Below are 225,170 nucleotides of genomic sequence, written 5' to 3'. Positions count from 1 at the left end.
TAGAAGGCAGGTGTCCAATGACTGAGCCCCAGGTGTCCCATCCCTGCCCTTTATCAGCCTTTGTGTCAGTGAGAAATAAACTGTGATTAGGATAATCCACTGAGATTTGTTATTTGCTACATTAATTACACTGAATAAAACTGTATACCAGGGGCTCCTGGCTGGCTCTGTTAGAAGAGCATGCAACTCTTGATCTCGGAGGTCATGAATTCAAGCCCTACATTGGGTATAGAGATAAATAAATTATTATTTTTTTAAAACCCTGGATACCAGTTATTGCCACAGCAATGCTGCACAACAAATCACCCCAAACATAGTGCCTTAAACGAGCAACGATTTATTTAGCTCATAATTTCACAGATTGGCAATTTGGGCTGGTCTCAGCTAAAGGTTCTTCTGGTCTCAGCTGGGCTTATGCATTCATCTGCGGTCAGCTGTTGGATCAGCTGGTGACTGACTAGCACAGCCTCAGCTAAGACAACTCATTCCTGCTCCGGTGGTCTGTCATCCTCAAGCAGGAGAGCCAGATTTGTTCACAGCCAGCTGAGAAGGCTCCAAGAGAACGAGCAGAAGCTACAAGATCTCTTCAGGTCCAGGCTCAGAACAGGCAGTGTCACCTCCTCTGTATTCTATTGGCCAAAATAAGCTATATGGCTGAGCCCTGATTCAAGGTTGTAAAGAAACAGATTCTGTCTCCTGATGGGCAGGGTTTCAAGGTCTTGCAAAGGGTGTGCTTGCAGGGAGGCAATTGCATTGAAGTTATTTTTGCAAACAATCTACCACAGGAGGTATTAGTGCCCTCATCTGAAAGACAAGGAAACTGAGCCTCAGGAAGATGAAGTAGATAGTAAATGGAAGAATCAGGATTTAAGCAAAACCTGAAGATCTCTTCATGCCCTGGGCTTTGCTGGTGACTCTGAGGACAGGTCCTCTTTGGCCAGAAGGAACCTCTCCAACTCTGCTAGCTGAACCCAGAATCCAGCACCCTAACCTCCTGGGGAAAAGGTCCCAAAATCTGGATCTTGGCCTAGCCTTTGGAAGAACAGAGCATCTTTATAGAAATTTGAGGCTAGGGAATATCTTGAGCTCCAAAGCTGGAGAAGCTATGACTTCGGTGGATTGGGACTGGCAGACTGGTCTCCCCCTCCTGGCAAGTACACATCAGATGTCCCTAAAGATGTACCTTGCTGTGTGACCCAGGCATAGCCCATACCCTCTCCGTGCCTTAATATCAAAGGCAAAGTGTAAAGAAATAAGAGCTCAGCCTCTGGAATCACAGCACTGAGCTCCAATCCTGATTCGCTTGCTATTTGTACTGGGGAAGTCCCTTTCCCTCCCTGAGCCTCCTGTTTCCCTCTCTTCTGTAAAACAAGTAGGAAAGGAGTCCCCACCTTCAGGGCTGTTGTGAGACTTGAATGAGTGGATGCATCAATGCACAATTTCAACAACCTACTATCCCCAATGTGGACTTACTATCTGACAGGTGATATAGGATCATCTCAGCCAAACCCCCATTTTTAGAGGAGAAAACAGAGGCTTGGGCAGGCGATGCAATTTGCCAAGGCCAGACAGCTAAGGAGCAGTGATGTCTTCAGCATACTCAGGTTTGTCTGATTCCAGAAGCCAAGGTTTTAACTTCCCTAGAGTTTGGGGGTCCGGGGCTTGAGTTTCGACTCTCTCTTGAGCCATATAACCTTGAACAAGTCCCTTTTCTCTCTGGGTCTTTTTTTCCCTCATCTCAATAAGTGACAATCTGCCCATGATGCATCATACAGTTTCCTCAAATGCATAGCGTCCAGGACAGACATGTATATGCTCAGCAATCAGAAGCTGCCATAGTCATCAGAGGCAAGTTGCTTAACTCTCTGTGCCTCAGTTTCTCTAGCCCTCAAACAGGGCTAATAACAGTCGTATCTCATGAGGGGGTCCATGAGGAATAAATGAGTTCCTGTGGGCGTAGCCTTAGCACAAAGCTTGGCACAGGTATGTACTTCATAAACACTGGCTGTTATTTGTAAGTTCTGAAACCTGTTCCAGGCCAGCACGACACAATGGAGGACCCTAGCCCTCCACTGGCTGCAGCTCCAGGCACTGCCTTTGCTGCCACTCAGCTATTATTAAGCACAGAGTCCTCATCTCAAATCCAGATGGGGAGCTAGAAGGGTGGGCAGGGCCGGGCCTGGCGGGCGGATGGCTGGGAAAGCAGCTCTGGAGGCCGGTTTGGGTTTGGGCCCCACCCCGCCTGCCCTCCCTCGCCTGCAGCGGGTCCAGCCGCCACGTCTCCACTTGGCTCTGAGGTCTGCACCGAGCACTCCCTCCCACCGTGGCCGCCTCCTCTGGGAAGGTTCAGAGCATTTCCACAGCCTCAGCACTTTTCTACCCACCCCAGAGAGGCCAGGCCTGCTTGGAAACTGCCAACTGGACCCTGCTCACCTCTGGAGCCTGCAAAGGGGCCACCCACCCTCCTGCCTAGAGGTCTTCTGCGCCTTCAGTGAGGACTAGTGGGTCCACCAAGGGGAAAGGGCCACACCCCTGGGTTCAGATCCCAGTCCTACCACCAAGATGCTGTGTCAACTTGGACCAGTGACCTTCCCTCTCTGAGCTTCAGTGTCTTTATCTACCAAACGGATATAATCTGAGCACCTACTTCACAGGGCTGTAGTGATGATTAAACGAGTGGATGGCACATAAGAGGCACTCAATATCCGCCAGTTAATGTTATTTCATGCTTGGATGTGCCAGGCCAAGAGGGAAAGAAGGGATTTGGGAAGCTGGGGATCTGCAGAGTGATATTCCACCTCCAAGTTGCTATGTGACCTGAAGCCTGGTCCTTGCCCTCTCTGGGACTCAGTAATCCTATTTGGATCACAAGGTGGCCACCTAGGACTCCATGATGCCAAAATTCAGCTGCTATGCTGAATAGTCAATAAATAGGACAAGGGCCCATGTGGCAGATGGCAGATCCCAAACAGCAGACAGTGGGGTACTGTAGTTAAAGATTTCAGGTTCAGGGCACCCCTGGTAGCCCAGCAGTTTAGCGCCGCTTTCAGCCCAGGGGGTGGTCCTGGAGACCCGGGATCGAGTCCCACGTCGGGCTCCCTGCATGGAGCCTACTTCTCCCTCTGCCTGTGTCTCTCCCTCTCTCTGTGTGTGTGTCATGAATAAATAAAATTTTAAAAAATTAAAAAAAAAAAGAGGATTCCAGGTTCAAGTCCTGTGTGAGGTGTGGGCATGGCCTGGCCTTGCTGAGCCTGTCTCCTTCTCTATAATCATGGTCCTACCTCACAGGGCTAGAGCTGTGAGGGTCTTGGTAACAACAAATTGCCACTCTTGTATTAGAAGGGTGGTCTGGTGCCAGGCTCCAAACTACTAAGCAGCAAGTACACAGGGCCCCTATCATGAACCTGGATAGATGTCAGGCATCAGGGAACTGATCCCTGAGAAGTCAGAAGAGGTCCAGGCCAGCCCATCCAGAATCCTCTTCTTTCTCCATGAGAATGTGTTCCTGGGGTTCACAGGCATCTCAAGCCTCCTTCTCCTTCCCAGAAGCCATTTGCCTCCAAGTTTCCAAAGAAGAGTCACTCCTTTCCCAACCCTCAGCACTTAAGGCCAGGCCCCCTTCTCTAAGGCCGGAAGTTTATCCAGCACTGTCGCTCAGAGAACACAGCAGCTGGATGACATTACAGAGGAGACAGCCTTGCCAAACTGGTTTGCCAAACAGGTCCCCAGTCCTGCTTCAGGGGCTGCTGGCCATGAACTATGGGAGCCTCAAGTTCTGCCCATGAGGAAGAAGGTTACAGCCCTTGGATCCTGCCAACCCCAGTAAGGACCAGTTCTCAAGGACCTCCTGCTCCAGCTTCACCTGCTTGACTTTTCCCCCAACAAAGCCCTCAACGGTCCTACCTCCCTTCCTTTGTTCATGCTGTTCTCTTTTCCAGATGGCCTTTCCTGATCCCTTCCTCACCATGCCAAACAGCAGGTGAGGACTTCATTCTGTACAATTTTCAAAGGCCAGATACTGTGTCTCCCCCTACTCTGACCAGGCTGTGAGACCCCAGTGGCAGGCCCAACTCTGACTCACATTTAACCCTCCATTCCTCCCCATGCCTAGCGGTCCCCATGCCTAGCTCCTTCATAGGCCCAAGGTTCTGGCCTTGGCCAGCCTCACAGCCACATGTAAGCATACCCCAAGGGGAGGTCTCCCTGAAAGCCTTGGGATTTTATGTTGTGTAGTCTAGGGAGAGGGCTTAGGGAGCTCAGGCCATAATTCCTCCATTGTGCAGATAAGGAAACTGAGGCTTTGGAAGGACCAAAACTTTGCCTGGGTCAGGGCCCCAGCTAAGACCTGTCACTTTGCCTGCCTTCTGCAGGACCCTAGCTGGGGGGAGGGGAAGCCAGGTTGATTCAGGGATCTGGCGCTGCCAGCTTGGTAAAATATTTATTCCCAGACTCAGGCACTGGAGCAAAATATTACCCTTGGCCTCTAAGCTGCTCTAGCCACTCCCCACTCTGCCAGTCCAGGTTTGGACCTGGAGGAATTCAGACTCTTCTGTTATATCCCCTTGCCCTGGGAGGGCCTGAAGCAGACCAATCCAATCCCCTCATTTTGCAGATGGAGAGACTGAGGCTGGGGCCTCTCTAGTGCCTACAAGATATGTGCACTTTGCTCACCTGGCATTCAGGGCCCACCCCCATCTCCATTGCCTGCTTAATCCACAACCCATCTCTCCTCCTTTTTCTACTTACAAACCTCCCAGCCTTTACTCACACTATTCCCCTGCCACAAATACCTTCCATGCCTTTCCCCCATCTTCTCTGTATGATAGATTTTTTTGCACCCTTCCTCAAGGATCAGTTTGCAGATCACCTCCTCCAAAAAGTCTTCCAGGATTTCCCCCATGCTAGAGGCAGCAGGCTGGAGGAAAGGACCTTAGGTATGGAGCAGAACTCCACTCAAGTTTGAATGCCATTACCAGCCCAAAGTGCCTTCACCTCCCTAAGCTGCTTCTTCTGTAAAATCCAGGTAATACTTATCTTGCCCAGTGTCCAACTTGCAATAGGTCAAACCCTGTGTCTGATATGCAACAGGTGCTCAGTTAATGGCAGACCCTCTTCATGGGATGTTTACTCCTTCCTGCGCTATGGCTGGAAGCTTCCCAGGTACTGCAACTTGTTACCCTTTGATCTTTGTTTTGCCATCACCATCATCCTGCCCCACCCTTGGCAGGGAGGAAGGAAGAGTCAGGCCAGTAGGTCTGGAGGAGGACCCCAGCTCTGAGGGTTTGATGGTGGGGTGGGACCCACACACCTCTTCCGTACTGCCAAGACCTGGTGAGCGCGTGTGCAACATATTAAGTCCTCGGGCACAGACACACCTGCGTAGTTCCTCCCAGCCTGCGGGACCGAGGGGCAGGGTTAGCAGGAAGCAAGCCATTCACTGGAGCTGACAGCCTCCACACAGGCAGGCCTTGAGAATCCCAGGTAGCCTAGGTGTGCCCCACCCCAACAGAAGTTCCCAGGGCCGCACGAGGTTTGAAGTAGGACCAAGTTGCCTTGGAGGGTGCTCACCCTCATTCTGGAGAAGAAATGGCACCTAGATCAAATAGAGAGGGCCTAGATGGGGCCTACCCAGAAGAAGGGGACCTCAAACCATGGCCTCCAAATGGGCTCTGTTTGCTCCTCCTCCCATGTGACCTTCACAAGTCTCTTCCCTCCCTGTGCCCTGGTTTTCCCATGTGTAAAGTGGATGTGATGAGGAAATAAGATGACACCTTTTAAGAGTCTGGGAGTGTATGGGCCTTTTCTCTAGATGGGGGTGAGGTGGGGTGGGTGGGTGGTCACAGATCTGGACAGCAGGGCTGCAGAGCTCTGCTGGGGCAATAGGCTGAAACCACTTCCCCACAACCCCACATCTCGGTGAGTAAGAGCAGATTCTGGGCTCAAAAAGTGCTAGGATGAGTCACAGTTCCACTACCTATCAGCTGTTGTTCTCAACTGTAAAATGGGACAGTAACCCTGTGCTCAAGTGGTTGCTATAGGGATTATATACCTGGTACATGGCAAGTACAAAATAAATGTATTATTTTTATTTGGCAGACAGGACTCCAGATCCTACCTCCGGCCTCCTTGAACAGGCAGGGTTCAATGACCCTGGATCTATGGATTGGGAGGGCTCTGGGCCTCCAGCAGCAGATACAATGGCTTTCCCCAGTGGATCTAAGCTCTTGGGTTCCCTGGCTGACTCCTGCTGTTGTCTTGGGCATGTTGGCTCTCTCTGGGCCTGTTTTCCCCATTTATTAAATCAGTGTCTGGACTTCGTATTCCCTATTAAGGACTCCAGCGCAACCAGAGGCGGACCCTGAGGGGCCTCAGAAGGGAGAAGCCTGATTGATAGATGAAGGCAATGTCTGTGCAAAGGTGTGTCGACTGGGGAAGGGTTGTTGTGATTGATCCTGCTTCACCTGAGATGCTGCTTGAGATGCACCAACATAGGGTCGACGCCCTGCTGGTCACAGTCCGTGCTCTGAGGTGGCCAGGACCAGGTGTCCCAAACGTAGGCTGGGCTGCAGCCAAGCCCAGATGCTAACGCGAGAAGGGGGCGGAGTCGGGGGAAGGGACAAGGTCTCAGGAACAAAGAGGAGGGCGGAGAGGGGCTGTTCTGAAGACTCCGCGAGTAGGACGGTCCCGGGCCACTCACCCCGGCTTTGGGTGCCGTCCCCAACTTTGGTGCAAAGCTGCGTCCTCCTGCCGACGCCCGCCCAACCAGCCAAGGTCCGGGCAGCAGTAGCCCCAAGACGACAGCCCCCTAACCACTCGGCCCGCGCGGGGCGGGGCCTGCCTAGGGGCGTGGCCGTCAACTTGAATCTCCCCAATGGAGCACGAGGGTGGGCGGGACCGTCCCTAGAATTGGCCGGTGTGGCGGCGCGGGGCGGGGCTAGCGGGGCCGCCGGCGCGGCTGGACGGGCGGCGCTTGCAGAGGCTCGGGGACGGTTGCTGAGGGGGACTGGGATCCCGGTCGCGGCGCCTTCCGCCTGAAGGCTCCCAGTCTGTCTGTCGGATCCCGAGCGACCTAAGCTGAGCCTGCGCCCAACGGGTGGGCCGGACGGAGAGGTGGGTGTGCAGGCCTCTGGGAGGCACCGCGACCCCCGACGGGTCCTGGGGGTGGAACCCGGATATCTGGACAGGGGTTCTGGGACTCCCAGCCACGGGGGCTCTAAGCCATGGGATAAGGTTCTAGACCGCGGGAAAGGATACCCTGGACCTTCTGGAGGCTCCACGACCCCCTAGGGGTCGGGGGTCAAGGTGGGGGGCACACACCTTGGAGAAGGTCCCACGTTCCTCTGAGGCCTCTCTCAATCCCCGGGGACCCCAGACTGTATGTGTGACAAGGAGCCCTGGAACTGAAGTGGGGCAGCGGCAGGAGTCTCTAAGGAGAAATACTTCCTATAGTCCCCTGGGCGTCCAGGCTCACGCATTAGGGACTCCTGCCCCTCAGTAGACATGGAGGAGCTCAGAGTGTCCACAGAACCTAAGTCTGGTGATTACGGAGTGACACTCTTGGGGGGCACTACTCCCAGAGTAGACAGATAAGAGGCAAGGACCCCACCAGAGGGAAGATGGGTAGTTACACCCATCCAAGCCTAAGGGGATGGGAAAAGCAAGCAGCCACTTGAATAGGCAGGGTCTGAAGAACTCTGTGTGGATTAGGACCCCCCCCCCCCATCAGACACCTTCACCGGATGAGGTGACTCGACAAGTGACTGTTCTGGGGAGGGGGAAGGCATGACTGAGGGATGAATCAATGTGGGGTGGGGGTAGCATTTCAGTCAACATACATTAACTAAGCGCCAACTGTGTGTCAGGCCGTCAAATTCCATAAAGACCTGAGGACTACAGAAAGAAGGAAGGAGCTGAGGTTGGGCCAGGATTTAGGGGACCATTTTGATGGGCAGTGATGGGGCAAGAGGGAATATCTTGAGCCCCTAGGGGCACTTTGGAGGGGGGCTTCAGGAGCCAGAGATGGCCACGATTTTTATTAAATCCAGCCCTGCCCTCTGGGTCTTTGGGATCCTTCTTCCCCCTGTGACAAATCCCTGGCCCTCTTCAGTCCTCGCTTTGCCTATCCAGAGGTTGGACAGATCAGGTTCTGAAGGCCATTCTATCTAGGGAGTTCAATTCTAAGTGTGTAAATTGTTAGGAGGAGCTGGGTACCTGGACACCTGGCTTCATGAGGTTTGGACAATTGGCATCAGGGCGAGGGCAGGAAGAGGAGAGAGTAGTGTATATTGAGAACTGCCCTCAAGAAGTGGAAGACAGGATGTTACCTCCGATGGATTAGATCACCTGGAGAAATGAGGGGTAACGACAGCTAGGATTTGGATATAGGTGAAGCCGGCAGCCAGAGACCGAGCTTTTGGTCAGGGAGGGGGCTGGGCAAGTCCTGAGGATAGGTGGGTGGGGCAGGAAACTGGAGTCTGGCGGGCACCCCCTGGTGGTGAGAACAGCCTGGTGGGCCTTCTTAATCCAGGTCTCTGCTCTCCCGGTTTGAGGCTTAAGATAGGCCCAGTTTTGACCACACAGCTGGCATCAGGTTGGCTGGGCTGGAACTAGGGACTTCCACCCTTGGTTTGTTAAATTTTTAATACACCAGCCTAGGGCAGAGGGCAATTCCCAGCCAGGATTTAATCAGGTAGCAAGGATGAGACACCCAACAGATGATCATGTGTTACAGAGGGAAACTGAGGCACAGAGCCCAAGTATCTGTGGTTTCCAGAGGCCCCAGCAGGCCTGATTCATGTCTGTCCTCTGCAGAATTCCCTGAGCTGGTGTCAGGTGCCACGGGCACTGGGGATCTCACCAGGAGGGGACGGACAGAGCTAGGGGCCAGCAAGATGGCTGATGAGGCCTTAGCCGGACTGGATGAGGGAGCCCTGCGAAAGCTGGTAAGTGGCCCAATCATCCCCACTGTGATGACAGGCAAGCCAGGTCAGAGGCAGGGCCTGTCCAGGCTACCTCTCAGCTGACAAGAGGAGGGGTTGGAGGAAGGGGCAGGGGGAGGGCCCATGGGAACAGGACTAAGCCTGTTATGCATGGCTGATGCAAAGGACCCAGTAGCATGTGCCTATCCATGCCAGGTGCTAAGGCCTGGTCCCTCCCAGCCCCCCACTGCCACCACCTGTTTAAACAGTAACTCCTGAGGACTCACCCATGTGCAACTACAGGTGTGGGGAGCCTAGATTTGCTCACCCAAGCAATAGCCTGGGCAGTGCCTGCCCCTGGAAGCTGGCCCAATGATATAGTAAAGCAGTGATAAAAAATGCTGGGGGAAAAGGGGGTGCCTGGGTGGCTCAGACTCTTGGTTTGAGCCCAGGTTGTGATTTCAGGGTCCTGGGATTGAGCCCCATGTCTGGCTCCCCACTCACTGGAAGTCTGCGTGAGGATTCTCTCTCTCCCCCTCTGTCCCCCCCACCCCCCCCGCTCCCACACACTCTCTCTCAAATAAATAAATAAATCTTTTTTAAAAATGCCAGGGCACAGCAGAGGTCAGGTTTGGTGCTAGACCATCTCACAGAGGCTGTGACCACAGCAGCAGCTCCAAAAGCCAGGAGGGCATTATGGCTCAGAGAGGTGAAATCACCTCCCCAAGGGCACCCAAAGAGGTTGTGCCAGGATCCAAAAAAAAACCCCAATGAGGGTCATGGGGGACCAAGTCTTGGGTACTTACCCAAAACCAGAAGAGCCCATAAAGAGAAAGGCCTTAGGGGCCCTTATAAGCTCTGTGACTTCTAGTGTGTCATTTTACTTCTCTGAGCCTCAGTTTCTTTTTTTTTTTTTTTTTTTTGAGCCTCAGTTTCTTTACCTGTAAAATGGAAGGGGGAAATCTGTGCAAACATTTATCTAGGTCTTAGAGTTGGCATGGGGATAGGATGAGGCATGGACCCAGATCTTAGGATGGAATAAGGATAGTCTCATTCTCTTCCCAGCATCTTGAGCGCCCTAACGGTAGCCCACCCATCCCCATGCACAGAAGGGCTGTAGGGCAGGCCTGTGCCCACTATCAAGGGCAGGGAGCTTCGGAACTGCAGGAGGGGCCAGAGCCCCGCCCCCACCCCGCCCTTGACCTTTGTGAGGGTGGGCAGTGTGTGTGTGTGGGGGGGGGGAGGGTAAAGATTTATCTTACCTAGGAGAAGGCGAGTGATCAACCCACCCCCATACCATTCTTCTGGAGGCAGGGGTCACTGGGCAGTTGGCCAGCGCTGCCACGACCTACCCAAGGGGTCAGCCTGTGTGGCCTCGGACCAGACCCTTAGGCCGGCCCGGAGCCTAGACTCTAGGGTGTCAGCCACCGCCGACGCCGGCTGTGTGCCCGACTGGTTTCCCACAAGTTCCCACCACGTCAGCTCACCCTCTTTGCGGGAAGTCAGCCGGGGATAGTAGAGGCAGAGTTTTCCAGAAAGAAAACCAAGTCTCCGCGCACCCCCATCTGCAGGGGGCCGCTGTGAGGCCCGGGGTTCCCAAGCCGCCACCCCCCACCCCCACGTGGAATTTCAGAGAAGCCACAGCGGGAGCAGCCGTCCGCCCCGCCCCGGCCGGCCCCGCCCCTGGGAGAGGACTAAGTAGACGCGGCCCCTCGTGTCGGGGCCGCGAAGTCGCCCGCCGTCTACCCCACGGCCGGCGCCCGCCATTGCCTCGCCCGGGCCCCGCGAGGGTCCCCGCCCCAGGGCCGGTCTGGCCCCCGCCGGCCTCGTGGCAACAACCGGGCGTCCCCAGCCGGGCTCCTCCCCGCGGGGCCGGGCCTTATAAGGGAAAGCTGGCGGGCGCCCCAGCCCCAGCCCCGGGCCGATTCGGGACCGGGCAGCCGCTTCCGCCGCCGCTCCCGCACATTCCTGAGGGCCGGGGGGTGCCCGCGCGGGACGGGGGCACGTGGGGGCGGGCGCGCCGCCTTCCGCCTCGGTCCTGGGTTCGAGTTCGGGCTCCGGCGCGCCCTGGCCGCGTGACCTCGGGAACTGCTTAGGTGCTGGGAACTTCGGTTTCCTCCCCGCGACCAGAGACCTTAAAGCAGGCGGTGGCCGAGGTGGGGGGGGGGGGCGCTTCCCGTCTGGCTCGCAGCCGGGCTCCCCACCGGGCGCCTAGCTCTGGGCGGCCCGGGGAGGCGGGGGGGGGGGGGGGGGGGGGGGGCGGGCCGGGCGCCGGGCGGCGGTTCCGGAACCTGCGGGCGGTCAGCGCCCCCTGGCGAGGCCTCGCTCGGCGGCCGGTCCTCCAGGGTGGCTGCAGGAGCCCGGACTGCGGAGGTCTGGCAGGTCTTCTGCGCTGTGCTGAGGGGGAGACTGAGGCCCAGGGAGAGGCCGGGGCCTGTCACGCCCCGCCCCCCACTCCCCAACAGCGAGGGCAGAAAGGCCCCGAGACCCGGCCCCCCGGGAGGAGGAAGTGCCCTCTTTCCTCCCGGGAGAATTTCACTGGGCAGTTTCGGAAACCGCCCTATCCCCTTCCCCTTCCTTCTGGTAGACAATGGCGCTTTATGCTTCCTTCCCTCCCTCCCACAGACACCTCCACACACAACAGGGGGGCCTGAGAGGGCGGGAACATAGGCCACACAGCAGGGATACTGTGGGCAGACAGTATCCAGGCTCTAAGGGAAGGGTCATGGTGGGGGTTGGCCAGTGGAATGAGGTTGTCCTTCCCCCAGCCCCACCCCACTCATTTGGTGGGGGGATCGGACAGAAGATCCTATTTTCCAGAGGGGGACTGTGGTAGCCAAGTTTCCACATCAGGCTATTTTCAGGGACGAAAACCCCATCTCTGCAACGGAGGGCATTGAGAAGGGATACCCGGGAGGCAGCTGGCTGGTCATTGCATCCCTTAGCCTCATTACCCTCCTGTCCAGGGGGACTGAGCCAGTTGACCCCTCAGACCTACCATCTCCAAGTGTACCACAGAGGGCTCTAGGCCTGAGGCCAGGACTGGGGGTAAGAAGGGGAGCCTCATTCTCCCTCCTGCTGCTCTAATAGGTCCCCTTTGGCCATTACAGTTCTCTCTAGTCCAGGCGAGAGGGCTCCTTACACAGTGGTGCCCAGGTCCTTGAGGTACCCACCATGGCAGACAGACCCCAGCACCAGAGCTATCTTCAACTCAAGGGAGACCCTGGAGTCAGAGAGACCTGGGTTCAAATCCTGGCTCAGTGCATTTGGCTGTGAACAAAAGACTTCTGCCCCTCGCGCCAACAGTTTCCTTATCTGTCAAATAGGAGTAATAAAGTATCTAGGGTTTCTGTGAGATGAGGACAAACTGGGGGCTCAGTGCAAGATTTGTCATATAGGTTCTTGATAAATGTCATTGATGCTTCATATTTTGTACTCACTTGCCCTTGCTTTTTTACCCCCTCCTGAGTGGCTGGAAACAAGGAGGGGGTGACGTTTACTGCATGCATAGCTATGCCAGGGGACCCCAAGTCACTGCCCCCACCCTCACCCACTGCCCTGAGGTAGGAGCCATTGTTCCATTTGGCAGATGAGAAAACCAGGACACAGAGAGGTTAAGGACATGCTCCTGACTACCCAGCCAGGAGTGGACTGAGGCTGGAGCAAGCTGAGAGTTTGACCTGAGCCTCAAGGGATGCTCCCATAGCTCCTCAGAAATGTGGAGCCTGAAGGAACCATGGAGGGATCTGTCCCCCCAGAGCTCTCTCTACTCTTTTCAGACTAGGACAAGTGACCGAAAGGCAGAGTGGGACCAGCCCATACACCCTGCTGAAACCTATCCCCACCACCATGTGGTCCCCCATCTGGGAGTAGGAAGGAATGATCGGGGAGGAGGCTTAAAGGAAGGAGGTAGAAGTTTCCTGGACCCTATCCCTGAATGATTTCCCCAAGCCAGGCCTCTCTCTTGAGCCACAGAGACCTTAGAGAGGAGAGGTGCAGGGAAGGCAATAGAATTAGCTGAATCTTGGGATGCGTGGGTGGCTCAGTGGTTGAGCATCTGCCTTTGGTTCAGGCCGTGATCCCTGGGTCCTGGGATCGAGTCCCGCATTGGGCTCCCCATAGGGAGCCTGCATCTCCCTCTGCCTATGTCTCTGCCTCTCCATGTGTCTCTCATGAATAAATAAAATCTTAAAAAAAAAAAAAAAAAAGAATTAGCTGACTCTACCCAGAGAAGGTGTCCTTTCCTGAACCTGGTTAGACCAGCTACCCCCAACTTCCCAGGGATTGAGGAACTAAGAAACCGGTGGGAGCACCTGTTCCCCATTGATGCCCTCTCTGGAGCCCTGGGTAGACCCTAGTACAGTTGTGTTATCTATCTGGGGAACTGATCCTCCTATTCTCGGCCCTGGCCCCTTTGATAGTGGTTAGGACTGGGTCAGTACAGAGGAAAACAGCCCCTAGCCAGGCAAGAAACTAGGACTCCTGGGCAGGTGCCCCTGCCTCAGTTTTCCCATCAGTCCAATGTGGATGAGGCTGCCACCCCCAGCAAGGCTATAGTGCTTTGGGACCAGAACATGGCTTCCTCGCTCACAGGGTGGATTCCAGCTGCCCTAATCACCCTTTTCTACCCGGGGACACTGTTAGGAGCCCATAGGGTGGCCTCCTTCCTCCTGACTCCCAGGCTCTTGGGGGTTTGATGAAGGACTCAGACAGGAGTCAAATCTCAGGAAGCAGTGCCTGGCTTGGCAACTGGCACAGGTGGTCAGTTCCTGGTTGCCCATCCTGTAAACCATAGTGCACAGTGGGCTGTCCAGAAGCTCTGGTTCCTTTAGCCCAGTCTCCCTGAGACCCTTGGGTGGGTGGTAGGGCAGGCTTGTGACAGGCATGTGGCAGAGAGAGTAGAGACAGACCACTCATTGTGGCCCAGGCCAAGCTGTGGGCAGCTGGTGCCCGCCCTCCGCCCCGGCAGCCAAAATGACTTGCCCCTCACCCCCGCCTGCCCCACAGTTGGAGGTCACAGCGGATCTGGCAGAGAGGCGGCGCATCCGCTCAGCCATCCGGGAGTTGCAGCGGCAGGAGCTACAGCGTGAGGAGGAGGCCCTGGCATCCAAGCGCTTCCGTGCCGAGTGGCAGGACAACAAGGAGAACTGGCTGCAGTGAGTGGCCAGGGGACTGGTCATATAGGTGGGAGGAGTATGTATCAAGGCTCAGCTTTGTTGTACAGGCACAGGTGTGTCTGCTGCCCATCTGGGTGTGCAAATGGCAGTACCGGCAGGATCTGGAATGCACAGGGATGTTTACGGGCCTGGACCACTCGCCAGGCATGGAGTCCCAGACACACCCATGTAGATAGCACAGCTGAGCCTGCGCTCATGTAGCATGGGCATGTGTGGGCCAGCGTGTAGCCAGAGGGTGTGCACAGCTACCTGCCCCTCTGCCAAAGTTCTGGGTACCTTGTCCTGACCCCTACCCTCAGCCCACATCCTCCAAGATTTGGCTATGGCAGTGGGCGTTATAATCATGATGTCCCTGCAGCTCTCAGCAGCAGGAGGCAGAGCAGCGAGCTGCTCTGGCGCGGCTGGCAGGGCGGTTGGAGTCCATGAATGATGTGGAAGAGCTGACTGCACTGGTGAGGCCCAGGCCACGGCAGGGGCTGGGGCAGAGGCTGGGGCAGGGCAGGTAAAGCCCTGGACTCCACAATCCAGCCCTGTGGCCTGCTTCTCATCCACAGCTGCGAGGTGCCGGTGAGTATGAAGAACGCAAGCTGATCCGAGCTGCAATCCGCCGCATAAGGGCCCAGGAGATTGAGGGTATGTGCCCTGCCTGGCCCACCCTGTGCCTTGCTACATGCTACCCACAGCACCTCCCAGACACTCAGCTGACATTTTCTCCTTCCCTTCCAGCTGCCACGTTGGCTGGGAGGTTGTGCAGCGGGCGTCCCAACGGTGGCTCAAGAGAGGAGAGCAAGGGGCAGGCAGCACACAGGCTGGAACAGTGTGAGGTAAGGGATGTGAGCAGGATGGGAGGGTAGCCCAGTGTCCTGTGTCCACAGATGCCAGCAGCAAAGAACACCTGTGTGTCTTTGCTAGACTGGTACTTGACTGGAGGTGGGGGGTGTTTGGGGGACTTCTGGCCAGATGTCCCCCAATCCAGACTTTGCATCTACCCAGGCCTTCCCCTCAAAGCTACTCTGTCTATCCTACTCCTGAGTATGTCTCCCATTACCACCCTGCTGGTCTCCCTACTTCTGTGCCTACCTCTTACCTGCCATGGCCATCCAGCCTCCATTCAATAGCCAATTCAATCTCCCTGAAATGCAAAACTGACCCTGGTACCTCCCCAGCTTACACCCATCCTGAAGCTGTCCCTCCCTGTCCAGACAGCCCACAGCCATACTTTGGCTTATCAGGACTTACGTATTGCACCCCAGCTGACTCGTGGAGCACTGTTCACAGAGTTGACTATTCTCCAGGGGCTGTGGATGAGAGATCAAGCCATGTAGATTCCCTAAGTGGCCAGGAGAGGCCGCTGGGTCCCAGTCCCTGAAGGAGTACCCCCACATACACACCCTCTGATTAACCTGGCTAGGATCAGGAGTCAGGGGCCTCTGCTCCAGGGATATATTAAGACCAGGAATCGCCAGCAGGTCTCCTGTCATCCCCAACCCCTGACATAGGATCTGGTCCTCTCTGAACCACCCTTGACTAGACATTGCCAGGAGGTTGGGAAGTGAGAATCAGAGACCGCCCATGGTGTGCCAGTGTTCATGCATAAACAGGTGTGCCCACAGGAAGCTATGCCTAGCTCCTCTGCTTTGCATGCCCTGCCCTGGGCACCTGCCAGCCTCGGGAGCCGTTGCTGCATCCTGTGGGTCACCCACAGGTGCCAGAGCAAGAGAAACAGGAGCAGCACACAGAGGTCCCAGAGCCAACCCCAGCCCCTCAGGACACCAGCCGGGATGTGACCACAGTGACACTCCTGCTGCGGGCCCCACCTGGGGGCACACCCAGCTTACCTGCCTCACCTGTCAGTTCACCCACCACTGCTTCTCCTGAGCCTCCACTAGAGCCTGCTGAGGCCCAGTGTCCTGCTGCTGAGGCTGTGGGCAGCCCCAAGCCACCCTCCAGCCCACCCAGGGCCACCAGTCCTGAGCCCCAGGAACCGCCAGCCACCCCCAGCACTGAGAGGCAGGTGGTCAGCAAGGTGAGTCTGGATAAGGGACAGGGATGTCAGGCAGGTGAACTCCTTGGTTTGGGAGTCAGGCCCTGCCAATGCTCTGTCTCCCCTGCAGCTCCTGTCTGGCCCCACAGAGCCCCCAGCTGTCCAAGGCCCCACCAAAGATCCCTCCAACACAAAGAGAGCAGGTGAGGGTCCTAGGAGGGGTAGCTACAGGCCTCTCCTTCCCTGTCTGGAAAATGGGCTCTAGTGCCTAGGTAGCTTCAGCTTCTTCAAGGCTAGGCAGTCCCTGACACTCCTCCCACTGCCCTGAAGTATCCCCACCCCTCCTGCCCCGCCCCCCACCCTTGGGCAGAGGCCTCCCTGCAGCCTTGAAAGGCAACGGGCCTCAGGCACATTCTTTTCCCCAATAAGGGAGCGCACCCATCTCAAGCTGAGGCCATGGGCAGTGCTGGCCAGGGGGGGTGTCCCCCATCCCCATCAACAGGGAAGATCTGGGCACCCTTCCTCCAGCCCAAGCCTAGCCACAGCCCCCAGGAGTGTCCAAGTCATCCTAAGGTCAGTGCAGGAGGAGGAGGAGGAGTCTATAAGAGAGATACAGTTGAGTGGGGAGGCCAAGAGCTAAAGACGTATAAAACAGGATGGGGAGGCTGGAGTACAGGAAGGGCCTGGAAGGTGTGGACGAGAGGAGGTGTGGACGAGAGAACTGTGAGAGGTGGAGCCCCCATATCCACCCTCCTTTATCTTCCCCCACTTGGCCACCACCATTTCTCCAAACTGCCAGACCTGGCCGGACCCCGTCCCTGCCAACGCTCCCTGTCTGTGCTCAGCCCCCGCCAGCCAGCCCAGAACCAAGGTACCTCCTATTCTCACTACTGCAGACTCGGGGCAGCACCTGTCCCACCAAGTCACTGATAACCCTCCTATCCTTTCTAGAGCCCCCAAACCCTGCCAGCGGACCTTCCCCATTCCAGCGGGCTGGCTCTGTGCGGGATCGTGTGCGCAAGTTCACATCTGATTCTCCTATGGCTGCTGGGCTCCAGGATGGCCCACCCCGGTTGGCCCTGGGTGCCTCAACCCCCACAAGACTCCTGGGCCCCTCCCACATCAGCACTACTCCTGCCTCTTCCAATGGCTCCTCCTCACGGGCCCCCAGTGATACCTCCTCCCGATTCAGCAAGGAGCCACGGGGAACAGCCAGGCCCCTGGCCCAGCTTCAGAGCTGCCCCCGGGAGGAGGGCCCCAGGGGGCGGGGCTTGGCTGCCAGGTCCCTTGAAAACAGAGCAGGGGGGCCTGGGGCCCTCTCAGAGGAGCCCAGTGCCCTGCTTCCCGTGCCTGCCGGCACTGCTGAGCCAGGGGCCAGTATGAAGACCACATTCACCATCGAGATCAAGGATGGCCGTGGCCAGGCATCCACAAGCCGAGTGCTGCTGCCCACAGGCAACCAGAGGGCAGGTAGGCCTCCCTGCTGTCTCCCCACTGCTGGGGATGAGTGCCTGCAGCCAGCCACCCAGCTCTGTACATAGGACAAGTGCTGTGGATTCAGGGTGCCTCTGAAGAGGATGTGCTGGGAGCAGGGGGCACCATTAACCTTGGCTGGCATTGCCCTCACCGCAGCAGATCTGACAGTAGCCCTTCTCCCCCTCCAGAACTGACGCTGGGGCTACGGGCGCCTCCCACCCTCCTGAGCACCAGCAGTGGGGGCAAGAGCACCATCACCCATATCAGCAGCCCTGCGACCCTGGCCCAGCTGGGTAGCGTCACTCATGTCACCAGCTTCAGCCATGCTTCCCCTGGTAGCCGGAGAGGCTGCAGCATTAAGGTGAGCCCCCTTACTCCCCAGCCAGCCTCACTGTCCATTAATCTTCTGTAGACTGCTTCAGGATGTAGGGCTAGCAGGGCTTCTCTGCTCTGCTCCTCCATTGCACACACAGGGAAACTGAGGCCCAGAGAGAGAAGGTGGTGGTGCCAGTTGGTGGCAGAGCTAAGGGCAGACCCTAGTGGATCAGCCACTAGGTATGTTGGAAGCTTACTCTGTACTGGCTTCAGGCTTCCCACATGCTGATCTCTGGTCCTTACTACAGTATTGGTTGGTTTGTTCTTAATGAATAGATGGGAAGATGGAAGCTCAGAGAGGATGGTGAGGGCTTGCTCCCTCTTCCTGTGGCAACCCCAGTGCTCCTGCTCCTACTCCACAGTGGAACTCAGCCCCAAGAAGGAAAGCTGCTGATCTGTTCATCCAAGATCAGCCTGGCCTCTTAGGAGATTGAGATTAGTGATTACCATCTGCGTCAACATCTCTGGGGAGGTTGGGCAGAAGCATCAATGGGGGGACAGGCAGGGGGTGCCTAGTCAGGTGAGGCAACAGCCTAGCAGGTGCCACGGGAACTGAATACGCTGCACCCTTCCATTATTCATTCCCGAGCCTAGGATCAGCTGGCTGGGAGCTCAGCTGGGGAAGGGATCCCCAGTGGGCTGTCCGGCTGCCCAGGTAATGTCCTCTGGGCTGCACTGGGGACTGAATGGGACTTTGGTTGAGGTGAGATGGCTAGAGCCAGCTTTGGGCCTTCTCTGGGGTGACAGGCAGAGGGTGGGGGCGAGAAAGCACCCTTTCCCCCACAGAGCAGGACCTAAGTGCTCTCTGCCAAGGGGGTGAGGAGATGGTGGCAGAGGTGGCCATGGGGTGTGGGTGGGAGGTGTGACAGTGAGCCCTGCATCTCATACCACCGACTCACCTCAGTTTCCCCATCTAAAATCAAGGGGAAGCAGAAAAGTGCCTAAAATGTGCTCAAAATCTGTGGTTGGATCCAAGGGCCACAGGCAGGCCAGAGGATGTTTATGTCAGGGACGAGGCACTTGTTATAGCAGATTGCTCAAAGTCCCGTCTCTCTGTGCCTCCATTTCTCCCATTTGTTCAAGGCTTTCTAAAACCACATGGCCTAAAGGCAAAGGCGTGCAGGCTCTGGAGTCTGGCAGACTGGATCCTCACAGCTAATGTAAATGGTGGCCCAGGGAGGCCCATTCCACACTCCGTGCCTCGGTTTCCTCATCTGTGGGGCCTGGGGCTGTGGCCTAGGCAGTCCTTCAGAACCGGTGCAGCTTTGCTGTGCTGCCAGTCTGTGATCTCCGCAGGGCCAGGGCCAGGGCCAGGCCTGGCGGTCTGCCTGCTTGGGCAGGCCACCCATCCCCCACAGCCCTCTCCACGGGGAGCCCAGAATAGGTTTCTATTTGGGCCACAGCCCCAGCTGGCAGGTGGCAGGCTGGGAGGCCGGGAGGCCAACAGGGGCGGGGCAGGCCCACTGCCCTTGCCTGCGCCCTCAGGCCAGCTGCAAAGACTCTGACACTGCCAGCCAGAGGCGACTGTCCCTACCACTGTCCCCATCGTCACCCCATCATAGAGCCCCTGCCATCACCATGCCGGGGGTACCGGGGCCTGGGTCTGAGCTGGCTGCAGCCCTTGAGGAACGACTGGGCTTGGCATTGGAGGAGCTGCGGGCAGTGGCTGAGGCAGGCCGGGCGGCAGTGACCCAGGCAGCTGAGGCAGCTGCCTCAGCCATGGAGCCAGTGGCCCGGGCAGCTGAAGAGCTGCGGGTGGAGACGGCAGCACTGAGCCGGCGGCTGGATGCGCTGGGCAGGCAGGTGGAGGTGCTGAGTCTGCGGCTGGGGGTCCCACTTGCGCCTGACCTTGAATCTGAGCTGGAGCCCAGTGAGCTGCTCCTGGCTGCTGCCGACCCCGAGGCCCTCTTCCAGGCGGCTGAGGATGCTGGGACCCCCGTGGCCCACCCGCCTGCCTTCAGCACCCGCCGTCGCTCCTCTGCCGGCCCTGCCCACAGCAGCAGTCTCGTAAGTCCCTACGGGCTGGGGAGAGCGGGTGGTTTTGAGCAGATTCTGCCTCTGCTGAGGGGCATTAGGTGTGCCACTGCCTTCTCTGGGTCTCAGTTTACCTATCAGCAGAGGGACTGGGATGCTGGTGCTCCAACACTCAGGCGAAAGGGTGCCAGGCTCCTGGCCCTGAGGCATGCGTGGTTACTGCCCTAGCAGCCCCTGGCCAGGGCCCAGCCCCCCACCCCCACCGCTACTCTGCCTCAGCTGGGCTGAGTCGCCCTAAAGCAGCTGCCACTTCAGCTCTCCTTACCCTCACAGCAGATAGAGAGGCCCTGCCAAGAGGGGAGGGGCTGTGATAATTGGGCTGGGGGCTCGTCCACAAGTTGTTGGAAGATGGCCTGGTGGGGAAGGGTGCTAGGTTGGGGCTGAAGGCCCCTTAGAGGGAGCAGGGAATAGGGGCAGGCTTTGGAGAGGACTTGGCTCTGGGCAATCCCAGACACCTGGTCAGGAGCCCAAGGGCCCTGGTCCAGCCCCTTTGGGGTGTGTGTGTGTGTGTGTGTGTGTGTGTGTGTGGCATGTGCTGCCTGGACATTGGCCCAGGAGGATCCAGGCCTTGGGAACTGCCAGTATGGAACACAGCCTGCTTGGGAGGGGGCTGGGAATGAAGCAGCAGAAAGAACTCAGGTTCAAGAGTTAAGCTACCTTCAGCTCAGACCGCAAGCTACATCACACTTATAGAATGACTGTGGGCAAGTTATACAGCTACCCTGAGCCTCAGTTTTCCTTTATGTTCCATGAGGACAGCAAAATCCCAAGCATTTATTCAGTGCTTACTACCAAATTCAAATGACCAGTATTGGCACCACTAATTGTATTAGCACAATTCCAGGTAGATAGGAAGCCCTACAGCAAGGCTGTCAGTACCTCTTCCCTGAATCTGACAACAATATGACCATCCTTGCACGGGCAGTCTAACCGGGTAGTGGTTATTTCCAGGCTGTACCCGCAGACCCAGGGCCCAGTTCCCTGTCTGCTGGGGGCATGCTTGGTTTCATCTATACCCCTTCTTAAAGCCCATGCCCTCTCCCTATCCTGCAGATGGAGCCAGAGCCAGCAGGGCCCCCCTCTGCGGCAGTGGAAGTGGCTAATGGCGCCGAGCAAACCCGAGTGGACAAAGCACCAGAGAGGCGGAGCCCCCTAAGCACTGAGGAGCTGATGGCCATTGAGGATGAAAGCATCCTGGACAAGATGGTATGGCCAGATCTGGTGGACTAGGGGTGGCCAGGGGGCAGGGACAGGTGGGTAATGACAGGGGTTCTATCTGCAGCTGGATCAGACTACAGACTTTGAGGAACGGAAGCTAATCCGGGCTGCACTACGTGAGCTCCGACAAAAGAAGAGAGGTAGAGAGCCACTTGCCCCACTCCAGATCCAGCTGCCCCATTTCCCATCTGTTCCCCTTACTCTGGGGTCCACTCATGGGCACTCCAGTTCAGTAACTGCCCTACCCAGCTTCTTTTCTAGTCCCAGATGGATCTGGCTTCTCTCTTCCCTGGCCCCTTCTTTCCCCCTGGCCACCCTAGTTATACCATCCCCAACCAGCTTTTCATCTCCTTCCCAGACCTAGTTACTCCCGCTCCTACCTACTCCTCCTTGGATCCCATTGCTTCCCTACGTACTGCCAACTACTCCTTCCCTGAATCCAATACTCCTTCCCCCAGCTGCTTTTCTCTCCTTGAGATCCACTGATGATAACCACTGCCTCTGCCCCCTGCTCCCAACCAGCTTCCCCTTCTGTGAGCACAGCTACTTCTTGGACCCAGCTATTCTTTCCCTCAGATTCTAGATTCATTTGCTGCTTCAGATACTCTGAATCTGACTGCTCCCTCCAAGCACCACTGAGGATCACCTAGCCCCTGTGCCCACCCACCTACTTCCTTAGGCCTCATTGCCAGCTTCTCTCCCAGCTACTTTTTCCCTGGATTAAATTACTTCTCACATACCTCCAATTCCTCCCTTCTTGGATCTAGATATTTCCTCCTCTAGCTGCTCTTCTCCCACCTAAGACCCATTTAAAGGCCCACGCAGCAACTAGTCTCACTCAGCTTCTCCTTCCCTGAACTCTGCTACTTCCTCCCTAGATCTGCCTATTCCCTCTTTAATAAGCTCCTCATTCCCATAGAAACTCCCCTCTTGGATTCAAATGCTCCCCCCTTTGAGTTCAGCTATTCCATATTCCCTTGTCCATTTCCCTGAGTCCATTGCCACACACCATACCCCACCACCTCTTCCAAGTGACAGCTACCCACTCCCCCTCAGCTACTTCTAAAGAGGGCCCTTGTCCCCTGTGTCTTCAGTATTTCTAACAAGTTGCCCTCCACCCCATCTTGTGTGCCCTGTGTGCCCGTGCATATGTGCTGTGTGGGTGATGGGTGGCCCTTCTGGGCATGCATGGGGCATCCCCCCGCCCAGACCAGCGGGACAAGGAACGGGAACGGCGGCTGCAAGAGGCACGGGCCCGGCCAGGGGAGGGCCGTGGCAACACAGCCACAGAGACCACCACGCAGCACAGCCAGCGGGCAGCCGATGGCTCAGCTGTCAGCACTGTCACCAAGACTGAGCGGCTCGTCCACTCTAGTAAGTGACCAAGCAGGGCTCAAGGGCTCCAGGTGGGAATATATTCACCCCACCAGCCCCATGACTCACATTCTTCCTCTCACCCCCTGGCCCTTCCAGATGATGGCACGAGGACGGCCCGCACCACCACAGTGGAGTCAAGTTTTGTGAGGCGCTCTGAGAGTAAGGCTGCCTGGTGTCGCGCTGTGCCTGCCTGACTACCTCCTCAGACTCTTCCTCAAGCTCTCTCTCCGTACCTTCATCTGTGTGTCTCTCTGTCCAGCAGTCACTTTCTCTTATCTGCCTGTGGCTACCACCTTTTGCCCTAAACCCCCGCACCCTATCTCCTGATGTCCAGCCTAAGCCTTCACCCTGCTCCACTTCCCCTTTCTTGTAGATGGTGGCGGCAGCACCATGGTGCAAACCAAGACCTTTTCCTCGTCGTCATCCAAGAAGATGGGCAGGTGAGCACAAGTACCCATCCCCAGACCACAGAGGAGTCAGTGGCACATGGGACCCCACTGCACACCCATTCTACAGAAGGGTAGACCAGGGTGCTGGGAAGGTGACAAGCATACAGGCAGGGAGAGTCAGAGTAGGAGTCAGACCTCTCCTGCTCCTCTTGCGATCTCACCTAATCCTCAGCCACACCACTGGGGAGGCCAGAGAGTTGCTCAGGATCTCACAGCGTGAGTGGCAGCGATAGCATTGAGCCCTTAGAGAGGCCTGCCTGCCACTGAGCTGCCTGGTGGCACTGCCACTTCCCAGTATCTGCAGACCATGTCCCCTGTCACAGAACACTTTTGCACCTTATTCTTATGATAGAGGGAGGACCTCTATCATACAGAGTGTATCAGGGCTGTTGGATCAGAATTGAGGCTGGGAACCAGAGGAGTCCAAGACCTCTGCATCAGAAAGAACTGTGTTCAAGTTCTTGCATTGCCCTCCCATGCCCTCTGAAATCTGAGGCCTGATTTCCTCAGAGGGGCCTGTTTCCTCATATTTAGTGGAAACGATAAGGGTCCCTCCTTTCCCTTGTGAGGTTTAAAATGGCACATAGGAAAGGCTCAATAGACATGAGCTGTTATTATTGCCATCATTATGATCATGCTGGTGGGCATTATTAGTTGATAGCACCCAGAATCTCAACTCACCTGTAACTCGATCATAGAGTGAGGCTTCTCAGAGAACTCCCCAAGGGCCAAATTCGTAGAAAAGAGTGGCTCCCACCTTCTTGTCCTTTGAGCCTCAGTCTACTCTATAAAATGGGTATGATATGGACACCTCCCCTGCTGGAGAGCATTGCGGGTCATGGATATACCACAGGGTGTATGCGGGGTCTGGGGCACAAGACGCCTCCCTTGGCGAGTGGGGGTCGAGGCTCAAGAGCAGCCAGACAGTCGCCTCCCGACCCCTCAGTATCTTTGACCGCGAGGATGAGGCCAGCCCACGGCCCGGCAGCCTGGCGGCACTCGAGAAACGCCAGGCAGAGAAGAAGAAAGAGCTGATGAAGGCGCAGAGCCTGCCCAAGACCTCAGCCTCACAGGCGCGCAAAGCCATGATTGAGAAGCTGGAGAAGGAAGGCGCCGCGGGGTGAGTGGCAAGGGGGCGGGGCGGGGCGGGGCCTAGTCACCCCGCGGGGCGGGGCCAGAAGCGGGAAGCTGAGGTGGGAGCTGTGCTGGCGGAGGCCTGAAGGACCGGGAAGGCGGAGTCTGGGGCCGGCTGGTGGGGGGCCGGCGGAGGCAGCGCCCCCTGCGGTCGTGTGACGCGGCCCCGACGCGCCCCTACAGCAGCCCTGGGGGGCCGCGAGCAGCGGTGCAGCGCTCCACCAGCTTCGGAGTCCCCAACGCTAACAGCATCAAGCAGATGTTGCTGGACTGGTGCCGAGCCAAGACACGCGGCTATGAGGTGAGTGCTGAGAGGCCAAGCAGCCTGGCTTCTTTCTCCTCCTACCAACCCCTGCCCGCAGCTCTGCACCTCCCTCTTGGCGGAGCTCCTCACCCCCTGTGCTCTTCGCAGCCCCTGTGCCTGGCAGCAAGGATGGAAGCCCGCTTTGAGGATGAGGAAAGGCTCAAATAGGACACACAACATGCCCTAGATTCCAGAATAAATGATTAAGTGGCAGGGTCTAATGAGGGCCCAGTTCAGAGCCAGACCTCACCCTTGAAGTTCCCTCTCATTGCTTTTGGGAGGAGGAGTGGGGGCTGGGTAAATTTCTATAAGTAAGGGAAGCAGTGAAGGAGGCATGACCATGGTCGTAGCTGGGTGGAGCTGGTCCTCCTGGTTGCTCTGTGCCTATAAGTAGCAGATATGGAGCTGACAAACTGAATTGAAGGACGTTCATGTTACCACTGCCCAACTGCTGTGCAGCCTTGGACAAGCTACAGGGCCTCTCTGACCCCAGTTGCCCAATTCTTGGAATGTCAAATGCTGGGGGCATAGCAGTTATGGGGAAGCTGACCAGTCCTCCCACCACCTCTACATAGCATGTGGACATCCAGAACTTCTCCTCAAGTTGGAGTGATGGGATGGCCTTCTGTGCCCTGGTGCATAACTTCTTCCCTGAGGCCTTCGACTATGGGCAGCTCAGCCCGCAGAACCGGCGTCAGAACTTCGAGGTGGCCTTCTCATCTGCTGAGTAAGTGTGGGCCCCAGCCCAGCTGGTATCAGCTGGGCATCTGGGGCTGTGCGTCTGGGCCAGGCTCAGCTGCCCCAAGGCCCCTGGAACTGGCCAGCTGCATTGTCAGACAGCGGCTGATACCCCCTTCCCGAGAAAACCCCTGTCCTCTCCACCCTGCCCACCCGCTGCTGAGCGTGCCAGGTGCCCGCCGGACCGAAGGAGCCGCCCGCCTACCAGCCCGGGCCAAGGCCCACCAGGTGGCCCTGTCCATATCCTCCATCCTCCCTCTGCCCCCTCCTCCTTCCTCTCTCTCTCTCTCTCTCTCTCTCTTTCTCTCTGCCTTTCTCTGTCCTGCTCTCCTCCCTATCATCAGAGCTTCCTGCTCCCACGGGATCCCGGCTGGAGATTCCAAAAGGAGGCTCCTGGCCCGGGCACCGTGCCCGCCCAGCCTATATAGGTGTTGCCAGAGGCTTATATAGGACATCAGCAAGCCCTCCACTTTGGAATCGTTACCCTGTCTGCTCACCTCACCCTCAGCACCCTCCATCTGTCTTTCCTTTTCTCCTTTTCTCTTTCTGGTCCCCCCAGATTTCTTCCTCCTCCCCCTCCCCCACCTCCTCTCACGCCTCCCTCACCCCCCCTCCCTGGGGCACAGCCCTCCTCTCCAACCTCAGTGCCAACGCCATTGCCCCCACCCCGTTCCCGCTTGCCCCAAGAGTTCTCTGCACCTGTGACTGGTCTGGCCCCCCACCCCTGTCTGCATCGCACACCATTAGTGACGGGTAGTGAGCGGCACGTCCACGATGGGGAAGGGGCATGCGGGGAGGGCCAGCAGATTGCAGCACTGAGAATGTAACTGAACTCTTGTCTCTGTGTGTGTGTGTATGTGTGTGTCTCTCTGTTCTCCTCCCCTTTCTCTTCTCTGCCTCTTCCCCCTCTTCCCATCCTGGGCCCTGCTTCCCTGCCCCTTCCCGGCCCCCTACCCTCCCCAGGACCCATGCGGACTGCCCGCAGCTCCTGGACACAGAGGACATGGTGCGGCTTCGAGAGCCTGACTGGAAGTGCGTGTACACGTACATCCAGGAATTCTACCGCTGTCTGGTCCAGAAGGGGCTGGTAAAAACCAAAAAGTCCTAACCCCTGCTCAGGGGCCCCACGGTGAGAAACGCCGCCTCGCCCACCTGCGCTGTATGCTGGAATCTGACCAGAGGGGCACGGGCACAGAGAGAGACCTGGGAGGGGGTGGGGGGTGCAATGGGACCCTGAGAAGAACCAGAAGGAGCCAGATGTGGCTCCACCTCTGGTAGTTCAGGGCCTAGCAAGCAAGACCATTATTCTAAAGGGTCCTGCTCATGTGATGACCCTACATGAGCAGGCCTGAGATGGAGCAAGCCCAGGAAGGAACCCCAGAGGAGGCATCTGACACGGCCTGCAGGTCCAGGACAGCTATCTGAAAAAAGTGCAAACCTAGCTGGGATTTGAACAAGTTCAGGCTAGAGGAGGGAAAAGGAGTCCCAGGTGGACGGATGAGCCTATGCCCACGGCTACAAGCGAGAGAGATGGAGAGCATGGCACAGCCAGCAAGGGAAAGAAGTTTAGTCTGGGTATGAAGGGAAGAAAGGGGCCACAGGAGTTTGAACTTTCTCCTGAGGACAAGAGTCCTAAAAGATTTCCAAACAGAGAAGGGATATGTGTTGTCTGGTTAGCATTCTAGAACAAGGATTGGATGAGGGATGAGGAGGGAAGGAATGGGCTAGATAGCTGGAGCAGCTTAATAAGAAGTAGGACAGGCTTCCTGATGTATCCAGTTGAGGAGAAAGAAGGAGGCTCAAGGAAGTCTGCTAGGCCTCCGGTTTGGGCACTGGGGAATTGGTGGTATCACACTCATTGGAGAGCTCAAGAGCAGGGCCAGTTTAACAGGAAGATGTTTCTGGATCTTTAAACCAGCTCTGGCATTTTTCTCTCTAGTCACCTCACCTCAGGGTCACAGTAGAGAATTCAGGTCCTGAGCTAACTGTCCATTCCAGACAATGCTGCTCAGAGAAGGAGAAAGGTGGCTCAGCGTCCTGGAGGTTTTAGGTCAGAGACAGGGCCAGAAACTAGAATTTCAGGCTCCCCACATAGTGGCTCTGTTCCTTACCACATCACTTTTCCCACCCATTGTGTAGAGAGAAGAAAAGACAAGAGCTCAGAGGGTATAAAGGGATTGCCTAAAGTAATGTGAATCAGGGACAGAGCTAGTGGTGCACTCGGATGCCCCTTGGGGCTTGGAACCACATGGTGGGCAGCCCACATGTGTACACATATATCCAGAGAAGCCATACAGGTGAGGGGAGGATGGGCTTGGTTCTGTCTCCAGGTCATATATGGACTTAGGAGCTGCTGCCCAGCAGGCTGGCCTGGAGGGAGAGGGGCCCTGATCCAGTTGGAAAGTGTGACTCAGCCGTGCTGTTGCTCGAATTGCCCTGTGTTTGGCCTGTCACTGGGGCAGCTGGAGCCCTGAGCTGTGAGCCCCAGTGTAAACAATGGCTTTATAAGGTCTCCAGGGAAGACACCAGAGATGGGAGGGAGTTCCACGTTGGGGAGCCCAGGATCCCTGGGGAGATAGCCACAACTTGAAGAAGCTGCAGAGAGAGGCTGCCTTTTTCACCATAGTATAGCTGGGGAAATGAATCCAGAGATGACCTCAGGGACACATAGCACATCAGCAACAGAGTCAGAAACTCCCTCATTCATCCTGAGTGCTCCCAAGTCTCAAATGAGGCAGAGAATTTGTTGTTTTAAAGATGGAGAAACTAAGTCACAGAACAGGGGAGAGCTTTATCTCTAGTACATACAGCTGATCACGGGTTTAGCCTGGGCTGAAACAGAGATCTCCTGCCTCCCAAGCTTCTTCCATGAAGGAGTCCAGGTGAGCTGGGAGTAGGCTCCAACCCTACCATTGTCCCAGGTTTGACCTTGAAGGCACAAGATGGGAGGAAGTAGTCATGGGTCCCTTGGTGTGTTGGTGTGTTGGCAATAGGAGCAATTCATGCCCTTACACCTTCCCTGCCAAAGGAATTCAGTTAACATGGACTGATGGGAGGAAGCAAGGCAGAAGAGGTCTTGCTTTGGGACAGGAGGGGGAAATGGAGCCAAGGAGCAAACTTCAGCTTTAGAGCTCTGGGACTATCAATTGCTTAGTAGGCCGCAGCCCATTCACCCCAGAGTGGGGAGATGGCCCCTACAGTAGGGAAGATGGGGCTCTAGGTGGGTATCAACACCCGGGGCTAGGGTACTTGAGTCACAGGAGGCCCAACCCTGCACCTGCTAGGCTATGGGGCTTGAAACATGATTCCTGCTCTGTGACTCAGTTTCCCTCTCTGTAAAGTACATCTAGCACTCTGGAGGACAGAAGGGCAGCCCCATCCTTGAGCATGTTGTAGATGGGCCTGTCTGTATTGGTTGAGACCCTCATCTGCCTCCTCTGCTCTACCCAAAGCAGGTGGTAAGGGTTAAAGAACTACCCCCACACACACACACACTCTCTGTCCTCCATCTCAAGTAGCAGGATTGTCCCCTGGGCCTCTCTGCAGGAGGTACCAGGCGAGGCATCTGGGAGATAATCCAGGGCACAGAGGTTCACTGGGGCAGGTCCTGGCTGCAGAGCAAGATTTCCCATTGGTAAGGCCCCTCTGGATCCAATGGCCCAACCCAGAGGCTCCTGCCAGCAGGAGTCTGCAATGAGGGTGTGCAGGAGGTAGTCCTCCAAAGAGAACATGGGTGGGGTCTGGGGTCTGGACCTTGTCCAGAGTGGAATGGGGGGCATGGCTCTCCTCTCCCATCTTGACCTCCACTTGCCTGGACTGGCTCCCCATAGTGACGTTTCTAGGCTTGGGTGAGTGGAGCCTGGGGTTTCCTGTCTTTCCGGAAGGCTTTTACCCCATCAGTCAATCAAGAATCTGGAGTTTATGGAAGATCAGCAGGCTGCCAGCAGTGAAAAGACTTCCGGGGAGAGGGTAGCTGCAGGAGGCAGGAGGAGGGCTCGGTGCTGACAACCACCCCGGTACCCCCTTCCTGCAGGATGCTGGTGGACTGCGTGCCCCTGGTGGAGGTGGAGGACATGATGATCATGGGCAAGAAGCCCGACCCCAAGTGCGTCTTCACCTATGTGCAGTCGCTCTACAACCACCTGCGGCGCCACGAGCTGCGCCTGCGCGGGAAGAATGTGTAGCCTCCCTGCGCGCACGGCCCGCCTGCGGCAAGCTGCACCCACCATCCAGGCACCATCCCCTCCCTGTGCGCCTGCCCACTGCTGCCCTGTCTGTCGCGACACCCTCCCCTGCATACACACGCTGCGTTTTGATAAATTATTGGTTTTCAACGATCCTGACTCCTCTCTACCTCTCTGGGGGGTGTCGAATGGGGGGGGGCAGCTTGGCAAGGTGTGCAAAAATACCCACTCCAGCGGCTAAGCACTTGGGGATGCTGGTCTCTCGGGCATATGGGGGGGGCTCCTGTTTCCCACCCCCCCGCAGCAAGGAAGGAGTCGAGTCTCAGTTAAGGCGGAAGAGGATTTATTTAATCGAGCTGGGTATGGGAGAAAGGGGGGTTAGGAAGAACCCCCACCTCCATCTCTGCCGGCTCTGGGACGAGGCATCGGCCCTCAGCGAGGGAGACGCTCCCGGGACGCTGAGCGCTTCATTCTGTCCCCAGGGCTCGGGGGGGGGGGGGGGGGGGGGGGGGAGGAGGCGGGCCCGCGTCCCCGGACCTTAAAGATCAGCGCGGTCCGGAGCGCCTTCTGCGGGCCTGGCGGGCGCCCGCAGGTACTCGGGGGGAACAGATTCGTCGGGCGCCGCCTTGCGGTAGAAGCCGAGCTCCTGCACCAGCTCATTGATCTCCTCCCGGGTCATTTCGCTGAGTGGGATTCGCTGAAGTAGAGGAGGGGTGGGGTCAGCGCGCCCCGCCTCGCCTCGCCTCGCCCCCCCCCCCTCCACCCACACCCCGGCCTGGCTTCCAAGGCCTCACCTCCAGTTCTTCGTAGTGGTGGCCCAGGAGGACGAGTTCTGGGTCAGCCCCTGGGAGGTGTTTCATTACCAGGTTGTGACTGGAGTTGTTGTTAAGGTGGACAGTGGTGGCCTAAGGCAGGTGGGGTCTCCCACCTATGTACAGCAGGTGAACAGCACAGCCCCTTTTGCCCAGGTAGGGCAGGGATCCCCATTTACACTCGAGGAAGTTGGAGTTCCTGTGTCTGTGGCAGTCATCACTAGTCAATTTCTCATGCCTACCACCTAAGAATTCTCTGGGCGGTCACTATCAATCAGTTCCACTTGTCAGATGTAAACCATGTGTCATCTCTATCTGTGAAGTTAAGTGGAAGGAGATTTTCCCAGATCTCCCACCCCTTCTTCCTCCCCTAGAACAGAAAAAGGATACTATAAAGGGATGTCCTGGGTGACAAAGGCCTTCACCTGGGGAAGAACCAGAGCATCAGACCCCAACTCCCTCCAGATACCAACGAGAAACTGAAGCCTGCTGAGGCCGCACACTCTTGACAGAGTCTGTAGGACTCTGTTACTCATCCTCCAAGAGGCTCAGTGGGGACAGAGCTGGAGACCCCTTCAAACTTACCTCCTTCAGAGATGCCTGGGTCACTCAGTCTGTTAAGCAACTCTTGATGTCGGATCAAGTCATGATCTCAGGGTTGTGAGATCAAGCCTGGAGTCAGGCTCTAAGCGGGGTGTGGACCCTGCTTGAGACTCTCTCCCTCTCTCCTTCTGCCCACCACTACCCTCAACCTCCCTCTTTAAAAAAAAAAACAAAAAAACTACAATACAAAACTTACCTCCTTTAGGCGATTCAGCTGTCATCCCCCACAGGTCTGGAGGGGGACAAATTGGGTAGGTCAGGAGTCCTTCATACCTGCCCAACCACACTCTCAAGACCACTTCACCCTCCTCCCAGAGTTTGGTGGGGCTGTGAATTACCCCTGGAACAGCAGTCCCCAAGGTGTGGAGATGGAGGTCCCTTATGAGCAGAAGGGGGAACTCTGTACAGATAGGAAAACTAAGGCCTACAGAGATCAGGGAAAAGAGGAGCAAGACCTAAAAGGCACTTACCAGCCTTGGGGCTCTTGCCTGCCTACCTTACTGACTGTTGACTTACTCCCAATGCCGCCCCCCCCCCAAAAAAAGATTATTCTACTTCTCTCAGGCAGTAGGGATCTGGGCCTGAACTTTGGCCCCTAGAACCTCAAGGTGGAGGCAGGCCAGAAGAGAACAGCTCATAATTTCCCGTGGAGACCCTGTTAGATACCTGCCATCTGGTCCCTACCTAGCCCCATGCAGAGCTGGGCCTCCATCTGGTGGCTTCCCCAACATGGGAGGGTGTGTGGGCCCATCCCGGCATTCCCAGAGGGGAAGGGCACCTCCCAGCAGAAGTCCAGACTCCAGGGCCACCTATTCTCGTCCTCCTCGCCTCCTCCCCGTCCTTCAGGCAGACAAAACTAAGGCCCATAGAGGATCTGTGATGATTCAAGTCACACAACCAAACGAGAACTCTGACGGGTAACTTTCCCACAGAGGAGGATGGGGACCTGCTGCGAGTGTTAGTAATGCAGTTGGCTTTTGCATGGTGGGGCAAGCGCCCAGAGTCTTCCCTCCGACCGCAAGGGAGAGACCAACCGGAACTGGGGTGGGGGAGGAATTCCAGGAAAAAGTGAAGTGATGGGAGGATGTAAAGTTAGGCTCCAGGGGGCAGGTTTGGAAGAGTCTTAGGCCAGGAGCAGAGTTAAAGGACAGGGCCAGCGTGTCTGGGGGGCCCGCTGTCCAGCCGGGTGGGAAACTAGGGAGGAGTTCAGGCTTCCAGGCCGCAAGAACGGTGGTGTCTCGGGCTTCCACGGTGGGTGCTGGGGCGTACTGAGATTGGGGAGCGGGAGGGACGGTCCCAGCCCTGAGAAGGACGTGGGAGTCGGGAGGGTCCCGGGGCCAAAGTGAGCGGTGATGCCAAAGCTAAGAGGCCACAGGGTTGCGGCAGGGGTCCCTGAGCCAGGGACCAGCGCACTCACCTCTACCCGAGCGCGGGCCAGGCCGTGCAGACGGTTCCAGTCGGGCCGAAAGGTGGTGACGGCGGCCGCGAGTGCCGCGAGGAGCAGCAGCAGGGGCGGCGGAGGCAGCGGGAGGCGCATCGGGCCCGAGGTGCAGACGATCCGCGAGCAGGAGGCGAGCCGCCTGGCCGCTGCGCCACGTCTGGGTCCGCCGGCTGGCCCCGCCCCCGCCCCGCCCCGCCGGGGCCCACGCCCCTCGAGGTCGGTGTCCGCCCAGGGCCGGCGCAGGGGCGTTCAGCTCTCTTCCGGAGAGGTCCGGAACCTTCTCCGGCTCAAGATCTTCTCTGGCCCCGAGGCCTTTATTTTTCTAGCCCCGAAAGAGTGTCCGCGCTCCTCCTGCGGACGGGAGCGCAGCCGCTGTGGCGGGATGCGGCCAGGTGGTGCGCACTCGCGCCGGTAGGGGGCGCGGGAGGGATGCGGACGGACACCGGAGTGTCTGGGCCGACCGCGAGGCTTGAAGATGAGGAAACTGAGGCTTGGATAATTCTTGTTTGTGCCTTTTCTTTGCTTGGTTGAAATTCCGATCTGGGTTTCAAATCCCTGGAACACACATTACGGAGGAATGTGGAATACTACGTACTCTGTAGGGGCTGGGAGAATAAGAGGGTTAATACACCTAAAGCCCTTTGGAACAGTCCCGGGCACAGTGTTAGCTTTCAGTATTTCATTTCTTACCTCATAGAGGCCCCTGTGAACTCCCTTTTGCAAGTTGAGAAACAGGCTCAGAAAGGTAGACGTTGCGAACCTGGGAACTGAACCTGAAACATCCCTGTGCTCATCTCATCAAACCAAAGATGGCTAGATAAAGGACGCCACCTCCCGTCTTTAAGCCTGGGGCAGGTACGGCCAATTGATCACAGTGCTCTTTGTTGTCGAATCTGGACTGGGAATCAGAATCCCTCTCCACATTGAGCCAAAGCTGCATTACAGTTTTAATGGACTCTTAGGCATTTTTGCCCTCCTGGGCCTTTTCTCCCTATTAAACAAACATATGTATTAAAAATTGCATTTTACAACTGCTTTAATTTTTTTAAAGTGAATATAATCCTGGCTGGATTCATTATTATATGTTTGGGGGTTTTCTTTCAATTTTAAAATAAATTAATATTAAAGCATGTTCAGAACCTCTAAAAGTTATCATGGGACCTCAACACTAAGCCTAATGGATTAAGTCAGGTTTGCACTGAGCTCTTTGCTTATATCCTGCTACCTCACATTCATTGACTTGATTGTAAAGATATAATAATAACGGGCTTAGAGTTGTTTATTTTTTAAGATTTTATTTATTTATTTATTTATTTATTTATTTATTTATTTATTTATTTATGAGAGACACAGAGAGGCAGAGACACAGACAGAGGGAGAGAAGCAGAAGAAAAAAAAAAAAGAGAAGCAGGCTCTCTGCACGAAACCTGATGCTGGACTCGATCCCAGGATCCTAGGATCACAACCTGAGCCAAAGGCAGACACTCAACCACTGAGCCACCCAGGTGCCCAGAGTTGTTATTTAATACCCATTTTCTGTAAATACATTAGGGTACTGTAAATATAACTGGTTTTGTCCAGACTATTGACATATGTATTAAAAAAAAAGAACTCCACTGTTTATAATGGTGAAAAACTGGAGACACAACGTAAGTATGTCACCTCAGGGAATTAGTTAAATAAATGATGGTACCGCCCTAGGATAGAAAATCATGCAATTGTTTTAAACGATGCAGCATAGGGTTGAACAACATGGAGAATGCTCATGGTTATGGTATTGAAAAAAAATGTGAGCTGTAAAACAGTAATAGCTGTTTGGGAGTTCTGATGTTCTGGGCTGCAAATCACAGAAACCCAAAGTTAAACTGGCTTAAACAATAAAGGAAATCTGTTGGCTCAAACAACAAAAAAGTCAGCAAAAAGGGTTTCAGGTGAGGCTTGATCTAGTTGATAAAGGCACCAAGACCTGATCTCTCTCCATTCTGCCTTCCATAGTGACAGCTTGTCATGAGGCCAATTACCTACACCGTGTCAAGATGGCTGTCAATAGTAACAAGGACCACAGACTTCATCATTTATATCTACTGAAGGGGAAATGATCTTTTTTGGTAACCTTCTCAGGAAAGAAAGCAAGATTTCTTTTGCAAAAGTCTCTGTGTATCTCACTAGTCAATCCATAATCCAATCATGTGACTAGGGGAATGGAAATTGCTCATTGGTTTAACCAGTTGGGAGTCATTCCAGAAGCTTGTCAAGGATATGGGCTGCAACAGATGTTGTAGCATCAACAGAGTAGCCAACCAATTTTATAAACTATAAAGATATAGATATATCTGCCTAGACCAAATAACAAAATCTGGAAGGAAACAACTCAAGAAGTAAAAATGGTCATCTCTTGGTAGACAAAATTATAGGGTGAATTTTTTCTCCTTTATATTTTTTTCTGTATTTTCTAAAATAACTACGTATTACCTAAATACAAACAGTAAACCTTGTTTACAAAAATAATGGGACAAATGTCATGGATTCCCTCAACCTTAGCCCATACCCCAGCAAGAGCCTCAGAGTGGCTGAAGCCAGAGGCCCCATGGAGCCTGTGGCTTTCCTGCTGACAGAGCCAAACCTCAGTGCCTCACGGGCCCATGTTGTTCACTGGACAGATGCCACCAAACCACTCTCATTGCATTAACCTAGATGCTGTGGCCTAGAGGGGCCACAGCCCGGGCTGCTGAGCGTTGACTAGCCAGACAGTGGAACCAGTGGTAGAGACACTGGCCACAACAGTACCGGGAACATTCTGGCATCAGCTCCCATGGGAGGCTGAGGATGTCCCAGAACAGATCTTTGCTTATAATCCATGCCCTTATGTGGCATTTTATAATCTAGGCTAGCAGGCTTCCTCAGATGGGGCTATGTTTGGGTTTTAGTCTGTAATGGGGTCAGGCTCAGGGTCAGGGTCAGTCCTTGGCTTAAAGCCAGATTTAGAACCGAGTCTGGAGCTGGAGTCAGATCAGGGCTCAGTCAATAATTGGGCTTGGACCTCAGTCTGTGACCAAAATCATAGCTCAATCTGCCACCAGTTTCAGGATTTAGTTAATGACTAAACTTGGAGTTCTCTAGACCTGGGGTTGGGGTTCAGTCTAAAATCAAGGGTTAGTCTGGACTGGGGTTAGAATTCAGTCTATGACTATGGCTCAGTCTTAGATGAGCATCAGGGCTCAATCTGGGTCCAGAATCAAGGTCTCAAGTTGGGATCAGCCATAGTCAGGCTTGGATCAGGCTCAGTCCATGGGTAGAGTCAGGGCTCCATCTAAGGCTACGGTGAGGGTATAGTATAGGGTCAATCTTGGCATGAGATCAAGGCTCAGTTAACACCAAAATTAGGGCTCAAATTGGACCTGGGATCAGGGCCAGGGTTTAATCTGGTGCTATGCTCTGTTCTGATCTCCAGAAAAGCAATTTCTGGATACATGATACATACAGGGCAGGTTGGTAGGCAGGAAATGGGAGCCCCCAGGCAAGCTTCCATTCTTGCACTAAGCCTCCTCTTTCCTGCTGAAACCGGTGTCCTAGAGCCTTCTAACCTACATGGCTCTGCTGCCCAAGATCCCCTCGCACCAGAATAAAAATAGCTGCTCACTTCAGAGCAGCTGACAGCGGGTGCTGGGCTGCCTGGGAGGAGGGGGAGCTGTCGAGAGGGAGGAGGGATGTCTGAGCTCAGCTCCAGCTGTGTGACCTTGGGAAAGTCATTCCTCTTTGAACCCATTTCCTGCAGGGCAGGATGGGAGGTGAGGATGACACCTGCCCCAGAGGGGGGGAAATGAGGAGACAATGACATAACATGTGGTACTCAGTATCAATAAGGAACCCTGGAGTGAAGGGAAGAGAAATGTTCCTCTGTGCCCTGAATGCTTCCGCCTCAGGGAAGCCCTCCTGAATGCTTACCTCTTCTACCTCCCTACAGTACCCTGTGGCACACTCCACATCTCAAGAGATTTATCAGCTAGAGGCCCCAGTGTGACCTCCTTCACAGTGGGCCTGGGTCAGGTTGATCAGGGAGCCAAAGGAAGGAGGACAGACCCTTCTGTACCATTACTATTCTCAAGTGCCCCCGGGAGATAGCTCAAGGAAGAGAAGGAGGAGGAAAGAGAAGTCTCTCTCTCTTCCCTGTTTATGATGAATTTACTCTGAGCCAAAGGACATGAGGACACATACCCAGATTCTGCATCAGTCACAGCCTGGACTCCATTCTTTTGCCCCTGCTCCTCTCTCTGCTTCCCAGGGCATTTCTCTCTCTCTCTCTCTCTCTCTCTCTCTCCTTCCCTCTCTCTTTCCAATTTGGCAACACTGACTCTCCTTCAGAGGAGTTCAATGGTCACTTCTATGGGGGAGAATTATCCACTGTCTCCTTGGGAACCCCATGCTCTGTCCCCTACTGGTTGTGTAATCCCTAGAGCTCAGTTTCTTCCTCCATCGAATGGGGATTTCTTACCAACCTCCCAGGGTTACTATGGAGAGTAAGTAAGATAATATGTCAATCACCAGCTCCCTCCTTTCCTATTCCTGACCTAAACAGCCTGAAGGGTAGTACTAAGAGTTTCCAAGAGGGGGGTTGGACCAGATGTACCTTCTGCCTCAGTACACCACCCCCTTACTCCCTGGAGTGAGGGAAAGGAGGGAAGCAGGAGGGGCCTTTGGAGACAGCCGTCTCCAGGGGGGCGGTTCTCCCTGGCAGCTGCCCCCAGCCTGCCACCCAGAGCCCCAGAGCCTGTTATCAACCTCCTTAGTCATCACACCAGGAGCTCAAATATAGCTCTTAACCCTGCTCCCTTCTCAGCCAGGGTCCGCCCTCCACCCCCTTCCCCTGGCAAAGCCATGTCTGGGTCTCAGAGCCCCTGTCCCTTCCCCTCAAGGAACGAAACTAACACTGGGCCTCAGTTTCAGCATCCACCAAATGGGCAGGTTGGAGCAGATGATGATGATAATGGCACTGGTGACGGTAATTCCAGAGCAGCTGCCCTCACCGAGAGCTTGCTTGTGCCAGGCTCTGTGCTAAACACTTCATATATGTCATCTTGTTGAAACTTCACAGCAACCTTAGGGGGTATCTACTGTTTTTATCTTCCTTACACAAATCAGGAATCTGAGTGACCTCCCCATGTAAGTCAGTGGCAGGGCCAGAAACAAAGTTCCTCTTGGGGGGACTGTCCCATGGGATCTGACTTCAGGGAGGGAAGATGACAGGAAATCCTGCGCTGCCAGCAGTGTGCAGGAACCCTCTGCACACTCATTTGCATGATATTTGCCTGGCTTCCAAAGGACAGCATGCCCCTGTCTAAGCTCTGGATGGCTGAATCCTACAATAGGCCCTAGGAACTGGGATCTGCGCTCCCCCAACTAACTTCCAGGATTGCATTAGAGGCTAGTACTCAGGGGAGTTTATCTATGTAATAGGAGTCAGAGGACTGGGGAGGGTGAGTCCAAATTTTCCTTCTCTCTCTGGGGACCTGAGTGCCACCACCATGTCCACTCTTACCTCCTCTGTCACCACCATCCCCACGTTCACCTACAGCTCCACCACCATCTCTTCCACCATCAACATAATATCCCTGCTGCTCCCCCACCCCCATCTCTCCTCCTCCGTTACTATCACCTTCATCACCATTACCACCATTCTGCTATCTCGACCATCCCCAATATCTGTAATTTTGTCATCACCTCCACTACCTCCATTTATCTGAACCATCACCACCACCTCCATCATCAGTATCACTCCTCCATTTCCATGATCATAATTACATAGGTCGTTATCTCCACTATAATCACCTCCCCTGTAACCACTCATCACTTCCACCATCCTTCATCACCCCAAATTCTTTCTACTCCAGAGCCCTAAGATGGCCTGGGTCTCTGCCCCTACAAATTCCAGCCTCACAGAGTCACTGGCCAGGGAACACAGACTAGAACCAGAGATAGTCAAGCAAAGGTAGGAAGCCCATCCAGGAGAAGGGGATGAGGCATCTGTCCATGCAATTTTCATACAGGGGACAACACAGGCCCATGAGGATACAGAAGTGACTGTGGACCACCCAAGAGCCCTGGGTACAAAACTCTGGACATTTCCTGGCTAAACTAAGTGTGATCATTCCTCTCAAAGCAATCCAGCAATTCTGGAGAAATCAGGATCTCTTAGCAGATAAGAGTAAGAGGGAGAGGAAAGCAGAAGCAGAGGGCCCACAGCCATCCCTGGCCACATCTGAGCCCTGTCACTCATTCACTTTCCTTACTCCCTGACTGAGTCATCTGTTCTGTTCATTCAGCAAACATTTCCCTGGACCCTGTGCTGGGTCCTGGCCATCGAAGTTTCCCAGGCCTGTTTTTGACCTTCCTGCCAGTCTATTCCTCTACTGCTGGGCCTTTCTCCACCTTAGTTCCCTTCCCCTAGACACCCCAATTGGCTCCCATGGGTCTTGGGTTACTGAGAAAGCTCCCCTCACTGTAGCTCTTAAGATCTCCCCACCTTGCTGGGTGACCTTGAGCAAGTCCCTCTAACAAACCACATCCAGTGCATACTGGAAAGAGGAAAGGTGAGAGGGGCTGGGCTGTGGAGACATCCAGGGCAGATGGCCAGGTGTGTGTAGAATAGCAGGGGCGGTGCTGAGGCTCCAGCAGTTGGAGCTTGAGTGTCTGGTTCTCCGATGGGAAAGATAGAGCAGGCAGGGGGCTGGCACCAAGGCCCAGAAATGGGGCAAAGGTGAGGACAAAGCAAGCCCTGGGCTGGCAGGGAGTCAAGCTCCCAGGATCATGGCAGGGACTTAGGTGTCTCTGTGGCCTTGGAGAGGGTGCTGACCTCCGAGCTACCTGTCTCTACCTTACCTGTCAGGTGTGTCAATACCCCACCCTCGAGTGAGAACCCACCAGGCCTACTGGCAGGAAAGTGGGGACAGACAGACAGCTTCCTCCATGTTGCTGGTCGGGCCCCAAGCCAGGCCAATGGGCACACTCTCCACCCTGCCCCACGGCCATTTCAGCCTCAGCAGTCAGCTTGAAGGGTTCCCAGAGTGTAGGCCACCTTGCCTTGGCCACCTCTAGGTTGGGAAGTAGGTGCCTGTGTCTTTAAATTCTCAGCAGGTTGAAACGGCTGATGACATCACTGGTTCCCGGGAGCGGAGGAGCTAGAGCCAGAGCCCGAGGGAGCCCGGGCTGCTAGGGGCTGCAGACATGGAGGGCCAGAGCAGCAGTGGCAGTAGGAGGCCAGGGACCCGGGCTGGCCTAGGTCCCCTGCCTGTGCCTGTGCCCCATGTGGTTTCCCAAACTGGGGCACCCTCCAAGGTAAGACCGCTAAAACCTAGCACCCCATCCCTGATCCTTGGTCCCACACACCCCCACACACGGCAGGCACCCTGGTGCCCCTGGCTGAGGGGCTGGCACTCTCCTCTACCCACCAACAGGGGCTAGGCAAACAGGGCACTCTGGGGGCTGAGGGGGCAGTGATGGGACACCCAGAGAGAGATGGAGTTCGCCATCTCCGGGAGCCCCCAGCAAGCCCTGGACTGGGTGTCAGGGGATCCAGCTGTGCTCCAGCTTTGCTGTGTGACCTTGGGCAAGTTGCTTGTCCTCTCTGAACCAATGCAAAATGAGGAGGCTTGTTCCTGAAAACTAAAATGGTGACATCTGGGGTGTCTAAGTTGCTAGTGCTGGAGGTGGTGTGGTGGTTTGGGGGACACTTGGAGCCGAGGAGGAAGCCTAAAATGCAGTCTCAAAGAGCTAAGTTTGGGGAGGAAGGTGGAGGCAGAGTTTCAGATTCTCTGAACCGAGAAGGACACGGGACACAGACAGAGCTGCATGTCTGGAGGCAAGGATGGGGCCACCTCAGGACGAGTGTAAACCTTCTGCCCTCCCTGGCAAAGGACATTTTATCCCGTCTTCTGGAGATAGGGGCATCAGAAACAGAGGACAGATGGGAAGGAGAGAGGAGGTCCCTGCAGGGCCTCATGTTCCCCCACTCCACCTGCCCCCACTCCACCTGCCCCCACTCCACCTGCCGGACAAAAAGAGGATACCTGCTTGTCTGTCCTCAAAGGTGAGGGACACAGGGGAGAGGGTACAATTGGGCACAGAGAAGTGCCCTGCCAGGATCTGCCAGGATCCTGGACTTACACAGAATGTTAGAATCACACTTGATGAGGACAGACTATTCCATGGGGTTCAAATGGAATCCTAGAAAATGTTCGGCTCATAAACGCACAGAATATGAGACCAAGGCTTCTCAGGATTCCATCATTTTACAGATGAAAACTGAGCCCCTGGGCAGAGAGGTGCTTGTCTAAGGTGACAGAGAGCTGGGCTTAGAATTGACATGGCTAGTCTTAGCCCTAGGCTCTTGCTTCTATATGGAACTCTGGGAATGGGTGAGGAGGACAGGGAGGACTGTGGCCAAGGAGTTTGGGATCCTTGACAGGGACAAAGCTGAGGGTTCCTGGAGGAACTATGGAGGAAAGGAGGGAAATTTAATAGGCTAGACCCAAGGTGTCCAGAGAGGGCAGATCCGGGGTGTTAGGTCAGTAGCCCTTAGCCAGGGGAGCAGGAGGGAATGCAGGGAGAGCTGCCCAGGGAACCTGACTCCAGACACCCAGCCCTCCAGCGCGACCAGGGAGTGGGCGTCAGTCAGCCAGGAAGGCAAGGGAAGAAACCTTGGGTATGGCTCACATGCTGCCTCGTTTGAGTTGGGGGTCTTAGTTTCCCCTTCTGTGAGAGGTGTCAGACTTGAGAGAGGGAGATAAGGTTCTGTCTCCTGTTTCCTCCAAAAGAGAAGCTGATTTGCAACAGAATGGATTGAAGTGAGAAATTAGGAAGAACTTCCTTGCAAAGATGTGCCTTTCTTACCTAGACGGAGTATGCTGGGGTCTCCATGGAAGACGGGGCCCGAGCCCCCGGGTAGGGTTACCCTGAGTCTTTGACTGGTCTTCTTCCAGGTGGACTCAAGTTTTCAACTCCCATCGAAGAATGCAGCCCCGGCACCCTCAGAACCGAGATTGGCCCTAGCAGCCGTGGGGCCGCGAGCGGCTGTGCCACCTTCCACAGAGGGGCCCAGGTTGGCTCTGGCATCTCCCCGACCCATCCTGGCTCCACTGTCTACCCCCGGAGGACAGAAGACAGCTCCTGCCCGCCGCAGCTCCAGCCTGGCTCCGACATCTGTGGGCCAGTTAGTCGTGTCTGCCTCGGCTGGGCCAAAGCCTCCTGCGGTGACCTCAGGCTCAGTCCTGGCTCCGACATCCCTGGGGCAGCTAGTGATATCTGCCTCAGCGGGGCCGAGGCCTCCCCCAGCCACCCTGCGGCCCAGGCTGTCTCCAACATCCAGGGACCAGAAGCAGGTGCCACCTGCCTCCGTGGGACCCAAGCCAGCACTGGCTGCCTCAGGCCTGAGCCTGGCCCTGGCATCTGAGGAGCAACACTCACAGCCCCCCTCCAACTCTTCCCCAGTGCCCAGTCCAGTCTTGTCGTCCTCTCAAGAACAGGCCCTGGCTCCAGCTTCTGTGACCTCAGCCTCGACCTCTGTGGGACAGAAGCCAGCTAAACAGAAGGCTGCCCCAGCTCCTAAACCTCTCCCCTCTTCTGAAGCGCATCTGCAGCCTTCAGCTCTGGCCTCTGGTCCCACAGGCTCCACATCCTTGATCCAAAGCCCCCCAGACCCCCGGATCTCCCCCTCATTCAGAGCCCGGCCTGAGGCCCCCCGTAGCAGCCCTGAGGATCCTGTCCTGCCCCCGCCACCCCAGACACTACCCCTGGATGTGGGCCAGGGCCCTCCAGAGCCTGCCACCCGTTCCCCAGGACTTCTGTCCCCCACCTTCCGGCCAGGGTCCTCCTCGGCCCAGACTGTGCCCCCACCTCTACCCAAGCCACCCCGGTCTCCCAGCCGTTCCCCCAGTCGCTCCCCCAACCGCTCCCCCTGTGTCCCCCCAGCCCCTGAGACAGCCCTCCCCAGGCCTGGCAGCCAGGGTGTGGGGCATAGTGGGCACTTGAGCCCCAGCCTTCAGCCTCGAGAAACTCCAGCTCCAGTCATCACCTCCCCTTGTACCTCCACCTCATCATCCTCTTGGTCAGCTCAGCCTACCTGCAAGAGCGACCCTGGCTTCTGGTGAGGGGGCCTTCTCTCAAGAAAGACTGGTAGGGCTTGAGCTGTGAAGTTAGCCGTCCTTCCAGGGTGGCTTACCCTACACTGCCCCAGTTTACTTCCCTGAGGAGGATTCTTTGGGAGGTACTGGGCCTACTCTGGAACCCTCAGGAGACAACATCTCCTCCTAAGGGACTTGCCCACCTCTGCCTCAATGGCTTTCCCCTGGGAGAGTCTGGTAGGAGGGATATTGGCTGGGCCCACTGTCCTTCTCCTGAGAGCTTACACCCACACCTGCCTCAGTTTATTTCCCCCAGAAAGATCCTTGTGGGAGGGAGACCAAGGATGAGGGAGTGGTGCCCAGTGGTAACCCCTTCTCTACCCCCACCCCCAGGATCACTGTGGTCACATGGAACGTGGGCACTGCCATGCCCCCTGATGACGTCACATCCCTCCTCCACCTGGGCAGCAGTGGCGATGACAGTGACGGGGCAGACATGATTGCCATAGGGTGAGGGGGCCGGGCATGTGGACCCTGCTCAGGAACCCCTTGTGCCTCCCAGACCCTTGCCCATGGGAGGGGCTTCTAGGGCACCCCCAACCTGACAGCTGCTTCACCCCCACCTCGACTCCCAGATTGCAGGAAGTCAACTCCATGATCAACAAGCGGCTCAAGGACGCGCTCTTCACAGACCAGTGGAGCGAGCTCTTCATGGACGCACTGGCACCCTTCAACTTCGTGCTGGTAACGTCTCCCTCAGCCCCCGGAAGGGTGGAGACCCCTGGATCCCTGGCCCTAGCTCTGCCTTGACTCACTGTGGGGCCTGCTGGGCCTCTGTGGCCAGGTCTGCGAAATGGGAGTTCTGAAAGACTGGGGGAAAGCGCACAGCGGGGCAGAGGGAGGGGGGGTTGTGTCCAGCTCTCAACCAGGTCACCTCCTGCCGCAGGTGAGCACCGTGCGGATGCAGGGCGTCATCTTGCTGCTGTTCGCCAAGTACTACCATCTGCCCTTCCTGAGGGATGTGCAGACGGACTGCACGCGCACTGGCCTGGGTGGCTATTGGGTGAGCATGCGAGCAGCCCCAGAGGGGTCTATAGATTAGTCCTCCGGTCCCCCACACACTGGCAAGGTCCCCTCTCCGTCTCCACCCCCGACTCTGAGGCCTTCCTCTCCCCAACGCCGCCCCACACCCCACACCATTTTCTAGACCAAGCCCCCTTCCTGTCCCTGCCCCATCCAGTGCTCTGCTCCGTTTTTTTAGAACCCACCTGCTCTAAGCCTTGTCCACCTGCGGGCTGGCCTCGCCCTTCTCGATGCCCCTCCCAGTGCCTCACCTACTTGCCGAGGCCCCACCCTTGACTCTCGACCAACTTTGTCTCCCAAGGGCAACAAGGGTGGAGTGAGTGTGCGACTGGCCGCCTTTGGGCACATGCTCTGTTTCTTGAACTGCCACTTGCCTGCACACATGGACAAAGCAGAGCAGCGCAAGGACAACTTCCAGACCATCCTTAGCCTCCAGCAGTTCCCGGGGCCTGGGGCACACGGCATCCTGGATCATGAGTATGGGCTGTGGCCGGGGCCAAATTGAGCGTGGGGGTCGGTGGGGAGGCTAGTGAAGGACAAGTAGGCCTCAGAGAGTGGAGTCCCAAATACTTGGCCACAGGAACCTGTACCAGCCTGGGTGGGCCTTGTGGGGAGAGGCAGATCCTATGACGGGTACCCTCAAACTACATCTAGGAACACGAATGTAAGTTTGGTGGGGCCAGAGCCTGCGGGGTGGAGCTTTGTTGAGGGGCAGGGCCTTGCCCAGGGTCCAACCTAACATTATTCTAGATTTATGCCCCTGCTGTTCTTTGGCAGGCGGAGAATCTGCTGCCACCCACTCCACCCATTGCGTCATTACTAGGGTCATCCAGTGCTGTTGGTTAGGTAGAGGTGAAGGATCTGGGTGGGGCTTTCATCCCGTGGACCTTGATGACTCCCACCCCGGAACAGCCTCGTGTTCTGGTTTGGGGACCTCAACTTCCGCATCGAGAGCTATGACCTGCACTTCGTCAAGTTTGCCATTGACAGCGACCAACTCCACCAGCTCTGGGAGAAGGACCAGGTGCAGAATCCCAGCCCGCACCCTAAACACCAAGCACATGGAGCATGACCAGCACACCTTTGTATACTAGGCTCTGGCTCTTCCCTTCACTTGCCCTGTCCAAGCCATTGTCCAATTCATACCCTTTTGGACCTTCACAGCTCAACATGGCCAAGAGCACCTGGCCCATCCTGAAGGGCTTCCAAGAGGGGCCCCTCAACTTTGCGCCCACCTTCAAATTTGATGTGGGTACTAACAAATATGACACCAGGTAAGCTCAGCACTGGGATGAGGTGGACACATGGGCTGAAGTCTTCTGGATAGGGAAGAAAGGGAAGAGGATTGGCAAGAAGCAAAGCTGGGGCTGTGCCTCAAACCCTAGCCCCTGAAACTTGGGTCACCCCTGCCCACTTCAGTGCCAAGAAGCGGAAGCCAGCCTGGACAGACCGTATCCTGTGGAAGGTCAAGGCTCCAGGTGTGGGTCCCAGCCCCTCAGGACGGGAAAGCCATCGGCTCCAGGTGACCCAGCACAGCTACCGCAGCCACATGGAATACACTGTCAGTGACCATAAGCCCGTGGCCGCCCAGTTTGTCCTGCAGGTGAGTCCCAGCCTCATCCTCCTGTCATTATGTCCCCAGATTCAGCTCAGCATCCCATGGCCCACCAGTAACCCCTTGATGGGGGCAAAGCCTGCCCTCAGCAGCATCCATTCATTGTAGCAGAGAAGGGGTGGGTTATGATCTCTATTTTCAGATGCAGAAACCAAGGCTCAGAGACACAGCATCACATGCTGCTGAACAGAAGAATTAGGATTTGAACCCAAGCTAGTCTTCAGAGTCCTATACCTTCCCCACGAATCCCTAGCTCTGTTCTTCTGAGAAAGGATTAGGACATGAGGGATTGGATGTGAGGCCAGGACATTTGTTAAAATTCACATTATATAGTATAGAATAAGACCAGAAAAATCAAAATATTTATTCAAACCCCATATTTATTTATTATTTATTTACTATTTGCCGTGTGCCAAGCACCATGAATGAGGTAGTCATGGGGAGGAGGAGTAGAGATATGAAAAATACAAAGCTAAATTCTAAGGGATTACTGTAATTTAGCATTGCGTTTAAGGTTGAGGTCTCTGGTTGGCAAAGTAAAAAAGAGAAATGCTAGAATGTCAGAACCAGACCTGAGAGACTATGTAACCCAACACTCTGTTTTTCTCAGGGAAAACTGAGGCCCCCAGTAGGGTAGGCATGTTCCCCAAGCCGCACATATGCTCAGCAGTGAGGGAAGGTAGATCCCATCTTTCCAGTCCTGAAACCCAACTCTGGGCTCTCTGATTCCCTTGATCTGATAAGAGAGAGCCCTGCAGCCCAGAGAATGTTTTCGCTGGTAACTTTGTCATGTGGTCAGTCAGTGGGACATTGGCCAATATCCTCAGTTGGGAATGGAAATCTGCCCAAGTCTGGCCTTCCATGACCTTTGGTAAAAGACTTGGGTGTGAGATTTAACCCTCAGTCAGGGGCCTCACCTTGGGAACCACTCCTTTTGGGTAACCTACCCTGACCTTCCCTCCTTATCAAGGACTCTGACCCTTGCAGAACGTTAAACTGTCGAGCACCTACTACATGCCAGGCTCTTTGGCTGTCACCCCTTTGAATGCCTTTATGGCCCTGAGATACCAAATTCTCCTCCTTGTTTTACTGAGGGGAAACTGAGTCTCAGAAAACTTGAGTCTCTTCATGAAAGCAACACAATCAAAACGAGACTTAGTGACCTTGACCTGACAAGGCTCTGGAGATCATTTCCAAGAGGCCACCGGGCACACCTGATGTTAGGAGCCTCAGGACAGGAAGAGGATGTGCCGGTTTCTTCTGGAACAGCCTGGCTCAAAACCTGAGGAGGGAGGGAAACCTGAAACCCAATGAACAGAGGAGCAGACAAAAGCTTGAGCCTGACACACCATCTGGGTCCTTCCCTGAGGGACAACAGCAGAGGAATGACAGAACCAGGGCTACACTATTCACCTCCAGGCTGTGTTCTCACTGCCCAAGGAGGCTCTGGGCATAAGGAGCCCTGAGGTGGGATGTGGGAAGCCTGGCATTTACCCTAGACCTGTTCTGCCTTGGTTTCTCAATCTGTAAGGTGGTTTCAAAGGCCCTTTGCTGACTCAGGCCCAAGGGCCCTAGGTGTATAGGATACTTAGAGGGTGTCCCCCCGATGTTGCCCCTGCCCCTGGGCAGTTTGCTTACAGGGACGACGTGCCACTAGTGCGGCTGGAGGTGGCTGATGAGTGGGTGCGGCCAGAGCAGGCCGTGGTGAGGTACCGCATCGAGACTGTGTTCGCCCGCAGCTCCTGGGACTGGATTGGCTTGTACCGGGTGAGAAGGGCAGGGATGGTCAGGGACTCTGAGAAGGGAGGACCTGGAGGAGCAGCCGGGCGCTCAGGGGGATCACTGGCTTCTCTGGAGTTTGCTGCTACACTGCAGGGGGCGGGGGGGGGGCTGCAGTCACGTGATAGGAGACACAACCCTGAATCCTCTCACCCCAGGTAGGTTTCCGCCACTGCAAGGACTACGTGGCTTATGTCTGGGCCAAACACGAGGATGTGGATGGGAACATCTACCAGGTACTGAAGGGGAAGCAGAGAGTGGGAGGAGTCCCCTGTTGCCTTTGGGGCTCAGGACGTGGCTTGGACAGTCCTTGAAGCTGCCTCCTTGACCCTAACCTGAGCCTATGCCCTGGGCCCATCAGGTGACCTTCAGTGAGGAGTCATTGCCCAAGGGCCATGGAGATTTCATACTGGGCTATTACAGCCACACACACAGCATCCTCATTGGTGTCACTGAGCCCTTCCAGGTGAGTAGTCAGATCGTGGGGTCGGGGGTGCTAATAGATCCTTTTCAAATGTCACAGCCTCTACATTCTGCTCCATAATCTCCTACAAGTAACCTGACCTTCTTGAGTCTGTCAGTGGGCAGGGTTGGAGTGGTTCAAAGATGCCTTCAGTGGCTAGTCAGGGAGTGGGGCACCCCAGTAACCAGCCTTCCCCCCAGATCTCGCTGCCTACCTCGGAGTTGGCCAGCAGCAGCACAGATAGCTCAAGTGCCAGCTCAGAGGATGAAGATGACAGTACCCTGGAGCTGCTTGCACCCAAGTCCCGCAGCCCCAGCCCTGGCAAGTCCAAGAGACACCGTAGCCGCAGCCCAGGCCTGGCCCGCTTCCCTGGCCTTGCCCTGAGGCCTTCATCCCGTGAACGCCGTGGTGCCAGCCGCAGCCCCTCACCCCAGAGCCGCCGCCTGCCCCGGGTGGCTCCTGACAAGGGCAATGATGGTGGCAGCCGGGGCAGTAGTGAGGAGGGACCCTCTGGGCTGCCTGGTCCCTGGGCCTTCCCACCATCTGTGCCTCGAAGCCTGGGCTTGCTGCCTGCCTTGCGCCTGGAAACCGTTGACCCTGGTGGTGGTGGCTCCTGGGGACCTAATCGGGAGGCCCCAGCCCCTAGTAGCCTGTCTACTAGTCCCCAGGGCCGACAGGGGCTGGAGGAAGGGGGTCTGGGGCCATGAGGGTAGGTGGGCAGATGGGCCCAGGTGGCCCCCACTGTGCCCCAATCTTCTGCAAACCCACCTATGTCCTTCTTGCTGCTGCTCCAGCTTTCTCCACACCTGCCACTCTCTCCTGGCCAGGGGTGGCCAACTGTGGTCCCCCAAACTGAGTCCTGGCATCTCAACTGTGACAATCAGCAAAGCCCTATTGGCCCCCATCTGGGATGGGGTGGGGGGCAATCCTGGAGGTCATCAATTAGAAATTAAATTCTCCAACATCACTCCTGACTCCTTCCTAACTTGTTAGCAGCCTGGGGGTTGGGGTTGTCAGAAGAAGGGACTAAAGAGGCAAGAGGATGATAGATCTGACAATTACCAGGCACCAGCTGTATGCATTACACATGCCATCTCTTTTAATCTGCATCACAACCCTGAGTTGTGGTGCTGAGTTCAGTGCAATTCTTAGACCTATCTTGCAGGTGGGCAAAGTGAGGCCTCCAGGAGGTGAGTCTATCAGAATCACACACCTATCCACAGTTTGGCTATCAATACATTAGAGGGAGGGTGCTAAGCACTCTCCATAAATTATTTTACTTAATCCTCAACAATCCTATGAGGTAGGTTCTGATTACACGGCCCTTTTTCAGAGGAGGAGACTAAGGCTCAGAGTGGGGAAGGTCCCTCACTCAAGGACACAGAGGAGATTTGAATTTAGGTTTAGAGTAGGAAAAAATGGGCCAAGGCTGTGCCAAGAAGAGCACAATAGCTGTTAAGAGAAGGGATCCCCCAAGAAGAAGAGTTGGGAAGCCCCCTCTGGCCACCCTCCCCTTTCCTGGATATAGACACAGGCACTTCTGTGACATCTCATTCCCTACCTGCTGCCTCAGGCGTCAGCAAGTTGGTGCTGGGGCTCCCCAGGACAGATTTTTGTAACATGTATTAATTTTGCAACCTGGAGATAAATGTACCTCTTCTTGGTACCTCCTGAGGCTGCTGTAATAAATTACCCTTCCCCATTCCCTTCTGGCAAGGCCTAGGCCCAAGACATCAGAATGAGCTTCCTGAACCTCACATCCAAGCACAGAGGGGTCGTGTCACCAACTCAAGAGCGCTCAGCACAGCAGGAGACGTGGTCCAGCATTTCAGCCTTGCCTCCCCTTCCCTCCTCATCCAGCCCCCTGGCTTTCCACAGGGGCCCAAGCCATGCTTCAGTCTAACATATGGAGAGGAAGCCAAGACCCCCTAGGGCTAAGCAGAGCTGGGGGCAGGGTCCAGTCTGGAACTGAGATCAGTGGTTCTAGGATTTCTGCTGCCCGTTGGGTCTTCAGGCTGCCTGGGTCAGCTGCAGGCAGCGGTCATAGAACGATATGGGGGCTCTTGTGTGATCTGAAGGCCGCACCTGCCTTTCACCTGTGCCCACACCCCAGACCTGGAGCCGCCTCTTTTGAAGTCGCCGCAAGTGTCGGGCTGACACCTTGATGGCTTTAGGGTCTCTGGAACAGCTGTGGGCAGAGAAAAGTGGGGCAGGTGGTTAAGGCTGCCAAGGATCCTGCCCTCCTCTGCAGACAGGGGCATTGAGCCTAGAGAGAAGCAGGGCTGGGGCCAGGGAGAGCTGGGTTACTTCTCGAAGGGGGCAAGAGAAACCTGGGCTGGCATCAAGAGGCCCCTGTTCTGCTACCAGCTGGCTGTAGACACCTGGGCCAAGCTGGGCCTCGGTTTCCTCACCTGTGAAATGGGGAAGGTAATGAGGGTCTTGCTCTGAGAATCCGAACTGAAATGAGATTTTAGCTCAGGAGTAAGTATTAAGTAAGCATTTTTACTATGTGTCAGGCAGGCCTTGGGCTATATGTGTCACACACACCATTTCCTTGGCTTCTACAAGCTTTTTACAAAGAGAATGGAGGCACAGAGAGGTGACTGAACTTGTAGGTCCCACGGAAGTGACAGAGTCAACATGGACCCATATGAACCAAGTGCAGAGCCATAGCTGGGCACCTGGGAGTAGGGTGATGGTGACGATGGAACTCAGAGGTGCCTTGACCCCTTTCCCCATCCCCTGGTCCTGGCACACGAAGGGAAGACAGGTGACCCACCCCCTGGCCAAATGCCCCCTCCCTCCTGGCCTTGCCCTTACTTACCCCTTGCCCTCAGCACAGTCCAGTGGAGAGGCCAGCTCAAAGCAGGTCATGCCTAGCAGCTCCCAAAGCATGTTGGTGCCCGCAGGCGGGCTGTGGAGCCTCAGGAAACGTGCCAGACTGAGGGCAGAGGCAGGCTTAGGCTAGGGCAGGGTCTGGCCACCCGGAGCTCCCCTTTCAGTGACTGGCAGTAGGCTGCCCACCCCCAAGGGCCCAAGCAGGCCTCACCGACGCGTGCAGTTGCAGTGGAAGATGGGCTCATGGGCACTATTGAGTAGCTGGAATTTGGTTTCCTGAGGCCCGATCTGCTGTTCACACTGATCCAGGCGGCGGAAGCTGCGGCAGGCCCGGCGGGCATCTGGATTGGAGTGAGGGACATAGTAGTGAGGGAAGCCCGGTCCCCCAGGAAAGCCCCACTGATACCCACTGCCATTTAGGAGAAACATGGGTTCGTGTCCTCAGCCACACAAACAGTGTTCCTCTCTCTCATGCCCTTCCTGCCCTGAGAATGATGCACACATCACACACACACACACACACACACAAACACCCGCATACACAGACCAGTGCCACCATATAGCCCAGATAGCCCAGAGCTAGGTCAGGAAATGCTTTTGGGTGGTAGAGACTGCTAAGTTGAGACAAGGAGAAGACAACTCGGGAGAGTGCTCCAGGCAGAAGGAACAGCATGTGCAAAGGTCCAGAGGTGAGAGCAAGGTGCTTTTGAGGAACCAAATGAAACTTGTAAGACTGGAGTTTCAACTGGGGAGTAGGGTCTGCAGAACCAACACCTGAGCGCCCCTGGGTATTGAGACATCATGAGCCGTGGTGGAGACTCAGTGAGGACTAACATAGTCAAGTTTGGGGTTTATGAAAATCCTTCTAGCTGCAGCATGACTTGATGGGAAGGTTGGGAGACCCCAGGAGGAGTTTGGAACAGGAAAGGAAGCAACAGAGGTAGGGACACCTTCCCACACCAAGAGCCCTCCAAATCAGGTTCTGAGCTCACCCTGAGGTTTGAGGCCATTCTGTGACCCCTGGAGGCCTGGATGGGTGACCTCCAGCCAGGCTGTGGGGGATATATCAGGTTTGATGGAGGCCACGGGGACCTGGAGAGCTGTGGTGTTGGTTTTGTTGGGACGCTTAGATCCTTTCCGTTGTGGTGGCCGCTTCAGAGGACGCTGCTTCTGTCGAGGCTTGCTGGGGGCTGGGCTCTGGAGGCTGGGACTTGGGGGGGTGGCCGGGGAGCTCCAGGAGGCATTGTAGAAGGTCCTGGGCTGGAGGCGGGCAAGGGGTATGGAGCCATACGTTCTACACCTACAAGGTGACAATTGGTGTCAATTGGTAACTCCTAATTCCCTCTCCCCAGAAGCCTCAGGTTCATCTCCATGGAGACCAAGGCTCTGACAGTCCCATCCCTTGTCCCACTGGGCTGTGTGGAGCCTCCAGGGAAGGTCTGCATCCTGGGCCCTGCCCTGAGGAGAGGACAGGGAGGATGAGGAATCATTTGCTAGAGGATGGACATACAGACAAGCCTCCCTCCCACAGCTTGGAGCCTGGGTTCCACCTCTGACTGGGCAGGGGATTGAAGGAGGCAGCCACATACCCTCCCCACCAGTACCACGCCACACACGCCTCCTGCTCCTCCAGCACGAAGCAGGGGATCTCCAGCACATTGAAGAAGGCCACGCCCATGATGTCTGAGATGGAGTCCTGCTGGTTCTGCAGGCATTGCCGGAACCTGTCCAAGAGCTGGCACTCAGGGGGCCACCCAACTCCTCCTCCAAGCCCACCCAGTCACTGCCATACAGGAGGTTTGAGATCCAAGAATCTCTTCTTCTCCGAGGACTCAGTTTTCCCGCCTGCACAGTGGGGTCTGGCTGGCTGATCCTTTAGGATTCTTTGGAATCCCAGCCTCTGCACCCAGGAACTACCTCACCCCTGAGCCCCCAGCCCTCTCTGCCCACCACCAACCTAGTATCACAGTCACAGTGGGAGATGGTGTGGAATCGGTAGTTTCGGATGCCATAGTTGTACTGGAGGGGCGAGATGTGCTGTGGGCAGTGGTCGTGTTCCTGGCAGCAGAGATCGGGACCTTGGAAGACCCCTGCAAGAAGCAGAGGGGGCCCCAGCTCAGCAGGGTTAGGGGTGTCACACGCTCGCTATGCCTACCCAGTGCAGGAACAGGGACCTTGTTCTTGCTCCAGCCCTGCCACAGACACCCTGGGTGACCTCAGGCCACTCTCCCTCTGGAGGACTCTCAGTTTCAAAGCTTGAAGAAAGCAACCAGGCACAGCCTTTATTGGGCAGCTGCAAATGCCAAGGAGCCCACCCAGGAGCCCTTGTCCAGGAAAGGGATTTCCTCAGGGGAAGTGAAGTCTGCCTCTAGAGCTCCCAAGCTCATACCCCAAATAAAACTCCAAAGTTATGAATGTGTGTGCCATGGAATGGCAAAGAGGCAGGGTGCAACCTTTCTCGCTGGCATGATGAGGCATTGCCAGGATGCCAATCTGCTCTAACTCAGGTGCCAAAGCCTTCCCCCAACCCGCTATACATGCATGCACAAAGACAGCAGTATGGAGTGCAAAAAAGTCATCCAAATTTGTTACCAACTGAGCAGTAGTGATTTTTACTGAGCATTTCCCAATTGCCTGGCACTTCCCACACCCAAGCTCACAGCAGTTCTATGAGGGAAATGTCACTTCCAGGTACAGGTGAGGGAAACCAAGGTTCAGAGAGGGGAAGTGACTTGTTCAGCTTGAATTTGCTAACCCAGGCCTTTGGGCCTTGGCGTCCACTCCCCTGGGCATCCTGTCATCATAAAGCCTCCTCTTGGGTAATGGCGTTTTGGCTCACCCAACCTTGGACTCAGTCCAGTCCAACCCTTCCCTGGGAGGGTGATTAATGAGGATTCCAAGGTTTTGATTAGATTTCCCATCTGTGACCTAATTTAAGCAACCCATGATGAGACTTATGGTCACCCCCATTTTACAGATAAAGACATTGAAATTCAGAGTGGTTAAGTCTGAATAACTTAGATTCCCCCAAGGGTGTATAGCCTGGATGAGTGGGGGGTAGAGCTGAAAGCCTGCACTTCCCTCCCCTGCCCCTCAGTCCACATTCCCATGGCTCACCCAGCTCCGAGGAGTTCCCAGCAGAATCCCCTACTCCACACCACAGCGTGCCAGGAATGGTCCAGCCTCTCTTCACCCGCTGGTGTCCTGTGCTGCCAGGTGCTCCACTCTGTTCTGCTTTCTCCTCCCTGGCCCCTGCTGCTCGCTTCTCCCTAGCCCCTGCTGGATGCTCTTCAGGCCCTCGGCAGGCCCCCCACTGACTCTGAAGTGTGGCCAGGGTTCTCTGCAGCTTGGGTCCAGGGGTGTGGATGAAGGAGCCCCGGGTGATCTCCCCAGCACAGAGGGCACTGAAGGCTGCGGTGAGCTCTGGCTCATCTTGCCGGCTACACGCTTGCAGCCTCCCCTGCCTGTCCCAGTGAGTGTGGAACAGGGCCAGTCCCTGGGCATCCTTGCCCAGAAAGCTCAGAGTCCCCAAGGAGTTGCCAGGGATGGGCCTGGCCAGGTGGCAAGAGGTGCTGTCCCAGAGAAGGTTAGAGGAGCCCCCCACAGCCACTCCCAGGAAGCTCAGCATCCCTAACAGCACTACTGGAACCCCCATTCCGTCCCGGATCAGCCGACGCAGACAAAGCCCGCAGGACACCTACCCCTGGCAGCCCACGAGGCAGCAGCTTTAGCAACTGAGCAGCAGCTTTAGCAATTGAGCGGAAGCAGTGCCCTCCAGACCCAGTGCAGCGGGGCCAATGAATGGAGCTTTGGGAGGAGTAGGAAGGAGGCTGGAGTATGGGGTGATCTCGGGCTTGTAACTCAATCCACCGGCTGGGCAGGCTGCTGATTGGCCAAGGAGTGCACTTGCCAGGGCCCACGCCCCCATTCACCACGCCTTTCTCATCCAGTCACCTGCTGCCAGCCCCGCCTGCATGGGTACTGTGGGAGCCAAAGTCTTGGGCCCTGAGGCAGGGGGCCAGGAGGGGATCTCTATCTCCCTGGGGAGAGAAGAGGGGTCAGGGGCACTTAGGAAGCTCCCAGAACTTGTCCTCAGCCCCTGCCCCAGTGGTGGCTGCCACACCCACCTCTATGAAGTTGGCAGAGGGCTGCGGCCTCTACCAGAGCGGCATGAACGAGGTGAGGGCAGGACTGGGGCCCTGTGCACCTCCCCAACCCCGGGAGTTCAGAGGCTTCTGGGAAAGGGAGTGTCCATCCCCTGGCCACCTAGGGTGCACCACCACCCATCGCTGGTTCTAAGAAAGCCTCTCAGCAAATCACGGGACAGTGCCCCAGGGCTCTCCACTTCCTGCGACTCAGAGACACAGGCCTGGCCAAGCAGCAACCCTCCTGGTCCCATAGACGGTAGAGACACAGCCAGAGCAGGCCTTGTGAGCAGGGCACGGGGCAGGGCTAATGCTCTGGACTATGGTCTCTAGAGGAGCAGGGGGCTGGGCAGAGGGCTGAGTCTGCAGCCATCTCCGTCCTTGGACTGGAGCCACCGATGGGACACAGCAGGCATCGTGTGTTCCACAAGAGACAGGAAAGGTCTCTCCATCAGGGAAGGACTACTGCCAGCACGTGTTCCTGTGTCCCAAAGCTGATGTCTTATCCAGCTCCCAACTACCCGGGGAAGCTGGAGTGCTTATACACACAGGAAAGATGAAGAAACTGAGGATCACTGAGGGTGAGGAAACTTCGAGTGCCTGGCAAGGGAGGATAGTAGTAGAGTTCTTGGAACGCTTTGCTGAGAGGTCAGGACTGGCAGGAACAGTGATTTGTCTGTCTATCCATCTGTCCGTCAGCCTACTGCTCCCCCAACATCCTTCTCAACCTCCATCCCAGTGTATTCCAGGAGAGCGAGCCCCAGTGAGGCAGAGCCACAGGCAGAGCTGGGAAAGAGAAATCTCACTGTATGTACATTGGCAGGGAGAAGGGGGCGCTGCTGGGAGTGCCCAGGAGCCAAACTCCTTCCTCCAGAAGCTGGGGGAAGGGGGTGTGAGACAGAGAGAGAGAGTGGTGGCAGGAAAGGTAGGGAGACCTAGGGTTCCCAAAGGTAGGGACACCACTGAACAAAGGTAGGTCCCTCTGGGAAGAACTCTATTGTTTGGAAATCATGATTTGATAATTTTTCCCAGTTGTAGAAATGGCCACCCACCTCTGCCCCCTTTACCATAGTACAGAGCCTATTGTCCAGGAAGGGTAGGAGGTCCCAGGAACCCAAATTTCAAGGTCAAACAGACCTAACTTGGGTCCCAGCACTGTGTGACCTCAGGCTTTGAAAGTCTTAACTTCTCTGAGCCTTAGTTTCCTTATCTGTATGATGGGCATAATCACAGTAGTCAGTTCATGGGATGTTGGATAAGACTCTCTGTGCAGTAACTGGCATCCAAGACACTGTCACTAAAGCCTCAGGACATCCCTGGGTAGGAAGCAATTTAGCCAGGAGAAACCAAGTCCCCAAATTTTCAGGCCACAGCATCCATGAGAGCTAGTCCCAGCTAAGCTGTGACCTGGTTGTTATGACTTCAGACTTGTCCCTGCCCCTCTCTGGCCCTCAGTATCCTCCTTTATGCAGTGAAGAAAACAGTGAAGGTGACCTTTGAGGTCTCTTCCTGTCTGGGCCCTAAAGGAAGGCAGGTTAGGGCTTGCCTAGGCCTCAAGGGGAGGTGTCACTGGGTTTTCCCTTCAGATTCCACCCCGTGGCCTCGTCAGTCAACTTACAGGATAGACTTTGGAGCCCTGCCTCCCACTGGAGTGCCCCTCAGAGGCTTTGGCACAGAGATCGCAGAAGCCAAACCAGCAGGACAGGACAGGCCCAGCCTTGCAGACAAAAGGGGAGTTGAGGCTTTGCTCTGGAACCCCACCTCTCTCAGGTGAGGAAGGGTACACGGTAGGTCCCAGGGGGATGAGAGGCAGGGGTCCCCGGGATCTTATCCCTCTCTCTGTCCATGAGTCCCCATCACTCTGGCTCCTTTGGCTTCTCTCTCATCCTTCCATCTCTTGGTCTCTTTCCCTCTCTGGCTAATTCTCCTCATTTCTATCCCTCCCTCTCCATCTTCTCCTGACTCTAACTCTTCATCTCATTTTCTTTCTCCTCTTTCTTTCTTTATTTCTTTCTTTCTTTCTTTCTTTCTTTCTTTTCTTTCTTTCTTTCTTCTTTCTTTCTTTCTTCTTCTTTCTTTCTTCTCTTTCTCTCCCCTCTCTGTGCCACTCTTCTCTGTCCCTTCTCCCCTTCTTCCCTCTCTATCTCATTTCTTTGTGCCTTTCTGGCTCTGAGTATCCCTGTCTCCCTCTTTATCCTGTTTCTCTTTTAATTTTTTCCTCTATGTTTTCCTCTCTTTGTTTCTTAATGTCTTCTCATTCCTCTCCTCCCTCCCTCTTCTCTTTCTCACTCATTCCCTCATTATGTCTCATGGTTTCCTCCTTTGGTGTGCCTATGTGTCTGTTTCTCTCTCTTCGTTCTTCTCTCTTCCTTCCTTCTCTGCCTGTTCTCTCCCTCCACACCCTGACCCCAGGCCCAGGACCCAGTGTATCCTGCCCTTTCCAAAGCATGACCTCATTTGGTGCTCACAACCCCTGCCCCTCCCTATGGAGACAGGCAGGACAGGGCTTCTCATCCCATTGTTGAGATGGATGGAGTAAGGCTCCAGAAGAGGAATAACTTGCCAGGAGTCACACAGTAAACGAGGGGAGAACATAGGTCAGATTTTTCTTGGCCTGTGGGGAGGACCTCCTGTGACACTGGGTGGCTCTTGCCTCCCCTACCACCTCCCCATCTTGGAGTCTTCCTCCCCACTGCCTAGAGCCCTGGGAGCTTGCCTTCTCTACCCCACCTGGAGGTCGCTCTCAGCAATCTGTGCCAGGAGAATGATGCAGGCAGTACCTAGCTCCAGAGCATTCTGCATTCATTCAAAAACAAATAGTCATGAGTGTCTACTACTGCCAGGTACGGGGGGAGGCCCTGAACAGAGAAAGGAGGGGAGGAGGGACAGAGCATGCTCAAGTTGGGAGATGGAGAGGAATACATTCCCTGCAGGGACAGGGTCTGGCAGCCCAGGGGAGCTAGGGCCTAAGTGTCAGTTGGGTCCTCTAGGAAGCCACCATCAAGATGGAATTAGAAAGTGCAAGAGATATATTGGAGGAAATGCCTGTGATCGATAAAGGAGGTGGGGAGGAACCAGGATTGGGCAGAGAAAGCCTTCAGAATGTTGCAAGTGTGACATCTATGGGAGAGAGTAGAAGGGAAGGAGAGCTGGGTAAGAGCATCATACTGTGGTGCCATTCTGAGCAGATCTCAGCCAGCCAACAAGGAGCTCTGGTACAAAGATTGCCCACACAAGAGCTCCAACTGGGCAGAAATAGGCAGGCCCTAGTGCCCTGACTGTGCGCAGTCATTGGTTGGGGGCTGCCCAGGAGGACAGAGGCATCCACTCCAATGCTGCTGCAGATGCTGAAGGACTGCAGCTGATGCTGCCGCATCTGGGAATTTATCCCATTTGGCTGGGGCAGATCAGAAGAAACTCAATGGGCAGATGAAGTCTGACATCTGGGAGGAAGCCCAGAAGGCAGTCTTCTTCTGGGAGATCCCAGGACTAAGGAGTAGGAATCTGGGTATAGGACTATCCCTCATAAGATTTCCAGGTAGGAGTTCAGCCCCAAGCATACCAGGCATAAACTGAGCCTAGCCCTGGGTCTGAGGGAATAAGTAATGAGACACAACTGTGTTTAAAACTAGACATCTCAGGGGCACCCGTGCGGCTCAGTTGATTAAACATCTGCCTTTGGCTCAGGTCACAATCTCAGGTCCTGGGATTGAGCCCCATGTTGGGCTCCCTGCTTAGTGGGAAGTCTGCTTCTCCCTCTCCCTCTGCCCTTCCCCCTACTTCAGATGAACGAGTACAGCACCACCTGACCTCTCCCACCCTCCACCTTTGATAATAGCTTTATTGAGATATCATTCGCATACCATACAATTCACCCATTTAAGGTATACAACTTAATAGTTTTAAGTATGTTCAAATTTGTGCAACCATCACCACTACCTAATTCCAGAACATTTTCATCATTCCAAAAACAAACCCTGCAACAAATAACAGTCATTTTGCCTTCCTCACTCCCCCTGAGTAGCAACTAATCTACTTCATGTCTCTATAGAGCTGCCTATACTGTACATCTCATATACATGGAATCATACAATATACGGCCTTTGTGACTAGCTTCTTCCACTTAGCATAATGTTTTTAAGGTTCATTTGTGTTGTAGCATATATTAGTACTTCATTCCTTTTTATGACTGGATAATATTCCATTGTATAGATACACTTCACTTTATTAATTTATTCATTAGCTGATGGACTCTTGGATTGTTTCCACTTTTTGGCTATTATGAATAATCCTCCCACCAACATTAATGTAAAACTTTTCATGTGAACATATGTTTTAATTTCTCTTAGGCACATACCTAGGAGTAGAATTGGTGGATTATGTGATAATTCTATCTTTAACCACTTGAAGAACTGCCAAACTGTTTCCAAAGTGGCTACATTATTTTACATATTCACCAGCAGTATTTTGAGAATTCTGATTTCTCCACATCCTTGCCAACATTTATTATTGTCTATCTTATAGTCATCATTAGTAGGTTTAGAGTGGCATCTCATTATGGGTTTTGTTTGCATTTTTGACATATAATGATGTTGATTGTCTTTTCATGCTTACTGGCCATTTGCATATTTTCTTTGAAGAAATCTGGCAGATAACTTTACTGTAACCTTGTGAGACCTTGAGCCAGAATCACTCAACTAAGCTACTCTTTAATTCCTAACTTTCAGAAATTGTGTGACATGATAAATGTTTGTTGTTTTTAAGATTCTAGGTTTTGAGGTATTTATTATACAGCAATACATAAGTAACACAGAAAGATTCAGGTATATGTCATGCGTACCTACTGTTAATGCTACTGGAAGTCTCAGCCAGTGCAATAACATAAGAAAAAGAAATACAGGGGCACCTGGGTGGCTTAGGCAATTAAACATCTGCCTTTGGCTCAGGTCATGATCTCAGAGTCCTGGAATCAAGGCCTGCTTTGGGCCCTTTGTTCAGCAAGGAATCTGATTTTCCCTCTCCCTTTGCCTTTTCCCCCTGCTCATGCTCTCTTTCTCTGTCTTTAATAATAATAATAATAATAATAATAATAATAATAATAATAAAATTGTCATGTCTGAAATGGAAGAAACAAAACTGTCATTGTTTGTAGATTGATTTATCTATCTAGAGTGTGTATTCAGTACCTGGGATGGGGAAAGCTGTGTAATGGAATAGCATAAACCCAGGACAGACCCAGATTTGAGTCCTGGCCTCTCCCTTACTTTCTGTGCGATCTTAGGCAAATCCTTTCTTTTTTTTTTTTTTAAGATTTTATTTATGCATGAGAGACACACAGAGAGAGACAGAGACACAGGCAGAGAGAGAAGCAGGCTCCATGCAGGGAGCCCGACATGGGACTCGATCCTGGGTCTTCAGGATCAGATCCTGGGCCAAAGGTGGCACTAAACTGCTGAGCCACCCAGCGTACCCAAGGCAAATCTTTTTGCCTCTTTGTGCCTCATTGGTAAAATGGAGATAAGAATAGTACCTATACCATGAGGATTAATGTGAGTGCATATAGGGTACTTCAATGGCCTTTGATAAGTAGGAGGGGATTTGAAGGCAGGAGGCAGGCAGGATCGCAGTGTAACTAATTTAACGTCCAGTCCCCCACGCTGCAGAATGTGGGCTCCTTCCATTCTCCCAACTGACTCCAGCCTGCTAGTAGGGTCTTAAGAGGTTCAATAGATCCTTATCCACACCCTGAATTCAACCTTTAGCTCCACTTCTCACTGGGCAGCTTGGGGCAAATCCCTTAAATCCCTTATCTTGGCTGAATCCCTATGATGTAATCTATTGATTGGTAAGCTCATGCCTACCTTTTCTGTTTTTTGGTTTTTTGGTTTTGGTTTGCTTTGCCTTTTTTTTTTTTTTTTTTTTAACTTCCCAGGGATTATGGTAAGGATCAGAGAATGGAAAACAAGCTCACTGACATTAGGTCATGAGTAGCCCACATGAACTGGGCATGAGATCCCACTCCCAGAACTGTTGGGATAGGAACAAGGGGGCAGAACGGACCCTGAGAGCTGTGTCTAGCTCAACGTGGCAGCCACAGAGGGCCTTGGGGTTATAGGATAGAATGACATTGAGGGCAAGAATCACAACCCTCCTATTCAGATGGCACTTGACATTTATATTCTGACCAACCCCAAGTGGTAGGGTTGTCAGATAAAAGAGAGAAGCCCAGTTATATTTGAACTTCAGAAATCAGTGAATAATTTTTAGTGTAAGTGTATGCTCTGGACATTGCAATTATTTTTGATTATCTGAAATTCTAATTTAACTGGGTATCCTGTGTTTTTATTTGATACATCTGATGACCCCACCCAGCAGTGAAATGAGAATAGGCAGGCAATAACTCTTTACCCCACTTCACAGTGGAGGCACAGGGAGGAGATAGGACTGGTCCAAAGCTCTGCTGCTTATCCATCTTTTCATTCTACACAGGCTGAGGTTGAAACCTGGGTTGTCTGTTGGCTCTGAGAGACCTTAGCTCACAATCCCTCCTTCCCTCTTGGGGTTAGACTGGCCCTTGAGGCCCTTGAGAGGCCCTGGGAGTCTAATTCACTCAGCAGGATTTAGAGGGTAGGTGGGGAGCATAAAAGAAAGATCAGGAGGCCAGAGGGAGATCTGACTGCAGAACTCAGGCCCAATAAACTAAATAATAAATCTCCCATTTCTACAGCCAAGGACTCAAGTTCTCAAGCACAGTTTTTTATCTGTGAATTTGACCAAAGTCAACAGCAGATGGCAGTTAGAGCTAGAACCAGACTTTGAACCTCTTGGCACCCAGTGGTCTTCCTGCTACTCTTGGGTCTGGACAAGGGGCCCCAGGGAGGAGGCCCTTCAAGCCCAGACTAGGGAGGTGGGAGCAGGAAGGCCTGGTAGAAACAGCACTGGGGGCCCTTTCAAGGTCCACAGTGTTTACTCCAGCCTCTGCTGCCATCTAGTGGGCACCTAAAGCCAGCACCTCCTAGGGAAACCGAACAAAGAAGGTTGTCTTTGAAAGTTTCTGGTCCCTTTTGCACTTCCTGGTCCTTCCTGTCTGGGCTCTACCCTCTGACTCGCTGTAGAACACTAACAAGCCCTTTGCCTCACAGGCTCTCAGGTTTCTCTCTTAGAATAACGATTCTCGGGCAGCCCGGGTGGCTCAGCGGTTTAGCGCCACCTTCAGGGCATGATCCTGAAGACCCAGAATCGAGTCCCATGTCAGGCTCCCTGCATGGAGCCTGCTTCTCCCTCTGCCTGTGTCTCTGCCTCTCTCTTTCTCTCTGTGTCTCTCATAAATAAATAAATAAAATCTTAAAAAAAAAAAAAAAAGAATAACGATTCTCCAAATCACAGCAGGTCTAATCTTTCTAACACAGCCCTAGTCAGGTCTGTCCCCTGACCCACCCTGTTCTTCAGGTTGAAGACTGTCATACCATGCAGGATCTGAGCCTACTAGATCCCTCCCCACTTCTCTGCTCTAGTGACATAGAGCTGGTTTAATTTCCTCAACCACTAGTCCCTCCTAAGGCCTTTGTACATGCCATTCCCTTTGCCTAAAATATTCTCTTTTATCTGGCTTGTTCCTATTCATCTTTCAAGTATCAGCTTAATCATTCCCTCCAGGAAGCCCTATTCCTTGATGCTCCCAACACAGAATGGGCAAGTGTACTTTAGATCCCCACAGAAGATTTAGGTCTCAAAGAAGGTATGACCGTGGAAGAGGTCAAATAGCAGTCCATCCAGTCTGTTCAGTCCATCCATGGGCTCAGAGTTCAAACTAACCTGATTTCCCATCCCACTCAGCCACAGTGTGGCAGAGCAGTGGGCAGTGTGAACATCAGCTCCACCTCTTTGAGTTCCTTTTTCACAGATGAATAAATCAGACTCTGTCTACACCAGTGCTCGACAGTAGAACTCTAGTGTGAGCCACAAATGTAATTTGCAATTTTCTTTTTTAAAAGATTTTATTTATCTATTTATGAGAGAGGCAAAGACACCGGCAGAGGGAGAAGTAGGCTCCATACAGGGAGCCCCAGCAGAACTCAATACCAGGACCCAGGGATCACACCCTGAGCTGAAGGCAGACACTCAACCACTGAGCCACCCAGGTATCCTGTAATTTGCAATTTTCTATCCACAGTTTAAAAAGTAGAAATACAAGGGAAATTAATTTTAATAATACATTTTATGTAATCCATGCATAAAATATTATTTCAACATGTAATCAATATTTTTAAATTATCAATGATCTATTTTACCTTCTTTTCCTCATTCTGTCTTTAAAAATCTGGTGTGTATTTGATACTCAAAATGTGTGTCTCACTTTGGATTCCACATTTCAAGCACCCATGAGGCTAAAAGCCATTATACTGCACAGCACAGGTCTGTGTGGGTATTACACGAGTGTGTACAAATGTAAAAATCTGTGGAGCTGAACACTTAAGACCTTGACCATTTTTGTATGGGCTTCCAGGGGCTCAGGGCAGAGATGGGAGGCCCAATGAGTGCCCCGCCTCCCTCCCTACACTGCCTAGGAATTGGACCTCATGATTTCTTAGTGCCTTCCAGATTTTTCCTCTCTTTCACCAGTTTCTCCCTTCCTTGGTTTTCTAGCCTTTTGTCCACGCCTCACATGTTGGGAACATCCCAGAATCCTCTGGGAAGAGCCTATCACCCAGGCAGAAGATTCCAGAATATGGCCATGATACCACCTTGTGGCCATGTTCCTAAACAAATAATACTATCCAGACCCGAACCTAGGAAGCAGCCTTTGTTCACTCTGCCCTCAGCCAGCAGGTCACCATATGGGCAGAGTCCTAGGCCAGGCTCCAACAGGAGGCAGAAGAACCAGACCCTGAGCTGTCCTGGGGCACAAGGCTTAATGGCCTGAGGCATGCAGCAAATATTTGCACATTTGCCCTGGGTTGGGTAACTGATGAGGCCATGTGCCTAACCCACCAACTTCCTCTATGGAAGGGTTGGAATTGAGAAGGATTAGGGGATGCTTTCTCTAGCTTTTTCTCCCTTCTGTCTATACACATGGTCTTCCTCTCTGAGCTTCCTGTACCCATGAGGGGAGGCTGACCTCATCCTAGAATGAGGGTGGGGATGGGCCAGGCTCAGGATATATTCTCCCCCATGTCAGATGAAGAGATTGGAGGAAAAAGTGATGGCATCTACCAGAGCTGGGCTGGTTCCTAGGATCTTGGAATCTCTTCCCTGCATTGAACAGAAGAGAAAACTAAGGCTTAGAGAAGGGAAAGGACCTGTGAACCTCAACAGATCCAGTAAGCCAGAAGGTCTACCAGATTTCTTGCCTCTCCTCACCTGGCAGATACATATCTGAGGTCTCAAGTCCTTAATCATAGTTTTCTCCTACCCAATTACTTGCCTTTTCCCACTATTCAACCTTCTTGGCCCTTCAAACTCCTTGACTGATATTCCTGCTCCCTCGAGTCTCTGCAGTGGCCTCCTACTTGTCTTGTGCTCCTAGTCTCCACTTATCTTCATAGAGTCTACTCTCTGGCCCAGGGTGGTGATGCAGCATTCCAACAGGAGCAGGCTTTGTAGGCAGATTCCAATCTTCAGCCTCAGCTGTGAGGCATTGGGTATGCTGCTTAACTTCTCTGGGCCTCTTGCTCCTCACGTGTAATAATAGTTGATTCATGATTCAGGGGTGAGGATTAAATTGTATAAAACCCTTAGCCTAGTATGTAGCACATTAATAAACATTCAATAAATATTAGCTGCCAGTATTAGTATTAGTATCAGAAGATTAAGGGGAGAGGAAGGAAGGGGGCAAAAGGAAGATTTGAGCTGTTAAAATGAGAACCCTTGGGATGCTCAGAACAGGCACAGGAAGAAATCAGAACATTTCTATTTATTCTATTCTGTCTCACAGGACTGAATATTTTTTACTCATCACAATTTGTTGTAAGCATTAAATAATATTAGGAAGGACCAGAAGCTGGGTCCTGACAGGATAGACGCAAACATCACCAACAGGGTGCTTTTGCGGTCCATAAGTGCCTTACTTAGTGTGCTAAAATAGAGAAGGTATTACTTGATATATTTTTGAAGCTGAAGTGCTTCCAAGTTTGCTAGTTCCAATTCTGTTATTTCTTGGGAATGTCTTTAATACCAAGAACAGGAAGAAATAAACAGTGTTGGTTCCCTAACATTGAAGTTTCAGGAATGTGGTTTTTGTTTTCCAGAAGAGACCATGAGAATGACCTCATTTCTGACAAAGGAAAAGTTGAACTCTTGCCTTTAGTCTGCCTGTTGAACCCAACAAAAACAGCAAAGGATAATATATTTGGCAACTTTGTCTTAACTGAAGCTGGTACTCCCTTGTCTTTTCATAATGATGGTACTCTGTGACTTTTTCAAAGGAGAAAGCTCAAGCAGGAATTTTTTTAAGGTATACTGAGAGCTCATTCAGTGCTAAGCCTGTTCTATATCCTTACAACAACCTTCCGAAGAAATAAATTTCCCCAATAAACAAATGAGGAAATGGGGACTTCTGTAAGTGAAACTGCTCATCTAAATTCACATAGCTAGTAAGCATGGGGACTTTCAATGCCCTTCAGTCGAAGACTACCAGGAATACACCTGTGGTTGGATGGGTTGGGCTTATTACTGGTTATCAGAAAGTGAAGGATGCAAACCATGAGGAATGATGGAGTATCTCAATAACAGAGGGTTAGAAAGGACTTTAGATTTGGGGCTTATGTTAAATAATTTGGGGGAGAGCATATATTCAACAGGAGAACACCAAGGACTACCTGTGAGTGCCAGGCTAGCTCTGGGATATCAAAAGCTGCTTTTATTTTTCTCAGAGCCTGAACTCAGATCCAGGTTTGTGTGGCTATAAACACGTCCTGTGTTACTCCCTGTTCACAGAAACCTGAAAAGAAGACCAGCAGATGATGAATTTCATCTATGAGTTTATTTCATCTACTACCTTCATCTACTACCTACTCAGACTCAATCTCTACTACAGCCTCTGGGATAATTGTAGGCAGTTAATAAATGTTTGTCAAAAACTCCAGAGAACAACTGCCTAGGTGCAAATTGCATCTCTACCAGCTATCAGTATGTGAGTTGGACATTTTTAATTAAGTGATAAAATTGTGTAAACTTTTAAAAAGATTTTATTTATTTATTCACAAGAGACACAGCGAGAAGCAGAGGGAGAAGCAGACTTCTCGCAGGAGCCTGATGTGAGACTCAATCCTGGAACTCCAGGATCATGGAGCCAAAGGCAGATGCTCAACTGCTAAACGACCCAGGCATCCAAAAATTGTGTAAACCTTAAAAAGTTTTCCTTTATCCATTTGTAAAATGGAGATAAACACCAAAACCATTCAAAGGACTGCTGTGAGGGCCAAATGAACTCTTGTGTGGAGTGTGTTTAGTTAAGCTCAGCAAATGTGAGCTATTATTATCTTCAGGATAAGTAGCCTGTTAGTTTTGTGATCACATGTTCAATACTTTTCCCACTAGACATGAAAGCAAAGATTTTGTCTTGTAAAAGATTTGTCTTTTATTTAATAATTTAAATAAAAGTTGCAACAACGATATAAGGAACTCCCATGTGCCTTTTACCTTGATTCACCACTTGTTTATATTTTGCCTCATTTACTTAATCATTCACCCGCCACACATACACACACAATCCACTTTTTTCTGAGTAATTTGAAATGAGGTAGAGTCATTGTGCCCTTTAACCCCTCAATATTTCAGGGAATATTTTCTAAGAACAAAGACATTCTCTTAAACACAATATAGTGATCAAATTTAGAAAATTTAATGTTGCTACAATAAGGATTAATAGCTAGTCCTCAATCTATATTCAAATTTGTCACTTCTCCCAATATTGTGCATTACACTTATTCTGCTTCCCATCGCCCTCAGAATCCAGTTTAGAATCACACACATTTTGTGGTCATGCCTCTTTAAACTCTTTTAAACCAGGATAGTTCCTCAGCCTTTGTCTTTCGAGTGCCCTCGATTTGGGTTTATTTCATGCTTCCTCCTGAGATTTGGGTCATACATTTTTGACAGAAATATCGTAGAAGACATGTGTGTCCTTCTCAGTGCAAATTATTGGAAGGAACATGATCTTTACTTGAGCTATAATTGGCAATGTTAGCTTAATCACTGTGATTCACTTGTTCTTCGAGGTTATACCTCTGTAAAATTACCATTTCCCTTTGGTAATCGATAAGTAATTTATGGGAGACCCTGTAACTGTGTATTTACCCTGTTCCTCTAGTTTTACCATTCATTATTGATCTAACTCCATCAGTCTTGTTAGGTGGCATTCTACTAAAAGGAGAGGTCTTCCTTTCCCCCTCTTTATTTACTTATTTATATCAGCAGGGAGTCGTGGGTTACCATTTTATTCCATTAGTTATATTCTGTCACCATCATCATGTATTTTGATGCTCAAACTGCCTTGATTGGGCCAGTGGTATTTCCTTCCGGTTAGCTCCTGCGTCCTTTAACATGTTCTCATTGTTCTGATTCTCAGCATCCCTACGTCCTGATGCAACAAGATGTTCCAAGCCTATCTGGTACTTTCCTTGCCAGGACCCAGGCTCTTTGAAAAGCTGCCAAAAAGCCCGTTTCTCCGCTTCCGGCCCTCAGGCGGAACCTTAGAGCCCCTCATCTGGGCGGGAGAACCGCGCAGCGGACTAGCCCTTTCCGGTTGCGGCCGGAAGTCCTCGGAGGGGGCGGCAGTTCTGCGTCAGGTGACCCGAGTGTGCGTAGGAGGGATCGCCGGTCTAACTCGGCAGCCTGAGGGACGCAGTGGCGGGCGCCGGACAGACGGACAAGCTGGGTAGCCTCAGCGGCGTTAGCTGAACGGAGGCAGGTGAGTGTTGGGCTGAGGTGGTCGCTTAGGCGCTGTCGAGGGCGAGGGACGTGAGCAGGGCGTCTGCCTTAACCCGGCCCGCGGGCTGAGACACCTGGCCCGGCGGCGCAGAGCCCAACCCCGGCTCCGCCCGGGACCCTCCGCCGCAGGAGCGAGGTCCGGCTCGCCTGGCGGCCTTCTGTCCTGTGATTACAGTTTGGGGAAACTGAGGAGCCGAGAAGGGAGAAGGCTTCCCACGAGCTCTCCTTTCTGGGCAGGGGCTCACTCTTAACCCTCCTTCTGTCCCCGTCTCCAGACTGCCTCTCTCAGGTGGATGCGCTTTAAATGATTTTACCTCCAGTGGAGAGGCCGAGCCTGGGAATCGGGGTGAACCGAGCTAGACCTTCGCTTTCAGCCGATTGTGCGTTATGGGCCCGATCCATCACCTGTTGAGCCTGAGTTTCCTCATTTGTAAAAATGAGACAGTGTTCTTCAAAATACGGCCCTTACACTGTCTGTTTTGAAATGCCCCGGGAGTCATGCTTTACAATGTAGGACTCAAATGAGACAGACCTCTGATTTAGAAGCTGGGTCGGAACCTGGGAACGTTTTGGACGTAAACCTGCCGTGTATCCTGATGCTGGAAGTCCACTGATTTTAAGTGCTTTCCTGCTGTGAGTACTAGATACCCGTTCTTTTCTTTGAGGCACCTGGAGCCGGTTCCGGATCTTTGAAAGTATTGAGATGTTTAGCCTAAAAAAGAGAACAGTGGAAGGAAACTGTCTTTAAAAACGGGGGGAAAAATGTTATGGTGAAGAGTGCTTCCACTTTTATCTTTGGGGTTGAAAGTGATAGAACTAGGACCCAAATGGGTGGATTCTCTGGACTTAGAATGTGACCAGCAATGGAATGGATTCCCTCGAAAGGTAATGAATTCCCTATTGAAGGAGGTATATAGGTATTAAATGGAAGTCCTTTCCAACTTGAAGTGTCTGATTCTGAGTAACTATTTTCAATCTTTATGGTGCTGATTGACTTCTTTTTTCTGCCCTCTTTTCTTGACACTTCCACCAAGCCTACGTTTTCTAGAAGTAAGGCCAGTGGGTATGAATTAATGTAATCTGTTCCTGGTTGTCCTGTGCACCATCCTTTTCAAGGACTTTGGAATGGCCCATATGATAAGGGCTTCTTAAATGTTTGTTAAATAACTAAGGAGGTACCCCACCCCATTGGGTCATGGCTTATGTTCTTAGAATAACTTGGAAATGCTGCTGAAGACTTTGTGTTTGATCAGGAGAAGCCAGTGAACTCTTTGGATCACAGAATTGAGGAGCCTCAGTCAGAAGGGCCCCTCAGGGTTGTTCAGGCCAGCCTTTCCTCCCTGGGACGCAAATCCCTCTTTAATCCTCTCCCCAGCAATGTGTTGTATAGCTCTTGTGGCTAATGAGGGAATTTTTGCAATCTGTCAGTTAACTTTTCATCCAGCATTTAAAACCAGTCCTCTTAGGGACTTGACTTGCTAGTTCATCCTCCTACAGGTAATGCTTCTAGCGTATCATTAGTTTTCTTTTCTTTCTTTCCTTTTTTTTTTTTTTTTTTTTTTTAAGATTTTATTTGAGAGAGAGAGAGAGCGCTTGTGAGCAAGTATGAGTGAGGGGAGGGGCAGAGGGACAAGCAGACCTCCCACTGAGCCCCAGGGCTCATCCTAGGACCCTGAGATCCTGACCTGAGCCAAAATCAAGAGTTGGATGCTTACTGAATTAGCCACCCAGGTGCCCCTAGCTTAACTTTAGTTTTCTAATCAAACGTCGAAGTTCCTAAAACCAGATCACTTTTTCAAAACCTGTAAGAATGCTTACATTGTCTAATGGAGCAAAGATTCCATATTATGAATCAATTCTGCTCACATCCTACCCTCTCCCAAAAAATAGATTGGGTTTGAGCCAAGACTTCCTGCCTGTGTTTACCTTCCTGCTTTGTGTTTCCTAAGATTAAAAAAAAAAAAAAAAAAAAAGTTGTGAAATGCTTATTCAGATATTGTCCCGGTGCTAGGTAAAATTATTGTAATTTATTGATGTCTCTAATACTTCTTAATCTGAAATTTTCCTTTATAAAAGTACCTGAATCGGCATTTCCAAAGTGTATTCTTCAAGCCACTAATCTGAAGAAAAAAGTGTTCCATAGTAAAAATAAGTTTAGAAAATGCTGTATATCATTATCCTTTCTGGAACTTTTCAGTGTATAGTACCACATTAAATATACTGAGATGTTCTATAATAAACATATCTAACCTTGTTTAATCTAGGGTTGCCAAACTTTTTTTTTTTTTTTTAAGATTTTATTTATTGATTCACGAGAGACACAGGCAGAGGGAGAAGCAGGCTCCATGTAGGCAGCCCGACGCAGGACTCCATCCCACGACCCCAAGATCCATCCCGCGACCCCAGGATCCATCCTGTGACCCCAGGATCACACCCTGGGCTGAAGACAGCGCTAAACCGCTGAACCACCCAGGCTGCCCTAGTGTTGCCAAACTTAATTGATATGAAGCACTTTTTTTTTTTTTTAACTGAAGCACACATTGGCAAATTCTTCTTCTTCTTCTTTTTTTAAATTAACTTGCTTAAATAATCTCTACACCCAGTGTGGGGCTTGAACTCATGACCCCGAGATCAAAAGTCACATGCTCTTCTGACTGAGCCAGCAAGGTGCCCCTTACATTGCCAAATTCTGACCCAGAGAGTCTGCAGTTTATGGCATGTGGGCCAAATCTGGCTCTGGTGCCTGTTTTTGCATGGCATGTGAGCCAAGGATGGACTTTACATTTTTAAATGGTGGGGAATAAATCCAAAAAAAGAATATTTTGTGATATCTGAAAATTACAGAAAAATTAAAAACTATAAATAAAATTTTATTGGAACACAGCCACACCCACTAATTTACATATCATCTTTGGCAGAAGAGTTGAGTACTTGCCCCAAAAACCATATGGTTCACAAAGTCTAAAGTATTTACTATATGATATTTTACAGAAAAAACTTACCAGGGATCCCTGGGTGGCGCAGCGGTTTGGCGCCTGCCTTTGACCCAGGGCGCGATCCTGGAGACCCGGGATCGAATCCCACGTCAGGCTCCCGGTGCATGGAGCCTGTTTCTCCCTCTGCCTGTGTCTCTGCCTCTCTCTCTCTCTCTGTGACTATCATAAATAAATAAAAATTTAAAAAAAAAAACTTACCAGCTGCTGACTTGCATCATGTACAATTTTTTAACATCTTTCATGTACATTTTTTTTTTTTAAGATTTTATTTATTTATGATAGGCACACAGTGAGAGAGAAAGAGACACAGGCAGAGGGAGAAGCAGGCTCCATGCACCGGGAGCCCGACGTGGGATTCGATCCCGGGTCTCCAGGATCGCGCCCTGGGCCAAAGGCAGGCACCAAACCGCTGCGCCAACCAGGGATCCCTCATGTACATTTTTTAACTCTTTTTTACCTTTTTAACTTTTTTAACATTTGCTAACTTTTTAACTTTTGTATAATTTATTTTACTTTCAAATAACTTTAGACTTGCAAAAATAATATACAGACTCTCTGTATATTTTTCACCCAGCTTTCCCTAATGTTAACCTTTTTACATAACCATGTTAAAAGTATCTAAATAAGAAATTTAACATTAATGCAATATTACTAAGTAAACTATAAACTATTCAAATTTAATCATTTGTCCTACTAATGTCCTTTTTCTATTCCAGGATCCAATCCTGTTTCCTACATTGCATTTAGTTGTCAAGTCTACTGAGTGTCTAATGACCTGAGACAGTTCCTCAGTCTTTTTTGTCTTTCATGACTCTAAACTTTTGAAGAGGAGTGGCCAATTATTTTGTAGAACATCTCTCAGTTTTTTAAACAGAATTCACGTATCGTAAAATTCACCATTTAAAAGAGTACAGTTCAGTAGTTTTTAGTATGTTCACGGATTGTGTAACCATCACCATGATTTTAATCCCAGAACATTTTTGTGTCCCCCAAAAGAAAAGCTAATATATGTTAGCAGTCACTCCTTATTCTCCCCTCTACCCATCAACTGGCGACCACCAAAATAGATTCATACAGTATGTGGCCTTTTGTGTTTGGCTTCTTTCATTAAGCATATGTTTTCACAAGGTTCGTCCATGTTGTGGCCTCTATCAGTACTTCATTACATTTTTGGGTGAATAATATTTCAATATACTGTTATACCACATTTTGTTTATCCATTCATCAGTTGATTGACATTTAGGTTGTTTCTGCCCTTTGTATGTTGTGATTAATGCTGCTGTGAACATTCATGTACACATTTTTGTTTGAAAATATTTTCTTTCTAGATGTGTCTGCTTAGGAGTGGAATTGTTGGATCATATGACAACTCAGTGTTTAACTTTTTGAGGAACTGCTGAACTGTTTTCTACAGCAGCTGCACCATTTTACGTTCCCATAAGGAATATGTGAGGGTTCCATTTTCTCCACATCCTCTTCAACACTTATTATTGTCCCTTTTGTTGTAATTATTATTATATCGACCCTAGTGGTTGCGAAGTGGCATCTAATTGTAGTTTTATTTTCGTTTCGCTAATGACTAATGATGTTGAACATCTTTTCATGTGCATATTGGCCATCTGTGTGTCTTTGGAGAAATGTCTATTCAAATCCTTTGTCCTTTTTGTAACTGAGTTCTTCATTATCATGCACAATTTTGTATGTAAATATTCAAAGAGTTTGCAGATTCCCTGTAACCCCTTGAAGTAACTCAGAGTGAGCTGAACTGCAAAATCGGAGGCAATGCTAGTAACTCCCTGGTCTGAATGGAGTTGGATTTGAACATGCTGAAGTGCAGAGTAATTGTCCCTTTGAAACTGCTGATCATTCAGAGCTTCTTCCAACCCCAACCACTGCTGATCATGCAGAGCTGGGGTGGCCATAGTCATGTAAAGAGTACTACAGTATTATTTGAAATGTGGTAAGACCACTAGGAGTCCCATCTGAGAGCTATTCTGGTGGTTGTCTGGTCACAGGCGAGAAGTAGAGAAGTCAGTTGGGGTTTGGAACACTCGGACTTGTGATATTGAGCCAGCTGCTTGGAGTGGCAGAGCTACCAGTGCACTCATGCCTCTTTTGACCCCAGAGCATTTGGCTATAACTAGACCATCTTGAGCATGTATTTAAAAATTAAAACAGGGATCCCTGGGTGGCGCAGCGGTTTGGCGCCTGCCTTTGGCCCAGGGCGCGATCCTGGAGACCCGGGATCGAGTCCCACATCAGGCTCCCGGTGCATGGAGCCTGCTTCTCCCTCTGCCTGTGTCTCTGCCTCTCTCTCTCTCTCTGTGACTATCATAAATAAAAAAAAAAATAAATAATAAAATAAAATAAAATAAAAATAAAAATTAAAACAGGCGAGCCTGGATGGCTCAGTTGGTTAAGCATCCAACTCTTGATTTCAGCTCAGGTCATAATCTCAGGTTGTGAGATCAAGTCCTACATTGGGCTCTGCAGTGGGTATGGAGCCTGCTTAAGAGTCTCTCTCCCTTGGGGTGCTCAGGTGACTCAGTGGGTTAAATATCTGCCTTCAGCTCAGGTCATAATCTCGGGGTTCTGGGATCCAGCCGCATCAGGCTCCCTATTCAGCGAGGAGTCTGCTCTGCCTCTCTCCCTCCTCCTTACTTGTGCTCTCTGCTCTCTCTCGTGTTCTCGCTCTCAAATAAATAATAAAATCTTAAAAAAAAAAAAAAAAAGATTGTTTCTTCCCCTCCCTCTCTTTAAAAAAAGTGTTTTTTTTTAAAGATCTTATTTATTTATTCATGAGAGAGAGAGAGAGGGAGACACGGAGGCACAGGCCGAGGGAGAAACAGGCAGTTTCTGCAAGGAGCCTGATGTGGGATTCCATCCCAGATCCCAGGATCGCACCCTGAGCTGATGGCAGACGCTCAACTGCTGAGTCATCCAGGAATCCCTAAAAAAAAAAATTTTTTTTTTTACAAAGAAAGCAGGTTCTTTAATTTTCAATGCTTTTAATGTTTTAAGTTACAGTAAACTAAACAAGTATTAATTTTACTTTTTTAATGGACTATACACGTATACCAATAAGAGTGTTTTTAATGTGATAATTTTTTTTAAGATTTTACTTATTTATTCATAGAGACGCACAGAGAGAGAGAGAGGCAGAGACAGGCAGAGGGAGAAGCAGGCTCCACGCAGGGAACCTGATATGGGACTCGATCTCAGGTCTCCAGAATCACACCCCGGGCTGCAGGCGGCACTAAACCACCGCGCCACTGGCGCTGCCCTAATGTGATAAATTTTTTAAAATTCACAACAGTTGCAATTTTTCCCATTGATCATTACCATTTTTTGTAGTTTCAGCTTGCATTTTTATTTTCTGTATTACTGTGCCAATTAAAGATTGTCTGCATTTTCCTCAAGCATTTTATTTGTTGGTAGAATTCACGCCCATAATTTTAAAATGTCATCCAAAATACAAAATCTTTACATTCAACTAAGAGGAATCATTCAAGAAGACTAATGCACACTATTCCCCTTTAACTTCAGACTTAATACCATATTAAGAACATTTCTATCATTAGGGTCCTGAAATATTAGAAAATATATATTTCCTTTTCCAAAGATTAGAAGGACTGGGGGTTGAGGAGTGAGATATGATAATCCTCATAATTAGGAACCAGATAGAGGCATATTCCTGAGAGCCATTAATTTAATCATTTAATCATTTAACAAGTATTTTGATAAAGTATATAGAAATTAAGATGGGAGACAGTATAAATAGCACAGATTTTTGTTACTGATTTAGAAATAAGGATTTAGCCAAATGCCAAACTTTAAAGATGCAGGGGAAAAGGTATATTTTTGGGGGAACAAATACTTCAAACAGGTGAGAGGAAATGTAATCTATGGTATGAATGGGGAGTTTAGCCTTAAAGAGCAGAGAGAGTTCATAGATGGCAATAAAGAGAGAAAAAAGGACAGATAGAGCCAAGTTGTCCAGTTTGGAATTAGGAAGATAAGGCAGTTCTCTCTCTCTCTCTCTCTTTTTTTTTTCCAGGGAAATACTAAGGTCATTAGTGAAAGTGAAGAGAAAGTAGGGGCTGTTTGTAACTGAAGGACTAAAAAGTTATGAAAGCCCTCATGAATTAATAAATTGGATTGACTCGGAAAATATGGAAAGATTGCTGGAAATTGCGAAGGGTCTTTTGAGGTCATAAATTCAAGGTAAAGTGATTTGCGCAAAATCTCCTCCTTCTTCCCTGTCTAGGCATACTCAGTTCTTTTAATATATCAGTAAATAGGAAGGTATTATTTTACTGGTTTACTTTTTTTATTTTTTTATTTTTTTTTAAGATTTTATTTATTTATTCATAGAGACACAGCTAGAGAGAGAGAGGCAGAGACACAGGCAGAGGGAGAAGCAGGCACCATGCAGGGAGCCTGATGTGGGGCTCCATCCCGGGTCTCCAGAATCACACCCTGGGCTGCAGGCGGCACCAAACCGCTGTGCCACCGGGGCTGCCCTGGTTTACATTTTTTAAAGTAAGTTTTTTGATGCAAGCTAACAGAGGGGAAGGAAATTATGGAGGTATGCATATGGATAAAAGGATGTACCATGAGATCTAAATAAGATAAAAAAGAAGTAAGGACTTGAAGAGTCTTTACATACAGTAGAAATGGGATAAAGTGAGCTAGCCATCCCAGGTATTTGAAGTCTTACCAAACTGAATAGTACTAAGAGGAAATTTGCTAGAATTTAGGAAGTGTGGTCAGATGATGAAACTATGGAAATACATGTTTTAATAGTTACTGACAAGTTTTAGAGCATGGCCACAGAAGTAGGTTGGTGAAATTAAGTAGAAAACAAGATCTTAGGGGAAAGCAAGTGGCTGGATCAGATACCAGACAGGTTATCTGGAGATACTGAACATACTCTTAAAAATAACTGGAAATGTGAAGAGAAGTGTAGTTAGGCAGATGCTAAAACAGAAATTAAAGGACATGACCAGCTCAGTCAAAGGAAATATGTGCAATATTAGATTAGATTTGGTAATCAGCTTGGTATCAATACATTGATAATCTATTGATAATAAATCCTGTTTAACACTTCATTCTTTAAAAAAAAAAACACTTCATTCTTTGAACTGATCTTTTAGTGTTTTTGTATCGTAAATTATGCAGTGTTGTATCAGGAGGTTGTAGAGCGGTATCTTTGCAGGTGTAAGGGGGGGCAGTTCTGCTAACCATCATTAAATTTTTCTTTGTTCACTCATCAACCTAGGGTTGGAACTATGTTGCAAAGAAGTGAGAGCTCTTCTTTTTTTTTTTTTTTTTTTTAAGATTTTGTTTATTCATGAGAGAGAGAGAGAGAGAGAGGCAGAGACAGGCAGAGGGAGAAGCAGGCTCCATGCAGGGAACTCGATGTGGGACTTGATCCCAGGTCTCCAGGGTCACATCCTGGGCTGAAGGCAACGCTAAACCACTGAGCCACCCAGGCTGCCCTGTGTCTCTGCTTCTTTCTCTCTCTGTGTCTGTCATGAATAAATAAATAAAAATTAAAAAAAAAATAAATTGGAGAGAGCCTTTATTACAGTTGCTTTATTTTCCTTCTTGTTCCTCCCCTACTGTGTATGTTTTTCATGGTTAGAACCATTCACTGCACATAGTTCTTTTTTTTTTTTTTTTAAGATTTTCTTTATTTATTCATGAGAGACAAAGAAAGAGAGGCAGAGACGCAGGCAGAGGGAGAAGCAGGCTCCATGCAGGGAGTCTGACGTGGCACTCGATCCCCGTTCTCCAGGGTCATGCCCTGGGCTGAAGGCAGCGCCAAACCGCTGAGCCACCCGGGCTGCCCTCACTGCACATAGTTCTATAGCTTGCTTTTTCCTGTTAGCATTTTTTCTTTTTTTTTTTTTTTTTTTTCCTGTTAGCATTTTTTCAAAAGATTAGTAATCTCTACACCCAGCATGGGGCTCTAACCCACAACCCCGAGATCAAGGGTCCCACACTCTGCCAGCTGAGCCAGCCAGAGGCCTGTCCTGTTACCATTTTCATGTTAATATCTCTGCACTTTTGCCTGCCTTTTCTGTAAGCATTATTTCTGATACATCTACTTAACGATTTGTTTATTCAATAAGTTAGTCTTATTGTGTAGATGTATATAATAATTACTCAGCATGTTCTTAGTGAGTGGATGTCTGGTTTTCTAATACAGAAGACAGTTTAAAAAAAAAACTTTCATTATGATAAAATACATATAACAGAAGTTACTATTTTAACCTTTTTTTTAAATTTTTATTTATTTATGATAGTCACACACACACAGAGAGAGAGAGAGAGGCAGAGACACAGGCAGAGGGAGAAGCAGGCTCCATGCACTGGGAGCCCGACGTGGGACTCGATCCCGGGTCTCCAGGATCGCACCCTGGCCAAAGACAGGCGCTAAACTGCCAGGGATCCCTTTTTAAGTGTACAGTTTAATGGCATTAAGTACATTTACACTGTTGTGCAACCATCACCACTATGTGTTTCCAAAGCTTTATCATTACCCTAAATTCTGTACCCAATAAACAATAACTTCCCATTCTCCCCTCATCCTAGTGCCTAGTAACCTCTAATTCACTTTCTATCTCTATGAATTTGTTGTAGATATTTTCTTTTTCTTTTTTTTAAGACAGTATTCACCCATTTTATTTGTCTTTATTTTTAAGTAGGCTCTATACTCAGTGTGGGATTTGAACTCATGACTCTGAGATCAAGAGTCACTTACTCCATCAACCGAGCCAGCCCAATTTTTTCCAATTTTTTTATTGTAGTAAAATACACATAAAGTTTATCATCTTAACCATTTTTAAGTGTCTTCAGGGGTATTAAGTACTTTTATACTGTTGTGCAACTATCACTACCATCCATCTCCATAACTCCTCGTTTTGCAAAACTGAAACTCTATGCCATTAAACAGTAACTCACTGTTCCTTCCTCTCCTCTACCCCTGGCAACCACAATTCTACTTTCTATCTCCATAATTTTGACTACTCTAAATAACTCATATGAGTGTAATCCTACAGTATTTTTTATGACTGGTTTATTTCAGTTAGCATAGTGTCCTCGGGATCCTTGGGTGGCCCAGTGGTTTAACGCCTGCCTTCAGCCCAGTGCGTGATCCTGGAGACCTGGGATCGAGTTCCGCACTGGGCTCCCTGCATGGAGCCTGCTTCTCCCTCTGCCTGTGTCTCTGCCCTTCTCTCTGTGTGTGTGTTCCCATGAATAAATAAATAAAATCTTAAAAAAAAAAAACCTCTTAGAAAGTTTTCTCCATAATTGGTTACATTTGTCATTCATTTTTTATACTGTACCTTCAGAATATTTTAGAGCTCTTTAGTTCAGGCTCAGGTAAAATCTGAATTAAAGAGATTTTATAGATTCTGTATTAATAAGGATTTATGACTACATGAAAACAAAAGCAAAACTCTTATTTTGAAAACTTTTCTGATAACAAAGGAAGAGCAGACAGTGATTCCATTCACAAGTGAGGACTCTGGCTTAGTGAGTGGCAGAGCTGAGATCAGACAAGGTCCTCTGGTTCCAGATTCTTCCTTTCAGTGTATTATATTAGAAATCCACAGTCCTTAACTGAGATCTGTCCAATCTGAGCATGTTTTCCTTAATACAATATTTTATGCAATTATATTTGTTTGAATTGAAATTGGCAGATCCCCATTGTTCATTGACATACATTTATCAAACATTTTACTTTGTGTCAGACACTGTTCTTGGGCTTTAGGAGGTGTCTGACTTAGAGTAAGCAATAGATAGTTTGATAATTTTTTTTTAAGATTTTATTTATTTATATGAGAGAGAGAGACAGAAAGACAGAGATAGCAAGAGAGAGCACAAGTGGGGAAGAGAGGGAGAAGCAGGCGCTCTCCACTGAGGAGGGAGACAGTGTGGGACTCCATTCCAGGACCCTGGGTTGATGACCTGAGCCAAAGGCAACCAACTGAGCCACCCAGGAGCCCCAAGTATGATGAATAATTAACACTCTGTGTCAGTAATTTTCTCTAATAGAGGGGATACCAATTTGGGAAAACCCAAACCTTTTCTGGTTGCAGATCCCTGATCTTTTTTTAAAATTTTCTTTTTCATTTGTTTCAGAATTTTGAGCAGTACTTAAGAAAAAAATGACTCTAAAATGGTTTTGTGATATTCCCAGTTCTGAAAAACATCACTAAAAGGTATTTTATTCTTTTAGGATACTGATTTCCACAATTTCAGTTGGCTAAATTGAATCATATCAAGTTGTATAGTTGTAAATACTCCTGGCTATCTGATCTATCAACCCACACACGTTTATGAGGTGTTCTTTAGTTGCCTGTCCCTGTGCTGAGTAAGGCACCTGGAAGCTGGGCCCAAGGACAAAGACACACAAACAGATCACTGAGGTGCTATCTGTTAAGCACGTTGACTTGGGAGTTGGGAAGCTTTGCCTCTGACTGGCTCTGGTACCTTGGTCAAATGACCTAACTACTCTAAGCCTTAATCTAACACCCCAGTGGATGCTAACAATGGCATAGTAGTATTTACTTCAAAGACAGGTTATAAAATTAAATGAAATAATTTATGTAAAAGGTACTGAGGGTTAGCTGACATTATTCATTTTTTTAGCTGACATTATTCATGATGATGATAAATATTAAAAATGACTCCTGATTTTTAAAATTTTGGGGGAAAATCTAATATTGCATGTATCAAACTAAGTGTGTCTCATTCTGGATTTTCTCATACACAGTTCTATTGTTTCACCTACTATGTCTTCAAAGAATGATCATCATTCAGAAAGGGATGTTGTGACTCATTCATTAAGCAGATTAACCAGGTACTTGCTGATTACATAGCTCTATAGGAAATTTAAAGAAGCAGTACACCTTCAGTCTACTTCGTGAGACCTGACAGTGAAGGGGAGATTAACATTTCTCAAGCACTTAACTCTGTTGGCACTGTGCTAGTACATTATTGTTTTATCTCTTCAACTTATAACTTATTTCTTTAACTTATCTCTTATAAACTATCCTGTGAGGAAGGTAATAGTTCCTTTTACACATAGGAGTAAAACAAAGATACAGAGAGAAAACATCTGAAGTTACTAAGTGGCAGAGCTGAGATTTGAACCCAAAACCATCAAACTCCTTTGCTATGCTAGTTTTGTTTTTTGTTTTTTTGTTCTTTAAGGAACCCACATGCCCCTGCCATGCTAGTTTTTAAGGACAAAAGTCCACACAAAGTTAAAGAACATTTTAAGATGGTGATATAAAGGATGATAAAAGGCAGTTCTTGGGTGACCCTTAAAAGCTTGTGCCAGCGATCATCCAAATTTTGGCTTCACCTTTTCTTATGAAACCTGGCAGTCTTTAAGGAAAAGCATTGAAGGGAAACCTGGGTGGCTTAGTTGGTTAAGTATCTGCTTCAGCTCAGATCATGATCCCAGAGTCCTGGGATTGAGCCCATTTCAGGCTCCCTGCTCATCAGGGAGTTGCTGCTCCCTTTGCCCCTCTCCCGGCTCATTTTCTCTCACTCTCTCTCTCAAATAAATAAAAAAAAAATTTTAAAGGAAAAGCTTTGAAATGTAAGCCAAAACAAAGAAAAACCCTTTTGATTCAGAAGTACCGGAAGAAAACATGAAAAAGTAGGAGCATCTGATCCCAGAGTCCCCACTCATATATGAAGGGCACAAGGACTTTAAGGCCTTTCTTCCTGCCTCAGTCCCAGCTCTTGCTGCCTTAACATGACCATATGTGTCCTGGGCTCCAGCCATGTTGAACCCAGCAAACACAGTAAATTGTCCATTTGTCCTATGTTCTGTGTTTCCCCAGCATGCCCTACAGTTATGTACTCTGTACATACTTCCATCAGCACTCAGCATGCTAGGCTACCTTTTTGTTTTACTTGTTTATGTCCCCCTTTAGTTGGAAACCCTTTATCTCTGTATCTTGAATGCTTTGCAAATAAGATCTTTTTTTTTTTTTTTTTTTTTTTTTTTTTGCAAATAAGATCTTTAATAAAATCTTTAAAGATGGGGTGCCTGGGCGGCTCAATTGGTTAAGCATCTGTCTGCCTTTGGCTCAGGTCATGATCTAAGTGTCCTGGGATCAAGCCCCTCATTGGGCTCCCTGCTCAGCGGGTAGCCTGCTTCTCCCTCTCCCTCTGCTCCTCTCTGCAGCTTGTGCCAAATAACTAACTTTTAAAAAATAATAAATCGGGACTCCTGGGTAGCTCAGTGATTGACTGTCTGCCTTCCGCTTAGGTCATGATCCTAGGGTCCTGGGATTGAGTCTCACATTGGGCTCCCCGCAGGGAGCCTGCTTCTTCCCTGTCTCTGTCTTCTGCTTCCCTCTCTGTGTCTCTCATGAATAAATAAATAAAACCTTAAAAAAAAAAAATCTTTGAAGGTAAAGGAGTGGTTGAGTGGTTGGTTGAACAGAGAGGTTTAAAGGGCACCATAGAAAAGGACCAATGCCACCCCAAAGGAAAAAGGCTAGTCTTCTCAGCTTCCTCTGTCCTTTTGGACTTGGAAGGCCATTCATGCCCATGGTCCTATATTTGAGGGCCAGGCCTCTGTGAGCTAGCCTAGGGACCTACCTAAACAACATTTAGACTCTAAAATTTTAGAGCCTGATTTCTTTCTTTTTTTTTTTTTAAAAAGAATTTATTTATTCATGAGAGATATGGCGGGGGGGAGGCGGGGGGGCAGAGACACAGGCAGAGGGAGATGCAGGCTCCATGCAGGGAGCCTGATGTGGGACTCGATCCCGGGTCTCTAGGATCACGCCCTGGACTGAAGGCGGTGCTAAACCGCTGAGCCACCCGGGCTACCCTAGAGGCTGATTTCTATGTGTTCCAAGTTCCAATCAACTTACTTAGATTTCTTCCCACTCCAACCTTCTGTGAGTGTGATGTAGATATTTCCAGAATGCAGCTCTCATCTCTACCTACATGTGGTCCAGCAGCAGCCTAATGAGCAGCACAGATAGGCTCAGGCAAGCTATAGTTCCTGTCAGAAAGCTTTTGTATGAACAAAGAGGTCCCCACAGGAACAAGAACTCTGCTGGATATCCTCTTCGATTGTGCCAGTTACTTATCACCGAAATTTCACGCAATCTTCATAACTAGGATTAACATTCTTAGGTGCCTCAGCATACCCTGGTCCAGGGATTCTTAGAGTTTAAAGGGCAGAGAAGGCAGATTTTGAATACCTGCAATTCTCTAGAACCTGAAAACTAAACACAAGAATGCTACGAAGAGATTTCTTCATGAGGTCAAGTTCCCCAGTATTTCCTGAAGGGATATGCAACTTTTATGTTCTCTCCCTTGCTCAGTTCCTGTGAGGTAGACCAGGCCAGCCCTGGGAAGGTAATAGGAGTGGGGATGCTGGGTCAGTTAATTTCAGCTTCCAGGCTCTGTATTCCTAAGGGATCATTAGATATTACAAATCTGCTTTAGTCCCAGCACCACATCTGCCACCCTGGACATGTCAAATTTAGGAATGTTTTTTGAAACTAGATATGAATTTGTTTATTTTACATTTTTTTTTAAAATTTTTATTTATTTATGATAGTCACAGAGAGAGAGAGAGGCAGAGACATAGGCAGAGGGAGAAGCAGGCTCCATGCACCGGGAGCCCGACGTGGGATTCGATCCTGGGTCTCCAGGATCGCGCCCTGGGCCAAAGGCAGGCGCTAAACCGCCGCGCCACCCAGGGATCCCGAATTTGTTTATTTTAATGGTCAGCTCTGTCTTAGATGGACCAAGTACTAGCTGGTTTGAGATCTCAGCAGACTTGTCCTCCATCCCCCAAGTTTATCTGACCTCTTCATAGTTTCTGTGTACTGTAGCTGGGGGTTGTGTATTTTAAAAGACAGACCGTGAGGTCACTGTCCCTCCCAAACTCTGTGCTGTGTCATATTGCTTTGTGCTTTTGGTAGAGTCCTTCCCTATTTGAGAGCTTGGTTTCCAAAACTTCATCAAAGAATCAGCTGGAGTGGAAGGTAGGGACACTTATTTGAAAATACAGATTCTTGGACACTATCCAGATTGAAATTCTATTTAAATCACTGAGGCGGGGGGGTCTAGGAACCAGATTTATGGGAGGGTGCCTTGTTTAGGAAAAACAGGAGAGTTTGATGGAACCCCTTGTTAAGAATTCTTATCATTATTCATGTTTCTTTCTTAGCTCCTGTTCTAGATTCCAGAGTCTCAACTTGGCCATTACTCTTCTTTGACTTCCCTCTGTACACAGCTGGTAGCCCCAAGCCTTAAATGTAGTCGGTACTAGAGATCTGTTGATTGAATGCATAAATGCATGCTTCATACACACTTCAATGAACAGAAATTGTAGTTACAGCATTGCATAATAAACTTGAGGGAAAACAAAGTCCAGGTATTTAATTTTGTAAAGCTACATGTTAAAGGGTAACATGTAAGAGTAAAAAGAGTGCCAGTGTTGTGTTGAAAAGTCTGAATTTGGCACTGGATGATGGCCTGGCCTTGGACAAGTCCTCTGACCTCCTTAGCCTGATGTCCTCTTCTGTAAAATGGAGTAAGGATCAGAGTGGTAATAGATGTGAATGTGCTTGAAAGGCACAAAGTAATCAGGAGTGAAAAATGGTCAGAGTAGGGATAGGGGCACAGAACCAACCACAACAAGGTTGCTGTGTGGTTAGGTTGAAGTTCATAGTCCCTGACAGGACCAGGAGAAAGTTTTAGTAGGATGACAGCTCAGGCATGCTCTGAGTCTCCTTCCCTTTTATTCTCTCCACTTCCCGAGCCAACCAGGGCCCTCTGTCCTCTGAGCCTCTTTCCCACTCCTGCTGGGCCTAGGAGGCTGTGACCACATTCTCTTGTTTACAGGTGTTCAGTATACAGTCCCCAGGGAAGGTTGCTCATCTCTGCCATACTGCCTTGGGGTGGTGAGGTTCCTGTGCATGAGGGTAGGGAGGAGGTGAGAGGAGAAGCCTCCAAAAATAAGTGTGTGGCCCTGTGGCCCAGGATGTGTTGCAAAGAAGGGTTTGTGAGCAACTGGTCTGGAAGTTGACCAAACCAGTCACACGTGCATGCACCCACTCACTCAGCAAATATTTCTGTGCCTACTAGGAGGAAGCTTTAGAGCCTGAGTAGGTACCACGAGGTCAGTCTACTAAGAATTAGAACAAGAGTTATGCAGTTTGCTTAGAGTTGGGATGTGCAGGCCTGTCCCAGTGCCTAAACTGCTGCAACCCTGCTACTGTCTGCAAACTGAGCTGTCCTGTTACTGTCCCTTGACCATTCCCATCCCAGCACCTGCCTTGATGATGACCCTCCCCTTAAGCCTTGTATCCCTTAGGAGTATGAGCCATGCAGAGCCTTGTTGGGTCCAAAGAGTAGAGAGGGTAATGAGCCAGGGTAAGGGGTGTCTATGTACATCTCCCCAGTAGCAGCAGCCCCTTCCTACCTTGGACCCTCCGGGTCACTGTATTATCTCAAAGGACCACCTTTGCAGCCCTGAGGCATGACACCCTCACTTTTCAGATGAAAAAAGGGATTGTAGCCATCAAGTTATCAGAGTGGTGGAGTCAGGACTTGAACTCAGAGCTTTTCAGGATTGGGGAAAACTGGAACATTGGGGAATTTTTTTTTTTTAAGGATTATATTTACTTATTTGAGAGACAAAATGAATGAGAGAGCACATGAACAGGGGCAGAGGGAGAGGGAGAAGCAGATTCCCCTGCTGAGCAGGGAGCCCAACATGGCATTCAATCCTGGGATCATGACCTGAGCTGAAGACAGACTCTTGACCAACTGAGCCACTCAGGCACCCCAGAAGTTTTTTTTTTTTAATGCACTCTTGCCATTTTTTCTAATTTCAAAATTAATACATGTAAAAATGTTAGTTTTGTAAATGGGGAGGACTTAGAAAATATGTTACTACTTCTAAGCCCCCAACAATACAGGTAGTCACTCTTAACAGTTTGGTATGTTTTTCCACATTTTAAAAAACATTTTCTAATACTTATATTTCATTATTGTAGTAATTATAATATTATACATGCATTTTACAATTTCTTTTTTTAAGCGTTATTTTAAAAGTAATACCTGCTTGTCATAAAATTTGAAAATAGGATAAGAATATAAAATTCAAAGTTCCCCAGCCTCTAATTCTAGAAATAATTATTGATAGTTTAGTGTGTGCCTTCTAGACATTTTCTTTGCCTTTGTGTGTGTGTGTGTATTCTTTTATATATTTTGTTTTTACCCAAATGCAGGCACATACTCTTTTGCAACCTAACCTTTTTTAAAAATTCCTTTTATTATGGAAATTTACAAGCACACACAAAAATAAGCTAATGGAATAAACCCCCATTCATCATCCATTTCCAGCAGCCATCACCTTCCCTGTTTTGTCTTTTCTCTCCATTTTCACCCCCACCCCCCAGAAGTATTTTTTTTTTTTAAATTTTTATTTATTTATGATAGTCACACAGAGAGAGAGAGAGAGGCAGAGACACAGGCAGAGGGAGAAGCAGGCTCCATGCACCGGGAGCCCGATGTGGGATTCGATCCCGGGTCTCCAGGATCGCGCCCTGGGCCAAAGACAAGCGCCAAACCGCTGCGCCACCCAGGGATCCCCCCCAGAAGTATTTTAAAGCAAATCCCAAACATCATTCCTTCATAAATATTTTTTTTTTCCTTCATAAATATTTAAGTCTATATTTCTAGGGGCACCTGGGTGGCTCAGTCAGTTAAGTGTCTGCCTTCAGTCAGGTCATGATCCCAGGACCTACATAAAGCCGTATACCGGGCTCCCTGCTCAGTGGGGGGTCTGATTCTACTCCCTGTGCCTCTTCCCTCTGCTCATGTGTGGCCTTTCTCTCTCTTTCAAATAAATAAAGTCTTTTTTAAAAGGTATGTATTTCTAGCAGTTGAGTATTTTTTAAATTATGCAATGCCATAATCATAATAAAATTAACAGTAATTCCTTAATGTCAACTAATACCCAGGCTAAATCTAATTTTTGACAGTCATCTCACAAATGTCTTTTTATAGGTCGTTTGTTTGAACCTGGTTCCAGTGAGATCCACACACTTCCAGTGGTTGGTATGTCTCAAGTCTCAATTTAGAACTCCATGTTCTATATTATGCTATTTATTTTTTGGAGAACTTGGATTATTTGTCGTAAAAGGTCCCACATTCTGGATTTGCTGATTGCCTCCTGGAGTTGTTAAACATGTGCTTCTGTGCCCCATATTTTCTGTAAATAGGTAATTTATTTTGGAGACATGATTAGAGTTTATGTTTTAAGAGTGCTTCATTGTTAGTGATATGTACTTCCTATTGCATCACATCAGGAGACTATCATTAAGATTGATCAGTGAACCCAACTTTATGATTGTCTTTCCACTTCTCTACACACAGTCCTTAATTTTAAAAGATAAACATATTTTAAAGAAGCTCACACAGGTCAGGTACTTGGGCCAGAATGACATGTGAAGGCCATAACATGGCCCCAAGAAGCAGACTCCATCCTAAGGAGAAGAGAACAGTTGTATGTGGAGAGAAGGAAGCACTGGGTCAGGGAGAGAAGGTCTTGGAACTGAGGCCAGTGAGGCACTGGTGCTGCCAGCAGCCAGCTGCCCTTCTGGGACATTATGTAAAATGATGTAACTGAGTGAAAAAGTGGCAGTGAGCCGGTCTCCTTTCCCTGCTCAAGTCACTGAGCTACTGTTGTGGTGAGAGATGCTTGTGAGTCCAGAGTTCTAAGTTGGTGGTGTGTTGAAAGGCTTCTTAGTCTGAGAAGACTGGCTTTTTGGTCCTTACATCTTCAAACTTTGGAAGCTGGAATCAGAGCAGTCTTGGTGCTCCAGTGGTGAGTCTCACACTTGTGGTAGGGCCACCTTCCTTGGAAAGAATGGATGAGAATACTTGGAGCAGCACAGTCTCAGAGCTGGATCAGGACAACTAAAAGACCATGTAGTTCAGTGCTTCAGTTTACAGATGAGAAAACTGTGGCCCACAGAGGAGAAGGGAGATTCCCAAAACACCTGGCAAGCTGGAGGCTCAACTGAAGCCAACATCCAAGCTGCTGGTTCTCTGGCTATGATAATCAGCCAGCATCTCCTAGGAATTTCTAAGATGGTGAGGGTGGCCAAAGCAAGCTCTTGACAGATTCTTTTTTTTTTTTTTAAAGATTTTATTTATTTATTCATGACAGACACACACAGAGAGAGAGAGAGAGAGAGAGAGAGAGAGAGAAAGAGAGAGAGGGGGGCAGAGACACAGGCAGAGGAAGAAGCAGGCTCCACGCAGGAAGCCCGACATGGGACTCGATCCCGGGTCTCCAGGATCAGGTCCTGAGCCGAAGGCAGCATTAAACTGCTGCACCACCCAGGCTGCCCTCTTGACAGATTCTTAATCTGTACCCAGAATTTCTGGGTACCTTCCTGTTAGTCTTCCCTTCCTTCTTGTTCAGCTCCTGGCAGGTTCTTTGATTTGGAGGCAATATCTCCCAGCATTTGGTAGCCAGCCTGATCTGTGGTGGTATAGTGATTTGAATACAGACTGGGTGTCAGAGTTCCAGTCTCAGCTCCACAGTAGTCAGTTAAAGGACAGGTCTTGGGCTGCAGTTTTCTAAAGAGATTGGATCAGATCAAGTTTGCCCAAAGCATTATAAATGTGCCAAATGATTTCAGTGTGAGGATAAACAGCTTTTCTGTCATTATATTTGTATTTATCTTTCACTTATGGTAACTAATACTGGTTTTCTGTGTACAGCAGTGCCATAAACCTCCTCTTTAAATGTATTGAGGTCAAAAAGTTAATAGATTTAGACCAAATAAGGTAGATGGTATTCTAACCTGGTAGGAGGGGGAATGTAGAAGATTGCGGTATGGAAGACATTGAGCTGAGTGACTTGTCTGGTTCTTAGCTTCCTAGCCTTTCATAGTTACACTTATATTCTGACATATACCAGTCACAACCTTCTGGTCTAAGATTCACTCACCAATATAGAGGCAGTCCAAAGTTAGAGAATGGCTTGTGAACATTTAATTTTATTGAGCACATATTACCTGGATTGGTTATCCTGGGAGAATGTAAAGACATGTGAGAAAGGGTCTCAGTTCCTTTGGAGAGCCATCTGGTTGGAGCTTGCTCTGTATTTGTGCATTGTGTTTGTGTGTGATATTTTAGGCTGTGTTCATGAAAGTTTTTCAGTCATTGCTCTCTGAGTAGTGCCTCATGAGTGTCATCCTCTGCAAAGTCTGTTTGAGAGTTCAATCATAATCTGAACTTCTGGAGCTGAGAGAAGATGGGGATACTGCCATGGAAGCCGGGGAGAGTGGGCTGGAGAAACAGGCAATCAAGGGCTCTCTGCCTTTCAGGATTTTTCTGGGGAGAATCTTCAGTCAGAGTTTGCTGACAGCCAAGGATGGCGAGCAAGGGGCCCTCGGCCTCTGCATCCCCTGAGAACTCCAGTGCAGGAGGGCCCAGCGGTAGCAGCAATGGTGCTGGTGAGAGTGGAGGGCAGGACAGCACCTTCGAGTGCAACATCTGCCTGGACACAGCCAAGGACGCCGTCATCAGCCTGTGTGGCCACCTCTTCTGGTCAGTATTCCTGCCACCACCCCAGAAGACACAGCCAGGTTTAGAAAGCCTGTGTCCTAGGCAGCTTTGGAACACGGAGTTTCCTACCCACTTTAGGCCTCCTGATACAATCAGGCCCAAGAGCCAGAAGACCTGGGTTCTTATCCCAGTTCTGTTGCTGATGAGCTGAGTGACCTTGGGCAAATCCTGTCCTCACTCTGGACTCTGTACCCCCGCGTCTAATGTGAAAATATTCACCACTTAGTGAGCGATTACTATTTGCCACTTGCTGTGCTGAACAAAGAGGCACTATGTACAGTGGATATACTGTGGTACGCTGTATGGCAAGGACAGCAGAGCCAGACTTCCTTGTTCTGAATCCTGAATCTGCTACTTCCCTACTGGATGACCTTGGGCAAGGTGCTTATACACGCTCTGTCTCATTTTACAGGGTTGTTTGTGAGCAGTCAAGTGACTCAAAATACATAAAAAGCTTAGAGGAGAACATAGCACACACTGAATACTATGTGTTAGCGATGATCCTGATAATTGTTTCTATATTTTATGTGTATCAAAATGAAGTGGCAGCGTTAGTTTCATTCAGTCCTCCATCATTATTGAATAGTCCCTCCTGGTTCTGAGGTTCTGGGTAAATGTTGAGATTTTATTCCTCTCCCTTGATTTTGAGCTGGGCCTTGAAGGGTAAATTGAGGTAAGTGGAGGGGTAAGAATGACAGATAAGGAAAAGAGTATGTGCCCCCCAAGGCAGGCATTCTCTACGGATAGACCTGTGCACTCTTGGATATGAGATTTTGAGACCCCAACACTGCTGTGTACTTCACAGAACGCCCTGGGTGGGGAGGTTGAGAAGTGTTAGGGGTTAAGTGAGGGTTAGGCCAGATTATCAAACCCAGATTTGACTGAGTAGGACATAAAGCTATGGGATATTTTTGATCAGGGAAGTGGTATGAAGAAAGGGTCATTTAAGCAGTATTTATTAAGGGAGTTTAAGATAAGATAGAGATAAATTTATTGAATAAATAGAATGGGACAGGTTTTTTTTGGCAGCTCTTGCCCTAATCATTAAGTTTGTTGTTTTTTTTAAGATTTTGTTTATTTATTCATGAGAGACCCAGAGATAGAGAGGCCGAAAGACAGGCAGAGGGAGAAGCAGGCTCCGTGCAGGGAGCCTGACGTGGAACTCGATCACAGGTCTCCAGGATCACACCCTGGGCCAAAGGCAGGTGCTAAACCACTGAGCCACCCAGGCTGCCCCTAATCATTAAGTTTTATGCAGAAACTGTTGTTTCCTAGAAATTGGAGATTCTCCAGGGCATTATAAAACCAAGATTTGGGGACACCCAGGTGGCTCAATGGTTGAGCATTGGCCTTTGGCACTGGGCCTAGTCCTGGGGTCCTGGGATAGAGTCCCACATTGGGCTCCCACTGAGGAGCCTACTTCTCCCTCTGCCTGTGTTTCTCTGCCTCTCTTTCTGTGTGTCTCATGAATAAATAAAATCTTTAAAAAACAAAACAGAAGAAGCCCAAGACTTGAAAATAAGTGACGAAATTAAGAATTAAATCAAGGTGCCATTAGAGAGAACACAGACTCTAATATGAAACAGATGCTTCCTATTAGAATGTTTTATCCCTGGGACAATCTGCCAGCCTTTCTGTACCTCAGTTTCCTCATCTGTAAAATGGAGATAATTATATTTTGTCATAGGTTAATAATGATCTTCCAGTGACATTAACCAATGGAAATCTAGTCAGCCACAGCCTGGCACACAATAGTTGCTTAATAAATGGAGATGATCGGGATCCCTGGGTGGCGCAGCGGTTTGGCGCCGGTCTTTGGCCCAGGGCGCGATCCTGGAGACCCGGGATCGAATCCCACGTCGGGCTCCCGGTGCATGGAGCCTGCTTCTCCCTCTGCCTATGTCTCTGCCTCTCTCTCTCTCTCTCTGTGACTATCATAAATTAAAAAAAAAAAAAAAAAAAATTAAAAAAAAAAATGGAGGTGATCACCACCTTTATTATAATTGTGAGCCTCTCCCTAAAAGAAAGTCATCTCCACTTCTTCCCGATAACCTTTGAGGGAAGTTGCCAGTGGAGATCTGCCATGATTTGGGGTACTCTGGGCTCAGTTTGGAATGGCAAGGTCAATGTGGAAGTCAGATGTCAGAGGTGTCTCTTACATCCAGGGGGATTGCATGTCTGGATGGTGAGGCTAAACTGTGGCTCAGAAACTGGGAAAGGAATTAGCCTGAGTCCAAATTTTACTCACCTAGAGGAGTCATGTTATGAGGGACATAAACCATGTCCCTCGCTGTCCATGTCCACATTTTCCACTGTCCTCACACATAGGAGGTGTTCATTGGATATTTGTTAGTTGGATGAAAAAGTCAAGAGAGAAAAAGTGAAAAATCTAGAGTTGAGTAATTTTTCCTTCAATTCTGTAAATGTCATTTTTTGCACCTAGTGCTAGGTGATAGAAGGGACAATAAACAGGAAATCAGGAGACTGACTTTTTAGTCCTGGTGCCATAGGCAAGTCATTTCGTGCTTCTGAGTTTGGTTTCCTCATTTGAAAATTGAGAAACTGGACAGCATTTCATTATAGTACAACTCGTTAAACTGAAGGTAGCCCTTTCTGCCAAACAGTATCCTCATCCTTTTCATTACTTAAAGATATTTTTTATAGTAAACTTGAACTTTTAAACTACTTCCTGCCAGCCTGAAGATTTTTTTTAAAGGTTTTATTTTTTTATTCATGAGAAATACAGAGAGAGAGGCAGAGACAAAGACCAGAGGGAGAAGCAGGCTTCCTCCGGGGGTCTGATGGGGGACTTGATCCCGGGACTCTGGGATCATGACCTGAGGCAAAGGCAGATGCTCAACCACGGAGCCACCCAGGTGTCCCAGCCTGAAGATTTTCTTTTTTTTTTTTTTTAAAGATTTGCATTTTCGACAGGCTTCTCAGTGATTTTTTTTTAATTTTTTTATTGATTTATGATAGTCGAAGAGAGAGAGAGAGAGAGAGAGAGGCAGAGACACAGGCAGAGGGAGAAGCAGGCTCCATGCACCCGGAGCCCGATGTGGGATTCGATCCCGGGTCTCCAGGATCGCGCCCTGGGCCAAAGGCAGGCGCCAAACCGCTGCGCCACCCAGGGATCCCCCTGAAGATTTTCTTAAACCAGATCCAGAACCATGAATTGTGAGCCTTAGGAGGCTATGAACATACTTTCAGTAGAGTCTAAAATGGTATGTGTATATATGTGTGCATGTGTGTATGAGAATGCCCCCATGAATTTTTCTGCACAGAAGGTCTTTAGCTTTTATTGGATTCCTTCAGGGCTACCACCCCTCAAAGGTTGACTTGTAGAGAAGCTGGGTTAGGGATGGTCTGAGACCTGGGGGTTCTTTACAAGTAGGATCCCAGGGTTAGAAACTGGGATCTTGTCTCTATTGCCTAATTTTTCCTGTGAGTTTAGCCCAGTCTTTTCTAATTTCTGATACTAGTGATTTCCCTCCCCATAGACTCTCAGTGGGGTTGCACTGCTTCACAGTTCCACCCTGTGTTCCTGTTTTTGTGCTCCCACCCTCAATGTTTCTGCTAATGAAAGCATTTTTCTTCCTTTACCCCCATTCTCTTTCTCCTTGATGACTGGTTGCCCTGGGGACTCTGGCAGTTGGCCATGTTTACATCAGGTAAGATGCATTTCATTTTACTTTGCCTTTCATCAGCTATGGTTGCACAAGACACCCCTAGTCTCAGGAGACTACTGTCAGAAGCTGCAATCTCCCCTGTCTGTGGGCTCATTTGCTTGTTTTACCCCCACCCCTCTTTATACACCTGTCCCCTGATAGGCACTTGCTGAAAACAAGGGGTCAGTGGGATGGTCCTGACTCTGTTACCGATGGACTTTGTGGCTTTAGTAGGCCACACCTCTCTGGCTCACAGTTCCCCATCTGTAGATTGAGTTGGAGTTGATAGTATGTTAGATTTTTATTTTTGAGATTCTGCCTCTACAAAAAAGAACCTCCTATCATATCAACTGTTTCCCTGACCCTTAAATAAGGTCTTGAAAATGTTAGGAACGGGAAAATTTTCTTGGTATCAACAGAGAGCTTTTATGAGAGGGGGAAGATGTCTGTTTTCCCAGCTTTAGATTATTATGAAAGCCAGTCAGTTAAGTATTCACCAAGACCCAGGCACATGCTTGGTGAAACAGCAGGGTCTGGCATTCACAGCTGGCTGTGAAAGTCACTGTGAGCTGACTGTTTGCAAGGTTATTGACAAAAGAGCCCCATACTAGTAGGTGGCTTAGGAATGTATGGGGAAGACAGACGTTCCAGAACTCTAGAGCCTCAAAGTCTAGGGCGGAGAAAGCTGCAGGGGAAACAAGAAAGGGGTTCCCACTACATTCAGGGCTGTGCATTCTGACTACAGCAAAACTTGGTACATTTATAAATTTGTCTGCTGGAAATTTATAAAAAGAACATAACACATAAATTGTGAAGCTTTCAACAGTAGGATAAAGGAAATGGGATACAAAAATCATTAAATGCTGCTTTCTCCTTGGCCCTGAAATCCTAGATTCACATTTATAAAATAAACTTTTTATCATTGGGTCTAAACATGCAATTTATGTTCTAAGATAAATGCTGAGAAAAATTATACATGTATTAAATTATTCAAAGATACTATAGATAACATGGTTTTATCATTCTTTTGTTTTAGAGAAAGTTAAGCAGAATATTTTTTAACCAGTGAACGAGCCTGGGAAGCCCAAAACAGAATTCTGTGTTTTTAATATTGAAAGAAAATAGTTGAATGTAAAAATCAATGAAAGTACATTAGAAACTTTAAGCAAATTTAGATAATAGCAAAATCTATCTTTTAGCACATAGTAAATCACCAGAAAATGGTGAGGTTATTATGTCCAAATGCTGATATCTGGGATACAAAGTGGTTGAAGAAACGCTGTAAAAATGAGAAATCACAGAAAGAAAAATTTGCCTGCCAGTGTAATACAGTTGATCTGTTGGGGAAGGCAGAGATTTAAGGTTCATTATATCAGCATTCACGGCCTAAACTGAGGCTGAGTCTGTCAGACCCATTGACACTGCTACAGACTTGCAGTGCCTTCCTGCTGTGTTGCTGAGGCCCCTTGACTTAATGAAACATGAAGAAGTCTTTAATTATGAGGTGTTTAAAAGCAATTTTGAGGGGCAGCCCGAGTGGCTTAGCGGTTTAGCACCTGCCTTTGGCCCAAGGCATGATCCCGGAGACCCGGGATCGAGATCCATGTCAGGTTCCCTGCATGGAGCCTGCTTCTCCCTCTGCCTGTGTCTCTGCCTCTGTGTGTGTGTGTGTGTCTCTCATGAATAAATAAATAAAATCTTTAAAAAAAAAAAAAACCACCAACCCCCCCCCAAAAAAATAAAAGCAATTATGATTTCACCAGTAGTAAATATTTATTGAGTACCAGGAGCAGGAATCAGAGAGTTGGGTTCCTTGAAGTATTCCCTACTGGTGCTGGTGTTTCCAGTTTGAGGTGTCTGGTCCATGTTTTTCTTCTGGCTGTGACCACTCTGTAGTGAGCTTATATCATTCATGCATTTTTCTCTCCTGTTTTCAGTGGTTGGAGACCAGACCTAACAGACAGGTGTGTCCAGTTTGCAAAGCTGGCATCAGCCGAGATAAAGTCATCCCGCTCTATGGCAGGGGCAGCACTGGGCAGCAGGACCCCAGGTGAGGCCTTGGGGCACCTCTCACATCCACTCCTCCCTTTGGACATGAATTCACTTCTATTCATCACCTTCTCACCCCACCCTTTACTTAGTGCTTACACACCCTCATTTTGAGGCAGTTGGGATCCAGATGGGAGTCCTTTAGGAAGGGAAGGAAGCCAAGTTGTTCCTCACTGGGCTGTAATGCAGATATCCACTGAGCTTCTACCAGCAAGCAGGCAATGTGTTAGGTAGTGCACAAGATACCACAATTTTAAGAGTGCAGAATGCTTTGAAGGAGCAGCTTGGGAAGCAGAGTGTCCAGAAGAAGAGTCTGCAAGGAAGGGAGTTGCTGCAGCAGTGATATATAAAGTACAGAGGGAGGAGAGGACAGGAGGCTGAGAGGCTTTGTGGAGTTTGAGGTATGAGTGGGTCTGTCATTCACTAAACACAAGTTTTGAGAGCTCTTCATGGTCTGGTGCACACATGCACACATATGCATGTGCTCACACACCCCAAATTCCCCAGCAATGTCTCGTACTTTCTCTTAACCCCACCCCAGCATATCCTGCACACAGACATACTGGATTTCTCTTAAGGGAACTTACCCTTTCACAATTTATGAGCCTTTGTATTTGTTTTCCCTCTGCCTCCTCTACCCTCCCCAGTCCTGCTCACATCCTCCTCCTCCACTAATTTCTATCCATCTTTAATGAGCAGCTGTGAAGTTACCTTCTCCTTAAAGTGGTCCACTTTAGTTAGTTGCTCTCACTCATGCTTCCACCTTATGTAGTTGATACCTCTCTTCAGGAATTCCCTTCCCACACTGTATTGTGATTGGTTGTAACCCCCTTCAAATCAGAAACACCTCAAGAGTAGGGTCCGTCACAGTCTTAGTATTTGTAGTGTCCTGCCTATTGCATAATGGGTAACAAGCTTCAGTCCAGTATATTGGGGATGAGTGACAGAAGGGGATAAGATGCAGAGGCAGGGCAGCCTGGGTGGCTCAGCCGTTTGGCGCTGCCTTCGGCCCAGGTCCTGGTCCTGGAGTCCCGGGATCGAGTCCTGCATCGGGCTCCCTGCGTGGAGCCTGCCTCTCCCTCTCCCTGTGCCTTTGCCTCTCTCTCTCTCTCTCTGGGTCTCTCATGAATAAATAAATAAAATCTTAAAAAAAAAAAAGACCCAGAGGCCAAAAAACAAAGTGTAGAGTACTTACCAAGGAAATAGTGAGGGGTAAAGCTGAAGTTAATTGGGGCATATCAGAGAGATCCTGAATCTCAGCCCTCTTTGCTGACAGGCCATTCTCTATTTCAGTTTGGATTTGGGATTTTTAACCCAGTGACCCCTGGACATAGGTCCAGAGAAGATGTCTGGCTAGCATTCATAATCAGTCTTGGCCAAGCTCCTGTGAGAGAAGTCGACAGTGTATAGTGCAATGTAATGAACATCTGAGATTTTCTCCCTGCTTTTCTATATAGTTGGAAAAACAATTGCAAGTAGAATGAAGATTAAGATTTGGTTTAATTTGGTGTAAGTTCACATGTGGGCAAGTCAGGGCAACCTGACTCTGTTGGTGAAGAGCATTATGATTATTTATTTTACAATGTTTCTGTTTCAGAGAGAAGACCCCTCCCCGCCCTCAAGGACAGAGGCCAGAGCCAGAGAACAGAGGGGTGAGGAACATTCTAGAAGCAGCTTCTAGAATGGCTTTAGGAGTTTCCCTCTTGGCCTTACGTTTTTTCTCCTTGATTATTAAAAGTAAAGGAAAAATTGTGAAATACACAAAGGAAAAGAAGGGGGAAATCACTTATAATCACACCATCTGAAGATAACTACTGGAAATATTTTGGTCTGTTTTTTTGTTGTTCTATAATTATGTATACACACATAAAAGTTTTATAGATCCGTTTACGTGTATGTATTTTATAGATGCATATACATATGTTCTTGTTTATTTTTTATAATACTTGTCTCTTGTTTTTTAACTCTTGTTTTTAAAATTTCATTCCTTCTATATTAAGTGCCTTCTGTATGCTGGGCATTATTCTAGGCACTGATGATAGATCAGTAAACATAGCAAAGATCCCTGCCCTTAATGGAGTTTATATTAGAGATGGGGAGACTTTTAATGATATATCGTGAGATTTTACATGCCAGTAATACTTTATTTAAAGGCTGTTTAATGTTCAGTTGTATAAACTTAACATTATTTGATCATTTGTTGGACATTTAGCTGTTTCCCTTTTTCTTTTTTTTTTTTTTTTTTTTTTTTTTTTTTTTATTTATCTACGATAGTCACAGAGACAGAGAGAGAGAGAGGCAGAGACACAGGCAGAGGGAGAAGCAGGCTCCATGCACTGGGAGCCTGATGTGGGATTCGATCCCGGGTCTCCAGGATCACGCCCTGGGCCAAAGGCAGGCGCCAAACCGCTGCGCCACCCAGGGATCCCATGTTTCCCTTTTTCTTATTTTAAAAATACTCTGTTGAACTTAGAGATATCTTTTTGAACAGGTACATGGTTGTTTTACTAGGATAAATTCTTAGAAGAATCGGTAGCTCAAAAAATTTGCTCATTTATTTTATTTTATTTTTTAAAGATTTTATTTATTCATGAGAGACACAGAGAGAGAGAGAGAGAGAGAGAGAGGCAGAGACACAGGCAGAGGGAGAAGCAGGCTCCATGCAGGGAGCCCGACGTGGGACTCGATCCTGGGTCTCCAGGATCACACCTTGGGCTGAAGGCAGCGCTAAACCGCTAAGCCACCCGGGCTGCCCAAATTTGCTCATTTAAATCCGATGTTACTGTTAAAATTTTCTTGTTAAAATATTAAAGAAATTATAATAGCAAAACATTTATCCACATTACTGGAATCCCCAAACAAGTATATGTTCTCCAGATTAAAATATTAAAAATTTTGAGGGAAAATACTTATATCTGTATCTTGTCTACATACCTATATATTGTCCTGAGCATACTTATGACCATAGTGTTCAGTTTTGTCTGATAATTTCGTCACAAGAGTTTTTCAGTTCTGCACAGAATTAAGAGCATGAGTTTTTGGATCATATTGACCTAGTTTTTGTTCTAAATTCTCTCTCCTTGACTACCAGGTGACATTACTTTAACTTTCCTAGGCTCTGTTTCTCAACAGAGTCTTCACCTCCTACCTCAAGAAGCCAAGGCCCTGGCCTTAATGACAGTGGTGTGTAGTTCTAGTGTATACAAATACTCGCAGCCACCAGTGATGCTTTCCTGCCTGCTTTGCCCCAGCAAATGTGAGGACTTGTGGAATTGTATAGAGGTTGCTGAAACAGAGACCAGAGGGTCAGTCCGCAGGATTGCACTCATTGAAGTGGCAGCTCCTGATGAAACAGTTGCACCTTCCTGGGTAAGGCAGCCTCAGTCCCAGGAGCCCTCAGACTCAACCATGCTGGGTCTGAGTAGGAGGCATCTCTGCACTGAGAAGATGGAAAACTGATTATTTTTCTTCTCTATAGGCTTGCCCTCTTGTTAATATATGCTGTTAGGCTTTATAGGTAGTGCCATTTGTAGCTGGATGCTAGGCTGCTTGGTATGGGATAGGGAACAGCTATTTTCATGACTTGGAAAAGACTCACAAATGAAGGCCAGTCATCTCTTTGTGGAGAGCAGTTGACCCCATGCATTTTCTTTTTTTTTTTTTTAATCATTTGTTCCAAAGATCAATCTAGAGATGTAGGGGCGGAGAGAAAATTTTTTGTAAGAAAGAGCATAGGTTTTCGGATCATATTGACCTAATTTCTGATCTGAACTCTGCCCCTTCTACTAGCTGTGCAACTTTGGTCAAGATAGAAAAAAGTTTGTTTATTCACAGTGTTATAATTCCTACTGAGTCTTTTCATATGAAAGATGATGCCTTATAGAACATGTTAGAGGAGGGGAAAGCTGAGGTTGATATACCAAACTGCTGGCAGTGACTATGGGAGAGTGTGGCCATGGAATGGTGAATAAGGAGACCTCTGGGGCTGGGCGGGGAAGAGACCTCTGACTTAATATGTTAATTAATCTTCTAATGTGTAAGTTTCTTATAACAAGCGTATATACTTTTTTATAATCAGATAAAAAAGTGTTTTTATGTTTTTTAAACTCTTTGTAAAAGTATTAAAAGAAAACTGAGGGAAAATACTTACCTGTCTATATCATATTCCCATACCTACATGTCAGCATGTACCACAGTTGTGACCATAGTGTCCAGTTTTGTCTGGGGACCTTTGGTCACCAGAGTTTTTCTGTGTTGCTGCATAGTCAGCATCATGGTCTTTAGAGAGTGTGTGTATCAAGATTTTGATCATGACCTCCATTGTTGGTTAATTAGAGTTCCACTTTTTTTGCTATTACCAATAATGTACAGCTTGTTCTGATGTTCCCTTGTAATTGGGTGGAGGAGTTGTTGCCAGTTTTGTTATAAAGCATGTAGAAAATTTTACTGATTAGTGTGGGATTCTGGGAAAAAATCTGGTGCTCCAAGAGCCCTGACTTGCATCAGCAGATTGTTTTACTTTGGGCCAGAGCCAGTCCTTTCTGGCATTCACAGCTCCTTAGCTGGGACCCCTTGAAGGCTAGAAGGGCAGAGGAGCCACCAGGGTTTCTCTGCCTTGTACTCTAAATGGGAAGAAAAGATGTCCTGGGATGCCTGGGTGGCTCAGCAGTTGAGCGTCTGCCTTAGGGTCAGGGCATGATCCCGGACTTCTGGGATCAAGTGCTGCATCGGGCTCCCTGCAGGGAGCCTGCTTCTCCCTCTGCTGATGTTTCTGCCTCTCTCTGTGTCTCTCGTGAATAAATAAATCTTTAAAAAAAAAAAAAAAAAAGATGCTCCCCCTTGGAAACAGCAGAGGGTAGGGAGGAGAGGCAGGTGCCACTTGCAGGTGGCATGTTTGACAGGTGTGGGAGAAACATGCTTGTTCTTCTGAATTGTATTTCTTGCATACAGGGATTTCAAGGATTTGGATTTGGAGATGGTGGCTTCCAAATGTCTTTTGGAATTGGGGCATTTCCCTTTGGGATATTTGCCACAGCATTTAACATAAATGATGGGCGGCCTCCTCCAGGTAAGACCCCGCTTCCTTAGTATTTCTACTTGAAAGCTCCTTGGAATTCATTAGTATTAATATGACAATTATAGATAATTGTCACTGCTTGGTCAGTCAGCCTTTTCGAAACGTGAAGTCTTTTCACATTACTGGTAGTCATGATAATGTATCTTGCCCACTTAATGTTAGGCATGTTCAAAGTGCTTGTCATCACAAACGGGATTCTCACCACAAGCCTTATGGGATGGGTGTGCATTTAGCTCTGTTTTACAAATCAGAAAATGCTCAGTGTGTTTCACAAGATTTACTCTGTGCATATAAAATAAAATAGAATAAAATGATTCTTTTATTTTAGAATCTGAAGAAAAGCCTAGTCCTGTGCATGTACCATTTGGGGGCAAGGAGGAGTGAGGCAACTCACCAGGATCCAAAGCCTCTTTATTCTGTGGCTTGTCTGTCCAGCTTCCCTTAGGATACATGTGGGGCTGATCATAAGCCCCACCCTTTTGGGAACCCTTTCTCCCTTCTAGGTCTGTTACCTGCTGCTCCCTTTCTCTCTTCAGCCACCATAAAGGTGCCAGCTGCATTCCATGTCGAGCAAGGCAGCAAAGTGGGTGCCTGTACTTTATCCCAGTCTGACACTTGAGCCAAGATTCTTACCATGGAGTGTGCAGAGGTGCCGGGGTCTGTTGAGCTCTGCTTGCACTCATTAGAGCCTTGTGTGTGCTGGGCAGAGTGTGTGGTACAGAAGGGAGCAATGTATGGTTCCTGGCCAGGAGCTTTTGCTCTTAGGGACAGAAACCTACTCCTGGGTCATCCCAGTTTCCTCAGCCCTTACCTGGTGCTTGGCACATAGCAGGCAATCAGGAAGTCTTTATTGACTGATTGCCTGTGTGAATCATCAGAGTACCTACTTGGGGAATAGTACAGCACCAAGAGATCTTGGAATGCCCTTACCTCCTCCACCTCAAAAGTTCTCCTTCATTTACACATTTTCTCAAAGGAAGGAGACTCCACGAGGCAGGGTATGCTCTGCCCTGACAAAGGGACAGGGCGCTATGGTAGCAGCAAGAACCTGCTTGGCAGCTTGCTTCCCTTCTTCCTGGTTCAGGGCTTACCCTGAGTTCTTCAGGTAAAGAGAGTTCTACAGTTCTGGCTGGACTTGGATCACTTTTATCCCCCTGCCACAATCAGTTTTCCTTTGTCATATTTGATAAAATTTGCCTATCTTGGATATAGACTTTCTTACTCTCCTTCCCCCAAAGTCTGTACAGAGAGCTCTACATAGTAGCTTTTCTCAAAGTAGGGAGGAATGGAAGCCTAGCTCTGCCCCTAGTTTGCTGTGTGATGGGCAAGACAAGTCACTTTGCCTGTCTGGGCCCTACTTTTCTCCTCTGGAAAAGGAAGGCACTCTGCATGGGGCTCTCTGAGACCAGCCCACCCCCCCACCCCCCACCCACACCAGCTCAACAGTGCCAGAATCTAGAGACTCCATGACTCAGAAGGGAGCGTGTAGAGAGGCTGAAAGCATGACTCTTGGGCTCTGCCACTAACTCGTAAACCTTGTGATCTTGGGCAGATCACCTCGTACCTGTGCTTCAGTTTCTTCTTACACAAAATGGGAATAACAGTACCCACCAAGCAGTAATGTGTATACAAAATTCTTAGCACAGAGAAGATGCTTAACAGCAGCTTTTCTTTTATTATTTTCTCTAAGAGTTTCCTGTTTTACACCTGCAGACCAAACTCTCTTTGGATAAACTGGAAACCTTGTCCTCATTGTTATATTATTTCACATATCATCATATCATCATATCATCATATCAATTTTGTTTTGCCTAATGTTATTTGGGGTTTGGAAATCTTTTTAGTGTGCAGAGTCCTACTGTAAAAAGATGAAGATTGATGCTCTCTACTTCTGGCCCAAATGGGCAGCGTGCACAGCTGTAGCATTCTGACAGCCTCTCTTCTCCCTCCTGTCTCTCCAGCTGTCCCTGGAACACCCCAGTACGTGGATGAACAGTTCCTGTCACGCCTCTTCCTGTTTGTGGCCCTAGTGATTATGTTCTGGCTCCTCATTGCCTAATGTTGGGCTTCCAGCCTATATCCATGGCAGGACCTCTGGACTGGTGACATTGGACACCTACTCTTGATGTTTGGCTTCCTGGCTAATCCTGACCCCTAGAATCGGGGGGTGGTCAGTAATACATCAAGGAGTTTTGCTTCCCCATCAGAGCTTAGGGACTCAAGACCAGTTGTCAAGGACTTTGGAGTATGTCCACTGCTGTAAACACCCTGCTATAACCTCAGTCCTTGGCATTGAGTCATCTTTCATGAGTTACACCATGAAATCCTGTTCCAGCTCAGCAGGTCCTGACTCTGCACAGGGAAGAGGCAAGGAGAAACTGTCAGTACAATATCACCTGAGTTTAATATTACAAAAACAAAGGGATAAACCAAGTAGAAACTTTTTCTCTTTAAATACCCCTTGGTAAGTGACCTCCAAAATCAGTGAACTTTTCATATAGAGAGGCTCCCCTCCATATCCCAGTGCTGCTCTGCCCTATTTCCTCCTCCTCCTCAGCAGAAATGCAAGAAATTGCTGCCCTATAAAGATCATAATTGCAAGCAGCTAAAACTGGAGTCACTTCATGAATTCACCAGAGATCCAAAGATCTTTTATTGGCTCTGAGCCATGTTCAGTCTCTTTGGCTCCAGAGAGTGGCTTGATTGACCTCCTAGTTTCCTGGAGTAGATTATCCCCAGAGACATGTGGCTTCAGTCACAGATTTCCCATCATCTTTCCCTCCCCAAATATTTTCATCTGCCTCTCTGCCAGTGGACACACGGTGGAGACTACTACTGAAGCTGGACTGACTCCTCATCAGGACAGACCTGCCAGCGGGACTCTGGCAGGATTTGGAGCTCTGATGCAGGAAAAACTGAACAAGCAGCCCTGTCCTCAAGGCCACAAAAGCTCTGGGTGCATCCTCTCAGACTCACCCAAAGGACACTGGAGGCTTTGTCAAGTCAGCTCAGCTCAGCTGCATGTTGAAGACCATCTTCCCCAGAAGCCAAATTGTCCTTTATGAAGAGGCAGGAGTGGGGAGACCCACATGTGACCCTGATTTTGGTATGGCTTGGTGAATAACCCTGAAAACTCCTTGTATGTGTGCTAACACCAGAGAAGCACACAACTGCAGAGCAGGCAACTCCTCTGATTATTTTTAAAGTGAGGCAGCAGGGCCTAGAGAGCCTCAGCATGATGATATAGTGTGGTCTTTCCCCAGGAAATTTCCAGGGGAAATTATCTTCCCAAGCCCTCGACTTGTTTTTCCACTTCACAAACTTTTTCCTCAGAATCTGATTGAGGGAGTGGTTCCAGGCAGGAGGACAGTTTACTTGTGAAATGGTTCTTGCTCTGCTGGTCAGCCCTCTTCCTAGAAATCCAGCCTCTTCCAGGAGATCCCAGGGGTTGAGGGAGAAGAACGTCCTCTGGGGCCCTCTCTGTCACTTTACCAGTCCACACTGCTCTTGGCTTACTCCCAGCCATAGCCAACAAGTAGTAGAAAGCCTCTCTAGTGCTTTTTTCCAGATGTGACTCTACATAGCATGTGGAAACCAAGACCTTAAGGAAGATGAGGGAAATCCTCCTCTCCTCTCCACAGCCCCCACCCCTTCCCCTCTGTACCTGTCAATGCCAGAGTTCAGTGTTTAATCAGACAAAATTTAAGTATTGAATAGGTGGTTTGTTTGCCGAATCCATTTGGTAGGACCGAGCCACCAGCTTTACAGTGTCCCTGATGGATTTTAAACATTCTTAGGACACCCATGCAATAGTGCTCTTTTTATTACCTCCTGGAAATCCCCAAAGTCAGCGAGGTGGGGGCAGGGGGTATCCTGAATTTTCAGCCCAAGTGCATTGGTGGGATCTTTTAGTGTAGTAGCCCCACCTAGTGGTGAGAGAGAGGACTTCAGTCAGATGGGCCCAATAGAAATGGGTTTCCAGAAGAAAGGTTAAAAAAGGATTGTAGGTAGAAAGACAAATCACTTGGACTCTTTAACAAAGTAGTGAGCCCAGGAGAACACCAGCAAAGGCATCCCAGGAACCTGTCAGTAAAGCCAGGTTGGTCACGTGCCCTTTGATTTTGAACCTTCTAGGTCCCTATTCACCCTCTATTGGAGCTGGGGCAGGAGAGCCAACTTGGGACTGCTGGCCCAGCCCCAACAGGAAACCCCCTTCCCACCACCGTCTGCAGGCTCACCGCCTTATCCCTCTGCCAATGCAGTTTTCTTTTGTGTGTTATCTATGTTCTTGGCCTCCACCCGCTCCTACCACCTTTGTGGATTAGGACCAGGTCCCACCCACAGTCAGAAAATGACACCATGTACAGTGGCACACCTTGACCAGTCACTAATTTTCACTGTTGTGAAAGTGATTTGATCTAGAATTAAATGGTTTTACATTACTGTGAGCTGTGGACTTGTCTATATGAGGTGGTGGGGTGGGGCATGAATGGGTTGGGGAGTAGTCACACTGGTCTGGCCTCTGCGAAACACCTCTGCAGTGGTGGGAATGTCACATTGCGGAGCAAAGTCTTCAGGCAACCATCAATAATTAGAGACGAGAAGTACAAGCTGGAGGCCTGGCTTCATACACAGCCCTGCCCAAGGTGTGACCTGACAGCCCTGGTCCTGACAAGTGTATGGAATTCCTAAGTTTGCAGGCTACCATGATGGAACTTAGCTTGTGGACGGTCAGAACCTTAAGGACAATCACAGATTATTCAGTGTCTGCATCTCTCCACAAGTTCTGCAACAGGGCAGGTGGGCCCCCGGCCAGGCCCTCTGCCTAGAACAGTAGATGTACAGTTCCCTGAAGTTCCTCAGCACAATGTGTGATGAAAGATAGTGAGGTTACAAACCTGGCCCAGCCTCAGGCTCCCCAGCACACCAGAGCTACAGGTCATCCCTCTGAAAAGGTCTCTCTTCTCCCTTTCTTCCATTTTGACCTAAGTTACCAAGATGAATAGCACCAAAATTTGGTAGGAAATGCAAAAGTGAGGGATTTCCAAGAACTCCTAAGCCCAAAAAGAAATGGAAAACAAAACACATTTAAGTAAAATAGGATAGAAATGCCTCTATGTACCAATGACCCAACCCCAATAATCATCAATTGTGTCCAATCTTTTTTTTTTTAAATTATTTATTTATTTATGATAGTCACACAGAGAGAGAGGCAGAGACATAGGCAGAGGGAGAAGCAGGCTCCATGCACCGGGATCCCGACGTGGGATTCGATCCCGGGTCTCCAGGATTGCGCCCTGGGCCAAAGGCAGGTGCTAAACCGCTGCGCCACCCAGGGATCCCTCCAATCTTGTTTCATCCCCATCTTCACATGGCTTCCACTCTCCTGCTTGGACTGTTATATTGAAGGAAATCCTACTCCTGTGCCATTTACGTATTTTAAATATGTATCTCAATAACAAGGATTTAAAACCAAAATACTATTTTATATACCTTAAAAAATTAACATTAATTCTTTAACATATCATATATCCAATCATTGCTCAAATCTTCTAGTTGTGTCAACTGTTTTTGTTCAGTTTGCTTGCTTTGAGAGCCAAATCAGATCCATACCCTGCTATTGGCTGTCTCTGAAATCTGTTACATCCAGAGGTTCCTCTCCTCTTTCTCTTGCAGTTTATCTGTTAAAGAAACCAGTTCATTTGTCCTCTTGAGTTTCCCACAGTCTCAGTTTTGCTGTATGCATCACTGTGGTATTAATAAGCTCCTCTTACTCTTTTATTTCCTGTAAATTGGTTGTTATATCCAGAAGCTTGGCCAGATTCAGGCTTGTATTTTTGGTATAACTATGTCATAAATGGTAGTGTATACATCTTGTTGCATCATTTCAAGAGGCACATAATGCCTAGTAGTCCCTCTTTGTGATGTTAGCACCCCTTACTGAGCATTGTCTAAAATAGCACTGTCCAACAGAATTTTCTGCCGTGATGGAGATGTTCTCTATCTGCACTATCCAGCACAGTAACCACTAGACACATGTGGCTAAGCAAGCACATGAAACATAGCCAGTGGACTGAGGAACTTAATTTTCAGTTCTATTTCATTTTAACTTAGCCACATGTGGTTAATGGCTGTCATATGAAACAGTGCAGATTTAGATTAATTCACAGGGTTTGCAAAATGATATAACTGAAAATGTGTTAAGCGTTTAGAAACAAGAGTGCACTTCTGGGTAGAATAGGGGAACAAAATTACAGAGAACAGGAAAGGTTGTAGGAATGGGAGAGTGGTATAAGGGCAGAATTTATTCAGGAAAAAGCAGAGTCCTGGAGTGAAGGGAGTAGGGAAGAGAGAAGGCTGCAAAGTGAGACTGACCAAACTATGGTCAGGTAAGCAAACCTAAGGAGGGAGGAGAGACAGACCTAGGTGCCTTGCTGTGGGGCAGAGGAAAGGGAAGACAAAAAGGGGTCTTGATTCCTAGGCTGCCAGGGCCTGCGTGCCTAGGAAAATCCAGCATAACCTCTTTGCATGTGCGGGGTAAATAAAATCCCTGCTCCTTTTGTGCTAGCCACAAGGTGGCTTGTCATAGTCTCCTGGACTCTTGACCCCTGTCACTTTAATTCAACACACAATACACTGTGGTTACTATACTCAGACCAGAGATTTCCTCAAACTGCAAAGCCAAGGGCTGGAGGGTTCCCAGGAATGAAAGGAAGTCAGGCACATCCCCTCCCCCACCACATCAGAACTTTCTCCACAGTCAGGACTTCAGGGGCCACTTGCCACACCCAGAGGAGAACCAACTGACCTGCATCCGGTTTGGATTACAGAGGGCAGGAAAAAAGAGAATTGTGCTCACCTTTGTTTACTGGAGTGCTGGGACCAGATGCAGCAGGATTGAACTTTGTCCTTAGTGGGGGCGTCATGATCCATTTCCTTGGGCCCATTCCCTGCCTCTTCCTGGTCATTTGGACACTTTTCTCATGACCTAAATCCAGTCTAAGGAAATGACAGTTGCTAAACAGCACCAGAAAATCAGATGGGAGTGACTGCAGGTCCAGCTATTGTAGCCCACCCTTTGTCACATGGAGGATCCTAATTCCCTCTTGAGCCCAGTGAAGGGAAGTGGTTCTCAAGGCCCCTCAGCCAGCTAGCAGCTGCCATGAACCAGTCTGATGTTCTAACTCCTTGTCCAGTGGTTTCTCCTCCACAAAGAGGAGTCAGTGGGGCAAATCCAGTTCACAAGTGTTTCCTTTGGTCTACAAAGCATTTTTAGCATTTCCAAAAGTCCCCATTTAAACAGCAGGAGGATTCACCTAAATACCTGGAGTTTTGGCCTGTCTTGAAAAATCGGAAGATCTGGTGTGCTGGATTCATTTATATACCTATTTGGCCTCAAGAAGGATCTGCCCCTGTAATGCTGGTTCCACTACCTTCACACCATCTTTGACCTAGAGATTATCTACCGAATGCCAGCTTACTTACAGTGGCACAGATAAGTAGCTTCTCTGAGCTAGAAGCTTCTAAGAAAAGTCCACCCTCAACCCCTAAAGTTTTGTGAGGTAGACTTTAATTTTTTTCTTAAGATTTTTATTTTTATTTTTAAGAGTTTTAAGCAATCTCTACATCCAAGGTGGGGCTTGAATTTACAACCCCAGGATCAAGAGTCACATGCTGTACGAACTGAGCCAGTCAGTTGCCCCATCATATTCATATTCTTGATCCCAAACACTCTACTGAAAAGGGCTTTTGCCTGGGAGTTAGAAGACCTGGATTCCCATCTCACTTCTGCTTGTAATGAGCTGATCCATTTCAAGGTAGTCAAACTTGTCCCCTGGGGTCCTCAGCTGCCCCCATCTGTAAAATGGGCTGAGGATCCTCTTTTGAGACCTCCAGGGAGTCCCGCGGATTCTCCTGAGGAGCCACCTCACGGCAGTGAACAACCACCCTTACCAGCCCCGGCACTCGCCAAGGGGGCCGGTCGCGGTGGGAGGTGCCAGAGACCCCACAGAGCCCAAGCAGGGGGCGGGGCGTCGGCCGGGCGGGGCGGGGCGTCGGCCGGGCGTCGGCGGGCAGGCCGCGGTGCCAGGTGCGGTTTGGTCCTCCCCGGGCGCCGTAGGCGGTGCATCCAACTCGCGCCCGGGGCTGAGGTGCTCCCGCGCCTGAGGCGGCTGCGGCAGCTGAGAGGAGCTGCGGTGCTGCCCGCCGCCTCCATTTCCGCGTCTCCGGGACCATGGCCGCGCAGGCGGGTAAGGAAGGGCCTCCGCGTCCTGTCCCGCCGTTATCTCGGAAGCCTGGGCCCGTGAGGGGAGCTGGCAGCCTCGGGGCCTTCGGGCTGAGGGGACTCCGGTGGGTCCCGGCTCCTTAGCAGGAGAATTGGGGGAGGTTGTGAGGCTTCGGGAATTGGGGACAGAAGGTTCCGAGGGACAGGAGGGTTGGGCGGCTCTCTGAGAGTTGAGGTCCCTGGAGAAAGGGATGCTGGCTCTGTCAGGGGGCCTGCTTTTTTGGTGGATCCGATGACCCCAGGCCCTCAAATTAAAACTCTTAAGAAAGCTGGGGCCCTGGGTTTCCTTGGAGTGAGGCGTATGTGGAGTATGGGGAGAGCGGGATCCTCAGGGTTCGGGGCCATTATAAGGGGATAGAGAGTTACCTTGGATTTTGGGTTTTCTGTGGAAAGTGGAGGATAGTATGACTTTTCCGACCGGATCCAAGGCTTCTCGCGGGTATCTTGGTGCCTGTGATCCCCTGGTCTTGCAGCTCTTTGCAGGATCCAGGAGTGTGGGTTCCCTCGGGGTTTAGGACACAGATTAGGGGTTAGGAAGAGATTGGAGCATTCTTCCTGGGGAAGGTAGGCCCTGTGGGGTTCTTTGCCCTCCTTGGGAGCCGGGTCCTCCCTTGGCCCCTCTGAGAGGAATGAGAAATGTGGCCAAACACCTCTTGGAAGGAAGAGATGTCCAAGGTGAAGGGTAGCTTCAGGGTTAGGTTAGCCTGGCCTGCAGTCCCTTTCTAGTCACGTCACACACCACGCTTCAGCTTCCTGCCCTCCTCTCCTGTCCTCCTTGCACCAGAACTTTCTGTTGACTATGTTTCCCAGCCACCTGTGTGGGTGGCCCAGCCTCTAGGTCGACCAGGTCAGCATCCAGAAGCTTTCTAGAGGTGGCAGAAGGGAATGGTGGAGGAGGGACGCTGTCTTGGATATCTGCCCCTACTTCCTGGCTTTCAGCCTGTGGACAGTCACTTCCTCCATCCTGAATACAAGGACCAGGCCACCAATGGGTCACTTCCTCCCATGGAAGCATGGGATTTTTCTCCTCATTCTTGATAATAGGCTTCTGGAGAAAGACAGCCAGGGGTATAGATATTCCCTGTCCTTTCTCTTTCATGTTTTTAGCTTCCAGAATTCTTCAGCTCAAATGATTTCCAGTGACTTTTTCTATCTTCTGTGTATGTAAGTTCCCTGTTTTGAACCTTGATTCTCAGAAACTTGTAAAAGATCTTAGAGTGTAATTGTGTTTATTAGATTCTCCAAGTGAACCAAAAAGCTTTCTAGAGGTATTAAAGTGTCTGGGTCCGTTAGTTTAGACATTTGTCCATAAAAATATTTGTTGGATACTTCTGTGCCATGCACCGAACCAAGCGCTGAGTAGTATAATAATAAACAAAATGGACACAATCCTTACCTTTGTGGTGGTTACAGTCCTAGAGATGGATAGTAAATAATAGAGGTAACAATGGACATAAATGCTGTAATAATTGAGATAAACAATGGAGGTAAGTGCTGTAAGAGTACACCAGGGGTGGGGAAAGTAAATAGAGAATACTTTTCCTTTAAAAAGCAAGTTTATAAAAAAAAAAAAAAGCAAGTTTATGCTGATCCTTGAAGATAAGAAGAAATCAGTCCAGCAAAGATTGTTCCAGGTAGATAGAACAGCATAAAAAGGTGCCTTTGAAGAGTTGAGAGTAGGCCAATATGGTTATTTTCATGTGTGGTGAGACTCAGGCTCCAAAATAGCCTGTTCAAGGTTCTATAGCCAAGTAAATGGCAATGGTCAGAGTTCATATTTTCCAACTTCAAATTCAGTGCTTTATCCTCTCACGAACACCAGAATGAGGTTGTCTCTTGGAGTCAGAAAAGGAAGTGGGACTTAAACTTTTACTTGTTCTGTCCAAACTGTTCCAAGACAACTCAGATTCCTGTGTAACAGGAGAATCTACAACAAAGAAACCAAATATTTACTGAGTACCTGTGATGTCTAAAGCACTGGGGTAGGCCAAGTTTTACCTCCAATAAATTTTAACAGATGCTAGAACCAGGACATACTTAAGATAATGTAACTCTCCGTGTTTTACATATGAAGAAACCCAAGGAAAAAAATGAATTTGTCCAGGGTCACTCAACTAATGGGAGAACCAAGACTAATCTAGGATCTCTCTTCCAGTGCTCTTTCTGATATTCTAGGCTGCTTGAAATATACAGAGTTGGGCACACAAAAAGAAGTCCTTAATAAATATTTGTGGAAATGAATAAATATATGGTTTGTCCCTTTGAGAGATTCACGTCTCTTGAGAGTAATTAAGAAAAAAATGGGCAAATCAAGACAAACTATTAGAAGGCCTGCATGTGACAACATTATAGAATTTCAAAGTAGGGGAGAACTCTATTCATACATCCATTCCAACAAATATATATTGAGTTTGTACTATGTTCCAAGAACTTCTAGGCCCTGGGGGATATAGCAGGAAACAAAACAGACCAAATCCCTTCCCTAATGGAGTGTGTGTTCTGGTGGGAGAGATAGACAATATGTAAATATTTGAATATCAGACATCAGGGAGGGATAAATGTTCTGAAGAGAGAAATAAGTAGGATAAAGTCCCAGAACAGTGGGAGGTCAGGGAAGTTTCCCTGGTTAATGACATCTAAACAGAGAAATGAAGCAAAGGAGTGAGCCATTTGGATATCTAGATGAAGAACATTTTAGGCAGATATGTGGTAGAAAAACATTTCAGGCAGAGGGAATAAAAGGGAATGAGCAAAAGGCCCTGAGCCAGGAATGTGCTTGGCATATTTGAAGAACAGCAAGATGTCCAGGGTGGCTACCAGATTTGATCAGGAGGTGCTGACCAAAATTTTAGGTCAAATTTGAGAAGTCTTAGTTACATTAAAAGTGGTGTGTGTGGGGAGGGGGACGTATGATATCCTGCTAGGGAAGAAACTGGAAGTAGGATGCATAGCTGGGCAAGTTTCAAGGTTTTCACAAGGTGTGGTGAATTGATAATATGTGGTAGAGGCAAGAATGCACAAATGGGGGATTGTAGGAAGTAGAAGATAAAGCTGAGAGGGTAGGTAAAGCCAGACTGTGTAGGGTTTAATGCTAGGCTTGTGGAATTTTTCAGTCTACTAATGAGACCATAGGTTTAGAGGCAGGGAGAGTCATGGTGTATTTTGTTTTTAGACTATCAGTCTGGCATTGGTGGCCAAGATGGATTGGACAAGACTGATGAAGGCACTAATCTATCACTAATCTGTACAGTGGGCCTTGACCTGAAGTGTTAGTGATAAGAATGGGGAGGAAGGCACCAGCCATGGGAATTACCTCTTGTTGGGCAGGGCAGGGTGACTTGGGTGGCCCTGGATAAGAGATGGAGGGAGCAACATAGGATCGAAGAGGACCACAAAGTTTTAATTTTTTTTTAAATTTTTATTTATTTATGATAGGCACACCGTGAGAGAGAGGCAGAGACACAGGCAGAGGGAGAAGCAGGCTCCACGCACCGGGAGCCTGATGTGGGATTCGATCCCGGGTCTCCAGGATCGCGCCCTGGGCCAAAGGCAGGCGCTAAACCGCTGCGCCACCCAGGGATCCCAGAGGGCCACAAAGTTTTAAAGCTGAATAGAAACCCATCATGTTCAAGGGGCTATATTAGGCTTTCCACATTCCTGGTGGGTTTTCAGTGTCTTCTGGAAGCTGGGCTGATTCCCGTTGCAGGGCTGGCTTCTGATCAGTGCAACCTGAAAAGGGCTAGGGTTTGGGGGCATATTAGGAAGGGGTGCAGCATCACTGTGGCATTTCAGTGAGAGGATCTGGAGTTCTAGAATTCATTTACGAGCCTGTCATCCATCTCACTCTTGGCCTTTGTTTATATAGCAACAAGAATTAAACTTTTACCTGTTAATCTATACCTGGCAGTAGCTAGAATATGAAACTATTGCCTAGTTCTATTACAGTATACCTTGAGTACCTACCCTGGCATTCTGTTGTCAAGTCTTTCTGCCTGTAATTTCTTTTTTCTAGGAAAGAAAATCTAAAATATAGCTAAAGACATAGACTTTGGAGTTCGCAGACCTGTGGTCTAAACCCAGCTCTATCACTTGTTAGTTGAGTGTTTTAGTTCCATCTTCATAAAATGGAAACAGTAATAGTACTCCAGTACAAGTCTTCATCTTGTAAGATCTTTATATTCTATTAGTTCATGCTTGCATGATGCTTAGGACACCGCTGGCATTTTTTTTTTAAGATATTTATTTATTTATTCATGATAGAGAGAGAGAGAGAGAGAGAGCGGCAGAGACACAGGCAGAGGGAGAAGCAGGCTCCATGCTGGGAGCCCGACGCAGGACTCAATCCTGGGACTCCAGGATTGCGCCCTGGGCCAAAGGCAGGCACCAGACCGCTGAGCCACCCAGGAATCCCCCCCCCTTTTTTTTTTTAAAAGATTTTATGAGAGAGAGAGAGAGAGAGAGAGAGCCCAAGCAGGAAGAGGGGCAGAGGGAGAAGTAGGTTCCCTGCTGGGCAGGGAGCCTGACATGGGCTCAGTCCCAAGACCCTGAGATCATGACCTGAGCCGAAGGCAGCCACTTAACTGAGCACCCAGGTGCCCCACCACTGGTATTATATAAGGACTCAAAATATTTTTGTTTTTGTTTTTGTTTTCCCATATCATTGACAGTAGTCAGAGAACTACTGTTTGGGAATATATTAACTGGTTAACTAGTTCTCTGATAAGAAAATGCCTTTCACCAGATAAGAAAGTGCCTATTCATTCACAGCTAAGTAGACTTATGGTTGGAAGGGAGAACCTGAGCGCTTGAAAGCCACAGGAACCATCTGTCTCATTTGTTTCTCTACCAGGTATCTTATTACTCTGCCAAGTTTTTCCCACTTCCAGCACCTGGTTTGTCCCTCTCTAACATGTTATTTCTGTTACACATCCTTGTCTCTTACCCCCTGTGAATACTCACCAAGGGCCCCAGAAGTTCATGACCTAGTCTTTGTCCGTGGACACATGGAAAACATTTGCTGGATTTGTTTTGAAAATGTTCCTTTCAGATTTTAGAGGTTATTGTAATTCAACTCAACCTTTTCCCTAGCCAACCCCCTAGATATACAGGAAAGAAAGAAGAAAAGCTTTCAGTTGGCAACTAAGTGCCAGGCATTGCAGGAAGTATTTTCACATACATTAAGTTATTTCTCTTAATCCTCTCTGTAACCCTGTAAGGTAGGTGGTTATCCTCTTTTTAAAGATTAAGGGACAAGTTCAGAGAGGTTAAATAATTTGTCCAACGACACAGAACCAGGTTTCAAACCTAGGTCTAGCTCCAGCTATTCTGCTTGACCCTTACAGAGTTTTACTAATAAAATAAAAGGCAGATGGGAACAACAGCAAGAGTGAAACCTTCTGAGATGTCTATATATGTGCCTTAACCTGAAAAATGAGAGGCCCCAGGTTTGGTTTGCCGACTCAAAGCTAGAAGGAATAATTTGATCCCTCCTTTTATGAAGGAAGAATATAAGATTCAAAGATGTCCAAGAGCTCCTTTAAAAATCATCTAATCTTTTTTTTCCGTAGACACTCCCTTTGTTAATATTTGGTAGGCTAGTGAGGAGGAAAACCCTTTGGGATATAGGGGAGGGTATCTAGAGGAATGTTAATCAGTCTTGGTACTCACTTCATTAAAGTGTGATCTTTTCTCTCTTGGCTATTCGCCACCAGTTGCTGTCCTGCCTCTCTGCTTCCTGCTTTATCCTGGGACACATGGGATTTATACACCTGACCTACCAGTTCCCAGGGGGCATAGCAGTTACCATACTAGTTGTTTTGTGCTGCACTGAATTGCCTGGGTGTTGTTCCTGGTTCTCATTGTCTAGTGGAATATGAGAAGCATCAAAGATTTTTCTCAAATGAAAGGATAGGATCTGCGCATGTTGGTTCAGGCTAGGCTTTAGGGTCTCAAGAGCTTTCAGGGAGTAGAAATTTCTCACCACTTTGAAGTCTCAAAAGAACTAGTTTGCAGAAACCCAGCTCTTAGACCAAGATTAAGGTGAAAGTTAATGTCTTGTGAGAAGTGACTGGCACTGAGCTAGGGTACCAGGCTGAGCCCTTCCACTGAATAACTGTGCAGTCTTAAGCAAGTCCTAACTTGTCTGAGGCTGCATACTATAATAAAAATGCAACTGATCCGGTAGTTTCAGAACTTAGGTTTGAGCTCCTCCCGGACCAGCTTTTTAATGGTTAGGTAACTCGAATCTCCTCCTTCAAGCCCATTTTTCTTTCAAAAATAAAATAAAATAAAATAAAAGGACTGTAAGATGATTTTTAAAGGCACTTCCAGCTTTACCATCCTATTACTGTGCCTGCCCCAGTGGGTTCAGAGATTATTTGAGGGTCACATCACCAATTATTAAGTTGGGAAAGAGAAGTGTATATAGAAACTGAATATAGGGCAGCCTGGTCTAAGCGCCTGCCTTCTGCCCAGAGTGTGATCCTGGAGTCCCAGGATCGAGTCCCACGTCAGACTCCCTGCATGGAGCCTGCTCCTCCCTCTGCCTGTGTCTCTGCCTCTCTCTCTCTCTCTCTCTCTCTCTCTCTCTGTCTATCATGAATAAGTAAATAAAATCTTTAAAAAAACTGAATATATATATTTCATATATATATGAAAATATAATATGAAAAATATATAGTTTTATATATAATATAAAAAATATATATATAGTTTTAACTAAATATATCTTATGCCAGGATTCAAAAGATCCTGAAAGTGAGAACCTTTGTACTTAGCCCATTTGTTGTAGTTCTCACCCTGTTTGCATTGCACATTTGCAACTTCTTAAAAGCAGCAAATTCCAATAATAACTGAAAGCAGTTTTCTGATTATTAAACACCTAATAAGGGCATCTTATTGTTTGAGGCTGCTAGGGACCTTTATTTAATCAAACTCCCTTTCTGGCTTCTGACAATCAGTAGCTACTGTTGATAAGTCTGCAAATATGTGAAGTAAACACTATAGAGGTAGAGTGTGAACGTCCTGGTACAATGAGGTATTTTCCTAGATGAAATATTTCCCAGGCAGACTGGACTCGGGATTGATCTTTCATCAGGCCTCACAGAAATCTCCAGGACTTTGTATTATTATATTTCTCTTGCATACCTTACAATAAAGGTTGTTAAAGTTGAGACGCCTGGCTGGCTCAGTTGGTGGAACATGAGATTCTTGGTCTTGAGGTTTTGAGTTCGAGTCCCATGTTGGGTGCAGAGCCTACTTTTTAAAAAAAAGTTGTAAGAAAGTTAGGATCCTCAACTGTCAGGGCTGTGGGGAGCTGAAAAAGCCAAGAGTATTTTTTTGAAGAATATCTGGGCTTAAGAAACTAAAGGCTCTGGGTGAATATTTTTGCTCAAGTACTTAACTGAAAAACAGTGTGAATGCTCAACAGATAAACTGAGGCCTATGCATCTATGTGTGACTTTACCCATTGATAGTAATCCTGAGAGCCCGAACACTTATTCAATGGAATCACCCCTGCTGGCTGTTGGACCCCTGTTGGCTTTGGAAATTACCTTTGTAGTTAGTTGGCAGTTGGATCCAACTTTTCAGTTGGATTTCCCACACAAAGGAGTGTCTGTTCTACATCAGGTTTTATGGTAGGCTCTGGAGATTTGAAGATGATCAAGATGTGGTCTTTGTCCCTTGAGCTAGGAGTGGGGATAGGGGACACAGAGAGGGAGGGCCTGAGGAAATAGAAACATAATGAATTATAATTACAGAACAAATGATATAAAGCAGGTATAGACAAAGTGAAATAAAGTCTCCCTTTGTTTGTTGAAGGACTACAGTAGGCCAGGGACCTGTCTTGGTTCCCCTTGTCCTTTGGAGTTGAGAATAGCCAACTTTAATGATGTGTGAGGAGTTTGCATTCCTACCTCTGGACCTTTGCACATGGCCTTCCCACCGCCCTGTCCCAGACTCCAGGGTTATCCTTCCCTCCTCTTCTTTGCCTGATTAATTCATATTTGTCCTTCAGAGCTTAGGTTGAAAACTACTTCCTTAAGGAATACTTGTTTGCCCTACCCCACCCCCATTTTCCTAGTTATGAACTTGATTTCTCCTTCATACCACTTGCCCCAATTATAGTTATATAATTGTTTAATATCTATGTTGAATCTTTTTCTCGTTTGCTGCTCTTTCCCTAGAACAGTGTGGGACCCATAGTTGGCATGGGATAAATATTTGCTGAATGACTGAAGTGTGTCCACTGAATTTAGCAACAAGTGGTCACTTTGGCCCTTGGTAAGACAGTTTCAGAGAAACCGTGGGGGTGGAAGTCAGATTGCAGTGAGTGGGAAATGAGGAAATGAGGGCAGTGATGTGTAGATAACTTTTTAATATGTGTGACTGTGAAGGGGAGAAAGGTGGTAGCTAGAGCGGAAAACAGGGTCCAGGTTTTTTTTTTTCCTTTAAGTTACTTTTTTTTTTTTTAAAGACTTGAACTAGGGATCCCTGGGTGGCGCAGCGGTTTGGCGCCTGCCTTTGGCCCAGGGCGTGATCCTGGAGACCCGGGATCGAATCCCACGTCGGGCTCCCAGTGCATGGAGCCTGCTTCTCCCTCTGCCTATGTCTCTGCCTCTCTCTCTCTCTCTGTGACTATCATAAATAAATAAATAAATAAATAAATAAATAAATAAATAAATAAATAAATAAAGACAGACTTGAACTAACGTAAATGATCATTGGAAGGAGCCATTGGAGAAGGGAGTTGAGCCTTTCTTCTCTAGACACTCCCCAGTGTCCTCAAGGGAGTTGGTGGAGATAATGGAAAGAGCGCATCTTCTGAGAGGTGGGATAGGATGGAATCTAGAACAGGAGTGCTATGCTAAACAGTTGACCCTTTCTTCTCTAGACACTGGGGAGTCTGGGTGAGCCAGCTAAGACTGTGCAGAAGACAGGGAAAAGAAGCCAAAGACCTGAATTCAGGCTGTGATGAAGGACAGGGAAGGATTGGAGAGACATTTGGAAGATGGAAGCAGGTGGATATGAGAGAAGGGAGTAGGGCTCTTGATTTTTGAACCCCTAGAGCCTAGCACACAGCAGGTGCTAAATAAGTCTTGATTGGATGGCTTTGGGTTTCTCAAGACTGGAGAAAGGGCAGACTCCGGAGGGTGTGTCAATAACAAGTTATCTTAAGTATCCTCAGAGTGGAAAGTCCTGATCATTTTTGAATTTTGTAAACAGCCAGAAGTCATTCAGGGCCAAGATGCTGAATTGTTGAATAAGTGGGTGGTCAAGTTAGAGACCACTCCTTTGGATTAAAAAGTAAAAATAAGAAATAAGATGTGGTTTAAGGGCAGCCCCAGTGGCACAGCAGTTTAGCGCCGCCTGCAGCCCAGGGCATGATCCTGGAGCCCCGGGATCGAGTCCCACGTCAGGCTCTCTGCATGGAGCCTGCTTCTCCCTCTGCCTGTGTCTCTGCCTCTCTCTCTCTCTCTGCATCTCTATGAATAAATAAATAAAATCTTTAAAAAAAAAAAGATGTGGCTTAAAATAATGAGATTTGCTGGAGGTAGGATATGGCAGTTCACAAATTTACTTCCCTTTAAGAGTTCTAAAAATGTTTCAAACTTATGCCTCTGTAACTTGGGAAATTTATTTGGATGTCTGTCTTCATTGAAAACCTTCTTACTAATTCATTGCTTGCCCACTGTCTGTAACCCAATTTGAATAAGTCTGTCAGACTTTGTGCCATGGAGTTGGTGAGGATAAGGCACTCTCAGTCACTACCACACAAAAACCCAAAAAGGCCCCTCCTGAAAGTATGATAATTTTAGATTCATATGGTGATGGGCATTTATGTCCTATCACTGTGGAATTGGAAAAGAGGAGCAGGTGGGTCAAGGTTTTAAAGCTTTCTGCCAACTTGTCTAACTCATACCCACTGGGGTATGAGGATAGCTGCCTGTGTCCTGTTTGCCCCAGAATGCTGCTGGGTAATCTTGAAGTGTCCGGAGCTATGCATTGTCTATTCATGACCCCTGTGCCTGTGAAACAGGGTTCAGTGACTGTCACCGTGCCTGTGGCAGTCTGGAGTTACCCAGAGAGAACAAAGCTGCATACACGGAGTCCACAAGGGAGTCTTGTAACAACTTTGTCCTGCTTTCTAGGGCTGAGTCAGGTACCACAGCTTGATCTCAGCTGCCTTCTTTTATTTGAAGAAGTTGGCATCTGAGCCACAACAAGAGTATTGTATTTTGTCCCTTTTGGAGGGACATGGATTCACTCTGTATTATTGCCCATGTTAATCTCTCAGCCTACACAGCCCTTCCCCATCCTTTCTCAGCCTCTGGCAAATCTTCCCCATCCTTCGAGGTTTAGCTCAAGTATTAGCTTCCCTTACAGAGACTCTCCTGACTTCCCTAAGTGGAATGAGCAGGAATCTACATGGTGGAGTGAGTGTGGAAAGGGCACAGACTTTAGGATGAGTTGGGCTGAGTTGGAATACTGAATCTGCTGCTTTGCCTTACAGCCCCTAATCCCAGGTTTCAATTCTCCGACCCCCTAAGTGAATTTAATACCTGTTTCACAGAATTGTTTTGGGAATCAAATAAGATTGGGTTTCTGAAAACACAAGCCTTGGTATATAGGAAGTGTTCATTAAGTGTTCTTTCCCTTCTATACCCATAACTTCTTACTCTGAACTAAAACAGCACTTTCTTCTAATTCTGACATAACATCTAAGGGAAAAAATTAAAAGGTGGGGGAAGGGTTCTTTTTCAGTGAATTTGCTTCTTGAAGAGCAGAGATGATGTTATCTAGCAGTCTCCTACATAGAGCTTCGAGAGGACCGATGATGTTGGTTGAATGGACTGGACTCAGTTATGGATCTATACAAGCCAGGGCTTTTGAGGAATAGGAAAAGGCAATAACATGTTTAGCCCAGAGAAGTTTTTCTGGGTGCTAGCTGGGAATAGTCATAGGAAGGGCTGACCCTAAAGAGAAAGAGACCTTGTTCATTTCATCTACTCAGAGCTATAATAAGTGAGGGCTGAAATTCTAGGAAAAGGCAAGTTTTGTTTCAGGGGAAAAAGGAACAATCAGAACCATTTCTAAAAAATGGAATGAGACTGGGATGCCTGGGTAGCTCAGCAGTTCAGCGTCTTCCTCCGGTTCATGGTGTGACCCTGGAATCCTGGGATCGAGTCCGACATCAGGCTCCCTGCGTGGAGCCTGCTTCTCCCTCTGTCTGTGTTCTCTGCCTCTCTCTGTGTGTCTCTCATGAACAAATAAATAAAATCTTTTTAAAAAATGGGATGAGACTTAATTTTTTTTAATTTTTAAAAGATTTTATTTATTTATTCATGAGAGACACAGAGAGAGGTAGAGACTTAGGCAGAGGGAGAATCAGGCTTCCTGTGGGGAACCCGATGTGGGACTCAATCCCAGAACCACGGGATCACCTGAGCTGAAGGTAGACACTCAACCACTATGCCACCCAAGTGACCTGAGACTTAATTTTTGAGGCCATGAATTCCTTGTCCTGGGGAGATGAGCAACCTGGGCTAGTGTTTACAGGAGATCTTGTGGAGGAGGGAATTGTGCATTTATCAGAGCACTGGCCAGCCCTTTCATTTTAAGTCTTAACTCAGTCTTATTCTGCACGATAGGAATCCTTTCCCTGTACCTCCTGCTACTTTGGGCCTCTCAACTCCCTGGTTTTGTGTGCAGGTGAAGATACCTGGAGGTGTCGGGGTTGTGGGGACCATGTTGCTCCAAGCCAGAGGTGGTACAGGACTGTCAACGAAGCCTGGCATAGCTCCTGCTTCCGGTAAGTGGGTCTGTCCTCCTGTCTTTGCCAATGCACTACAAGCCGCCACTACTTCTTGTTCTAGAAAATACAAAAACAAGGTTCTAACTTGAGAGTTTCCATTTTGAAGGGACGGGGAGGGATGTGCCAACGAAGAACACATAACCGAATATCAGGTGTGAAAGTGGAAGAGCCATAAATGGGCCAGGTATAGCTAGAAGTAGGATGAGGGGATGGGAGCAGTCCTTTCCAGGGTGTCCCGGCACCCTCACTTTACAGATGAGGAAACTGAGGCCCAGAAAGAATGATTTTCCCACAGCTACACTACTGAGTATGTAAGTGCCTCAAGGGTTGTTTTTAGTACAGTTGGCAGAGCCAGCCCTTCACCACAGGATGCCTCCCTAGTTTCCTGCTTTTTGTTTAATTTTATTATAGCCTTTAGATTATTGTTTGAAGGCAGCTCAGTTTCTTAAAAATACGTGACTTTAAGGTAGGATTCATTCCTGTTGTCTGAGACTCAGTGTCCTCATCAGAAAAACACGGATATTAAAAATTTATCTCATAGACTCGTTAAGATCAAATGAAATCATATATGCCAGGGGCCCAGCTCATGGTAGGCACCCACTGAATGGTTATTTATTTCCCTGTGAGATTGGAATCTTCAAGAGTGGGAGCTTGTCTGCATTCTCCAGAACATAAAACAGTGCCTGGCCTACAGTCATTCCACATTGGAGGCTGGGTGGGCACGTGTGCCCTCGTGGTCTGAAGTGGTAGAGCTGTTGCTCACATCTTGAGAATGAGACAGACTGTAGACAGGCACCATGCGCTGTAGATTCCAGCTCCCACACACAGCTCGTGTTGCAAAGCATCCCCCGTGCTGATACCAAGTAATTTAATTGACCTTTAAGCACTTGCCTCCACCCAGGAACCATGTGGGGGGTTTGGCCTAGAGAGCTCTGCCCTCTGGAAGAGTTGGAGAAGAACTAGCATTTTTCTGCTCTTTCAGCTCTAACTCCGAATTTTCCAGTCTTCTCTGTGGATCTAATTACCTTGGTTTTTCCTTTTACCCTCAGCAAAGTTGATTCTTAGTAAGCATTGGAGCAGAGTGTCAAAGCTATAATGGATACTATAGATAAAGCCTTTGGCTAGCCCTTTCATTTAGAACTGAAGCAAATTCTAATGAGTTCCTAGGCCAAGGCTCCCCTTGGCACCTAACCCATATGGTCATATTTATTTCTGCTGTTTTCCTATTTATGTTAATACTTTCTATCCAAAATAAGCAGGACAGAGTAGAACAAGCTAATTTTTGGAATTTCTGGATTCTTCTAGCACTAAAAAAATTCAGAAGCGGAAGAGACCACCTATTGTGTGACACAACCCCTCCATATCACAATTGAGAGGCCTGAAACCAAAAAGACAAGGAGCTACAAAGACAGGTCATGGATGACTAGAGCTGACCTTAGAACTGAAGTTTTGGGTCATTTGTGGGTCTGATTAGATGCTAGCTTGTTAGGGAGTGTGTGTGTGTGTGTGTGTGTGTGTGTGTGTGTAGAGAAAAACACACATACATGCTCAGAAAGAAGTAAGGCACGTTATCATGATGGATGAGTGCAGGCTCTGGAATGAGACTGGTTTTAAATCCTGGCTTTGCAATTTAACTGTCCTTGGGTGACTGCCCTGAACTTTAGGCACCTCATCTGTAAAATGGGGACAAGTACTCATCCCACAGGTTGTCAGAGAGAATTAAATGTGATAACCTATATAAAGTGCTCAGCATAGCATCTGACACATAGGATACAGATAATAATCAGTAGCTGTCACTTTGTATTATATAGTAAGTGTATGTCTGTATACACCTACATGCATGCATTTATTATTCTTATTACACACCCACTGGTCTTCTAATGTGGAGCCTCAGAGATTAAGGTTAACTTTGAACTACTCTGGCACAATTACACCAAAGATCATGCCTGTAGGGGAAGTAGAGCATCTGGGGTAGGTCTCCTATTTATAGCTTTGTCTCAAGGACATAGTCTAACCCAGCTGTATTGAAGGAGTGCATTTCCTGACTCCTGAGCTTTCCCATGGAAACTGGATGACATGAAGTCCTCAGATGGAGCCTGATAATTTGCCCTGGGGAGACTATCTACTTTGGACCCAACTGACTTTTGCCCAGATTGGAGGAAGATCTTCAGGGCTGGGAACAACTGTATCTGACCACATAAGTAACCTGGTTATAAGGAGCACGAGGCATCAGCCTGAATAGTTTTTTAAAATCTCTGATGAATTCAGAGTGTCTGGACATAGGCCTGCTGATAGCAAGACCCTCCCTTGCTTCCAGCCTTCCAGCCATTCGTACTTCATGATTCCCTTCCAGCCTTGCTCTTACCCAGTTGAGTTAGTTACAATAAAGGAAATGACTTTTCTTTTCCTCTTCCCCCACATCTTTGTTTTCCTAGTCACAGGGTGGAGCTAGATATTCAATGGAGAAATTGCTGGGGTTTGGCCCAAACTCTCCTCTCTTCTCCTTACACTTCCCCATCCCCCACCCCTCCATCTGCAGCCACATTCGCAATCCTGCCTCTGATAGCATTCCACCAGATTCTCAGGTGCCTGGGAGACACTGAAGGCTGGAACCTGGGACTGTACAGCAGAGGCCAGCTGACAAACCTCCTGGAAGTAGCTTAGTCTGATGCAGTTGGGTTTTTGTCCAGGATCCTTCTGATCCCTGGATGCTTGTCTGTCTAGCCCTCCTACTTTCTCTCCTCAACCTTCCCAACAGGCCTGTTTGGACTCTAAGTACCTCTGGCCTCCCCTTTCCCTGAACAGTGCCACTGGTTCTAGAATTGGGGCCATTCTCTCTGAAGCTGTCTGGAACTGGCTTCCCTCTCCCTGGGGAAGGCCAAGGAAGCAGCCAGACTGCATGTTGTTTGTAGCTGAGGTCAAACTATGGAGCTGGCATGTTTTATGGGGACTTCGCATGTTGGCAAACCAAAGAACCTTGACAAGTTTTCTGATGATTTCACCCTCATCAGAAGTGCTTATCTAAAGAGGGGGGGTTGTAGGAAGAGGGAAAACTGCCTCTATTAGTCTTTATCACCCTTCCCTGGGACTCTCTTGCTTGACCTGGTTCCTAATGGCATTGTCAGAAGAAAAACAAACAAACAAAAAAAAAAAAACCCATACTTAAGGCTCCCGGGAACCCTTCAGGGCCTCCTTTCTCAGGATCTCAGATACAGACTCTTTGAGCTTTCTCTTTTGAGAAGTGATTTCTAATGCCTGTGCTCTGGAAAAGGAATAATACAAAGAGAAAGCTGTTGGGAGCCTGGGTGGCTAAGTGGTTGAATGTCTGCCTTTGGCTCGGGTCGTGATCCTGGGGTCCTGGGATTGGGTCATAATCCTGGGGTCCTGGGATCGAGTCCCACATCGGGCTCACTGAAGGGAGCCTGCTTCTCCCTCTATCTATGTCTCTGCCTCTCTGGGTCTCTCATGAATAAATGAATAAAATCTTTAAAAAAAAAATAGCGGGATCCCTGGGTGGCGCAGCGGTTTGGCGCCTGCCTTTGGCCCAGGGCGCGATCCTGGAGACCTGGGATCGAATCCCACATCGGGCTCCCGGTGCATGGAGCCTGCTTCTCCCTCTGCCTGTGTCTCTGCCTCTCTGTCTCTCTCTGTGTGACTATCATGAATAAATAAATAAAATCTTAAAAAAATAAAATAAAATAAAATAAAAAAATAAAAAAAAAATAGAAAGCTGTTGTCACTTCTTTGGTCAATAGACCATTTCCGCTAAATTTGTGACTCCAGGAAAGGCAAGTGAAGAAATTGTACACATAGCAACCAGAGACTGTGGTGTAATGGGCTGGGTGACAACAGGATATCTTCTTCTTCTTTTTTTTTTTTAAGATTTTATTTATTTACTTATTCATGAGAGACACAGGCAGAGGGAGAAGCAGGCTCCATGCAAGGATGCAAGGAGCCCGACGTGGGACTTGATCCCGGGACTCCAGGATCACGCCCTGGGCCAAAGGCAGGCACCAAACCACTGAGCCACCCAGGGATCCCCAACAGGATATCTTCTATGATGCTGAAAGTCATGCTCACTTTTCTCACCCACACCCGCCACCTAAACAAGTGCAGTACATCATAATTATAGTAAGAGCTACCGTTTATTGAGTGTTTATTATGTATAGACACTGTCCTAATAAGAATTTCACATTTGAATCATCTAACTGAATCCTTTTTTAAAAATATTTGTTTGTTTGTTTGTTTGTTTGTTTATTTATTTCAGAGACAGCCAGACAGGTAGTGTGAGGGGGAGGGGAAAAGGGACAGGGAGAAAGAGAAGCTCAGCAGGGAGCCTGATGTGGGACTCGATTTCACAACCCATGAATCATGACCTGGCCAAAACCAAGAGTCAAGTCAGATGCTTAACCAACTGAGCCACCCAAGTGCCCCATCTAACTTAATTCTTTTAACAGTGTAATAACTATAGTACTGGTCATACCTATTTTACAAATAGAGAAAGTTACTTGCTCACAGTCATGGAGCTAATAAGTAGCATACCTGAGATTTGAACCCAGGCATTCTGACTCCTTGCTTTACATTCCTGAATATGGTCATGTCATATAACCTCCCTGAAGTTTGCTTTCCTCTTCTGTACCTTCAGAGTAAAAACACTCATCCTGCCTGCCATACACTAGTGGTGTCAAATAACATCAAAGGGTATGGTGCAAAGGCTTTATGAACTCTCAAGTGTCAATAAAAGTGCTGTTACATTTCTCCTGGGTCTCTGGCTTCCTGGCATGGGAGTCCGTGGAACAACCCTGCCCTCTGCTGTTGTAATGTTGATGTTGCTGCTGGATTTATGAACCCAAGCTTTTGATTCTAGTTTGCTTGTTTGTCTAGTATATCTCTAAGGAAACAGCCAGCCAGCAACTCATTAAGGCTGGCTGTTAAACAGGGAACTGGGGTGTGCCTGACAGGATAACCACCTGGGCCTTCCTCAGCCTCCAAAAGAGACTCCAGCTTGAACACACTGTGGGACTCCTAGTATGTAGCAGCAGTATGTAACCTTCAACATGCCTTTATACTGCTCTGTTTTTGGAAAGAGAGAATGAAGATTCCAAATAAACCCCACAGTTACTGTCTGGGGCAGAGATGAAGAGGTGCAGGGTGGAGCCAGGGATGGATGACAGATATTTATTAAGCATTACATTGGGAATTTGATTAATAAATTTGCACTTTGATTATCTGATTCAACTCTTACAGTAGCCCTACAACCCCACTTTACACAAAAACAGGAAGGTCCAAAAAAGTAGAACTTGCTCAGAGTCACACACATTTGAACTCAGATCTCCCTGGCTCTGAAGAGGGTCCTCTTTCCATTGGGACTCCCCAGAAAGAGTAGTAGACTTGGCGTCAGAAGAGCTGGATTTGAGTCTTTATTGAGTCAAGCTGGCTGTATAACTGTTGGCAAGCTCCTGTGTCACTAGTTCCTAATCAATAAGATGTAATAAAAGTAATCCACCTCATGAAGTAGTTGGGAGGATCACAGAGGTGATGGATAAGAAAACACTCTGAAAACTTGAGGATAGTATAATGTAAAGGATTATCAGCAAGCAGCATATAGGCAACTTTGTGCTGCTTACATTAGCAGTTCACATACAATTTTGAGCATCATTTGCTATATTTTTTTTATTTTTTATTTTTATTTATGATAGTCACAGAGAGAGAGAGAGAGAGAGGCAGAGACACAGGCGGAGGGAGAAGCAGGCTCCATGCACCGGGAGCCCGACGTGGGATTCGATCCCGGGTCTCCAGGATCGCGCCCTGGGCCAAAGGCAGGCGCCAAACCGCTGCGCCACCCAGGGATCCCCTATCATTTGCTATATTAAAGGCAGCAAATTAGATGCTATTCGGGATACAGATTTAGCATAGTAGCCTGGTCTCCTAACTGGCTCCCTCAGCTGAAAAACAGGTAATAATATGGAGCATTTCTAATAATGGGCTCTGGTCTGGTTTCCATTCTCATTCCCTTGAAACAGTGTTCCCTTAGTAAGTTTCCAGGGGACAGCTGCATCGGTCCATCAGCTGCTCTTCAGGCTTTATTTTGTATGACCTCCCAAATTGCACTAGAGATTGTAGAGACAAGCAAATGAGAGTTTGGAGTCAACCTGTTTGAGTTTCCATCCCAGTTTATCTTGAGTCAGCTGACCTTGAGTTTCTTTGCCAGTTTCCTCATCTAGAAAAGGGGAAATGAAATGCTTCCTACCTCAAAAGAGTGTTATGCAGATTTTTAAAAAAGATTTTTATTTATTTATTCACGAGAGACAGAGAGAGAGAGAGAGAGAGAGAGAGAGGAGAAGCAGGTTTCATGCAGGGAGCCTGATGTAGGACTCAGTCCTGGAACTCTGGGATTATGCCCTGAGCCAAAGGCAGATATTCAACCACTGAGCCACCCAAGGTGTCCCTGTTATGCAGATTAAATTTGATCATGTATTTAAAGCCCTTCACACAGTGCCTGGTCATAATTAGGACTTAATAGACATTAGCATTTATTATTAGTGTCTTTGTCGCTCTTGAAACATTCTCTTCACTTGGCTTCCATGACATTCCATACTCTCCTGGTTTTCCCCCCACTTTTCTGGTCATTCTACTTTGCTTATCTTCTATCCAGTTCTGAATTGTTGCTGTTTCTCCAGGCACAGTCTGTTTCTCCCTAGGCAATGTCACCAACAGCTATGGCTTCTATTGTCTTCCACACACTGAAGACCCCAATATTCATATCTACAGTCCAAACCTTTCCACTGGGCTCTAGTCCTGTCTTTGTCAATTTCCCCTGTCCATTTGAATGTCTTCCAGGCATTTCAGATCCAGCTAGCCTTTCAATCTTCCTCCTAAAACTAGCTTCTCTTCAGTATAACCTGTCCGGTTGAATGGCATGATCATCTGCCCTACTGCCTAAGTCAGAACCTGGAAGTACTTCTTAATACCTCTTTTCTCTTATCCCATATCCACACCTGTCAGTTTTATCTCCAGGTGATATTTTGAATGCATCCATGTCTTTCTATTTCTCTTACCACCACTCTATTCCAGGCTGCCATTGTGTCTCCCCTGGATAACTGCAATAGCCTTCTAATCCATCCTCCATAAAGCAGCCAGAGTGAATGACCTTTAAAAAAAAAATCTGACCATGTCACACTGCCATCTCTCCATCCTTATATTAACTCCATCACGTTGCAGGACTCTTAAATAAAGACCAGTCCTTAATGTGGTCTGGTCTCTCCTAGCCTCCTGCTCTCTCGCTACTTCACTCTCAATGTTCTTCACAAGGTCCAAAACACATCCTGCTTTCTTCTCAAAGACCATTGTTCCTGCTGTTCTCTCTGCCTGGAATGACCCCTCCCTCTCCTTTGGGCTAATTAACTCCTGCTCATCCTTCAGATCTTTACTTGGATGTCAGGGAAATAGTTATAAAATAGGTCATGGCCCCTGTTTTATGCTTTCTTTTTTTTTTAAGATTTTATTTATTTACTCATGAAAGACACAGAGAGAGAGGCAGGGACACAGGCAGAGGGAGAAGCAGGCTTCTCGAGAGGAGCCCGATGCAGGATTTGATCCCAGGACTCCAGGATCATGCCCTGAGCCGAAGGCAGACGCTCAACCACTGAGCCACCCAAGGCGTCCCTGTTATGCAGATTAAATTTGATCATGTATTTAAAGCCCTTCCACACAGTGCCTGGCCATAATTAGGACTTAATAGACATTAGCAGGGACACCTGGCATCCCTATTTATGCTTTCATAGACTTTCTCTTTGAAGCTTTTTTTGTGGTTTTAATTTTATATTTATTCATTTGATCATCTCCTTAATGACATCCTGAGACCTCTAATATTCTGTAAGTAAGTATAACCTAGTCATGGCTATGGGACATTTTGCCCCCCATTGTGTCACCACTGAGCACATTGTTGGCATGGGCAAGATATTTGTTGAATGAATTGCCAGGGGTGGCCAAGAGATATGATGTAAGTGAGGCCTTTCCCTGCCCTTCCCCTTCCCCTTCCCCACATCCTTCCCTTAGCAGCCACTGTGGCTGCAGTTACTGTAAGTGGCAGAGAGGAGTAAGTTCCAGACATTGGGTTGTTTTGGAAAATTGCCTGCAAGTGTTGAGATGAGAAGTTAAAGCTTTGTCTTCTTCCCCTAAAGGAGACAGAGAGGATGACCTAGCAGTCTTGTCCAGTAGCAAGTCTTGAGCTGTACTTCTCTGTAAGTATCAGCCAGACACGAAGAAACCCTGGAGAGAACAGTAGGGAAGAATGAGTTTAGCTACTCTAGACCAAACTAATTATGAATTGAAATCCAGCAAAAATTTTAGCCATAAATTTCAATTCTAGTCATAAGTTTGTTTGAGGGGGAGAGAGGGTAGAGGGAGAAAGAGAATCTTAGAGAGGCTCGATCCCACAACCCTGAGATCATGACCTGAGCCAAAATCAAAAATGGGATCCTTAACTGACTGAGCCATCCAGGCGCCCTATTTTTTTTAATTTATTTATTTGAGGACTATAGAGAGCAAGTGCACAGGGGGAGAGACAGAGGGAAAGGGAGAGTCTTAAGCAGACTCCATGCTGAGCATGAAGCCCAGTGTGAGGCCCAACATGAGATTATGAGACCACAACCTGAGCCAAAAACCCAAGAGTGGGATGCTTAACCAACTGCCACCTAGGTCCCTCTATTTATTTGTTTTTTATATTTTATTTATTTGTTTTAAATATTTTTTTATTTATTAGAGAGAAGCGAAAGCACGAACATTGGGGAGGAGCAGAGGGAGAAGGAGAAGCAGACTCCCCGCTGAGCAGGGACTCCCCCCCCCCCCCCCCAATGTAGAGCTCAATCCCCGGACCCAAGTTCATGACCTGAGCCAAAGGCAGATGCTTAACTGACTGAACCACCCAGGTGCCCCTGTTTTTTATATTTAGAAAGCTTTTTTTTTTTTTAATTTTTTATTTATTTATGATAGTCACAGAGAGAGAGAGAGAGAGAGAGAGAGGCAGAGACATAGGCAGAGGGAGAAGCAGGCTCCATGCACTGGGAGCCCGACGTGGGATTCGATCCCGGGTCTCCAAGATCGCGCCCTGGGCCAAAGGCAGGCGCTAAAGTGCTGCACCACCCAGGGATCCCTTTTAGAAAGCTTTGAAGGACAGCATTAGGTGAAGATGTACAGTAAAGTATAGTGTGGGAAAAAGTGGAATACTTAATAATAATATCTTTTACTTATGGGTGATTTTTGGCAGGGAGTGAGGGAGTAGGTTGGCGATTCTCCAAGAAGTTGGAAATGAAGTTTGTCCTCTAGGGTTTAAACTACTCAGATCTACATGTAATAAGAGCAGTATCATGTGGTCATTAAGAGCACAGACTCTAGAACCAGATTACTTGGGTTCAAATCCTGATTCTTTCATTTATTAGTTGTGCATATTGGGCAAGTTACTTACCTTTTCTGTCCTTCATATCCTCATCTCTAAAATGGAGATAACAAACCTTCTCCCTAATTCCTAATGGAGTGGTAAATGAGGAAAGTCCTGTGTAGTACTGGGTAGTAACAGAGTCTCACATGGAGTGAATGCTGATAAGCGTTAGCCATTTGTTATTAGCTACTAGGGAGCCAAATGCCTCTCAGAGCTGAATATATGAATCGGTGATTGTTACATATCTGAAGAAGTAGTGCGTTGTTTTTTTTTTCAATTAAAAATTAGTTTAAAAGCCAGTGGAATAATGAGTGGCCAGCAGTGAAACAGAAAGTGAAAAGTTAGTGAAGCAAAACTAGTAGCATGTCCAGTGAAAAATATTGAATCTGGATTTGGTCTCCAGAAGGGGGTTCTTTGGTATAGACAGGGCTGGTTTGGCTGGCTCACTAGTGCCAGAATGAAATTTCTCTCCATGGATTCTTATTGCTCTTTAGGTTCATGCCAACAGAACAACCTTCTGATGCCTAATTCAGCTTCTTGGGCTTCTTGGGCTTCTTGATAACAGGGTCTGGAGATAGTACCTGTATAGAGGATGTAGATATTTTAATTCCAACTGTGAATTCATAAATGGTCTGTGGGTTAGATAAGTGATTAGAGCCATTGTAGGATGTCTAACCCTTGCAGAGTACCATGAAGTCCTGTTTCTGGACCTCCCAGGCCAAAAACGAGGCCTGAATTAAGGGTCATTTACCAAGGTAATGATAGCCTTGGAGAGGTCTCTGGGTGGCCAGCCAGTCAACCTTTCTCTGACCACAACCTCTTCCTTGTGTCTCTCTTCAATATTGGCCTACTGCTGGAATATTTATTTATTTATTTACTTACTTACTTACTTACTTACCAACCTAAATCCTTCCTTTTACAGAGGAAGAAATTAAAGCCCAGGAAAGTTTAATGGCTTGCCTCAGCTCACACAGCAAGTCTATTTTTAGCCAGCTCAGATTATCAGGTCTTCTCTTTCAGGCCAGGGCTCTCCTCCTGGCATTACCTGGAGACTTATTAAGGTATCCAAAGCATTTTTTTTTTCTGGTGCATCCAGGAGAAGAATGTCTATATAATCACAGCTGTGGACACTGAATGTTGGACATTCAGTTATATTATAGAACAACAGGAGATGATTATCTATAAGAGGTCACAACATCATTCTTAACTGCTTACAGCCCATACAGGCAGATCTCAGCTGTTAAAATGACCAGCTCAGTAGAGATGTTGCTTGTTAATGAAGCCATAGTTTGCTGTTAGTGAACACTAGCTGGCCAGCAGACTTCATGTGGACACATCTGCAGCCAGTGTAGACTTGAAACATAAATGCCCGTTCAAGGAGACGTATATATTGACAACTAAAGACCAGCACTGTCTTTGGTGATTCAGGCTTTATGTTCCATTCATTGGGAACCTCTGCTTGCTTAAACACCTCTGATAACTCTTCACTGCCTGTGGGTGACTCTCACCTGACAGATCTGCCTCTTGAGGATTTGCCCTTGCCCTCTCCCACCATCCTAGCCTCCTCTCTGATCATCCTTCACACATGCCCTGCACTGCATCTTATGGACCATACTCTGTTATACCTTAGTACATTTACTACATATGTTGTCCCTTCAGGCTGAAATGCCTTTTGTCTGCCTGGTAATCAGCCTTTAGATTCAACTGATACATCTTGTCCCCTGTGAAAGAGCCTTGCCAAATTCTTTTTTTCTTTTTAAGATTTATTTATTTATTTATTCACAAGAGACACAGAGAGAGGCAGAGACACAGGCAGAGGGAGAAGCAGGCTCCATGCAGGGAGCCCAATGTGGGATTCGATCCCAGGACTCCAGGATCACACCCTGAGCCAAAGGCAGATGCCCAACCGCTAAGCCACCCAGGCATCCCAGCCTTGTCAAATCTACCCTGAACCTTCCCCATCAAACAGAGGAGACTTTCTTCCTCTTTGTTATTATTATACCTCAATTATTGTCCTGTCGATATTTGTTTACACATCTAACATCACTCTTAGCATAAGAAATTCTCTTTGTATCCTAGAGCTTAGCCGAGTGCCCAGAGTGCAGTGGGTGCTCAGTGTTTGTTGGACAAATGATGTTTTTGTCAAATGACCACCTTTCTCTTTGGACATGTGGATGAAGCCTTTTCTGTATGCATCATCACCATCATTTTTGCTCTGCAGTATTCTCCCAAGCAGGAGCTTTCCTTCTGAAATGAGAGTATGGAGTAAGATCTCTGTCTATAAATGTCATTATAAAGCCTGAAACCATCAAAGCTCAAAGGATGGCATGGCTTCTACATTGTGGCAGCTAATTTGCCTTGAATTTTTCCCCCAAGGACTAGAATCCCCCTTCCTGGGCAGTACTGGAGGGGTGCTAACAAATTCTCCTTCATGTTTGTCACTATTACCAGGAAAAACCTTCTGAGTACCTCAGGCCAGGTTTGAGGATAGTTTTCTTCTGTCAGTCATCTTCTGGTCATATCTTCCTGAGGCTGCTCTGTGGTGATCCTGCTTAGATCAGAGGGTGTCCACTGGGCTCCCATCAGTAGCACTGACTTACAGCAGCATCAGCTATTTCTGAAATTGACTAATGTCAGCCCTTGTGTTTTGTTTCAGTTCCAAAGGTGGTCTTTCATGAGATCACCCTATATACTGGAGTCATCTTTTCCTACAATACCCTGAGTACCACTACAATGTCACTGAAGAAAAAAGAGAGGCAGCTATGGGGTTACAAATGAGTAAGAATAGCACCAGGATGGTGAAAGTCCCCAGCGATCCAAGGCTTTCCAAAATTTCAACCACTAAACATTTATTTTTTAAGCTTAATTCAGAATAAGAAAGTGAACAACTTATCTTTGAATCATTTCCTCATTTGTAGCTGGGAGGGTAATAGCGATCTATCCTGCTCGCCTCTCAAGGTTAGTAGTGTGAAGGCAACCAGGTGGCTCAGTGGTTTAGCGCCGCCTTCGGCCCAGGCGGGATCCTGGAGACCTGGGATTGAGTCCCGTGTTGGACTCCCTGCATGGAGCGTGCTTCTCCCTCCGCCTGTGTCTCTGTCTCTCTCTCTCATAAATAAATAAATAAATAAATAAATAAATAAATAAATAAATAAGTAAGTAAGTAAGTAAGTAAGTAAGTAAGTAAATAAATAATAAATAAATAAATAAATAAATAAATAAAATCTTTAAAAAAAAAAAACAAGGTTAGTGTGAGAGAAGGATGAAATCAAGTGGAAGAGCCCATAGGAAAGAATTAAGTAGTAGATTCAGTATTCAGTGTGCATCAGAGACACTGGGGCTTGTTTAAAATACAGATTCTTGGACACGGTCTCAGCAATCCATACTATGTAGGCTTCAGTTAAGGCCCCAGAATCTTCATTTTCAGCAAACTGTCCCTGAGAGTCTGATGCACTCTTCTCTCTACCACATTTCAGAAATACTATTGCAAATCAAATAGCAAGTGTAAAATAGTTATTTGAGACAACTTTACTGCTTGAACCTGGAATCCAAAGACTTGGGTTAAATCCCAGCTCTGCCAATTCCTAGACCTGTGACCTTGAATCACAGCCTTCTCTGTGAACCTTATTTCCTCATACATAGAAAGGAGATGGCAACCTCAACCTCACCAAGTTTTGAGAATTAAATGAAAGCATATGTGAGCAAGCCTACCTCAGTGCCTAACTCATGGAACTTAGTGTTTTGCAGAGCGGGAACCAAGTGTCCACAACTTCTGGAATGTGGTGTCATATTAACAAACACCCAGCAAAAGATAATCCTTGGCATCCATCTTAAGTGTCATGGAAATCTGGATAGAACCTTAGAGAGTTAGTCCAATCCTTTGATTTACAGCTCATGAACTTGAAACTAGGAAGGGAGGATGGGAAGCTCAAGATGCATAAGGATACCCAATCACATGAAATGTGTTTAGTTTTTAGATGGAAAATTATTTCCTTAAAAAAAAAAAAAAAACTTTCTAAAAAAAAAAAGGAAAATTATTTCCTAGTATACTGAAAAAAGAAAAAAAAAAATGAAAAATCTTTGTAGCATAGTAGTGGAACCACTGTTAGTAACTTTTGAGAAACCTCAGAGAATGGGGACCGTATCCAAGTATTTTGATTATTTGATCCACACCTGCCATATAACAGGGATCCATTAGCAAAATAAAGGCAGAAATAGCTAACTGATTCAGTTTTCAAAAAGAAGGAAAAAGTAAACTCATAATCCTTTTGACTTTTGATCAAATTAATCCTTTTGATCAAATTCTAGTGAATTCTATGGAATTTTGCAGATGATAGAATAGATGGACAGTGAACACTTAGAAGAGAGCCCATCACTAGGATTCAGTGGTAGTGAGTTAGTCATGACTTCATGTTTTCACTGGATTGGAAGTCATGAGACACTCTCTTGATTTCCACAAGGCATTTGGCAAGTTCTGACAGTAAGAATGTGAGCAGGAAACCTAGAAAAATCAGGTGCAGGAATTCAACACACCCAGCAGTTTGAGGCCCTATATTGGAGAGGTGAGATTCCTAAACACATCGCTAGGGCTCACGCTGAGAAAAAGGCATGGGATTTGAGGTCAGCAAGGCAGCTTTTAATCTCAGTCTTGCACTTCCCAGCAGTAACCTTGGATGAATCACCTAACACCTCTTGACTTCCCTTACCCGGTCTGTGCTATATAGGTATACCTTGTGAAGTTGTTGCAGGGATTAAACTAGATGAAGTATTTTCATTTTCTGTAAACTGAAAATGCTTTATAAACGTTAGTTACCATCATCACTCTAGTACTGTAGTTGCTCATAAGGGAGTTCCTGAGTCATATGTTTATGTAGTGGGCATCTCTGGATGCAATGTGAATCTGCTATGGGCCGCATGTAGTTTGATCTGGCACTAGACAGATACTGGCTTAGAGCCCTTCCTGTGTGTGGTGCTTAGGGACACATGAAGGGAACTCTTCCCGGAGGAGATGGGAGTGCTCTGTTGGAACTGGACCTGGATAAAGGAGGAGACATCCACCAGCCTGAAGATGGAAGACATTACAGGAGGAACTAAGCAAAGGCTTGGGAAAACCTATGTGGCTGGGTCAAGAAGTGGAATGGCGCAGGAGGTGGCCAGCTTAACCCTGATGGGGGAAGCTGGATAAATAGCCCCAGGAGAGTGAGTGGCTTAGTCAGTTAAATGGCCAACTCTTGATTTCAGTTCAGGTCATGATCTCAGGGTTGTGGGATTGAGCCTCACATCAGTGGGGAGTCTGCTTCTTTCCTCCCTCTCCTTCTGTCCCTCCCCCTGCTCTCCTGTGCACCTTACCCGACCCCCTCACCCCCCCCTCAAATAAATAAATCTGGAAAGAAGAAAGAAAAGAAAAGGAAAAGAAAAGAAAAAGAAATAACCCCAGGAGTCTGAGGTGTAGTACACCAGGTAGGCTTTGCCTTTGGACAGGGGCACTAGGGGGAAAATGTGAGGAGGTGGGACTTGGGGCTCCTTTTTTTTAATTTAAGATTTTATTTATTGGGGCATCTGGATGGCTCAATAGTTGAACATCTGCCTTTGGCTCAGGTCAGGATCCCAGGATCCTGGGATCGAGTACCACATCAGGCTCCCCACAGGGAGTCTGCTTCTCCCTCTGCCTATGTTTCTACCTCTGTCTCTCTTGTCTCTCATGAATATAAAAATAAAAAGCACACATAAGTGTAAAAAAGAAAAATGGAAACAGTATCAAAATGGGCAGCCCCGGTGGGTGGCACAGGGGTTTAGCGCCGCCTGCAGCCCAGGGTGTGATCCTGGAAATCCAGGATCGAGTCCCACGTCGGGCTTCCTGCATGGAGCCTGCTTCTGTCTCTGCCTGTGTCACTGCCCCTCTTTCTCTCTCTGTCGCTCATGAGTAAATAAATAAAAAATCTAAAAAAAAAAAAAAAAAAAAAAAAAGGTAGCGAATGAATGCTATTTTTATCCCTGCCTCTAGATGTCTCACTACTTGAAAGGTGAAACAACCAAGTAGTGGAGTCTTCCAGATGATCTCTAAGGATTATGCACCTAGAGTTTTTAAACAGTGGGATTATAGTATACACTGTGTCTGATACTTGGATTTTTTTATGTAACATCTCACTCAGGACAACTTCTGTTTCAGTACCTGGAGTCTACCTCATTATTTTTAAGATTTTATTTATTTATTCATGAGAGACACAGAGAGAGAAGCAGAGACACAGGCAGAGGGAGAAGCAGGCTCCAAGCAAGGAGCCCGACATGGGACTCGATCCCGGATCTCCAGGATCACACCTCAGGCTGCAGGCGGCGCTAAACCACTGTGCCACTGGGGCTGCCCTACCTCATTATTTTTAACAGCTGCATAATATTCTGTAGTAGCATGTGTAATTGTATTTAGCCCACTCATTATTGGATACATGACTGTTCCTAATCTTTTAGTATTAAAAAGTACTAGATCCATGTCCTAGCTCATTTATAGGAATATTTCTCAGGGCAATTTTTCTTTTCTTTTTTTTTTTTTTTTTAAAGATTTTATTTACTTATTTGAGAGAAAGAGTACAAACAGGAGGAGCAGCAGAGAGAGAGAGGGAAAAGGGAGCCTGCTGTGGGGCTGGATCCCAAGATCCCGGATCAAGACTTGAGCTGAAGGCAGACGCTTAACAGACTGAGCCACCCAGGCACCCCATCTGGGCAAAATTTCTATCAGTGGAATTTCCAGGACTCCTGTTTTAGAAAGATGACTGCTACAGTCATGTTGAAAGAGAGGAGGAGCAGAGGCTGGACAAATGGTCAGTAGAGGAAGGTGGCAATGCTCACCTTTCAAGGTTCAGAAGCTATGGAGTCCCCAGGAGCTCCCTTTCTTGGTTGGAGTCCTCCTGGCCAATAGAGGGCCCCACATGAACACAGTTCCTTGGACTTTAGATTTTTCTGACCAGAGCTGCTTTCTGAGGAGAGGTCCTGGTGATTCATGGACTACTCACTGGAGTGCTCACTTGGGGCTGCCAGCCTGAAAGGCTATTGCCTTCAACCTCTTGCATCTCAGCTGATTTTTCAGAATCAGCTTGCTTGGCTCCTCATCAGGTTTTCAACTTGTGAAATGTGCAGATGATTAGTACCTCTCCTGCCATTTTATCCTGTCCGTAACTGCCAATCCAAGGATCCTTGCAGTTGCCTCTGGCATCCATAACTGCTGAATCCTCTGCCTGCTGTCCTAGGGACCTAGAAGAGCAGCTTTCCGTCCAGGGCCAGTATCCAAGGACACGAGGGGGATGTATAGTCTCCAATGTGACCTTTCACCTCCCAGTTCTGGGTGGTTTAGTCCCTTTGAAGTTGTCCTTGAGGAACCACACGCTTGGGTCTGAGCAGCCAGCAGCTTATCACATCTGGTGATCAGTCCTTCAGTGGTTCCTCCTGAAGGCTGGATTTATGGAGGTCAGATGGATTCCACCTAGGAGGGGCTTCCACTCACGACATGCGGAGAGGCTGCTCCCCTCTTTAAGGAGGAGGCGGTTTTCATGGCATTGAGAAGCCCTCATACTAGTTCCCCACACACCCACCCACCTACTGAGTCCTTTGTAAGCTGAGTGAGGGGGAATAGAGAACGCCTGCAGCCTCCTGCTCACATTCCTAGACACCGACTCACTGAGCCCGCCGCCGCTGGAACAGCAGAGCTGTGTGAAATGTCAAGAGGAGTTATGCTCATGGGCTCCCTGGCCCCAGTCTCTTTGTGGCTTTCATTTTCTTCCATCTGCACTCTGTTCATCAGATGAAAATCAGAGGGTGCAATTAGAAGATAATTTGCTAGTTCCAGACTTAATTTGGGGCCCCCTTCTTGCCTGATCGAATTACAAGAGAACATAATAGATTTTTGGTGAGAAACAGTTTGCTCTATTGCTGGGAGAAAGAGAGCTCCCAGCTCTCCAGCTGTATGAGCCATTTAGTATCCTGTGTGTTGTTTCCCTTTTCCAACCTTCCTCTTCTGTGGCTCCTGTGTGGCCCTCAGGTTGGGATCTCAGTCACCTCAGAGCTGGCTCAAGAGGTTTAAACTCAACTTGAGATGCAAGGAAAACAGGGAGCCCTTATAGGGTTGACAAATGTTGAAGCCGGAAGCTATTTAGAGACTTAACCAAGGCCCAGACAGAGGCAGTGACTTGCTGAAGGCCACATAGCTAGCTCATAGTGGTAGTAACAATAGTCTTAATGATATTAGCAGCTAACATTTATCAACTCTTAATGTGTTCCAGACTCTGTGCCAAGGGCTTACACACAGTGCATTGTCGCATTCAGACCCAGACATTCTGGCTCCAGGCCCAGACCAGGCTCTAGCAGTGATGGTGGAGCTCAGTATAAAAAGCCTGGGTTCGAATCCTAACTTCACCTCTCACTTATACAGCTGAGTAACCTCATACAAGCAATTTAAACTCTGTACTTCAATTCCTCCCTCTGTAAAAAGGGAGAGAGTATAGCACTACTGACTAGTGTGGGTTAAATTCATTCGTATGTGTGAGTGCTATGAGCAGTGCTTGGTGCAGGGTGAGTGCCCGTCCAGTGCTTACTCCCTGCTGGCTGCCTCTGGGGCTGGAGTGTGGTGTCTGTGTGCCAGTAGATAGATGTGGCTGAGTTCTGCAATTGTGCCAAAAGCTGGTCTTCACTATTAGGGCAGTAGACAGAGTGGTTGAGTTCCTTGGCTGCAGAACAGTTGACAAACTATATTCCATTGCCTGTTTTTGTATGGCCTGTGATTTTTACATTTTTTAATGATTGGGGTTGGGGAAGCAAAAGAATATTTCATGGCACATGAAAGTTACATGAAATTCAAATTTCATTGTCTATAAATAAAGGCTTATTGGAAAATGGCCACATCGATTTGTTTACATTTTATATATGGCCACTTTGGCACTGCAGTGAGGGAGTCTCTATTTGTGTAGGCCTGCAAAGCTTAAAATATTTGTTCTTTGGCCCTTTATGGAAACCCCTGATCTACAATCACACTAACTAGGTTTGAAACCCAGCTGCACCACTTACCAGCTGTTTGTCTTCAGGTTATTGACGAAACCCTTCCAAACCTCAGTTTCCTTATCTGTTAAATGGGGATAACATCTACCCCATATATTGGCAATTTAAGTCAGATAATTAACAGATGGAGAGCAGTTAACACAGAGCCTGGAACAAAGTGTTTAATAAATGGTAGCTTATAACAGGGTGCAAACACAGTCTCTCATCACATTCATTGTTACCTGTGTGCCCAATCCATAGAGGAATAGGAAAATGTTCCCTTGTAACCCAGCCACCACCTTTGCCATAGACTTTCCTTTCACAGTGACAGGGTGACTTCAGTAGAGAAAAATGTGTGCTTGGTGGGAGAGAGCTGCTCAAGTCCAACAGAGGGGTCTGGATGTGTCCCAGTCCAGCAACCTTACTTCTCCCCTCACAGTCCTGCAGCCAGAGGGATAAGGGGCTTTCCTAATGGTGGACTCTGGTTTGGTCATCTCCTCAGCTGGTGCTTTTCAGCCAGGCTGCCCCTCCAGATACTTAGGCCCATCATCCGCACAGGCACTCCCAGCTTTGTCCTCCATCATGTCCCATTTTTCAGCCTGGTTGCCATGGCCACAGCAGAAGCAGCACCACTGCCCCCTGAGGCCAATGGATGGTGTTCTGGCAATGAAAGAGAGGTGATAGATGACCTGGACTCCGGTTTGTGCTGTCTCCAACTTGCAGAAAGGCTTTGAGGGAGATATTTCCCCTAAAAGAGAATGAGCTCTGGGCTCACATGGGCCTACATTTAAATCCCAGGCCTGCCACTGACTAGTATTTTGGCCTTGGGTTAGTTAGCTAATCTCTCTGAACCTTGCTTTCCTTGTTTATGGAGATAATTCCCATCTTGGAGCAATAAGAGAGTGCTTATACAATGCTTGTTACATGGGGAAACTTCAGGTGTCACTTAACCCTCTAGGCCTTGTTTCCTCCTGCTCAGCACAGCTCTGCCCAGAAATGGAGTGGCAGCCCCCATTGGCTAGTTCTGGGGGCTGTCCCCAGGCCAGGCGAGGGAAAGGATGAATGGGGACCCTAGTGCCAGGACCCAGTAGATGCCAGCTCAAAGCATCTAGAGGGCAGTTCTCTGGACCTGGGTCTCTAGACCTGCCTCCCCTGCCCAAGAGACACCCCCCCCACCGCCTTCAGGGGGGCGTGGTTTGGCCTGGAGTTGGTATCCCGTGCTTTCCTTCACCTCCGAGCAGAATTAACTATGCTTTGGGCAGCTCCTCAGGCTGGGGACACTTGGGGGTAGATGTGCTCTCTTTCTCTGCCCTGCCCTTCCCGGAGCTCAGGGATGGACGCTCAGCCAGTCCTGGTTATTGTCTGCGGCGCTAGCCTGCAGCCTCCCTCCAGCCCAGCTCCACCCCTTGCCTGCAAGGTCTATTTCCTAATAGCTGCTCCAACCACACACCTCGGTTCCGCGAGGAGCCCCTCCTCTTCCTCCCTCCCTCCCTCATCAGGGGAGGGACTGAAGAAGAAGGCTAACTTGACAGCAGCGCTTCTTTCTTAGCTAGTCACCGGCCCCAGCCCAGGAATCCCTGTGTGTGTGTAGCCTCTGCAGAGAGGTGGTTCTCTCGGAGTCCTGAGGATCCACCGGAGCTTCCGAGAACTGGGGAGGAGCCATCCCAGCCATGACCCCCTGCAGGAATCTGCCGGGGGGCAAGTGGCCCGGAGTCCTCACGTCCCTCTGGCTTCTCCGGAGGGAGAGGTGAGCCCTGGGCAGCCCGCCCACAGCCAGAGGTGCCGAGAGCCGTGGGCCTGTCATGGTGGCCGTCTGCAGCCAGCCTGAGGCACTCCCAGACGGGTTTGCAGCTGAGCTTGTTTATCTGGTGTGGGAAGAAGATGGGGAGTTACTTGTCCATCCCGGCTTACTTCACCTCCAGAGACCCCTTTCGGTGAGTTGGGCTCGGAGTCCCCCTCTCCATCTCCTCTAATGGCCCCTGGTCCTGAGGGGAGGGCAGAGGCCTCCCTGAACCTGCTTCTCAGATTTCATGTGTCCCTTGACCACCGTTTTCTGTCAGGCAGAAGCTAGCAGAAGCTCTGCCCAAGCAGAATAGGCCTGGTGAAGCTTCCCACCATGTTCTAGGAATGGTGAGGTGAGGGATATGCCCAGACGGAGGTTCCAGGGGAATTCCGGCTCTCCTTCCTTCCCAGGCATACCTGAAAGAGCCTCCAAAAGATGCCAGTGACCCTGCCTGTTCTTGGTGTTACTGCTTCCGGGGGAAGAGCACAAATAGGGTGCTTTCTTCCAGCTTTCACGTGTCTTACCTGCAGGCCGTGCTGTCTGCCAGGAATTTGTCCCAACAAGCAGGATGGACAGGTTTTGTCAAACAGCATGGAAGAAGCTGGCAAGGCTTGGGTGTGGGCAACCTGGTGCACAGTAGGTGCTCTATAAATGTTTTTTCTATTAAGGGCAGGCACATTTGCCTCTGGCGTTAAGGGGTTCTGAGCTCCCAGGTGAGTACAGTTGCTAGGGAAAGGCCTGGGCAGGGCTTCCAAGAGTGGGGCAATTGGCTTTAGACTGTTCCTGAGCTTCTGGCCACCACTACCGGCCCCCCTCGGCCCCCGCCCCCCACAGGCCGGATCTCCAGGCCTGAGACCTCTGCTGGCCTTTTTCTGTGGGGTTTCTCAGAGGGAGATGTGGAAACTTTCTACTTCTGACCTGCCTTTCTTTGCACTCCGCCCCACCCTACCTCCAACAGAAACTCCCCAGGGGGTTTCTGGCCCTCAGGGTCCCTCCTGAATGGAGCCATTCCTGGCCAGGGTGGGGCTTGTTTTCATTCTTTGGGAGCAGCCTGTTGTTCCAAGGGCTGCCTCCCCCTCACCAGTGGTCCTGGTCGACCTCTCCCTTTTGGCTTCCCCAACCCAGCTTCATGCCCAGACCTCGCTGCCAGGATACTAGTCAGGTGGCCATGCTCTGAGCAGAAAAGCAGAACACCATGTGGTTTCACGGAATTACTGGACCCTGGTAGAGTGGTGGGAAGCCTTGGGATTTGGGGGAGGGAGAAGAGAACTAGTCCTCAGTGCTGACTCTTCAGGCATCCTGCTGGGCACTTTATCCTTTAATTCTCTCAAAGCCTGCGGGCAGTATGTATCCCCGTTTTAAGGAAGCAACCACTTTCAACAGAATTAACATATGAGGTCTCTGGTCAGCCTTTCCCATCTTCCTGCGTTTGTTTTCATTCTTCAGGAGGCTGCACCTTCCTCTGCTCACACCTCCAAGGGCAGTCTCTGCTTTCTTCTCCCAGCAGAGAGTCCAATAAAAGGGCCCCCATAGTTTGCCTGGCACATTGAAGGGATGGCAGAGCTTCTTTTCTGAAGAGCCAGTGTGAATTGATCTTGAGTTTAAGAGCAGATTTTGCCATGTGGAATCGAGTATTGAAGTAGCCACTAGTTTAGACCAGGCCCTCATTAATCCCCCTTACTCTTAATCCTGGAAAGGCAGCTTGGGGGAGGGGTTGTTCCCTTAGGAGCAGGGAATGCTGTGCCCCTCTTAATCTCTGGGGACAGGACATAACTCAGGAGCTAGAGCAGATAATGAACTCTGAACCTGGCCTTTTTTTTTTCTTTAAGATTTTATTCATGAGAGACACAGGCAGAAACATAGGCAGAGAAGCAGGCTCCCCATGGGGAGCCCGATGTGAGGCTTGATCCCAGAACTACCAGATCACTGAGCCTCCCAAGTACCCCTCAACCTGGACTTTTTGAGGGTCATGCCACCAGTGCCTCCCCAGGTTTGCCTGTTCCTTGTCCTGCTCTGTCTCCGTGCCTCTGGGGAGCCTGACTTCCCTCTCTACCCTAGTTCTTGTTTGCCCAGCTGGAGTCAGGGGGGTACTGACTCATTTTAGCCCCCTCACCTCCCCCAAATGAGAGGCCGCATTCCTGGAGCCACTTTTGGAGAGATGGCCAGCGTGCAGGGCTCTGTACTCCACAGGAGGGACCACCCAGACCTTCTGCTCTCCCAGGTATCAGTCTAATCAAACACCACAGTCACTGGTCAGAATACTGCTCCCACCATCAGCTCCCTCCCTTATTACAGAGCATCCCTCAAGGGCTCCTCTCTGACCAGGTGCCAGTCCCCTCCCTGGGCTTCAGTTTCCTCCACTGCAGAGCATAGGAGTTGGACTTTCTGGGCTTCCGAACACAACCCTTGCCAGATTCTGTGAAACAAATTAAGTCCTTGACCCCAAGTGTCTGGGGGAGTACAAAGTCCACAGGAGTTCTAGGGCTGTGGTTGCAGGAAAGTGACGCAACCAAATTCCACGGGGACATGATCAGGCGTGACAATGCACAAGGGAGGGACGAGGGAGCGGGGAATGAGGAATGTAATTTCTGTACCCTGTACACCCCCTGCCTGCCTGACAGACTGCGCTCAACAGAGTGCACAGTTCTCCGCCAATGCCACTAGTGGAAGGGGGGGGGGGCACAATTATAGGTGTGCTCCCGAGTAAGAAAACGCCTCAAATTGGAATTTACAGAAGAGGTAAATTAAGGAGTGACTTTTGTCTGACATCTTTAAAGAATTTTTCTTCTATAGAATTTCCCTTATTGTCCAAGCTAGATTTTAATGGGTTTGATTTACACATTGCCTCTTGAAGAAAACAAGTGCATCTTTTTATTCTAAAGCAACCCACATTTAAAGGGAAAAATTATTCTTAACTCTGCCCAGCTTAGCAGTAACATTTGGCAGCTGCCTTAGTTCCTTTAGGACTCTCTTACCTGAAAAGTGAAGGACTCAGATCAGGTGAGTAATTCCTATAACTTCGCAACTCCTGTGGCTCCTCAGAGACACACAAGCTCTTCTCTATTTTTTCCTAATCCCTTAACTTTTGTATGATGGCACAAATTACTTGAATATACAGGTGTCTTGGCTTTTGGTTGGAACGGAATCAACACACTTTGGTAACACTTCTTGCTTTCTTGCTGATCAGAGGCTTATAACGTGTTAGGTTAATTTTTCTTTAGCAGGGTAACAGCATAGTCCATATTAATTACAGTCTTATTAAAAAAAAAAAAAAAAAAAAAATAATTACAGTCTTATTGACTGTTTCAATCTTACAGGGTCTGCAGGAAAAAGGAATAATAATGAAAATTCAGTGGCAGGAGACTGGGCTCTGGTGGGCCAGCATCTCTAGACTCCTGTTATATCCACCCTTCTGTTCCTAGAGAGGAGTTGGCATGCCTGGTCACAGTACCCTCAGGCTGTGGCAGAAAGACTTGCCCATTTCCCCTTTTTTAGCCCAGTCAGAGCTTAGAGGCAAGGGGCTGGAAGCAGCTTCTCCCCAACAGTCTTTCTGCTCATTCCAGAGACTAAATATGAACATCCAACCAGGCCTTTACCAGGACATGGGAGGGCTTATTCTTTAACCTTTGAAAATCCATTGCAATAGTGACTACTTCAACTACCTAAGGTTGAAAACTTACCTGTAAACATTTGGTCTGAAGAATTTGCATGTGAGTGAGGGCGGCCCCATGTCTTGTCTCACTTGGCTTCTCCCAGCATAGCACCTTGCCTGTTTGGTCTTGCACATCCTAGATACACAGTAACTATTTCCCAATTGATAGGAATTGATAATAATCAATTGGTTTCTCTCTCTCTTTTTTTTTTTTTTTTTTTTTTAGTTTTTATTTATGAGAGACATATAGAGAGGCAGAGACATAGAGGGAGGAGCAGGCTCCTCCCAGGGAGCCCATTGTAGGACTCGATCCCCTGACCCAGGATCACTCCCTGAGCCAAAGGCAGATGCCCAACCACTGAGCAACCCAGGCATCACAATCAATTGGTTTCTAATTGATTAGATAAATAATTCATTTTAGGACCTTCTCTACTCACAGAAATCTGTTTGGTTCTGGGCCAAGATACAGATCTATACTGCTTAGGCATGGGAGGAAAAGGAACCTGTCTACTTATGCCCTTGGTGTTCTCAAATTAAAAAAGGGAGGGAGGGAAATGAACATTTACTGGGCACCTGCTGTGAGCCTGGGATCATTCTAGATATTTGTAAGTAATTCTCATAAACTCCTGAGATTTTATCATCACCAACGTACAGATGTGTAGACTAAGGCCCAGAGTCATGAAATAACTGGCTTGAGGTGACATAGATAGTAAATGGCAAGCAAAGAAGGAATGTGGACCCAGGTCTTGAGTTGTTTGTAAGAATTTCAACCTGATTATCTTTTTTTTCTTTTTTTTTTTTTTTTACCTGTGTGTTCCTTGCTGACTCTAAAGTCCTAAGTTTGGGGTCCCTGGCTAGATTGATCTATGGAGCATGTGACTCTTGATCTTCGGGTTGTGGGTTCAAGCCTCACATTGGGTATAGAGATTACTTTAAAATGGAATTGTTAGGGGTGTCTGGGTGGCTCAGTCAGTTAAATATCTGACTACTGATTTCAGCTCAGGTCATGATCTCAAGGTCCTGGGATCGAGCTCCAGATCAGGCTCCATGCTCAGTGGGGAATCTGCTTCAGATTTTCTCTCTCCTTCTCCTTCTGTCCCTCCTCTTCCTCCCCTCTGCTTGCGTACTTGCTCTCTTACTATATCTCTCTAAAAATAAATAATTTTTTTTTAAGTCCTTAGTTTGGATCTGAGCTACCCACTGAAGTAACCATCAAGGTTCAGTTCACTTTGTGGCTACCCAGGCCCTCTATAGTGCTTTGAGAAAGGAATTTTGGATATTGTTCTTAGTGCATGTGGGCTCTCCATGATCTCTTCTGGCTGGAGGGTTTTAGCTCTGTTCACTCTGGTTGCTTGGGAGAGGGTGGTAACTGATGCCTCAGACCTCGGTTTAGGGCTCTGCCACCAACTCCACTACTTCTAAGCTGGATGCTTTTGGGCAGCCTGCAGCTAGGGCAGATTTTGACTTTCACTTGAAACCTTAAGAAACAAAGCTGGAAAAGAGCCTTGGCTTTGGGAGAAACATATTGTTGCTGTGGCCTCCAAGAATCTGAGGGGGGATTTTTGGGGGTAGCACCTTAAATTTCCAGAGTGTGTTTTGGATCCTCAAAAAGGCAGAGATTGCCGGGGAACACAAGGCTGTGGGCTAAAGGAAGGAAGAGAATCATTGTGCCATTTAACATTCAGTACTTGGATTTAAGGAGAAACCTTATGAAGTGTTAACACTCAAAGGGACTTGAGCTCTTTGGGCTCCAGCCTCCTTATTTTCACAGATGCAAATCCTGAGGACCAGCTTAATGGATGTGCTGCATTACTCAGGTGATGTGGTCTAGTGAAAAATGGCCAAGTACACACACGTTATAACTCCAGCTCCATCGTGTATGTGTTGGGTGACTTTACAAAAGTGACTTGACTCTGCTTTTCTGTCTCTGGTCTATAGAACAGGGATAATCCTGTAATCTTGCAGGATGTGATCAAAATTAGAGATCAAGTAAGTAAGGCACCTCATACAGCACCTAGAATATGGTTGGCATTCAAGTAACAGGTAGCAGTAACTTCTTAATATCTAAACTCAGTCTCTTAAGTCTCCCACTCCAGTGAGAACCAATTGTGTTCTGTGACAAAACCGCTTAGAGACCCATAACCAGCCCTCCGATCAGCTGTTTCTTCAAACACCTGTAGCAGCTGACTTTGACTCTGTAGCTGGCCATACCCTTCAAAGGCATTCCTTGACACAGATGTGTGCACTGGTAATGTCGTTCTCCAGGCAGGTGTTCTTCCCAGAAGCCTGGTGTGTCTCTCCTGCATGTCTGCACTCGTTTGTCTCCCCACACTCCTGGGCCTGGCCAGGGCTACTTGCAACAAACAAAAGCAGGATATTGGCAGTAGAAAGGAGGACGTGTTCTGGTACTCCTGTGCCCTGCAGCACACATACCATTGAGAGGGTGTAACAGGGCCCAGGCCTGCATTTGGGTGCAAATACACATGCACAAGCTCTTCTCCACTGCAGATAGGAGAGGAGCAAGACCTGGTGACTGAGCCACAGAATGTTCACCGTCCCAACTGGACTGCTGGTTCTTGCCACTCCCACCATTTTTAGTTTGGAAACATCTGCAAAGGGCTTACTCTCTTGTGCCCTTTGTAGGTGCTGAATCTACCAACAGTAAATGGGACACTGCTCCTGTCCTCAAGGAGCTCACAATCTAGTGGAGAAAGACAGGTACCTGGGAGCTTCAAATCAGAAGCTGGGAGGCAAGAAGGAAGCTTCCCGCTTCTAGTGCTGGCCCTTTGCTAGGCTCCTACACTTATTCAGAAGTGGATTTAATGTCCTCGCTGTTACCCTGAAAGTAGGTAGTGATGTCTCCATTTCACAAATGAGAAATGAAGCAGCCAGCCCAAGATCAGTTGTGGTAAGTGGTGATTCTGAAATTTGAACCTTGGATCATTTAGGGAAAGACCTAGGTATGCACAGAATTAGGGGGATCTGGGGTATGGTCTAATTCCTTCATTTTACAGATGGAAACTATACCCAGAGAGAGAAAGGGCCTTGTCCGAGGGCATGTAGCTCCCAAGAATTTGAACCAGACCTCTTTCTTCCCAATTCAGAGCTCATCCATTATGCCTTTTATGTTGAGAGGAATTTGAGCTGCATGCCCAGAATAGGGTCTTCCCCACCATCTCCTATAACTCATAATTCTTGCACCATTCTAGGTACTTCGTGTCCATACTCTTCATGCCATACTCAGCTCTTAAGTCCCTGAAGTTCATCATCCAAAGAACAAGAAGAAATGCTATAGGATAACAATGGCTGATGGCAGAAGCTATCAGTGTTGAACAGCCAGGGGGGACTGGACACTCCATAGAGAGAGATCCTCAGGGTCCTGCTTCTCTAGACCTCCCTAGCTCAATTGTTTTCTGTAGCTGCTTCAACTCCTTCCTGTCTCCCTCCTCTACCTCCTGCAGTGCCCAGAAGTAGTAGCACCCATTGTGATCTCTCACCTTTCATAGTTAAGTTTTGTTTAGACTTTCTCTTCCCCAATTCATTATAAGCTTTTGGAAAGTGGAGTAGGGAAACTTGCAAGTCTATCTCATATCTGCAGTGCCTAGCAAGCTACTATAATAATACCTTGCTTTGCTCTTCACAGTTTGCAAAAGGCTTTCTTCATACATTAGCTCACTTAGTCTTCACAGTGCTCTTTGTAGCAGGATGCTATTAGTCACATTTTGTCAAGGAGGAAAAGCGACTGAGAAAAGTTGTCCAGAACTATCCAGCTAGTGGAGGAAGTGGCAAATAATGTGAGCAGCTAGCATTAGCATCATCTTTAAAAGCAGTTAACACTTACTGAGTTCCTAGTGTACTTAGCCTTTACATAGACCTACATATAGTTTGATACTGCTTCATTTTCACAGTAGTTCATTTTACAGATCAGAAAACTGGGTCAGAGAAGTGAGGTTAACTTCCCCAAGATGTCATAACTTGGTAGGGTCAGGATTCACACTAAGAGGCCACTCCATCCTGCCTCTCAGGAGAAAGGATGTGGCCAGGTGGGTGGTACAAAGTCTTGACAACAAGAATAGAATCTTCATTGGGAAGAAAGATGGCATGGGCTCAGCATTCCTGGAAGCCCTTAGCTCTGGGTGCTGAGAGGCTCAGAAATGAGAAGCTTATCTTGTGTAGACTTGGCCCGAGAACACATTCAACCTGATGGAGGAGTGGAGCTTTACAACCAGATAACTGGAGGAGAAAGGAGCTGTGGGTCTAACATGTATATCATGCACAGTGCTAATGGAATTTTGCTCCCACCCCACACACACACATTTTAGTTAGAAAATTTTCAAATATATAGAATTGAAAGAATAGTTCAAAGAATACCCATGTATGCTTCACCTAGATTAGTTGACTTTAAGTCACTTTCTCCAAGTATGTACACACAATGTATTTTATTTTTGCTGAACTGTATAAAAGTAGGTTGTAGATATCTTGACCTTCACCCTTACTGTTTCTTCTAAAAATTCTTCCATATAACCAAAATATCATTGTTGTACCTAAGAAAATGGGTAGTAATTTCACAATATAATCTAATGTATAGCCCAAATTCAAATTTCCTCAGTTCCGAAAATGTCACTCAAGGCTGTTTTGTTTTCTTTTTCTTTTTCTATTTCTTTTTCTTTTTCTTTTTCTTTTTTTTTAAGATTTTATTTGTTTATTCATGAGAGACACACACACACAGAGAGAGAGAGAGAGAGAGGCAGGCAGGCCCCATGCAGGGAGCCCGACGTGGGGACTCTACCCTGGGACCACGCCCTGAGCCGAAGGCAGATGCTCAACCAATAAGCCACCCAGGCATCCCTGTTTTGTTTTTCAATCCAGAATTGAATCCTAGTTTTAGGTGTTAAATTTGGCTGCTGTGTCTCCAGGCTTTTTTAATCCCTGTATCTTTTTCCCCTTATGACATTAACTTTTTGGAAGAATCAAGACCAGTAGTCTTACAGAATGACCCACATTCTGGATTTGCTTGATTGTTTCTTAACACTTAACGTAATGTTTTTTAAGATTTTATTTATTCATGAGAGACACAGAGAGGCAGAGACTCAGGCAGAGAAGCAGGCTCCATGAAGGGAGCCTGATGTGGGATTCCATCTCGGGACTCCAGGATCACTCCCTGGGCTGAAGGCAGACCCTGAACCGCTGAGCCACCCAGGCGACCCTTAACATAATTTTTTTTAACAAAATTGTTACATCAGCAGTGGTGTTGGCGATGGGTAGGTTTTTGAAGAACAGAGATGATTGAGCTTTGGTTCATCAAGATAACTTGTCTAGACCAGAGGTTCTTAACTGGGGCCATAACCAGGGTTCAGTCTTTGACACACACACATACCATACCTAAATAATATGCACATTTTCCTCGTATGTGTCTTTTTCTAAGAGGGTTCTTGACTCTTACTAGATTCTCTAAGGGCTTCAAGACCCAAAAATGTTTAAAAAAAAAAAAAAAACAACCACTAGTGTGCTAAGTGAGGCAGGCAATATAGAACTTGTTTCTGGGATCTCCACTCTGAATTGACTTTCCTTTGAGAGGAGAGCAGTAAACTGTACTTTCCCCCATCCTGGCTTTGGATCAAAGAGAGATCTGTCCTTTTTGTTGTTAAACTTGGGAGCTAGAGATGGCCTGTGTAGCCTGGTTCCAAGGATCCAGAAGAATTTCTTGTCTTGCTTTTCAGGTGTTCAGAATGCCAGGATTCCCTCACCAACTGGTACTATGAGAAGGATGGGAAGCTTTACTGCCACAAGGACTACTGGGGGAAATTTGGGGAGTTCTGCCATGGGTGCTCTCTGATGATGACAGGGCCCGTCATGGTGAGTGATTCCCTCTTGGCCATCAGAGTCCACTCTGGTTCCCCATGGCCTTTCATCTTCTAGTCTTCCATCAGCCAAGGCCTTCCCTTTTATTTCTTCAATCATTTAACAGATATTTGTTGAGTACCAATCAAATGCCAGGTAAGATTTTTCCTGTGAAAACTTAAAAATCCAATATTGGGAGTGGGTGAGTGGATGGGCAGGGAGGATCTCCAATACAATGGGATGAATGGCTCAAGGGAGCACATTACAGGTTGATGGGAAAATACACCAAAATTGGGTGCAGAGAATCGGAATGAGTTGGAATGGGTTGTTAGAGGTTCCACCTCTCCTCCCTGTTCCAGAAACGGGCTTTAAGCCTAGTTACAGATTTGCCAACCTTGTGTTAGAGGAAATGTGCCTTTCTGGTGAGGATGATGACTTCTGGGAACTTGTTATCATGGCTAAGACCAAAACAGTTTTTTGTAATCTCAGAAATGACAGGGAAACCTCTATCTGATCCTCTGGAAGCTCTAGGGCAGGGAGTGCAAAGGTGGATTGTGACTAGGACCTGTAGATCCTAGATTAGAGGTCATTCATCCACCCCTGCCCTCCAGCAACAGTGACGACTCACTTCCTCTGTCTGTCATCTGTCTACCTTTTCCCCCACCTCTTCACAGGTGGCCGGGGAGTTCAAGTACCACCCAGAGTGCTTTGCCTGTATGAGCTGCAAGGTGATCATTGAGGATGGGGATGCATATGCCCTGGTGCAGCACACCACCCTCTACTGGTAAGGTGGTGTCCATCCTCCTCTACAAGAGTGTCCAAGAGAGAGAACCAGGTGGCAGTGCAAGTTGAACAGAAGCAGTACAAGGGTATCAGCACTGGACTCCTATCACAGCAATGTCTAGAATCACATATGTAATCTGTAAGCAAGAAAATTAACATCTCTCTGCCCTCTGTCCTTACCTACTGTGAGAATAACGACACTCTGCCTGCAATCCTCCCAGAGAATTTGGGAAGTGCTCTCAGAGAAGGATCCCAGAAAACTAAAGGCAACTCAGTCCAATTGCCTCCATTAATAAAGCAGTCAGGCTAAGGCCCAAAGAGGGGATGGGCATTTGGTTCTCACTGTGAGTCAGAAGCAGAGCAAAGAGAACCCTGGCAATCACACCCACACTCCCAGCCTACCCCAGAGACCCTGGGCTCCTCATTCTGAGCAGCCAACTGGAATCATGGCAAGGGCGGTAATAGTGGGAATGGGGGTACTATTGATTGAAGCCACGTGGTGCAGTGGTTCCTGGGGGCTTTCAGGTGTGGCTCCAGGATCTTAGCCCCCTTTATGTTCCTCTTTCCAGCGGGAAGTGCCATAATGAGGTGGTGCTGGCCCCCATGTTTGAGAGGCTCTCCACAGAGTCTGTGCAGGACCAGCTGCCATATTCTGTCACACACATCTCCATGCCAGCCACCACCGAGGGCAGACGGGGCTTCTCGGTGTCCGTGGAAAGCGCCTGCTCCAACTATGCCACCACTGTGCAAGTAAAAGAGTGAGTATTTTGAGAACCTCTAGAGTAAGAGCGGTTACAGAGTCCATAGATGGGCCACAAGGGCTGCAGAGCTCCCTTCACCTCCATTTCATATCTTCCTCCTGGAGCTCACTATGCTGTAACCCACTTGGGCCTTGGCACTTACTCTCCCTTTGCCTAAGTTGCTTCACCAGATACTTAATGCCAGAGTTGCTCACCTTTCATGTGCCAAGTTCAGATCATTCTTATTCTTTGAAATTATCTGGCTTGATTATGTATATTCATTTATCATCTGTCCTCCTGATTAGTTTCTTCTGAAACTTAGTCTTATTCAGTATTGGATGCCCAGGACCTAGAATAGTTCCTGGTATGTAGTACATGTTCATTGATTACTGTTTTGTTGGTTGAGTAAATGAATGGAGGAAGGAAGAGAAAGAAGTTAAGACTTCATCCTAGGTCCAGGCCAAAGACCAAACGGGGAAAGAGTCTGTGTTTGTCTAATAGCATTAATGAGGCACCTGTGGCTACCAACCCTGTAAATAGTGATTGTACACTTACCGTGTGCTGAGCACTAGGTGCTTGCAGTCTAGGTGAGAGAGTTATTAGAGTTGGGGAAGTCAGCAAGAGGGGAGATCTGCACTAAAACTTCATTAGATAAAAAGGGGAGGGAATTGTGTTCAGTGCAGAGGTGGGAGTCTGTGGTTGTGTCTGGTGTAGATTGGGTGGTTGGGAATAGCCAGAAAGGGGCTATTAAGTCATGTAGGGCCTGGATTATGAAGACTCAGCAGGTCTTTGAAGGATAAGCAACAAAGTGATGCAACCAGGTTAGTTCTAGAAGGATTGCTGGCATGGGCATCGAATGGGAAGGGAGTAAGTCTGTTAGTGTATAGAGACCATTTAGGAGGCTATTGAAAGATCCAGGTGAAAGATGTTGGTAACTATGGTAATGAAATGACGGCAGGATTTTTGAAGATAGGGTTGGGAGGCAGTGAGAGAACTCCAGATAGGGAAGATGCCATCCAAGTCTCTGGGTTAGGCCATTACGTGAGTGAGGGTGCCCTTCACTGAGACAGGGCACCCTGTAAAGGGCGTTACATTTCCCCAGTGAGTGGTCTGGGTCTTGGGAGCTGGGCCAGTAGGAGCCTGGGATGTGGCGAGCCTGCCTGCACAAATGAAATTGGTCAGGTACATTTTTAGGATGTCTTCTTCCTGCCTCAACTCTTGTCTGGCCTAGGGTCAACCGGTTGCACATCAGTCCCAACAACCGCAATGCCATCCACCCTGGGGACCGCATCCTAGAGATCAATGGGACCCCCGTCCGCACACTCCGAGTGGAAGAGGTACAGTGTGTGTCCAGTTTGTTTTGTGGGGGTGGAACATGGGACAGGCCCTCTGAGGCATCAGGCTATGGCCTTTGCCTTTCTCCACACCTAGTGTATCTCTTTGTCTTGCCACTGAACCTATGATCACTGGTGACCTCCTGTGTCAGCCTGGCATATTCCCAGGGCAGCAGGGATGGCCTGACAAATGGGATATCTGACAGGATGCCAGGGAGAGGGCACTGTGGGGCCGCTGGCAGCTGGAGGCCACCAGTAGCCAAGTTGAACATTGGCCATACACTGCTTGGGTCATCTGGGCTGATGGTGGATGGCCTGGGTTGGGACAGCCTGTAGGAGCCAACTTTACACTGCTCTTGGCTACAGGTGGAGGATGCAATTAGCCAGACAAGCCAGACGCTTCAGCTCTTGATTGAACATGATCCTGTCTCCCAGCGCCTGGACCAGCTGCGGCTGGATGCACGGCTCTCTCCCCACATGCAGAATGCCGGACACTCCCATAGCCTCAGCACCCTGGACACCAAGGAAAATCTGGAAGGAACATTAAGGAGACGCTCCCTGAGGTGCTGCCTCCTATTCTGATCATGCTGACCATGCCTATCCCCCAGATGAGGCTGAGCGGGCTTTGGGAGGCCAGCGGGGAACCGCTGGGCAGGGACAGGCCATGAGGATTGTGCTGACCCAGCTTCCCCCATAGGAATCACAGTTCATAGCCAAGGCCTGTGTGTGATCTGACCCAGCTGCCTGCCAGGTTTCCTTAGAAACCAGAGAGTCAGGCCCTGCCCACTGAACTCCTGCGCTGGACAGGGAGCAGCAGTGTTAGCCCCTATAGGACCAGCAAAGGGAGATGTGGGGCTCAGAGACCAGAGTAGGGGCACAGAGAGGATTAATAAGTATAAATAAGAACACTGAAAACTATAAAGGAAGAGATTAATGCAAGCTGTTTTAGATTTGAGGGACCAGCAGTCAAAACCTCAGAGTTGTCCAGGTTGATGGTGAGGGAGCAGTCCCCCTGGATTCAAGTACCAAGTAGGGAGACTGAAATAACAGGAGTCTGGAACAGTGGCTCTCTAGACAAACACACCCATACCATGCCTTTGAGCTGAGCTTCCTCCCTTCATAAATCGTATCATCTGAGCTCCTGTTTCTGCATCTATGAAGTGGGATTGTAAGATAATTGTAGCTGTCTCACCAAATGTAGCATGTCTCACCATGTAAGGATTCAGTGTGGAAAGGGATGCAAAGTAACACAGTGCCAGCAAAAGATCAGCACTAAGTGAGTTGTTAGTATCACTAGGAGTCAAGTTCTCTTGTCCACCCTCCTGATCAAACAGACTGAATCAGGGCCTGTTTCAGATACCTGGCATCTGTTGGAAGCAAGGCTCTCCCCACAGGTTGCTGGGCATGAACTTCTTGCTGCCTCTTGGCCTTGGCACAAGTGTGCTGGTAGAGTTAGGGTGCCCGAGGACAGAGAAGGCCTGAGAACATGGGGGTGGCCAGAGAGCTGCTTAGACATTTGAAAGGCCATTATGCAAGAGAGAAGGCAGCTCACCTTGTGTGCTTCTGTGGACATGGTGGGAGGCAAAGCAAAAGAGCAAGGACTAAGAAGTCTGTGGGCAGTCCTTTCTGGTAGTCCAAGTGAAATAGGATGTGCTGGAGAGAAGTTTGCAGGGTTGCAGTTCACCTGCAGTGCTGTGGACTTCAGCCTTCTTGTCCCTTCTTCAGGAAGTTGGTAATAGTTATCAACCATTACTATTACTGGCTGCTTTAAAAAATGTAAACACACTGGCTTTATTGTTCTAAAAATCATGCATGCTTATTATTTTAAAATTCGGAAAATATAGACAGGTACAAAGATGAGCAAAATAGCTAGAATCCCATTTGGTCTTTTTTTTTTTTTTTTTAAGATTTTATTTATTTATTCATGACAGACATACACATACACACACACAGAGAGAGAGAGAGAGAGGCAGAGACACAGGCAGAGGGAGAGGCAGGCTCCATGCAGGGAGCCCGATATGGGACACGATCCCAGGTCTCCAGGATCACACCCCGGGCTAAAGGTGGGGCTAAATCGCTGAGCCACCAGGGCTGCCCCCCATTTGGTCTTTTTTTTTTGGATGATGGTAGGCTATCACTCTAACCCATTTAGCACTTCAGCTCAAGCAGACATGGAAAGTGACAGATTACCATCTTATGGTACTATCATGTATTGAGCACTACAAGCTAATTGAGTCTAGTCAGTCATTCCAGCTGGGTACCCAGGGTTCCTGCTTTGAATGTTGTTTTATGATACTTAAACTACTGATGTTTGCAGCCCCAAAATGGCACATCTGTCTGATGTAAGAATTCCCTCCTCTCATCATAGCACCTGAACTATAGACCTTGGGATGGGTAGGGTGGTCAGGTGGACTTGAGATTTCTACCTCCAGGGTTTTACTGGCAGATCTCTGAGGACCACCTTAGCCCTACCCTCTTCTTTCCTCATCTTCAGGCGCAGTAACAGCATCTCCAAGTCCCCTGGCCCCAGCTCCCCAAAAGAGCCCCTACTCTTTAGCCGTGACATCAGCCGCTCAGAATCCCTCCGCTGTTCCAGCAGCAACTCACAGCAGATTTTCCGGCCATGTGACCTGATCCACGGGGAGGTCCTGGGGAAGGGCTTCTTTGGGCAGGCCATAAAGGTGAGCACAGGCATCAGTTGCTCTGCTCCTCTGCCCCTAACCCCTCTCTCACCTTCTTTCGGGGAGTTCTTATCACATGATCTCACTCCACACCCTACAGGACACCAGGCCCCCTTCCTGGCTACAGGTGATGGTGTGAGGGCTACACTCCTGCCCTCCCAGGCCACCTAAGGGTAGCGTTGCTGTCACAGTAAGCTTGGTGAACCTGGAGACTTAGTTTGGGATGAGTTGTGCCCATGGCCCTGCCACCTCCAGTCAGCAGGTGTATTTAGGTGCCTGGAGGCCTCAGTGCTGGGCATATTGCAGGGAGCACACAGGGGAGTGGCTCCTGCCTCCCTGATGGAACCATCTTGGGGACTAACCTCTCTCTCTTTCTCTTCTCTTCCTCTGCTGAGAGCTGGGAGGGGGGGTCAGGTAAGCCATGTGTCTCAGCTTTCAGGGCATTGGGGCTTGAGAGCTCACCCTGACCCACCCAGTTCCCTGGTGCATGTCTGTGGCACTAACCCTCCTGTCCCCAGACTTCTGTTTACCCAAGGGACTCACTCCTATGTCAGATGACCAGAGCCCCTGCTTGGCTTGGCAGTGTCCCCTCCTGCCTCCTACACTTTATTTTTCTGCATTCTCGCCTTCCCTGTATGCATGCCCAGCTCTCCAAGGAAGAGGGTATGCTCCCCTCTGAGGCCCCTGCTGCCTCGTGCTGTATCTTCTACATGTGAACTCTGTCAGTCTGATCTGGCTCAGTGTGTCTTCCAGGAGATGAGATGGCCAGTTGTATATATTTTCATATAGTCCCCCAGAATTCCACACCAGTAATAATTTCCCTCCTTGTAATTAGGTAACACACAAAGCCACGGGCAAAGTGATGGTCATGAAGGAGTTAATTCGGTGTGATGAGGAAACACAGAAGACTTTTCTGACTGAGGTAAGAAGGTGGAGTTGTGGGAGTTAGGAGTTTGGTGTCACTGTTGGAAGAGAAATGTTACTAAATAACAGTTTCAGGAGGAAACTTATTTGAGAAACACTTTTTAAAAAGCTGAGCAGAAAAGAGCACTAGAGGAATGCATAATTATCTGTTCAATGAACATTTACTAAAGACAACATGATCTGGATACAAGGGATACAGTAACAAATAGGATGTGGTTCAGAGGAGCTTACAGCTAGTGGGAGTGATGGACGTGAAAACAGACCAATTTAGGACAACTGGGTGTTATACTCACCACCTGAACACCCTGCTAAAGGAGCCTGGAGTTCTGGGCAGGCCTGCCAGTTCTCTGGGCCTTTGTTTTGCTCATGGACCCTCCCACTCCAGCTCCCCCCTGTACAATTCCTAGAATGGCAGGATCTCAAGGGTGAGGGCTGTGAGGCATCCCTATCCATGTAGAAGTGTTCTACCCCTTTACATAAGATTAGAGGTAGGAGATGCAGGTAGCACTTGTCAGACTGACTCCCTGAAGGGAAGGGGTAAGGAAGACATAGTGGGAAGTAACCATCTACTCTCCTTGGCCTCTACCACCCCTAGGTGAAGGTGATGCGCAGCCTGGACCACCCCAATGTGCTCAAGTTCATTGGTGTGCTTTACAAGGACAAGAAGCTGAACCTGTTGACAGAGTACATTGAGGGGGGCACACTGAAGGACTTCCTGCGCAGTGTGGTAAGCATACTGCCCTCGCTACTTTGCCTACAAAGGGTCATGCTGAGCAGGACCGGGACAGGTGGTTCCCTGGGGCCTGAATCCCAAACGGCACAGGGCCCCCAGTCTCTGATGAGCATTTCCCCACCCCATAGGACCCGTTTCCCTGGCAGCAGAAGGTCAGATTTGCCAAAGGCATCGCCTCTGGAATGGTGAGTTCTGCCAACAACCCTGCCAGCAGTAGGAATGGTGGCAAGGTGGTGATAAGGAATCAGAATAGGTACAGGGATTTCAGGCAGGCACTGGAAGGCAAAGACCCCATCCTGGGGAGCTTGTATGGGCTGAGTCAGTCAGCAGCTATTTATTGAGCTCGTCTCTGTGCCTGTGAAATTGCCCTAGTTGCCTTTTCTTAGCTCACAACCTATTCTCAAAGAGCTCTAAATCTTCAAAGGCAGACAGGGCATGGGTAAGGCAAACTAGCAGTGTCCAACTGCTGAGGGAGCTCGGAGTAAGTAGAGAGAACCTCATTGCCTATGAAATCAGGGAAGGGGGAAATGTGTTCTAGTTGAACCTGAAGGGTAGGTCAGAATGGATAAAAGTTCTCTGGCAGAAACGCCCCAAGGTTGAGGTGATGACTGCAGCAAAGACCTGGGAGGAGAGAGGGGGAAAATAGTCTCTTTCACCTGGGAAAGAATGAGACCAATTACAATAGTGATACCAATGACAGTTGTTGAATGCTTTCTAAATGCCAGGCACTGAGCTGAGGGACTAACAGGTGTATGTGCATTCCTCGTGACAACCTCGGTTTCCAGATGAAAAGCTGTGCTAGGAAAGGACAGAGCAAGGGCTAGTCAGTCTGACCCCAAGCCTGAGACTTTAATCACTGCTCTTCATGTGGGGTCCGTGAAGACTATGTTAGTCTAGGGGTACATTAAGGTCCCTGTGTTTCAGACTAAGGAGTCTGGATTTTATTTAGGAAGCCAAAAAGGCCCATGTAAATTTTTGATATTTAAGCAAGTAAGTTTGTGAGCAGACCTCTGTTTCTTGAAGGTGAGTCCTGTGTGGTCAGTAGGTTGGGGTAGACTTAGGAGAGCTAAAGGCAGGGAGATGACTGAAGGGGCTAGTGAAACATTTCACATTTCCAAATTTAAGGTATGGCAGTAGGGATGGGAGACTGGGAGGCAGGATGTGGAGAGACTGGTTGGCAGCAAGGGAGCAGAGGTAGGGGGACGAGGAGTTGGGGTGGTTTGAGGTACCTAGAAGAATGGTGGTGCCATTTACCAGATGTTTGTGGGGGCAGTGATGTTGGGGAAACAGGTTTGGGAAGAGCTAGTGTTGGCTGAGGCTGATGTGCAGTTAGTGGGGATCAGCATGTGTAGAGAAGATGGCTTTGAGGAGGCTGGAAGGAAAATGTGCACACAAAAGTTTCAGGAATGGGTAGCAAGGGAGAGGTGTGGGCAGCCTTTGGAGAAAGAACAGGCAGGTCACAAGAGCTGTAGCATTCAGGAAGAGCTCCCTGGATGTGAGCAGAGCCAGGAGCCTAGGGGATGGAAGCAGGACTGCAAGGGACTGGAGGGAAGGGGACAGGTAGATCCTTCCACATATCCTGGGGAAGGGAAGAGAAAGAAAAGGAAGTGGCTTCAGAGAGTGAGAAGAGCCAGGAGTGGAGGCCCGGGAGAGGTGGGGGAGGCTCTGGATAGCAAACAGAGACTTGTATTGAAAACACTGGGGAGGAAGAAGTTAAAGTATACACAGGGAAGAGCAAGGAGGGTGCTAAGTCTCGGTGAAGGAGAATATCAGGAATACAGAACCAGCTGGCCAGCAGGAGGTGACTTCTCCCCCTATCACAGACAGGAAGGATCCAGGGTGGTAGAAGCCAGAGATTGAGGTGGGATGGCAGCAGTGGGGGGCTAGGAGCAGTGCATCTAAGGGTGCTCACTTCAGGTGGCCTGGATCTATGTAAAATGGGTAGAGTGGCTGGGGGCAGGCAAGGGCCAGGGCCTGTAAGAGTTGGGGACTTTGGGAGGGAGCAGTGAGGGTCTAGAGCAGCCACTGGTTTGGGGGTCAATGATGGTCAGGAAGTGGTAGCAGGGAGAGAGGGGAAACCCAGGCAGCCTTTGGCTTTCTTTTGGTGTTGGGACAAGGAAGCGTCAGCAGGAGGCCCTTGCCCTAGGGTCCAGGTTGGGTTGTGAAACTGAGTAGGGATGGTCTGGGAGAAGAGTAGGCCCTCAGCTCCAGAGTCTGCATCTGCTTAAATTACTGGTCATTGGCCTCAGTCTGTACTTCTGTTCCAGGCCTATTTGCACTCCATGTGCATCATCCACCGGGATCTGAACTCACACAACTGCCTTATCAAGCTGGTATGTCCACCACTCTGGGTCTCCCTGGGGCCAAGCCTCTTGCCTTGTCACAAAGGAGATTGACTGTTCCCTTGTGCTTTAGACCTTAGGTGTCACCTAGGGTTCCCATCTTGCCCTTTATGCTGCACCTGATGCTCTATTCTGTCTTCTGAGGGCTCGCAGACACATCCAGACACAATGACATCCTCTCAGCAGCTTTTGAAATCCTTTGGTTAGAGGGAGCTTCCGAAGTTCCTTAGCTGTATATAGAGCACTGTTTTTCCTGGTTTCACCACATGATAGTTCTGTAATACAGCTCACTACAGACCCTATTCTACAACTGTGGTACCTTGAAGCCTCACTCTGAGGCCATAGAGCCTCAGGTATGTACAGTGGCCACAGAGCCTTACGTATGTACAGTGTGGGGCCAGCATTTTTCTCACCACCCATTGGCTTTGGTTGTTAGCATGTCATTTCTCCTGTTAACTTGCAATGTAGCTCCGTGGATGTCCACTAACTGGCCCTGGCTCTTCTCTTCAGGCCCATACTAAATAACCATAACCCTTTTCCACATGACTACCCTATAGCTATTTGAAGAGCTTATCTCCCCCCCCCCCCAACTCCCTCCACTGATGACCTCCACCTTATCTTTTTCTGTCTTAAACTGATTCTAGCCATGCCTTAAATCTTTTGGGAAACAAGTCAGAATGGGTTTAAAAAACAAGGAATCCCTTTTCCTGCTTTTGAGATCCATTCTCCAGGTCCCAGAGCCTTACCCGTCCAGGCTCCAAGAGCTCTGCTGTGGACACCCACAGATCTGGAGAATTTACAGTGCAGATACCAGACTGTTAGAAAACAAATAACCAAGCCTCGTCTGCCAGAGAGAGCTTTAGCTGTGATGCACCTTTGCTATGTACCTTTTCTCCCCTCCTCAATGACTTCTCTTGGGAATGTCCTCACCAAGTCCTGACCTGGCCCTTGTCCTACCAGGACAAGACTGTGGTGGTGGCAGACTTTGGGCTGTCACGGCTCATAGTTGAGGAGAGGAAAAAGCCCCCAACGGAAAAAGCCACCAGCAAGAAACGCACCTTGCGTAAGAATGACCGCAAGAAGCGCTATACAGTGGTGGGAAACCCCTACTGGATGGCCCCTGAGATGCTGAACGGTGAGTCCTGTCACTAGATAATGGAGGGGACATGTCCCCAGAGGGGAGTTGGGGGCCACACCTTGCAGCAGAGTCTTGGGTGTTCCAGGGGAGGGCTGTGAATTGTTAGGCCAGGTACCCACAGCTGATGGCTACACGATTTTTATCCCTTGCCAGACTGGACCACATAAACTCCTCTATGAGCTCCTGGGCCTAGGGTGAGATCTGACTGGCTTTTATGCAGCCAAGGGTAGTTGAGAGCTCAAGCTATTTATTGCTGGAGATTTAGCCTTTCCTTTCACACTGCTGAGAACTGAAGTATGGTGCCCCCTTGTGGATAATGGTCAAATCAGCCTGAGATACTGACTGGGATTCTTTTTTTTTTTTTTTTTTTTTTTTAAGATTTTATTTATTCATGAGAGATGCAGACCCATAGGCAGAGGGAGAAGCAGGCTCCCTGCAAGGAGCCTGATGTGGGACTCGATCCTAGGACCCTGGTATCACGACCTGAGCCAAAGGTAGATGCTCTGGGCAGCCCAGGTGGCTTAGTGGTTTAGGGCTGCTTTCGGCCCAAAGTGTGATTCTGGGGACCTGGGATCGAGTCCCACGTCACTCACACTCCCTCCATGGAGCCTGCTTCTCCCTCTGCCTGCCCCTGTCTTTCTCTCTCTCTCTCATGAATAAATAAATAAAATCTTAAAAAATAAAAAATAAAAAGGTAGACACTCAATCACTGTGCCACCTAGAAGGCCCTGACTGGGCTTCTTGAAATGCATAGGGTTGTGAAGCCTCAGAAATGGCCTGATTCAACCCTTTTTTTTTTTTTTTTTTTTTGGAGTCTGAGGCCCAGAGAAGTTCGTTGTTTTGCCCAGGAACATACAATTACCTAATGACAAAGTCCAAGTGAACCCTGATCCAGTTCTCTTTGTCCCATGCAGTTTCATTTTGGGCAGTGCGTTTCACAAGATCTTTCTAAAGCAGCCCACACAGGGCTGAGGAAGGATGATGTTCAGAGGGTGTCTGTCCTTGGACAGCCTTTATGGCATCTCTGTGGAGCCTGTTCTAGCTCTGGTTCTTGCCTGTGGCCTGGTTTGGCCCCAGGCTCAGCACAGAGCAGATAAGAGACCAAACCTAACAGCCTACTTTCTGTGTTCCCCAAGGAAAGAGCTACGATGAGACGGTGGATGTCTTCTCTTTTGGGATCGTTCTTTGCGAGGTGAGCTCCAGTGAGCACAGAGGCCAGGCCTGAGGCATTGGTCTAGTAGCTTTGTCCTGCCTCAAAATGGGGACTGCTTCTCCTAATGATTCACCATAGTGAATCATAGTAGTTCACCATAAAATCAACATGAGTGGTATAGGATTGTGCAGTTTATTACACATTTGTTGACACATTTGAGTCTCATCGGTCCCATGAAAAGGAACAGGCTGGGTTTTTTCAGGTGGGGAAACTGAGGTTCAGGAAGGGGCAGCAGCTTGTTCTTAGTCCCACAGCCAATAAGGGGCAGATGAGAGTGTCCTTACTGTTTTCTGTGTAGCTTTTGGGTCAGATGCAACCTTTCCCTCTGGTCCCTCTTCCCAAGGTCCTTAGTAGTGGCATTTAGCCCCACAAGTGGAAGTAGCCACTGCAACAAGTGCCAGTCTGTCTAGCACAGTGCTGAGCACTGTGGGGTGGATTAGAGTGAGTCTTAGAAAGAAAGATTTCTGCCTTAGGATCTTAGCTCAGTGTGTCTGGAAGCATTCAGCCAAACACATATGTTCAAAGTCTTCTGTAGTTCCTACAAAATGGTGAGTGGTAGAGGAAAGACAAAGGACAGTTGGAATAGAGGGGAGGGTTGTTGGTTTTTTTTGTTTTTTTGTTTTTTTTTAAATTATTTTCTTTGATAGAAATCAGTTGAGCATTTACTGTCTGCAAAGCACTAGGCTGGCACCAGAAGGTTTCAGACATGAATCAGACCCAGGATCTCACTTCACAGAGCCTGAACTCTGGCAGGGTACAGAGACACAAGGGGACATGGCAGGGCAGGGTGGAATGTGTGGAGCTGTCTCTCCAGATTTGGAACCTCATGCTTCTGCTGCAATGAAGCCTCTTCCAAACCCTCCTCAATAACCAGACTCTCAGTTGAAAGACCAGTCTGGATTAGTGTGATTTGGACGTAGAGGAGTACAACTCTTTAACTTTGATTTTTACCTCCCTCTTCTGCCCATCCCTCCTATCCATACACCAGTATCCCACTCCTCTGTGGCTGTACCCACCACAGTCCACTCCTGACCATCTTCTTATCTGCAGATCATTGGGCAGGTATATGCAGATCCTGACTGCCTGCCCCGAACACTGGACTTTGGCCTCAACGTGAAGCTTTTCTGGGAGAAGTTTGTCCCTACAGACTGCCCCCCAGCCTTCTTTCCCCTGGCCGCCATCTGCTGCAAACTGGAGCCTGAGAGCAGGTTAGTATCCTGACCTCTTCTCCCAGGTACAGGGCTGGCAAAAGCCTTGAGTTCAGCGATGCAGCTCTCATCCACTGAATCCACCCTAACAACTCTGACATGCCAGGTAGGGTGGTTGGGGGACAGGGCATAGCCATGAGTGACCCAGATATAACACAGACACAGCCATAAAGAGAAATTATAACAGGAGAAAAGTCACCCAAACCTATGCCATTTGAACAGAATAAGTGTTTTTCATGTTCATCTATGTCCAAACACATACATTTTTTATATAGTTATAATTTCAATAAAGGAAAGTTTTGTATTTTGCCCTGCATTTTCCTTGTTATTATCCCCAGTCTTGTTTATCATTTTTGTTAACGATCTGAAATTCAATTAAGAGACTGTCCGAATATATTATGATATACATAATGTATATAGTCAGGTTTTTTCAGTTTCTCCTTATAATAGGTATTACTATAGTGAACATCTTTATGCATTTAGCTAATTATCTCCTTTAAAGAAAAAAAATTAAATGACCATTATTCATCTCAGGTTATGGTTTTCTTTAGCAACATTACCCCACTTCTTTCCAAGTTTGTGCATTAGAAAACTAGAATCTATTTTCTTCTCTCAAAAATCCTGTTTCTTTTAAACAAATTTAAAGAGCACCTGGCTGGCTCAGTTGGTGGAACCCTCTTGATCTCAGGGTTGTGAATGTGCACCCCAGGTTGGGTGTAGAGATTACTTAAGTAAATAAATCTTTTTAAAAATTCAAATATGGGGGATCCCTGGGTGGCTCCATGGTTTAGCACTTGCCTTTGGCCCAGGGCGTGCGTGATTCTGGAGTCCCCGTATCAAGTCCCACACCAGGCTCCTTGCATGGAGCTTGCTTCTCTCTCTACCTGTGTCTCTGTCTCTGTGTGTCTCTCTCTCTCTCATGAATAAATAAATAAAATCTTTTTAAAAAATTTTCAAATATGACTAAAATATATAGCACAGAAAGTGCACATTTTCTATGACCATCTAACCATCGTGCCCCCTTACTCTCCTACTCTATCCTTTCAAGATAACCAGTTGGCACACAGCCTTTATTTTAAAATGGTTTCCAAAGGTCCATGTAATGGGATTTGCTGGTGGGAGGCTCTACATTTCGTTCCTTCATGAACCAAAGGACTGCAATAACACCAGAGTAAGAGCATGAGGAGAAAATATGAAGCTACACAGTATTTGTTTGCTAATATCCCTTCCTAGTCATTCTAAATGTCTGTGTTTAATTCACTCAAAAAAAACTGAGTGCCTGCCCTCCTGGAACTCACATTCTAACAAGGATAGATGATAAACAATAGATAGAATGCCCTTCGTTGAATATTAGGAAGTGAGAAATGTTTATGGAAAAAAGCAGAGCTAAGGAAAGAGGACGTGTAGGGTGCAAGTTGTAATTTTAAATATGGTGGTGATAGTGGGCCTTGCCAAGAAGGTGGCAAGATGGTTAAACAAAAACATGGAGGAGGCAGAGGAGTAAGCCAGAGCTGGCTTAGGGTTCCAGGACAGCTAAGCTGTTTCCACAGCACTGGGAGCCCACTGTTTGTTTTCCCCTTGGGAAGAGCTGCTGAGTCCCATGAAATGTCTCTTCCTGAGCAGGTCCATTGATGTGGAAACAGTCTGAGGACTAGAAAGAATCTTTAAAAGGCACTTAGTCCAATTGCACCTTTGATAATTGCATCTTCTTCAAGACATGAGACAAGCTTTTTTCTCCCTGGACTTTTTTTTTTTTTTTTTTTTTTTTTTTTTAGAAACTAAGACTTTTTTTTTTTTTTTTAATTTTATTATTTATGATAGTCACAGAGAGATAGAGAGAGGCAGAGACACAGGCAGAGGGAGAAGCAGGCTCCATGCACCGGGAGCCCGACGTGGGATTCGATCCCGGGTCTCCAGGATCGCGCCCTGGGCCAAAGGCAGGCGCCAAACCGCTGCGCCACCCAGGGATCCCCGGACTTTCTTTTTTTAAGCTACCCCCTTGAACAAGGTCAGCCTTCTCACAGTGCTGTCTTCACAGCAACCCCACACAGTAGCTATAACATGTCATCCCCATTTCCTGCAGAGGCACGAGGTTAAGGGGCTTGCCCAAGGTCACACAACTAGGAAGTGGTTGAGCTGCAGGCCTGGGTACCTTGCATAGCATCCAGTGGCCCTGCCCTTATCTCACCTGCCTCCAACTTACCCCTTTTCTTTCTAGACCTGCATTCTCAAAACTGGAGGACTCCTTTGAGGCTCTCTCCCTGTACCTGGGGGAGCTAGGCATCCCGCTGCCTGCAGAGCTGGAGGAGCTGGACCACACTGTGAGCTTGCAGTACGGCCTGACCCGGGACTCACCCCCCTAGCCTTGGCCCAGCCCCCTGCAGGGGGGCGTTCTGCATCCACCATTGCCCCCTCTGCGCCCTGTCCCTGCTGTGGGCAGGGCCGTCCGGGCTTCCTGTGGATTGGCAGCTTGTTTAGAACAGAACAAGCCATCTCTACTACCTCCCCAGGAGGCGAGCGGGCGCAGCACCAGGGAAACACATCACAGGTTTGGGGGCCTGGTTACTGTCTGTAGATCCAACACTCGCCTGAAAGCTGTGAAGAAAGAAAAAAAAAAAAAGGAAAAAAAAGCCTGGCCCATGAGCCAGGAAGAATCTGTTACTCATGACCACTTGGGAACCTCCTGGCATTGGGATTCTGGAAGGTTCTTCCTTACACTAATCAGCATGACCTGGACCTGCTGGGCAGGATTCCAGGGTGAACCTGCCTGTGGGCTCTGAAGTCTCCGGTCTAGCTAGGTACAGGAGGACTTCAGGTGGGAGTGTAGACAAGAGAAAGACTGGTGGCCAAGTGGCTATCCAAGGATGTGAAATGACAGTGGTGCTACATACCCCCTTCCACTGTGTCCCCCTTCCCCTGTGAGGGGGCAGGTTTTGAAGAGTCCCTGAATTTGTGGTGGAACTGACCAGGAGTCAGGGGAAGGGCTAGTTTGTTCATCTCCCAGGCCTAGGGGCCACATCACTGTGAGGGGGAGCTTCCACCTCATGTTCTCAAACTGTACTGCTAGAGGCTCGCTGAGAGTTCCTGGGCCTCTCTACCTGCAACAAGCACTCACCCACAAGTGCAACATGAGGCTGGGGCCTGGAAAGAAAGGGGTCCTGGCTGCTATCATTCATACCTTGGTGGGCACCTCAGTCAGGAGCCCGAGGCATTTAAACTTAGTGCTAGATGGGTTCTGGAGGATTGTGTGGCTTGCCCCAGGCCCAACATATGAGTCAGGGGAATGGGAATCTCAGCAGTCTCTTGGCCCTTCCCTTGTGGCAGCCATTGCTCACCCTTCACCATACCTGGTCTAGGCAGCAACAAGGTGGTGGCAGAGTCCCGGAACTGGGATGCTGGGGGAGACCACTCCCTGAGCTGGGCTTTCTGGCTTCTATTTCCCTTGTTGGTTGGCCCAGCTCACTAGCTCCTGGCTTCAGCTTCTTGACAATTATGGGCAATGAAAAGCCCTGGAGGCACGCTCCACCTTGGCTTCTGAGAAGGCCAGGGACATTCAACACAACAAAATTTGCCTCCTCCTATGTGTCTGTGAGCTTGCACCATATTTAACAAATTGGGAATGGGTTTGGGATATTACTGCGATGTGTGGTGATTGTGGGGTGGGGGTGGGGGGAGGCAGTGGCGGGGAGTGATCCAGGAGAGTGGTTGATGTTAATACTGTTTTGTTGCTCTGTTGGGTGATATGTGAAATACTGTACATAGGCCTGATAAATTGTGGGATTAGATGTCCTCTCTGGACAGAGTTTACCTGCTATATAGACCATACTTACGTGTGGAGTGTGCAAGCTTGCTGTAGAGTTAAGCCCTGGCTCCCAGCAGCTCTAAGTCAGCATTTTGTGGCTGGTTGTGCCTCAGCTGTCCCCAGCAAGCATGGGAGTGGTGGGCCCACTGTGGGCCATTGAGCAGACCAAATAAATTAAACAGTTAACATAAGTGAGTGATGTTACTGAGAGTGAAAAAGTGAATTGGAGCCTGGCTCAGTAGGAGGATACACGTGGGAGGTCTGCTGGCCACTTTCAGGCCCCTGCTCCTTGACTCCCCATAGCAGAAGAATGCTGTGTTCTGGCATCACTAGGAATGCCCTGCGCACGCGCCCCCACCCCCAACTCTAATCCCCTCTTCTTGTGTAGACACCAATCTGCTCCAGAGAACAAACAAATCCCACCTGAGGCAACCCAGTCCTTGAAGCAGGTCTGATTCTGACCTGCAGGCCAAGTGCTTCCTTCCTTTGGAGCCATACACTTACACCCTCTGTATGCCTGGATATCCTCCCTGCAGGGCCCGGTTCCACAATCATAAAGGGAAGAAATAAATGCAAGTCACCTTCACCCCTTGTGTTTTTCTTCAAGTATTTGAGAGAAGACTTGTCCTTGCTTCTACACATGGGAGATGTGGCGCATGGGGCAGGATGACATCTGGCTAGTGGGATCCTGGGTACAGTATAAATCCATATACCCAAAGGTGATTTCTCCCAGAATTTGGGAAGTTCAGTTAAGGACAGAATCTGGTTCCTGGCAAAACTGATAATATATGGTGCCCCATGTTTCTAGAACTATACAGCAATGCCTGGGCATGGGCAGAGGTCACCCTGGGTGTTCCTAGAAGCAGAGAACCTGCTGCTGAAATCTCACGCTGAAAGTCTAACAATTTCCTATTGGTAGCTTCTCCAGTCCTAGGAGTCACCCCACAGGGGCCTTCCTCTACCTAGAGCTGCTTCCTGCAGCCCAAGGACCCATTCGCCTCTGTACACCTATCCTTCCCTTTGGCTGCTATAGCACCACCACCCATCACTTCTATCTCCAGCCCCTGCAAAGGGCTCCCTGGATGTTCATTTTAACTACTTCCACCTCCAGAAGAATGCTGAGGGGGGAGAAGATTTGCAGTGACTGAATCACCTACGGGGAAGCCAGCATACCCATCTTTCCTACAACTTCCACCTGAATGATTCCTAGTGATGCCAGAACACAGCAGTTACCCACATCAGTTACAGGGCCAGGGTTAATGAAGGAAAACCAGTGCTTGCCACACAGGTGTGGACAAGGTAACCAAAGCTAACCAACTTATGGGAGGAGTGTCCTGGCACCCCTTAAAAACTTGACAATACAATTTTTTGGTTTTTTGTGGTTTTTTTAAATTTATACAAGTCAAATGCAGAGCAATTTCCTGCACTTTATATGCAGGTATCAGAATGAGGTATATAAAACATGTACACAGAGAAATGCTTTTATAGAAAAGTAGAAACCAGTAATGTACTGTTCTTCGGTATCAACTAACACCAAGGGACCCTTGAACCCTAGGTCCCCTCAGCAAACCACTCCCAGGAATAGTCTGCTGAAGAGAATGGGCCCTACTGACCCCTCCCCACCCCCATGTGGGGCAGTGGAAAGGCTTTGGGAAGGAAGCTCTGGATATGGAGCACTGCTAAGGCCTCCAAGTGTGACATCAGGGCTTGGAGGCCCTGCTGAGCCACTGGCTCAGTACAGCACAGTGCTGTGGAGAAATGTTATTCTCCTCTTGGCCATGCCAGTAGCTTGCTCTATGACCTTAAGCATCACTTTACCCCTATGGGCTCCCAGAGGGTCCTGTGTCCAAAAGGCTTGAGGAACCCTAAGGTCCCTCCCAATGGTTCTGATTGTTTTACAAGTTAGGGGTTGTGACCCTAGCCCTACTATCCCCAGGAATGCACTAGCCTGGAGGTTACAGAGCTGCCTGCAAACTCAAGCCACTGCCGGGGCAAGTCCTGACGTACTTTACTACTTTGCCTCTGAGCTTAGTTTCTGGGTTACCCTCTCAGAAGCAGCTCACAAGGACCCACAGTGTAATTCCCATAGGTTAATTGGCTCTTGTCTTACCCCTGCAAAATGAAAAGAGGTCATTGTCCACCCTGAACAGAAACTGTCTAGTGTACTCCAGGTCCCCTCAGGTCCTGTGACCTAAAGCAGCCGTGGATCCTTCTCTACCCTCTTCCCAAGTGGAATGTTCAGTGCAATTCTTCCTTTCCTTTTGAAACAGGAAGAGTCCCTGGGCCTGGGCCCAGGCCCAGCCCATGGTTATCAAGGCACATCACTGCCAGCAAGCTGGAGCACCCCCAGGAGCCCCCAGCCTAGATCCCATTTTTAACCCACAGTTTTGACTTCTGTACAAACTCATTTCTGGTTCTCAGAGGTCAGTAGGGAGTTCCATCCCAACTATTTTTAAAACTAAATATAATTTTTAAATCCTGACTCTTGACCTACTTGACCTGAACTATGGATAACAGTATGCGCCACTCAAGCCCACAGAGAACAAACAGAAGGGTGGAGACTGAGGCCATCTTAGATAATAAAGCATAGAGGAGCCTTGGGGAGCTCCCTGTCTGTCCCTGATTCAGTTCTGGGGCATAAGCAATGTTTGGAAGCCCTGGTCAGCAGCACTGCTGTGGAGGCCACCGCTAACTCCATCCACAGGCAAAATCCTGCTCCAAGGATGAGGAGGAGCACTGGTAGGATCCTACCCAGCCTTACCCTTAGCACAACCTCTGCTTCTGTTTTAGAATTCACCAAAAAAAAAAAAAAAAAAAAAGTCAAGGGAGGGTTTTAACCACAACAAAAACTATAGATCCTCCCAGCTGTAGGAGGGTAGGCTGTCCTGCACCAGTGTCTGCATGGGCTACTGCCCATTAGTGGCAGCTCAGGCCCCAGGCGTGCCTGCCTGGCCCATGAGGGGAGCGCTGCCCTCCTGAAGGTCCACTGGAGTCTGGTTGGTGTGGACCACAATAGTCTTCTCATCCATGATCTCACAGGTAGGGTTGGTGAAAGCAGATAAGGGCAGGGTAATTCGTTGCATCTCCCTCTCACACACTTGTTGGTCATGCTGCTCTTTCAGGTCCTTCCCCCTGGCAGGAAAAGAAGGAAGCATTCAGGCTGTGAATGCCACCTGCGTGGCTTTGCTCATTAAATAGCTTTGCTGGGGGATCCCTGGGTGGCTCAGCGGTTTGGCGCTGGCCTTCGGCCCAGGGCGTGATCCTGGAGACCCGGGATCAAGTCCCATGTTGGGCTCCCTGCAGGGAGCCTGCCTCTCTCTGTGTCTCTCATAAATAAATAAAATCTTTAATAAAATAAATAAAATAAAATAAATAAATAGCTTTGCTGTACCCGGGCAGGGGTAAGGGCTAACCATGGTCACAGTGAATCTGTGGCTGATACACAAGATTTGTGTATTGTATTTTGTATTGGTGGCTGATACACAAGATTTCCATTCTGCCAGATTATCTTAACAAGAAGCTCCTGTACTTCTAGTCTCTGCTTCCTCATCTGTAAAATTGGTGTAGTAGTATGAACCTCAACATGGCTGCAGACAGGCTCAATGAAGATAGCATAGAGGAGAGACTCTTTTTTTTTTTTTTTTTTTAGAGGAGAGACTCTTAAAGCAAGATACGGTTTTGTTCTTTCAGCCAAGGCCTTCAGGAGACCCAGAGAACCATCTCAGTCCTATCCCATAAAGTCGTGCAGAAAGCTGACCTAAGGCAGTTGTCTTAAAATACAGTCCTTGGAAGGTATGAGCCCTGGCTGGAAATAAGGATTGTCCCCAGCCCATGCAGGGGGCAAAAGGGGCTGAGGGGTGCTCAGGTCAATGGGAAACAATGAGACAGTGACCATCAGATCCCTCCATGTTCACACACACCTTTGAATTCTCATGGTGCTCAGTGACCATGTTCACACCTTTGAATTCTCATGGTGCTCAGTGACTCAAGCAGGCCATGGTGTTGCCCCATTTTACTCAAATGGAGTATTCACTCCATGCTAAGGACTTTGTGTACATTATCTTACCTCATTCTTGGCTGAATCCTAGGAATTAGGTCTTATCATTTATTTTACAGATGAAGAAATAGCCCAGTGAGGTGAAGGAACTCTCCATTAACATAATGGGTTCAAATCCAAGTTTGTTGGACTCCAGATAATAATCAGAGAAGTTGACCTGACCAGGGTCACCCCAATGAAATGGTGGCATAGGGACTCAAACCTAGTCTTCTGGTGCACATGTAGGGTCCTTCCCACTGGCCTGGACCATGCCCATTGCAGGCCAAAGGGTTTGGTGAATGCCTAGCACACTGCACACCAGAACCAACACCCAGGAGGACCCAGATCAGCTTACTCTGAAATCACAACTAAACACATGGGCTCAACTGTCAGAGGAAATCCTCCTAGAAGGAGCCTGTGCCAAAGAGGCCTTGAAACAGGCATATGATCAATAACTTGGTGAAATAACACAGGCCTACTTCAGACAGCAAGGAGATAGTTGAGATCAGGTAGATTACACATCCATCATATGAGGTACAATGACAAGTTTCTAGAGACTGAAGGATATTGAGAAAAAAGCAGGGCCTGGAGGGGCTGAAGTCTGCAGAGGTGCCTCAGAACTGTCTTTAAATCAACCAGTTCTCTTGCATTTTAGTACCAGCTTAGCCTTGGCTGTGTGACACCTGGCAAAACATTTAGCCTTGCTGAGCCTTGGTTTCCTCATCTGTGAAATGGGGATAATATCTGCCTCAAAATAGGATAATGAATGTGAATGCATGTTGAAAACAGCGGAACTGCTGTAAAACTCATAGAGGAGGTTATGATTTTGCCCTGAATATGACTTGACTCACCAAGCAATGTTATCTTAATCTGGTTTCCCAAGGAAACTCCTACTGACCAACCAAGGCAATTATTGTTTATGTGACCTCCAGCAACTCCTCTCTGGACCTTAATTTTATCATTTGTAAAACAAGCACTTGGGCTTGATAACCTCCAGGGCCCCTGACATACTGTAAAATTCCTCACATGAGATGTACTCTGATTCCCTGTTTTTCACTGTAAGGTCACAAAAGGCAAAGTTGTGAGCTCATCTCCTTGAGTCACCCTGGGTGACTGAGTTTTTGCATGTGCAAGCCTGAGGCACTTGCCCCATCCTTATCATTAGCCCCTGTACTGGACACCACCACCTCCTACAGCAGAAGAACTCCCAGAGCATCCCAAGAGGAAATGGAGGGACATGGGAAGATGGTTGTCTGGGCCAAGTGTATCCCCACTCAGCCTAAGATTTATTTTGCCCGTGGGCACTGCTCATCAGTTTCAGCTGCTACCACAGAAGGAAACACTTCCTTCCATAATAAAACAAAAAGCCAGATCCTTCAAGGTTGCCCATGTAGGGAAAAACTTTGACAATCTGGATTTAATTTTACTAAAGGAGCCCCAAGGTAGCAGAAGGCCAAAAGGCAGTTAATGAAAGAGATGGAATATGTAAGTGTCCTTTGCCAAGGCCTGAATTTCAAAATCTAAGGGGCTGAGGAGGGAAAGTGAGAACTCTTACATCCTGAGTACCCACTAAGGTGCCAGGAAATGACCTTCCCATTATCTAGGATGAAAAGAGCTACCTATGCACCTACTGGATATAACACACTTTATATATGTGCCACTTCACCATCAATTTTGTAAGATAGTATAATCCACATCTTATAGATGAAGAAACTGAGGCATTGGGAGTTGTCCTGCTTTCATCAGCTACCTTCTTTACCAAGCATCTGGCTGTGGCCAGCTATTGATAATTGTCAGGCTGCATCATAAGTCTTAGGGGAAAGAAATCAATTCATATTAATGGAGCAGAATAGGATTGGAAGAGGGATCCCTGGGTGGCTCAGCGGTTTAGGGCCTGCCTTCAGCCCAGGGCGTGATCCTGGGGTCCTGGGATCGAGTCCTGCGTCGAGCTCCCTGCATGGAGCCTGTTTCTCCCTCTACCTGTGTCTCCGCCTCTCTCTCTCTCTCTCTCTCTCTCAAATAAATAAAGTCTTTAAAGAAAAAAAAAAAAAAGAATAGGACTGGAAGAATAGCCAAGGGTAAAGGAAAGAGGTGCTGGGATTCATCTGGATTATGGTCTCATCCATTTAGAAGCTTCAAAACACACCCAACCCCATGGGCCTCCTGTTAATGGTGCCTAGGAGTGCTGGAGATGCAGAGGCTGTCCCCAATTCCTTTTAAGATCTGAAAGAGGCCACCAGGACTGCTGCATTGACCATCAAGCAGCTCAGCCCCTTCTTACTGCCTTTGGGGGTAGGGGGTGGCCAGGCTGTTGTCTGGCAGCCAAAAAAGAACAAAAGGCTTATTCACTGACTCAGCTCCTCTCCTAAGGGGGTGGAGTAGTGTTGACTTACAGTTTTTCCCTTGCCTTTTTATCAGAAAATAAACGCTCCCTCTGAATAGCACAGGCACTGCACTTTGGGCAGAGACAGGGAGCTTCAAACTGGCTAGCTGAACCTCGTAGCCTAGGACAAGCTGAGCCCTCACCCACACCCACCTGCGGCCCTTACTCCCCTGAGAGGAAGCCTGGTTCCTGCTTGCCCTTTCCAGGCAGGGAAAAGCCCAATCCCATTAGCCTCATGGTCCTTTTCAGAGTTCAAGTGTTGCAGTAATTCTATCCATAACTGCTCCAGAGCCATGATGGGGATCTGGGCTGGCCAGAGACAGCAGGTGTGAATGGCTGCTGCCTGCCTCTGACATCCTCTTTGAGGTGCTGAAAACAGTCCAGACTTCCTTCAGGCAACACAGGTTTCTTCCAATTATTCTTTCACTATTTTCCCAGTTGGAAGTAGTGCTGTGCCATACTCCTGCTCACGAAAAGGTCCTCAAGGCAACTAAGGCTATGAACACAAACCCTATACCCAACTACGCTAATTTCATTCTCACAACAAACCTACATGGTATCTATTAGGATCTCTGTTTTAGAGATGGGAAGGCAGATGCAGACAGGTTAAACCATTTATTTAAACAAATAGCAGAGCTGGGATCTGAACCCAGTACCATCTACTGCCACCAGTAGTTAATACTGCCTTTTTTTTTTTTTTTTTTTTTTTAGGAAATACTAGAACTAAGAGGATCATTACTTCTAATCTGACTTTACCCTTTTTACAGATGAGGAAACGAGGGAAGGTAAAATACTTGTCTGGTGTCACACCTAGAACGGGCAGCAGTTGCAGAACTACATTCCTGGTTCTTTTGATTTCTAGACTCAGCTGTTTTATTTTGAAAGTTTCCATTTTTCCTACTGTCCTTTGCAATTCAAGCAAATTTTCATGAGCTGCTGAGCCTCGCTGGGCTTTTGGGAGATATTGGTAATCCTTAGACACATCTTACTGGCTGTGTAGCTTGGACACGGCACTTAACTCTTTTAGATCTCAGCATCTCACTGTAAAATGGTGTAAAAAATGAATCTTGTCAAGTGTGGTCATGAGGCTTAGGCCAAATCATCAGGGAAGAGCATTCAGTAGGGCTGTATTTATTTAAAAAGCATGCAATTAATTTTCACTGCTACTATGATTATCTAACCTAATTGGTGTTCTACTGCTTATATCTAATACTTATGATAATCTTGGGTGGGTGAGTATGGATGTATGGAGTGGGAGAGAGGACATATCCCCATTCAACAATCAAGAAAACAAAGTGCAGAGGAATAGCAGAACCTACATTCAACAGCTCTTTCCAGGACACTCTGTTCTCTGACAGAGAGAGATGAGAACTGAGAGCTTGCCTCTAGCCCACATGCGGTTTCCTGTTATAGTCTGTTCTCAGAGCACTTTTGCTGAGGAAAGGGGTGGTCCGGTGGTTAGTGACGGGGAGTCCGGTGACTTGGTGCCTCGCCCTAAGTTTATAAGACAGTAAATTCTAGGCCTCAGGGCAGTCCTACGACAGCCCAGAGAAGCAAATTTAGAAGAAAAAAAGGCCTGGATTCCTTATTGGGCACAAGAACTAAGCTCAGAATTAAGAATGTTTAGTCAGTTCAAGAACCTAAAGGTGTGGAAACTGTCACAAGATCGGAGAGGAGTCAACTGCTATCCAGTGGCTGAGGAATGAGGAAATATTTCAAGGTCCCAACTCAGCCAAGAGGTTTGGGTCTGATTGTAGATTGTAGGCCAGGGTTACCATATCATTTCCTTTAATTCACTGAAATGAACAAGCAAGTGTCCCTGGACCTGCCAGGTTAACCATCCCACTGGGGCAATAGCCTCATGGAATGGAAGTCAGCAGACCCTCTTAGGTCAATACTTGGCTCTCTCTGAACCTCTGCTTCCTGAATCATAGAAAATCAGAGAAGGAACAAGGGTGTTCCTTCAGAGAGTGCTAGTACAGGACTCACATTTTACAGAAAAGAAAAAACAGCTGTCATTTACTGACCACTTACTATGTGCTACACACTGAGCTAAGCTCTGCAGTAGGAAATAGGAACAACTTGCCCAAAATCACACAGATAGCTAGTTCATGGCAAGAGTAAGATGTGGCTCTACCAAATGCCAGGTGTATGACCTCAAGCAAAGTATATATCCTCTCTTTTCTCAGTTTCCTATTGTATAAACTAAGGATAGGGGGCCTGGGTGGCTCAGTCTGGCTCAGGTAGTGATCTCAGGATCCGGGATTGGGCCCCACATTGGGCTCCCTGCTTGGCAGGAAGTGCTTCTCCCTCTTGCTCTCCCTCTGCCACATCCCCCCTCACAGGGGGCAGGGATGGGATGTTCTCTATCTCTCAAATAAGTAAGTAAAATCTTTATAAGTAAGTAAATAAATAAAATAAAATAAGATAAAATCTTTATAAGTAAATAAACTAGGGCTAATAACAGCCTTTACCTCATAAGGGTGATTGTGAGAACTGAATTAAAGCATGTAAATTGCTGGAAGCAGGGTCTGGCATATGGTAAATGTTCACTTTTGCAGTTATTGTTGTTATTCTTAGCCAACACTTTTCATCTGTAAAATGAGGCTGACTACACTGTCTCTAAGGATACCCTAGGTTTATTTAATGCTGGGTGACCCAGCAGGGCTGTGAGCTCAGACACAGCCCTTACCACTGAGAAATGCAGGCCACCATATCACATCCCTTTCAGAAAGCCTTCTCAGATCATAGAAGAGAAATATCACAAGCACTCAGGGCTAGAAGTCAAATCCCCTGATACTGCCCGGAATGGAAAATAATTTTTCCAGAACCAGCCAATGCTGTAAAAATGAATGCAATTTGGGGCTTATTATCAGGTACCCATCATGGACTTTGAGAGCCTTTTCCACATGATACTTCAGGGGGCCTCTCAAAGTGAGCACTCCTCCTCCTATTGTCCCAGCCACAGGTCAAATCTCTGAGTTTCCCAGGAGCCTCTTTGGCTTCCTCATAGTGGTGATGAGTAGCAAACAGGTTCTATGTCCTCCAACTCATTTTTCCCTCCTATTCTAAAGGAGATCCCACTGCTTATAGCCCAGGGAATTCAAGCCCCAACTGCAAAAGGAGTGGCTAGGAACCTTTTCTAGTAGGATTTTATTATGTATTTTTTTACAGGGGGAAGGGAGGGGTGGAGAGAGAGGAAGAGAATCTTAAGCAGGCTCCATGCCCAGCACAGATCCTGATGTGGGGCTCAATCTCACAACCCTGAAATCATGACCTGAGCTGAAATCAAGTTGGACGCTTAACCGGCTGAACCATCCAGGCACCCTTCTAGAATTTTATAACTCACAGAAAGAATTCAATCTCTGGAACCCTGCAATGAGTGTCCAGCCTGATTCCTACAGTGCCACTCACTTCCATACCAGGCATGTTGTATTAGACAGCAGAGAATTTGATATCAAAACAGGGACTCCTGTGTGGCTCAGCAGTTAAGCGTCTGCCTTCAGCCCAGTGCGTGATCCCGGAGTCCCAGGATCGAGTCCCAAGCAGGCTCCCTGCATGGAGCCTGCTTCTCCCTCTGCCTAGGTCTCTGACTCTGTATGTCTCTCATGAATAAATAAATACAATCTTAAAAAAAAAAAAGATATCAAAAGAGCTGGCTTTGAACCTAGGCACTCCCAGGTACTGTGACCTCTCTGATGAAAGCTTCCTCATCTGTAAAGTGGGAAACAAGAACTCCTACCTCACAAGGCTTTTGGGTGAGGAGTAAAGGCACCAAAGGAAAGAGTTTGTCCAAGGTCACCTGATAAAGACTAGAACCAAGTCTGTACATCTTAAGCTAGTTTTCCTCTTTCAATACTTGACTTCCTTTTTTGGGTATGTATGCCACAAAGAAATCTGATTCAACTTTATGTACCTTCCTCCCCTCCTTTCAGCCCAGAAGAGAAGCTACTTACCTCTTGTAGGTATAGCCCAAGACGATGCCAGCTCCGATGGCAATGATGATCACCATCATGGTAATGCCCAGCACATAACCTACCAAGGACAGGACACAAGATCCCATTAGCCTCACCCCAGACAATGGGAAAATATTTAATGATGGTTCGCACAAGGATGGGGTGGGGCAATCATACCCAGGGTTCCCAGGTCTTTTTTCTCTTTGGAGTTGACCCGAACCCGCTGGCTGATCCCAATCACTGGCTGCACGGCTGCTGCCTCACTCCTGGCAGGCAGGGCATTGGCAGGAGGGAACAGCTGCACCTCATCTCCACTTGGCACTTCAGACGCCTCCTCAGTCTCTGCTGTGGAGGTTGGAGGGGACAGGGAAGTGGTCTCTGGAGGTGAAGTGTAAAATATGTCTCATTAGAGTAGCCTGAGTGAGTTCCGCAGCTGGAACTGGCCTGGAGTGTTGGAGGAGGAGAGAAGGGGGAATGGGTTCACCTTAGAATCCCCACACACCCCAGGGACAAGGCCAGGTCTGAGGGGGCCACGCCACAGTTGGAACACGGCAAAGGTGGAGGAAGGACAGGAGAACGAGCCCCTCCTGCCTCCCACGTCATCTGCTCAAACCCTTGCCATCTCCCAAGGTCCGCTCAGTTGCCCTCTTCTCCAAGGGGTCCCCCTCCGCGCTTGGAAACAATTCCAGTGTTTGGATTCACACTATTTGCCAGTCCCTATGTTACATGCGCTACACATTCGATTTAATCTAATTTTAGAGAACGGCCTCACCGCCTCGAGAGCAACTAGCCATCGCCCTGGAGTCTAAGAAACCTAGATTAAAGTCTGGACCCTGCCATCGCTTTCAAAATGTCGCTGAACTTCTCTGCGGCTCAGACCCCCACTCGGTCTCTCTCCAGGGGCGCCGTATGCAGAGTGCCTAACACAAGGGAGAGCCGCTCCACAGACGGCCGCTCAGCGCTGAGGGAGTCGCTAAGGGCGTGGGGCCGGGACTCAGGTCCCGTGAGCCGCCCGCGGCTGCGCCCCAGGCCGGGAGCGCGCGGCCAAGGGGCAGGGCCTCGCCTCCCACGGTTGTTTACAAGGCGCTCGCGGAGGATGAGCTCACTCGGAGAAGCGGCGGCGGCCAATGGGCTTCGCGCCCTGCGGCCTGGAGACAGCCCTGGCCAATCGGACGGCGCGGGGGCGGGGCGGGGCCGGCCGGCGACGCGCGGACGCACGTGCGCGGCGGGTGGAACGGCCGCTCCCCGGCCGCCGGGGGTGTGGGGGGCCTGGGGGGTTCCGGGCTCCTCGGAGTCCCGGCCGGTACCTGAGCAGCGCAGGTCCTCGCAAGGCCGCTTCTCGGGAGCACCGGCCTCGCCGCTGACGTAGCACCAGGGCCCGCGTGGGTCCCGGTCCGGGTTCCGGCAGAAGCTGTGGTTGCCGGCGTCTGGGAGGGGAGAGAAGGCGCCATGGGACGGGGCCAGGGCCCAGGCCGCGGCCGCCGCCCGCCGCCCGCCGCCCGGGGCCGACACTCACCCGCCGCGGAGGCAGACGCCAGGCGGCTCTGCGCCTGCAGCCAGTTGAGGCAGCGCAGGCCCGGTGCTGGGGAGGGCTGGTCCGCCCGGTACAGGTGGCCGTTGTCCCAGAAGCAACCTGTGAGGAAGAGGAGCCCCCGCAACCCCCAGACCCTGAGTGGCCGGCAGAGGAGTCGGACCTGCCCCGCCTGGGCGACCCTGGGCCCGGCTGGGCCTCCCTGACCTCACGTGGAAAACCCGAGCTGCCTTGAAGGGTTGTTGTGAGGCCAGAAAGAGGAGTAAGAGAAAGCGCAGAGAAGGAACAGCGCGTCCAAAGCCCCTCTTTGGTGTCCGGCCCTCACTCAGCGCTCAGAGAATGTTAGCTTTTATTTTTGTAAGCCGGAAGGCGCTGCACAAGTGCACAAGGTTGTTACTCTGGAACTTATGGCCACTTTGGAGGAGCGTGCAGGGGAGACTTGGGTTCGGGTCCCTTTTTGGAGACGTTGGGAGTTTTGGGTCGGTGGGCGGCCAGGCCTGAAATTCATCCCTGTGTTGTAATTCCATGTTGCATAAACTGGGGTATTCCTTTCACGGATATGGCCACACTTGCACTGGCAACACTCCTCCCCAAGAGAATTCTACAAAAGCCTGGATTCAGTCAGGCAAAAGAGAGCCTCAACCGGAGGGAACCTGCCTCATCCACTGCTTGGATGGGATTCCAAATTCCCACTCCCCTCAGCAGGAGAGCCTGGGGGACAAGGGCCTGTGCTGCCAACCACACCAAGCAAAGCCCCTGAAAAGAACAGGACTTAGGGAGTAGGGGAGATGAACCCCAAATTCCGTCCACTCATGAGCCACAGGCAAGGAAAAGGAAAGTAACTACTTGCTTTCGTTAATGACAAACATGGAGCTGCAAGCCCCTGACAGGGAAAGGAGAAAGAAGGAGAGAGAAAAAGCCTTCATGGAACAAGAGAAACCAGCAACAAAGCTTCATTTCCTGTCATTTTCCTGTCAAGTCTGGCTATGCTTGGGAAATAGAGAGCTTTACCCGTTCTACTTCATTTAAGTTGCTGCAGGAAGGAAAGATTGTAATCTCACCTCCAGATCCATAGGCTTCTGCTAGGAGCATGTTGCTGATGAGGAATGTTTGCACCCAGGCCAAGAGCATCCTCACCTCCTTCATCTTGCAGGTGATTGACCAACCAGTGTCCAACTGGGTTCCCCTTGGCGTCGGCTCTGCCTCCCAGTCCCAGGCTTGCAGTCAGACCTGCCCTTGTTATGCTCTTCTGGTAAACAGCGTCTCTTTAGAATTGGGAGCTTCCCAGCTAGCTTGCTGCAGCGAGGTGTTTTTTCCGCTGAAAGGCGCCCCCTGGGTCCTAAGCCTCGTATGCCAAGCAAGATCACTAAGCCAAGAGAGGAACTCTGCCCACAGAAGAAAGAGGCAGAGTTCAGGTTGTGCTTAGCAGAGGATCAGTTTGAGATCTACACTGACTGCATCCCCGGGGCTTTTCATCTCTTCTGTTTCCATTTGTGTGAGTATAGAAAGAGTAACTCTGTCAAGAGGCATTATTGTGGGGAGGGTTTGAAATTAAAGTCACAAAGGTAGAACAATTTAGGACATACTACAGAAGCAGGAGGAACTCAAGACTTCATAGTGGGCTCAAATAAGAGTATCCAGGTGGAAGGAACACTTTATATTCATTTTGGGAAAAAGGGGCCTTTATGGTTTATACATTTTAATGAACACTGACTTTAAAAAAAAGTATAATAATAAAAGTATAATAATCTGATCCTTTGCCAGGATCAGATCAGTCACTTTACTTTGTTTATATTTGGGTTTTGGAGGTGTCATATATAGTAGGAATACAGAAGGGGTCTCTTTAGTTGAAAACACATGTTAGCAAACAATGGGACATTTGCTTGCTATATTTAATAGTCTAGTCTTTCTACCAGCCTTGAATTCATATAGAGGAAGTTAAGTCAAATGTTTGCTTTCTTTCCTCCACCCTGTGGGAAATCCATCGCAGTGATTTATAGCCATCATTAAACCTCACCACATTCATATGACTTAGGCCTTTTGGAGTTAGGCAGAAGGGTCCTCTTCCTGTTTGGCTGACAGTTTGAGTTCCCAGGCAGCCTCAGTAAGTGGAGAGACAGAGCAGAGTGATTCTCCAAGATTACCTTGTGACTCAAGCAAATCTCAAAATAGAAATGGAAGACTGTTTCGATCTGAGAGCTTGTATCTTTAGGCAGTAATTTAGGGAGAAGAAAAAAAACTTCACTAAATAGGTTTCAGAAGCTTTATCAAGGAAGAAAGCTAATGTCAATCTAACCAATCTGAAGTAAATTTGCATTTACTAGTCAGATTTCAGACATGGAAAGGACAGAAATTTAGTTTACTTTTTACAGAAGTTTGCTGACTGTGTTTGAGTCCTTCAGTCCATTTAATAAGACATGTTGCTTTGTTTTTGCAACCATACTCCTGTCTGCCCACATAAGCTTCTGATCTTCTGACTCCTGACTTGGCCTATGCTGGTAATCACACAGAATCTGTTAATTTATTCACATACATATACACAGATATGCCAGAATTTTACAATTTAATAATTGTAACACAGCATTCAGGGGGCCTTTTAAAACACTTTTATTAATTTTATAATTTTTTGAGAACTTACCACATACTAGATATAGTTCCGGATACTGAGAATGTATCTGTGAACAAAATACTTGAAATCTCTGCCCTTATGAGATGAGAGCTTATATTTTGATTGGGAAAGATAAATGATAAATATGTAAAGTGTCAGGTGGTCTTAAGTGTCGTGAAAAACAGTAAAACAGGGTCAAGGAGAGAATAATAGGGTGTATTTCACTTGCTAAAGAAAGCTAACATTTTCAGGGAATCAGTTGGATATTTCTATAGGCAGAAGGCCGAAGGGGAAGGGTTCTTTGCACACTTTTTCTTGCGGACTTACACCACTACAAGAAAAATACGATGTACATTTTGTTTCATTACATAAAATATATAAGCTTGAGAAAATGAGAATGCAGCTTTTAATTTCAGAGTAGCAGGGGGTTCTTTTGGATGGATTCCTAAGCATCTAATCTATTGCCTTTGTATGCAGAGAGTGTTCAGTTACTGTCTGATGAAATGCTCCTCAGACTCTGAAGGGCTACTTCTCCCAGATTATAATACTTTCCCCTCTGATTATAACAGAGACAGGCTATATACACAGGCCAGCACTTGTACCATTGTAGATTATCTACTGCACCCAGATAGGGGTGCCGGTATTTCTTCCTCAGAATTCCAAACCTCATTACCTGTTGCTGTTATCTAAGTTTTCTATTCAGAAAACTGCTATCTTCTGTAATTTACACACCTTTAATATAGAAAGAAACCATATTTTGTGCCATAAGTCTTATCAGGAACAGCACTACCTGTAAAAGATGTAAGACAGGCTAGAGGAGATTTTTTTCAGCTTAGTCATTTCTGCTTTTTTCTCGCCTGTAAGACATTTATCTGCGTGATTTGATTTTTTCTTGAATGACAGGCTTGTTCCTCAGTCCTTCAAAGGCATATTCTCTATTATAGTAGGTTCAGTATCTTCCTTCCTCAAGGAATCAGATTTAGTTCAGAGATGTGCCTTTTATTATCATGGATGATGTTTTAGTCTTATGATCTCGTTTTGAACTTTGCTTCATGTATTGGAGCAATATGGCCATATTTTATGGCTTATAGTTACTCCAAACTCCATATTTATTCTGGAAATATTACTGCAATAATAATATGATACAGCACTATTCAAATACTCATTTTGGATTGCATATATCCCTGAGGAAAACGTTGTGAGGTAGAGTACTTACATTTTACTAAATATTTCAGGGATGTTTGACTCTCAGTTTTATATTAAATAATTACTGATCCAGAGAGACAAAGCCAGGGATCCCTGGGTGGCGCAGCGGTTTGGCGCCTGCCTTTGGCTCAGGGCGCGATCCTGGAGACCCGGGATCAAATCCCACATCAGGCTCCCGGTGCATGGAGCCTGCTTCTCCCTCCGCCTGTGTCTCTGCCTCTCTCTCTCTCTCTCTCTGTGACTATCATAAATAAATAAATAAATAAATTAAAAAAAAAAAAAAAAGAGAGAGACAAAGCCATACTGTTAACTCAGGAAATAACTTCCAGAGCATTTTCCAAGAAAGATGGGCAGTTCATTTTGATAACAGGGGATGTTAGTGGAAGAGTTCTAATGAGGAAGCTGTTACAAAACTTAAGCACAAAAAAACCAAAAAAACAAAGAAACTTAAGAACCAGGCAGCCCGGTGGCTAAGCGGTTTAGCGCCACCTTCAGCTCAGGGCGGTGATCCTGGCGACCCGGGATCAAGTCCCTTGTCAGGCTCCCTGCATGGAGCCTGCTTCTCCCTCTGCCTGTGTCTTCATGAATATATATATATATATATATATATATATATATATATATATATATATATATATATAAGTAAATAAATAAATAAATTTAAGAACCTTGCACCTGGGTGATTCAGTGGTTGAGCATCTGCCTTTGGCTCAGGTCATGATCCCTGGAGTCCTGGGATTGAGTCCTGCATCCAGCTCCCTGCGGGTAGCCTACTACTCCCTCTACCTATGTTTCTATGTCTCTCATGAATTAAAAAAAAACAAAAAACAAAACAAACAAACAAAACACTTAATCGTTTTTTGTCAGCCAAAGAGGGCTAAATGTTGGTAAAAATCTTTGGAATAAGATCCAATGAAAAAAAAATCCAATGAGTTGGCTCCAGCTATTCTCTCCATATAAAGCACTGTAGAAGTAGCTACTGAGATTTTGCTGAAAGATATTTGGGTGTATAATTGTAAACTGAGCAGAGGATGACTTTATGAAGCTTGTTAAGGAAATCATATTCCAATATCTAAGCCCCAAGGCCATTTTCTTTGAAAGTATGGCCTTCAATGAGTTAGGTTATTTGCATTTTGATACACAGTTAAGTGTTTAATAAATGTTTGAGATAAAGAGGAAAAGCAGAATACCACATAAAGACAAAGAGTCTAATAAGCCTACAGAGAATAGTAATTTTTTAAGGATAAACAATAAAACAGCCAAGAGAGTTTGTGGATAACAGGTTACTTTCAGAAACAAGACATTCTACACTGAAAAACTGAGGAGCCACAAAAGCAGAGAATTTGGGAATATCTCATAACTGGTTTTGAGAAATAAAAGGAAGAGTAAATTTCTGAATGAGAGTAGCTTTTTACTTTGAGGTCAGTCTTAGAAAACATGGGTTTTTACATTGAGGAAAACACAGTATTTGGTATTGCAGGGATAACACTAGAGACTATAAACTTAATTGGCTAATAAGACTAGGCTGTTGATATTTAAGGTAAATTAACCCAGTAAACTACAGTGATGCCACTTTTGGAAAGGAATGTAATATTCTTCAATCTCAGTAAACTAGAGCTGCAGCTTTTAAAATTATCAACACTCAGTATGAGCTTTAGTGCTGACATTTATTTATTTTTTTTAAGATTTTATTTATTTATTCATGATAGTCAGAGAGAGAGAGGCAGAGACACAGGCAGAGGGAGAAGCAGGCTCCATGCACCGGGAGCCTGACGTGGGATTCGATCCGGGGTCTCCAGGATCGTGCCCTGGGCCAAAGGCAGGCGCCAAACCGCTGTGCCACGCCACCCAGGGATCCCTAGTGCTGACATTTAAAGCAAGAGAAGCAGTATGTCAAATAATTAAGAATGTAGGCTTTAGGGGATGCCTGGGTGGCTCAGTGGTTTAGCACCTGCCTTCAGCCCAGGTCGTGATCCTGGAGTCCTGAGATCGAGTCCCAGATGGGTGCTCCTTGCATGGAGCCTGCTTCTCCCTCTGCCTGTGTCTCTGCCTCTCTTTCTCTGTCTCTCATGAATAAATAAATAAATAAAATCTTAAAAAAAAAAAAAAAGTGTAGGCTTTAGAAAGACCTGAGTTCCAGTCTCAGCATTACAGTATGGTTTTGGATAAATTAGCATCCGTAATTCTAAATTTCCTTAGCCTGTTATTATCATGATTAAGAGTACAGATACCAATGTCAGCATTCAAATCCCAGCTCTGCCACTTATTAGCTATGTCATCTTAGGGAAGCTACTAAATTCTCTATAATTCAATTTCCTCAGGTGGAGGTTGAGAGAGAGAAAAAATATACCTATACCATTGGATTGTTGATATTCAGTCCTGAATAAATATTAGCTGTGTCAGTAACCTCTAACTTCAAAGTACTAGTATATTTCTTTCTTTTTTTTTTTAAGTACTAGTATATTTCTATCTTCCAGAAACTTAAAATCTGGTTATAAAGATCAGGCTAACACAGGAAAATAAAAACATTAAACAGCATTTATAAGTAGTGTTAAAGAGTATGATACAGACTATAAAGGCATATTGATTCAGTGATTATTAAACATCCACTGCATACGTAGCAGGCACTAAACTGAGTATCGAGGATATAACAGTGAACTCTACAAGGTCCTTTTTCTCAAGAAGCTCCTAATTTTGTGATAGAGCAGATACTAGTAGGCAAAACAACAGTGAAATAAATGCTACAGCAGAGATTAGTACTGGGGGCTGTGAGAACTCACAGGAGGGGCTTATGACCTACTTTTAGGAGGTTAGGAAAAGCTTATCAGAAAAAGTAAAATCTGAATGGGGTAGGAATTAGTGTTCTTGGCAGGTCAGACAATGTGCAGAAGCCTAGAATGTAGGCTATCACTATGACTAGTGGGGAATTCAGGGTGGTGATTAAAATGAGACCAAAAAACATGCAGCCGAAGAGCTGAATACTTACTGACCAAGTTATGGAGATTCCTGAGTGTAGATTTTATCCTGCAGGTGTGATCTTGGAGTCTCGGGATTGGGTCCCGTGTCAGGCTCCTTGCATGGAGCTTACTTCTCCCTCTGCCTGTGTCTCTGCCTCTCTCTCTCTCTGTGTCTCTCATGAATAAATAAATAAAATCTTCAAAAAAACAAAACAGTTGCTTAGAGATGGAGCCCAGGAGTTCTAAGCTGTCAGGGAAAGGGAGCAGGAAAAGAAAAGTCCTGAGTTTGGAATTGGAGCAATTAATCTTGGCTGAATACTAGGCCTGGTCTAGGCAGTCATGTGGCATAGGATCTATGGGTTAATTTTAAGAAGGCGATGCTTTTGATCTAATCTTTGCTCTGTCTTCAAAATGTAAAAAAAAAAAAAAAAAAAAGTTCATCTGTGTATTTTAGGTGTGCCAAGTCCTGGACTAGGGTGTTTTCCATGAATTACTTTATCATTCAGGGTTGTAGTTAGCATTTGAATTTACATAAATAATATGTAAATCAGATGTTTATCTATTAAATATATGCTGAGTCTGGGAATCAAGGTAGCTGGGAAATGTCTGTTCCACCTTTAGAATCCTGGTATTTTATTCTCCTGTTACTGTTTATTCTTTCAGTCCCCAAACAGCTCTTGAGTATCCTCTGTGTCAGGCACTGCCTTTCCTTTTATCATCTATCTCAGTTCTCTCCTGGGTGTCATTCTCACTAGGCTGTCATGTGAACTATTCTCTTCAAAACTTTCTCTATTTATCTTTTTTCACGGTTGGCTCCATCCCATCTCCTCTTAAGAAATATCCTTTAAAGGATTTGTATGTCAGGGAATACTAATAAATATTATATATTCTTCAGACTCTGTTACAGTGAAATGGAGAGAAGAGAAAAGGAATCCCATAGGGGCAGCCCGGGTGGCTCAGCAGTTTAGCGCCACCTTCAGCCCAGGGCGTGATTCTGGAGACCTAGGATCGAGTCCCACATCGGGCTCCCTGCATGGAGCCTGCTTCTCCCTCTATCTGCATCTCTGCCTCTCTGTCTCTCATGAATAAATAAAAAAAAAAAAAAAAAAAAAGGAATCCCATAGAAGATCATAGAATGATTGTGGCTGGAAGGAAATGCAAAGACAGGAGAAATCAACATCTTAGTACTCTAAGGCCCACCCGTAAGAGATTGTTGCCCTAATTGCCTTTGCAAAGCCCAGATAACAGAAATGAGCAGTATTATATAAGGCATAAGGGGGTGTTATAAGTGGACTCAGATTGGCCCCAGCATGGCAAGACCCTGAGTCCAATAATAGAAGGTTAAGTACCAGCTTCAAACACTCAGTGTGTTCTCTGAGTTCCTAATGATATTTCTACCTGGAGCTTTCTTTTACATTTACCTTAATGGCTCAGTTGGAAGTCAGCCATCACTGCTAAGTGTCTTCTGTCCTATGCAGTATTGGCAGCAACTTCCTTATTATCCTGACATTAGAAATAGAAATTCTGCCCAGTTGCAGCCAGGCTGTTACTACCCAGGCAGTGGTAGAGCATTTCCACTTTCTAGGATCTTGTACTCTCCAACACTGAGTGGCCTAACCTTTTGTCACCTTCATAAGTCATCAGGTTTTTTTAAAATTTTTATTTATTTATGATAGTCACAGAGAGAGAGAGAGAGAGAGAGAGAGAGAGAGAGGCAGAGACACAGGCAGAGGGAGAAGCAGGCTCCATGCACCAGGAGCCCGTCGTGGGATTCGATCCAGGGTCTCCAGGATCGCACCCTGGGCCAAAGGCAGGCGCTAAACCGCTGTACCACCCAGGGATCCCAAGTCATCAGATTGATAAGAAAGCCTCCCATTCTTAGAATAGCTCTGCCATCAGCCCAGTAACATGGTTTTTGCTCTGAACTTCTGCTCTCTTGGATATAGTAGGGAAATCTGCTCCAATAAACATTAAATTGTTAATATATTTAAAGCATTTAGTAGGGTACCTCACACATACTAAGAACTTTTGCTATTATTATTAATGTTTTTGTTGTTACTACCACCATCTAGGATTAGAAGCTAGAGTCTCACTGAACCTCTGATTTTGCTCCTGTTATGCTGGATAGTTTAAGCAAGTCTAAATTATCTGGAAATGGAGTTGAAATATTTGGTTTCCTCTGTTTTATAGCCATTGTCAGTTCAAGGAGTCTTAAAAAGGTCCAAGTATTATCACATTAGTACTTTTACTTGTTAGAGTTTTAACATCTCCTCTCTGGATTCCTAAAAGACTGTAATCCTTCTTTGCCAGTGAATTGGATAATCCAGCAGTCTCTGCCTAGAATGATGTACATTTTATCCAGCCATCCAATGTTTACCAACAGTAGGTCAATATGGACAGAAATAAAAGCATCATAGCTAACATTTATTGAGCACTTAGTACATGCCAGATACTATTTTAAATGTCTTTTAAGATTTTATTTATTTTTAATTTTTTTCTTTTTCTTTTTTTATTTTACGTATTTATTTGACAGAGAGAACACAAGCAGAGGGAACAGCAGGCAGAGGGAAATGGAGACACAGGCTTCCCACTGAGCAGGGAGCCCAATGTGGGGCTTAATCCTAGGACCCTGAGAACATGACCTGAGCTGAAGACAGATGATTAACCACCTGAGCCGCCCACCCAGATTTCCCATAAGTGTGTGTGTGTGTGTGTGTGTATACATATACATATATATATACACACACACACATATATACACACATATATACACACACACACACACACACACATATGTATATGTATACACACTATTTGTCATAAAAACCCTCAGTGCAGGCACAATTATTATCCTTATTTTATAAATGAAGAAACAATTATAGAGAAGTAACTTGCCTAAAGCAAAAGGTAAGTGGAAGAGCCAGGATATGTACCTAGGCAGTCTGATCCCATACCCTGTGTTACAAACTGTCTCACTGTACTGACAGGGAGAACCTGGATTTGCACAGAAGTGCAACCTGGTGCCCCTGGACATTTCATATCAATGGAATCATACATTTGACCTTTTGTGTCTGGCTTCTTTTACTAGAAGTAGTGTTTGAGATTCATCTGTGTTGTAAAATATGTCAATATTCCATTCCTTTCTATGGCTGAATAATATACCTTTTATGGGTATTCCACGTTTTGTTTATCCATTCATCAGTTGGTGGCTTTTTCCACATTTGGCTATTATGAATAATGTTGCTATGGACATTCACATACAGGTTCTTGTTTGACACTTGTCTTAAATTCTTTGGGGTATATACCCAGGAGTGGAATTGTTGGGTGATTCTGTGTTTAACTTTTTGAGGAACTACCAGTCCATAGTGACTGCACTTCTACATTCTCACTAGCAATGTGTGAGTGTTAGAATTTCTCCATATCCTTGCTTACGCTTGTTATTCCCACTCACATCCCTTATTTTATTATTGTCATCCTAGTAGGGTAAAGTGGTATCTTATCGTGGTTTTGATTTGTGTTTTCCTAGTAACTAATAACAAGATGTTGAGTGTCCATGTGTCCTTGTTAGCCATTTATCTTCATTGAAGAAATGTTTATTACAATCCTTTGCCCATCTTTAAAAAAGATTTTATTTATTTATTCATGAGACACACACACACACAGAGACAGAGACATAGACAGAAGGAGAAGTAGACTCCTCGAACCCCGGACCAGGAATCACGCCCTGAGCTGAAGGCAGATGCTCAATCACTGAGCCACCCAGGCATTCCTGTTTGCCCTTTTTTAAATTGGGTTGTCTTTTTTGTTGTGGTGTTGTAAGACTTCTTAATATATTCTAGATAGATCTTTAATCAAATAGATGAGATATTTTCTCCTAATCTGTGGGTTATGCTTTCACTTTTCAAAAAAAAATTTATATAAAGATTTATTTATTTATTTGAGAGCAAGAGTGTGTGTGTGAGCAGGGGGAGGGGCAAAGGAAGAGGAAGAGAGAATCTCAAGTAGACTCCTCACTGAGTGAGGAGCTCCCACTAGGCTCGATCCCAGGACCTTAAGATCATGACCTGAACCAAAATCAAGAACTGGACACTCAACCAATTGAGCCACCCAGGCACCTCTTTTAGGTTTGTTTGTTTGTTTATTTTTAAGTAATCTGAATATTCAACATGGGACTTGAACCACAACCCTGAGATCAAGAGTCACTGACTCTTGAGATCACTCAGTCACTGACTGAGCCAGCCAGGTGTCCCAATGTTTTCACTATCTTTTTAAAAATATATTTTTTATTTATTTACTTTATTTTTTTAAAGATTTTATTTATTTATTCATGAGAATACACAGAGAGGAGAGAGAGAAGCAGAGACACAGGCAGAGGGAGAAGCAGGCTCCATGCAGGGAGCCCGATGTGGGACTTGATCCCAGGTCTCCAGGATCACACCCTGGGCTGCAGGCAGCACTAAACCGCTGAGCCACCAGGGCTGCCCTATTTATTTGCTTTAGAGAGAGAAGGAGAGAGAGAGTCTCAAACAGACTCTATGCTGAACGTGGAGCCAACATGGGGCTTGATCCCACAATCCCAAAATCAGGACCTAAACCAAAACCAAAAGTTGGACACTCAACCTATGGAGCCACCCAGGCATCCCCCTCTTAAAGACTTTATTTATTTATTCATGGGAGACACACAGAGAGAGAGAGAGGCAGAGACAGGCAGAGGGAGAAGCAGGCGCCATGCAGGGAGCCCAACGTGGGACTCAATCCTGGGTCTCCAGGATCACATCCTGGGCCGAAGGCAGGCGCTAAACCACTGAGCCACCCAGGAATCCCCAAAAGATTTTATTTTTAAGTAATCTCTACACCCAATGTGGGACTCAAACTCATAATCCTAAGATTAAGAGTCCCAAGGTCTATCCATCAACTGAGCCAGCCAAGCACCCCTGCTTTCACTTTCTTAATAGTCCTTTGGTACATAACAGTTTTTAATTTTTATGAAATCTAGTTTATCTTTTTCTTTGGTTGTTTGTACTTTTGGTGTCATATTTTGCATATGTCTATCCAGCTGTCCCAGCACCATTTGTTGAAAGATGGTCTTTCCCCAGGTCTTGGTACCTGGTGGAAAACCAATTGTCCTTAGATGTATGAATTTATTTCTGGACTCTCAAATCTGTTCCATTGATATACACATATATAATCTTTATGCTGATACCATGTTGTTTTGATTACCGTAGCTTTGAATTCTCTACTTTTATTATGGCAAGCATGTTTCTGAGTAGATTTGTGTATTGTGATCGGTATTTCCTTTTAACTATTTTTGGAACATGTACTTCTTTGTGGATCATTTGTATAATTAGTACCCTTGTCATTTAAAATAATTATGAAGTGTTTGTTTTATTGCCTTGCTGCGCTGTGCTATTTTTGTTAAGCTCTTATTTCACCGTGTTTTCTGGGTTGCTTTTAACTTTTCTAGATAGCCTTGTTTGCACTGTTTCTTCTGGACCCAGACTCATTAGCTATCAAGCCCTACCCCCTTGATGTCAGAGAACGTTGGCTGCTGTTTTTAGGTCATCCTCATAGAAACTCGGACTACTCCCATCTGCGTCAGCTCAGACCCAGTACTTCCTGCCAGTTGTGAGTTGAGTTTCTGGGGGTAGAAGGCTTGCTAAGAAACCTGTTTCTTGAACCAGAGCTCTCCAGAGGTCAAGGGTGGCATCAACCTTACCATCTGCTATATGCTTATTTGTAAATAACCATTCCTGGGCAGCCCAGGTGGCTTAGCAGTTTAGCACCGCCTTCGGCCCAGGGCGTGATCCTGGAGACCGGGGATCGAGTCCCACGTCAGGCTCCCTGCATGGAGCCTGCTTCTCCCTCTGCCTGTGTCTCTGCCTCTCTCTCTCTCTCAATCTCTCTCTCTGTGTGTGTGTGTGTGTGTGTGTGTCTCATGAATAAATAAATAAAATCTTTTAAAGATAAATAAATAAATAACCATTCCTGAAATGTTATACGATGAAACATATGGGAAAGAACCTGTCTTTTGAACTCTTCTCGTACTGCCCAAACAAGCATTTACAAGTGCTATTCTCATATGTAATATATCCGTGTCTTTAGAAAGGAGGAGCTTCCAGAGATCATGGGATTTGTTCAAGGATGTCCAGTGACCTTATGCTGCTACTGGGAGCAGAATCTATCCCAATCCCATTGATCCCCTTCTCATCATCATTACCACATATTCCTTCCTTATTGGACAATGGAGGACAGAATTTACTTTCCAGTATTTTCCCCAACGGAGGTTGAGTTTCTTCTTCCCCACTTTGGCATATTACACAGGTAAGGAGCCTCAGTGAATAACTTGCATTCACTGTGCCATTCTTTGAAGGATCAAGATATGGGCTCTGGCAATAGATCTATGAGAGAAAGGGGGACAGGAGAGAAAATGTCTACAGCCTCAGTGAACTCTTTAGGAATTTTGGATGAGTGGAGATGTTCAGTTTTCCCCCATAACAAATAGGGTGTCTTCTATGAAACTTGACTGTAGTGGTTTTTTTTTTTTTTTAAGATTTTATTTATTTATTCATGAGAGACACAGGGAGAGAGAGAGGCAGAGACATAGGTAGAGGGAAAAGCAGGCTCCCTGAGCCAAAGGCAGACACTCAACCACTGAGCCACCCAGGTGCCCTGACTATAGTGGTTATTGATCAAGTTATTGATATATATGAACTTTTCCTATAGGAATTTTCAAAGATATGCAAAAATAAAGAGAATAATGAGTTAGCAAGTACCTGCCACTCAGCTTGTAGAATCATCAACATGTGGCCCATCTTGTTTTATCTCTACTCCCATTTACTCCTTCTCCCCACTGAATTATTTTGAAACAAAGTAAGTATATTGATCAAGGTTTCACTTTCTACTTGTTGAAGCCATTTCCCTTAGATACTGAGATGTATGCTGTCATTTATATTGCTTTTAGCAGTTGTATTGGGCCTGACATTCTTTCTCTGGCAGTTTTTTGCATTGGTAGAATTACAGGAGTTTCCTGGTCTCAAACTCTGTTATTTTGTCTCTCCCACTCCCAGAGTCCTATGAACCTGTCAAGCATCTTCACTTTGATCCAAGTACCTAGACCTCCACTTACCTGTTCTCCTAGTTTACTAACTTTAATGTATGAGGTTAGGGACTTCAGCAGTCTTTGTCATTAAATACTCTATAGGCAATGCCTAGCCTGGCATGTAGTAGTAGGTACTTAATAAATAGTTGTTGATGACTGAATGGATGAATTCCATTTGGCTTTCCACTCACCTGAACCTCACAATCAGCTATTTTAACAGTGCACTTGATTCTGTGTATCTTAAATGAGAAAGTTACCTAAACCTCTTGAGAAGTAGCTTTTATCCATGACCCTTTTTGTCTAGCTGAGGAATCTGAATTTTCCTGGCTCCCCCTGCTGGTCTCTCCTGGGTAGTTGCATACAGGTACCTCTGGTGGCCAATGATTGGAGCCAGAGCCAGGTTCTGCCAAGGGAAAATAGAACATTGTTGTGGAGTGCCCTAGCCAGTCCAGGCAGGTCTGAGGAGGAAGAGAGAAACTTATTGAAAACAGTTCAGGGAAGTGCAGCTTTCTGTATAAGGGACCGGGAAGGTAGCCCAGTGCCAGCTAAGGTCAGAGCAGAGTTAGAGCCTGCTAGCACCTGAAGACCTTGAGTATCATGACTATATGGGCCAATAAATAAGCTGGTCCTTGTGTAGGGATCAGCCTCTACGTTGAGAATAGAGATGTGCTCCTTTTCCCCTTAAGACAAAGCACTTTGAGGTGAGACATGGTCACCACACAGGCTGAGTAGCTACACAGTTTTATTTTGGCCTCCTGTGAAAATTGTCCCAAGTCGGGTGGTGAATGTAGATGGGATTGTCCCTAGAGTTCATGGTCTTATGTGACCCCATCTCCCAACTAGAAAGACCAGCAACATATCTGTGGAACTCTGGGTATATGTTCTTCTAGCACCTCCTCCCTCCACCCTCTGTAAATACAATAAATGCCCCACACCTGCCTGCTTCCTAGATGACATTTTGGTTATTTACACGTATTTGTCTTTACCACAGTGTAGCTTCCCAGAAAGTGAGCTGTGAGAGAATGCCTCTTGCCAGACTCCAGCCAGCTACAGACATCAGAAGAAGAGTTCAAGATGGTCAGACACTAAGGGCAAATCCCCTCTTCTCCTCTCCAACCCCAAACCCCAAGGGTCAGGGTAATTACACTTAAAGTTGAACATGGAAATAGGCTTTTGTTACCCTTCAGGACCTAGAAGGAAGCATGTGGTTTTCTCACATACACAAGGAAGGGAACCCAATTCAGAAGAACCCAAGGGCATGAAAATTGCCAATGGATTTGGGCAGGTATATCTATGAAATGGTCATGATAAAGAAATGTTTGGAAGGAATCCATTTCTTTGCTGAGTGTTGGGATGGGGATGTAGCAGTGGGCAAAGCCCTGCATTTTAGTGGGAGAAGGCAGACCATAACCAGGTAAATATATAACATGTCAGGGGTGCTAAATGTTAAGAAAGGAGAAAAGCAGGAAAGAGGGATAGGGCAAGAGTGTGTTGTTTTAAACTTGGTGACCAGGGAAGACAACTCTGTTGAGGTGAGGGGACAAGTCCTGTGATCATCTGGAGAAAAATAATTCATGGCAGAAGAACCAGAGAGAGCAAAGGCCCTGAGGCAGGAGCATGGTTGGCTTGTGAGAGGAACAGTAAAATGATGGAGTGGCTGGAGCTTGGTGAGTGAAGGATAGAGTGGTAGGAGCAAGGTCAAAGAAGAAACCAGTGGCCAGATCATATGGGGGCCTTGTACACCTTGACAAGGGCTTTTGGTTTTGCTTTGAGTAAGATGAAAAGCCACTGAGGGGTTTAGAATCAAAAGTAATGTGAACCAACTTAGGTTTGACAAGGCTTACTCTGGCTGCAGTGTTGAGAAGATCACAGGGAAGCAAGGTTAGAGAAGGAAAACCAATTGAAAGATAGTTGTCAGAGATCGGTGAGGTGTCTTGGAAAAAAGAAGCTATTGACTTGTAGATTTGGTTTAGAAGTATAATCAGCAAGGTCTGCTGATGGATTGGATGTGGGTAGGGTGTGAGAGGAGGAGAAGGCCAAAGCCATCTGCAAAGGGTTTGGCTTGCATCATTGAAAGAATGGAGTTGCTCTTGAACTGAGATGGGGAAGAGTGGGAGAAGAGCAGGTGGGAGGGGGGACGAAATTCACCAATTCTATTTCTACCTATTAAGTGAAATACTTATTTGATCTCTAAGTGGAGGTACCCATTTCAAATAATAGTAGATATTCCAAATAACAGGCTCCTCAGAATAATCATAATAGCAAATATTGTTTACATAATGCTTTACAATTGACAGTATTCCTGCATGCATTATCTTATTCTGTTTCTACATCACCCACATAAGGTAGTTTATTTCCTTTCTATTTTACAGGTGAGGAAGCTGAGATTCAGAAAGATTCTGCACAAGAGAGCCAGTGTTTGGATGTTGCCACACAGAAGAAGAAGGCAAAAAAAAAAAACAAAAAACAAAACAAAAAAAAAAACAAAAAAAAAAAAAAAAAAAGAAGAAGAAGAAGAAGGCAACCAGCAGCCAGTTAGCTTTGAAGAGCAGCAACTAGCCAGCAGAGAGACCACTGCTTCCCCAAGGCTGTCAGGTAGGAAGACCTGGGCCTTCCTAGTCCTGTCCCCAGCCCTACCACAGAGAGGAACCAGCAGGGAAGTGGAGGATGGGGCTGTGTTCCCCCACTCTCCCCTCAAACCACCAGAGCCATGGCCAGGTCTAGCATCCCTGAGAGGGGGCAGGGCAGGAGCTTTGAAGGGGAACTTGAGATGGACACTTCAAAAATGAATGTTTTATTGTGTAAGCATCTAAAATTAATCTTAAATGACAAGAGACTATTCTAATTCCTGAATGTAGCTTAGAATCTATTGGCATCATCAAAAAAAAAAATAATAATAATAATCTATTGGCATCCATCATTAAGGTACCCAGTGAGAAAAGGGGGTTTAACATGGTGTCACTGAGGGCAGCTATCAAAAAAGATAAAAAACCTTCAAGTTTATACAGGATAAGATGCCTGGATAAATCAGTGGCGATTGCATTTCCTTCCAGTCTTTTTCCCAGGTGTCTTTGAAATTGTTCAGATCTCACCACCTAGGCAATTTTGTTTTTCCATAACCTGCTGTTTTCTCATCACCACTTTTGATATAAACATTTACCCCCATGGTACTAAACATTTTTTGTAATCATCATTTTCAAATGACTATTTACTAACCAACCATTTAGGCTGCTTCCACAATTTATATACATCTTTATGCATTAAGCTGTTGAGAGTTACTTTGTTAGATATCTCCCAACAAGTAGAATTATTGGCTTAAAAGATATAAATATTTTTAGACTTTTGATAAATTCTCATAATTTTCCAGAAAATTTCTGCCATTGGCATAGAAAAGTAAGGGTGAGCCTTGGAACTAAAATCTTCTGATTCTAAATCTCAGGCCTTTTTTTTTTCTCTGTGCTGGATTTATGAGCTTTGGTTTTCTTCTTGTGAAATGGAGACAAGTGCATGTGTCATGATCACAAGAATCAGAACTATGTCCTCAATAAATAGCAGTAGTTCTTGTTATAATGAAAGAATATTTGCAGAATTCCCCTAGGAAATTGTCTTTGTTCAGTCACCCACACTGGCCCCCACACTGGAGCACAGTCTGCCCTGACCTTCTTCTTCTCAATCTGTTCTTCTTCTCAATCTGACGGTTGGCTGACTTTTCCCAGCAGCTCCTACACAGTCTGAAATGGTCCTCTTCTCCCTCACTGGCATGAAGGGATTTGTCACTTTGATCGTCTGTCAACTGGTATCTGGACTTCAGATACTTCAAGGCTGATATCTTGCCCATGTCCTTCCTTCTCTGAACCCCCTTGCTCCTTCCCCATCCATCCTACATCATCAAGTCCTAAGGGTGTTGCAGGGTCCTACTCTAATGGTATCTTCTCAGGCCTGGCTGGCACTTTATCCTTCTCCAAGTCATCAGAACATTTATTTCTCCTCACCTCTCATGTTACATTCTCTCTTGTAGTCCAGACATCTGTTTATGTGTATGTCCCATGCATGGCCTGTACTACTCTGTATGCTTAGGCTCCTTGAGAACAGGAATTCAGTTTTTCTTAGCACACAGTAGCCACTCAGAATATCTGTTGAATGAATTAGTGGTTGCTCAGCGCCAAGCACTATTCTAGGTATTGAGAATACAGAAATGACAGAAATGAATTATCTTTGCATGAATCCCATTTGCAAAGGAACCTGGTCTCATATGGGGAGATAGATTCATAAAAACATGATGCAAAAATAAAAATATGTGCAGAAAACAGGGAGATGGCACAGAGGGAGACACAGTAATGGAGCCCTGGGCTCCAGTCTGAGCAGCTCAGGATTCCAGTTGGTTCTGCCAACTTCATAGCTATGTGACATTGGCATTACTTGATCTCTCTGGTCCTCAATGAGAATAAAATAACTTATACCATACAGTTGTTGCCATACGTAAGGCCTCTTGCACAGAGCATGGCATATAGTAGTGATGTAATAAATGAAAACTCTCTTCTGGAGGAAGCAGAGAAAGCTGTATAGATGAGAGGCTATCTGAGCTGAGCTTTTTGAATACAAATTCCTCAGACAGGCAAAAGATAAAGACTTTATTATAGGCAGAGGAAACTACATGAATTAGCAAATAGTTTATAATCATCCAAAAAAAAAAATTGAACACAAGCTCTGCCACTCATGGAGTCTGTGCTCCTTACCATGGGTGCCAAAACATTCAGCAGGCTCAAGGCACAGATTTTGACTCAGAAGAGGAGAAAATCAGAAGAGAATGCCCTTTAAGGAGGGAGGGGGATGTGAATAATCACGCTGTGATTGCCACAGGCTTTGACCTATGCCTAGTATGGACTGACCCCAGGGTAGGGCACCAGATTTACAGAGGGCAGCAGAATTTCCCTGAAGCAAAAATAAGTTATTTTCCTGTTGTACCCATCCACAGTGATACAAAGAAGCTTTATTCAGAGGCACCTACCTCCACGCTGCCCTGTCATCAAAGAAAATGTGTTTTGTTAGGATAGATTTCTTCTCTTAGATAAATATTTGGCATTTCCCTTCACAGCAGTTTAGCAAGAGATGCAAATCCAGACATTTAGTGCTCTGCCCTCCACCTCTCCACCTCAGTGAGAACTGCTTCACAGGGTCTAAAGGCACCCTACACTCTTGGAGAGACCCAGAGGAAGGGCAGAGGTGGTCACAAGAGTGGGAGAGGGGGAGTATGTAAGGACTAGAATTCCGGAGGCTCTGCTGCCAGGCATTCAGTGGCCAGGCATGATTATGTAAATTGGAAGAAACCCGAGCAGCCTGTTTTCTCCAAGGCCCAGGACAGATTTTAAAGATGCTGGTGAGAGAGGGCAGGTTTTAGGTAACTTCAGGGAGAGTGCTGACTATCGTCCTTTAAATATAAGAGGGGACATGACTATGGCATTTCCTCCTGCAAGGGGCACTCAAGAGAACTGTGAAATTCTGAATTCACTGCTCAAGCTAGCAGCCTGGTGCTTCATCCCTGGTGCTTTAGAGTCCAGACCTTTCAGAAAAGCCAGAAAGCACATATAAATAAGCCCCAAGGAAGAACTGAAGGCAGTAACAGAATTCATTCAGCATTTCCTACAACTCCTTCCTTTTGCCAGCTCCCTGCCTACCCTCTTCTCTTGTCCTTCCTCCTCTACTTCTACCCCCAAAAGGAGACCTAAATGAAAACAAAAGAACCAGAAAACTGGATAGGTGACCTGGGCTGGCAGTTCTTGTTCTGAGCACATTAGGCCCTTCTGTGTGTGGGCTCGAGTTCTTGGAATGACCTTGGTTGGGGGATGTGGCATTACACTCTGCATGGATCGATGGATTGATCAGCAGACCAAGAAATCACAAGCTCTGGGTGTCAGAGTAGCTTAACTCACAGGAACTGTTAGCCCATGATAGGCTGGGACCCCAGTCAGGGTGAAATCCAAGATTTGAAATCAGGTGAAGGCCTGGAGAAATAGCCTTGGGCCATGGTCAGCAAACTCTAGTCTTGGGCCAAGTCCAGCCTGCCACCTGTTTTTGTACAGCCTGTGAGCTATGAATGGTTTTTACATTTTTAAATGGTTGGGGGGAAAAGTCAAAAGAATATTTTAAAAATGTAAAAGTTACATGAAATTCAAATTTCAGTGTCCATCAATGAACTTTTATTGGAACACAGCCATGCACATCCGTTTATGTATTGTCTGTGCCTGACTGCTCTCACACAATGGCAGAGTTGAGTAGCTGTGACAGAGACTGTATGTCCCACAAAGCTGAAAATGTTTACCCTTTGGCTCTTTACAGAAAAAGTTTGCCTATGTTCATTCTTATGAGGGTATAGTCTGGTGAAGGAGATACTCCAGGTAAACTAAATGGGAGCTTTTTGGGTGTTTCTTAATATGTTCATAGATACCAGTCCCTGTAATCCTCACGGCAGCCTTGTGAATGGGAACTATTTTCCTTGTTTTCCATACAATGAAAAAGAGACATACCTGCCAAAGGGCTACCCAGTTGGAAAGTGGTAGTGATGGGATTTGCACCCAGCTGGAGACCACTGTGAACCAGGGCAGTGGTGATGACCCAGAAGAGCAGTGGCAACAAAGGCTGAGAAAAGGCTAAGATTCAGATGCCCAGAGATGCACAGAAAGAGCTTTCCAGGTGGCAGGTGTTCCGTGGGTAAAGGTCTGGCGCTGGGATTGAATGGTGTGCATGGAGAATGGAAGAGGCTGAGTGGGAGCCCCCAAGCCGGTTGGGGTCAAGCTATGGCACTCCCGAGTGGAGGGCAACGATGAAGAAACACTCTGGGCCTAGGTTCAGATCCTCAGCATGCCACTTAAAGCTGTGTGTTTGGGGCAAGTTGCTTAACTGTAAAAATAGCGCCTGTCTCCTTAGGCAGTTGTAAGGGTACACTGAATTTAGTCTATGTGAACTGTTTATTTTTTTTAAGATTTTTATTTATTCATGAAAGACACAGAGAGAGAGAGAGAGAGGCAGAGACACAGGCAGAGGGAGAAGTAGGCTCCATGCAGGGAGCCCAATGTGGGTCTTGATCCCGGGACTCCAGGATCATGCCCTGGCCAAAGGCAGACGCTAAACCGCTGAGCCATCCAGGGATCCCTATGTGAACTGTTTAGAGGGCAAATGGCACTTGTGTTAGTAAATACAATATATGTCATTATTATTAAGGTTATTATTGTCCAAAACTGGATGTGATTTGAAGGTTGGCATAAATAAAGGCCTGATACATGGAAAAGGAAAGCACAAGTGGGGCCTTGTGCTTGGGGCATACCAAGTAGGAAATGTGAGATGGGAGCCAAGGAAATACAGAGGAGGCAAGTTGCTGTGCAGTCGGTTTGGAGGGGTCCCCCAAGGATCTAGAGGGACAAACGCAGAAGAGAGCAGGAACAGAAGGAGCCAGGGAAGGGGCAGACATTCATTCTCACTCATGGGGAGCTTTTTGCCCAGTATTTGGTATGTTATTTATCCTCCCCAGAATCCTTCTAAGTCAGTCCTGTCATCCCCACTTTATAGGTAAGGATGCCAAGGCTTGGAGAATTGCCAGAATTGTAAAAAGTATCTCACAAAGTATATCCTGCGACTGGCTACAGCCCCAGACCTGCCAGGTCCCCAAGTCCCACCCACTTTTACTTATCAGTGGTCCCATTTCTCCGTAGCCCTCTATGCCAGGGTATCCTTGGTGCCATGGGGCTTCCCTCATCTCTGCTTGGGGCAGAGATGGGTGCTCATTGCTGTAGGGAAGTGAGACCTGTGCCCAGTCTATGCCCAGGTTATCAGGTAGTGGCTGGATAGGTTCCTGGTGTGACAGCTCTGCCTGGAGCAAATGACTTGGAGTGGGGTGCAAGGCAACCCAGGAGTCACCCAAGCATGAAGAGTACTTACCCACAAAGGGGCACTCCTTCTGCCACTGACCCTGACTTCCTCCATGGCTTTTTTCTACTCCACTGTGCAAATCCTTGACCTAGGGATATGGCAAGGTAAGGGCCTGCACTATGCCAAGCATGGTAGTAGGGATTTACATGTATGTAAAGGCACTCTCACTGGAGCTTGGGAATAAAGGTTCTGGAGTCTGAGTTTGTATCCTGGTTCTGATACTAGGTGACCTGGAGGCAGAAGGGGTGGGGTGCCCCTCTATCTCTGAGTCTGTTTCATCTGCAGAAGTTGGTAACGGGACCAACTTCACAGGTTGTGCTGAGAATTAGGCACAGAAACTATTAGCTCACAATGGTCTCCTTTAAGCTTCAAGTCTGTTTTACTGAGGAGGAAACTGAGGCTCAGAGATTTGCCCAGGGTTGACAGTGAGCAGATAATGGAGTTGGACAGCCAAAGCTCAGGCTCTTTACCCTTGACTATGACAATGTTCTATGCAGCTTTCTTCCCTGTGGTCTGATGGGCACAGGTGGACAATGGAAATACATTAGTTGGTGGGGAGGGGGCAGGCAGGGGGCCTCCTCTTGCTGCTCAGGCCTTAGGTGAGTAGTGCTTTGGAAGAAGCAGCCTGCTTACTTTGTTGTTCCCCTCCTGCTACACACAGGTACTGCTTCCTACCTGTGGTCCCTACCTGTCCATGGACATGATGAGGGGCTGTGAGGGGGACAGGACTGATAATGACTTCAGTTTAAGGCCTGGTTCTCTGCTTTAACGCCTGACGAGTGCCACCAGGTGGCAGATCTTGTGGTGGTCACAAGGCCTCAGCATTTTAGTATCACCCTTTCCTCTGACACTGATACCAAATGGCCCGAGCCTCCATCCCACACACTCCACAGAAACCAGCAACTTACCCAAGATTTCATGTAGATGGCTTAGAGGTGTTTTAAAAAATCCAGCTGAGTCTTTGCCTTAAACCAGAAAAATGTAATTAATGATACTAATGTGGGTCTCAGTCATTTCATGCTTTGTTTATTCCTCCTGGTCTGTGTTGATTTTTCTCTTTTATCACTCTTTTTCCTACTTCTTTGGAGGTTAAATGCTATTTCTATTAGTCTAGGGGTTTGCCTCTTCCTAGAGGCTTCTCAAGATGACTGGGCTGCTTTAAGTTGGCTAGCCCCCTCTCGCTGCAATTTTTGCTCCCATTAAATTCCTCACTGTGCTCATTTCTTGCCCCTTGTTTGCTGTCCTCTTCCCGCCTTTCCTTCATACATTTACCACAAAGCATGCAACAACCTTTTACTTAACCCTATACGTAACATGGGGTTTGGGGGGTTCACGTTGCTGAGCTTCTTAGAGCCCCTTGGCCATGAGAATTTTCTCCCTACCCATGTGCCTCCTTGGGTCTTAGCTGGTTGCTGTGCTGGGTCCTAACTCTAGTTCTTCTCTCCCAGAGCCCCACTCCCTGCCCTTCACCATCCTGGACTACCCTACCTACCCTCCATCACTATCACCACCTTGCCCAGTTTTTCTCCCTGGATGTTTTGTTACCTGAACTCATGGTTAAATCTGCTTACTTGTTAACTGTCTCTTTCCTAATAAGCTTCATGAGGATGTCCTGCTCACCAAGGGTGTCTGAGGCTGAGGCTGGCACACAGCAGTAGAGACAAGGAGTGAATATTTGTTGAACAAATGGGTGAATGCCAGCAGCTGAATCCTCAGTGGGAACGTGCACCTATCAGTCCCAGTGCAGTGGGTACAATGAGGAGGAAGAGAGGTCTCCTGGGATCCCACCCCCACCCCAGATGCCCACCCTCTGGGTCCCAAAGGGCCCCCCACCCAAGGCTGAAAAACTGGACTCAGGGGAGCAGATACAGTAATGTACTAACGTTTTTAATACAGTCTGATCAGATCAATTCACATCACCAGGTCAACCTGGGCCTGCTCACATATGACACACCCGAGGTACACAAGGTCCCCACCTGCCAGCTCTCCTTCCTTCCTGGCTACCAACAACACTGAAACCCCCTATACCTCCCTGACCAGACTGGCATTTTTAAAATTTTGCATAAAACTATTTCTTCCATAGACCTCAAACAATCAACTAGCCAAGTTAATTATGATACATCTAAACAAAGTTTAATACTAACCCTAACGTGTGACTGCGGTTTACAAAGAGCTCTGTATCACCTGGGATAGCTTTCAGTAGCAATTCACTACAACTGGTCCTAAAAAATAATAACAATAATAATAATAATTAGAGAATTAAAACCCAACAGCAAGTTGAATGGTTAAAATCACGTAAGAACTGGAATTTGGGGTGGTGTGTCCTCAATAGCTGAGCTTGTCCTAGTAGCAAAATACTACCTCCAGGTAGGGCTCAGAAAGGTCTGGGGCCCTCCAGGTCAAGGGTCAAGCTCAGGGGCTCTCGGAGGACACTCACCCCATGGTCCATGGGATGCTGTAGGCTTCCAGCTTCCTTCAAAAACAGTTGGGCATCAGCATTGTGTAAGTGGGTGGAGACCCTAATGTGGTTTCTCTTGAGGGATATGAGAAGGGGGAAGGGACCCAAATCACTGAAGTCCCAGAATGCCGTCAGGTGTGGGTTTGGGATTGGGGTCACTAAGAATTGAGCACCAGGAACTCCAGCTTCCGCCCATTAGAGAAACCGAGACTGGTGTTGCCTTGGAGGCCTATGTAGTGTTTTCTGCCCTTATCCCATACCAGGTCTTGCAGATATTCCTGCAGGGTATCAGATGAGAATCTATTTCTAAAGACCACTGAGGGGATGGGTGGTGGAAAGGGAGTGGGTGGGGTGACAGGGTGGGGAGAACGGGGAGTTAAAAACGAATAAAAATCTCTCAGCTACAGAACCCAAAGACATAACTTCCCTCCGCATTCACAGCATTTCTCAGCAGTCCCCAGTGGCCATTTCCGTGGGGACACAGCATCTGCCTCACTTCCCCTCAGGCCCCATGGGCTGCTGGTCAACCTCAGGATCTACTAAAGATGATGCAAACGCCGACTGGACAATCTGAAACCCAAACGACTCGAGAAGAGACATGTTCTGCTGGGGAGAGAAAGGTGAGCCGAGGGCAGGACCCAGGTCCCCCAGAGGGCCCCCAAGGGCCCGGACATGCACCTTCTGGATGTGTTTGTTCAAGTAGGACTTAGAGCGGAAGAAGCTCCCGCATTCGGGGCAAGGGTACTTCTTCTCCCCGTCAGACTCCATTTTGTTTTTGGGGACTGCCATGTCACAGGAGAAGGAGCCATTGGTGCTCTGCTTCTCGGGCGTCTTCAGGTCACTGGCGTCCGAGAGGTCACCATAGGAGTCGGAGCTCTCAATCGGATCCTGATGTGAGCATTTCTGGCCTTCTAGGAAAAAACAAAACACATAGGTAAAGATGAGGCCAGGCTTTGGAGATGCCTCCTCCTGGAGGGGTCGGGAAGGGCCAGCTCACAGGCCTGTGGAGGGCAGCGGATGGCCAGCCACCACCCTGGCAGAACCTACGGAGGTTCAGCTGCTCAGTCTGGGAGCCTGTTGTGCCTACGGGGTGAGACAGCAGGGCCCTGGGGCTGCCAGCCTCCCTCGCCGTGGACTCTTCATGCAGGTGCACGTGTATCGCTCACCACCATCTCAGCCTGCTTCAAGAAGAGGGTATGGAGAGGGGGCCTCCGCTGCTTCCATCCAGAACAATTCAAGGACCCCCAGCTCCTAGGCACTTTGTTGGCTGCCTCTGGGGTTAAGACGGCTGTTCTGAGGATGCTGAGCAGGTACATCAATGGCCTCACCTCCACACCAGACTAGCTGCACTCTAGCAAGGCAGAACCAGAGCCGAGAGGTCCTCAACCCGCGGAGCCCACTGACGGCTGAAACAGAAGCCAATCCTTTTCCCAGTGCTGCAAAAACACAAGCCCTGTCCTAACCGCCTTCTTTCTGCTGAAACCCATCCAGGGCCGAGCGGCCAAAGCATAGAGATTAAAAAGCAACTTTGAACAACTCAGTCAGCTAACTGTCCCCACACAGGGCTCAGGACAAGCTGGGCCTCGAGACAATCCTCATCACTCTGCCTTGCCCTGCCCACACTGCAGTCCTCCACCAATCAGCAGCTTCCTGCCTGGATTCAGAGAGCCATGCCGGGAAGGGAGCTCTGTGATGGGAGCGTGGAGCATGCCATCTCTGCCATTTCTGCCATCTGCCAAGCCCCTGGCATCATCCCCAAGGCAACAACTTCAAATACCACAGAACAACCTGAATCAACAAGTGAAGGTGGGGCCTAGGGAACTCTCCGCAGACCAACTCCAAATCAGAGGCAGTCACACAGCTCATTTATTGCCATGCATCTCACAAACGCAGCCAGAGGCCCTCCAGAAAGGGCTGCTCACAGCAACCAGTCACCCCTATAGAGGGGGAAGCCAGCCCTCGGCTCCCCCTTGTCCACAGGGTCGAAGGAAAATAAAGCATTCAGCGCAGCTCCACACCATCCTTAAAGGGCCACAGGCAATGGACAGGCCCAGAGTGACTCATCATGCAGGGCTCCTCTTCCAGCCTTGGGCCCGGGGCATCCCTGCAGGGCTCCAGACAGTGAGGGCTGGCCAGGAGCAAGGGAGGAGGGCTAGGGAAGAGGAGGCGGGGGCTGGATCTTGGCAGTGCCCTAAAGCCTCACTCACTGCCCTGGAGTGAGATACCCACTGTGACTTTCGTCCTGGAGGCCACTGCCACTCAGATCTCAAAGCCTCCTTGAGGCGGCCAGCAAGCCGGCAGCCTTCCCGCCTCCCCACGCCCGGCCCAGCGCCCCCACAACACAGTCTGCGCAGAGAAGCAAAGTGCAGAGCAAGGGGTCGCTTGCCTTTGTTGCCATAGGTCCTGGCGCAGTGGAACGCTGCTCCCCCATTCGGGATGGGCTCCTGGTGCCTGGAGACCTGGGGAAGGGGAACACCGTGGTGGGTTTTAACATGGACCTTTAAGTAGGAGGCAGAGGAGAAACCTAAACAAGACAAAAGGAGATGAGATCCCGCGGCCAGCACAGAGATACCTCTCTGCTTCCCCCACGCCTCTCCTCTGGCCGCTCTGGCTAGCATTCCCAGGTCAGCTGCACCTAGAAGGGGCCCCCTTGTTGGCTCAAAAACGGCTGCAACCACAGGAGCCACCTGGCTCAGGATAGGTGGCACTGTCCTCGAATTGGCTTCTCTGCAGAGCCCACTCTGCAAGGCTGTGGTGGAGGACCCAGGCCAGCTGCCTGGAGGGATGACCTGAGATCCTGCTCCTGCCAGTGCTAGAGGCCAAATGCCTCTAGGCTTGCTTGATGCCTCAGTAGTGAGAGGTTGGAGATGTCCCACAGCCCCAGGTCAACTGCAGAGACCGCAGCTAGAAATGTAGTCAGAAAAGTCATGAGGCTCAAGGGCAGCCACAAGACTCCAACCAACAGAATGCCTGCTTAACACTTGTAAAGGTAAATGCACAACAAACCAGATGGAGGCAAGATGAAATCCCAAAGGAATGGCTCCAGGAGTCTCCCTTCTTCTACCTAGCAGGACATGTTCTATTTTGCTAATTTTCTCACTTTCAGAATAACTGGATTTAAAAACTCTTCAGACCTTTTGAGGAACAACAGAAATAGCACATCATGTAAAAGGGGCTCAGTCAGCTTTTATTCACAGTCATCTTTTTGGTTTGGTTTTGGAGCATCCATCAGTTTCACTTAAGGAAGAAACAGAGATCATCCTTGTCTTTATTTTGGAGGAGGGGCAATCCAGCCATCTTGAAACTGCAGCAGCCCAACCCAGAAGCTCCGGTCAGTTTGACCCATGCAGTATCTCAGGCTGGGAAGAACAGATCTTGGGCCCATTTCCACACCAGCTGCCAAGTCTGAAGACATGAAACCAGGTAGGCCAAAGGATACTGACTTGGGTTTTGCAGGAAGTTGTGTCCTCCAACTGCACCATGGTCAAGGATCAAAACATGCCTTCAGCAGGAACTAAAGCGTTTTAGCATAAGGTCCACTTGGAGTGCTAGTGCCCTTTAATCTACTCCAGATGTGGTTGACACATTCTCAAGTGCTTTTTATTCCCCCTCTAAAATTACAGTTCTAGGATAACAGTGGGATCCACTTTTAATAGGTCAGAGGCTGCAGAGTACTGTGTAATGTCTGTACAAGACTTGTTTTAAAAAATCTGATTTGGCATGGCATTTCAAATACTGCTGGAACAGTAATAAAGGTTCACTTTCAGCAAGAGATAATGGTGTGCCAGTGCCCAGCACACCACGCGCATTATTCTGTAGAATTCCCCCAGCCACCCTATGAGCTGGGAATTATTAGTATACTTGTTTCATAGATGAAGAAATAAGAGGGTTGGTAAGGTTAAGTAACTTGCAGGCACATGTGCAGCTATTATATGGCAGAGCATGGAGTCCAACCCCAGGACACGTGCCACTATGTGGTCCTTAAGCACTGAGCAAACTCTTCAATGGGCCCTGGCCCTGGGGACATCCCTTAGATTTCAGCAGTAGGTTCATTATCACCATTTACACTTCTGTGTTTCTCTGCCATATTGGTGGGTTAGAATGGAAGCCACTAGCAGACAGGAGCTAAACTGTGGAAAGCTTATTTAACAAATACTCCTCTGATGATAGCAGTTGATGGTTTTGAAGGAAAGAAGGACTAAGTGAATTGTCCTTTCTTTCCTAATACAGCTACTTTACAGACTGGCTGGTCCAGTTACTGGTGTCCTACCCTGCCTAGTAGAGTGACCTGTCCTGTGCTGTGACTCAGCAGACTGTCTTGGGTCAATCACAGGGGACAGACTGGCTTAAGAGGGTCCCATATAGGGGTGCCTGGGTGGCTCAGCGGTTTGGCACCTGCCTTTGGCCCAGAGCGTGATGCTGGGGACCCGGGATCAAGTCCCACATCGGGCTCCCTGCATGGAGCCTGCTTCTTTCTCTGCCTGTGTCTCTGCCTCTCTGTGTCTCTCATGAGTAAATAAACATCTTAAAAAAAAAAAAAAAAAAAGGTCCCATATAAACATTCCTAAGAGGGAGGGCTGTTGTCAGGAATGAGGATATAAGACTAACAGGAAAGAGGACCTTAGCCCTGCCCCTGGGATTGGTGCTGTGGCCCCTGGCAACCAGCATAAGATATCAGGACTTTCGGAAGACACCAGAACTCCACTTTAAAGGGGATTTTCTGGGACACCTGGGTGGCTTGGTGGTTAAGCATCTGCCTTCAGCTCAGGGCGTGATCCCAGGATCTGGGATTGAGTCCCACATTGGGCTCCTTGCAGGAAGCCTGCTTCTCCCTCTGTGTCTCTGCCTCTCTCTCTCTCTCTCTGTCTCTTATGAATAAATACTTTTTTTAAAAAAAAGGGATTTTCATTTGTTTTATAGTCCCTGTAGAGCCTCTACAGTGGTGTGAAGCCCTCTCTACGGTGTACCAGAGCAGGTCCACTGAGATGAAAAGGGATGGGAAAGGAGGAAAGGAGCACCAAGAATCATATTTACTCCTTGTGGAAAGAGCTATACTAGGGGAATACAGCAGACGCTCAATGAAAATCTGCTGTGTTTTCCTGAAAAACACATGGCTAGGTCCTCTTGACTTTACCCCAGCTGCAGACTGTACTATCTATAGCAAAACCACATGGCAGGGTGGTAGGAGTAGATCCACAGCTGCCACTTAAAGCCCAGAACTTAAACACAGAGCAACTCAGCAGCCAAGTGTTGGGATAAAACAGAAGTCAAGTTTCTGAGAAGAACACATCTTTGAAGCCAGAAATATGTAGCCGGAATTCTGAACTCACCTACACATTCACCCGATTAACCAAGAACCAAAGATGCAGCTTGATCCAGGCACCAGAAGGATGAAGGCAGTGAGCACACTTGTGACTTCACTACAACCAACAAACCACCCTCCCTTGCACTCCAGAGATGAAGAATTTATAACCAAATTTATAAGTACGGATCCTCCACTGCATTTTCTTGCTTAGTATGCTGGAATTTGCACTCCAGAAGCAAATCTCCTTTTGCAAGTTTTACGTCCACACAGGGGTCAGGGACTCCTTTCTTCTTGTCCAAATTCTGATCGGGTCTTGCCCAACAGAGCTGTGCTGGAGGGAGACACTAAGTAGGTTTGTTATTAGCTCAGTCCAGGGGAATGGCAGGCTGTCTGTGTTCATGACTGGCACTGGTGACAACTTGTATGCTCACCTCTGACCAGAGAGAAGGCTTCTACCTTTAACCAATGATGTTGGAGTTCAAATGTTGAACTGTCATTCTGTCAAAAGCAGATTTCCAATAAGCTATCCATCCCTCTTTCTCATATAAGTATGTGTGCATATACAAAGACCCTGCTACAGAAATTTACAAAGGAAGGAGGAAAATCATGGTGATTTACCAGGTCCTTCTCTCCTTTCCACCATTCAACTCAACTGATTTCCTTGATTTGCAAATAGGGAAACAAGCCTTTCTAGCCATCGTTAACTCCTTCCACTACAAGTTATCTTCCTCTACAGATGGTATGACCCACATCCTGGTATTGGTATGTCTCTAAGACAAAGACAAAGTCATCTGTCTCAAATGTGGGGCTAGAGCAGCCAGGCTGCCTCTGTTCTTCTCATTCTTCATGGGCAAGAGTCATTTGCATGGCAGACTGGCAGATCTATAAGCAGTTAAGTCGAATGCTTGAGAACTGTTGGGATTGAAAGGGGTTGAAAGGGCACCTGATCCAACCTCAACCATCTGACCATCTGGTTGACATCAGCCTTTGCTTGAACCCTTGTGGAGATAAGTGTACATTCATTTATTTGTGCACCTCTTCCTGTATCAAAGCCTTGGCGGTGGGCAGGATGAAGGATGATTCAGTTTTCTGCATTCTGACTCCAGGGTCTTGATGTCTTTGGTATCCTTATCCTTTTCCTGGACAAACTACCTTCCTCTTCCTCCTTTTTCTTTTTCTTTTTTTTTCCTCAGGAGTCATCTCCTATTTCTGCCCAAAAAATGAGTCTTGAGGTAGAAGCCTGATCCTTCTCTTCTGATAAAGATCAAAATTGTTTTCTTTCCTTCTGTATGCCTAGGGAGGGCTGGACCAGAGCCCTCTTTTGTCTTCTTGAAGGAATGGGATTTCCCATTCTGACTCTAGGACTCAGAGGTGTTTAGCCTATAATCCAGATATAGTCTTGGCTTTACTGAGAAAAGGTGGGCTCTGGTTTGACTCTTCTGGTTCCCCCAGACCGTCACATGGCCTGTGGCTGCTGCCCAAGTCTCGACATACAACAGTTGTTGGCTTTGCCACATCAGCTGTCTCCTAACTGGGTCGACTTTCCCTGCTATTCCCTGCTGCTCTCAGCTCTTCTTTCCTCCTGAGCTGGGCCCCCGGGGGCTCTGGCCCTGGGCCTCCCGTCCAGTTCTTGCCCCACTCTGCAATCTGAGCTAAGCTCTGAGTTTCTTTCTTTCTTTTTTTCTGAGTTTCATCATTAACATCCTTCTCCGCTCTCACTGGTTTCCTGCCTCTGGTCTCTGACCTCAGTTCTCAGATGGAGAACTTAGGCTTGAAAACTTTACCAAGCACCTGCTGACTGCACATTGCAGGTTTAGTTATTTGTGAGGAGCCAGGGGGAGAGGGGTGCTGTCAGGAAGCCAGGTTAGGATGAAACCAGATAAGAAACCATCTTTTTCTAGAGCTGGGGCAGCCACGGTCAAGATGGTCAGCCACAGCCTGATAACTCCCTGCACACACAACCCCACTGCTCACTATTCAGGGGAAGCTCCTGCCAGAAAGGGTTCGACTGACATGTCAGAAAATAGGACGGAAGCTTAAGCAGTTTTTATTACCGCCTCCCCCGCTATCACAGCAGGTTTCCTGGTGGTACAAACATCAATATCCGTGGCCTTCATGGCAAACCCCAGGTGTGCAATCCCAGAGAGGGACCCAGCTCCAGGGCATGAAGAACACTCAGCTACTCAGCAGTCTTTCTCTACCAGTGACCTCAGGGCATGTGGAGACAGCACAGGCACCCAGAGACTCCAGCCAAGGACTGCAAGGGTGTTGTGCCTGGTCCATAACAGAGTGTCAGCCAGCTGTGTCTTTCCTAACATGGTTACAAAGCGTAAGGCCGGGACTTCCCAAGTGGGTAGCTTCTTGCGGGGAGTTCAGAGAACTTTGACCTACCTTGTCTCCTGGGATCATCACAACCACCCTATGCGGTGGGCAAGGTGGGGTGTTCTTAACCCCTCTTAAGTGACGAAGAAACCGAGGCTTAGAAAGGGAAAGGGAGAGCTCAAGGTAACAGAGTAGGGCCAGGTAGGAGGGGTGTGGACTAAACACTGGATCCCCTAACCACCTCAGTCCTCAATCCACTAAGCCATACCCAAGACTTCCAGAGGCACTGGGACAACACTGTCCCAGAAGAAAGGACTTCCCAGCAACGTCCCCACCTGGCCAAAGCAAGCGCACCGTGCAGAAGCATCTTCACACCCACCACAGACAGCTGCCCCGACCTCCTTCAGCACAGATACGGCGCAGGCCTCCTCCACTGACACTGTGCTTGCACAACACAAACCTTAGCCCTCCAACCACCAACAAGCCTTGGCAGAAGCTCAGGGGCAGGCCTGACTTCATCACGACAGCACTGAGGCCACAGAGCCAGACCCCACCTAGGCCAACCTCAGCCTCAAGCGCGCTGTCCTGCTCAGAGCACCTTCCACCTTCCTGTCTCATCAAGACCACAGTCTACCTGGGTTTGGGCTCTTTTCTGACCGTTCGTTAGAAACTTTCTGCCCCTTGTCCATCTCCAGACTCAACCTCCTTCCTTGGTTGTTGAAGTTCACATGCCAGTGAATCAGCCAGCAAAAGCTCTCAAGCAGGACCACCTTTTTCCTACTTTTCAGTCCCTAATGCCTCTCCTACCAACCTCAGGAGTTCCGTGGTGTCTACAAAATATATCCATCCTGCCATCCACACAGCACATGTTATGAGCCCAGGTTTGGAAACAGTACTCTCCTTCTGTTCCCACTTGCTGATCTCTTGGGAACTCCTATTCCAAGCATTCCAAGTATGGAAAGGTAGAGGTGTAGCTAGCTGGGCAATGAAGGTGTTTATTGTTCATGGGAAGGGAGGGCCAGCAGTGCAAGGAGTGGAGTCTGAGGCAAGGTGATCAAGACACCCCTGGCCTCCCATGCAAGCTCAGGCCCATCCCCTGGAAGTGAGGAAATAGCAAGGAGATTACCTCGGTTACAGATGCTGCAGAAGTTGCTGGGCCCCTCACTGTGCTTCTTCAGGTGGTCTGCCATGTACGCTGCCCGCAAGTACTTCCCACACACCTGGCAGGGCACCTTATCTTCATGACAAGCCAGGTGGGAGCGCAGCCGGTCTCGAGTGGCGAAAGAAGCATTGCAGGTCTGAGGGCAGAAAGGAAAACAGAATGAGGTGAAAACTGGCATTCCACTCCTGACTCCCCACCAAGCACACCAGGAAACAAAAAACGTTTTGGACCAACACATGGAATCCCCATATAAAGAGAGCTTTACGTGCTACCCACACTTTCTCCCCAGAATGGCAAGTAAGTTGCTCTTATTTCCCATGATGCCCCCTCATGAGACACTTGAGTTGGAATTCTTGGTTCCAAGTGGTTACTACAACATGCCCAGAACATGGTACACTAAGTTTCACACTCCTTTACAAAATAAAGATGAGGCATTCATTCATTCTTAAACATGAAGAACTGACTTTAGTTGGACGGACTATACTGAACTTACAGAAGTAAATTGGCATATGAACAGACCAGTCTTCCTGTTCTCCATCCTGGATTTTCCCTACTTTCTTTATACAAAGAATTCAATTTATCCACTTTATTCAAAAGTGACGTTAGTCTTGGCCACAGGGGAATGAAAGCGAAGGCAGGACAAAGCACAGAGATTACTCCTTGTAATATTCTTGTGAGTTTGTATTGAGAAAGCAGCCCATAAAATGATAGCACGTTAGCAATTCTGCTAACGTGAGAATTAGCAGAGAGAAAGAAGGCCACATGATTCAGAAGCATTTATGATGTCAAGCTGGGGAAGTGCTGGTAATAACAAGAATGATACCACCCCACATTGATCTAATATGCATTCTATGCCAGGCAGGCACCATGGTTAGCCTTTCAGAGACACTGATCCCATGCAATCCATCCTTATAGGAGCCCTCTGAGGCACGCTGGTTCTCACTCTCAAAGAGTGTGGCCATAGAAAGCTGTGGTATGAGCACCAAATCCTAGCCAGATCCCAGGAGCAGATGACTCAGGAGCTGTGGGTCAGCACCAGAGCCCTGGGAGGCAGCCCCAGGTCCTCAGGCATTTCCTATACCTGAGGGCTTACTTGACTCAGTCTCAGTCCCTGACCTCCCCACAACAGTCCTTCCTCATCTGGAGGTTTGCTCAGGTACTCCAGCCTTGGAGGTCACAGAATGTCAGGGAAGTCCTTGAGGGAGTTCAGTCTGGAGAGTTTAAAAACTATTTGGATTCCATGGAGATATTTCAGAGTTTCACGTTAAGTTTGATTCATTGTTCTATGTGTGTATGTGTGTGTGTTTAACTATTTTAGAACTCCCAAGAGAAAGCAACATTCACCTTCAGAGCGAATGTTAACCTACTGAAGACCCACCACCCCATTAGGTCACTAGAATGGAGCTGCTCCTGCTGTCTAACAGAAGCACTTCCTGAGATCCCGAGACCTCGAGGTAAATGTCTGAACGCCATTACCACGTACAAATGTTTATCTCCTTACTGTACATGCTCAAAGTGAGAAACCAGTGTATGCGATACTGTGGAGGCCAAAGATGCTGCTGTTCCTACTCCAATCCCCAATGTCAGTGTGCATCAGGACAGGCTCTCTTGTTCTCAGTCATCGTCTCTTAAGAAATGGCTGCATATCTGAACAGAACACCTTATGCTAATGAAATACTGCCTTTATCTGTTTTACACATTGAGTTTATTCATTTGACAAATGAGGAAACTGAGTTTGGAGAATGATTTGCCTGAAGTACACGACTCAGCTGCTGGCCAGTACCCTGCTTCCCCTCCCAGCTTCCCTGAGGTATTTGTCCCTTACCACTTTATAGCCAGGCAGACAGAGGCCCAGAGGGGATACAAGATGGCTGGAATATGAACCAGCCCCTGTGCCTGTGCTCTGCCCATTTCCATACTCAGCAGGGATAGCTTCTGGTGAGGGAAGGGTACTTATACTTTCTAACACAGTGCAGGGTGGCCAGGACTCCCCAGAAAGGGAGAGGTGACAGCATTTGTGCAGAGAAACTCGAACACAGGTGACTTAGGAAACATCATAGGCACTTGGGTCTTGGGCATAGGTGGGCCCCTCCTCAGTCAGACTTCTAGACCCAATCACCGGCAAAAGTGTGTGTGGGGCATTCCATCTTCCACCCAGCCCACCTGCCTGTAAACCAGAGCAAGGGTGCCAAAAACACCCCGGGGAGAGAGGGGTACACCTGACAATTATCTGGGGATAATTTGCCAGCTTTGCCAACCAGTGACCTGAGGACCAGCCCTCCAACAATGAGAGGCAGTGTGGTCAACGCCTAAGATCTCAAAGGAACCAAACATGGACCAGGTGTAAGAAAATGTGAAAGCACACATTCAGAATTCCAACTTCTGTGGTCCCTGGGAGAGGCGCCACTAGAAGGATGTGAAAGCGATGCCTTGTTTCTCCTGCCAACCTCCTTTGGGGTCTGTCCTTTAAAGCACTGCCTGTCATACTGTGCTACCTAAGGATAATGGACAGCCAGACTTCAATTATCCACAAGTGGATTATCCATTTGAGGGATTAGCTAGGCAAAATTAAAATCTCAGACCAAGCCGACTTCCCCCACCCCCTCTTCCATTGATTATCTCTGAAGGAATGAAAGCTAACTTTACCCTGAGCAAACATAATTAGGAATGTAAATCTGCTGCTGGGGAAAACCCTCCCACAAACACAACAAAAACTTTCACTATATTACAAAGCCAAGCTGCAGTTGGCTTCTCTGTGCCAGAAGTGACCCTTCATGGCTACAGTCCCTAGAGTTTTGGTGGGGAATTGTCAAAGTTTAAGTCCGAGTCTAGGCCTGTCAGAAGTTTAGACAACACAGAACATAGAGCTTGGTCACACAACACAGAAGAGTGGCCAAAAGAGAGATAGATCTCAAAGAAGGGGATACCTAAAATCTATATACTGGGGCAACTCGGGAGAAAGGCGCTTCTCATCCTGGAGACAGAGAGAAGACAGTGCGACCCTGATGGGACAGGAGTGGGCCAGCATAGCATGCTCTGATCACCACTGATGTTTGGAATGGCCATCACCTCCCCCTCGGCCCTGTGCACAGACAGCCTGTTGTTGTTAGGAGCACATCTGCCAGGTCCCAGCCCAGCCACCCTGAGCTTGGGTCTCCTCTGGTCTTCCCCATTCAATACTGAGTCCCAGCCATGCTCCATTCACTCCCCTAACAGTTTCTCCCCATCCCAGAATTCCTAAAGCTTTTCCTCCCCAGGGTTAAGCAACTCAGGAATGGTGCCCAAATGGTATCAGGGCCACTAGTACACAGCCAACCTTTGGTGGCCTTTGTGGGGGGATGGGGGTGTGGTCTTAAGCAGTCTTTTTTATAGCCCTGGAAGAGTAAAGGCAATACATGGAGGCCCAAGGCCATTGGCCTCGCTGGTCCCTTTCTTCTTGGGGCTGTCAGCTCCCTTGTTCCCAATTCAATTAATCCCTTCTCTAATGAGCTACCCCAGCCCAAACCATCCCAACTAGCCCCTGAGAAGTGAGGCCACTACAAGTAACAGGAGAGGTCTTGAGTTGCTCTAGTCTCTTGGCTTCAGGCTGAACTCCATGTGGGGGAGATGGCCCAGCCCCACTGTAGTTATTAGGCTAGCAGTGCCTGAGACATCTGAGCCAGTGAGGGGCACTCAGGCCAAGCCCTGGGGAGATGTGTGTGTCACTGCTAAGCCTGAGGCTTCATGCCCCGACACTCAGATGGTCTTTTCACTCAAGCTGGGGCACCAGTGTCCGTAACTGGCCCCTTCTGTCATCTGTGGTATTAGGAGGGGTGGAGAGGTATAGCTCGGGCCCAGCTCTTACCCAGGGAACCAACGCCCAGAGAGCTATCTCTTCACCTCTGATGCTTTCAGAATACACACCATGCAAAACTCATGCCCCTGTTGTTTAACCAAGCCCAGGCACACTGGCCAGCCAGCCCAGACAGCCCAGCATGTCTGCACCTGCTGGCTCATCCTTAGGGGAGTTCTGGCTAATGGGGCTGGAGGTAGGGGCTGCAGGTCTGTAAGTGTTGGAGGAGCAGGGCAGGAGTGGGCTCCTTACGTACACCAAGGGACAATGATGTCAGTGTTATGACAGAGATCAAAGACAAAACACACAAAGCCTCAAATGTTAGAATGAAAACTTTTATCATCACTCGTTACCCCCGTGGAGGCTGGGGGTGGGGGGGCTAAAGGGCATATCACTGGGATCTAAGGTGGGGTCTACACCTGCTTTATCAGCCCCCAAAACAATATACTGGGGTGATCCAATATAAAGCTACTGGTTAGTCTAGTTCCTGAGCAGACCTGCTAATAAACCTCAAAAACACAAAAGTCTAACTCACTAGCCAGAAATAAAAGCAGGACCTGTCTGAGTGGGAAGGGACAAGGGCAGCACACAGGTTGACCCAATCTCCTCTGGAGGGGGACTCATCCTTAGAGGAGGGAGGGGGATAGCCAAAGCCCACACCTTATGGGAGGTGATGCTAAGGGAGGGAGAAGCACGTTAGCCCGTGACTTAGTTCTTGGGAAAGCACCAACCCCTAAAATCACCCAGGCAAAGACAGATACCTAGGGGTGCCAACTGTTAAAGGGGGGAGAAAAAAGCAAGAGAACCCAGAAAGAAACCTACAGCCTGTGGGGGGACCCAGAAAGGAGCTCCTTACTACCCCTGGGGTCCCTGAGCTGGGAAAGACTACAAATCACACAGGAAGGAGCTGGGCATGGTGGGCAGGAACCATTTTGCTGGCCTCTCCCAAAAGCAGGGGTCTCAGAGCAACCGCCATTCCCGTTCCCCTCCACAGAAAACCCTCTCTGGGGAGGCCCCGGCTAGCCTACAGGCCACTGGGTAAAGGCCCGGCTGCCCTCTGAGGCAGTCCAGCCCTGCCTCAGATATCCCGGCGGGGCTGGGCAGAAGAGAGCGCTGCTGGAGTGTGCTGGGCCCAGGTTTTCGAGGGCTGGGAATGATTTTTTTAGAGAAAGGGAAAAGGCGGTGTCAGGAACCGAATGGGACGACCTCCACAAAGCAGGCTGGGCAAAGTCCCATGATGGCAGGTCGCTAGGAAGAGATTCCAGGGGCGGCAGGCCGCTGCTGCTCCCAACCCACACCTGGAAAAAGGGCAGAGAGTGCAGGTTACCCCCCTCGGCCACCGGGCTCGCCCCCACTGCCCTCTGGGCTCCTCCTACTCTGCCAGGCTGCTCAGCACACTACCTGGGAGAGTCACAATGTGCTCTGTGATGAGAGACTCAGAGACAGAAGGCAGCAAGGCACAGACGGATCCCAGCATGCCCACCCTAGGTCATTGTCCTCAGGGGAGGCCACCTGGCCTGGCTGGCTGTGAACAGCGTCCACACCTGGGCCCTGGGGGCTCGCTGCCCTACCTACAGCACGTCCGTTCCTCCCTGCAGGTCTCCCTGAACCCCTCCCTCCTTGCCACCAACAGGATAAGAGAAGCACGTTACTCTACCAGAAGCTATAACAAGCAACCCCCCTACTCTCTTCCCCTCAGATGGCGGGAACGTGGCAGGGGAGGGAAGATAGCCAAGGAGAAGATACAGGTGTTCCACACAGGAATGCTCAGTGGCCAGGAGAGGAAATTCAATTTCCTGGGTACCAGAGGGCCCCCAGATACTGTTGAAACAGACACACCAAGGGTGAGACTTTTGCCCAGCTTTCCCTGCTACACAAAGAGCTCACCAGAAGAGGAAACCACCTTCCTCTCCAGTCCTCAGAAGCCCTGGCTGCTTGCACACATGGCTCAGATGGGTTAAACAGGTGCCAGTGAACGAGACCATTCACTCTTGTCCTCCTTTGCTGTCATTCCCACTGCCACCCCTCATGCCCTGAACTCAGGGGACCCCAGAAAGTCAGCCTGCCTGGTTGACAAGGGAAAGAGCTGTTAGCTGGACCACCAGGAGCTCTTTACAAACCCTTCCCTCTCCGCAGTGGCTCCTGCAAACTGCTGGGAACCAGAAGCCAGGCCCAATGGGGAGCCAGTGCCCCCAGGACAACACTTGTGCAACGTGGCCCACCGTCCAAGGAGCTGGCAAATGCCAGGAGAGGAAAGCCAAGCAAAAGAGCGAAGACAGAGACAGGGTGGGAACCAGGACCCAGCAACCAGGAAGGAGGGGACATCAGCGGTGGGGGGGAGGGGGCCAGGGGGGAAGAACAAAGGAGGAAAGCATACGGGAGGCTGGAGGGACAGAGGGGGAGGTGTGCACAGCAGTGGTGGTCAGTTAGCGGCCCAGCACACACATCAGCTGGCTTGTGGCTGGGCTGGGAGAACAGCAGCATTCTCTTTCAGCCCATCTCGTCCCGGCCCCGACCCCTACCTGACACTTGTGAGGCCGCTCAGAAGTGTGCACCTGCTTGATATGTCCATTCAAGTGATCAGGCCTGGAAAAGAGAACCAAGAGACACTTTAAAACAAGACCTTAAAAATGGGGCCACAAACCTGGCCAGACCCCCGACCCCTACCTACCTACACACACACACACACACACACACACACACACACACACACACACACCTTCCCATGGAGAGGACTCCCTCTTCCCCATCCCATCCCAACAAAGACAAAGTCACCACCCAGCTCCACAGGCCCAGGCCTCTCTGCCCTGCTTTTCTCTAGAGGGGGAAGGGAAGGGAGTATTTGTCTCTGACCTTGCCTACCCATTCCCCCCAACCCCACCCCCAGAAGCTCAAATGATTTCTGGGACCAGGGGAGGTGGCTTTAGAATGAGACAAGGCTGCACTGCAGCCTTTCTGGAAGGGGGTATGTGTGATTCATTGTCCAGACTAAAGCCCCTTAGAAACTCAGTGTTCCCCTCCCCCAGCCTCTCCCACCAGGGCAGCCAATGAATGCCACCCGGATGGAATTCAGTCCCCGGAGGCCACGGGATAGAGCCTTAAGTCCCCAGCTGGGCTGGTAAACCAGATGCCCGCGGAGCAGGTGGGCAGGGGCTGCCTGACCGGTAAGACTGGTTCCTGGCTGGGGCCCCTCCAAGGGAGTTCTCCATCTGTAGGTTCACAGACACACACGCTCCTCAGTATCCAGGCAAGTTAAAACCAGCCTTTTATTCTGAATATTATCTTACAAGGAAAAGCAAAATAACCCTCTGCTCCCAGAGAAGTCTTCAGTTCCCTATCAGGCTCGCTAAAAAGTGACTCTAAAAACACATCCTCTCTGTCCTGAAAGCATAAAGGGCATCACTGGGTTCAGTTAGGCTCTGGAACCACCAGGTCGGAGTAGGTCAAAGATTTTGGTGCTAAGAGACTCGGTGCAGAACTCTGTGCTCCATGATCCCAGGAGGGTGTGAGGGCCAAAGCTTGAGTCTGCCTACCCAGGACGGCTGGTGCCTGGGGAGGGGGGGATTTAGTAGCATGGAGTATAAGGAGTCCCAGATGCACTTGTTTCACTCCCTCCCTGGGCAGCCATTCAAGCAGGGAAAGTCGCTGGAGGAAAAGCCTCCAGTCCCCAGAGGGGGCCCCACGCCTGGTGCCAGAAACACAAAGGGAGCCCAGGGAGAAGAATGGTGAGGCCCGGTGGCTGTGGCCTGAGGAATCCAGCCCCTTCCCAAAAGGCCCAAAGGAAGACAGACAGTAGGGCACGCCTAGTGCCAGAGAACTTCCCTGCAGGAAGAGAAAGCAGCTCTTGGCCACACAACCGGGGCCAAAATACTCTCCCCAAACCTGATGTGGCCCTAGAGGATCGAGTGACCCCCACAAATCCCACACCTCCCAAATCTCAGCAAGAAACTGTCCCATGAGCCAGGAAGAGAACAGGTCACGGGGTAGGGGGCACTATTCCTCACCTGGAGAAGCCTTTCCCACAGCTCTGGCAGATGTAGGGCTTGCCCACCGACCCATCGTGGGATCGCACATGGTAGGACATGCGATCTTTTCTCTTGAACCGCAGCCCACACACCGGGCAAGAATAGGGCTTCTCTCCCGAGTGGGAAAGCTTGTGCCGATTGAGATGGTACACGTCACGGAAGATCTTGCCGCAGATCTCACATGCCACCTGCTTCCTGGTCCGGCTCCTCTTTCGGGGGCCGTCGGGGTCCTCAGAGATGGGGAGCCCATTCTCACCCAGCCTGGGTGGAGGAAGGTCGATATAGCCCAGCTGGAGGCTGGTGACACCATGCTGGGCCTCATGCTGCCGGAGCCGGTTGGCATCAGTGAACACCTTCCCACACAGGCCACATGGAAGGATGCCCGCCTCCCTCAGGCCCCCTGGGGACCCGAACATTGAGTCCAGCAGGTTGGCCTTCCGTGGGCGGCCCCGGCCTCGCTTGCCAGTCAGGGGAGGGGCACTGGATGCCACATTGGGGAACGGGGAAGTCAGCAGTTGGGGGGACAGGGGTCCGGCCACCATGGGCAAGCGGTCCACCCCAGGTAACACAGGCAGGGAGGCTTGGCTCGCAATGGCTGCACCAGCAGCCCGGGCTGCCTCCTCCTCGGGCTGCATGCTGCCTGCGATGCCATTGCTGTTGGCTGCCAAGGCTGCCCCGTTGGTCATGTCCAAAGGGAAGCCCAAGTCCGAGGTCCCAGGGGGACGAAAGAGCATGATGTCTGCCCGGGCAGGGGGCACCAGGATCTGCACATTAGACTGTTTGATGACTTCCTGGCAGATCTCAATGACCGACCTCATCAGTAGGAACTTGGCAGCCGTCATGAGCTCGGGGAAGCTCTCCAGGCGAACCACGATGCGGGAAGTGTACGCGAAGTCCAGGATGTCCCCGAACACCTTGGAGCTTATGGTGTGCATCTCCAGCTCCCGGCTGCCCCCAGCCCCGCCGCCTGGGGCCGCCGCTGCGCCCCCCACGTCAGCGGGACCCCCGTCAGCAGCTCCGCCGTCGCCCAACTGGGCGCTGAACACCGACTCAAAGTACTCGCTGCAGGCGGCCAGCACGGCGCGGTGCGCGGGGAAGCTCTCGTCGCCCACCCGCAGGAGCACGTCGCAGAAGCGCCCGCCGTTTTTGCGCTGCTGGTTCAGGTTGTGCAGCATCTCGGTGCTGTGCCTGCTCACCTGGTAGGTGTAGCAGCCCGATGGGCCGCAGGAAGCGTCGTTCACCCGCTCCATGGCCGCCGCCCCCTCCCCACAAACCGGGCCGCGGCGCTCGCCCGCCCCCCTCCCTTCCCCTAGGCAGCGAGAAGCCGGGCGCAGCGGACGGATCTACACTCCCCACACGTGCCGGCCCGGGGCTCTGTAGTCTCGCAGGTGCGCCGAGCGCACACGCCCCCTGCCCGGATCGGACTGTCTAGACCGCAGGGCGCACCACCTCCCACATAGCTGCCCCCACCCCTGCTGGACCGAGCGCTCCTCTCTCCTCGCCGCCTGCCCGCCTCCCCTTCTAGGTCTACCTCCGGGGGGTACGCGAGCAAAGAGGTGCGCCCCTCCCGCAAACGCGCCTGCCACCTCCCCTCCCGCCCGCCAGGCGGCGCCGGCGCGCAGCCAAAAGGGGCGCGCGCGCGCGGGGAGGAGGCGGAGGGGTCTGCCGCGCAGGCGTGCGCGCGCGCGCCGCGGCTTTCCCGGGCCCGCTGGGGGCGCGCGCTGCGTCCCCTGCAAAGCGCGAGCCGGGGCGGGGGCGCCGGAGCGGAGGAAACAAAAGGCGAAGGCGGCGGCGGCGGGGCGCGCACGGGGGCGGCAGCGCGGGCCTGGTCCCGGAGCCTGGCGGGCGGTGGCGACGGCGAACGCTGGAGCGAGCGGGCAGTGGCGGCGGCTGGGTGGGCCCTTCCCGGGGCCGGGCGAAGGCGGCGGCGGAGCGGCGGCGCTGCGGCCCCGGCCTCCGTGTGTTCGGAGCGGAGGAAAGATGGCAGCGGCTGCACTTCCTCTTGCACTTTCACCCCTGGGGGGAGGAGAAGGAGGGGGCGATACCAACAACACCCCCCCCTCTCGCTTGCAAGGAGAAAAAAAAGAAACGGCGAGCTCGGCGTGGGGGGCCCCCGGCGCCCCCGGCCCTGCACGTGCGCACCCGGATCCCTGGTCCGGGCCGCCCCGCGCTGCAAACTTTCCACTTTCTTTGTGCCGAGCGCCCCCCCCTCACCCAGCCGAGGATGCACGTCCCCCCTTCCCTATTTATACACCCCCCCCGCAGCTCCGCTCCCCCCGCTTCCTGCCCCCCCCTCCCCATTCCCCAGCTCCGCCAATGCTGGCGCAGACTGAGCCCCCGTCCGGCCCCCGCCTCCCCACCCCGCCCTCGGGGCCGGGGGCTGCAGTCTCAGCCCCCCCGGACCAATGCAAACGAAGCGCCTAGCCAGCAAACCAGCTCCCGCTGTCCCTCCCTCCCCGCCGAGAGTGGCGGCGAGCGGACGGGAGGGAGGGGTGAGGGACCGAGGGGTGCAGACCCGGGCCCCCCAGCCTGTGGTGTGCACCCGTAAGTCGAGCGGGCGTCGGTTACCCTTCGGAGCCCCACTTTGATGCGCCAAATCCCCAGAAGTCGCCTGCGACCGCCTTCCCGCTCGCAGCGCCAGCGAGGGCCCGGGGTCCTGGCCGGGGGCAGGCCGAGCCTCCGGAGCTGCTGCTGCTGCACCCCTCTCACTGGCCGAACCGAGGGGGCTGCGTGCCCGGGAGAGCTGCGGAGAGGAGGCCACCGTGCAGCCCTTCTCCCAGACCGCCACACGTTGAGCTTTGTGCCCCGGGGAGCGGGAAGTCACTGGCTCGGGGAAGCGACCACACAGAGGCAAGGGCGGTGGACAGGAACGGGGGGGCTCCGCGCACCCCGGCAGCGCCCAGACAGCCGGGGGTACTGGCGGGCCCGGGGAGCGCCGTAAAGCCTCCCGAGGCCGGGAGCATCCCCAGCGCCCGCAACCCGGAGAGTCGCCGAGCGCTCCAGCCGGGGCCCCGCCGGCAGGCCAGGGCGCTTTGTCCCCGGCGGGCCTGGGGATGCTGCCGCGCGCGGGTTGGATGCCGAGGTCCGCCTGCCGGGGAAGTGCTGGCGGCCGCCACCAGCCGGCTCGGCGCCCGGGGCTGCGGGCACCGCGTGCGCGGGGAGGAAGTTCCCACAGTTGCAAAGAGGGAGCAAAGTATGTGTTCCAAACTTTCCACGGTTCCAAACTGAGCGCTTCCATTAAGAGAAGCGGTGTGCGGGGAAAAGCATTCTGGGTATTAGCATGCAAATGAACGGGCCCGGCTTCCAACTCCGCTCGGGACTCCCGGCGCCGCGCGCCTCGGCTGCACCGAGCCACGCGCGCAGTGGGCGGCTTCCGGGCGGGGCGCCGGGGCGGACCCGAGTTCGAATTCGAGACCTCAGCTCCCCGGTTGTGTGTTCTGGTGGCTCCTGAAGCCTCTGTTCAGCAGAGCCCGTTCCCTAATACGTGCACTCGGGACAGCAGCACCTGTCTCAGGAAGCGATGAGGATTCAAAGGGCACTTCATTCTGTGCTGGTGGGTCTCTCTCCTTACGCACCTGCGCCCTTCCTAGGGCGTAGTAGGTGCCCAATGTCTGTTGGGAGAGAATACAGGAACGGAGGGACTTGAGGAAAGTTCCCTTTATCGGGAGCCAGGCGATCTGTGTTCTAAGCCCAGACTCGTGGTGTCACCTCAGGCTAGTGCCTTATCCTCTCCGAGCCACCCACAGCTCAGAGATTCGTGGCGGATCCCAGGAACCGCCAGTATTTGTGATCGAGAGGGCCGCAGGGAACAGCCATAAAGCGGAAAGGGACCTACCTGATTATTGAGTGCTTATGGTGTACACTCCTCCTCTCTCTAAGGTAGATGTAAACACTCACATTCTACTGCTGAAGAAACAGGAAGATGAGTGACCCCGGGGCCACACAAATCCAACCAGTTAACCTGAGTGTGCTCTCTCCATACCAGTACCTACCCGATGAACCAGGAACTGGCTCTCATTGCACCAGGCTTCTTTTAGGAGACACTGTCCTGTGATTGACTTCATACCAGAGGGTTCACCCGAGGAAGATGGATTCACAGAGTGCTCTCAGGACCTTCTCCCACAGTGCAGTGAAGATAACAGAAGATGCATCAGCCCCATTCTGCAGATAGGAAGCCTGAGGCTCAGGGAGCTTGAGTGAGTGGCCCGGGATCCCACCATGGAGAAGTGGCTAGAGACAGGTCTGAAGCTCAGTTCTGGCCCCAGCTGCATGTCATCTTGGCAGTATAATTGTTTGGGGGTGGCAATGGGGCTGCTGTGATGATCTCTCAAATTCATTTCATACTCATCCTTCAGTTTTGCTCATCTCTTAGGCTCCCAAGATTCCATCCTGTAATTTCAGGTGTGCTTACAGGACACACACACCCCTTTTCTTTCTTTTCTTTTCTTTATTTTTTTTCGTAATTGAGGTGAAATTCACTTTATGAAAATCTACCATTTTAGAGTGTGTAATTCAGTAGCACGTATTACATTCACAGTGTTGTACAACAATTCCTCTATCGAGTTCCAAAACATTTTCATTACTCCAAAAGAAAATTCAGGGCAGCCCGGGTGGCTCAGCGGTTTAGTGCCGCCTTCGGCCCAGGGCCTGATCCTGGAGACCTGGGATCAAGTCCCACTTCAGGCTCTCTGCATGGAGCCTGCTTCTCCTTCTGCCTGTGTCTCTGCCTCTCTCTGTGTGTGTCTCCATGAATAAATAAATAAAATATTAAAAAAAAAAAGAAAATTCTGTTCCATTAGGCAGTCCTTCCCCACTTCCGGCCCCTGTCAACCACCAAGGTGCCCCTGTCAACCATTATGTCTCTGGATTTACCTGTTGTAGATATTTAATATAAATGGAATCACAATATTTGACCTTTTGAGTCAGGCTTCTTTCACTTAGCATAATGTTTTTGAGATTCTTATTTTTTTTTAATTTATTTATTTATTCATGAGAGACACAGCGAGAGAGAGGCAGAGACACAGGCAGAGGGAGAAGCAGGCTCCATGCAGGGAGCCTGATGTGGGAATCGATCCTGGGACTGCGGGATCGTGCCCTGAGCCAAAGGCAAATGCTTAACCACTGAGCCACCCAGGTATCCCTGTTTTTGAGATTCATCCATGTCATAGGACAACTCGGTGCTTCATAATTTTTAATGGCTGAATTCCATTATATGGATACACCATCTTTATCCATTCATCCATTGGTAGTCTTTCGGCTATTGTGAATAGTATTGCTATGAACATTTGTGTACAAGTATTTTTTTTTTAGTACCAGTTTTCAATTCTCTTGGATATTTACCTACCAATGGAAGTGCTGGGCCATATGATAATTCTATGTTTAACTTTTTGAGAAGCCAAACTGTGTTGCAGGGCTATTGTACCATTTTACATTCTTACCACATACATCTTTTTTTTATATATAAATAGTTCTAGAGTTCATCAAATCTCCCATTTTATAAAGGAACATGAGGCTCAGAGAGGTTAAGTAACCTGTCCAAGGTCACACAGCAGGGTCCAGCCTAGAACCAGTCTTTCCTGAGTCCCTAGCCTTCCACCCACTAAGAACCTCCCACCTTCCTTCAAAGACCCAAACTACCAGCCTGAGGACTGACTCATTGATATATTTGATAAAGCTGTACAGTGAAGAACTGAGTTAACCGTATTTAGGAAGCTCCTTCCCTTCCCTCAGTATTTGTTGAAAGCGCCCACTGCCATGTTCCCAATTTCCAGGGAGCACCTTGAAAAGATGCAGAGCTCACAATCCCTGCATCTGCCTCCTGCTGCTGGCCGCAGCCCCTCTCCTGTTGCCATGGAAACCATGCACCTCGGTTTTGGCAGTGCACCAGCTGGACAGGGAACTGAGAGTATCCTTGTTTCCCAGGCTAAGTGGAGCTGTCAAGGTTATTCACGCACTAGATCCGTATTTATTGAGCACCTACTAAGCACCAGGTTTGGGGGTTCTTTGTTTTAGATGCTAAAGATACAGCAGTGAACCAGCCAGACTGTGGACTATGCCCCCAGGAGCTCACAGCCTGGGGGAGGAAACAGACAAAACACAAAGAAATAAAGACTTTTTCTGGCTCCCATCCCCAGTTCTTCAAATTCTCCTTTTTCTTTTCAAGCCCTGCTCAAATCCCACTTCCCCTGGGGCATCCTCCTCACAAGCTCAGATCCAAGTGATAGCTCCTCTCAGCTCTCCTAAAGCAGTTTTTTTTTCTGATTGCAAATGACATGTGCATTGCAGAAAAATGTAGAAAAGATATGAAAACACAAGGAAAAATAAGGATCTCCTGTAATTTTACCACTCAAGAGTTAAGCACTGTCAGGACGCTTGAGTGGCTCAGTAGCTGAGTGTCTGCCTTTGGCTCAGGGTGTGATCCCAGTCCTGGGATCGAGTCCCACATCGGGCTTCTTATGAGGAGCCTGCTTCTCCCTCTGCCTGTATCTCTGCCTCTCTCTGTGTGTCTCTCATGAATAAATAAAATCTTAAAAGAGAGAGAGTTAAGCACTGTCAACATTTCCTTTTCATCTTTTCCCTTTTCTACATATGTGTAGTATTTTTAGGTTTTTAAAAATATAACTGGGTCCTATTTATAATCTTGTCTTACAATAATATGTTTTCTTCCCAATGTTTTGAAGTTCCCTGAGGGCAGGGACAGGGTGTTGATAGTCATAGAAACCACTTGTTGAGTGCTAACTGTGTCAGCTGTGGTACTGAGTAAGGTTCATTACCTAGTTTACCCTCTATAATTCTCAAAACGCCCTTCTGAGGTGCCTACTCTAGGATTCTCATTTTGCAGTTGAAGAGACTGAGGACTAGCCAGGTAAGGTAAGGATAGCCGAAAGCATGCATGAAACAGAGAGGCCCCTGGACCTTGGTTTGCTTCTGGGACCTTCCCCCATGAACCCCTGCTGCCAGGCTTTGTTGAATGTTTGGCCATGAGCCAGGGACCCAAGGGGAGGAG

At 48.4% G+C, this 225,170-nt stretch overlaps 9 protein-coding genes and 1 long non-coding RNA gene across 34 annotated transcripts; 6 read left to right on the top strand and 4 right to left on the bottom strand.

The window, feature by feature from the left end:
• Window positions 1-6,953: 6,953 nt before the first annotated feature.
• On the top strand, window positions 6,954-29,521 carry SMTN (smoothelin). Of its 6 annotated transcripts, XM_041728562.1 has the most exons (21): window positions 6,954-7,110; window positions 8,812-8,942; window positions 13,926-14,074; window positions 14,454-14,547; window positions 14,650-14,728; window positions 14,822-14,919; window positions 15,801-16,121; window positions 16,210-16,282; window positions 16,879-16,950; window positions 17,031-17,549; window positions 17,744-17,916; window positions 21,018-21,170; window positions 21,247-21,322; window positions 22,392-22,556; window positions 22,656-22,718; window positions 22,933-22,999; window positions 23,955-24,128; window positions 24,326-24,443; window positions 25,022-25,173; window positions 26,148-26,313; window positions 29,218-29,357. In XM_041728562.1, the coding sequence occupies exons 2-20, from the start codon at window positions 8,892-8,894 to the stop codon at window positions 26,290-26,292; spliced, it is 2,742 nt and encodes a 913-aa protein (XP_041584496.1). In that variant the 5' UTR covers window positions 6,954-7,110; window positions 8,812-8,891; the 3' UTR covers window positions 26,293-26,313; window positions 29,218-29,357. The 6 variants fall into 6 exon arrangements, with proteins under 6 accessions (XP_041584496.1, XP_041584495.1, XP_041584497.1 ...); XM_041728561.1 differs by lacking the exon at window positions 26,148-26,313 and having other exon boundaries at window positions 29,218-29,521; XM_041728566.1 differs by lacking the exons at window positions 6,954-7,110; window positions 26,148-26,313 and adding an exon at window positions 19,845-19,937 and having other exon boundaries at window positions 29,218-29,521.
• Window positions 29,522-29,694: 173 nt separating this feature from the next.
• Window positions 29,695-32,522, bottom strand: SELENOM (selenoprotein M). Its single transcript, XM_041728571.1, has 5 exons — window positions 32,201-32,522; window positions 30,980-31,015; window positions 30,571-30,605; window positions 30,163-30,241; window positions 29,695-30,065 (listed from the first exon to the last, which is right to left on the bottom strand). Exons 1-5 carry the CDS (start codon window positions 32,318-32,320, stop codon window positions 29,907-29,909), a joined length of 429 nt encoding a protein of 142 aa, XP_041584505.1. The 5' UTR covers window positions 32,321-32,522; the 3' UTR covers window positions 29,695-29,906.
• Window positions 32,523-39,352: 6,830 nt separating this feature from the next.
• Window positions 39,353-51,787, top strand: INPP5J (inositol polyphosphate-5-phosphatase J). Of its 2 annotated transcripts, none has more exons than XM_041728560.1 (13): window positions 39,353-39,556; window positions 41,200-42,362; window positions 42,733-42,849; window positions 42,975-43,083; window positions 43,286-43,402; window positions 43,724-43,899; window positions 44,335-44,446; window positions 44,587-44,696; window positions 44,842-45,025; window positions 46,667-46,804; window positions 46,975-47,052; window positions 47,178-47,282; window positions 51,470-51,787. In XM_041728560.1, exons 1-13 carry the CDS (start codon window positions 39,446-39,448, stop codon window positions 51,671-51,673), a joined length of 2,724 nt encoding a protein of 907 aa, XP_041584494.1. In that variant the 5' UTR covers window positions 39,353-39,445; the 3' UTR covers window positions 51,674-51,787. The 2 variants fall into 2 exon arrangements, with proteins under 2 accessions (XP_041584494.1, XP_041584493.1); XM_041728559.1 differs by lacking the exon at window positions 51,470-51,787 and adding an exon at window positions 47,480-48,246.
• PLA2G3 (phospholipase A2 group III) lies at window positions 48,380-53,905 on the bottom strand. 4 transcript variants are annotated; one of them, XM_041728567.1, is made up of 7 exons: window positions 53,235-53,905; window positions 52,075-52,207; window positions 51,707-51,841; window positions 51,110-51,417; window positions 50,329-50,458; window positions 50,104-50,220; window positions 48,380-49,467 (listed from the first exon to the last, which is right to left on the bottom strand). In XM_041728567.1, the coding sequence occupies exons 1-7, from the start codon at window positions 53,770-53,772 to the stop codon at window positions 49,290-49,292; spliced, it is 1,539 nt and encodes a 512-aa protein (XP_041584501.1). In that variant the 5' UTR covers window positions 53,773-53,905; the 3' UTR covers window positions 48,380-49,289. The 4 variants fall into 4 exon arrangements, with proteins under 4 accessions (XP_041584501.1, XP_041584502.1, XP_041584503.1 ...); XM_041728568.1 differs by having other exon boundaries at window positions 51,722-51,841; XM_041728569.1 differs by having other exon boundaries at window positions 51,734-51,841.
• A 13,114-nt stretch (window positions 53,906-67,019) lies between these two features.
• Window positions 67,020-103,079, top strand: RNF185 (ring finger protein 185). 5 transcript variants are annotated; one of them, XM_041728650.1, is made up of 10 exons: window positions 67,020-67,172; window positions 74,246-74,412; window positions 78,343-78,422; window positions 85,264-85,314; window positions 87,597-87,819; window positions 91,490-91,508; window positions 93,443-93,555; window positions 95,152-95,206; window positions 98,505-98,622; window positions 100,593-103,079. In XM_041728650.1, exons 5-10 carry the CDS (start codon window positions 87,644-87,646, stop codon window positions 100,688-100,690), a joined length of 579 nt encoding a protein of 192 aa, XP_041584584.1. In that variant the 5' UTR covers window positions 67,020-67,172; window positions 74,246-74,412; window positions 78,343-78,422; window positions 85,264-85,314; window positions 87,597-87,643; the 3' UTR covers window positions 100,691-103,079. The 5 variants fall into 5 exon arrangements, with proteins under 5 accessions (XP_041584584.1, XP_041584583.1, XP_041584582.1 ...); XM_041728649.1 differs by lacking the exon at window positions 78,343-78,422; XM_041728651.1 differs by lacking the exon at window positions 74,246-74,412 and having other exon boundaries at window positions 67,032-67,172.
• A 3,582-nt stretch (window positions 103,080-106,661) lies between these two features.
• Window positions 106,662-165,947, top strand: LIMK2 (LIM domain kinase 2). Of its 3 annotated transcripts, none has more exons than XM_041728642.1 (16): window positions 106,662-106,880; window positions 118,628-118,727; window positions 148,343-148,478; window positions 149,138-149,247; window positions 149,816-150,004; window positions 151,218-151,323; window positions 151,687-151,883; window positions 153,815-154,001; window positions 154,837-154,923; window positions 155,521-155,652; window positions 155,787-155,843; window positions 157,926-157,991; window positions 158,961-159,135; window positions 160,275-160,330; window positions 161,402-161,559; window positions 163,778-165,947. In XM_041728642.1, exons 1-16 carry the CDS (start codon window positions 106,865-106,867, stop codon window positions 163,920-163,922), a joined length of 1,917 nt encoding a protein of 638 aa, XP_041584576.1. In that variant the 5' UTR covers window positions 106,662-106,864; the 3' UTR covers window positions 163,923-165,947. The 3 variants fall into 3 exon arrangements, with proteins under 3 accessions (XP_041584576.1, XP_041584578.1, XP_041584577.1); XM_041728644.1 differs by lacking the exon at window positions 106,662-106,880 and adding an exon at window positions 106,962-106,980; XM_041728643.1 differs by lacking the exons at window positions 106,662-106,880; window positions 118,628-118,727 and adding an exon at window positions 138,689-139,121.
• A 253-nt stretch (window positions 165,948-166,200) lies between these two features.
• Window positions 166,201-178,461, bottom strand: PIK3IP1 (phosphoinositide-3-kinase interacting protein 1). 3 transcript variants are annotated; one of them, XM_041728645.1, is made up of 6 exons: window positions 178,329-178,461; window positions 177,253-177,369; window positions 177,044-177,163; window positions 175,914-176,114; window positions 175,737-175,815; window positions 166,201-168,493 (listed from the first exon to the last, which is right to left on the bottom strand). In XM_041728645.1, exons 1-6 carry the CDS (start codon window positions 178,411-178,413, stop codon window positions 168,289-168,291), a joined length of 807 nt encoding a protein of 268 aa, XP_041584579.1. In that variant the 5' UTR covers window positions 178,414-178,461; the 3' UTR covers window positions 166,201-168,288. The 3 variants fall into 3 exon arrangements, 2 of the variants coding, with proteins under 2 accessions (XP_041584579.1, XP_041584581.1); XM_041728647.1 differs by having other exon boundaries at window positions 175,914-176,081; XR_005983746.1 differs by lacking the exons at window positions 166,201-168,493; window positions 175,737-175,815 and having other exon boundaries at window positions 175,978-176,114; window positions 176,509-177,163.
• Window positions 178,462-178,465: 4 nt separating this feature from the next.
• LOC121475397 lies at window positions 178,466-211,982 on the top strand. Of its 2 annotated transcripts, XR_005983748.1 has the most exons (5): window positions 178,466-178,762; window positions 190,141-190,359; window positions 193,510-193,732; window positions 201,960-202,138; window positions 211,626-211,982. It is a non-coding gene; the product is annotated as an uncharacterized LOC121475397 (long non-coding RNA). The 2 variants fall into 2 exon arrangements; XR_005983749.1 differs by lacking the exon at window positions 201,960-202,138.
• PATZ1 (POZ/BTB and AT hook containing zinc finger 1) lies at window positions 200,927-219,843 on the bottom strand. Of its 7 annotated transcripts, none has more exons than XM_041728636.1 (5): window positions 218,144-219,821; window positions 216,662-216,725; window positions 210,272-210,443; window positions 203,905-204,042; window positions 200,927-202,426 (listed from the first exon to the last, which is right to left on the bottom strand). In XM_041728636.1, exons 1-5 carry the CDS (start codon window positions 219,412-219,414, stop codon window positions 202,011-202,013), a joined length of 2,061 nt encoding a protein of 686 aa, XP_041584570.1. In that variant the 5' UTR covers window positions 219,415-219,821; the 3' UTR covers window positions 200,927-202,010. The 7 variants fall into 7 exon arrangements, with proteins under 7 accessions (XP_041584570.1, XP_041584569.1, XP_041584572.1 ...); XM_041728635.1 differs by having other exon boundaries at window positions 200,927-202,429; window positions 218,144-219,819; XM_041728640.1 differs by having other exon boundaries at window positions 202,246-202,429; window positions 203,905-203,977; window positions 218,144-219,822.
• LOC121475757 (serine/arginine repetitive matrix protein 1-like) lies at window positions 219,413-221,953 on the top strand. The gene is made up of 4 exons (XM_041729294.1): window positions 219,413-219,418; window positions 219,478-219,552; window positions 219,690-220,196; window positions 220,239-221,953. Exons 1-4 carry the CDS (start codon window positions 219,413-219,415, stop codon window positions 220,710-220,712), a joined length of 1,062 nt encoding a protein of 353 aa, XP_041585228.1. The 3' UTR covers window positions 220,713-221,953.
• Window positions 221,954-225,170: the final 3,217 nt, after the last annotated feature.

This window comes from Vulpes lagopus, chromosome 14 (genome assembly GCF_018345385.1).
Source record: "Vulpes lagopus strain Blue_001 chromosome 14, ASM1834538v1, whole genome shotgun sequence".
Lineage (NCBI taxonomy): Eukaryota > Metazoa > Chordata > Mammalia > Carnivora > Canidae > Vulpes > Vulpes lagopus.
The sequence above is the reverse complement of the archived record's forward strand: the minus strand, read 5'-3'. Positions and strand labels throughout refer to the sequence as shown.

Excerpts from the sequence above, each read along its gene's own strand:
- SMTN (XM_041728566.1), top strand. The coding sequence starts at position 8,892 with ATGGCTGATGAGGCCTTAGCCGGACTGGATGAGGGAGCCCTGCGAAAG. Across the intron at positions 16,283-16,878 it reads CTCCAACACAAAGAGAGCAG|ACCTGGCCGGACCCCGTCCC; the intron begins GTGAGGGTCCTA and ends CCAAACTGCCAG. Across the intron at positions 19,938-21,017 it reads CTGCCCACAGCAGCAGTCTC|ATGGAGCCAGAGCCAGCAGG; the intron begins GTAAGTCCCTAC and ends CCTATCCTGCAG.
- INPP5J (XM_041728559.1), top strand. The coding sequence starts at position 39,446 with ATGGAGGGCCAGAGCAGCAGTGGCAGTAGGAGGCCAGGGACCCGGGCT. Across the intron at positions 44,447-44,586 it reads AGCTCTGGGAGAAGGACCAG|CTCAACATGGCCAAGAGCAC; the intron begins GTGCAGAATCCC and ends GGACCTTCACAG. Across the intron at positions 45,026-46,666 it reads CCGCCCAGTTTGTCCTGCAG|TTTGCTTACAGGGACGACGT; the intron begins GTGAGTCCCAGC and ends GCCCCTGGGCAG.
- PLA2G3 (XM_041728567.1), bottom strand. The coding sequence starts at position 53,772 with ATGGGGGTTCCAGTAGTGCTGTTAGGGATGCTGAGCTTCCTGGGAGTG. Across the intron at positions 52,208-53,234 it reads TGGGAACTCCTCGGAGCTGG|GGGTCTTCCAAGGTCCCGAT; the intron begins GTGAGCCATGGG and ends TGCTTCTTGCAG. Across the intron at positions 49,468-50,103 it reads GACTGTGCTGAGGGCAAGGG|CTGTTCCAGAGACCCTAAAG; the intron begins GTAAGTAAGGGC and ends CTCTGCCCACAG.
- RNF185 (XM_041728649.1), top strand. The coding sequence starts at position 87,644 with ATGGCGAGCAAGGGGCCCTCGGCCTCTGCATCCCCTGAGAACTCCAGT. Across the intron at positions 93,556-95,151 it reads ACTGGGCAGCAGGACCCCAG|AGAGAAGACCCCTCCCCGCC; the intron begins GTGAGGCCTTGG and ends TTTCTGTTTCAG. Across the intron at positions 95,207-98,504 it reads CAGAGCCAGAGAACAGAGGG|GGATTTCAAGGATTTGGATT; the intron begins GTGAGGAACATT and ends TCTTGCATACAG.
- LIMK2 (XM_041728642.1), top strand. Across the intron at positions 155,844-157,925 it reads AAGGCATCGCCTCTGGAATG|GCCTATTTGCACTCCATGTG; the intron begins GTGAGTTCTGCC and ends CTTCTGTTCCAG. Across the intron at positions 157,992-158,960 it reads ACAACTGCCTTATCAAGCTG|GACAAGACTGTGGTGGTGGC; the intron begins GTATGTCCACCA and ends TTGTCCTACCAG.
- PIK3IP1 (XM_041728645.1), bottom strand. The coding sequence starts at position 178,413 with ATGAAGGAGGTGAGGATGCTCTTGGCCTGGGTGCAAACATTCCTCATC. Across the intron at positions 177,370-178,328 it reads AGAAGCCTATGGATCTGGAG|GTTGCTTCTGGGACAACGGC; the intron begins GTGAGATTACAA and ends TCTTCCTCACAG. Across the intron at positions 175,816-175,913 it reads AAAAGACCTGGGAACCCTGG|GTTATGTGCTGGGCATTACC; the intron begins GTATGATTGCCC and ends TGTCCTTGGTAG.
- LOC121475757 (XM_041729294.1), top strand. Across the intron at positions 219,553-219,689 it reads GGGGCTCTGTAGTCTCGCAG|GTCTACCTCCGGGGGGTACG; the intron begins GTGCGCCGAGCG and ends CTCCCCTTCTAG. Across the intron at positions 220,197-220,238 it reads ACCCCTGGGGGGAGGAGAAG|GAGAAAAAAAAGAAACGGCG; the intron begins GAGGGGGCGATA and ends CTCGCTTGCAAG.
- PATZ1 (XM_041728635.1), bottom strand. The coding sequence starts at position 219,414 with ATGGAGCGGGTGAACGACGCTTCCTGCGGCCCATCGGGCTGCTACACC. Across the intron at positions 210,444-216,661 it reads AGCGGCCTCACAAGTGTCAG|ACCTGCAATGCTTCTTTCGC; the intron begins GTAGGGGTCGGG and ends TTCTGCCCTCAG. Across the intron at positions 204,043-210,271 it reads CTGCAGCATCTGTAACCGAG|GTTTCTCCTCTGCCTCCTAC; the intron begins GTAATCTCCTTG and ends TGTCTTGTTTAG.